This window comes from Muscardinus avellanarius (genome assembly GCF_963383645.1).
Source record: "Muscardinus avellanarius genome assembly, chromosome: 7".
NCBI lineage: Eukaryota > Metazoa > Chordata > Mammalia > Rodentia > Gliridae > Muscardinus > Muscardinus avellanarius.
The window spans coordinates 78289757-78578114 of NC_137793.1; the positions used below are offsets into that span (position 1 = coordinate 78289757).

The 288358-nt window shown below is 40.6% G+C and overlaps 2 protein-coding genes across 6 annotated transcripts; one reads left to right on the forward strand and one right to left on the reverse strand.

Moving 5' to 3' along the window:
• Nucleotides 1-94010: 94010 nt before the first annotated feature.
• On the reverse strand, nucleotides 94011-147180 carry DTL (denticleless E3 ubiquitin protein ligase homolog; the record flags this gene model as incomplete). 2 transcript variants are annotated; one of them, XM_080699527.1, is made up of 15 exons in its annotated part: nucleotides 94011-94109; nucleotides 94898-95730; nucleotides 106150-106282; nucleotides 109731-109820; nucleotides 115289-115401; nucleotides 119274-119378; nucleotides 119702-119805; nucleotides 121320-121393; nucleotides 124391-124503; nucleotides 126564-126629; nucleotides 137910-138030; nucleotides 138115-138176; nucleotides 138955-139053; nucleotides 140414-140539; nucleotides 147129-147180. In XM_080699527.1, 15 exons carry the CDS (start codon nucleotides 147178-147180, stop codon nucleotides 94011-94013), a joined length of 2190 nt encoding a protein of 729 aa, XP_080555653.1. The 2 variants fall into 2 exon arrangements, with proteins under 2 accessions (XP_080555653.1, XP_080555654.1); XM_080699528.1 differs by lacking the exon at nucleotides 140414-140539.
• Nucleotides 147181-147636: 456 nt separating this feature from the next.
• Nucleotides 147637-232903, forward strand: INTS7 (integrator complex subunit 7; the record flags this gene model as incomplete). Of its 4 annotated transcripts, none has more annotated exons than XM_080699385.1 (20): nucleotides 147637-147730; nucleotides 156952-157081; nucleotides 157864-158010; nucleotides 166739-166876; nucleotides 175597-175643; nucleotides 177818-178017; nucleotides 178458-178580; nucleotides 198598-198715; nucleotides 204346-204480; nucleotides 206502-206599; nucleotides 209516-209755; nucleotides 212022-212159; nucleotides 213891-214097; nucleotides 218892-219086; nucleotides 219604-219707; nucleotides 221256-221324; nucleotides 223358-223490; nucleotides 228224-228322; nucleotides 229891-230076; nucleotides 232616-232903. In XM_080699385.1, the coding sequence occupies 20 exons, from the start codon at nucleotides 147637-147639 to the stop codon at nucleotides 232901-232903; spliced, it is 2889 nt and encodes a 962-aa protein (XP_080555511.1). The 4 variants fall into 4 exon arrangements, with proteins under 4 accessions (XP_080555511.1, XP_080555513.1, XP_080555512.1 ...); XM_080699387.1 differs by having other exon boundaries at nucleotides 228284-228322; XM_080699386.1 differs by having other exon boundaries at nucleotides 223358-223448.
• Between the last annotated feature and the right edge of the window lie 55455 nt (nucleotides 232904-288358).

The following is a 288358-nucleotide window of genomic DNA, read 5'->3' on the forward strand; positions in this document are numbered from 1 at the left end:
TCCAGGGCTTTCCATTTTCTTGCAAATGATATAATTTTGTTCTTCTTTATGGCTGAATAGAATTCCATTGTGTGTATTTCCCACAGTTTTGCTATCCATTCATCTGTTGATGGTGATCTGGGTTGGTTCCATATTTTGGCTATTACAAATTGTGCTGCTATGAACATAGGTATGCATATGTTGCTGTAGTTCTCTGAATTCAACCCCTTTGGAAAGATACCCAGGAGTGGTATAGCTGGATCATATGGTGGATCTATTCCCACCTTTCTAAGGAATCTCCACACAGATCTCCATAGTGGCTGAACTAGTTTGCACTCCCACCAACAGTGTAAAAGAGTTCCTCTTTCCCCACATCCTCGCCAGCATTTGTTGTTGTTTGATTTCTTTATGCTTGCTACTCTGACTGGGGTTAGATTGAATCTCAATGTAGTTTTGATTTGCATCTCCCTGATGGCCAGTGATGAAGAACATCTTTTCATGTATCTATTAGCCCTTTGTATCTCTTCTTTTGTGAAGTGTCTATTTAGTTCATTTGCCCATTTCTTGATTGGGTTGTTTGTTTTGCTAGTGTAGAGTCTTTTGATACCAGACCTATTTTCTATTTTCTATTTTATTTGGAAACAGAGTCTTACTAAGTTGCTGAGAGCCTCACTAGCTGAGGCTGGCTTCGAACCTGTGCAATCCTCCTGTCTCAGTTTCCCAAGCACGGGGATTACAAGCGTGCGCCACCACGCCCGGCTTTAACAGCATGTTTAAAAAGCCTAGAATCATGTCACAGAACCAAACTGAGGAGTGATGGTGCACATCTACAATCCTAGTACTTGGGAAGCTAAGACAGGATCTCAGCAACTTTGTGATACTGTCAGCAAATTAGCAAGACCCTGTTTCAAAATAAGAAATAATATAGGTCTGGGGGTGCAATTTGGAGGTAGAATGCTCCTGAGTTCAATCCCAGCACCACCACAAAAAAAAAAAGGTCTGAAACCCATGCTCATTTTATTTCTATAAGAAGTCACTATTGTACCATTTTTAATATTAAAAAGTTTGTTCTTTAACAAGAAATATAAAAAAGTATATTGTATCAGGTGTGGCAGCTCATATCTGTAATCTCAGTACTTGGGAGGCCAAGACAGGAGGATCACAGGTTTGAAAACAGCCTAAGCAAAGTAGCAAAACTCAGCCACACAGCATGACACTAATAGGGTCTGGGTGTGTAGCTAGTAAAATAGGACTAGGTGTGTAGCTCAGAGGTAGAAAGCCCCTGGGTTCAATCCCAGGTACCACACACACACACACACACACACACACACACACACACACACACACAGTATAGTGAGCCAAGTGTGTTGGAGCATGCCTGTAATCCCAGTACTTGGGAGGCTGAGTCAGGAGGATCATAGATTTAAAGCTGATCTTAGCTATTTAGTATGAGCCTCAGCAATTTAGCAAGACCCTGTTTCAAAAAAAAACAAACATTTTCTTTTTATTTGTATTTATAAGGGGAGGGGTCTAGTTCAGAGGTAGAAAACTCCTGGGTTCAATTCCCAGTACCAAAAAAAAAAAAAAGTGTAATGACACAGTCTCAAGAGTGGAAAGCCTCCTCCCTCCTCAACCCTTGATTAACTCCCACCATCAGGTATCCCTGGCGGGCAAGTTGGAGAAGAGGCAGTGATCAGTGAGAGGCCCCTGGAGCTCACATTGTCACCCAGAGCATGCTGCCCTCCTCCTGAGCAGACTCCGTGGGCAGCTGTCCAAGCCGCTCTCAGGGTTGGCAGTATGCCCAGTTCTCTTTGGCACAAGGCTGCCTGAGTTCACATCATGGCTCTGCTACTGGAATCTGAGAGACTGTAAAAAAAAAAGGAGAATAACACAGCCTACCTAGTGGGGGTTCTTGGGAAGATTAAATGAATAACATATAAATCAATTGGGAAGAGTGTCTGTCTTATTGGTAAAAAGCAAGTTTTAGCTAACACTATTATTTTTCCTCCAACAGTCCCTATTATTAGGATAGACACTGATACATGAAATCACACAGTCTCTGTGCCCCATATGTAGTCAGCAGAGATTATATTTGGTGATTTCTCAGTACTCCTAAAGCTGGTGGACAGCACCGCTGCTGAGTGTAAGTGGGAGCACCCCAAAGGAGGGAGCCATTCATGGACTGGCCAGGGGTGTCCTGAAGCAAATGAGGAAGACTTACAGCTCCAGGTTCTTCTGGGCATGAAAGGCTCCAGGCTGCTTTAGCAAAAGAAAATCCCCTAGGCTGCCCCAGGCTGTGAGTGGTTCTCCTCCTTGAATTGCCTTCACAACACTCTTTTCACATCTCTAGTGTGTACTTCTTGAAACCCTGACACAGTGGCCAGCATATAGTGGGCGCCCAATTCATTTGAAACACAACACTTTGTAATTACCAGGGAAAATGCTTTAGGAAAAATAATAGCTGTTATTCATACTTTTTTTGTGTGTGTGTACTGGGGATGGAACCCAGGGCCACTCTATCTCCAAGCTACACCCTCAGCCCTAATTTATTTTTATTTTGAAACAGAGTCTTGCTAGGTTGAGAGCCTCACTACCTGCTGAGGCTATGCTAGGACCTGTCTCAGTTCCCACGTACTCGGAATACAGGTAGGCACCACCATGCCTGGCTCCATACACTTCTTTAAAAAGCATTTTCATTTGGGAAACTGACACAGGAGGATCACAGGTTCACAGCAAGCCTCAGCTACTTAGTGAGACCCTTTGCAACTCAGTGAGATGCTGTTTCAAAATAAAGAATAAGCCAGGTGTGGTGACACATGCTTGTAATCCCAGCACTTGGGAGGCTGAGACAGGAGGATTGCACAAGTTCGAAGCCAACCTCAGCTACTTAGTGAGGCTCTCAGTAACTTAGTGAGACCCTGTTTCCAAATAAAGTATAAATATAGCCCAGAGGTAGAAAAGCCCCTGGGTTCCACCCCCAGTACCACCAAAAAATAGAAAGAAAAAAGGAAGGAAAGAAAGAATGAAAAAGAGAGAGAGAGAAAAAAAGAGAGAGGAATAAAGAAAAAAAAAGAATAAAAAATAGGACTGGGGGTATACTCGAACGTTTAAAAAAAAGCATTTTCATAAGCCAAGAGTGGTGGCACACAACTGTTATTCCAGTACTTGCAAGGCTGAGACAGAGGATCACAGGTAGTTCAAGGACAGCCTCAGCAACTTAGTGAGGCTGCATAACAAGACCCTGTTTCAAAACAAAACCAAAAACAAGCCGGCATGGTGATACATGGTTGTAATCTCAGCATTTGGGAGGCTGAGACAGGAGGATCATAGTTTGCCAACAGCTTCAGCTACCTAATGAGGCCCTTTGCAGTGCAGTGAGACCCTGTTTCAAAATAAAGAATGGAAAAAAAAAAAGGCTAGGGGTATAGGTTGGAGGTAGAGTGCCCTGGGTTCCATCCTCAGTATTGAAACTAAAACAAAAACAACCCCCCAAAAGAGGGGGCTAGGAATATAGCTCACAGAAAATGACCCTGGTTTCAATTCTCAGGACCCCCCAAAAATGACTTTTCATAAACCATATTTCTTAAACTATCATGATTTCTTTGATTATGAAGCAGGAAATGTAATCTTATTTCATTTCTCAGGAAACAAATAAGATGAGGTCCGGAGGGCTTGAGTAAATGGCCAAGGTTAGCATAACTAGAAGGTGGAAGGATTGTGCCTTGAATTCAGGTTTCTGGTTCTAAATCTCAGGTGTTTCTCTTGCCTGGGGTAAAAACTGGGAAGCTCTTGGTTCCTTTCTTCCCACCACCCCTCATTTGCCCTCTACCCAGTCAGACAAAAGATGAGCAGAGCCTCCTAGAGAACCATAACAGAGCTACTCTTCCCTGGGTCTCACTGCTTGGCCTATAACAAGCCACCCCACACCGTCCACAATCATGGTGAGGAGCTTCTATGCTGAGAGCTGAGGAGGGAAAGAAATAAGATAGGTGAGACACTATGTTCCAGCACACCTGGGAGGGGTCGCCTGGAGAAAGGGAAGGAGGCAGCAATGGCCAGAATGAAGGCAAAAATGTCAACAAACTCTCAGAGCCAGAAGTTATAATGTGAATAACATAGAATTGCAAAGAAAGCTAAAGTTTGACCCAGCTGCCCTTCCCATTCTTAATATCCCCTGATAGACCGTCTTATGGCAAGAAAGAGCTTGGTAAAGCCTGGCTGTATCTTGAGCTAGGGGACACCAAGTAGAGGAGGCAGATTTCCCCTGTAAGGGGTTCCTCCTCACCTGGACAGATGGGCTATGCTGCTGGGTTTATGAGGGGTGAAATATGGGAAATGGGGTGGAAAGAATCGCTGTGTGTGCCGTCTCTGTAGGGTACGCCTCAGAATCTCTTCTGGCATGGCTGTGAATTATAGGTTTTATATCACACACATAATGTGTGTGATTCTGTTAGTGCATTTAATGCTGAGAATTACATCCACCATAAGACTGTAAGTCAGGGAGTCAGTGGAGGGAGGTATCAAAGAGACTCTGCCTTTGACAGGGGGTGCGGGAATACTGTCACTGCCACCAGCAACCACAGGGCTGGCCCACCTCCCTCTTCCAAAGGGTCCAGCCTACGCAGGTTATCTTTGGTTCACGGGCAGGGAAGGAATACCCCTTGGTCTTATATGAAGGCTTCTAACTACCTGAAGTGTATAGGAATTTATTTTTCAGTAAGAAGCCAACAGACCCCCCTCCCCTCTGCCTATCTTGTTCCACGCAGCTTCTCCATTACTGTCCTCTCTGAGCTGCACCAGTTTTCAGGACCCTGCCCACCAATGGCCTGGCAGCTGTTCCCTCTGCAAAAATTTTGGTCCCATTCAATGTCAGCTGCATGGCTGGACAGCTCCTCTGCTCCCAGAGACGCTCCCAGGAACTCCATTTTCCCTTTTCTCAGAGAAGCCTGGGGTTGCCTCCATCCTGCCCATGTCAGCTGACCACTAGATACTGCTGGGCCTAAATTAATTCTTACCAGAATGAAAGGAAGCTATCATTATCTCTATGATTCTGATGGGGAAACTGAAGCTTCTTCCAGGCCACATAGCCAGCAAGCAACAGGGCCAGAGTGTCTTCACAGACCTGACACTTACGCCTATGATTCCCACTACATCCTTCGGTCTCTTAGTATTTTTGGCATCCTGAGGATAAGGACTTAATATTCTGGTGCACCAGTGCCAGCGGAGGCAGGGGACAATTGGGAGTTGTTTGCAACCCCTCCCCCTCCTGGGAAAATAAGTCTGCTTGTCCTCCAAGGCTTCCCATTCAGCGTGAAGCCTGGGACCTTGTATTTTAATGAAATTTCCCAGAAATTCTGAGGTGAAGGCCTAAGGAAGGCACGCATGCTACTTGCACCAATGGATTACAGAGGACCAACTCTCAGAGCACATTGTATTTCTCATCTTATTTAACCCTGTTGGAATTTTTTTTTTTTTTGTACTTGAGATTGAACCCAGGGGCAGTCTACCTCTGAGTAATGCCCCCAGCCCTTTTTATTTACTTTTTTTTTTTTGAAACAGGGTCTTGCTAAGTTGCCAAGGCTGGCCTTCAACCTGCAATCCTCCTGTCTCAGCATCCCAAGCACTGGGATTACAGGTGCATACCACCATCCCAGGCTGGGAGAAAAAAAAAATTATACCCAGTTTTAAAATGAAGAGTCTCCTGGAAAGGAAGCTCAGTGGTAGAACACTTGCCTAGCACATGTGAGGCCTTGGGTTCAATCCCCAGTACTGCCAAAAAGTAAAATACAACGAAGACTCTGAGACAGAAGAACTTTAGTAAACTGCACCAAATGCCACCATTGGAGAGCGGCAGGTCAGCGGGTCTCAGAGGGAATGTGGCCCCAGAAGCTGTAGGCTTAGCTGCTCCTCCACTTTGCCTTTGGAATAGCCTGCCTCATTATAACAGGGTCTTCAGCAGAATGGCCTTCCCTTTGGTGAAATAAATTACCCTGTGGGAGTAATTGACTGACCAAAACTGAGGTTGATAGGATATTTTAAGACAAGATTTTTGATATTTCTCTCCTCTCTTAGCCCAAGTCAGAGGCCATGGGCAAGTCACCTGCCTCCTCCGTGGATGGCCAGTCCTGCTGACTCCTGTAGTCACCTCCTATTCTTTTCTGGGTTTTCTGATGACCCTCAGCCCCCATACAGTGTTGCTCCCAGGAGTCAACCAGAAAAAGTGGGTGGGTGAAAAGCAAGAACACGGAGAAAGATTAAGAAACAACCACTTTATTGGGAAGCAGTGATACTGTTTTAGGTCTCAAAATTTGCCTGAAAATAGACCATTCAGTCATTCAGTTAATAATACATTATATGTAAACACCAAACAATCATGTGTGTTTTATGCAAAAGTCCATGTACATTCTGAGACATTTGGAGATGGTGTGAGAACATCCTAATATAGCCCAGTGGCTTAGAATTAGGTGTTGAAAATCATTCAGACCTGAGTGTTCAGCACTGGCCCTTCTGATACCAGCTATGTGACCTCAGACAGGTTCCTGACCTGTCTGTGCCTTGGTTTCCTCCTCTATCAGGCTTCCACTTCATGAAGACTCCGTGAGGACTGAGGAAGACACAGTAGCTCCCCTTTCATGGTGGCTCTGGAGGGAATCGGTGACCCTAGTGGCACCCATTTCTCTTCTCTGCTTTCTTCCATTCCCTTGGCAACGACTTACCTCCTTCTCTCCCACACAAGAACACCTGATTCAGTGCCATCTTTTCTTCCTTCAAGGCATCTAGCCCAAAGGACTTCCCTCTCCTCCTGTACAAGAGGAGTTATGTTCTTGGCTTTGAGACAGATTTCTTAAATTGTCTTCCGCAGTTGCAAGTGACTCAGCCATTGCTTAGGGATTTAATTAACCAGCGATAGGAGGCTCGAAAGAGACAAGCCTCTGAGGACTTTCTCCCTTCCTGGGTTGGCTGTGAACAGCGTGGGAACGGAACAACAAGGAGCCTTCCAGAACTACACTGTTCGATACAGTAGCCACTGGCTTCATGTAGCTGTTGAGCACTTGAAATATGGCTGTCCAAATTAAGAGATGCTATAAATATAAAATATTTACCAGATTTTGAAGAGTGATATAAAATATAAGTATCTCACTAACTTATTTATTACAGATTAAAGCACTATATCAACTTGTTTGTTTTTACTTTTTGAAACGTGGCTACTAGGCCATTTAAAATTACTCATGTGGATTGTGGAGGGTGCTTTTCTAGAGTGTTCACAACTTAAGAACTTAATAACATACTGATACATTTTTATTTTTGAGGTACTGGGGATGGAACCCAGGGGCATTCTACCTCCAACCTATACCTCTCACCATTTTTTTATTCTTTATTTTGAAACAGGATCTCACTGAGTTGCAAAGGGCCTCATTAGGTAGCTGAAGCTGGCCTCGAACCACGATTCTCCTGTCTCAGCCTCCCAAATGCTGGGATTCTTTTTGAAAGCAAGTTTAACATTTATCTACGTCATAGTCCATTTTGTGATGCTGTCACAGAATACCTGACACTGGGTAATTTATAAAGAAGAGAAATATATTTCCCCACAGTTCTGGAGCTGGGAAGCCCAAGGTCAAGGTGCTGGTAGCTGGCGAGGGCCTTGCTGCTGCACCCTACAGGAAGAACACTGGTGGAAGGCAGAAGACTTGGCTTCCTGTTTCTCTCTGTCTTGCTCTCCAAAGATGCCACAGTTGGAGAGTGGCAGGCCAGGGCATCACAGAGGCAATGTGCCACTAGAGGCTATAGCTTTAGCTGCTCCCCCACTTTGCTTCCGGAGTAGCCCTGCTTCTCCAGAGAGAAGAAGCAGGTAAACAGAGAGAAATAGAGGCTTCCAATTCCACAAGCTCTTTCTATAAGGACATTAATCAACTGGGCATGATGACACACGCCAATAATCTCAGCACTTGGGAGGCTGAGACAGGAAGATTGCAGGTTCGTGGCCAGTCTCAGCAATTTAGTGAGAACCTGTTTCCAAATTAAAAATAAACTAGAGCTGGGGATGTAGCCCAAAGGTGTAAGGCCTTCAGGTTACATCCCAAGTGGCTCTTGTCTTTCAGGCCTGGAGCACTTCCTTAATGGTTTCATTCCAGCTTAGTTTGCTCTTTGGGCTTTTTACTGCTGGTGTGAGTATTTGATCCAGCAACTGTGGCCTTGTGTGGCTGGATTCTGTGTATGCGTGTATGTCTGCTCTTCCTAATCAATTGTCTGTTAATTATCTATTTTTGTTAGGCATGCCTGAACACAGTACTTGGGAGGCTGAGACAGAAGGATGACAGTTTCAAGGTCAGTATGCAGTAATTTTTTTTTTTCAGTACTGGGAATTGAACCTAGGGGCATCCTACCCCCTAGCTATACCTCCAGCTCTATTTTTTATTCTTTATTTTGAAACAGGATCTCACTAAGTTGCAGAGGGCCTCACTAAGTAGCTGAGGCTGGCCACAAACTTGCACAATCCTCCTGTCTCAGCCCCCCAAGTACTAGGATTACAAGCGTGAGCTACCATGCCTGGCTAGTATGCAGTAATTTAGACCCTGTTTCCAAATAAAAAATAAAAAGGGTTGGGTATGTAGGTCAGTGGTTGAAAATCTCTGGGTTAAATCCCAAGTAAACCCCACCCCTTTGCCCACCACACACACACACACACACACACACACACACACACACACTCCATTCACAAGGGCAGAACCTTCATGACTTCAACTTCTTTCGTTAGACCCCATCTCCCAACACTGTTGCACTGGAGGCAGTTTTCTGATTGGGCAGTAGGGTCACAAGCTAGTCAGTGTTTAGACAACCAAGGTTTGCATGACTGGAGTAGAGCTGAGCTGGGGTATAAGTGGGAAGAATATTAGCTTGGGAAGCAAGAAATCGGGTTTTGAGCCGTGCTGCACCAGTAAATAGTTGTGTGACCTTGGGCACATTACTGCCCCTCAGTGGGCCTCAGATTTTTTTTTGGCATTGAGGATTGAACCTAGGGACATTTTACCTCCAGGCCATACACTCCCCCACCCCCCTGCTTTTTTTTTTTTTGAAACAGGGTCTTACTAAGTTGGTGAGTCTGGCCTTGAATCTGTGATCTTCCTGTCTTGGTCTCCAAGTACTGGGATTATAGGTATGTGCCAATGCACAGTAGACCTCAGATTCTATTATTATTATTATTATTATTAGTAGTAGTAGTAGTAGTAGTAGTAGTAGTAGTAGTATTTTAATGGTACTGGGATTGCGCTCAGGAACATTCTACCTCCAGGCGATACCCGTAGCTCTTTGGTGGTACTGGGGGTGGAATCCAGAGGCTTTCTACCTTCAGGCTGTACTCCCAGACCTATATTCTATTTTATTTGGAAACAGGATCTCACTAAGTTGCTGAGAGCCTCACTAAGTAGCTGAGGCTGGCTTCAAACCTGCGAGATCCTCCTGTCTCAGCCTCCCAAGTGCTGGATTACAAGCATGCACCACCACGCCCAGCTCTTACAGGTTGTTAAAAGACTCATTATGTTGCGGAGACTATCCTTGAACTCGTAGTGATGCTCCTGTTTCAGCCTCCCAAGTACTGGGATTATAGGCATGTGTCACCACACCTAGCTAAGACTTCAGATTCTTTACTTAAAAAAATGAAAAGGTTGGCCTGGACTAGAATTTAATGGTGGGAAATTAGCAGCCCAAGGACCAAGTACAGTGACAGATGTCTTTGTCATTACATGTTTTGGCCACCACCATGTTTTATTATTCATCTACTTCTTTTTTTAAATATAAATTTTATTGGTGCAGTGTAGTCATACATCTCAATGGGATAAAAAAAAAACTGGTGGAGATATACATGCACACATCACTCAATCAGCCCCTACCCAATCTCTAGCCCCTTCCCTCCCCCTCCCTCCTACCCCTGCTTGGCTTCCTGATTGACTTTGATGTGTTTAAGTACATCATGTGCTTTAAAGAGTTTCCCTTATCCTCCCTCTTATCCCCTCAGATATGTCATCTTCATTATCCTTCTATAGGGGCCCTTCTTCATCTAGAGTTCCTCCTGTACCCATTTCTCCCTAATATTTTGCACATTAAGAAAAGCATCTGATTTCTTATTTTTTTGTGACATTTCACTGTAAATGCCATAATTTTGTTCTCTCTTATGGTTGGGCAAAATTCCATTGTGTACATATCCCATAGATTTAAAATCCACTCTTTCGTTGAAGGACATCTTGGCTGGTTCCATAGTTTGGCAATGATGAACTGTGCAGCTATGAACATGGTTGTTCATGCTTTAGTTTGGTATTTTGGTTTTCATTCTTTTTGGTAGATACCCAGAGGTGGTATTGCTGGATCATGTGGTAAGTTCATTTTACTTCTTCTGTGGATCTTCTGTACTGTTCTCTAAAGTGGTTGCACCAACTTGCAATCCCACCAACAATGTATTTATTAGAGCTTCTATTTCTCCGCACTTAATCCCACTTACTGAAAACCTGAAAGCCAGAAGGTGAGTAACTTTGACAAGATGATCCACTCACAACCAATTTTTTTTTTTTTTAAATAGAGGTCACTTGGATCTGGAAATCTGCTGAGAGATTAGGTGAGGCAACGGCAGCTTCTAGTGCTTCCTGGCCACACAGCTGAAGAAACCCGCTGGCCCTTTGCTGTGAAGCAGGCCCCAGTTCCAGGCCTGCCACTCAACAGGATCTGGGCCCGTCCTCGCTGGCTCCAGATCCAGCCCCGCCCTGCGGCAGGCTGGGGCCCAGACTCACTGGCTCCAGACCCGGCCTCGCTGTCCGGCAGGTTCTGGTTCTTGTCAATGTGGGCATGACGTTTACAGAGGTTCCCATCTTTCCCTCCACATATATTTTAGTAGGAGAAAACAGCACGTGTCATTTGCAGAAGCTGAGAGCCCAATTCCCTAGCAGCAATTAATTTTATCTCCCCACTGAAAGCGAACGCTCACAGCCTCACCATGGAGAGTGAAATCTGCTGCTCCAAGCACATCCTAACCCCCAGCGTGGTGCAGAGGAGTGCAGTGACCTTGAGCTGAGGTCTCCCAGGACATCTGGTACAGCGAATCGGTCCAGCAACAAAGACGGGGCTCCCTCCGACTTGCCCTGGACATTTTTCTTACATAGTGTGTTGTCTAGAATTCCTGCACATGTGTGGCAAGAGCAGTCTACTTTTGGGGAGATATTTTCAAAAATTCAAGGTGGATAGGATTGGATCTGTCTGCCTCTCCTGAATATGGCTGCAGCCGCTACTGCCATTTTGGTCCGTCTCCGCAAAACCTTTTCTTACATAGTATGTTGTTCAGAGTTCCTGAGTGTGTGGGGCAGGAACAGTCTACTTTTGGAGAGATTTCTTCAAAACTTCAAGGTGGATTTGGTTGGATCTGTCTGCCTCTCCTGAATACTGGCCGCCATCGCTGCCACTGCTGCCGCCTTCTTGGTCTCTCCCAGAGTATGTTGTTGTTAAGTATTCCTGTGCATGTGCAGCAGGAGCAGTCTGCTTTCTGATCTCTTCTGGAATATCCCTCCAAAAATCACTTTTCTTGCAGGGCGGGCGCCGTGCTACAGTCTTGCCTCTAATTCCACCATTTTCCACTCTCTCTCCTATATTTCAGATAGGAAGTCCTGACTGGAAATGTTTCTGTGTGTTGTCCCAATCAGCTATTAAATCAAAATCTGTTGTCCAGGGTTTCTTGGGGGATGCATATCCTATTTGGCTGCTGCTAACCATCACTGCTGCGGCCGTGGTCACCGCTGCAGCTGCAAATGCAGCCGCGGCCATCTTCCTCCCTCTTTGATATTTTTTAATAAAAGAAAACAGTATGTGTCTTTTGCAGGAGTTGGGGCCCCAAGTACTTAGTAGCAATGTGTTTTATCTCCCCGTCAAGAGCGGAGGCCCACAGCCTCACCAACGAGAGTGGGTTCTGCTGCTCCAAGCACACCCAGCCCAGCGCTGCACAGAGGAGCGCGGCAGCCAGGAGCGCTCTTGGCTCCCAGGACTCAAGGCGCCGGCAGACCTGACTATGTGGGGCTCCGTCTGATGTGCCCCAAACATTTTTCTTACATAGTATGTTGTCCAAAGTTCCTGAGCACGTGGGGCAGGTGCAGTCTACTTTCGGGGAGATTTCCTCAAAAGTTCGAGGTAGATTAGAATGAATCTACCTGCCTCTTCCTGATACTGGCCGTTGCCGCCGCCATCATCTCAGCCCTCCTACCGGGCGTTTTTCTTACACAGTATGTTGTCCAGAATTCCTGAGCATGCGGGGCAGGAGAAATCCTTTTTTGGGGAAATTTCTCCAACAGTTCAAGGTGGGTTGGATTGGTTTTATCTACTTCTCCCAAATATTGACCATTGCCGCCATCTCTGCTATCTTGGTCCGTCTCTTCTTTCTTATATTTTAGTTAGGAAGTCATGGCTATAAATGTCTCTATATATTGTCCCAAATCAGATATTAAGCCAAAATCTGATGACCGGGGTTTCTCAGAGGAATGCCTGTCCTATTTGGCTGCTGCCACCTTCAAATCCTTCCCATCTACTTCTTTATTTACATACTTACAGGGAGGCAACGGATTCTCTTTTATTGTGCGGTTCCTACTCCCCCCTTTGGACTCCATTCCACCATTTCACACACTATACCAGTCTTAAAGCCTGGGGGCATTTGAGTTTGCAACCACTGACTGCGAATTTTATTTATTTATTTATTTATTTATTTATTTATTTATTTATTATTTTGGTGGTACTGGGGTTCCTGGAAGCCCTTTTACCTCCCGGCTACACTCCCAGACCAATTTCATATTTTTATTTGGAAGCAGGGTCTCCTAAGCCAGCGCGGGCGGCTGGCTTCGAACCTGTGCGATCCTCCTGTCTCCACCTCCCAAGCGCGGGGATTACAAGCGTGCGCCACCACGCCCGGCTATTTATTTATTTATTTATTTATTTATTTATTTATTTATGGTACTGGGAATTAAACCCAGGGGTATATCTGAGTTACAGTCCTAGCCCTATTTTGTTTTGTTTTGAAACTGGGTCTCACTAGGTTGATGAGAGTCTTACTACTTGCTGTAACTGACTTCAAACCTGTGATCCTCCTGTCTCAGCCTCCCAAATACTGGGATTATAGGCATGTATCACCCTGCCCAGATTGACTACAAGTTAAAAACTCCAGGTAGATGCTAATGCTGACCACTCTCAGAGGTAGTGGCTCAGGGAAAGATCCCCAGTAGCCATCACCAATCTGTTTTAGGACAAATTTTAGTTTCTCCTCTCCTCTGAGTGTGTGTGTGTGTGTGTGTGTGTGTGTGTGTGTGTGTGTGTGTTATTGAGGACTGAACCCAAGGCCATTCTCATTCTCTCACCTTCACCTCTCTCTCTTTTTTTAAATTTTGAAACAGGGTCTGGCTAAATTTTGATTACAGGTCTCAAACCTGTAATCCTCCTGTCTCAGCCCCCCAAACACTGGGATTATAGGTGTGTGCAACCTCGCCTGGCTTAGTTTCTCTTTCTAATCCTCTTTTTGAATGATGTTACTACCTTGAATTTCTGACAGAAACAGCACTATATTATCCTGAAGAACTACAGAAAATTAACCTAGAAAGAAATTTAAAAACAATCTACTTAGGACAGTTCTTTCATTTTAAAAATGAGGAAACCAAAAGAAATAGGGGATATAGTGCTTTTATGCTTACATATGTCAATGATTATCATCTGTCTTGGAAAATAAAATAAAAGTAAGATAAAACCTAATTATCCTGTATTCATATATTGTGTTTACTTGCAATTCCTTTGCATAAAAATATTTTTATATCCAGGTAGAATTTTTTAATAGAAATTCAATGAAATGTTTGGTTTGAAAAAGAAAACAGTAGTATAGAACTTTTTCCCTTTTCATGTGATTATGCTATATAAATCTCACAACAAAAAAATAGGTAAATGTAGCCAGGTATGGTAGCGAACGCTTGTAATCCCAGTACATGGGAGGCTGAGACAGGAGGGCCACAGATTCTCCGCCAGCCTCAGAAACTAAGGAAGGCCTTTCACAACTTAATGAGACCTTGTTTCAAAATAAAGAATAAAATAGGGCTGGGGGTGTAGCTCAGAGATAGAATGCTCCTGTGTCCATCTCTAGTCACACACACACACACACACACACACACACACACACACACACACACACACGGAGTAAATGTAACTTATGTAAAGAAACTAATAACTAAAGGATTTTAAAACACCAGGAGAAGTATTTTTGCAGCGACAATAGCAATTTGGATGTGAGCTACTGCTTTTGCATTTTAAAAACAAGTCTTTGTCTCCTTCACCTCACTAGTGAGAGAAAGCAGAATCTGATTTGGTGGGGTGAGGGGAGGGAAAGACCACAAATAAAGGGGCGCGTTGTTTCCTCAGGGGCAGTCTTCCTGGTGGCATTCTGCCCAGAAGCCCTTTCTCCTTGGCCAAACCACAGGGCCAGGATAAGTTGAGTAACGAGATGGGTGACTGAGACCGGAGAGGCCTGAGAGAGACCTCAAAGTTGATCAGTGCCTTCAGGGCCCAGGCTTGAGCCAGTCTTGACTTTGAGGGCAGACTGGTCAGTGTTGCTGCCGCCGAAATCCAGTCATGGGAACTCCAAATGTGACTCTTCATGGAGAAACTCAAGGTCAATGATAAGGGAGACCCCTCCAGTTTAGGTAGTCACAGGCACCCCAAAAGTATGTAAATACCTCATCACTGCTGAACACCACGTCCAGGACTCTCTTGACATGGCAAACGTCTAACCTTAGCAACAGGAGCAAGTCCTTACAATTTCTCCAGACACTTTGTGCATCACTGTCATGACCTCTACCTCCAGGAAGCCAGCGCCCAACGAGGAGAAAGGACAGATCTGTTTGTCATTCACAGAAATAGAGAAAGGTAAATGCTGCAGTTGGCTTAGGGGTTTGAAGAGAATCAGGAATCCTACTTCTCCCATGAAGCTTTCTCTCTCCGTCCAACCCACAGGATGTCTCCTTTTTCTGTCTGGATCCTTCCTTTGCTGATATGCTTCTATATATGGCTTTGAGCTGGTTTTTAATCTATCTAGATATGCACTCTACCTTCCAGACTAGGCTGCAGGTGCCGCACAGGCAGGGCTGTGTGACTCACTTGAGCTGAGCTCAGAATTTTCAAGAGAAGCCTAGGAGAGCAGCCTCTCTGGCAGCCATGGCCGTGGGCCTCTCTGTTTCCCCTCCCAGCATGCCCTGGGGCTCTCCACTCCCCACCCTTTGTCTGGCTCCCACCTTGGCCAGATGGGAACAGCATTGGTTTATACTGTCTCTTTTCTCACCAGAGGGCTGAGAGAACCCAATAAATTTCTCTTTTTATACAAAGAATAAGGTATCAGAGAAACAGGATGTATTATTAGCTATCTATAGAGGTCTATGACAGCAATTACCATTATGCAGATTACTAGGATTTTCTTTGAAAAAGAAACCTTTTACTGTTGAACAGAGCTGAACCATTTAGGGGGGAAAAAAGAAAAAGCTTTTCCCAGCTTCCTCTGGGTGTGGTTACCAGACATCTGAGGACTTTTATCCTTTTCCTTTTTAATAGATATGTGTACATTACATTTATATAGTCCACAAGTTAATTGAAAGTGGGCCCATAAAACAAGCATTAAAAATAAAAATCTGGTCTGTACTGAACTGTACACTTAAAAATGGTTTAAGGTAGCTAAGGTTTATAATATAATTTTTTTTTTCAGTAGTGGGGATGGAACCCAGAGGTATTCTACCTCCAAGATATACCCTCAGCCCTATTTTTAATTCTTTATTTTGAAACAGGGTCTCACTGAGTTGCAGAGGGCCTCACTAAGTAGTAGCTGAGGCTGTTTGTGAACCGAGATTCTTCTGTCTCAGCCTCCCAAATGCCGGGAATACAAGCATGCACCACCACGCCCAGCTTCTGGTATGTTCTTTACCACAACTAAATTATTTAAAAAATAGCCTGTGTATGATATCAAACATTAAAATAAGGGTAGCAGCCAGGCGTGGTGGTGCATGCTTGGGAGGCGGAAACAGGAGGATCGTGCAGGTTCGAAGCCAGTCTCTCTGGCTTAAAAGACCCTGTTTCCAAATAAAAATATAAAAATAGGTTGGGAGTGTAGCCCAGAGGTAGAAGGGTTTCCAGGAACCCCAGTACCACCAAAATAATAATAATAATAATTTTAATAATAATAATAATAATAATAATAATAGTAACAAGTAGAAAATGGAAAATGTGAGAGCATGAACTTATGGAGGAAGATGGCTAAACTGTCTTCATCTACCTAAAGGGTATGTGTAGTCAGTAACTACTATATGTACATTAGATAAGAAATAAAATAATCGTTAAGCCTATTAAGGCATGGTGGCACATGCCTAAAATGCCAGTACTTGGGAGGCTGAGACAGGAAGATTGCAGGTTCGAGGCGAGTCTCAGCAATTTAGTAAGGCTCTCCACAACTTAGTGAGACCCTGATTCTGAATAAAAAATAAAGTAGGGCAGGAGTGTAGCCCAGAAGTGGAATACCCTAAGTGGGTTCAATCCTCAGAATCCCCCCCAAAGAAAAGAAAAAGAAAAAGAATCATTAAATTTTACCGTAGAACAAACATAGGCATTTGTTGCGAAGTTAAAAATTGTACTTGGAATTCAAATAGAACTGAATATATAACTAAGTGCTATGTTTACTAGCTGTCTGCTTTTATTTATATATACTCTGCCTCTGAGGGGGAACTGAGAACCATAGTTGAATGTGTAACTGAATCCTTTTCCCCTAAGTTAAAAGTCAGAATGTGCCAAGGACATAAAATTTCAGCCAGACAAATGAGGTAAGGAACAAAGGAAGGAAATGGCTGACTCTGGCTGGGTTTCGTTGATGGGCACATCTGCCAAGAAAGTAGAACCCTGGCGGCAGACCCTGCCTGTGCCAGCCCTTGCTCAGATCTTCCCATTGTTGCCATGGCATTTCTTAATCATCACACTTTGGATTATCGCTGTGTTATTCTTGTAAATGACATTGGAAATACCTGTAGGAGCTCATGAGCTACTTCATAATCGTGAAGATAATAACGAGCATTTGCTGATACTTACATGTTATTTAGGTCTATTTTCCGTTGCTATATAATTTGTTATACCTGAAACGGGGAACAGTATAAAGAATAGAAGTTTATCTGAGCTCTTGGTTCTAGGGTCTGGGAAACCCAAGAGCATCCTCTTGGCCTTTGGTAAGGGCCTTCTTGGTGCGTCGTAATACGGCAGAGGGCATCAAAGCAAGCTAGCTCAAGTCTCTCTGCTCTTATGTAGTTACCAATGCAATCCTGGGGTCCTAACAGTCATGACCTCATCTAATCCTAATTACTTGGAAGGCTCTGGCCTCCAAATACTATTAACATGTGACTTGAGGAATGAAGTTTTAAGTACATGAATTTCAAATGATAGCACATGCTAAGAGTATTCTAAGCAGTATGTGTGTGTGTGTATATATATATATATATATATATATATATATATATATATATATATGTTACCACATTTAATCCTCAGAGCATTCTGCAAAGCAGATATTGTTTTGTTATTGTTCTTTGTGGTACTGGGGATTTAACCCAAGGGCATTCTACCTCAGAGCTGTACCCCCAGTTTTATTTTATATTTTATTTTGGAACAGTGTCTCACTAAATTGCAGAAAGCCTCACTAAGTTGCTGACACTGGCCACAAACCTTTGATCTTCCTGTCTCAGCCTCCCAAGTGCTGGGATTACAAGCGTGTGCCGCTGTGCCTGGCTGTGGTAGGCATTGTTAATATCTCCTATTTTACAGATGAGGAGACAGAAAAAAGCACAGAATAAATTGCTCAGGGTTCATGGAGCTAGCAAGGGGTAAAGTCAAGATTTGAATCAAGGTACTTTGACTCCAAAGCCTGGGGACGGGGCGGGGGGTCGTCACTGCTGTTATGGATTGAATATTTGTGCCCTTCCCATTCATATGTTGAAAGCCTGATTCAGAAGTGATGGCTGGTATATGGAGATGGTGCACCTTGAGCCCAAACTCTAGAACTGTAAGGCCACTCACTACTGTATTTTCCTGTGGTAGCCCAAGTGGACAAAGGCATCCACTGTACCACATCCTCCTTCTGCCCACCAGAGAACTTTAGGGAGCAGGTATCTCAATGTTTAGGCTATAATAAGTGCTAACCAGCATAGTGATATATGCTGAAGTAACATGACATCGTGTCTAGTGAGACATACTCCCTAATTGCAAAGCCATATCCCCTTGCAGAAAGCCCCCACTGTGCACAGGCCTGCAGTGTTTCACCCACCATGTTTAATGGTTACAGTTTCTAAAGGCAAACTCGCCCAAGGGTAAAATTCATAAAAGTATGTTCAAAACCTTTTTTTGAAATAAAAAAAATCATGCTTGGAATAGTTCTTTTTTGTTTCATTTTGTTTTGTTTTATGGTACTGGGGATCGAACCCAGGAGCAGTCTTCTGCCAGGCTACAGACGCAAGTCTATTTTAATTTTTACTTTGAAATAGTCTTGCTAAGTTGCTGAGGGCCTTGCTAAATTGCAGAGGCTGACTTCGAACCCGTGACCCTCCTGTCACAGCCTCCCAAGTACTAGGATTACAGGTTTGTACCACTATGCCTGGCTCTTAACTCCTCTTAGGGTGACATTTTCTCTGACTTCCCTTGTTTTCTTGGTTTGTGGTGCTACGAATAGAACTCAGGGACATTCGCTTTTCCAGATACATCCCCAGCCCTATTTATTTATTTATTTATTTATTTATTTATTTATTTATTTATTTATTTTTGAAACAGGGTCTAGCCAAATTCAGCTGAGAGTCTCACTGATATTGCTGAGACGGATCTTGAACCTGCACTCCTCCTGCCTTAGCCTCATAGTAATGAGATTACAAGCACATACCACCATGACCACTGACTTTCTTTGTTTTTGATGACCCTAAGAGTTTTGAGTAGTAGTCAGATAATTTGTAGAACATCTCTCTAATGAGATCACTGACCACCAGGCAGTGCAAATCAAAAGCACCACGAGGCATCAGCTCACAGCCACCAGGGTAGTTATCACCACAATGACAGGAGATAACAGACGTTGGCAAGAGTGTAGAGAAAAGGAAACCCTCGCATGATGTTGGTGGGAATGTCAGGTAGCATATTATGGGAAACAGTATGGAGATTCGTTAAGAAGTTAAAAATAGAACTACCATGTAATCCAGCAAACAGTGTACGTCCACAGGAAATGGAATCAGTGTCTCAGAGAGACAAGCGCGGGCCCCCGATCGACACGGCACCACTCATAACAGTCACGGCGCGTGTGGCACGAGCCTCAGTGTTCGTCGACAGCTGGGTTTTCTTGCTTGTACTTGTCATTTATTGTGCTCTTTTCTTTCGTGGGCTTCATCTCATGCTCAGTATATTTCTGGCAGTTTCTCTCTCAGACTTGCTGCCTTTCTGGGTCCTTTTACCCTCAGCCCTCAGGCCCAGTGGGCTCAGCTCAGCTTGTCCACCCCCCTCAGTGGCAGCTGCCTCTGTCCCCAAGCTCCTGGACATGTTTGCCTTCTACCTTCCTGAGACTGGGAAGAAACCCTCTGTGGCTTGACTTCTGGCACATGGTGACATCTCCAGCCAGTGCCATGTGGCAAGAAAAGCTTTTTCTTTTCCTTTTTTTGGTGCTGGGGATTGAACCCAGAGGTGTTCTACCTCTGAGCTATACTCCCAGACCTATGTTATTTTTTATTTTTAAACAGGATCTTGCTAAGTTGCTGACAGCTTCACTAAGTTGCTGAGGCTGACCTTGAACCTGTGATCCTCCTGTCTCAGTCTCCCTAGTCCTGGGATTACAGGCGTGCACCACCATGCTGAGCAAGAGAAGCTATTTATGCCTTTTGGAAACCTCATCATTTGGGCAGGAAGTTATCAACTTCCTGGCAAATAACTCCCAAGAACATCTTTCCACAGGGAAAGAAGAGAACATGTGTCTGTGATGTACGCGGACAGTGTCCTTACTTGTGGCCAGTCCTCTTGCAGTTTAGAGACACAGCAGGTGACTGGGGAACTTCTGCTAGGAGCAGAAGCCCACCTTGTGTGGCCTACTCAGGTTCTAGGCCTGGACCTTGGACGGGCAGGGGTGTGGTCAGCCTTGATTAAATCAAGAGGAATTTCCTGGAGCTGGAACCTGTTTCCTATTTACAATCTATTCCTGTGAGTCCTCTTAGGGCACTGGCGAATCTTGGTTAACGTTTAAATTTTTTTTTAATACAACCAAGGATTCAGTATGTGTCAGGATGCTAAGTCAAGCAAAGTTTTGCAAACTTTCTTCTAGAAAGAGGAAGGAATAGTGCAACACAGAGCCCACATGCTTCTTCCCCATAACAAACAAAATCTCTGTGTTTAGTGAAACACCTGAGAACTGTCTCAAGATTACATAAGAGATGGTTTGGGGCTAAATAGGCTCTTCACACAAGGTGATATAAAAGGACCGGAAATAGCCAGGTGTGGTGGTGTACACCTGTAATCCCAGGACATGGGAAGGCTGAGATAGGAGAATCGCAGGTTTGATGCCAGCACCAGAAATTTAGTGAGGTCCTTAGAAACTTAGTGAGACCCTGCTTCAAAATACACAGTAAAGTAGGGCTGGGGCACAGCTCAAAGATAGAATGCCACTGAGTTCCCCAGTACCCCCCCCACACACACACACCAGAAATTAGTGCTCTGTCTGTGATTGTTGTAGCTGCTGTGAGAGCTTTTATTCTGTCAATGACTACATGTGAAATCACTGTTGACTTTGGGGTCATTTTGTGTATTACAATAATTATTTTTTGAATCTGCCACTCCCTCTGTAGTAGTCAAAAGACAGTATGCTAACTAAAAAAGGAGATAAAGACCCACTGCACTGCAACCCTGCTAGGCTCAGCAGGATAGCAGTGCGTTCTCTCTCTCTCTCTCTCTCTCTCTCTCTCTCTCTCTCTCTCTCTTATTCTCGCTCTCTCTTCAGTTTCTATAGCTGTCTTCAACTCACTAATCTTTTCTTTTGAATTATCTGATTTGTTCTTAATCTCATGCAGTATGTATTTTCTATTTCAGGCGTTTCATTTTGCATCTCTGGGGATTTCATTTGGATCCTTGTTGCATCTTCCATGTCACTTTACACTGTTTTTATGTTTTACTCTATCTCCCTCAGCATGTGGAACATGTTTATAATAGCTGATTTAATGTTCTTATCTGCTAATTCCATCATCTCTGTCATTTCTGGGTCTGTTTCTACTGAATGATTTTGCTCCTGGTTATAGGTACCTTTTTTTTTTTTTTTTTGGTGGTACTGGGGTTCCTGGAAGCCCTTCTACCTCCAGGCTACACTCCCAGACCTATTTTATATTTCTGAAACAGGGTCTCTTATGCCAGCATGGCTGGCTTCGAACCTGCGCAATCCTCCTGTCTCCGCCTTCCAAGCGCGGGGATTACAAGCGTGCGCCACCACGTCGGGCTCCATTTTCATATTTTGACGCACGCTTGAGAAGCTCTGATTGGTTGAGGGATATTGTGAATTTTATATTGTTGAGTACTAGATTTTGTAGTAACCCTTTTTTGCGTGTGTGGTACTGGGGGTGGAACGCAGGGGCATTCTACCTCTGAGCTACACCTCCAGCCTTATTTCTTATTCTTTATTTTGAAACAGGGTCTCACTGAGTTGCAAAGGGCCTAAGCATCTGAGGCTGGCATGAACCTCGATTCTCCTATCTCAGCCTCCCAAGTGCTGGGATGACAAGTGTGGGCCACCACGCCCAGCTCTGTAATAATCTTTTAAATAGTGCTCTCCTTTGTTCTGCCGTTCAGCTGAATTAGTTTAATTCCTCCAAAGCTTGCTTTTAAGCTTTGTTAGGGTGAGTCCAGAGCAGTTAGACTATAGCAAATACAGCCCCACTTCTATGATGATACCCTGCTGAAGACTATTGATCTCCTCTGTATTATGAGGTCTTTCCACTCTGGTTCTTGGGAACAGAATTCTATGCACTCTAGGAATTGTGGGTGCTCTTACTTTTCATTGTTGAGTGTATGTATATTTTTTTTCATTTTCATGTTGTTTTCTCTCATGCTCAGATTAATATTCAGTCAAAAACATATGTCAGACATTGTGGTGCTCACCTGTAATCCCACCTACTTGAGAGGCAGTGGTAGGAAGATCACTTGAACCCAGTAGTTCAGGCATAACATCCAAAAAAATAAAAATAAAAATAAACCTCAACCTGTAGACCTTTGGAGTTCTATCTCAGGATCCCTCCCTTCTCAAATTCCAGCCCTCTTGCCTTCCCTGGATTTTAGTTTTTCAATTCGATGAGACCCGTAGGCTCTATTCTGGTCCCCCCTCTCCCCACGGTGCAGCTTGGAAATTGCCTCTGGTTCATAAGCTAAAGCATTCATAGGACTCACCTTGTTTTTCCCCCTGTTATCTCAGAGCCACAATCCTGTGCTAAATACTATCCTAGATCTGAAGTCATTATGTTGTATAGTGTGTGCAGATTTTTAATTGTTGAAGGTAAGAGAAAAAATTTCTGGGAGCCACTGTCATTTCATCAGGCCAGGAGTAGTTCTTTCAATGCAGAATTAGTTATATAATGTGATATTTTATATCATGATTTGTTCACGATATGGTAGATTTGGGTAATTTTTAAATTTTATTACACAATTTTGGTAATAAACTGTGTATTTGTTCATTCACTTATCACACGGCCATCTGTTGAGTATCTTCTATGCTGCAGGTGCTGGATAAAGAAGTAAATAAAACAGGTAAGGTCATAGCTTCATAAAGCTTTTACTCCAGGAGAGGGAAGATAGTTAAAATATAAGCAGGCAAATAAATGAGCAAGCATTAGAGCAGTAAGTGCTATAAAATAGAGCATATCAGAGAGTGACAAATATTCAAGATGAGTGCTTAGGGAAGTCCCTTTTGAAGGGATGACATGTGGTCTGAATCCTGAATGATTCTGCAGGAGCCGCCATGTGCAGATTGGAACAGAATGTTCCAGGCAAAGGGAAGAGTACAAAAGCCCCAGGAAAGTAGCAAGACTGGAACAGCAAGGCGACGGATTTGGATAAAAGTATAGTGGAGCAAGGAGGGAGAGCGGCACCAGATAAAATTAGGGAAGTAGACAGGGGCCAGGTTTTGGGGGCAGAGTATTGTGCAAGTGCACAATGTATTTACTTAATGATACCATTGCATAATTTATTTACTTATTCCTGTCCTGTTGAAACATCAGGTTTTACATTTCAAAATATTTTATCATAGTCAATGCCACCAGAAGTACTTTCATTATTTTCTATATTTAGAATTTTTTATTTATGTCAGGGGTCCAGGACTGAAACAAAAATGTCAGAGGGTATATAGCAGAGGCTGGTGCCCCTGAGACCATTTTCACATTCAGGGCACCCCTCCTCCAACTACTATGGTACTGCTAGTTAGTGACCTATAGCTGGGATGCCTCCTCCTCGACCTGCCTGGGATTCACACACACACACACACACACACACACACACACACACACACACCTGTAGTCATTGACAAACTGGAATTTCAGGGCATCCACCTCCTTGCCTCAGTGCAGAACACTCTGGGTGCTTAGTCTCTAGGGCTCTTGGGAGGATGAGGCTGAAGCCACATTTCTCCTGAAGTCAGGTCCTGGCTTAGCTCCTCCCCTTCCTTATGCTGCTCCCTCCCTCCCTTTCTAGATCTTTCAAGAACACTCCAGCCATAAATCATCTACACAGGAATCCCACCATCGGGCTCTGCCTCTAGGGAGCCTGACCTAAGAGAAGATGTGAGCCTTCGATTCCCAATTTACTAAATCCTTCTATTTTTAGAAACAATATGCCCACTTAGGCCTATTAGAAACTTACCAGGTACCGTGAAGGGTAGGGAGCTCTTATAGTGTGGGGGGTAACAAGTAGGTGGTTAGCGGGCAACTAAATAATCTGAGGTGATGGACAAAAAGTAGCTTGTCACAAACTGGATGCTTGTGTCCCCTCTAAATTGATATGTTGAAACCTAATCCTCAATATGATGGTATTAGGAGATGGGAGTCTTTGGGAAGTGATTAGGTCATAATTATGGAGCCCTTGGGAATGTGTGCCATTATAAGCGTCTCCTGAGAGCTCCTTTGCTCTTTCTTTTGGATGAAGACACGGGAAGTTGATGTCTGTCACCCAGAAAGTAGGCCCTCACCAGACACTGAATCTTCTGGATTCTTGATTTTGGATTGCAGGCTCCAGAGTTGTGAGAAATAAAGTTTTGTCATTCATAAGCCACCAGTCTATGGTAGCCTGTTATAACATCCCAAAGGACTAAGAGCTGATGGCTACATAGAGTAAGGACTATGCTTCCACTGGCTTTTGATGGGCTGGGAATACACGTGTGTGTATAATGATTTAGGAATAGACCCAACATCAGTCCAGAGTAGGCCACTCGTAGGTGAGTTTGTTGCTCCTTTTCCTGAGAATCTGATGTTACTTTGCCGGTCTCAAAGAACACATCCTGTTTTCTTCTAAAGGAGCCTGCTATTTGGTCCCAGAGACCCAGTGGCTTTAAGATCTAAAGACAAGAGAAGAGAAACACTAAATCTAGGGGTGATGGCAAAGATTAAAAGAAAGAAGGGAATAAACTGAGAGTTAAGAAGGAGGGTAGAGACCAGGGAAGGAAAAGTTAGGCCAACTAAAACTTCAGTCATGGTTCCTTTTTTTTTTTTTTCTTTCTCTTTTATGGGAGAAAATGGTCAAATGGGAAAGCTGAGGATCCGCAGTAGCTATTATATACACACGTCCATGTGCACATACCTCACTAACGACTCTCCTGCTCCCCTTGCCGCGCCCAACGACCCACCTGCTACCCATCCTTTGAAGAAAGTATCTTAGATAAGGGAGCCTGAGCAGAGTGTTTAGAAGTGCCCTCTTATGGAGAGTGTGGGCAGATTCCAACTCAGCGTCCAAGGTAGATTGCAATTCAACTGCCAAGCATTTCTGAAGAGATTGGTATCTGAAGAGGCTGAGATCTAGAATCATTAACACATTCAGCCAAATGTCAGGTAAGCGGTAAGTGCAGAAGGCAGTCGGCCTTACTCTGGCTCCTTGTGTTATCTCGACCCCTGTCAGAATCAGAATAGTAATGCTTAGGTGCATACCTGAATATACCTCTTAGGTGCTAGGAACAGTTCCACTTCCCAGTGGCCCATCACAGGTAGGGCATACCCTTTGCATTCCATTACCAAAGCTGTGGATGAGTCTTACCTAGTTAGTTGTGGTTGCAGTAATAAGAAATAACTGAACAGGATATTACAGCTTCCAAAATACTTTTATAAATATTATTCAGCTGCCACTGTCTTAGTACATTTGAGATGTGATAATAAAATACTAGAGGCTGGGTAGCTTATAAACAATAGGAATTTATTCCTTATAGTTTGGGCTGCTGAAAAGTCCAGGTTCAAGGCATTGGCAGATTTGGTATCTGGTGAGGGATTGATGGTTCATAGATACTGCCTTTTAACTGTGTCCTCACATGGTGGAAGAAACAAATAAGATCTCTTATACCTATTTTACAAAAGCATAGGTCACATTCATAGGCATGAGGGCAAATCCCTCATGGCTTAATCACCTCACTGAAGGCCCTACCTACTAGTGCCGTGTGTGTGTGTGTGTGTGTGTGTGTGTGTGTGTGTGTGTGTGTAGGGTACACAAACATTTAGACCATAGCAGTTATTCTTCTGTAAAGTAGCTACTCTTATTATTGTTGATGTTCTTTTTGCTTTTTTTTTTTTTTTTTTGTCGTACTGGGAATGGAACCCAGGGGCCTCCAAGCTACACTCCCAAACCTATTTTATATTTTTTATTTAGAAACAGGGTCTCAGCCGGGCGTGGTGGCGCACGCTTGTAATCCCCACGCTTGGGAGGCAGAGACAGGAGGATCGCGCAGTTTCGAAGCCAGCCGCGCGCGCTGGCTTAGGAGACCCTGTTTCCAAATAAAAATGTAAAAATAGGCCTGGGAGTGTAGCCCAGACGTAGAAGGGCTTCCAGGAACCCCAGTACCACCAAAAAAAAAAAAAAAAAAAAAAAAAGAAAAGAAAAGAAAAGAAAAAGAAAAAGAAAAAGAAAAAGAAAGAAAGAAAGAGAAACAGGGTCTCACTAATTTGCTGAGAGCCTCACTAAGTAGCTGAGGCTGGCTTCAAACCTGTGTGATCCTCCTGTCTCAGCCTCCCAAGTGCTGGGATTACAAGCATGCGCCACCACGTCCAGCTGTTGATGTTCTTTTACTTCTTCAGATGAATACATTAAAAGCCAAAGCATCTTAATAACTTGCCCAAGATCCCATAGCATTGAGAGGCAATCCTTTTCTTCCTTCTTCATCCTTCTTTCAAATCCTTTCCTTCTGAGTCTAAATCTTGTCTTGTGCATGCCCCACCCACCTTGTCCCATTATCAGTTCCCCGGAATGTCTTTGTGTCCTGATATTAAGGGCTAGGAATTCTAAGATCCTAGAGAGGCAAATATAGAGTTGGCCATCTAAGGCTTCCCAAAGCTTACTCATCTCTTGGGAATGGGGGTCTTCCCATACTTGTTGGAATGGGAACATTCACCCCACTTATATTAATTTTTAGGGTACTCCTCCCTACTTCCTAAAGACAGGAAGCGCCTCTTTCTCTGCTCAAGTTGTTCTTCCTGCCGCTCCCAAGATGGCGGGACTCTCCAGCAAGGGAAGATGGCATGATGTGTGGGCCTACCTCTGGGAGGAAAAGCACGGAGCCTGTAATCACGTGGACATGCAGGGTCTAATGTGGGCATCTCTGGCCAGCATGGATATGGAGCACATTGTTTGACAACACTGTTGGCCGGTTCCCTTTTTCTTTTCCACCTCCAGGGCTACCTATCTAACTAATCTGGGATGATGGGATGCCATTTCTTTCTCTCATTACCCTAAATTAAGTATCATTAGGAAGATAAATGCTCTGGCCTAAAACAAATAAATCATCTAACACATTCCAGAAACACGTTTAAAATATGTTTTGGTACTCTTTCCTTTTGGAGACCCAAGCCGCTGCTGCTTCCCCTAGCAGGAAGAACTTACAGATGACACAAAAAGAATCTTCAGACGCTTAGGCCAACTTGCAGCCCAGCGAGAAAGCCTACTGTGGAAGACAGTCTGTAGGGATGGCATTTGGGAAGATGCGTCACCCCTAGGAACGTGGTGGTAATTTCAGCATTTCTAAGCTCTGACTCATGGTAGAGCTTGCTGGGCTACAGGGAGAGACTCGGCTCTGGGTTGAATGGCTTCCCAGGGCAGAGTCATCCAACAGGCCCGGGGAGCTCATTAATCCTCATCAGGACGTGATTATCATCACCAGCCCAAGCCATCAGTGAGCACAAATGCTCTGCTGAGGTTCCCAGGCTGGGACATGTGAGGGCAAGACTTGTGCAGAGATGGATGTAGGAGAGTCTGTTCTGAGGTCCCCTCTCCCCTGCTTACACCAGGCTGCTTAGTCCTGGGAGGGAGGGGCAGTAGACTAGGGGGTGGCTGAGGGGACAGAGACCAGAGGGAGAGTGGGCGCTTGGCCTCAGCCTCAGAGTAGTCACGCCTGTCATTCCGGGCATAACAGAAGCGGGGTAGAGCAGCCCTGCCTGTAGCCACAGGTCTACTGGAAAAACTAAGAGGTCCCTTGAAGCTGACGGGAACGAAAGGATTCTGTTTTCCTGGTCAATGATGATGAGCACTGACTTTGGAAAGCTCTACCTCAGTTTCAGAGGCAACCAGGCAAGGGTACAAGGAAAAAGGAAAAGGCCTGTCTCCCCACCCTGGAGCTGCAGATGTAACACAGGGGGACGTCTAGTCAAATGCCAAAGACCCTAGATGTGTTTGAGAATAGCTAGGGAGGTATTCCATGAACCAGAGGGTTCTAGAGTTCAGCCCATTCCTAACATTCTGGGATTCCAGTGTCATGGAGGATTAATAGACTGGGTATACATACTTCAACACTATATACAGGAGCTGGCCATGGTGGCATATGCCTGTAATCCCAGTCCTTGGAAGATTAAGACAGGAGGATTGCAGGTTCAAGGACAGCCTCGGAAAGTAGTGAGACTCGGCAACCTAGCCAGACTCTGTTTCAAAATAAAAATAAAATAGGACTGGGGGTGTCACTTAGAGGTAGAATGTTCTTGGGTTCAATCCCCAGTAACACACACACACACACACACACACACACACACACACACACACTACATATGTATATGCAAAGCAGCAAGAAATGGGGAAATAGAATCAAGCTCTGAATTCCCACCTGGAAAATGGTCTTTGTAGATTGTGATTCTCAGCCAGGCTCCAGGCTGCTGCCTGCAGCTCTGATGACTGGAGAGGATGAAAGGCATGAGAGAAGGCAGGAGAAGTTGGCAGGAGAAGAAGGCTGAAGGTTGAGAGAGCTGATTATCAAAGAAACTGGAGCCAGGCATGATGGCACACATCTATAATTCCAGTACTTGGGAGGCTGAGACAGAAAGATTACTGGTTCAAGGACAGCCTCAGCAATGTAGTGAGACTAGAGAGACTCTGTTTCCAAAACAAAATATTAAAAATGGGCTGGGAGTGTGGCTTGGAGATAGAATGCCCTTAGTCCAATCCCTAGTACCAGAGACAGAGAGAGACACAGAACACACACACACACACACACACACACACACACACACACACACACACAAAGAGAAAGAGAATGGGAATGAGAATGAAAAGAAAAAACTCTTCTTATAACTCTCCTCCTTCTCTTCTTCTTCCTCCTCTTCTTCCTCCTCCTCCTCCTCCTCTTCCTTCTTCTTGAACTTCTACAGGCTGGATTCTAGTCTTCCTTCTGGAAAGGCCTTCATGAGAGAAGGGTGGGTACAGATGATTCAGGGCTGATGTGCACCTTGTCTGCAATGATTTAGGCAATCCAGGATGCTGTATTCTATGGGCCCAAAACCTGAGGTAGGTTCTCCTGTAAACACACAGAAATTGCCACATGGGTGGACTGAAGATGTCCTGCTCAGTAAATGCCTCAAGGAAAATCATTTATAGATTAAACCAAGAGAGAGGTAGATGTGATGCTCTAAAGTAAGAAAATTCAAGCAAGGTCAGGAAGCTTTTCTAGAAAGTGAGATTTCAAATCTTCTTGACTGGAAGAGGAGCTATCTTCTATCTTATTCATAATCTCCAAATGCAACTCCATCAGCACCACCCTGATCTGTTGACAGTAGTACAGCTCCTAGGTACTCAAGTTTGCTCAATCACCTTCAATGGATCAGAGTGAACTGAAGATGTTCACTGCATACCTTCTTCCAGAGACGACTGTGTAATAACTCAAAAAGAGCTAAGTTCAAATACTGCCTGGGCCACTTATTAGTCACATCTCCTTGAATGAATTACTGAATCTCTCTGATCTGACAGTATCATTGATTCTAAGATGAGGACAATCACTCACTTTACAGAGATAGATTAAGAATTAAATTAAATCCAAGGTCCACAAATGATGCATTAACCCTGTTTGTCTCCCTGGTGTCCATGATATGCATTGGTCCAATAGACACATGCCTGAGTGGGTTCAAACTTTACTACCAGTTTTTAATGTTGGCTTTCTGTTACAGTGACAAAATACCTGAGGTAATATACTTAGAAGGAAGAAAGGTTTCTTTGGGGTCATGGTTTTAGTACATGGTTGCTTAGCTCTATTGCTTTGGGTCTGTGGTGGCACAGTACATCATGGTGAGAGTGTGTAATGGAGAAGGCCTATTACCTTTTATTGGCCAAGAAGCAAAGAGAGAGACCAGAGCTGGAGTCCTGGTATCCCCATTTAGGGGTACACCTCCCATAATCTAACTTCCTCCAAGTTGGCCCCACCTCCTAAAGGTTCCAACACCTCCTAATAGCATCAGAGGTTGGAAGCAAGCCTCAACTCACATGGGCCTTTGGTGGACATTCAGTCCAATATAGCAGCTGATAAGTGAAAAATAATTCAAAAGGAGCCGGGCGTGGTGGCGCACGCTTGTAATCCCCAGGTTGTAATTCGAACCTGTGCGATCCTCCTGTCTCAGCCTCCCAAGCGCGGGGAATTACAAGCATGCGCCACCACACCCGGCATTAATTAATTTTTAAAAAAAGAAAGAGAAATCAGAAGTCTGGGTTTCTGCTCTAACTTATTAACTAAGAGAGAACTTGGGCAAATCCTTTCATCTTGTTGAGCCTCAGTGATCTCATCTGTAAACTGGGGAGACTAGTGCCTCCCTCAAAGGGTTGTGGTTAGGATCAAATAAAATTATAAACATAAAAGCCTATGATGAACTAAGGAACAAAATGATACAAATGGAAGCTGGGTTTTGCAAGAAGCATATATCAACTGGGTCAACTTCCTAGGCTATTTAATTGATATCTTTGCAGACACTGAGCTCACGTCTTCTCTGATCATTCAGTCCTTACTTCAGTCTCACCCTTCCACAAGGTCAAAAGGATGGAGATAGTCTTGACCTCATTAGGCCTATGACACAACACTCCTAAAGACTCATTCAGGATTCATTCTCTCTCTCTCTCTCTCTCTCTCTCTCTCTCTCTCTCTCTCTCTCTCTCTCTTTCAGAACTGGGGAGTCAGCCCAAGGGCATTCTAACTTCAAACAACACTCTCAGCATTATTTTTTATTTTGCAACACAACAGGGTCTCGCTAAGTTGCAGAGGGCCTCACTGCTTCCCACGTACTGGGATTACAAGCATGCGCTACTGTGCACAGCTAGTTTAGTTTTTCACTTAATGTTATGACATGACAAATGTCTCATAATGCTAAAAAAAAATCTCAGAAAAAAACATGGATTTTAATGACTATGTAGTGCCCATCATTTAGATGAATCCTAAGTCATTCAACAGATTCTGTATTGTTCAACATTTGGGTGCTTTTATTTTTCCATTAAAATAACACTGTTATTAATATCCTTATGTATAAGTAGCCATGTCTCTGATTAGTTCCTTAATATAAATTACCAGAAATAGATCCACTGGGTCAAAGAGTTGGAACATTTCTGAAAGTCTTGCTATATGGTGCCAAATTGCCCTCAAGGAAATATGTACCAATTTATCCTCCCACTAAGAGTGTATAAGCCTCTTCCTTTCACCATTCCCCCGCCAAGGCTGTGTGTGTATCATCTCTATTTTAAGTTTTGCTTCTTTGCTAAGTGAAACCTGATTTGCCTTCTTTTTCTGTTCTGTCCTGTCACTCTGGCTGTGGTGCCCATTCGTTTGCTACCTGTTTGTTAATTGTTTGTACTCTACTTCCAAGCAGAATCTGAAATGACTCCAACTAGATAATAAGCTCTTAAAGCCAAAAATTTCCTCCCTTTTTAGCTTGTAACTGGCACAGCAGGCTTCATGTATTCAATATGTGATACACACTTAGAGGTTATTTTTAACTATGTAGAAATGTCCACTAACAAAGTAAAGTATTCTGTAAAGTATTGCTGGTGTATGTGGCTCTATTATACCCTATTCTTCCAAGTCTTGTTGCTTTTAGAGGTATATTCCATAATTTGATGTTTAATTTCATATATGTATAATATGCATTGTACAACAAACTTTTGGGCAATCAGGCAAAGACTATACAATTTTAATTCATTTGTTCTCTAACCCGGCAATCCCACTATTAGGAATTTTGCCTGCAGAAATAAAATCAGTAGTACAAAGGACACGTGTACAAAAGTGTTCATTGCTGCAATGTTTATAGTTGGCAAAACACTGAAAATCAAGTGAAAGGTCATTAGGAGGATGACTGAATAACTTAGAGTGAGCACATACCATGGGGAATTATGTAACCATTTAAAAATGTCAGTGAGAGCCGGGCGTGGTGGCGCACGCTTGTAATCCCCGCGCTTGGGAGGCAGAGACAGGAGGATCGCGCCAGCCGCGCGCGCTGGTTTAGGAGACCCTGTTTCCAAATTTAAAAAATGTAAAAATAGGTCTGGGAGTGTAGCCCGGAGGTAGAAGGGCTTCCAGGAACCCCAGTACCACAAAAAAAATAATAATAAATAAATGAAAATAAAAATGTCGGTCAGTGAGAGCCAGGTGTGGTGCCGCACGCTAGTAATCCTAGCATTCGGGAGGCTGAGACTGGAGGATCGCGGTTTGCGGACAGCCTCAGCTACTTAGGCCCTCCGCAATTTAGTGAGACCCTGTCTCAAAATAAAGAATAAAAAATAGGGCAGGGGGTGTAGCTCAGAGGTCAAAGCCTCTGGGTTCCACCCTCAGAGCCTCAAAAATTAATTAATTAATTAATTAATTAAATTTAAAAAATGTTGGTTCGAGCTATACTGATTGACTTGGAGGGATCGCCAGAAAATGTGACTGAGTGATCAAAGCTAGATGCAAAGGTGAATAAATACTCTGAATCCATTTTCAGAAAATAAAGACACCCCTGGGTGTGGTGGGGTATGTCTGTAATCACAGTAACTGGGATTAGGAGTCTTTGTATGAAAGGCTTATTACCAAAGAGTTTCCAGAGGAATGGAAATATCTCAGGGTGATGGTCTTTCAGATGATCATTTCTTTCTTCCAATTTTAATGATTGTTTTAATTTTATATAGATAATTAGGGGAAGAAACTAAGCTAATTCCAAGGGTACAGCAACAATATTTGAATGAGCAACAATATTTTTTCTTCTGGTACTGGGGATGGAACCCAGGGGCATTCTACCTCCGAGATACACCCCCAGCCCTATTTTTTATTCTTTATTTTGAAACCGGGTCTCACAGAGTTGCAAAGGGCTTCACTAAGTAGCTGAGGCTGTCCATGAACCGCGATCCTCTGGTCTCAGCCTCCCGAATGCTGAGATTACAAGCGTGTGCCACCACGCCCAACTTGAATGCGGCAATATTAAAGGCAAAGAGGGCATCTTCATAATCCAGGTAAGAAATAATGAATGACAATGAACATGGAGAGACGTAGAAAGACAAAAAATAGTAAGGTGGTAGAATCAACAGGAGACAGGGATTGACTGAAAGAGAGGGAGAAGGTAAGGTAAGTTTTCTAGCTTAAATAAATGCATGGACGGGTATGTTATTCCCTGAGCTGGAGAAAAATCACCCCTGGGTGGAGGACATATAGCATCTTCAAAATATTAAAGCCTAGACCACATTCTGAATCAGAATCTTCATGACGTATAGCAGGTGATTTTAATGCACAGCCAGGGCTGAGAATACCGAAAAAGACCCTAACACGGGACTCTGGGGGCCTACATTTGAAGGATGAGCTGAGGAGCAGAGGACCAGAAGCTTTGAGACTCAGAAAACCTGGCCAGGGAGAGAAGAGGAACCAAGAGAGAGTGTGTCCTGGAGATCTACCTGACACTGTGTGTAGAGCCAAGTGAGTGCTCCATACTTATTTATTGATAAATGACAGATGGAAGGAGATGATAATGGTATCAGATATTGCTGAGGAGTCAAAAAAAAAAAAGGAGGGTTATAAAATAGCCACTGAAATTAGCATCGAAGAGGCCACCTTGTGTCCCGTACGGGGTCCACTTCTATTGTTGAGTGGTAGCAAGTGAGGGTACAGGTGCAATGGCTTGATGACTAAATGAAGAGGGCACGATATTCACACACATGTGTGCACGGGCACATTAACTTATTATATTGAAAGAGGGTCTCACTAAGTTGCGGAGGGCTTTGTTAAGTTGCTGAGGCTAACTATGAACCTGCAATCATCCTGTCTCAGACTCCCAAGTACCAGGATTATAACCACAATGCCTGACTCATATTTTATGATATTGAAAAATGCTAGCTGGGTTTGGTAACATATGTCTGTAGTCCCAATATGTAGAAGGCTGAGACAGGAGGATCGCAGGTTCGAGGCCAGTTTCAGCAACTTAGTGAGATCCTCAGAAAATAAGTAGGACCCTGTTTCAAAATAAAAGATAAAAGGACTTGGGGGAATAGCTCAGAGGTAGGCCTCGTGTTATATCCTTAGTATCTACTAACCAAACAACAGCAAAAATAAGAAATAAAAGTAAGATTGAAGGAAGGGCAGAAAGAAAGAAAGAAAAAAGGAAGGGAAGAAAGAAAGAAAAAGAAAGATTTGTACAATGTAACTTTAAGTGAAAAATACTCTATATGCAATGTACGGTTTAAATTCTGGTATAAAATAGAGGTAGAAAGAGCTAAGTTACTAGTTTGTGTTCTGGAGCCAGACTTTCTGGGATGCCTAACCCAGGTTAGGCCCCTGACCTGACAGGCAGCTATGAGTAAGTTTCTCCCTGGATCATGGAGAGCGTGGCACACAGAAAGCACTCAGATAAAATGTTAGCTATTAGTTGGGCATGGTGGCCCACTCTTGTAATCTCAGTAATTAGGAGGCTGAGACAGGAGGATCGCAGATCTGCAGCCAGCCTCAGCAACTTAGTGAGGCCTTCTGCAATTTAGCGAGACCCTGTTTCAAAATAAAAAATTAAAATAGGACTGAGGGTGAAGCTTGGAGGTAGAATGCCCCTGGGTTCAATCCCCTGTAACACACACACACACACACACACACACACACACACACACACACTAATTGTTAGCTATTAAATGTTGAACATAGATTATAAAATATCTTAACTGTCTTTGGAAGAAGATACCAAAAATGTGTATCAGGGCTCTAAAGGTATTTTTCCTGCTTAGTATTCTTTGTTTTTTGAGTATTCATAACAAACATATATTACTTTGTAACTGGAGAAAAATGTAAAATCAGTAGTTATCAAAAAGATTTGCTGTTAAAGGAATGAAAAAGAAAATGTATTTTAGTGTATTTTGGGCAACTCTAAAAGTTGACACAGATTGGGTAAATTATAAAGAATAGAAGTGTGTTTCTCATAGATCTGAAGGCTAGACGTTCAAGATCAAGGTCTGGGTATCTGATGTGGGCCTTCTCACTGCGTCCTCAGATGGTGAAACCAATGGGCATGATAGAACCACCTTCTTGGGAGCCCCTTTCTAAGTGTGCCTAATCTAACTTATGAGGGAGAAACCCTCAGGATCTAATCACCTCTTAAGGGTCCCACCTGTTAATACTATCACATTGGCAACACCTGAGCTTTGGAGGTGACACTATTAGGCAAGACCTAAAGGCTATAGTATTGATGCTTCATGTGTCTGTGATCAGACAGATGTCTGCCTGTTCATGGTTTTGGAGAAAGAGCCCAAAAGGGGTTGAAGGTGTCAACTGGATTAACAATGTTTGGGCAGGGGAAAAGGGAACAGATGTGCATGTAGTTTGCGGAGTGAACCTTGGATAGGACATCTCTTCCTATGACTGGGGAGGAAAGACGTTGTTAGTAAGTGTAAATACAGTCTTTTGTAGGTTTAGAGACAGGCTGGGGAAGTCCATGATGATTGTCTAGATGTTTGTCACTGAATCCAGGGAGGCTATCTGCTGAGAGGAGACGATTCTGAGCAGCCTGCATAGAGGACGGAGGAAGAAGCTAACACAGCTGCGTGGCCAAGGGGAGCCCAGTGCCTGGCTTTGCAGACATGTCTCTGCTCTGGCTCTGGCCTTTGTCACCCCCAGTGCAGCACATATACCCCCTGCGCTATCAAGTGTTTCTGCTGTGCTCGTGGCTTGCTCTGGATCCTTGACTGAGTTGCTGCCTGTATGAATTCTACTTCCTCCCGCTCATGCATAAAAGTCCTACTCTGTCTGCAACGCACTGCTCAGGTTTTCGAATTCACTTATTCAGGTATTAATCCATCCAATTTCCAGTTGGTTTCCCAGAGTCCCATGGTTTCTGGGCTCAGGAACTTGGGAAGGTTCCATCTCTGCCTTCTCTCATTGACACTTGTGATATCTGATCCTGGCAGAGTCATTTCAGGACAGAGGGCTTGCCTTGAAGTCTGATTTCCTGACGATTTTTGATTGGGGGCCAGTATTATATTCAGTCCATGTGTGAGTGTACATGTGCTTCCTTTACTTCTGTTCATAGAGGCTTAATTTACTGGAGGGGAAGCACCTGTAATCCCTGTTTGGAAAAAATGTCTGCTTGATGGCAATTTTTCCGGATGGTACCCACTTGACAATAAAAGTTCCAGTTGCACTGGGTCTCGCTGTAGCCCATTTCATGTGGAGATATAATCAAACATTTGGCCAGCTGTTTGGAAATGGCTGGGTCCTCCATATAGCTTATTGCCTGTCTTAACTTTTTTTTTTATTTTATCAAGATCTCCAGAACTTTCAATCCCTCCATTTTCTATCAGTTCAATGGACCTCCTGGCATATTTTTCTTCTGCATCCTGCCTGATACCCAGAGCATATCCTCCATCATCCTCCATATCCAAGCTTCTTATCTTCCAGGTACATCAGCTTTACAGATTATGATCCCCAGATCAACCCTGCCATCTCTTCTGACTGATTCTTTTCTTTCCTTCCTTCCTTCCTTCCTGCCTGCCTGCCTGCCTGCCTGCCTGCCTGCCTTTCCTTCCTTCCTTCCTTTCCTCCTTTCTTTCTTTCTTTTTGTGGTACTGAGGATTATCCCAGAGGCATTCTACCTTCAAGCTACACCCCCAGCCCAATTTTATTTATTTGGAAACAGGATTTCACTAGGTTGTTGAGAGTCTCATTAATTATTTAGGCTGGCCTCAAACCTGCGATCCTCCTGTCTCAGTCTCCCAAGTACTGGGATTACAAGCATGCACCATTACACCTGGCTTTTTCTGATTCTATGCCACGGCTACTGAGCCCTTTGTTAGGCCCTAAGTTTTGGCTCCAACATGGCCAGCAGAGACTAGCGGGACCAGGATTCAACCCTGATGTCACTGGTGGGAATCAATGGAGCAGCAGGACCAAGGACTGGCCCAGGATTTGGGTTACCTACAAGAGGGTTGAGCAAATACACAAATCTACTGAGGAAAATAAAGGCAATCCTCTCACTATTTACGATGAGTTATACCTATGAAAAGGAGAAGGATAAAATAAACTCTATGCTTTTAGACTGTACTTGGAGGCACTGGCGGAAATTCCTGGCTTTTAAATGCCAGAGATGCACATGTGCCTGCATGTATGTATTTGAGTCTTATTTTATTTTTTATTTGGAAACAGGGTCTCACTAAGTTCCTGAGGGCCTCCCTAAGTTGCTGATCCTACTGTCTCAGCCTCCCATGTATTGGGATTACAGGCATGTACCCCCCACACCTGGCTATATATTTCCTAGCTCTCTCTACTGAGAGGACAGGGACCTAGATGCAATATGTGATAAACCAGTAGCGATGAGCTCATTGAGGATTCAGATCCTGGTTTGTGTAAATTACCTTCCACAAAAAGAAGGCAGGGCAAGGAGGATAAGACGAACCCGGAGGCTGTTGCCAGAAGTAACAAAGCACTTAAAGAACGATGGAGGATATACCAAAAGGACTCAGGAGAAAACTGCAGGGATTCCTATCGTCCAGATCTGGGACAATTTGAAGACCAAAAAATAATAAAAAAGTCATTAAATAAAACAAGAAACTACAAATTATATAGAAATATGATTCAATTGACTTTTAATAAAAAATAACAATTTGTGGAGTTTATACCATATATAAGAAGTAAAAGATATTTCACAAATAGTACAAAGGCCAGGGAGGGAGTAAATACAAGTATGTTGTTATAAGTTTCTTACCTTATACATAAAGTGTTATAATCTTATTTCAAGATATACCCGTGATAAGTTATAGAGGCATATTATCATTTTTAAAGCAACCACTAAAACAAACACGATAAATCTAAGAAGCCAAAAGAAAAGATAAAATATAATGTTGTTGTTGTTATTATTATTATTTCCTATACAAAAGAAAGAAGAAAAGGGGTAAAAAGGACCAGAGAAAAAGATTATCTAAATTTAAAATAATTAGAATTAGCATGCTGGGCATGGTGGTACATGTTTATAATCTCAGCATTTGGGAGGCTGAGACAGGAGGATCTGAATTCACAGCTAGCCTCAGCTACTACTGAGTGAGGCCGTTTGCAACTCAGTGAGACCATGTTTCAAAATAAATAATAAAAATAGGGCTAGGGGTATACCATGTTTCAAAATAAATAATAAAAATAGGGCTAGGGGTATAGCTCGAAGGTAGAATGCTCCTTGGTTCCACCCCTGGTACTACAAAATTAATTAATTAATTAATTAGCAAGATAGTGAACTTAAACACAATTGCATTAATAATTTCAATAAATATAAATGGTCTAAAACTATAATTGGATAAATAGGATGGTCCAGGAAAGCTTAACTGTGAGAGTGACAACTGAAAATGCTTAAACAGGCCATTCAGATGTGTAGGATAAGGCTGTTTTAGGCAGAGGAAACATGTTCAAGATGCTCAGGCAGGAACATTCCTGGTATACCAGAATACCAGCAAGAAGGCCAGCGCATTTAGAGCCAAATGAGTAGAAGGGAAAGCACTAGGGATGAAGTCAGAGTGTTAGTGGGAATGACAGATTAACACCGGACCTTAAAAGCCATTGTAAGAACGTTGGGTTTTATTCCAAATGAAATGAAAAACAATTTTTAATGATTTTGAGAGAAGTGATATAATTTGATATTCATTTTTAACCAGGTTTATTACAATATCACTTATACGTAGTGATTTTTTTTAAATTTTAAGTGTGCCATTTGATGAGTTATGACAAATATATAGATTCACCTAACCACCACTACAGTCATTTCGTCACCCTGCTGTTATTTCAGTGCTGAGAAATGTTGAATGATAGAAACAGAGAGAAGAGTCGAGAAGTTACTGTAATAACCTTGGTGAGAGATAATGATGGCTTAGTTCAGGTGGTAGCAATGGAGGTGTTGAGAAGTGGTCAGAATACAAATCCAAATTATTAAAGTAATTTGAAAAAATATAATGAGAGGAGAGGGCTGGGTTAGAGAAAGAGATTTGAGAGCAGGAGATATATTAGAAATAAAATGCAATGTGAGCCGGGCGTGGTGGCACACGCTTGTAATCCCCACTCTTGGGAGGCAGAGACAGGAGGATCGCGCAGGTTCGAAGCCAGCCGCGCGCGCTGGCTTAGGAGACCCTGTTTCCAAATAAAAATGTATAAAAAATAGGTCTGGGAGTGTAGCCCGGAGGTAGAAGGGCTTCCAGGAACCCCAGTACCACCACCACAAAAAAAAAAAAAGAAATAAAATGCAATGTGATCCGGGTGTGGTGGCGCACGCTTGTAATCCCAGCATTCAGGAGGCTGAGACTGGAGGATCGTGGTTCGCGGACAGCCTCAGCTACTTAGTGAGGCCCTCTGCAACTCATTGAGACCCAGTTTCAAAATAAAGAATAAAAAATAGGGCAGAGGGTATAGCTTGGAGGTTGAATGCCCCTGGGCTCCATCCCCAGACCCGCAAAAAAAAAAAAAAAAAAAAAAAAAAAAATTCAATGTGCCCTTCAGTAAGTCACAGCAAAAGAGGGGCATCAATCCCCAGTACCACAAAAAGAGAAAGGAGAAAAGAAAGAAAGAAGGAAGGAAGGAAGGAAAGAACTGACTACCAGACACTGTCCAGTGGTGAGGCTTCCTGGATTCTCAGTAACTTGACATATTCAGAAACATTCCAAGAATTTATGTTGGTAAAATCATGGCCTCAGGACTTTGTGGAAATATCCCTCAGAGAATGACCAATTCTGATACTTAAATAGGACTTTTCAGTGTTTATTTGTTCTATATTTGGCTATTTGCCCTATTTGGAAAAGGTGCCAAGTCAAGACTAGTTCATGGTGATAATGATCACAGAGTCATGAATTAAGGCTAGGTAGTTATCTTAAAGGTCATCTTGCTCCAACCTCACACTCACAGCATGGCCCACAGATTGGATCAGAGTCACAGCCAATGGAAATTATCTCATGTATCTTAGGATGTGCTTCCCTAGATGGACAGCTCAATTTGAAATTTTCTTTCCTACTTGGAATACAAACCTGCCTCACCGTATCTGAGTTTTTATTTTTTCCTGCAGCAAAGGAACTCTAAAGAATGTCTCACCACTTCAGTGAACAAGACGCAAGAGAATTTAAGCTGGGCCACAAGTTTCTTGACTTTCATCACCCTCACAGGGCCTGTCAGATGGCTTTGTTGTTGGAACTTAAACCCTTGGCCTTCATGCAACCTTCCCAATATCTTCTGTCAAGAGGTTTCCTGGACTTCTGAAGGGAAAGTAAACCAAATGGGCATTTGTTTCTCATCAGTGAAAGCACAGTGCTTGTGGAGGCGTGCGAGTCTATTTTTGGCTGTGGGTGGTGGAGGTTTGCCAAGAATGAGCAGAGGTGTTTTCCTGTGGTAAAGACCACAGATGGAGATAGGCAGGGATGGATCTTGATGCTGGAGAAGGAAGATTCATGGGCACAATTCAGAACCCGGGAGCCACTGAGAGAGTTCTAGATCTTTCCTCAACCTCAGCCTTCCCTCACTTGCATTCTCTTCTATGTGGGTTCAGGACTACTATGGGATCCATCCTTCCCCTAACAGGAAGTAGATATCAAGCAAGTCATTGGTTGGGCCAGTTCTCATGGGACCCTCATATTACTGTAGGCTGCTCTGATTACTGAAGTTCTGAGTCCAAAGTGTCTCCTACCTGGTCCTCACTAAGAGGGCTCTGCCACTGCTTTGGCTGGATGCAAATGGCTGGGGTGGGATGGCATGATCACCTGTGATGGCACAAAATGCAAAAGGGGACAAGTTAATTCAGGAGATTTGAGGACTATCCCGGATTCGAAGATTGAATGTAGTCCAGAGAAACACCAGCTCCACAGGTCCAAAGAACTCTGGAGCTTTAGAGTCACAAACTTGAGTCAGAGAATGGATAATAAAAGAAGTTTCAGTGCCGGGTGTGGTGGCGCACGCTTGTAATCCCCGCGCTTGGGAGGCAGAGACAGGAGGATCGTGCTGGTTCGAAGCCAGACGTGCCGGCTTAAGAGACCCTGTTTCCAAATAAAAACATATAAAAATAGGTCTGGGAGTGTAACCCAGAGGTAGAAGGGTTTCCAGGAACCCCAGTACCACCAATAAAAATAAATTAATTAATAAAAAAATAAAAGAAGTTTAAGAATAAGCAATATAAGATAATGGGTTAATTTAGCGTTTGTACTTTCTTTAATAACATGAGTGGGATAGTCACAAATGTCAATTCAGGGTGGCTTTTAAAAAATATAGGTATTTTTGCCGGGTGTGGTGGTGCACGCTTGTAATCCCAGCGCTTGGGAGGCTGAGACAGGAGGATCGCACAGGTTCAAAGCCAGCCTCAGCTACTTAGTGAGACCCTGTTTCTAAATAAAATATTAAAAAAAAAATAGGTCTGGGAGTATAGCCCGGAGGTAGAAAAGCTCGTGGGTTCCATCCCCCAGTACTATATATATATATATATATATATATATATATATATATGAATGCAGATTTTAAAACACAGATTAAAAAATATAGATTTCTTGGCCTTAGAAATTTTTATTCAAAATCAGACACACAGTCACAAAAAATAAGAAATCGGATGCTCTCCCTAATATGCGAAAGCTAGGGAGAAAATGGGTCATAGGAGGAACTCTAGATGAAGAAGGAGATTCTACAGATGAGCAAATAAAGTGACCTAACTGAGGGGATGGGAGGGGGAAGACAGAAATTATTTAATGCACATGATGTACATTAACAAACATGTCAATATCAGTCACCAAGCCAAACATGAGAAGGACAGAGGGGGAGGGAATGGATGGGACCTGGGAAAGGGCTAACTGGGGGATGTGTGCATGTATGTCTGTCTCCACCATCATGCATCCCATTAAGATGTATGAATAGAATGCACCAATTAAAAAAAGTAAAAACAAAACTAGACACAGCAACACATGTACCATCCTGGTACTTGGGAGGCTGGACTAGGAAAATCATAAGTTCAAGGCCAACCTGGACAACTTAGTGAGACCCTGTTTCAAAAATAAAATAAAAAAGGTAGGAGAGTATAGCTCAGAAGTAGAATACCTCTATATTCAATCCCTAGTACCATAAAAAAAAAAAACAACTGATTCAGTGAGTCTGAGGACTCAGAAAACTGTCTTTTGAAAACATGCCCAACTGACTGGTATGTGTTTGGCAATCATCAGCCTAAAGAATTGGGGATAGGGCAGACACTTGAACTTCCTGGCTTCCATTTTGGTACCTTGCTTGCCTTTACTTTTCTCTTGCCTACCTGGGTGTCTCCTGCCACTTGGTTACCTCCCTGTACAGTCCTCATAGCTCCACAGGGTTGCTGTGACGATTACCTGAGCTAATGTGTACAGAGTGCTAAAGATAGGGTTGGTACTTAGTAATCACTCAGTAAAAGTGAGTTGCCATTCTTATTACCTCTAGTTAAAATTATATAATGTGCCTGAACTATATGACTCATTGGACAGGCAGTAATATCTACTTTTGAAGGGAGGGTACTAGGATTTAAACCCAGGGGCATTCTACCTATGAACTAACTATACCCCCAGCCCTATTTTATTTTTTATTTTGAAACAAGGTCTCACAAAGTTATTAAAGCTGGCTGCTAACCTGTGATCTGCCTATCTCAGCCTCCCACATACTGGAATTACAGGCATATGCCACCACACCCAGGTTCAATAGTATATTTTGAATACAGTGGAATTAGGTCAACCTCCTATCACCACTAAGCGCAGCATCTCTCCTCCCACAGTAAACTTCCTGTTTGACTCTGGTGAGTTCTCACTTGGTGCCAGTCTGACTTTCTTGGGTTTGCTTTCTATTCTTTTGGCAGGATCCAGAGCAGGTCTAATCCCTCTTATGTTTTTTTGGAAATGCTCTTGACCGCTTGAGAGGCAGTAGCCTCCCACTCACGGTGTTTCAGTGGTTTGCTTCCATTCCTTTGTGGTTGTGTTTATGATTGTGGTATAATTATTTGGAACCAAGACTCAGTTTCTCTCGAGACAGGGATGTTCTGTAGACACAGTAAAATTCCTTAGACTTGGAAGGTCCCCAGGATGTAATACAATATTTCTCCTGGCTCTAGAACTACCAAGAGTGGACAGGATTCTACTGTTAAAACTAGAATGAGGGTAAAGATAGTTATTCATGTATTCATTTATTCAGCCAACGTTTCTGAGCACGTCTAATGAACCAGGCACTATATTAATATTGGGAAGAACAGAACATCCTTGCCCATTCTAGAACAGATTGTCTTTGTCATCTCTTCAGACCAGCACACACAGCACAGCCAGGCTAACCTCCACTCACTCCCGCTCACGGATACTGAATATTTAATGTATATTAGGCTAAAAATTTGGTAGGAAAGAGTCCCTGTCTCTCAAGAGTTCACAACTTGGTAATTAAGGAAGTGTAGAAAAACTAAAGTGCCCTATTTTCAAGTCCTGTTTAGAATGAGTAAAACATACTCGTGATTCTACCATGGGCTTAAGTACTGAAATAGAACGATAAGGGTTGTGCAGGAGCATAAGCAATACATTTACTTCAAAGGAGTCTTCCTTTTAATAATCATTTAACGAATGTCTACCACAAGCCTGGTCCTGGGCTTGGAAACTGAGAAAAACAGCTTCTGCTTTTATGTAACAGCATTTAGAAGTGTGGACCTTTAAAAGAAATCTGAGTTTACCTACCGTCTCTGAACCTCACCTTTCTCATCTGCACAATAGAGAAAATAATGTCTACCATACAACAGGTTCATTAAAAAGAACAAATAAGACTTTTAAAAAAATAATAATTTTCAGCTTTTTGTTCTATCACCATATAGAGTTAGTCACATAGTCCCCAATGTTGCCTTGGTCTATGAGCTTCCTAAGGGTGGTGACTGCCATATTTAGTTTGTATCTGCTTTGATTGTTGCTTGTTGGATTGACTGTCCCCAGCTTACATCTGGCTTCAGAGTCTGTTGACCAGAGGCTCTCATAGCTGCTGTCTCTTCTCCCACTTCATGAGCACCATCCATTGTTCAGAACCCTTGACTAGGCTGAGTTGGTTCTCACTATATGTTTTAGTCAACTTTTTGTCACTGTGACCAAAATACCTGACAAGAACAACTGAGATGACAACAGGTTTATTTGGGCTCACAGTTTCAGAGGTTCAGTCCTCGGTTGGCTGGCTTCAAGGCAGAAACATCATGGTGGCAGGGCTTGGTGGGGAACATCTGCTCTGCTAATGGCAGCCAGGAAATAGGGCAAGAGAGAGGAAGGGACCATGGACAGTCCTCAAAGCCTGTACACCCACAGTGACCTACTTCCTCCAGCTACACCTGCCCTGCCTACAGTTACCACCCAGTAAATGCATTCATGTTACTAATTGATCCATGTGTTTATCCACTGATGAGATTGCAGCCTTTGATTTGATTGTTCACCTCTGAGCATTTTTGCGTAGCCTACCCATGAACTTTTCCAGGGTACATTCTCTATCCAAACCATAATACTACCGAAAAAAACATAAATACCCAAAGCATCGTTCAGCTCACTCCTCCTCTCCTATAGGTTCTTGATGTGCCCTTTCAAATTCAATTATCAGCCGGGCGTGGTGGCGCACACTTGTAATCCCCGCGCTTGGGAGGCAGAGACAGGAGGATCGCACAGGTTCGAAGCCAGTCATGAGCGCTGGTTTAGGAGACCCTGTTTCCAAATAAAAAATATATATAAAATAGGTCTGGGAGTGTAGCCCAGAGGTAGAAGGGCTTCCAGGAACCCCAGTACCACCAAAAAAAAAAAAAAAAAAAAATTCAATTATCACCCACACGCAGGTTCTTGAACTCACCTGGCCCCTGGCCCCTCTCTTGCTGTCCACGTGGGCACTGGCTCATCTGCATACTGTTGACTTCCTGCCTTATCTGACTCATCAATCCAAGGTCAGTGTCTTGCCTGATACACCATGATCTACCTCAGAAGTGACCCCAACTGGCATTGAAGTCTCTCACCCTGACCCAGCATCCTACTAAACACCTTGCTATCAACTTCTGTGCCCTAGTGGGACTCCTGTTTCACCCTGAGTCACACGTGCACTGAGTTCTGAGAGTGTGCCAAACTCTGTGTAGGGAACATGCAGATGAATGACATGGTCCCTGCCTGAGACACCTGTTGCTGCTGCTGTTCTCAACATCCTCAAAATAAAAATGGTGCTTTTGGAAAAATAAAGTCTGCAGCTGATGATAGATTTCTATTTTATTTTATTTTGTGAATATATAGAGAATGGAATTGTTTTCCTGATTCCTTTTTTAGCAGGTTCATTGTTGGAGTATATAAAAGCTATTGATTCTTGTATGTTGATTTTGTATCCTGCCACTTTGCTGAATTTATTAGATTTAGAAGTCTTGTTCTTCTTTTTTTTTTTTTTTGGTGGTGGTACTGGGGGTGGAACCCAGAGGCTTTCTACCTCCGGGCTATACTCCCAGACCTTTTTTATACTTTATTTGGAGACAGGGTCTCACTAAGTTGCTGAGAGCCTCACTAAGTAGCTGAGGCTGGCTTCGAACCTGCGTCATCCTCCTGTCTCAGCCTCCCAACTGCAGGGATTACAAGCATGTGCCACCACGCCCAGCTTAGATTTAGAAGTCTTCTGATGGAGCTTTTAGAGTCTTCTAAGAATAGGATCATATCATTTATAAATAGAAATAACTTGACTTCTTCCTTTCCTATTTATATTCCTTCCCTTTCTCGTCTAATTGATATGGCTAAATTTTGACTACTACTTCTAATAGTAGTAATGTCCTTATTTTGTCCTGATTTTAGAGGAAATTATTTTAGTTGTTCCCCATTCATTATGATGTTTGCTTTGGGTTTGTTATATGATATTGAGGTAAGTTCCTTCTATTCCTGCTTTCTTCCAGTTTTTTTTTAATATCATAAATGGAATATTGAATTTCATTGAAGGCTTTTTCTGCATCTATGGGGATGATTATGTGATATTTATCCTTGATTCTATTTATGTAATATATTACATTTATTGATTTGCATATGTTGAACTATCCTTGTTTCCCTGGGATGAAACCAACTTGATCATAATGTATGACTGATGTAATATGTTGTTGAATGTGGTTTGCAAGTATTTTATTAAGGATTTTTGCATCTTACGTTCATTGAGGATATTGGTCTGTAGTTTTCACTCCTTAATATAACCTTATCCGGTTTTGTATCAAGGTATTACTGGCTTTGTCAAATGCATTTGGATGCATTCTTTCCCTTTCTGTCTTATGGAACAATTATTTGGTGCTAATTATTTAAAGATTTGGTAAGACAAGCATGGTGGCATATGCCAATAATCCTAGTACTTGGGAGGTTGATACAGGAGGATCTCAGGTTCAAACTAGCCTCAGCAATTTATCAAGAGTCTCACCAAGCCAGTGAGACCTTGTTTTAAAATAAAAAGCAAAAAGGGCTGGGAATGTAGCTCAGAGGTAGAGTGAAACTAGGTTCAATCTTTATTACCATACACACACAAAGAAAGATTTGATAAGCCGGGCGTGGTGGCGCGCGCTTGTAATCCCTGTGCTTGGGAGGCAGAGACAGGAGAATCGCGCAGGTTCGAAGCCAGCCGCACACGCTGACTTAGGAGACCTTGTTTCCAAAAAAAAAAAAAAAAAATGTAAAAATAGGTCTGGGGGTATAGCCCGGAGGTAGAAGGGCTTCCAGGAACCCCAGTACCACCAAAAAAAAAAAAAAAAAAAAAAAAAAAAAAAAAAAAAAAAGATAAAATCTAGTCCCAGGCTCTACTTTGCTGGGATGCTTTTTATTGATTTGCTTAGGTTTTCTATATCCTCTTGGTTCAAATTCAGTAGGTTATATGTGTCTAAAATTTTATTTCTTCTAGATTTTTAAAAATTTATTGAATACAAATTTTCAAAATAATCCCTAGTAATTCTTTGGATTTCAAAGGTGTCTGTTGTACAATCCCTTTTTTCATCTCTAATTTTATTAATATAGGTCATCTCTCTCTCTCTGTTGGTTAGTTTGGCTAAGAGTTAATCAGTTTTATTTATCTTTTAAGAGAACCAATTCTTTACTTCACAGATCCTTCGTATTCTTCTTTTACTCTCTATTTCAGCTCTGATTTTTGCTATTTCTTTCCTGCTGCTGGTTTGGGGGTTGGCTTGTTCTTGTTTTTCTGAGAACTTGCATAACCGTCATTAGGCTGCTTACATGTGAACCTTCTGAGTTCTTATGTAGGCATGCGTAGCTATATACTTCCCTCTTAGAACAACTGCCTTTACTACTGGCACCTTGAATTTAGCCCAGTGAGAACCATTTTAGATATTTGACTTCTCCAACTGTTAAATAACAAATTTCTGTTGTTCTAAGCCACTAAGATTGTGGACATTTGTTATAATACTCGTAGGAAACTAATAGAGTGGAAATTAAAGAGGGGAATATAGTTCACCGTGAATGCTACAAGAGTACTCAGAAGGCACTCACCCCATCTGATCTTAGTGGGAATGGTGGCTGGGAAGTCAGGCGATGCTTTCTAACAGGAGAAGGCCTCGGAGAGAAGGAAAGAAGCTGGACAATATTGTACTGTCACTGTGCCAGGCAAGCAATGACCTGGTACATCCCAAGTCCAATGAAGAGCTGTGGGAGGATCTAGGCCCAGACGGTGAGTGACGTATGCAAAGAGTTAACCAGGCTGGCTCCTCTGCTCAACATTCCTCCCTTTGGGAGAGGGATCTATCTAGAGTTCAAAATAGCAACGGTACATGAACAATTTATATTATGGCATATTCATGCAGTGGACTATTTTACCATGTCATGGTTTGGAAGTCAAATGTCCCCCAGACCTTATGCTCCAAGGTGGGTCCCTGAATATGTGACCATGGGGCCTGTATATGTCTCTTGCATCCCCTTGATCTGTCTGCTCCCCACCAGGATACCCCGAGGAAGTGTAGCTGCAGCAGAAACTGGCCCCCAAATGCCTTTGACCCTCTCCAGATCTGTAAGCAAATAAAACTCTCCTTCCTTTAAGTGTTGCAGGCCAGGTGTTCAGATCACAGAGGCGAAAATGCTGATGGAAACAAATCTCAATTAAAATGCAAATAAAAATTGTTTTATAGGGGGAAAAATCATAAAAGGCACAAACCCTTTGACCCAGAAATTGACACCACTAGGAACTTATCCTCTACAAGTGTTGTCATAGGAGTTCAAAGGTGAATGTGTCAGGAGACGCCCTGCTGAAGGGTTTCTACTAGCTATAAACTAGTAATAATTCAAGTATTCATAGATACGTCATTAGTTATATTCATGGTATCTATGATGTAACATTCCATTACACTTATTAATTTATTTATTTCACTGAGTATTGAACCCAGGGGCATTATACCCCTGGGCTACAGTCCCAGCTGGTTTTATTTTTTATTCTGAAACAGGGTCTTTTGACTTTGTGGAGACTGTCCTCAAAGCTGTGGTGGCACACGCCTGTAATCCCAGTACTTGGAAGGATGAGACAGGAGGATCAAAGATTTGAGAACAGCCTCAGCAAGTAGTGAAACCGTAGCCACTCATGAGACCCTGTTTCAAAACAAAAAATAAAATAAGGTTAGGGGTATATCTCAGAGGTATAATGCCTCTGGGTTCAATCCCTACTACCACAAAAACAAAACAAAACAAAAGTAAAAATGGTATATCTATTTTGGTTTGTAAGTAGAATGACTATAAGACTTATCTAAACCAGAATACTTTTGACAGTAGAAAGGAATTTTATTGATTATACTTGGAAGAAGCTGTAAGCTAGGACTGTCCCAGGCAAACGTGGACATATGATCATGCTACTGATTAAAAAGAAAAAAAATCTCCAAAGTATGATAGCATCATTTCACTTGTAGTGTGTGTGTGTGTGTGTGTGTGTGTGTGTGTGTGTGTGTGTGTGTTGAGAATCGAACCCTGGAGCATTCTACCTCCAAGGTACACTCCTCATCCCTATTTTATTTTTATTTTGAAACATGGTCTCAGTTGTGGAAGGCCTCACTAAGTTGCTGATTCTGGCTGTTGACCTATGATCCTCCTGTTTCAGCCTCCCAAGTACTGGAATTATAATCGTGTGTGCCACCACACCCAGCTTTCATTTGTAATTTTTTTTTTTTTGGTGGTACTGGGGTTTCTAGAAGCCCTTCTACCTCCGGGCTACACTCCCAGACCTATTTTTGCATTTTTTATTTGGAAACAGGGTCTCCTAAGCCAGCGCAGGCGGCTGGCTTCGAACCTGCACGATCCTCCTGTCTCTGCCTCCCAAGCGCGGGGATTACAAGTGTGTGCCACCATGCCCGGCACATTTGTAATTTTTTAAAGGAAAAAAACTCCTAGGACATGTTCTTCTAGGACTTTTGCATAAGTACTTTTTTATAAGTATGTTTAAGAAGCTGCTGGCTTGTAGCTGGCTGTGTTCATATGGTAGAGAGAAGGATTTCTCTTTCTCCTTTTTTCCTTTTCTTATAAGGCCACCTGTTGTATCTCTATCCATATAACCCTATAACCTTAATTTCTCCCCTAAAAGCCTTATCTCCAAATACAGTTACATAGGAAATTAGAGCTTTAATGTATGAATCTGGTGGTTCAACACAATTTAATACATATAATTCATTAGCAGAGCTGACAATATAATTTCAATCCCAAAGGCTAACCTAAGACCCAAGAAAAGCTGATACTTCCTTTCAAGCCTGAAAGTTGGAATAGACTGACATCCCAGCGTGAGCAGTGATGCAGGAAGAGATCCCCTGACACCCCAAGGTCAGTCTTTTTATCCTATCCAGGTCTTCAATTGATGCAGCCCACCTGTATTAGGGGGCATGTGTTTTATTCATTCTATAGACTCAGATATGAATCTCATTCTAAAACACCCTCAGGGACACATTCAGAATGATGCTTGACTAAATAAATATCTGATGGCTCACTTAAGTTGACACATAAAATTAACCATCACAAAATACAAATTTGCCTGGGTACAGATTTTATTACTTTTTTTTTTTTTTTGGCGGGTCTGGGGATGGAACCCAGGGGCATTCGACGACTGAGCTACACCCCCTGCCCTATTTTTTATTCTTTATTTCAAAACAGGGTCTCACTAAGTTATGGAGTGCCTCACTAAGTAGCTGAGGCTGTCCGTGAACTGCGATCCTCCTGTCTCAGCCTCCCGAATGCTGGGATTACAGGCGTGCTCCACCATGCCCAGCTCTTATTACTTTTATAATAAAAATAAACATTTAAATAAAGCCATGGTAAATCCCACTTTCATTGTAGAATTTGTTCTCAACCATTTTTTAGTTCATAGGTCAGCTCCCTTGCTAGTCTCTTCTCTCTTAATCCCAACCTCATCTCCTCATATACCACCAATTTGAATCTCAACAGTTGCCAACAGGAGGTTATAGAAAAACAAAGTTTTTTAAAATAATGACACAGATCAGCATCACATATGATTTTAAAATTCCCTTAGATTTCCAACTGGGACAGTTATAAAAGGAGAAGCTACATTTTCCAGAGAACCAGTATCTCTAAAGCTATAAACTTTCCACTTAGAATGGAAGGAACAGGTACCCATTTCTAGAAAATATTTTCCCTTTATATTCTAAATTCTACTGCAAGGTAGTGTATTCTTTCTCCCACTCCTTTTTCCCTTGGAAATTTTTTTTTTTTTTTTTTTTTTTTTTTTTTTTTTTTTTAGTTTTCCTCCTTTCAGTGATAAGTTTCTTCCAAGAAGGGAAAAGTTGAATTTGAGGTCATTTGTCCACCCACTTCCTGAGAAGAGGCCACTTCCGTAGCCCTCATTATGGCCCTGCCTGAGGATACAGGGAGGGACTCTTCCGTGGCTTGGTGATTTGGTCAGACTGCTTTAGAGGGGTCAAGTTTGTCCAAGACTTGTAGATTTCCATGATTTTTTTTAAAACCTTGCCTCTCAGGGAAAAGAAGTTGATAGAAACACCTGGTTCAAAGGGCTGAGAGGGAAGAGGTAATTTCATGATTAGCTTCTTCCTGAATAGCTTCTTACTAGGAAGAATCCCTGTCTGACTCACTCTGTCCTGGCCTTTCCCTACCCCTCAGCTTCATTGGAACCTTCTAGAGCTCCTCCTCACAGCCAAGGGAGAGTGCAGAGACAGCAAAACAGCCGGTGGCTGAGCCAGGGTCTGACCATGTCGGGTCTGACCACGTTGGGTCTGACCAACCTTGTCAACACACACCTGCCTGTCCCTCCTCTCTTGGGAAAAGGGGGCTTCTGCAGCCCTGGAAAACCTGTTCCTCCTGCTCCTCACGTTGCTTTCCACTCACTCCCATCTTTCTGTCCCTACTCCTGTTTAAAAACTCTCCACTTTTCATGGGAACCTTTCAGTCCTATCTTTTCCTTGAAAATTCCACTAACACTGATGTAATCCTAAGAAGAGGGTGGATTTATTATTTATTTATTTATTTATTTATTTATTTATTTATTTGGTGGTACTGGGGTTCCTGGAAACCCTTCTACATCCGTGCTACACTCCCGGACCTATTTTATACTTTTTTTTTTTTTTTTTGGAAACAGGGTCTCTGAAGCCAGCGTGGCCTGCAAGATCCTCCTGTCTCCGCCTCCCAAGCACGGGGATTACAAGCGTGCGCCACCACGCCCAGCTAAGAGGGTGGATTTTAAAAGCTGCTTTTTAAAAAGATGCAAAAGATTATTGATTATTGCTGGGTGTGGTGGTGCAGTTTTGTAATCCCAGCATTCGGGAGACTGAGACCAGAGGATCGTGGTTCTCGGACAGCCTCAGCTACTTAGTGAGGCCCTCTGCAACTTAGTGAGACCTGTTTCAAAAATAAAGAATAAAAAATATGGCGGGGGGGGGGTAACTCAGAGGTAGAATGACCCTGGGTTTCATCCCCATACCCGCAAAAAAAAAAAAAAAAAAAAAAAAAAAGATTATTACTGTCATCACTGGTGACGTTTAGAATCATTCACTAGGGTGGTGCACATTCAATGTCCGGCTCAGCCCAGTGAAAGGCTGTGCAGGTGGATGTTCTGGGCTGCTCTTTGGCCCTGTGACCTAGAACAGCAGCAGGCTGCCCTGAAAGCCTGGTGGGCCCAAGGCTCTGCTCAGAAGAAAGCTAAGCCGGCCAGAACTGGCCCGATGGAGGCTGGCCCAGGGAGAAACTGCCTGCGGTTTGCACATTAAATCCCAAGCTATTTTGCCACAAATACAAAGGAATCGCTTTCTCTGAGAAGTCAGCTCTTCCCGCTGCCTATCTGGTGCCACCCAAACAACACTTGGTGGCTTTCTCAGAGCATAGCGGGCTACAGCTGGTCTCAGGACAAAACCTGGATACTGTTCAGCCCGGCATTCTACCTCCACCCGCAGGACCCAACCCATCACATTTCCAGCTGTGTTATTAGAAAGAGAATCTGGGCAAGAGTCAGATAATGCTAAAGTGTTAAGAGGTACAAGGAAATTCAAGAGAAATCCTAAACCTTCTGAATAAGGTAAACACGTCCTAGATATTTCAGAACTGATTGCTAAATAACAACCTGGAAACTTGTTGGTTTCCTAAAAAAAAGTAAGAAAAAGAAAGAAAGAGAAGTGTGTCTTTAGAAAATAAACTGAAGATGTGTTCTTTATTCTTTTTTTTTTTTTTTTTTGTGGTAATGAGGATGGAGCTCAGGGCCATTTTACCTCAAGTTACACTCCCAGCCCTACTTTTAATCTTTATTTTGAAAGAGGGTCTCACTGAGTTGCAAAGGGCCTCACTCAGAATTGAACCCAGAGGCATTTCACCACCTACCTACACCCCTGACCCTTTTAATTTTTCATTTTGAAAGAGAGTCTTTCTATGTTGCCGAGGCTGTTCTGTCCTCCAACCTGTGATCTTCCTTCTCAGCCTTCTAACTACTAGGATTACAGGTATGTACCACCAAACCTGGCTCTTTATTCTGGTATTAAGAGTTGTTTTATTTATTTATTTGTTTATTTTTTTGCTTTTAATGTTAAAATATTTTTCTTTTATAAAATGATGTTGATGGTAGATGGCAGTTAAAAAAAATTTTTTTTTTTGTACTAGGGGCTAAATCCAGGGACACTATACCATTGAGCTACATCCCAAGCACAATCTCCTCCCCTTTTAATTTTTTATTTTAATTCCATCTTGCTATGTTTTCCAAATTGGCGTCCGACTTGAAAATCTTCCTGCCTCAACCTCTGGGGTCTCTGGGATTATAGGGTGACCACCTCTCCAGGCAACAATAGTGTGTGTGTGTGTGTGTGTGTGTGTGTGTGTGTGTGTGTATGGTTTACTGGAGATTGAACCCAGAGGACTTCTACCCTCAGTCCTTTTTTATTTTTATTTTTATTTTGAAACAGGGTCTTGCTAAGTTGCTGAATGCCTTGCTAAATTCCTGAGGCTGGCCTTGGACCTTGAATCCTCCTGCCTCAGGCTTCCAAGTACTGGGATTATAGGTGTGTGCCACCATGCCTGGTAATTTCATTTGATTTTATTTTTGTGGTATTGGGGGTGGAACCTGTACCAGTATTGGGAATGGCTTAGGGAGATTTGAGAAAGCTCTGCTTATTAACACATATATTTCAGAAATAATTGTGTCAAAATGGCAGACCTGGAGAGAGAAAGGCTTGGCTTAGGTCAGGAAGCAAACAGCTATTGAAATTTAGACTGACTTAGCTAAAAGTAATTAGCAAATCGATAGGAGAGGGGAGAACTAGGACTTTCTCTGTCTAAAGACAGATCTACATGATTAGGTAATCTAGCTAGGATAGGAGGAGGGGGTCTACCTGACCTTTGATCATGACCTTCATGAAAAGAGACCTCAGTGGAAAAGACACCTGGGCTCCACCTTGGCATGGAAATAAGGGGGCTATGTCTGAAGTATGTAAACAAGATGGCGGTCATGTGTATAAAAAAGCCGGGTCCACGTGGGGTCCCTTTGGTGAATTCGCTCGAATCGCCCTCCCGTGCCATTTCTGAATGGCATGGGACTTTAACTGTCTTCTATATTTCTATCTTTTTAATAAACTTCTTTAAATCTTCAGCAAGAGTCCAAGCTAATGTATATTCACCCTTAGCTCAGGACAAGAACCCGCGGTTTTTCTGTTTTGGGTTTTTTTGCGTGTTTTGAGGGAAACTGTGTCTGGAACCCTAACAAGGGCCATCGGGGACAGTTTCCCCAAAGGCCATATCATCAAATGACCATATCATCCCACACCGTAACAGAACCCAGGGGCATTCCACCTCCAAGCTATACTCCCTGCTCTATTTTTTTATTCTTTCTTTTGAAACAGAATCTCACTAAGTTGCAGAGGGCCTCAATAGGTAGCTGAGGCTGTCCGAGAACCCACAATCCTCCTGTCTCAGCCTCCCAAGTACTGGGATTACAAGTGTGCACCACCATGCTTGGCATGCCTAGTGATTTTTTTTTTTTTTTTTTTTTGGTGGAACTGGGGTTCCTGGAAGCCCTTCTACCTCCAGGCTACACTCCCAGACCTATTTTTACATTTTTTAAATTTGGAAACAGGGTCTCCTAAGCCAGCGCGCGTGGCTGGCTTCGAACCTGCGTGATCCTCCTGTCTCTGCCTCCCAAGCGCGGGGATTACAAGCGTGCGCCACCACGCCCGGCATGCCTAGTGATTTTAATGCACTTTTTATTTATTTTTAATTTGGGGAGTAGTAAGGACTGAACCCAAGTACTTTCTAACTCTGAGCTATGCCCTCAGCCCTATTTTATTTTTTATTTTGAAACAGGGTCTCACTAAGTTATGGAGGGCCTCACTAATTGCTGAAGCTGGCTGCAAACCTGTGATCCTCCTGTCTCAGCCTCCCAAGTACTAGGGTTACAGGTAGGCTGAGACAGGAAGATCACAGGTTCCAGTACAGCCTCAGCAAGTAGTGAGACTCTATCAACGTAGCAAGATCCTGTTTCAAAATAAAAATAAAATAGAGCTAAGAGTGTAGCTCAAAGGTAGAATGCCCATGGGTTCAATCCTCAGTACCACACAAAAATAAATAAATAATTATTGTACTTGAAATCTCAAAACTTGAGTACCACTGGGTTATATGATTCACTAAAGGCCATATATGTGAGAGCCAGCACTAGATTCAAATATGTATTTATTTTCATATACATATATATGAAAATATATATATATATATGGAGAGAGAGAGGGTCAGATCTGACCTATGGTTAATAGAACAAACTTTGTTAATAGAACAAAACTAAAATCCACCCCTGCTGGGCATGGTGGCACACGCTTGTAATCCCAGCATTTGGGAGGCTGAGACCTGAGAATCGCAGTTTGCGGATAGCCTCAGCTACTTAGTGAGGCCCTCTGCAACTCAGTGAGACACTGTTTCAAAATAAAGAATAAAAACTTGGGCAGGGAGTGTAGCTCCAAGGTCAAATGCCTCTGGGTTCCATCCCCAGACCCACACACACAAAAATAAATAAATAAACAAAATAAAAATCCACACCTTTATTTTGTGTGTGTGTGTGTGTGTGTGTGTGTGTATACATATATATATGTATATATATACACACACATGCATATGCACACATATAAAAACACAGCTATATATGTATATACACATATACGTATATGTTTCGTATATCATATATTACATATATGATTTAATTTCTATCTTACCTGTTTAAAAACTACAGTAAACATTGATGGCCCCAATAAACCACTTTTTTTTTTACTGGATATTGAACCCAGAGGCATTCTTTTTTTATTATTAATTTATTTTTTAAATTGGTGCATTGTAGTCATATATCAATCACATTGGAGTACAAGACTTGAGAGGATATACAAGCACACATCATCCAATTAGCCCTCCTCCAGCCCCCATCCAATTTCCTCCCCCTCCCTCCATCCCACGCTTCTTTGGTGATTTACTTTGATACATTTGTTTATGTACCTCCTGCGTTTTAAAGAGGCTTCGTCCTCCAGTATTACATACCCTCTGATTGGTCACATTAGTTGCTTCACTATAGGGCCCTTTCTATAGCTCAACCTCTTCCTGTTGCCCTTTTCCTCCTAGTTATTGCTGATTAAGAGAAGTGTCTGATTTATATTTTCTGCGATATTTCTCTGTGCATGCTGCGTTGCAAGTACCGATCCCACTCTTGATGGTCCCAGTAGTGGCCTGGCTACTCAGTGGACTGATCCAGACCTCGCTGGCTCAAGCAGCGGCCTTGCCTCATGGGACGCCCCAGTTCTGGTCTTGCTGGCCCCTGCACCGGTCTAACCCCTAAGCTGGCTTTGGTCCCGGCCTTGGAGGCCGCAGGAGTGAACTTACCTCATGCCAGGCTCCGATGCTGGCCACTGGCCCCTGCACCGGCCTAACCCCTTGGCAGGATTCCAGTCCCGGCCTCGGAGGCCCCAGCACCGGCCTAGACTTACGGCAGGCTCCAATGCCGGCCTCATTGGCCCCAGCACCGGCCTAACCCCTCGGCAGTTTCCGTTCCCGGCCTAGGAGATCCAGCACTGGCCATGTCTCACGGCAGGCTCCGATGCTGGCCTCGCCTCACGGCAGGCTCCGATGCCGGCCTCGCTGGCCCCAGCACCGGTCTAGCCCTTTGGCAGGTTGTTATCCTGGCCTCAGAGGCCCCAGTACTGGCCTTGCCTCACAGCAGGCTCCGATGCCGGCCTCGCTGGCCCCAGCACTGGCCTAACCCCTCAGCAGGCTCTTATCCTGGCCTCGGATGCCCCAGTACCGGCCTTGCCTCAAGGTAGGCTCCAATCCCGGTCTCGGAGGCCTCAGCACCGGCCTTGCCTCATGGCAGGCTCCAATGCCGGCCTCGCTGGCCCCAGCATCGGCCTCACCCCTCGGCAGGCTCCAATCCCGGCCTCGGAGGCCCCAGTACCGGCCTTGCCTCACGGCAGGCTCCAGTGCCTGCCTCACTGGCCCCAGCACTGGCCTAACCCCTCAGCAGGCTCTTATCCTGGCCTCGGAGGCCCCAGCACCGGCCATGCCTCACGGCAGGCTCCGATGCCGGCCTTGCTGGCCCCAGCACCGGCCTAACCCCTCGGCAGGCTCTTATCCTGGCCTCGGAGGCCCCAGTACCGGCCTTGCCTTATGGCAGGCTCCGATGCCGGCCTCGCTGGCCCCAGCACCGGCCTAACCCCTCGGCCGGCTCCGATACTGGCCTCGGAGGTCCCAGCACCGGCCATGCCTCACGGCAGGCTGCGATGCTGGCCTCACTGGCTCCAGCACCGGCCTAACCCCTCGGCAGGCTCCGATCCTGGCATTGGAGGCCCCAGCACCGGCCATGCCTCATGGCAGGCTCCGATGCCGGCCTCGCTGGCCCCAGCACCGGCCTAACCCCTCGGCAGGCTCTTATCCTGGCCTTGGAGGCCCCAGTACCGGCCTTGCCTCAAGGCAGGCTCCGATGCCGGCCTCGCTGGCCCCAGCACCGGCCTAACCCCTCAGCTGGCTCCGATACTGGCCTCGGAGGTCCCAGCACCGGCCATGCCTCACGGCAGGCTGCGATGCCGGCCTCACTGGCCCCAGCACTGGCCTAACCCCTCGGCAGGCTCTTATCCTGGCCTCGGAGGCCCCAGTATCGGCCTTGCCTCAAGGCAGGCTCCAATGCCGGCCTCGCTGGCCCCAGCACTGGCCTAACCCCTCGGCAGGCTCTTATCCCGGCCTCAGAGGCCCCAGCACCGGCCATGCCTCACAGCAGGCTCCGATGCCGGCCTCGCTGGCCCCAGCACCGGCCTAATCCCTTGGCAGGCTCTTATCCCAGCCTCGGATGCCCCAGTACCGGCCTTGCCTCAAGGCAGGCTCCAATCCCGGCCTCGGAGGCCCCAGCACCGGCCTTGCCTTACAGCAGGCTCCGATGCCGGCCTCGCTGGCCCCAGCATTGGCCTAACCCCTCAGCAGGCTCTTATCCTGACCTCGGAGGCCCCAGTACCGGCCTTGCCTCATGGCAGGCTTTGATGCCGGCCTCGCTGGCCCCAGCACCGGCCTAACCCCTCAGCAGGCTCCGGTCCCATCCTCGGAGGCCCCAGCACCGGCCTTGCCTCACGGCAGGCTCCGATGCCGGCCTCGCTGACCCCAGCACCGGCCTAACCCCTCGGCAGGCTCTTATCCTGGCCTCGGAGGCCCCAGTACCGGCCTTGCCTCACGGCAGGCTCCGATGCCGGCCTCGCTGGCCCCAGCACCGGCCTAACCCCTCAGCAGGTTCCGGACCCCACCTTGGAGGCCCCAGCACAAGCCTTGCCTCATGGCAGGCTCCAATGCCGGCCTCGCTGACCCCAGCATCGGTCAAACCCCTCTGCAGGTTCCAATCCCAGCCACGGAGGCCTCAGTAGTGGCCTTGCCTCACAGCAGCTCTGATGTCGGCCACTGGCGCCGGCGCCCGCCTAACCCTTTAGCAGGTTCCGATCACTGTCTCTGTGGTTATTATTTCCAAGGTTCCAGGTGTAATGTATCAGATCTCTGCCTCCCCTGAGTATTGGCCACTGGCATTGCCACTGCCTCCACCGTTTCAAATCCTTCCCAGGCTCTTTTTCCACTCTGAATGTTGTCCAGTGTTCCTAAGCATGCGTGATGGTAGCATTCGACATTTGGTGTAATTTCTCCAAAAAAATAAAGTTGGTAGGATCCGGTTTCTGCTTCTCCTGAATACAAGTCTCCACCACCATCGCGGAGAACTCTTTCAACACCGCATTTCTCCTTGGTCTCCGCTAAACTCTCTCCTTACAGGTGATGTCTGAGATTCTTAACAATATAGAGAAATAGCAGTCCTCTTTCACGGCCAATTTTTCCATAAGTTCCAGTGCATTTAGATAAGTTTTGTCTGCGTCTCCAGTGTCCTGGCATCCATAACGGCTTTCTTACCTCCTCTCCGATATTTTTCTTTATCTTTTTCTGTTCTGGGCCCAGTTTCTCCAGGGGTCTGGCCCAGAGTCCCGAGACCCGGGCCCGGCTGGCGTGCCCCGCGCGCAACCCCTGCCCAGAACCCAGCGTCTTACTGGGCCCGGTTTCTCCAGGGGTCTGGCGTGCTACGCGCAGTTCGGCCTGGGGCCCAGAGTCCCGCGACCCGGTCCCTGGCTGGTGTGCGCCGCGCGTGACCCCCGCCCAGAACTCAGCGTCTGAACCCAGAGGCATTCTATCTCAAGCGATACCCCACACACAAGCACACATTTTATATTTTATTTTGAAGCAGGATCATGCTAAGTTGTTGAGGGCCTCGATACATTGCTGAGACTGGCCTGAAACCTGAGATTCTCCTATCTCTGCCTCCCAAGGAATGAAATTACAGGCATGGGCCTCCGCGCCTGGCTAGTCATGCCCTTTTGAAGTTATTTTTCCACACAAACTCTGGGGGCTAATGTGTGACTTTTTTTGCCAACGAGATAGTAATAAACATAAAGCAAGTGAATAAATTCTTGCACACTGGGGCTCAACTTCTTGAAATGCTCTCTGGGGAATCCAGGCGCCATGCTGTGTGGATTCCAGACTAACCTGCTGGAGAGTGCAGCCCTGGAGCAGAGGGCCCTGCAGTGAGAGGCCTGGAGAATGATATGTATGGGGAGAGTGGCCAGCCAGGCCCTCAGCAGAGATCTCAGGCATGTGAATGAAGCCCTCTTGGAGGCTCCCATCCCAGCTAAGCTTCCAGATGACTGAAGATGCATGAGAGACTTAAAGCCGATCAGGAGAAGAGCCACCCAATGGATCCCTGCCCAGATTCCAGCCCAGCTGGAATCTAATGAATAGTTTTTTGAAGTCACTAAATTTTGAGTGTTTTTTTTTTTTTTAATGCAACAATAGTGTGGAGGGTTGGGCAGGGGGGTTACTTGGGATTGAACCTAGAGGTTTTCAACCACTGGCCTACCTACCTAGTCCATTTTATTTTTTATTTAGAAACAGGGTCTCGCTAAATTACTGCATACTAGCCAGGCATGGTGGCTCACGCTTGGGAGTGAGTACTTGGGAGGCTGAGACAGGAGGATTGCACAAGTTTGTGGCCAGCCTCAGCTATTTAGTGAGGCCCTCTGCAACTTAGTGAGATCCTGTTTCAAAATAAAGAATAAAAAATAGAGCTGGAGGTATAGCTAGGAGGTGGGATACTCCTAGGTTCAATTCCCAATACAGAAAAAAATTTTTTTACTGCATACTGGCCTTGACACTGCCATTCTCCTGTCTCAGCCTCCCAAGAACTGTATTCTACCATACCCGACAAAAATAGATAATTAATAGACAATTAATTATGAAGAGCAGACATACACACATACACAGAATCCAGCCACACAAGGCCACAGTTGCTGGATCAAATACTTACACTAGCAGTAAAAAGTCCAAAGGATAGAGCAAACTAAGCTGGAATGAAACCATTAAGGAAGTGCTCCAGGCCTGAATGACAGACAAGATTTGAATACGTGGTGAAAAAAATCTAAACAAGGAAGAACCAGAGCAAAGGCTCATTCTTCTCTGGATTATGTGCCTTCAAATGGAGACTGTGAGGGCTAAAAGAGTTCCTAAGGACTGACTCTAATGATGAACTTTCAATTATCATTTTAGGAAATTACTTGAGCTAAACTGGGTGTGTTGGTATATGCTGTAATCCTAGTATTTGGGAGGTTGAGACAGGAGGGTTGCGAGTTCAAGGTCAGCCCCAGTAATTTAAAGAGGCCCTCAGCAATTTAGCAACATCCTGTTTCAAAATAAAAAATTAAGACGGGCATGGTGGCACAGGCTTGAAATCCCCACTCTTGGGAGGCTGAGACAGGAGGATCACACAGGTTCAAAGCCAGCCTCAGCTATTTAGTGAGGTTCTCAGCAACTTAGTGAGACCCTGTTTCCAAATAAATTATTTTAAAAAATAGGGCTGGGGTGTAGCCCAGAGGTACAACCCCCAGTACCACAAAAAATTAAAAATAAAAAAAAATTAAAATTAAAAAAAGCTGCGGGTGTATATTGGAGGTAGAATGCCCCTGGGTTCAACAATCAGTACAAAGAAGAAAGGGAGGGGGGAAAGAGAAGAGAAAAGGAAAAGAAAAGAAGTGAAAAGGAGAGAAAGAAGAAAAAAATTTTTCCTTGGGCTAAATTCCTAAGGTTCTAACAGGGACTTCTTAGGAGGAATAGCCAGGAACACCTCTGTTGATAGCTTCCAATGTTTAAAGTGGTCAAATGCTAGATCACAGGGTCCTATTTTTATCTCTGTGGGCCCATCTAGTGAGAAGCTTTGGTTTCAAGTTGTTAATCTACTCTTTGAAGACAAATTGCTTCTCTACCACCTGGCATTTGGGTTCCCAGATGTTGCCACAATTAACTGAGATGCAGAGTTGCACAATTACCACTTTATATTTTAGGTGACTGTTCATTTCTCTTTATTATCCACCTTACTTAGCATGAGATCCCCATGGACAAAAATTTGTTTTGTTCAACTTTGTGTCTCTGATGCTTACATAGTAGTCAGAACATAGTAAGTATTCAATAAATATGTAATTAAGCCAGGCTAATAAATAGTTGTTGGGTTTTTTTTCCTTATGACACCATGAAAATTTATTTCTAACATATATATCCAATGTATAATGGCATAAATAGTTGTTTTAATTACTCTGGTAATCCCAGTATTTGGGAGGCTGAGACAGGAGGATTGTAGGTTCAAGGCCAGCCCCAGTAAATTTGCAAGACCTTGTCTAAAATAAAAAATAAAAAGGGCTAGGGGTGTGGCTTGGAGGCAAAATGTTTCTCAGCTCAATACTTAGTACCATAAAAATAAAACAAATGTGGAATGAATGAATAAATGAATGAGAATCTCAGAATATAATCTCCATAGCTGGGCATGGTGGCACACATCTATAATCCTAGTACTTGAGAGGCTGAGACAGGAGGATCCCAGGTTCAAGGACAGCCTCAGCAACATAGCGAAACTCTCAGTCACCTAGCAAGACCCTGTTTCACAATAAAAATAAATAGGGCTGGGAATATAACTCAGAGGTAGAATGTCCCTGGGTTCAATCGCCAGTACCACAAAACAAACAAAAACAAACAAACAAACAAAAGAATATACCCTCCACAAAAACAGGCAAATTGGAAAACACACTAGGCATAAAACATCAGCAACATTTATTGGCACAACTTTGTTCCAATTCTATGCTAAACACTTTATGAAGCTTTTGTTCCTGTTTGTTTTAGTTAGATTTGGAGAGCTTGTTTATCTGCAGAACGGGAATCTAGCTAACCCCTGGTCTTCCCTAGTCTAAGTTTTCTAGCTTTCATCCTACACACTGGGTATAGCCCAGCCGCTCTTATCTGAGAGTCCAAGTGGAGGCAGCCCACAGGGGGAGACTGAAAAGGACATCTTAGAGGACTCGGGACTTTTGCTTAAGTCCCAGAAAAGAACCCGAGTTCATGCTGAGGAGGATTAGGATGCAGACAGAAGAGGCTCTCGGAGTCTTAGCAGACCTTTTCATTGGCACAAGGAGAGGGGACTTGGCACCAGCCTGTGGTGGGAATCACGAGGACGAGTCTTTCCCAGGCTGCTCTGTGCTTCCTGCGGACTAAGTTACTGTTCTCCAGAAGGACTGACGGGCAGGAGAGGGCAGCCTGATCTTCCTGTTCATCGGGTGGGGTGTTAACACTCAGCCCTATTTCCCCAAAGTCTCATGAGTAAGACCTAGAGCTAGGGGTGGGACAGGGGTTGGCACTGGGGATGAGGTCAGCAAGGGACCTTGGGCTCAGGAAGGACAGGGTGCTGGAGTGACTCAGTGTGGCGCTGCCTTTAGCAGGCAGGGGCAGATCTCATGAACGTGTCTGTGGCCTATCTGTGCCCGTGACTCTGCCGACACCATTTGGCAGCTGCAGGGCAATAAGGTAGGCTGTAGCTTGGTCCTTAATGTTGCTGGCTCAGATCTTAACATAGCCACTCACTGTCTCTGCGGCCCTGGTAAAATCATTGAAACTTTATTTGTTCATTCAACGATTTTTTTTTTCTTCTAGCATATGCTACATGCCAAGCACTGGAGATAAAATGCAATAAGCAAAAAGGCAAAAAAAAAAAAAAAAGCCCCTGTCCTCATGTGGCTTGCCCTTGCCTTCGAGGGGAGGAAAGTAGATGCCTTGCCTAGGTGGCAGGTGCTAGAGCAGAGCCAGAAGGAAGGGGCATAGGTGGTGACAGGGGAGAGTGGCGTTTGCTATGACAGATGAGGTGGCAGGGGAAACGCCTTTGATAAGCTGATATTTGAACAGAGCCTCCAAGGAAATAAAGGATGGAGCCACAGGCTCACTGGGAGAAAAGGTTTCCAGGCAGAAGGAAAGGGGAGTGCAAAGTCTCTGAGGCAGGCGCATCCTTGGTGCTTGAGGATGGAGGGAGGGAGAGCTCAGGGGTGCGGTCGTGGAGTGCTGGGGGCTCTTGTAAAGGCTTTAGCTGGTGGTTGGAGTGTGCTGAGGAATGACGAGAGTGCCACAATCAGAACTGGCTCTTACCAGGATCGCCTGGGCTGCTCGCTCAGGGTGGATGGCACAGGGCAAGTGCGGAAGCCCCGGTGAGTTCCGGAGTAGACTTTACGTTGGACTTGGACCAGAAGGCTAGCAGCAGGGGTGCTGAGAGGTGGGCAAATTATGGATATAAAAGTAGCCACAGAAAGATTATTAGCTGGTGTGTTAGATATGGGGAACCAGAGGAAGAGTGGAGGCAAGGAGGATGCCAAGGGTTTGGTGCAATTGACATTTATTGTAGTGGGTTTAGATTTAGGGAGGACTCTAAAGTTTGGCTGTCAGACAGTTAACTCTGAGATGCTTCTTAGACAGAGTTATCCTGAATCAAGGCACTGCCTGGGGCTTCTAGCCAATGTGGCCTGGTCTTTGGATATAGACTGCCTCCATCAAGGGATGATAGCATTGCACCAAGAAGGTTCCCTGGGGCTGGCAACATCACCCAGACAGGGATGCAGGGGAGCGCTGTGACTAGCCAATCCTCCCAGATGTTGAGGGAGTGATGGTCTCAGTCTTGAGGGGTGATCCAGCACAGAGTCCCCTTCCCATCACTCAGATCCACCTGCTTCTTATGATAAGTTCACTCCATATTCTCCAGCTTCTCCCAGATTCTAATTGTTCTTTTTCCTTGGAAAATGTAAAGAAAGTTAGTGGGATGAGCTAGCCACTCTTCCTTCCGTTTTCACTGTGGCAGCTAGCCTTGAGTACCACATCGGTACTCACTGTCTCCCATTTTAGAGTCTCCCTGTCCTGAGCTAGCACCTCTGCTTTTCCAAATAACCCGTGGTGGTCTGACCCAGACCTTCACTCCTAAGCTTCGGGTCACCGTGTCCTCCTCAGATCAAGACTGATGCACTCTTCCATATAATTTTATAGTTAGGAGAAGGGCGTCAGGAGAGTCCTTGGTGGGTTCTGTGAGCACTAAGGATATTCTCCTTGCCCAGAGGGTAACAGTCTCATTTTCTTCTGGTGGTCGGCTCCAGAAGAGCCTGTGTGGTGGCTCCTTTCCTTATCTGCTGGTCTCTTGGCATGAGCAGCCTCATCACCCAATGACCAGGAGCACCAAAGCTTAAAGTTCACGGGAACTACTTACTATACCTCCTGGTGGGACGGTTTTTTTTGGAATCAGGCTGGCTTGCCCTCCCTTCCTTCCTTCCTTCCTTCCTTCCTTCCTTCCTTCCTTCCTTCCTTCCTTCCTTCTTCTTAGCATTCTACCTCCAAGCTACACCTCCAGCCCTATTTTTTTTTTTATTTTGAAACGGGTCTCACTAAATTGTGGAAGGCCTCACAGGCTGGTCACAAACTTGTGATCCTCCTGTCTCAGCCTCCCAAGTACAGGGATTAAAAGCATGCACCACTACGCCCAGCACATTCCTGGCTTTTAAGAAAGTTTTATAACTTTGCATTTCACCTGTAGGTTTTTGATCCACTCTGAGTTCATGGAATATGGGTTGTTTTTTTTTTTTTTTTTTTTTGTGTGTGTGTGTGTGGGTCTGGAGATGGAACCCAAGGGCATTCTACCTCCAAGTTACAACCCCTGCCCTATATTTTTATTTTATTTTATTTTATTTTTTGGTGGTACTGGGGTTCCTAGAAACCCTTCTACTTTCGGGCTACACTCCCAGACCTACTTTTTATATTTTTATTTGGAAACAGGGTCTCCTAAACCAGCGCGGCTGGCTTCGAACCTGCACCATCCTCCTGTCTCTGCCTCCCAAGTGCGGGGATTACAAGTGTGTGCCACCATGCCTGGCTATTTTTTTTTTTTTTTTTTTTGAAACCGGGTTTCACTGAGTTGCAAAGGGCCTCACTAAGTAGCTGAGGCTGTCCATGAATCACGATCCTCCAGTCTTAGCCTCCTGAATGCTGGGATTATAAGCATGCGCCACCATGCCTGGGTTCATGGAATATGTTTTAATCTCAGACAAGTTAAACTATTATCTTTCCCAGAGTGAAAAAGCCCGATGTAATCAATTTGCCACCAAGTTGCTACCTTGTCCCCTCAAAGAATGGTGCTGTTTTGGAGGTTAAACTTCTGACTGGCAGGCTGGATGCTCAGCAGCAATAGCAGTGTTTGGGAGTGGAAGCCGGCACTCCAGGGGCCAATGAGAGGCAACCTGACGTCAACTGGCTGGGTTACTCTGTCTGCTTGGTTTACTGGCAGATTTACTGGTGGGCATTAACAGGTGGTACAGATATCCTCACACTTCATAACTGTACATCCTTACATGCACAAACCACACACACACACACACACACACACACACACACACACACACACATCTCTACCTCAGACCTCCTTGTTCCTGATTTTCTTAATCCTTTCCCTTCCAGACCCCTGACCAGTACAGCCAAGCCATTTACTATGAATCTCTGCATTTTGGGTTTTCTCACCTCCTGTAATTCTCTCTCCTTACAAGTGAATGGTGGATGTGCACTGGGAGAAAGTCCCCTTACCACTGTCTTTCAGGGTATCCCTGAACTGGGCTAGAATGTAGCACCAGTCCATTTGAGACTGACCCATTCATGAACCACGCCTGGCTTTCCCCTCCTCCTTTAGCTGATCATAAGAGACCACCCATGTAGCCTTGGGTGTGAGCTGTGGGAGAGGTTAAAGATGGCAGGGGAAGCTATACTGCCTTTTCCAACATGGCCTCAAAGTTAACATAGCATAACTACTATTCACTTGGTAGAAGCAGTCATAAACCTTTCCAGATTTAAGGAGAATGGAATTATACTCCACCTTTATTTATTTATTTATTTATTTATTTATTTATTTATTTATTTTGGTGGTACTGGGGATGGAACCCTTCTTGGGCTCACTCCCAGACCTGTTTTATATATTTTTATTTGGAAACAGGGTCTCTTAAACCAGCGAGGTTGGCTTCGAACATGCGCGATCCTCCTGTCTCCACCTCCCAAGCGCCGGGGATTACAAGCGTGCGCCACCACGCCCGGCTTAGACTTCACCTTTTGATGTGGGAATATAGCAAGGTCACACTGTGGATGAGTATATGAGATCGATGCAGTCTGTCAAGGTCTCTTCTCTGCTAGTCAAAACTTGAGTAATTCTCAGCCCCATACTGGGCTCTATGAACTTGTTGGTTTGTGGCTCCTCGGTAGTCCTTGCTTCCCTGGGAGGAGTTCTTGGGCTGGCCTAGTGGGGTTTAACCCTAGGCCTGCCTGCATGAACCGTCACTAAGCCACTCCACTTTTTACATGGGTTCCTTCTCGAAGTAGTGCCTTTCTCTTTGATATTTTATCTAGCACATCTTAGTTGATGTGGCTTCCTCACACTCCAGTCTCTGTCTCCTGAACTTGGCAAGGCCCTCGGGCATTGCTTGGGGTTTCCCTTCTGCAGCAATCTGAAAATTGCTCCACAATCACGGGCCCACCTCATTTGTTTCCCTCCCTCTGCAATCACAGGTCTCTACTGCTTCTTGTCCAATGTCTGGAAACAGTTGTTTGGTATCTTTGATCCAGTTTCTTATTTGTTTATAATGAGAGAATAAGTCCAGTATCAGTTACTCCCTTCTGGGAGGGAGCCAGAACCCAAATATGTTTTGAAGATGAAGCCAAAAGGATTTGATTGAGTTGGACGTACGCTGTGAGAGAAAGATGTTAGTCATGATCAAGTGTCTGGCCTAAAACTTGGAGGGTAGCATTGCTATTACCTAAGGTTACACTAGATTTTTAAGGGGAGAGGTGCTAATTAAGTTTAGTGGTGTGTGTGTGTGTGTGTGTGTGTGTGTGTGTGTGTGTGTTATTGTTTGAACCCAAGGGCAGTCTATCTCTGAGCTTCACCCCAAAGTCTTAAAAAAAAATTGCTTTTGCTGAGCATGGTGGCACACGCTTGTAATCCCAGTGCTTGGGAGGCTGAGACAGGAAGATCACACACGTTTGAAGCCAGCCTCAGCTACTTAGTGAGGCTCTCAGCAACTTAGTGAGACCCCGTTTCCAAATAAAATATAAAATAGGTATGGGAGTATAGCCTGGAGGTAGAAAGCCTCTGGGTTCCAACACCAGTACAAAAAAAAAAAAAATTTGCTTTGAAACAGGGAGTTGCTAGGTTGCTGAAAGTCTTGCTGTGTTGCTGAGGCTGTCCTAGAAACTGAGATCCTCCTGTCTCACCTCTCAAACACTGGGATTACAGGTTGTATGCCACCATACCTGGTCAGGAGTTTAGTTTTAAACATGTTAAATTATTATTATTATTATTATTATTATTATTATTATTATTATTAGTGGTACTGGGATTTCTGGAAGCCCTTCTACCTCCAGGCTACACTCCCAGACCTATATTTACATTTTTATTTGGAAACAGAGTCTCCTAAGCCAGGGTGCGCGGCTGGCTTCGAACCTGTGTGATCCTCCTGTCTCTGCCTCCCAAGCGCGGGGATTACAAGGGTGTGACACCACGCCCGGCTAAACATGTTAAATTTAAAATGCCTGTTAAAAGCCGGGCGTGGTGCTGCACGCTTGTAATCCCAGCATTTGGGAGGCTGAGACCTGGAGGATCTCGATTCGTGGACAGCCTCAGCTACTTAGTGAGGCCCTCTGCAACTCAGTGAGACCTGGTTTCAAAATAAAGAATAAAAAATAGGGCAGGGGGTGTAGCTCAGAGGTCAAATGCCCCTAGGTTCCATCCCCAGACCTGCAAAATAAATAAAATAAAATAAAATAAAATAAAATGCCTGTTAAAGCTGGGTATGGTGGCACACACTTGTAATCCCAGCATTCAGAAGGTGGAGACTGGAGAATCGTGATTTGCGTACAGCATCAGCTACTTAGCGAGGCCCTTCTCTATTCAGTGAGACCCTGTTTCAAAAATTAATAAAATAAAATAAAATAAAATAAAAATGCCTGTTAAAAATCCAAGTGAGAATGTCAGCTTTTCTGTTGGATACAAAGTTAGGAATTCAGGCTAGTAATCAGGTTAGAAATATAAACTCAGGAATTGTCTGAGTGTAATTGGGAGCCAGAACCCAAATGTGTTCTGAAGATGAAGCCAAAAGGATTTGATTGAGTTGGTCGTACTCTGTGAGAGAAAGATGTTAGTAATCACCAAGTGTTTGGTCGAAGAGCTTAGACAAGATCAGTAAGAAGATAAATGTAGGTAGTAAAGAGAAGGCCAGGGACTGGCTCCTGGGGTATTGTAACATTGCATTTTTGTGGAGATGAATAGGAACCCCAAATTGTGTCAGCTCCCCCACCTAAGTCTCTTTGACTTCCATGACTATACCCACCCCACCTGCTCAGCCTATCCAAGTCACTTTTATTGGCACTCACCTCTACCAACCTGGTTTTGTTGTTTTTTTTTTTCCCTAGAGGCCATCGAAGCCCAGGCCTGACAGAGCAGTACCAGAACTTAGAAATGTCTCCAGCCAGTCCACATCTTCAGAGTCTTTTGGACCCATTCAAGTTTCATCTGTCTTTACCGAGGTATAGGGTGGGAACAAGGCAGATGGCCTATGACTTCTGCAGTGGGCAGTGCCTTGGCCTTTGCAGTATGAGATGCTGTCTCCTGTGTGGAGGGCTCAGAAGAACAGGAAATATCAGCTCTATCACTCTAGATGAAAGCAGTAGTTGTGTGTGTGTGTGTGTGTGTGTGTGTGTGTGTGTGTGTGTGTCACTGGGATTGAATCCAGGGGTTTTCTACCTCTGAGACACAACCCTAGCCCTTTTTATTTTTTGTTTTAAATCAAGGTCTTGCTAGGTTGTTCAGAGTCTCACCATGTTGCTGAGGCTGTCTTCAGACCTGCAATACGCCTGTCACATCCTTCCATGTACTGGGATTACAGGTGTGTGCCACCTTGCCCAGCTAGTAGTTTCTTTTGCCACAGATTCTGCCTTGGACAGTGTTGCTGTATGATTGCTTGCTAGTTGTACCCATGTTATTGATCTCAAAAGATTAAGTGTTCATCCCAGACATCCCTAATTTTCCATAGTAACTAATTGTTGACTTGGTAGTAATTATCCATTTATCCAATCACATGCTAAAGGATTTTATAAGGACATTCCTTATCATGCTACTTATAAAAGTAAAAGTGGTTGGGCATAGTGCTGCACACCTGTAATCTCAGTACTCAGGAGAATGAGACAGGAGGATCTCAAGTTTGCAGCCAGCCTTAGCAATTTATCAAAGCTTAGTGAGACCCTATTAAAAAACTTAGTGAGCCGGGCATGGTGGCACATGCTTGTAATTCCCGCGCTTGGGAGGCGGAGACAGGAGGATCGTGCAGGTTCGAATCCAGCCACGGTGGCTTAAGAGACCCGTTTCCAAATAAAATATATATAAAAAAATAGGTCTGGGAGTGTAGCCTGGAGGTAGAAGGGCTTCCAGGAACCCCAGTACCGCCAAAAATAAATAAATAAATAAATAAATAATAAAAATTTTAGTGAGACCCTATTAAAAATAAATAAATAAAATAGGGCTGGGGTTGGGGGTGTAGCTCAGAGGTAGAATGCCCCTGGGTTAAATCTTCAGCATACACACACACACACACACACACACACACCCCAAAGCAAAAACATTAGAAACTAGCTACATGACCAGTAGTAGGGGACTGAGAAAAGAAATAATCAAATGTATTATTTTGCAAATGTAGAAGGCTGTTTGTAATATAGAGATGATTTGACTGCCCCCTCCTTAAACATTTTATTCAGCAGTGCAGGTGGTGCTTTAAAGCACTTCAATATAAACAGACTTGAGAACTCCAACAGATACTTACTAGGTGGAGAAAGATGAGACTGTGAAGGAAACAGAGCCAGAGGGCTCAGAGTCATAGAAACTGAGCAAGAAGGGTCTCGTCTCACAGAAGACAGGGATGATCTTTTTTTTTTTTTTTTTTTTTTTTTTTAAGAAAGTAATAATGGTCATTGCTATGGTTTGGCTATGGAATGTCCAAAGAAAAGCTCATGTGTTGGTGATGCATAAATGTTTCGAAGTGAAATAATTGAGCCAGGCGTGGTGGTGCACACTTGTAATCCCAGCGCTTGGGAGGTTCGAAGCCAGCCTCAGCTACTGAGTGAGGCTCTCAGCAACTTAGTGAGACCCTGTTTCCAAATAAAGTATAAAATAGGTCTGGGAGTATAGCCCAGAGGTGGAAAAGCCCCTGGGTTCCACCCCCAGTACCACCAATTAAATAAATAAAATTTTAAAAAGAAATGAAATAAGAAGCAGGGCTCTACCTTCATCATTGGATAGCTCTACTTACGGACTAATCATTTGAGTGGCCCTACTGGGTGGTAACTGCAGGCAGGTGGGGGTGGATGGAGGAGGCGGGTCACTGGGGATGCGGCCTTGAGGACCACATCTGCTCTTGCCTCGTCCTCCCTTTCTGCCAGAGATGAGCAGCTGTTCTCTGTCGTGCCCCGCCCCCATGATGCCCCTGCTTTGGAGTCAACCGTTCATGGACTCAGCCTCTGAAACTCTGGACCCAAGTACATTTTTCCTCCTCTAAGTCATTCTTGTCAGGTATTTTGGTTACAGAGACAGAAAAGCTAAGTTAGTCATTCAGTCATTCAACAGTGGGGAGTGCTGAGGAGCCCAGATGAAGACTGATAATGGTTATGTATGAAGCAACATAACCATTATGGCTGACCATTTTTTGGTAATGGGGGTTGAACCCAGAAGCATTCTACCTCTGAGCTACACCCCCTATGCTATTTTATTTTTTTACTTTGAATAGGGTCTCACTAAGTTGCAGAGGTTCTTACTAAGTTGCTGAGGCTGGCCTTAAACCTTCTGTCCTCCTGTCTCAGCAATCCAGCCTTATTTTTATTTTTGGAACAGGGATAAGCTGCTGGGGGCTTTGTTCTAACAGTTGCTGAATCTGTCCTTGAACCTGCAATCCTCCTGTCTCAGCCTCCCATGTCCTGGGATTACAGGCACATGCCAACCCACCTTTTTGTTGTTTTGTAATTAGAGGTAGCCATGTGTGGCTTTATATTCCCAGTACTTGGGAGGCTGAAACATAAGGATTGCAGGTTTGAGGACATCCTCAGCAAGTACTGAGACTCACCAACCTAGCCATACTCTGTTTCAAAGTAAAAATAAAAAAGAGCTGTGAGTATAGCTTGGAGGTGGAATGCCCCTGGGTTCAATCCCTAGTGCCACAACATAAATAAATAAGAAGGATATGAGCTTCTTTAAATATCCATGAGACGGACCCAATAGAAGGAGCAAAGGAATGCACTAGCAAGGGATAATTTAGAAATAGGCTTATGAAAAGGTGGCGGAGGAAGGGATCTAAGTCACAAAGCATGGAATTGGCTTTGATTAGACAGTAGGAAGGAAAATGCTTCCATTGAAACAGCAAGAAGGAAGGGTACAGGTGCAGGGAGGTTTAAGCATTTAGTAACATAGAGAACTAAAGAAAACAATGACCTCTGTGGAGAGCGGGAGGAGAGGGGAGGCAGGACGATCGGCGGCCTCAGGAGCGTGGAGAAGGGCTGAGATAGTTGTTGTTGATAGTGGGAGTGGGAACTGACCAGAGGAATGTGGTAAAAATTTCAAGCACCCTTTGGTCTCAAGGTGGAGTTGGTGACCCTGAATGATCAAGACACCCATCCGCCTGGTGGTGAGGCTATCAACAGTAGTATTTGATTGCCTGAGTACGAAGAAGAAAGCAGAGAGTTGGGTCCATGTGGAGTGGATTTAGGCAGAGAGGAGAGATCAACATTTTCCTCAGTGCTTGGAGTCCTGGGTGGATGGGATGGAGCCAACTGCTCAGCTTTTCTGTGGAAGCAAAACCAGAGGGCGGTGGGAAGAGGGGGTTCCTCAGTCCCCACTAAAATGAGTTTCCCTGCGGTTCATTTTCCAAATCCCCTGTCTCTGGGAGAGCAGGTCCTTTGTTAGCCTGGCAGATTCCCCACGCAGAGCTCAGTCCTCATCTGCTATTTGCTGCTTCTTTAGGCTTGTCAGGAACAATCCTTTCCAGTCCCTAGAAAGGTCTTTCGATAGATGCTGCTTCTTAATCCATACTGTGCTTGAAAGTGCATGGGAGGAGCAGGGGCTGGCCTCCCAAGGAAGGTCATTGCTAAGGTCCAGTGAGGACAAAATATCCTTCTTCAATGCTGGTGACTCACTTGATTCTCCTGCTCAACACTGCCTAGAAGAAGCAACAGGGCTTCTCTCTCCTCTGGCCCTTGGCTTCCTTTGTGGGAAGCAAAACAGAATGGAGACAGTGCTCATTTTCCTCAGCTCTGGGCTTTTTACCCAAGGAGGGAGAACAGAGTGGCCAAGTTATAATTTGTGAGCGTGTGACATTCCTATCCTGTTTACTGGGCCAGAGTTTGCACTGGAAAGCGAAGGGCTGCTAGAGGAGGAGGGGAAGAAGGGTGGCATCAGGTTCCAGCTTGGGTACACTACTCAACTGTGGCATCTGCCTCTTGAGGGACAGAGGACAGAGGCCAAGCACAGAGTCACTGATAGTTGTGCTGAAGACTGGACACTCTTCCCCAAGCAAATTGGCCTTGCCTATGGAGATGGTCACCCCTTCTTGCATCCTGATACACACAGCCCAACTGGGAAGGGCCAACCTGTGCTTACTATGTGCCCCTGCTACCTCTGGCCAGGAGAGTTCATTTAAACAAAAAACCACCGCCCAACTGACAAGGCTTGGCAGATCACTTTCCATCTCTGGGCCTGTTATTTCATCTATAACTTAAGAGTTGAACCAAATGATTTCTAAGGCTCCTTTGGTTATGACTATCTATGCTTGATCTGAAATTATACCAGATTTTAATTGTTTTATGGTCACCAGATCCTTAGGTCTTAACACATATGGATGATAAGCACAGAGATGCAGCACTGGTCCCAGGATTGTGGAAGGAGGAAAATAATTTAAAAAAAGAAAGGTTGAGCCTGAGAGCTCTGCCTCCAATGTGCAAAGTTTTCTCAACTGTAAAAAGAGACTCTGAAGCCCAGGAGACTTTCAAGATCCAATTCTGGTTCCCTGTGCTGAATGTCTCTGTCCTTGGGCAATTTTGAGCTCAAGTAGATAAACTTAGCCGGGTGCGGTGGCGCACGCTTGTAATCCCCGCGCTTGGGAGGCTGAGACAGGAGGATCGCACAGGTTCGAAGCCAGCCTCAGCTACTTAGTGAGGCTCTCAGCAACTTAGTGAGACCCTGTTTTCAAATAAAGTATAAAAAAATAGGTCTGGGAGTATAGCCCGGAGGTAGAAAGCCTCTGGGTTCCACCCTCAGTACCACCAGAAAAAAAAAAAAGTAGATAAACTTAATAAGCTCTTTGGTCAAAGCACAGTTCTAGCTGGGCATGGTGGTGCACACTTGTAATCCCAGCATTTAGAAGGTCGAGACAAGAGGATCACAGTTTGCAAACAGCCTCAGCTACTTAGTGAGGCCCTTCACAGTTCAGTGCGACCCTGTTACAAAATAAAGAATAAAAATTAGGGCTGAGGATGTAGCTCAGAGGTAGAATGCCCCTGGGTTCCATCTTCAGTACTGGGAAAAACAAAACAAAACACAGTTCTATACTGGAATATGTTTCCGGTCTTCAAGGAGCTCACAGTGAATTTTTTTAAAAAAAGTCATATGCAGCCAGGCCTCGTGGCACACGCTTGTAATCCCAGCATTCCATAAGACAGGAGGATCTGGGTTTGTGGACAGCCTCATCTACTTAGTGAGGCCCTTTGCAACTCAGTGAGACCCTGTTTCAAAATAAAAGAATAAAAAAATAGGGCTGAGAGTGTAGCTCAGAGGTAGAATGCTCCCGGGTTCCATCCCCAGTACCACAAAAAGTCATACGCATAGAAAAGGATAATAAACATGCAATTCATATATAGTTAAATGAATAATACAGACACCACACCACACAGAGCTCTCTGACATGTGGCCAGATAGAGGAAAATACACATGGGTCTTCTTGATTAGAGCTTTCTTGCCCCAGGCTACCTGCCCCTTCAGCTCTCAAAAGGATTTGGTGGGAGCCAGACACCCTGGGTTCAGTTTTGGCTTTGCCACTTGCAAGCTTTGGGAGAGTTATTCCGCTTCTCTAAGCTTCCGCTTTCTAATCTTTAAGATGAGGATAATAAAAGGACTTTCCTGTAGCACTGCTGTACAGATTAAGTGAGATTATCCAGGTAAAACACTTAGTAGGTGCCTAACACATAGTGCTCTATAACAACTCCTTTCCCACTCCAACTTCTGAGGAAGTCCAGCTGTGGGAATGTGTTAAGGAAGGCTGAGGAAGTCTGGGCTGGTCTGATTTGACCCTGGCTCAGTATGTGCTAACCCATTTGGAAGTCTGAAGCCATGTCCAGGTAGTACTCACAGCTACAGGAATAGAAGGAGCAGAACATCGTCTTCCTGGCCAAAAGATGATCCCCACCATGCCAGGAAAAGATCCAGGTATAGTGGAGTTTGGTCAGGATGAAAGAAGGTCTACATGCTAATTAAGAAGTGTCAGTTATGAAGGACAAGAAGAAGGAGCAAGGTGGTAGAGTTCACAGTAGGTGGTAGAGTCCAGAGTAGGGCCTGAAGCTTGCCCCAGGCACATAAGAGAGTTAGTTCTAAGCTGGCCATGGTGGCGCATGCTTGTAGTTCCAGTACTTAGGAGCTGAAACAGAAGGATCACAGGTTCACAGACAGCCTCAGCTACTTGGTGAGGCCCTCTGCAACTTAGTGAGACCCTGTTTCAAAATAGAAATAAAATAGGGCTGGAGGTGTGGCTTGGAAGTAGAATGCCTTTGGGTTTAATCCCCAATACCACAAAAAAAAGAAAAAGAAAAAAAGAAAGTTCCATCAATGGTATGATGATCGCTCCCCAATGCAGTGATGCCCAGACTGTCACAGAGAAGGGGTCCATGCCTGTAGGCATCAGTGGTTTGGTTTCCATTTGACACCAGAGGCAAGTGGGTGGCAGCCAACTACAGAGGCAGAGACTCTGCTGGGCTCTAATCACTGTTGTACCTTAGAATAGTTATGACAATTCAGTCCAAACCACTTAACCCTACTGGGTCCCAATTCCATTATCTCATAAAGGCATTTAATATAAGAAAGAGAGCCAGGTGAGGTGGCACACACTTGTAATCCTAGTATTTGGTAGGCTGGGACAGGAGGATCACAGGTTCAAGGCCAGCCTCAGCAACAGTGAGGCGCTCATCAACTTAGTGAGACAATCCCCAGTACCGAATAAATAAATATAAAATAAAAATAGGTTTGGGGTATAACTTGGAAGTAGAATGCTCCTGGGTTCAATCCCCAAATATAAATACATACACAAATACAAATATTTGCATGTATGAAAAAGAAATTGAATTCCTAAGAAATTCCAAAAAAATATTTCTAGGTCTTCCTCCCCATTTTTTCTATCTTTCTTTCTTCCTTTCTTTCATACTTGAGAGAGAACCCAGGGGTAGTCTACCTCTGAGCTAAACCCCTAGCTCCTTTAAACGTTTTTATTTTAAAACAGGGTCTCACTAAATTGCTGAGGCTAGCCTTGAACCTGCAATCCTCCAGTTTCAGACTCTCAAGTACCGGGATTACAGGCATGGACTACCACACCTGGCTAGTATTTTCTTTTTTAATAAGGGGTAGGTGGGACATAGGAAATGAAGATATTAATGGAGACTAAGAGGTCAGACTTGGAGGATCTGAATGCGTCTATGGAAGATTAGAGGTTTAAGGCAAGCTGACCTATCCAAGAGCCACAAGTATCCTCAGGGCAGAGTCTTCAGATTTATTTGTCCAGCAGAAATTAACCCAAAGGTTTGTCCCTTTGATTCCCAGGCCCAGTTAGCTCATTTCCAGATCATGGTGCTCATGAGTTAGAGTTGACCTTTGTATCTGTGGGAAAATTAATGTCACTCTGTTTTCACAGCACACTGAGACCTAGCCATAGCCAACAGAGACACACTTGTGCATCACTGATGACACACAGGGGACTGGCTGGGAGAGTGTCCTGGCATCCCTGCACTGGAAAGCAGCTCATAGAACATTCTAGCTCAAATGACACACCTCAGCGCTTTGGGTTTTGCATGTCTTTGTCACTTCATAGTAATTTTGTATATGGGTGTGGTACTGGGATTGAACCCAGAATTCTACTTCTGAGACACACCCCAGGATCTCACCAGGTTACTGAGAGTTGTCTCCAACCTGTGAAATCCTCCTGTCTCAGCCTTCCACATACTGGGATTACAGGTATATGCTATCATGTCCAGCTTCATGGTAAATTTTTTCTTTTTTGGGGGGTAGGGGAGGGATACTGGGGATTGAAGCCAGGGGCATTCTATATCTGAGCTATACCCTAGCCCTATTTTATTTTTATTTTGAAATAGGGTCTTGCTAGGTTGATGAGAGTCTCGCTACTTGCAGAGGCTGTCCTTGAACCCATATTTCTGACTCAGCCTCCTAAACACTGGGATTACAGATGCGCACCACCATTTCTGGCCCTTCATTGTGTGTGTGTGTGTGGGGGGGGGTTGTGTGTGTGTGTGTGTGTGTGTGTGTGTGTCTGCGCACGTGCATATAGTCTCAGGGATTTGGGGATTGAACACAGGGGCATTTTACCTCCGAGTTACACCTTCAGCCTTATTTTACTTTTATTTTCAAACAGGGTCTCACTGGGTCTCAATCTCCCAATTACTGGGATTGCAGGTATGTGGCACCACACCTGGATTTTCATGGTAATATTTTTGTATGTGTGTGGTACTGCGGATGGAACCCAGGGGCATCCTACCTCTGAGCTACACACCCAGCCCTATATTTTATTCTTTATTTTGAAACAGGGTCTCACTGAGTTGCAAAGGGCCTCACTAAGTAGCTGAGGCTGGCTGCGAACCGTGATCCTGCTGTCTCAGGCTCCCAAATGCTGGGATTACAAACCTGTGCCACCACACCCAGCTAATTCATGGTAAATTTTCAAGAACTTGTGAGCAAAAGAAGAGGCAGGCTTGCTCCTAAGGAACTCCCACCTGAGGAATTAGCCCAGATGGGATGACCAATTAGACTACCTGGGTGAATGCCCTTCAAGAAGTAAGGAGTCAAAAGTCCCTGTCTTCTTCCTTGCCTGCCACTCTGGGCGCCTCAGCCAGTGTCCGCAGGGCTGGTCATCCAGGCTGGCAGCGAGAGTTGTCGCCGAGGGTCAGGCTCACAGAACTGGGGGCACCGCCTTTGACGGCAGCTCCCAACATAAGGTGCCAGACCCGACCTCTCACTTTTCCCTGTGCCTGTGCACTGCTGGCACGGCCGCTGGAGCCATTACTCAGAAGCCTGGATGTGCAGGAGTCGGACAAAGTACTGACTGGGGAGGCCCTGCTCTGCCTGTAAACACAGCCTCAGGGCTGCCCTTCAGAAGTCCGTGGCTCTGCTCACCCCGAGCCCTGCTCAGTGGTGTGGTAACTGCGGCACAGCTTCCACGACACTTCTCTCCCTGCCACCTGCTCTGACCCTTTTCACTACTGGGGTGTGTGTGTGGTGTGTGTGTGTGTGTGTGTGTGTGTGTGTGTGTGTGTGTCACTGGGGATTGAACCTACACTCCTAGCCCTTTCCCTTCTCCTTTTGTTTTTGAAACAAAGTCTTGCTAGGATGCTGGGCATCTTGCTAAATTGCCAAGGCTGCCTTCAAATCTGTAATGCTCTTGTCTCAGCCTCCCAAGTATTGAGATTACAGGCATGTGGCTGGCTCACTACTGTTTTTTCCTTCCTTTTTTATTTCCTTTATTTGCCTGCCTGCCCACCTTCTTTCCTTCCTTCCTTCCTTCCTTCCTTCCTTCCTTCCTTCCTTCCTTCCTTCCTCTTTTAGCCCTGGGCATTCTACCTCTGAGCTACAGTCAAGCCCTGTTTTATATTTCATTTTAAAACAGAGTCTCACTAAGTTGCTGAGGCTGGCATCAAACCTGTGATTCTCCTGTCTCAGCCTCCCAAGTATTAGGATTACAGGCATGTCCCACCATGCCTGGCTCACTACTGTTTTGCTTGTTTGTTTGTTTCCTTTGGTACTGGAGATCGAACTCAGGGACATTCTACCTCCGGGCTATACCCCAGCCCTATTTTTTATTCTTTATTTTTTAAAGTTTCTCACTAAGTTGCAAAGAACCCTACTTAGCAGCTGAGGCTGGCTGAGAACTTATGATCCTCTATCTCAGCCTTCCAAGTACCAGGATTACAAGTGTGTACCACCATGTCCCACATTCACTACTGTTGTTAAAAACCACAAATGAAACCGGGCGTGGTGGTGCACTTGTAATCCCAGCATTCAGGAGGCTGAGACCAGAGAATCGCAGTTTGCGGACAGCCTCAGCTACTTAGCAGGCCCTCTGCAACTTAGTGAGATCCTGTTTCAAATTAAAGAATAAAAAATAGGGCAGGCGGTGTAGCTCGGAGGTCAAATGCCCCTGGGTTCCATCCTCAGACTCGCAACAAACAAACAAGCAAACAAACAAACAAAAACAACACAAATGACTAAATTCTGCTCAACCTGTCACTCACTGCAATACACTTTGGGCGTGGGTGTCAAATGGCCATCTCAACTTCTCACAATGCTACTTTCACCCCAAGCCGCTCGATGCTGGCTGGCCTCAGCCACTCATCCTTCCTAAAACCTCTTGCTCCTCTAGGCCTGCCCTCTCCAGGCTGCCCTGGGGGCCCACGTGTGTTCACGCTCCCCTGGGCGCCCACTTGCTCACTCCTCACCATGGGCACGCCCCACCTCCCTTGTCTTTGGTTCAACTCCCAGATGGCTGAACTCCACTGGAAATGTACAAGCTCTCTGTGGTATCTGAGCCCTGGTGAAAATTTTAGTTAGGACCACATGTGTCTGGTTCTTCTTTTCTACTGTATGCTCTTCAAGGTGGGGATTTTAGTACCCCAGAACAATTATAAAAAAGTTAAAACATGCATGGCCCTTCACACAAACTAATTCATTAAGTTTTCCGATGGCAAAAAAGTACTATGACCATAATCCCTTCTTATCTGCAATTTCATTTTCTGCAGTTTCAGTTACCTGAAATCAACTGTCATCCAAAAATATTAAATTAAAAAATTCCAAAGCTGGGAGTGGTGGCACATGCTTGTAATCCCAGCATTTGGAAGGTTGAGACAGGAGGATCATGGTTTGTGGACAGCCTCAGCTACTTAGTGAAGCCCTTTGCAACACAATGAGACCATGGTTCAAAATAAAGAATAAAAAATAGGGATGGGAGTGTAGCTTGAAGGTAGAAAGCCCCTGGGTTCAATCCCAGGTACTGCAAAAAAAAAAAAAAAAAAAAAAAAAAATCCATCTGGGAGTGGTGCTGCACATTTGTAATCCCAGTACTCAGGAGGCTGAGACAGGAGGATTGCAGTTTTGTGGCCAGCCTCAGCTACTTAGTGAGGGCTCAGAGGCAGAATGTTCCTGGGTTCAATCCCAGTACAGAAAAAAAAAAAAAAAAAAAAAAAAAGAATTCCAAGTGTTAGGCATGAAGTACATACCTGTAATCTCAGTACTGGGGAGGCTGAGACAGGAGGATCGCAGGTTTGCAGCCAAACTCAGCAATTTAGCAAGGTCCTCTGCAACTTAGTCCCTGTTTCAAAATAAAAAATAAAATAATAGGGCTAGGGATATATATATATATATATATATATATATATATATATATATATATATTGCCTCTGGGTTCAATCTCTAGTACCTCCCCACCAAAAACTCCATATATTAGTTTTAAGCAACTTTTATTTTGGTGTATTGTTAATAATTGTTTAATTAATTAATTTTTACAGAGGATAGAACCCAGGGGCATTCTACCTCTCAGCTGCACCCCCAGCCCTAATTTTTTGTTCTTTATTTTTGCAAAAGGGTCTCACTAAGTTGCAGAGGGCCTCACAAATTGCTGAGACTGGCTGCATACCTGTGATCCTGTCTCAGCCTCCGAAGTATAGGATTACAAGTGTGCACCGCCATGCCCAACAATAATTGTTCTATTTTACTATTAATTATTGTTAATCTCTTACTATGCCTAATGTATAAATTAAATTTTATCCCAGGCATATTTGTATAGGAAACTAAATACAGGACTTGGTACAACAGGCATCCACTGGTGTTCTTGGGGTGTATTCCCTGTGAAAAAGGGGGACTGCTGTGTTAGTTACCTGTTTTTCCACGCAGGGACCGGGGCTGAGAGAGATGTAACTTGTATAAGGCTATAGAATCAGTAGATGGCAGAGTCGAGGTTAGATTTGGCAAAACATAATACCACATCTCATCATCGAAACTCCACGGAGTCTGTTGGCTTATGAGAGCAGCTTAGCCATCTTTTTTTTTGTTTTGCGTACTGAGGATGAAACTCAAGGTACCACGGAGCCATATCCTGAGCCTCTTTTTGTATTTTACTTCGAGACAAGGTCTTGCTAAGTTGCCCAGGCTGGCCTTGAATTTGTAATCCTCCTGCCTCAGCCTCCTGAATAGCTGGGGTTACAGATGTGTGCCTCCGTGCCCAGATCTTTCTACTACATGTAAATAGAATATATTCTTCACATTTATACATATTTGTGAACATCTCTTAGGAAAAATACAAAGCTTCTTTGTATCTTTGCTCTTTTTTCTTCCTTCCCTTCTGCTTGAGAAATAAACTTTTTTCTCCCTAGTTTCAACTAAAATTGCTTTGTAAAATAGCTTTTTTTTTGGGGGGGGGAGGTCTGGGGATGGAACCCAGGGGCATTTGACCTTCAAGCTACACTCCCTGCACTTTTTTTTTATTACAAAATAATAGGCATAAAATCAAATTTTGCTTTAAAAGGTATAAATAACATTCGTACACATACATTGACATGTACCATAGTAATAATCAGTAGGAATCATCAGTAGGAATCTTCTTTCTGTTTTCCAGATTTTCTACAAGAAGCCTATATTTTTGTTTGTTTGTTTTTGGTGGAACTAAAGATTGAACCCAGGGGTCTTCAAACTTTAGGCTAAGGCTTCGGCCTTTTTTTTTTTTTTTTTACACAGGGTCTCACTAAGTTGCTGAGGCTGGCCTTGAAACTACGATCTTCTTGTCTCAGCCCTTCAAGTATATTAGTTTTATAGTTTAAAAAAGCTATTTTAAGCCGGGCATGGTGTCGCACACTTGAAATCCCAGCATTCGGGAGGCTGAGACTGGAGGATCGCGGTTCGCAGACAGCCTCAGCTACTTAGTGAGGCCCTCTGCAACTCAGTGAGACCTGGTTTCAAAATAAAGAATAAAAAATAGGGCAGGGGGTGTAGCTCGGAGGTCAAATGCCCCTGGGTTCCATCCCCAGACCCACAACCATAAAAAAAAAAAAAAAAAAAATGAGGACTTTAAACTGGGTGTGGTGGTGCTCACCTGTAATCCCAGTACTAGGGAAGCGGAGACAGTAGGATGGTAGGTTCGAGACCAGTCACAGCAACTTAGAAGGATCCTCAGCAACCTACTGAGACCCTGTTCCATAATAAAAAATAAAATAGGGCAAGGGGTACAACTCAGAGGTAGAATGCCTCTGGGTTCAACCTTCAGTACCAAATAAACAAATAAAATTAAATAAAATAAACACTTCATTTCTGAGGCCCATTTCTGCCTTATAGTTGATCTTGAAAAGAGAAAACATATAAGACTGGGAGAGGAGGAAAGTGAATGTGCTCTGAAGCTTTAAAATGCTCCGTGTTGGGGATACTGAGGTTGGTCTGCCCTGTGGACTTCTTGCTCAATCCCAGTTATAAAAATTACAAACCCCATGTTTGAAAAACATGGTTTGCCAAAGGCACAGAAAAGCTTTTCTTTGAAACCGCATGAACAGACCCAGTCCTGAAAGTATATGTAGCAGCAACTTTGTTCATCCTTCTGCTTTGAGGGAACAAAGGATTCTCTATCTTCCTTAGAAAATATCCAGACCCTGTAGTTTATTTCCTCTGAAAAATGGTAATTATCAAGTCTATCTAGAACTCTCCCATGCCCTTTTCTTGCCTCTCTTCTCTACAAAATTAGCTGATCTTCAGTCCTTTAAAAAAAAAAAACCAACACCTTTAAAAACATAATGAACCATAAAGCAGATACAGAAAAATGCATAAAATATATGTGCAAGATATAATTACAAAGCCCACATCCCTATAACCACCAGCCAGGGCAAGAGAAATAACCCTGCCATAACCCAGAATGTCCCCAAGCACAGTGTAAAGGTTCCCTGGAGCCCGTTATTCTGATTCACTGTAATAATCACCTCTTTGCTTTGCCACGTGCCGCCCAGGGCCCTCAATGCTAGGTCCGACTTGCCTGTTTTCTGTTAACTCTGGATCTGATGGAATTATTTCATGTCCATTCCTTTGTTTCTTTTTCTCTTCTTTGCTACTGTTCCAACATTTCCTCACCTTGCCATGTGTAGCTAGTTTTCTTTCTTCATTTCCCTGTTACACAGTGCTCTCTTAAGAGTAGTTTGTGATTTATTCATTCTGCCGTGAATGGACGTTTGGGTTGTTTCCATCTTTGGCTAGTATATACAATGCTGTTCTGAACATCCTTACACTTGTGTCCCAGAGTATGTGTCCTAAAGAATTTTAACTTCTGAGCTTTTGTTCCTTTCTTTCAAGCTAGACGTGGTGGCTCATGCTTGTAATTCCAGCACTTGGGAGGCTGAGACAGGAGGATCACGGTTCGCTGCCAGCCTCAGCTACTTAGTAAGGGCCTTTGCAATTCAGTGAGACCCTACTTGTGAGGCTGAGGCGGGGGGACCAGCTTGGGCAACTTAGCAAGACCCTGTCTCAGAATAAAAATGCATGCATACATAGGGCTGGGTGTATAGCTCAGTGGTAGAGTGCTTGCTTAGCATGAGTGAAGGCCTGGATTAAATTCCTAGTTCCATGTGTGTATTACACTCACACACACACAATACACAAACACACACAATTTTATTAATTTGATCTTCAGGTGGGAAGAGGACAGAAGAGGCAGCTGTCAGAAAGCTGTAGGTTGTGCAGTGAGACTGCATACCAGGAGTCTATTTGGTGTTCATAGTGGATTTATTTATTTATTTATTTATTTATTTATTTATTTATTTATTTATTTGCGGTACTAGGGATGGAACCCAGAGGCTTTCTACCTCCAAGTGACACACGCAGCCCTATTTTTTACTCTTTATTTTTTGAAATAGGGTCTCACTGAGTTACAAAGGGCCTCACTAAGTAGCTGAGGCTGGCTTTGCACCTGTGCGATCCTCCTGTCTCAGCCTCCCAAATGCTGGGATTACAAGTGTGTGCCACCACGCCTAGCTCATAGTGGATTTGAACACTCAGTCAGCCCTCCTTGTTAAGCATGAGAGATGTTGCCTAGAGCACAGAACAGAGTAAGAATTAGATATAACAGATATAAGAATTAGAAATACTGCTGAAGTAATCAGGAAAGCAAGCTGTTCTAAATGGCATTCTCTCTTTGTGCAATTTATTCCATAGAAGAGTTGACATCAAAGAAACCACATTCTGGAGCCCGGTGTGGTATGCACACCTGTAATGCCAGTACTTGGGAGGCTGAGACAGGAGGATTGCAGTTCAGGGACAGCTTCAGCAAGTAGTGAGATTCCCATCAGTCTAGAGACCCTGTTTCAAAATAAAAATAAAATAGGGGTTGGGGTGTAGCTCAGTGGTAGAATGCTCCTATAACCATGTAGTGCCATAAAATAAAACAAAACAAAAATCTACATTCTGATTTTATCCTACAGAATCTCCAGGTACAACTGTAGACTTTTGTCACTTAATTTCTTGGTTTTAGAAGAGTTTTCTAAAGTCAGATAATTGTAAGTGCAGCATTTCAAGAGATGTTGTAATAAGCATCAAGGCTGATACCTTACTACATAATTAGGGAGCGGAGAAGTGTTTATCAACACCACCCTCAAGTTTTCAATGTTCACCTCCATCTGTCCCTTTAGTCAACACCTTTGTGAAGGCATGGATTTTTGGATTGAGTCTCTTACTGCCACATAAAGCTGTCTAAATCCAAGAAGGCTTTTTAGGCAGCAATATTTCTAACATCACACCCCTAGTTGGTTTGAATGTGGACCCATTATAGAAGCACCAGTGCCCATTGGATTTTAATTTTTTCAGTTACTGGATCACTGGTAAATTATCTCATAGTCGCATTTAATAAATCCTATTCTTCTTTTCAAATAATTCTTGGAAAATTGTTTGAGCCTATTGCAGGGGATGGGAAAAAGGTAGAAGTAAAATTAAGAGTAGTGCTGAGTGATCAGTGAGTGGTGTGGTATGACAATATTTGCTAACTCCATCTCAATAGCAAGGCCAGATAGTTTACTTAGTTTTTTTTCCCCAGTAATATATATCACCTGGTTATATATTGTTAGAGAAAAGGGCTGATTTGTATAATTACTTTTAAGTCTTGACTTTAAAAGCAAGCCTTTTAACAGGGGGAAAAAAAACCCACAGTCCTTAACATTTTAACCTTGGCATAAACCCATGAAGGGGATCCAGGTGGCAAGACTATCTGCAGAGGAGCAGATGCCGTCTCCTCATAAGGGATGCCACAATCCCTAAGTTCCCATCGATTGGAAACCAGGGTCTGAAAAGCATTAGTGGGCAGCATAAATCTGATGCCAAATGAAACCCAATGTTAGATTTGTCCAACAAACTATCAAAGAAACTTTCATGACTGGAATTTTGGCATCGATGTGACAATAACAAGTATTACTGGCATCAAAAGGAGGAGCCCGTGGAATTGATGACACACACCTGTAATTCCAATACTTGGGAAGCTGGAAGAAGGATCACAGGTTTGAGGCCAGCCTCAAGAATGTAGTGAGGCCCTCCACAACTTAGTGAGATTCTGTGTCAAAACAAAAAATAAGGCTAGGGCTGTAGCTCAGAAGTAGGACACCGCTGGTTCTGTCCCCAGTAACAAAATAAAGAAGGAAGAAAAACCCAAGGAAGAATTTCATCAAGTGAGATTAAAGAAATTCAGTCTATCCAATATTCCTCAACCAAATTCATTTATTTATGGTGGTGGGGATGAAATCGATGACTTCACTCATGCTACAGTAGTATTCCACCGCCGAGCTAGAGCTCCACTCCTTTTTTTAAATTTTGAGATAGTCGTTAAGTTATCCAAGCTGGCCTAAATTTGCCATCCTTCTGCCTCCTGGGTTGTTTGATATTACAGGATTGTGCCACCAAGCCAGACCTCAACTCCATAATTGAATCTAAGTCATCAAAAGACTAGCAGGGGTAGCTTCCTCTCTAAGTATGATCACTTTTGAAATAATATAACAGAGCTGGAGGCAGCTGTCAGGAAGTGGGAGGGTGGGCTTTGTGAGCAAAAGCTTTGGCTTCGTAACTAGTCCAGGATACAGATCTGCAGAGTATAGCCTCTGTGTGTGTGTGTGTGTGTGTGTGTGTGTGTGTGTGTGAGAGAGAGAGAGAGAGAGAGAGAGAGAGAGAGAGACTGATACCAGAGACATTCTGCTTCCAAGCTACACCCTCAACCCATTTTCTTTTCTTTTTTTTAATTTCTTATTTGGAAACAAGGTCTCCACTTGGTTGTTGAGAGCCTCTATAAATTGTCATGGCTGGCTTTTTTTTTTTTTTGGTAGTACTGGAGATTGAACCCCTCTACCTCTGGGTTACACTCCCAGACCTATTTTTTATATTTTTAATTTGGAAACAGGGTCTCTTAAACCAGCATGGCTGGCTTCGAACCTGCACAATCCTCATCTCTGCCTCTCAAGCACGGGGATTACAAGCCTGGGCCAATACACTCAGCTAAGAAAGAGTATAGCTTCTTTAAGCAGTGCCTGCAGGACGAATATAATCTTTCATGTGTATCCACTGAGACAGTCATGAATCTCAAACACCTGGGGAACTAGAGATTTTTGTCCCCATAGGTGTACTTCTCTTTTTCAAAAGTGCTAAGACTGGGAGACTCAGGCACTCTTAAAAAAGAAGCCGGGCATGGTGGCGTTCGCTTGTAATCCCCCCGCGCTTGGGAGGCAGAGACAGGAGGATCGCGCAGATTTGAAGCCAGGCGTGCTGACTTAAGAGAACCTGTTTCCAAAAAAAAAAAAAAAAAGAAAAGAAAATAAGATAGGCCTGGGAGTGTAGCCCGGAGGTAGAAGGGTTTCCAGGAACCCCAGTACCACCAAAAAAAAAAAAAAAAAAAAAATGCTGGTTGTGGTGGTGCACGCATATAAGCATGTAATCCCAGGATATTTGGGAGGCTGAGACTGGAGGATCGCGGTTCTCAGACAGCCTCAGCTACTGAGATCCTGTTTCAAAATAAAGAAGAAAAAAAAAAAAGGCTGGGGATATAGCTTGGAGGTCAAATGCCCTTGGGTTCCATCCCAGACCCGCAAGAAAGAAAGAAAGAAAGAAAGAAAGAAAGAAAGAAAGAAAGAAAGAAAGAAAGAAAGAAAAGCAAAGCTCCCCAGGTGATTCTGACTCAATTCTCATACCTTTGCAGGCTGCAGGTGTAATGGGAAGGGAATGAGTTAAATTTTTATGTCCATCTATCAAAATGGATAACTTCTGCCCTTCCTACCTTATAACAGTATTCAGGAAATATTAGCTATTATGTGTCAGGAACATGTGTCCCAAAGCTTTCCACATAATAATGACAATTCCATTTTACAGACAGGAAACTGATTCAGAGAGAGGTTAAATAACTCGCCTACGGTCATACAACTGGGGCTTGGATTCAAAGTTAAGCAATTTGGCTTTATCATATTTTCAGTTGTTATTTATATTGTAAAGAAATATAATAACATATATAAGAAAGGGATTTTACTTTGTGTTAGCTTCCCATCACTGTGACAAAATACCAGAAATAAATTTATTCCAAGGATAAAAGGCTTATTTTTGACTTTTCAGAGGCTTCAGTTCAAGGTCACTTGGGCCTATTGCTTTTATGCCTCTGGTGGTACACTGCATCATGACTGTAGTGTATGGTCACTTCATTCATGGTGGTTGGAAAGTAAGAGAAAAACAAAACAGGCTGGGGCCTCAACGATCCCCTTCAAGGGCAGGTCCCAGTGACTGAATTTCCCTCCAGTAGGCCCTGCCTCCTGGAGGTTCCACCACCTTCCAGTAGTGCCAGTGGGTGGGGACCAAACCTTCAACACATGGTGTTTAGTCAGCTATTTGCATTGCTGTGACCAAAATACCTGACCAGCAGAACTTAGAGAAAAGGTGTATTTGGGTTTACATTTCTGGAGGTTCAGTCCATACTTGGCTCAAACTGTGGTGGCAAGGCACAGTGGAAGACTGCTGTTCTTGCACCATGGTGGTCAGAAGCCAAGAGAGTAAGAGGAGGGACCAGGAACATATATAGTCCCCAAGGCCACATCCTCTGTGACCCACTTCCTCCAGCCCTACCTTCCTGAGAATCATGCATTCAACTAATGAGGCTTTTGGGGGACATTCCAAACCCAAACCATAACACTCCTTCCCTGATCCCCAAAAGCTCATGCCATCTCACAATGCAAAATCCATTCAGTTTATCTCCCAAGAGTCCCCATAGGCTTAACAGTTCTAGCATTGCTCAAAAGTCCACGTCCAAAATATCTTCAGAGACTCAAGGCAAACTTTTATCTATAAGCCTCTGTAAAAATAAAAAACAAATAAAATGCTTCCAGTGGTATAGAGCATATATATCCCCATTCCAAAAGGGAGAAATAAGGGCAAAGAAAGCAAAGATGGAGTTGTGTGGTGACACATGCTTGTAATCCCTGTACTTGGTAGGCGGAGACAAGAGGCTCAGTTTCTTAGATTGTGTTTTAAAATAAAAAAAATTAGGGCTTGGGGAGTATAGTTCAGAGGTAGAATGCCTCTGGGTCCAACCCCCAATACCTCAACACTCCCCACACACAGAGGAGAGAGAGATACAGATAGAGATAGAGAGACCCACCCACCCGTCAGGGCAAACACTGAGTCCTGTAGCTCCACATCTGGCATCTGGGGCACAGAGTGGTGAGGGCCTTAGCAGCCTTATCCCTATGGCCTTGCTGATTACAGATGGTGTACCACTCACAGCATATGTTCCACATTTTTAGCATTTCTTAATTCCTGGGGTCTCCATCGCAGCATTGACCTCACCCTCACAACTTCACAAATTGGGCCAGCCTGCAGGGATTCTAACCCTACTTCATGTTGCCTGGCCTCTTAGGTCTTCCTTTGAGATCTTAGTAGAAGGCTTCACGATCCATCCATTAACCCCAGCAGTTTGCATAACCAGCACCATGTGGATGATGACAAGGTTGGCTGCCAGCTTGATTAACAGCAGGATACCCTTGCATCAAGAGCTGCAGTTACCTTTGAACGCCTGGGCAGCTGAGCGTGGTGAAGTGGATCCTGGGGAAACAACTTAGTTGACTTCATACGAATAGAGCACCCTCTATGGTGTTTCTGCAAAGCAGTTTCCTTCAAACACATTTCCATGGTTATACCCTAGACCTGGCAACTGGCAAGGTCTTGCTAATTCCTGAACTGCCCTATTCTGTGCAAAGTACTTTTCTTTAGTGGTCATAATCTCAGCAACCACACCTTCCCTCCAGTTTCCCACGTGATTTTCCAACCAAACTGTAAGTCTCAAAAATCTTTTCTGCTTTCTGCTCCCTTTTATCACAATAAATCTAAAAGCTGTCAGCAATACTTCTGCTACATGAATGCTCTGCTGCCTTGACATGTTCTCTGCCAAATTTATTTTAAAATTAGGCCTCAGTTTCAGAACATGAACAAAATGAAGATAAGTTCTTTCCCGTAACACAGTAACACATGTGGGCTTTACTTCATTTTCTACTATGGAGTCCACTTTGCCCTCTGAAACCTCACAAGCACAGTCCTTATTTTCCACATTTCTATTGGCATTCTGAGCTTTCATCAGAATTGTCTATTATGCTCTGCTTACAACATACTAAGGCTTCTCCAACCTACCTCTCCACACTTTTCTACATTCCTCCCATGAATCCATTCTTAAATTTTCCAAACTACATGGTCAGGTTAGTCACAGCAAATACCCTATCCCTTGGTACTTTTATTTTCCTAGTACTAGGGGGTTGAACCTAGGGGCATTCTACTTCTGGACTATATCCCTGGTCCTATTTGTTTTTTCTTTTATTTTGAAACAGGGTCTTGCTAGGTTGTTTAGTCTCACTACTTGCTGATGCTGTTCTCAAACCTACGATTCTCCTGTCTCAGCCTCCGAAGTACTGGGATTACAGGCATGTGCCACCACAACTGGCCTAATTTGTTTTAATCAGCTTTATGCATCACTGTGACCCAAATACTTGGCAAGCACAAATTAGCCAAGGAAAGGTTTACTTGGACTCAGCTTTTTTTTTTTTTGTTTGTTTTGGTGTGGTACAGGAGATTGAACCCAGGAGCATTCTATCTCTGGGCTACAGCCCCATCTCTATTTTTTATTCTTTGTTTTGAAACAGGGTCTCAATAAGTTGCAGAGGGCCTAAGTTGTCGAAGCCGGCTGAGAACATGCGATCCTATCAGTCTCCCATGTATTGGGATTACAAGTGTGCATCAGCATCCCTGGCTGGGCTGTTTTGGAGGTTCAGTCCATGGTTGGCTGGCTCCAAGGCAGAAACCATAATGGCAAGGCATGGTGGAGGGATGCCACTCTCACAACATGGCAGGTGGAAGCGGAGAGACGAGGGGACCAGGGACTAATAGTATCCAAGGCCATGTTCCCAGTGGCCCATCTCCTCTAGCCACAACCCATCGGGGAGGTCCCTTCAGCCTTTTGGGGGACTATCTAAACCCAAACCATAATACATGGCCTTTAGGGACATTTAAAATCCAAATCCTAACACTGAAAAATTACAGGTGCTTTAAGGAGCATCTGAAGTTCCTGGAGGCAGGAGTCTGCATCTAAAATAGCACTTGCTACTTAATAGCTGCTCACAAACAACTTCACAGAAGGGACTTGAAAATCTCGTCTTTGCTCTCAAATGCTGACTTTTCCCTATTCAAGTGTCATAAAGTGACTCCACTGACAACTGAAAATAAAGGGGACAGGTGACTCACACAGGGGTTAGCATCCAGGTGATGAATAAATAAATGTTGGCTGAACTGAATACTTTCCAATCAATGGCATTTTGAAATATGCTGTTGCTATTCATATTTCACAAAATAGCTTGAATACAAATGATTTAGAATGTCAAAATAGAGAAGCATGTAGCAGGTTAAGAAAATTAAAAAAATAAATGAAATACTGAACTGTTGAAGTTAAAAAAATCTTGTTATATATCCTTGAATTTCTCTTTTCTGGACTAAGAAGGGAGGGATAAGCTTTTGGGATCAAACAAGCTTATTCTTCAATAATATTTGTGTTGTACAAGCTTGTTGTAGGCATACTGATCTGAACAAGCTGTTTAATATGCTTAGGTAATATTTTTTAAGCTGAGCTTACCTTACATTATTCCTTAACAAGCCCTATACTTTCTGGCATTCTGGCATGCATTGTTATAGCTCACAAATAAAACAAGGCTTTTTTTTTTTTTTAGGAGAAATCACTGGAGACAACAAAGTTCTTACTGTGACAAGTTAGGCTTGTATTCCTGGCATCAGATCTAGTAAAGCATTAAATTTATCTTAAGCTTAACAAAATATTGTCTTTGACCTGTCTGTAGCTTCCAACCTATATCTGATGAACTGATGCATAATGCAGGTTTCCCATAATCTCCAAGGATTTAGTGAGTAAATTGTGAGGCCTGATCCAAATACAGGGCAGGCAAAGAACTCCCATGAAGACCCAGGTGAGAAGCAGTGAGTTCTACTGACAATCAGCAGTACTGTGCCTACATGAGGCCTTTATAGAATTATGAAGAAACCACCTGTGCTGAGTTGCCATAGTGAGGACATTAACTGTCTTTGTAGTATAATATCTTCACCTGGACTTGCTCCTGACACACATTTGTAAAATGATGCCTATGCTACCTACCTGTGGAGCCGATTATTTTTTTTTTTTTATTTTTTGGTGGTACTGGGGTTCCTGGAAGCCCTTCTACCTCCAGGCTACGCTCACAGACCTGTTTTTACATTTTTTATTTGGAAACAGGGTCTCCTAAGCCAGCGCGCGCGGCTGGCTTCGAACCTGCGCGATCCTCCTGTCTCTGCCTCCCAAGCGTGGGGATTACAAGCATGCGCCACCACGCCCTGCTGTGGAGCCGATTCTGTGAGACTAATTAACCTTTGTTTTAAGAACAGTATGTAAGCTGGGGATTAAAGCAGTGCATGCATACACGCAGTGCGCGCGCACACACACACACACACACACCATCCATATTTTAGTTAAAGTGTGAAACATGTTTCCTATATAGGGTGTTTTGAAAGTCTTAGTGTAATTTTTAAATATTAGGGCTGGGGTTAGAGGGCCGAGTTGGTGTGTTGACCCTACTCCCAACCTCCAACACTAGGGCAGCTACAAATGGTCCTGACTCTTCATGAGTTAAATGAACAGCCCAGATCAAAAGAGACATTTTAGGGATAATTAGTCAACTCTCACAAAAGTAAATTAAGGACCTGTGTTGAAATAGTCAGAAAACTGTAAGATGGCATCGTAGCAACAGTACTTGGATTGTTCAAATAGAAAAGTTTGGGTTGGAAATACTTGTTCAGAAAAAGAATTACATCACCCCATCCCACCCTCCTTCACCAAGTAATCCACACCAACTTAAACATTCATGGTCTAATCAAGTAACACATATTTCATTAAATATTCTTGAGAATAAACAAATTTTATTCAATGAATAAGAAAAAGTGATTCTCCATTACTACTATAGTTCTTTCACGTAGACTGCTTCTAGGTTAATGTAAAAAGCTCAGAAAAGGACATCAGATAAGGAAAAGGCTTTATTATTCAGGATCAGCTCAAAGTCTGATACTGACACAGGCAGGGATAATTATTATCTCATTACATTTGACCTTTGGCACCCATATAAAGTACTAGCTTTTCAAGTGTGTCTTGTAACACCCAGTATTCTCTGCAGTTTCTGACAGCCACATTTACTGCAATTTCACTTAGTAGTGCTGTCAGACAATGTACACAGACCAAAAAAAAAAAAAAAAAAAAAAATCATCTACTGATCCTTTTGTTTTTTATGGACCATCCCCCCTCTACTGGCTTTGAAAGCAAGATAAGAGAGGTAGCACTATTGGCTGGTACTGGCCATAAATAACACCTTCCCACTGCCTAACTAAAAGAAAAAAAAAATCAAATACCAAATATAAGTAGATTTCCTAAATACTCGGTTAAGGCTAAGGTGTGTTTTTTGGTTTTGATCACAGCAACACTATCACTTCCCTTTATTTTTCTCCTTGGATAAAACCAGAGAAGCTATCTTAATTAACCTATGCAGTCTTGCTTGTTACAAGCTTAATTTATAACCTCAAAGGAATTAAAAAGCTTGCATTAAGAATAGATTTTAAAATCATAACCAATATAGGAATAAAGTCTACACAGTCCTTTAGGATCTGAATAAAGTTTCATCAACAGAAGGGGACTCCCTTCCAAGTATACAGTAAGTGCATAAAGCTTCTTTCCATGAGGTTACAAGGGAAAATAAAACTGGTTCTTTCTAAGATAATTGATAACTGCTGTTAAGGGGAGAGCTATTTAATATTTGATTTATTAGGCACATTATTTAGAGTCATGTGATATACTCTCTGTACTAAAATATCTACAGAAAGTTCCATGTTTTTTGGCTCAAGGCTACACAAAAAGCTATTACTTTCATGAACATTAAGAGAAAGGTTTCATTTTTCAGATTCTGGACTTTTAGTTTAGAACTATTATCTTTTATAAAAATATCAATAAGAAACTATTACTTTTAAAGTCTAAAGACTTTTTAAAATCCTAGCTTCACTCTATGCTTATTAATTGTGTAAAACATATTATTCTAGTAGTGGCAAAAATCACGAATTACAGAAGTGATGTTGGGTTAGTAATATAGAAGACTGGTAAATCTCAAATCTCATATCAGAGATATGTTTGCGGAAAAAGTGAATCTAACTTTTTATTGTTGTTCTCCTAGTTTGTCCAAAGAGTTGACATTTATCACTGCATTTATAATAAATGACTTTAACTGAAGAGATTGTATTTTAACACTGAACCAATATAAATGAACTCAACTAAACATTACATTTTTATACATACTTAAACACAAAAGCACAAACGATTATATATTTCAAATAAACGTATACTTATTGGAAGCAGGCAGATCCAGGATCTTCTGCAGAGGATCTCCTCAGCAGTTGGCCTTCGCAGACGGGCCTTGTGCTGTGGCTCTCATATTTTCTACTATGCACAGGAAGCGTCAGGAAAACAAGAGACATGTCTTGTTTTTTGCCTCCATGAATTGGGATGTTATTAGTAAAGAAGCATAATCTACAAAGTAAAGACTTCATTCAAAATGCTACAGAATGACAAACTTTATGAAATTTAACACAGCATTTACCCTGAGGAAGCTGTGTATACAGTATGGTGGTAGGAGAACCAGACTAGGTACATTTCACAATAGAAAGGATTTTCTCAAAAATGAAAGGATGGCAGTTTTCATAGTCATTCTGTTCTTTCATCTTGTTTTAGTGGAATGAAGTTCAGTTAACTCACTCTGATTAGAATCTATAATTCTGTTGAGTGTTCAGGACTACAGAAGTCATCCTGGGACTTTCTATGGAAGTATGTACAGATTTTCCTCATGGAGCTAGGAGTAATGGTGACCTAGAAGAAGAAAATTTAAACTTCAGAGATTTCCTAAATAAAATTCCTTAAAAAAAAAAATAAACTCAGTAAGTCTTAAGAAAGGGAAAATTTATAGCTCTTTTTATATATAAATAAGATCTCAGGAAGTTAGCACTAACAGAACCTTAATTTAGGATACCTCCAAATTTGATTATTTCAGTCAGCTTTCAGTCCCAAATACTTTTGATGGCAATGTCTCTTTTGGTTGATTTAAAATAAAATAATAAAACTTGAGTTTCAAAAATTAAGGAGAAGCCATAAACACATTGAAGGCTTCTCTGTTTTTTTAAGTAGCTAAACTTCACTTTATTTTAAATAATCCTAAGATATAATTACAAACTGAAAAATCTGCTTATGGATGCTGGCAATTTTCCTAAGAACAACAGCTTTATCTATATAAAATAAGGATAGCATACTGTCTAACAGGAAAGGAGAGATATTTTCGAATTGATGTTCTAGAGCATGAAGAAGGCTTTAGTGAATCAGGGAACAAAACTGAGGAGTATAAATCCTGATAGGAATTTTAATGGGAGTAAATAGGGTTTTCACATAAAACATCACACCCGATTATATCTGAATTTTACACAAACAATTTTTAGTATAAAAATTTGTAGTATAAATAAGTCCCATGAAAGTTTTATCCTTTTTTTTATGTGCTAAGTTTGGCATCTCTAAGAATAAGTAGTTTTACTATTTTTCTTTTAAGCATTCTGATTTGAGAAGAGATCTATAATTAGCCCCCTTCATTTCTACCATTTCTAACTTACCAGGCCTGGTGATGTCTTTCCACTCTGTCTTCTGGAACTGGGTGTCTGGGATGATGGACTTCGTGGAGATGAATTCTCAGCCTTCCGTTTGGCTGCCATGGCTAACAACCAGTTTTTATTCTCTGGGGAGCTATTCTCTTTGCCTACCACTTCAGACCCTTCTCCACAAGGTCTCAAAGGAAGAGGCAGCGTTCCACAGCTTTCTGTTGCAAAAGGGCTGACAGGAGAAGGAGGCTCAGAGATACTTGTACTAGCTCCTTCAGTCTTGCTTGGTTTGGTAGGACCTAGAGAGTCCTTACTAAGGTCTTCCTGGTTACTAGCAAGGCAGCACAGATCCAAATGAAGATTTTCAACTTGGCCATCAAGCTCAGTCACACAGTTGCAACTCTTCACACACTTTTGTTTCACACTCTCCAGACAGCTTGAGTCTAGCCGCCTCTTCACTCTATTTCTAGACTCAGAGCAAGCATCTGCTTGGGATGACTTCTGGCTCACAGGAATGAGGGCTTTTCTTGGAGATGTGATCTTTGTCTCAGAAGCAGGTGGAGTAATGGGTGGTGACGAGGAAGGCGTTCGGGTTACCCAGTTTCTAATTGACATCTTGAAAGATGAGAGCGGCTTGGGAGAGACAGAGGAGACGGAGCCTCTTCTGCTGATGGGAGACCGGGCCTTGGCAGGAGGAGTTTTAATTGAGAACGTGGGAGTATTTGAAGGAAGAGGGAGGTCTCCAGCACAGCTTGGAGCACAAGCTGCAGATGATGGGGAAGAAATGGATGGGCTGCTCTTTACTCTGGGAGCTTTGGCCGGAGTATTCTGGCTACTTGTTACTGTTACTGAAAAATGAACAGAGGGTCATGAAAATAAGAAGCGAAAGCCATAGAAAGTCCCTGAATGTTCACCACGAAAAACCATAGCTAACTTAATCATCCAAGGATTAATTTTTCAGTTAAGTAGTTAGCTAAGTCGTTTGATTCCTATTATACCTTTATAGCATTTTACTTTCCTGTTCCTGTCAGTCTCTTGATTAATCTATTGTAAAGCAAACTTGAGAAATCTATGAAATATAGAAAATGACCAAGAAAAAAAATTTAAAGCACCCAGGCAAGCCATTTTTAGCACTGTTTATCTGTGCATTTGATATATACACCTCAAAATTTTTCTACACAAAAGACCATAATGTACATACAGTTTAATAACTTTTATCTCTTAATTATTTTTCATTGTACATATTTATGTGGTACAATTGATATTTTGATATATGTGTACATTGTGAAATGAATCAAGCTAATAAATATATCTAATATCTCATGCTTTCCCCATGATAAGAACATTTAAAATCTATTCTCTTAGCAATTTTCATGTATATAGCACTTTTTTTGGTAGTACTGAGGATTGAACCCAGGGGGATTCTACCTCTAAGCCACCCCTCCAACCCCTTTCTATTTTCCTTTTTTGAAACAGGGCCTCACTAGGTTGTTGAGGCTTTCCTTGAACCTGTGACTTCCCCGTCTCAGCCTCCTAAGTACTGGAATGACAGGTGTATGCCACCATGCCCTGCTCATAATTTATTATTGTTTATTTTTTGTGGCACTAGAGATTGAACCTAGGACATTTGACTTTTGAGCTACACCTCCAGCCCTTTTAAAAAAGTTTTTGTTTGTTTTGAATCAAGATCTTGCTAGGTTGTTGAATCTCACTAAGTTGTTGAAGCTGGTCTCCAACCTGAAATTCTCTTATCTTAGCCTCCTGTATCGGGATCAAAGGCGTGTGCTTATAGTACATGCCCAGCTTATAGTACAGTAACTGTAGCTAGCATATAAATATATTTGAAATTTTATATCCTTTAATAATCATCCCCCCACTTCTTCCTTCCCCCTCAACCATTTGAGATCACCATTTTATTTTCTATGCATCTGTGGATTCAAGTTTTTAGGTTATACAATGTAAATGAGATCATGCAGTACTTTCCCTTCTGTGCCTGGGCGGGTTAATATATTTAAATAAAGAGTAATCTGCTTCTTAAAATGTCAATTGCAGCCGGGCATGGTGGCGCACGCTTGTAATCCCCACGCTTGGGAGGCAGAGACAGGAGGATCACGCAGGTTCGGAGCCAGCCCTGCTGGCTTGAGACCCTGTTTCCAAATAGAAACAGCTCTCACTAATGCAGATGGCTTTGTGTTGCTGAGGCTGGCTGCAAACCTGTGATCCTCCTGTCTCAGCCTTCCAAGTACTGAGATTACAAACCTGCCCACCACACCTGGCTATATTACTGTTTTTTAGTAGCTACAAAGTATACTAAAGTGTAAGTACTCTATACCATCTTTAACAAACACTGGATAGACAATTACAACAGGAAGATAGACAAGTTGTTAGTGACAGTTCAGTTTCCTATGTAGAGCTGCTATTAGCATTCTTGTGTACACTCAGATGCTCAAGCACAGGGGCTCTCAGAAATGCATAGGTCTAAAAGCTGGCACAATTACTTTCTATGTGACTTGGGCAAACCTTAATTCTCTGACATCTTTTCACATCTAGTAAACAAAGTCTATCAATTATTTGTTGAGGTTATCAGGCCTCATATGACTTTCTAGCTTAATTTACAATTATCATTTTCCACAAGCCAAAGAACATTCAGAATCTTAATGTTTGTTCTGTTAAGCAAATCAAATATAGTGGTCAGGTCTCTTCTCTCTGTCCTTGTTCCTTTGTTTACATACAGTAACAAGTATTTCAAGCAAATTCTTATGCACTTCATACCGCGGCCCTCTCAGGGTCTACAACATGTAACACTAGATCTTCTCATTTTCCTTCTGAGCTTTCCAGATCTTTGGAAGTGCTCTTGTCTTCAAATAACAAGAGCATCTATTTCTTCAAAGTTTTGATTGAGCCTCTGATATTTAAGTTTAATTTTGAATTATATTCATATAAATTTAGGGTGAACCAGTATAAAAATGAAATCTCTTAGCAGGAATAAGGATTTCCAAGTACTAACTTTATTCAGTTTATTATCCTTTTTTTATCCTATGCTCTTCACTATTAAGAAGTCTTACTTTAAACAGAAATTCTACAAACTGACTTTTGCTTGAACTTTTTTCATCAATCATATGTTTAGAACCAGCAAAAGTGATACTGCCCCTTCAGTGAAGATCATTACCGGAAAACCTCATTTTACCAAATGTGCTACAGAAAGGACTTTGTAACTGTGAGCCATGGAGCCTCTGGTTATGGTCCTCACACTCCTGCTCTAGAACTTGACTAGTTATTATTTCATAGAAAAAGAGGTTTTCACCTGTGGCACTCCTCAGCACAGGTCAAGGCACACAGTCAATCATGCCATTTAAATGGGTTGCGGAGTGCAATTTAGGAGAGAAAGTCCTAAAATAGCCTTTAATACACCAATTCTAATGGAAGATTAGGGGAGAAGAGGGATAGGCAGAAATGGGTTATCTAATTTCTTTTTTGTTTTTTGTGGGTCTAGAGATGGAACCCAGAGGCATTTGACCTCTGAGCTACATGCCCTGCCCTATTTTTTATTCTTTATTTTGAAACAGGGTCTCACTAAGTTTCAAAGGGCCTCACTAAGTAGCTGAGGCTGTCCACAAACCGTGATCCTCCTGTCTCAGCCTCCCGAATGCTGGGATTACAAGTGTGCACCACCACGCCCAGCTGGGTTATCTAATTTCTTTTGACACTTTTATGACATTGAAAGTTTTTTTTCTACGTGCTTATTATTAGCACATACTAAAGTATATGTGTAAGACCTTAAAAACCCCCAACCAAGCCCTAATGGATTATATTATATATATGTACATGTTCTGAAACTCTTAAATCTCTCAAGCCGGGTGTGGTGGTGCACACTTGTAACCCCAGCATTTGGGAGGCTGAGACTGGAGGATCACAGTTCCTGGACAACCTCAGCTACTTAGTGAGGCCCTGTGCAACTCAGTGAGACCCTGTTTCAAAATAAAGAATTAAAAAATAGGGCTGGGGTGTAGCAGAATGCCCCAGGTTCCATCCCTAGTACTGAAAAAAAAAAAAAAAAAAAAAAACAACCAAAAAACAACAACAAAAAAAACTCTTTATATAAATATACAGACACACTGCATTCTAATAGTTGCTTAGTATGTCATTATATGGTCCTACATATTTAAACAGACTTGCATTTAGTATTTCATCTACTTAAATCGGCAGATCCCTTATAAGCCACATATGAGATCTGATGACTTGTGGCAAAGACTGGGTTACTGCTCTAAAGGTTTCTTCAAAGTGGATTTCTCTGAGGAATTAGTCTGCTAATATCAATCAATTTGCAGCTTCTTTCTGTAAAGGGTTAGCCATCTGGCCTTACCCTATGTTTCCAGGCTTATTTCATACTGTGCTACTTCAGGATCTCATTATAAAACATTACCTGGCGCTTCCTGAACAAACTGTGCAATGTCACATCTCTGTTCAGTGGTTTTCTTGGCTCCTTCTTTACCAGGCAAAAATTCTTATGCACATGGCTCTGATGATAATGTTAACTCCTTTGTACAGTGTTTGCAAACTCTTTCCCTGCTTTCTCAAAGAAAGTGAATTCTCACTCACTTTAATAATTAGGAGAAATGTTTACAAGGCACTGCAATATTTGTATTTGCCTCTTAGACTGGATTATAAATTTAGAGGGCAGGTGACATTGATTTACTCATTGTAGGCCCACTGCCTCTGTGGTGACTAGTAAGAAATTACTGAATAATGTTAAATTTCATTACTGCTGAGATGTATAAGGGTGAGGGTTCTATGCATTAAAAAACTGATTCTACAATTATCTTGCTGACTCATAAGACTGCACAAGCACTTGAAATAGAACAGGTAAGATTTCTTTTTAAGATTAAGATAATCATCTTTGTCACTCAAAAGAAGACTAGAGGTTCTCAATTCCAGCTGCATGACAGATTTACCTGAAGTTTTACAAAAATACAGGTACTTGGCTTTTACCCCAGCCCTAATAAATTAATCCTTAGGGACACATAAACTTTATTTTTTGGTACTGGTGACTGAACCCAGTTCTTCCAAAGCTACACCCCAGCCCTTTTTTTTTTTAATTAATTTTGTATTTCAAACAGGGTCTTGCTAAGTTGTTGAGGCTAGCCTTGAACCTGCCATTCTCCTGTCCCTGCCTCTCAAGCACTGGAATTTCAGGTGTGTGCTACCATACCTGGGCTAGACACACAAACTTTTACAAAGCTCCCCAAATGGTTTTGATGCTCACTGACCTCACCTCAAGTTCCATAGAATCTCTAGCTGAACCAAAAGAATAGTAAGTGATAGAGGAGGTGTTGGCCGGGAAAAGTAGGGCAGAAAGAAGGAAGAGGCCTTGGCACATAAAGCCTTCCAGCTAGTGTGTTAAAAAGGATCAGATGAGCCAGGCATGGTGGTGCACCCTTGTAATCCCCGCGCGATTGGGAGGCTGAGACAGGAGGATTGCGCAGGTTCAAAGCCAGCCTGGGCTGGCTTAAGAGACCCTGTTTCCAAATAAAATATAAAATAGGTCTGAGAGTGTAGCCCGGAGGTAGAAGGCCCCTGGGTTTCATCCCCAGTACCACAAAAAAAAAAAAAAAAAAAAAAAAAAAGGATCAGAAGAGAAGATATGCAGCCTAAGACAGCAATGGAGGATTATAGTGTCAATTAGTAGTCTGGGAAAGCAGAGGAACCCAATTATCAAAACAACATTGTTTGTGGTTTGTAGCAGTCAATTTGTTGCTGGAAGCTGGCTTAGAGAGTCAAAATAGAGAAATCTCGGCATTAACTTCTGGTCTGTTCTCAATTTGAACTTTGCTGTATTAGGACAAAGTAGGAAGTACTGTAGAGTAGTTCCAAGCTACCACTTTAGAATCAGACTACAAAGGGTTGAACTCTGGTTCTACCATAAATTCAGAGCTGTGTGATCCAAGGCCAAGTCAACTTCATTGATCAACCTTGTTGATCTTTGGTTGTAGTTATTTGAAAATTAAATGAGATAATCCAAGCAGGTCCTTCATTACGAGCATGGTGCATGCTTGTAATTCCAGTACTTGGGAGGCTGAGACAGGAGGATCGTAGGTTTGCAGCCGCCTCAGCTACTTTGTGAGTCTCTCTGCAATTTAGTGAGACCCTGTTTCAAATAAAGAATAAAAAATAGGGCTTGGAGTATAACACCCTTGGGTTCAATCCCTAGTACTAAAAAAAAAAAAAGAGCGAATATGAGCAACTTTTTGGTGACTTAATTTCTAAAACTAACAAAGTCAATTAAAAATATCTAGTTAAAGGCAAGATACTCTTCACCACAAGTTTAGAAGTGGTTATAGCCTTTAACATAGGAATTCCACCTCTGGGAAAATATTTTAATGAAAAAGGGGACCCTAAATTCAGGGGGGAAAACTCATCTACTACAATAGACTTGCAAGGTAAATAAGGGAGCACTTACTCAGTGTAATATTTTAAATAATGTTGCAAAAGAGAAAGCATTATAAAGTACTTAAAGCATCAACTGAAAAAAGCCCCAAGAAATTAAAATATATGTACAGTAAAACTACTGTTTTATTAAAAGAAATCTCTACACATAAGGAAGAAAAATTCTCGAAAAATATCTAGAAATGTTACTTAAAATCGTGTTAGAGAGCCGGGCGTGGTGGCACACGCTTGTAATCTCAGCATTAGGGAGGCTGAGACCTGGAGGATTGCAGTTCGTGGATAGCCTCAGCTACTTAGTGAGGCCCTTTGCAACTCAGTGACCCGGTTTCAAAATAAAAAATAAAAAATAGGGCAGGAGGTGTAGCTCGGAGGTCAAATGCCCCTGGGTTCCATCCCCAGACCCGAAAAAAAAAAAAAAAAAATCGTGTTAGAGCTGGGCGTGGTGGCGCATGTTTGTAATCCCAGCATTCAGGAGGCTGAGACCTGGAGGATCACGGTTCGCGGACAGCCTCAGCTACTTAGTGAGGCCCTCTGCAACTCAGTGAGACCCGGTTTCAAAATAAAGAATAAAAAATAGGGCAGGGGGTGTAGCTCGGAGTTTTAAAGCCCCTGGGTTCCATCCCTAGACCCGAAAAAAAAAAAAAATTGTGTTAAATGAAGGAAATACTGATGGCATTTTCCTCACATGACTTTTCTAAATCATACAAAATTAGAGAGAGAGAAGTATAAAAACTGGCAGCAGAAATTATATGGTTAAGAAGACTTGCTGGGCGTGGTGGCGCACGCTTGTAATCCCTGCGCTTGGGAGGTAGAGACAGGAGGATCGCGCAGGTTCGAAGCCAGCCCCGTGCTGGTTTAGGAGACTCTGTTTCCAAATAAAAATGTAAAAATAGGTCTGGGAGTGTAGTCCAGAGGTAGAAGGGCTTCCAGGAACCCCAGTACCACAAAAAAAAAAAAAAAAAGACTTGACATTATAATAAGCTGGGCATGGTGGCCCATACCTGTAATCTTAGTACTTGAGAGGCTGAGACAGAAGGATCAGAAAGGCTGAGACAGAATCTGAGAGGACAGTCTCAGCAAGTAGTAAGACCCTCAGAACTTAGAGCAAGACCCTGTTTCAAAACAAAAAAATAGAAAGAGCTATGGGTATAGCTGAGTATTCAAGATAATCCCCAAATAATTAATCTATATTAATGGATTAAATTAATGGGATAGATATAGATTAATGCAATAATCTATATCTATGGAATTCAGAAACAAACCCTTATATTTATGGTCAACTGATTTTTAGCAATGGTGCCAAGATAATTCAACAGGATAAAGAATAATTTCTTGAATAAATGGTGTTGAGAAAGCTATATATTCACATACAAGAGAATCAATTTGGATACCTACTTCATATCACATACAAAAATATATATATTTTCTTTTGGTGGCACTGGGGTTCCTGGAAGCTCTTCTACCTCCAGGCTACACTCCCAGACCTATTTTTACATTTTTATTTGGAAACAGAGTCTCCTAAATCAGGGCGCGCGGCTAGCTTCGAACCTGCGTGATCCTCCTGTTTCTGCCTCCCAAGCGCGGGGATTACAAGCGTGCGCCACCACGCCCGGCCAAAAATAAATTAAAAAAATTGTAGACTTGAAACTAAAAAATTTCCAAGAAGAAAATAATGAAATAAATTTTGTGACCCTGGGGTAGAGGATAGCTTTTTTGATATAACATTAAAAGTACAAATGACAAAAGAAAAAATAATCATAAAAATTACAAAGCTATGTATTGTCAAGGGATCCCCATCAAAAAATCAACAAAGGTGAGGTTGAAGATTTAGCTCAGTGGCAGAGTGTTTGCCTAACATGAGTCAGGCCCTGGGTTTGATCCTCCAGCACTGAAACAAAAAAGTGAGAACCCGTCCCTCAAAGTAAAAAGACATCCCAGAGAACAAGGAAAAATATTTGCAAATCACTTAATGACATGGAACTTACATCCAAAATATATAATGTTTACAAGCCGCAGCAAATAACCCAATTAAAAATATGAGCAAAATATCTACACAGGCATTTCAGCAAAGAAAATATATAAATGACAAGCATATGAAAAGATGCTCAAGATCACTGCCTACTGGCAAAATACAAATAGAACCCACAGTAGGAAAGCAATTCATATCCACCAGTGTGTGTAATAAAAACAAAAATATTATCAATTATTGGCAAAAGAAGAAAAATGAACTCTAATTAGGAATGCTAAAGTATTCTAGAATTAGATTGTAATTCTAGACTGCACAACTCTGAATATACTAAAAACCACTAAATTGTATTTTGATCTAACCACAAGTATGACCCTATTATTAGGAGGATGGGGAGTGTGCAGTGGGACAAAAGTGGAAGGACAAAATAAAGAAAACTAAATTCTCATCTCACAATGGAAAGAAGTCAACAGAAAGCCGAAAAGGGCAAACATAAATAGACCACATATTATCTAGAGGTATAGGCATATGCACAATTAAAGAATCAGCTAAAAGACTTTAAAGTCATTGTCTATGAATGGGAAACTGGAATAGAGGGTCTGCAGATTGCTTGCAGTTTCTTATTCACCCCTATAAAAAGATTTTTTTTTTATTGTACTGAGGATTGAACCCAGGGACATTTTACCTCTGCACTACCCCTCCTCCAACCTTGTTTATATTTTTAAATTTCTCACTAAGATGCAGAGGGCCTCGATAATTTGCTGAGGCTGCCTGCAAACCTGTAATCCTTCTGTCTCAGCTCAAGTACTGGGATTACAGGCATGAGCCACCATACCTGGCTAAAAGTAGTTTTCTTATTAAACTGTTACACTAACAAAGCAAAAAAGGGACCATTATTAAGCCGGGCATGGTGGCGCACGCTTGTAATCCCCGCGCTTGGGAGGCAGAGACAGGAGGATCGCGCAGGTTCGAAGCCAGCTGTGAGTGCTGGCTTAGGAGACCCTGTTTCCAAATTAAAAAAAAAAAAAAAAAAAGTAAAAATAGGTCTGGGAGTGTAGCCCGGAGGTAGAAGGGCTTCTAGGAACCCCAGTACCACCAAAAAAAAAAAAAAAAAAAAAAACCACAAAAATACAAAAACAAAACACCAAACAAACAAAAACAAAAAAACAGGGAGCATTATTAAAGACTTTAAAGAAAGCAAACTGAGAACAAAAGACTGCATTCTGCGTCTTAGAGGTGACTAAGTAAGTTAGAAAAATGAGCCTTTATCTTTATTCGCCCTATCTCATTTCAACTGTCCAATAACATTAGTCCCTGAGTAAGGTTAATTTTTAACCTTCAACTTCAAGCTTATTGTGTACATCTACTGATAACATGAGAATCCCCTCTGGCTTTTAAAGGTTATTTGTTACCTCCTTGACCTCTAAACATTTGTGTGCCCCATGGCTGAGACCCCAGTTCTACTCTCTTTATCTATAGCTGTCTTTACCTACATCATAATGTATTCCCAATTTATAACTCCAGCAGAATTAAGCATATAACTGCCTCTCTGACATCCCCATTTGGATGTCTGATAATCATATGAAAATATATCTAAATAGAACTTCAGCTTCACCCTCAAATCTGCTTTGCCTGTGAAGATTTCTATCTAGGCTAAAGAAACTCTATTCCTCTAGCTTCTCAAGCAAAAACTCTGAAGTCATCTTTGATAATTTCCCTTTCTATCTCACATCTGATCCCTCAGCATGTTCTGTTGGCCCTACCTTATAAATATAACCAGAATTTGATACTTATCAACATTTTCTGCTACCACCCTGGGTTTAAGACACCATCATCACTTTCTGGTTATTTTAATTGCTTTTAAAGTTAGATTCCTACTTTTACCCTGATTCCCTTATAATTTATTCTTAATGCAGGAGCAAGAACAATCGAGTCAAAAGTCAGATCATGATGTTTCTCTTCTCAAAACCCTCTGGTGGCTTTTTATCTGTTAGAATAAAGCTAAATTCCCATGAGAAATACATTTTCTACTACTATTTTCCTGGAGGAAGAGAATATGCCAGGCCCACTTCTGCTTCAAGGCCTCATGATTTTTTCTCTGTCTAGAATATTCTTCTCCAAAATATCCACATGGCTCACTACTATGCTTTCTCTATTCAGTGTCATTCATTTATTGAGGCATCCCTGACCATCTGCTACAAAATGTCAACAGCACACTTTGCTATTCTTTCTTTCCTATTTTGCTTTTTTCCTAAGCATTTATTGTTATTTGGTAAATATTTTACAACTTTATCTTATTTTTACCTCTGCTATATAAGCTATTTATGTCTTTGGAATTTCTGATTCTTTCATTCATTGATAAATATTAGGCAAACTGAGAGCAGTGTCCAGCACATAGCAAGCATTTGATAAATATTTGAATATTAGTTGAGTGTGGTAGCACATGCCTGTAACCCCAGTATTTGGGAGGCTGAGACAGGAAGATTGCAGGTTCGCAGCCAGCCTCAGCTACTTGGTAAGGCCCTCTCCAACTTAGTGAGATCCTGTTTTAAAAATAAATAAATAAATAAAATAGGGCTGGAGGTGTGGCTCAAAGGTAGAATACCCCTTGGATTAAATCCCCAGTATCACAATAAGTAAATATTCGTTGAATAAATGCACCATTGCATTCCAGGGCCTTGTACAGATGATAAGCAGAGTAGTGCTCAAATAGTATTTCTTGAAAAGAACAATGACAAGATGATGTTTTTATTTTAAAAATGTACCAAAAGAAGACCAAATCTAGCTTACCACTATATACACTATAGAATTAAACAAATAAAAGCATAATAACTTTAGAAAATGTATGACATGTTACCTAGGCCAGCTCTCGCCTCCTTTTTCTTCTGCGAGGCCCAACCTACTATGGACTGTTTATCTACTGGTTTCTCCTCTAAGCTTCTGTTCAAGCGCCAGATTCTTAGTGTATTGTCATCTGAGCAGGTAGCAATCTAAGGAAAACAAGGAAGGGAGTGATGAAGCTTCAATCAAAGATTCAAAACAAAGTAAATACTTATGTGCCTTAAAGTCTCATGACTAGAGAATTATTTTGTCTACTATAATAGGATATTGAAAATGATATTTGAAAGATCATATTTCTTGCTTTCAGGAATTATTCCAGATTTCCAAAGAAGCTAACTCTCTTAGTTTCATTATAGTCTTCCTGCTGATACAACTTTTAGTATCCATGATTTCTTAACCTCAGCTGGGCATAGGTAGCACAACCTCCCAGTACTTGGGAGGCCGAGACAGGAGGACCCCAGGTTTAAAGGACAGCCTCAGCAAGGTGAGTCTTTCATCAACCTAGCGAAACCCTGTTTCAAAAATAAAAATAAAGCCGGGCTTGGTGGTGCACGCTTTCAATACTAGCATTTGGGAGGCTGAAACAGAAGGATTGCAGTTCGCGGACAGCCTCGGCCTCTTAGTGAGGCCCTTTGCAACTCAGTGAAACCCTGTTTCAAAATAAAGAATAAAATATAGGCCTGGGGGTATAGCTTGGAGGTAGAATGCCCCTGGGTTCCATCCCCAATACCACAAAAATAAGCAAACAAATAAATAAAAAAATAAATTTGGGCTGGGAGTGTAACTCAGAGGTAGCGTGCCCGAGTTCAATTCTCAGTACCAAGGAAAAAAATCTCAGCCTAAAGCTCTGCTCTACTATAACAGGGTTATTTCACTTTATTCTCTCAATAAGTTGGGCAAGCCATTATCTTTATCACCTTATATATAACTATGGAACTTAAAAAGACATCCCTTTTACTCTTTCTGTTAAATGACCAGTACTTCTTACTAATATTCAATTTCTACAAATTTCTTCTGCATTCTCATGTTCTGCCTTATTGATAAAGTAATGTGATCATTTCCAAGATCAGATTAGCCATGACTCTAGTAGTCTGTGGTAAATACAATGAAATCATTCCTTTGAGATTCTTTTTCAGATAGGTAAAGGAGCAATCTGGGAAAACAACAGTTCACTAGGCTGAAAGAAGTTAAAAATAACCTTTGCCCCTTTAAAAATATCTGACCATTCCTGATCTTGGTCCCAAGCCTTTTATGGCAGAGAAAATCCAGCTTGAAGAACTTGTGGCAAATGGCCACTGGTACCAGAGCTGTTCCCTAGCATTTGTTTATATAATTTCTCTATTTCAGTCACTAAAGAGAGAGAGGGAAAAAAAAAAAAAAAAAAAAAAAAAAAACCACACACACACGTTCTCCTAAGTCTTGGCCCCCAAGAGACTGGCAACTTTTTCCTTTCCTTTCTGGGAGGCCAAAAGATACACATATTTAACTGGTCAACAAGAAATGCTTGGAATCCCATAATTACTCTATAGTGATAATAACAATCATTATTTACAGAGCATATACTGTTGACCTGATAATTTACATTCTTTAACCTCTTTAATCCTCACAATACAAAAGCCTTGAACTCAACCTCACCTGCAAAATGGGAATGAAGTTAATTGCTCAAAGTACAACTAAATGGCAAAGCTAGAATTTAAATCTAATTTCTCCTCTTCTAGAAACCAAATATTCAAAAACTACAGCAACAACAAAATTTCCTCCCAAAACATATTCAATCTAATTTTAGGCTGATAACAAAATTACTTTAAAGAACTTTTAAAATGGTGGTCATTAAGCTGGGCATGTTGGCACGTTCCTGTAATCCCAGTAATTGGGAGTCTGAGACAGGAGAATTGCAAGTTTGAGGACAACCTCAGTAACTTAATGAGACCCTATATCAAAATAAAATAATAAAGTAGGGCTAGGTATGTGACTCAGAGGTAGAACACACTTGGGTTCCACTCCCAGTGAGAAACCACACACATACACATACACACACACACGCACACACAAATGCACCTTCACGAGAATAGGAAATAAGGATAATACATGATGGTTTAAAAAAGAAGATATATAAGCCGGGCGTGGTGGCGCACGCTTGTAATCCCCGCGCTTGGGAGGCGGAGACAGGAGGATCGCACAGTTTTGAAGCCAGCCACACACGCTGGCTTAGGAGACCCTGTTTCCAAATAAAAAATATAAAACATGTCTGGGAGTGTAGCCCGGAGGTGTAAGGGCTTCCAGGAACCCCAGCACCACCAAAATAATAATAAAAAAATAAATAAATAAAATAAAAAAATGATATAATTAACTGAATATTCAAAAAACCATTCATCCTCATTAGTTTCATTAAGATGCAATACTCTCCATTAGACATATCTTCCTGGAAATCACATGAAATCTCAGAGAAAAACATGTCACTGGGATGTAATTATATATAGAGAGTAATTATTAAAGCAAAACAAAACAAAACTGGTCCAGCTTCAAACTGACCAAAGAAATGCTAACAGGGAAGTATTATCAGTACTTGAGAGGCTGAGATGGAAGGTTCAAGAGACTGAATTACCAGCCTCAGAGACTCAGTAAGACTCTTAGCAACCTAGCAAGATCTCCTTTCAAAATGAAATATAAAAAGAGCTGATATACAACTCTGAAGTAGAATGCCCTTGGCTTCAATCCTTCATTTAGAAAAAAAAAAAAAAAAGGGGGGGGATAGAAAGATGAAGAGAAATCCACAGCAGTATTGGAAAGCTAGCAGGATGTCATGAATAAACCAGGTAAGGGAAATTTTCTGGAAGATAAAATGAAACAGATGGGAATAATAGGCAACAAAACATCATGTATAAAAGGGGAGAACTTCACAGAAGTGAGATTTCCTTCAGAACAAAAGATAACCCAAAAATCAGAAGCAATGGAGGTTGGGAGAATGAGTGTACCTTGGGTACTAGTATATGAAATCCTACATATATTTATACGGAGTTCATGTTTCTGACCTTTCTACATGTTGGGGATTTTTAAGTATCACATTATAAATTGACTAAGAATTAAAACATGGGCATATTTTCTTCTTTCTAAAGTGCCTAACACATTTCAGACAAACTCCTTTCAGTTTTCACAGATAATCTAATATTAAGACTTCTCAGTACCCATTGTATTTGTCACAGATGAATACCCAAATTGGACTGTAAAGAATAGTTAAGATGTTACCTTTAACACAGCATATTGATAATATGTAGAAAGTGCAAAAGATTAGTTCCCACCTTAGATGGTTCATTCACCTTAGATTTTAAAATAAAATTTTAACTAAGCTAAAAATTTACCCTTAAAGAAATGACAAGAGAACCAGAAACTCATCCTTCTTTCTTAGTAGTACATCATTTCTCTATTGGTACAGAAAAACAGAGTATGTATGAGTAATGCTGACATAAATTAATGGATAACCTCTACATCTTTTAAGCCTCTAAACGTAATAGTCTGTTATATGTCACTCTTAAATCTTGGGAAAACCGACAAACTTGTGATCTACTTTTGAAAACAATTAGACATTTGTTCACAAACCTTTGTAAAGTCAGATGGACACCAGCACACAGATGTAACTTCTTGAGAATGACCCAGGAGCACAGTAGGAGGATGCCAGGGTGTGGAGACCTAGCCCCCCAAAAAGAGACAAGTCAGTAAATCAGTGTTAAGTCTCCTAGACATAGACTTTGAATCTCCCTAATTTTGTCTTAGCTTTAGTAAAGCCCCTAGACCAGCTTATAGTTCAGAAAAGAGAGTTCCAATGGACAATGAAGTATTTTTATCACTGATCTGTGAAAACAACAAAAACAGTCAAAATAAGAATATGAACTTAAAATACCAGGACAGTCTTAATTAAAAATAAAACTACTTAGCTAAATATATATCAACTACAATCTAAGATCATTGTTCCTTATCCTTTAGCTGGGAAACGTTTAGTCATTTTTTTTTTAACATAGCCTGGATGTTTTCAGATCTTCCCTAGTCAGCTACTTACAGGAAAACTAAATTAACTATAAATTCTGAAGGTACCTGGAATGTGCTACCAGCTCTCTTGGGACAAAAGGCCAATCTTCCTTCCAAAAGAAGCCACTGATTTTTACCAAAATCCAAAGTTATGCTCCTTCATTTTGAGTTGAATAACCTTCATTTTAAAGGGATATAAAACTATATTTTTAAAAAATCCTTCAAAACATTACTTCAGTTAATTTGCTTAAAGAAATCTGAATTTTCAAGTAAGTCTCATCATATTTTACTATGTCTTAATGCAAAAAGAAGGGTCAAAGCTGAGTAAATTTGTACACACCTATAATCCACTATATTCCAGAGATTAAGGCAGGAGAACTGCAAGTTCAAGCCAGCCTGGGTGATGCAATGAGACCTATCTTAAAATTAAAATTGCTAGGGATATAGTTCAGTGGTAGAGCACTTGCCTAGCACACATAAGGCTAATGGTTCTATCCCCATTACTGCCCCTAAACTAACAAACATAGTGACATGGTGCTATACTGCACATGTGACTAAGAATCCTTTTTCCCCATCATTAGATGCCATCAATGGCATGTATTTCACAGCATTATACAGCTGACTCCTTTGAGAGCTGTTAATACCTCCTACAGGTCATGAGAATTAAGCAGCACAGTAAGAACTTGCATTACTATTATTAGCATGTGTTTTTAAAAAGAGCAAGGAGGTTGGAGCTGAGAGAAGTTACTCTTTTTTTTATTTTTCTGAGGCTCTGAATCATGGCTCATTTGTATGAAGAAAGTGGAAGAAACTCTGGAAAGAATATTTATGACAGTAATTAAGTAAACTTAATAGATTTCTCAGACTGTAGGTAAGGGATTTGACTCTGACTTATAAGGTTATCCAACTCAATTATTACTAGTCTTCTCTTGGGTTACATGGCACATACGCAGTGATTCTAAATGTAAAAGACAAAGAGCAGAGTCTAATTTGTATTACTAAGTTAATTAAGCTTAACAGAAAAGGAAGCATTCCCTCTCTCTACAGATATTGTACTGCCTACTCCTATAGTCTAGAAACAAGAACTCATTCTTTTGCAAGGTAATATATTTTAGGAAGGGTTTTGAAGAAACCCAAGGGCATTCTACCTCTGAGCTAAATACCCCCCACCCCAGTTCTATTTTATTTTATTTTTAAAATTTTGAAACAAGGTCTCAGTAAGTTGCTGAGGGTGGCCAAGAATTTGCAATTGTTGTACTTTACATAGCATTAGAAGTGGGGGCCAGTGTGCAGTAACTTATTAAGACTCTCAGCAATTTACCAAGACTCTAGTAAAACAAAACAAAACCCCCAAAATCAGAGATGGGAATTTTTTTTTTTTAAAAAAAAGTTAAACATAGAATTAAATATGAGCTGGCAATTCTGGCAATTCTACTCTGAGGTATAAACCCCTAAGAGAACTAAAAATATGGTGAAATAAAAACTTACACACAAATGTTCAGAGCAGCTTTTATCATAATGCCAAGAGTAGAAACAACTCAAATGACCATCAACTGATATATAGATGAACAAAATGTGATCTATACAATAAAATTATTATTCAACCATAAAAAAGAATGAATACTATCAATGCTATAGTATGGCTGAACCCAGATGACATTATGCTACATGAAAGATGTTAGACATAAAATGCCGTATTTTGTGATTCCATTTACTACATGAAATGTCCAAAAGAGGCACATCCACAGAAACAGAATGTAGGTTCATACTTGATGGGAAAAATAGTATGAGGTTTCTTTTTTTGGGGTACTGGAAATGGCACTCAGGAGTATTCTACCTCCAAGCTATACCCCCAGTCCTTTTTAGTCTTTTTTTTTTTTTTTTTTTGAAACTGAGTTGTGAAGGGCCTCACTAAGTAGCTGAGGCTGTCTTTGAACTGCAATTCTTCAGTCTCCGCCTCCCGAACGTTAGGATTACAGGCATGTGCTACCGTACCTGGCTTTTCTTCTTCTTTTTTCTTTTTTTGTGGTACTATGGATGGAACCCAGGGACATTCAACCTCCAAGTTACACCCCCAGGCCTATTTCTTTTTTTTATTCTTTATTTTGAAAAAGGGTCTCACTGAGAGTTGCAAAGGACCTCACTAAGTAAGGCTAGCTGCGAACCTCGATCCTCCTGTCTCAGCCTCCTGAGAGTGCTGGGATTACAAACATGCGCCACCATACCCGGCTTGGGTTTTGTTTTGGTATGATGAATGTTTAGGAATTAGATGGTGATAATAGTTGCATAACCTTATAATTGCATTAAAAACTACTGAATTGTATATTTTAAAATTACTTAAATGGAGAATATTAGTATGTTATATGGAAAAAAAATCCAAGGTCCTCACACATGCTAGGCAAGTGTTCTACTGCTGAGATATACCCGAGCCCTGAATTCTACTTTAATAAGAAAAAAGTGGGGAAAAGAGTATGCTGTAGTCTGGAATGAGAACTTAGCTTCTAACACTTTTTTTTTTTTTTAATTTTAGTAATGAATGCTTTGACAGTTTAGAACTTCAAAGAAAATGAATTTCTTTCAGAAATCTTTACCTTCCTCATTTTCATTCTAATGTTTTTTACTCATTATCACCTTGTTATTATAAAACATTACCGTAATTACATGATTAAATTTTTATTTATTTTTTATGATTAGCCTTCCCTATTCTTTTCAGTAGCAAGGAGACTATTAAATAGTCTAAGAGACAAATACAGCTTGGCATTTTGGGAATGGTAAAACAAAGAAAACAGTTCTCTTATATATTTTACTTTTCTTAAAGAATCCCAAAGTTGAAACTTAGTAAATGGTTCTAACCTTCAAATCTCATAAAGCATTTTATGTACTTTAACATACAAAAGAAAGATCAGCACTTTTCCTCACAAAATTTTCTGACTCTGCCCAGTAGGAAAGCAAATATAATCTTTATTTCTGCCATGAGATCATTTACACTTCCTAAAGTGTCAGGCTCAATGTTTCGCCAGTCAGCGGTAGAATGGCAGTGCCAAATCAGTTTATTTATAACTACTTCAATACTATTCAGTGGCTTTATCAGAAAGAAACCAGAAGAAAGGGCAGGACTGGGGGTGGGACAATACATAGGAGATTAAAAAGTAGAATGTTAAGTCTTTTTATTGTTAAGTTTTGAGTCTCAGTACCATAGAGTCTAAATATATTATATCTTCCCTTTGTTGGGTAATCCTAAGAATAAAAAGGCTATTCTCTTCTGTCTTAAGACACAAAGCTCTTTACATTTTTCTTTTACTCATGTACTTTTTAGCACAAAAACTATTCCATTACTTAAAAGAATTCTGACTTAAGGAACACATAATATAAGAAAACCTAATAGTCCAAACATTCAGCTTGCACTGAATTGCTTTTGAACTGTAACTCCCCCTCTTTTTTAATGAAAAAGAGAAACTGAGCCACCTCACTAGGCGATTTCAATTTTAGGAGCAGCAGGCTTGCCAGGATCTCAAATATCAGGGCCTGTACCCTGAGTTATGTGTGGACAGGCAGGAGAACATCACGTCTGAACCACGTCATTCAGAGGTAACATGTGACCCAGCTTAGGAATTCAGAAAGGGTCACCCATGTATGTGGCAGCCAGTGACTGGATGCCTGAAAATGGGTTAGAAACAATAGCCAAACCTTTAGTGTGTGTCTTTAAAGGGAAAAAATATCCCCTCAACTCTCATTCACTAAAATAAATATTTAAAAAGATATTTGTGCTAGACAAGAATGTGATAGGAATTTCAAGAATTTGCAAGAAAAGTATATACACATATAGTATATAGATATATAATTAAAATAATTTTAAAAGACTGGTACTTTTTCTTTTTTTGCCTAATCCTTTATTATGATTTTTTGTATGTATAAAATTTCAGTTCACTTTAAGAAACCTCAAAAGATACACTTATAGTTGAAGCAAAATTTTCTAGTTAAGCTGGGAGTTAAAGTAGAAAAGAAATATAAGACAGCAAGAGAAGGAGAAAGGGAAAACAGAAAGATAGCAAATTTAGCATAAGATCAAGTTTAAAATATATGACAGAGCTGGGCGTGGTGGCGCATGTTTGTAATCTCCGTGCTTGGGAGGTTGAGACAGGAGGGTCACACAGGTTCGAAGCCAGCCTCAACTACTTAGTGAGGCTCTCAGCAACTTAGTGAGACCCTGTTTCCAAATAAAGTATAAAATAGGTCTGGGAGTATAGCCTCGAGGTAGAAAAGTCCCTTGGTTCCACCTCCAGTATGACAAAAAATAAGTATTAGTACCAGTGACATATACTGAAAAAGTTTAAGAAAGAATTTTACAGAGAGGAAACTAGGTAAAAACTATTTTCATAACATGGATTCTTTAGTGTATATCTTATAAACAAATTTTCATTTAAAAATACAAAAAAAAATAAATAAAAGAAAGAATTGTGCTTACAAAAATCTAACATTCAAGTATCTTGGACAGAACTGTATCTCCACCTTGTGACCATCTAGAATATTGTTACCAAAAAATTTCAATAAGGCAGCAGTTGCATTTTTACAACTCTAGGTACATAAAAAAATAACTTTTTGGAATTTCCTGAAGGCATTTTCCCCATTATACTTCAAATGGACAGTCTTAAAGTAATCATATCTATTTTAGTTCCGAGGGCTGGCTACTTAGATTTAAAAAAAAAAACCACAAATATACAAATGTTTTTGAATGTTTTGTACAAGGCTCTTTTGGTAACTCATGTGTAGGATCTTAGGAATCAAAATACTGCATTTTGAATGAATTTGAACCCACAGAGCAGAAAGGGAGTATGGCATATTTAAGTGTTAAGGTTTTTACTATCCTTCTGAATTTTCCTTTTCCTAATAATCTATGAAACAGAGAAAATTAATTGTTAATTTCTGATAAGCCATGGCCATAAGTAAAAGTGCATATATTCTGATACTGTGAGGTTCAGCTCTATTAAAAGCCAAGAAGGAATCTTTAGTAAATATTTAATGCAAAAAATTTAATAGAATATGTTTGCATTAAACTTACCTCAGATTGGACAGAAAAAACATTTACAAGAAAATTCAGTCTCACATTAGCAGGAGGAAGTTTGAACACTTACCTTCCAGATGTAGGCAGCTTCATCACTTGAGCCACTGAGTAAAAACTGGTCATCTGGACTAAGACTTGATTTTACATAAAAAGTAGAATTCTGATGTCCATTGAATGCAGCCACTGCCAAAGGGGGGGGGGATTAATATTGTTATTTTATTTTATTTATTTATTTTTTTGGTGGTACTGGGGTTCCTAGATGCCCTTCTACCTCCAGGGTACACACCCAAACCTATTTTTTTATACTTTTTATTTGGAAACAGGGTCTTTTAAGCCAACGCGATCCTCCTGTCTCCACCACCAAGTGTGGGGATTACAAGCGTGCGCCACCACGCCCAGCAATAATGTTATTTTTGTAGTCAAATAAAGACCAAACCCCCTCTCTCTATCCTAGGGTAGAGCTTTTTGTACTGTATTAATCCACTGTCCTTACCTCTTACACTTCAAGTCTTTTGATATGTTTCTTATCTTATTGTTTTCCTCTCTAGACCTTACAATGCTTTGAACACAGTAGATCCTCAAATATTTGTTTCATGAATGGGTAAAAATTAGTGAAAAAATCCACTGGAATTCTGGCTGAAACTTAGTGATAGCTTATCTGGGGTGTAGAAGTGTGTGTGTGTGTGTGTGTGTGTGTGTGTGTGTGTGTGTGTGTTACTGAGGATGGAACTCTGGGGCAGTATGTCTCCAAGCTATACCCCCAGTCTGATTTTATTTTTTATTGGTGGTACTGGGGGTGGAACCCAGAGGCCTTCTACCTCCGGGCTATACTCCCAGACCTATTTTATATTTTATTTGGAAACAGGGTCTCACTAAGTTGCTGAGAGCCTCACTAAGTAGCTGAGACTGGCTTCAAACCTGTGGGATTCTCCTGTCTCAGCCTCCCAAACGCAGAGATTACAAGCGTGTGCCACCAAATTCTCACAAAGTTGCACAGGTCCTTATAAGATTGCTGAGTATGGCTGCAAACTTGCAAATTTTTTGTCTCAGCCTCCCAAGTACTGGGATTACAAGTGTATGTCATTACACCTGGCTACAAAAATCTTTTTAATCCTGCAATTAAAACAGGCTGAAAACGCTGGGCGTGGTGGCACACGCTTGTAATCCCTGTGCTTGGGAGGTGGAGACAAGAGAATCACGCAGGTTCGAAGCCAGCAGCGCTGGCTTAAGAGACCCTGTTTCCAAATAAAAATATAAAATAGGTCTGGGAGTGTAGCCCAGAAGTAGAAGGGTTTCCAGGAACCCCAGCACCACCACCACACACACACATACATAAAGCAAACAAACAAAACACACAAAAAAACAGGCTGAATGGATGGAGCCGGGCATGGTGGTGCGTGTTTGTAATTCCCAGCAATTTGGGAGGCTGAGACTGGAGGAGCATGGTTTGTGGACACCCTCGGCTACTACCTAGTGAGCCTCTTTGCAACTCATTGAGACCCTGTTTTAAAATAAAGAATAAAAAATAGGGCTCAGGGTGTAGCTTGGAGGTAGAATGCCCCTGGGTTCCATCCCCAGTACCGCAAACAAACAAAAAAACAGACTGAATGGTAGAGGTAGCCAGTGGGGTAAACTATGTTCAGATATAATACACCAAGTTAGGTTAAGCCTATAGGTTTAGACTTCTATCCATGGAAAAGAGCAAGTAACTGCATCTAGTACAAAATTCTCTTGACAGGTTCTTTTATCTAAGGAGGCTGAGATCTGAGGCCTCTGGCATCAGACCACCACCAAGAACTACAAAAGAAAAATCTCATTTATAGTAGAATTTAAGGAAAAATTTACACAGAAAAAATATATCACACTCCAACTTTTTAACATACAGAGATAAAAGTATTAGTAAAGGACTTAATCGTTTTCTGTAAGTGCTCACAGAAATCCCTTCCTTTCTCCAGAGTAAACTGGAAAAGGACTGTCTTTATAACTTTTAAAGAAAAAGTCCACAAATCAAATATGCCACATATCAGATATTTTTACTGTGAAAGTAAAGCAGGATATAAATAAACTCAGATACAAGTGTTATAAACCTGCTATGATAGATAAATCACTACAAAATGAAGAAGCTACTTTCTGAATACATCTCCAAAGTCAAAATTTTTCATTTTCTTCAACTCTAAACCATGCATGGCAGACTATAGCCAATTTCCCACTAAGCCTGTAAGTATTGCCCTCTGCTGGTCTAAGAAAGAGTGGCATGAAGTACATGACAAAGTTTCAGTCTCACTAAAATCTTCCTAAAACCTGTATTGGCCTTAAACAGCTCAACTAATCTTTCTTTTATGATTTGGGTTCCTAAAGTGCTTTAGAGTCATTCCAGGAACATCACTCAGTATATTGCAATACTGTGAATAAAACACATGATAGATCAAGTCTAGGACCTTTCTAAAATTTGAAAAAGATATATAATTACCAGATGTCTCTCTCTCACACACACATGCACCCCCCTATCAATGAATTTATCTACTATCTATCTTTGATAACAAATAAATTTTTTTCAGGAACATAGAAAAAGATTGCATGATTATTAGCAAAGCATTTGATGACAGGAATAAATAAACCCCCTCTAGTGTCACAGTATAGAAAAAAATTTAAAAAGCTCTTTTAGATCTGACAATATATTCATGATCATAACTTTGGAGGAAAGAGTTTTAAAAGTCAATTTTATATGACCAGGTAAAATAGCAGTTATCCAAGTTCTGAATCAATCCAGGAAAACAGAAAAGAAAAAAAGAAAAAAAAACCTCTTCCCTTTTCCAAATTCTCTTGCTCTTGTTTCAAGAACATTAGACTTGACCCAAGACACTGGAAATGTCACCAAGGATGCTGCCACAGATACCAGTCCTAAGAAAATTGCTTGAGGAAATCTTTGGAAACGTCTCTTAAGCTTACAGATAAAACAACCTAAAGTTTGGTACCATTTTGAGATTTCTTGTGTATCAGCATATCTTACTTCAGTGGAAACTAAGTAGCTCTGGGCATGTGTTATGAAATTCCATGTTTTTTTTTTTTTTTTACAAAGCTGGACCTGAAGAAGAACCAGGCTACTAATAGATTGCTCACATAATTGATAATGTTCTTAAAAATAAGGTAACCCAAATAACCTTTTCAAAGCATGCATGAAAAGCTCTGGTTTCTTTTTAAAATATCACTTATTAGTATTAAGTATCAGATTCTATTTTTATATTCTTGAGGAGTAAAATGTGAAGTGTGTGTGTGGGGGGTACCTGAAGAGATAAAATAGCTGTCCCACATTAAGAGGAAGGCTGATGGATGGTAGAACTATTTGAAGAATCTGAAAAATTCAACTGTGTGTGTGTGTGTGTGTGTGTGTGTGTGTGTGTGTGTGTGTGTGTGTGTGTGTATGTGGTGCTGGGGAGTGAGCCCTGGACCTCAGGCATGCTAGGCAAAGTGATCTATCCACTGAGCTTTATCTCTAGCCCTACCTCTTTAATTTTAACTAACAACACCAGACAAGGGCAAAACTTGAGAAAAATACCTTTCTTTATCCTGCACAATTATTAAATAGAAAATTAGGTTAATTCTAAATATAGGCCAAGGGGGATCATTTCAGAAGACCCATAACTAGAATAGGATTCTGTTTGCTGGTGAAATGATCCCAAGTACCACTATGAAATTATCACTGAAATTAAAGACACCAAAGGCCTCATAAACTTAATAAATTTTGTTTTAAAAAACATTAAATTAAGTCGGGCATGGTGGCGCATGCTTATAATCCCCGCGCTTGGGAGGCGGAGACAGGAGGATTTCGCAGGTTCAAAGCCAGCCTTGTTGGCTTAAGAGACCCTGTTTCCAAATAAAAATATACAAAATAGGTCTGGGAGTGTAGCCTGGAGGTAGAAGGGTTTCCAGGAACCCCAGTACCACAAAACGAACACACACACACACACCCAACAACAACAACAAAACATTAAATTATCATTACAAATGCCCAAATTAGTTTCCTGGCCAGAATATCTAAATTACTAACATCTTACCTGGAGAAGTCTTTAATCCAGTCATATTGAACATGTAGACATTGTCATCTGTACAATTAGCAAATAAAGTAGAGCCAGTGGAATCTAAAATTAAGCTTGAATAACCTGGGGGGGGGAACCTTTAATTAGTGTAATAGTGAAGAGGCCAAAATAGACTATTCCACAAGACATCATCAGGCAGGGATATTAGATTGTCTTTTATATACAAATCAAAAATACTTTTCTGAGTTTTATCTGTGAATGCCAAAAGATACAACATATTGGACTTTCCCAAGACTATGTTACTGAAATTTACCTAATTTTTTATTTATTTATTTTTTTTTTTTTGCGGCACTGGGGATGGCACCCAGGGGTAGAAGCGCTTAATTTTTTTAATTAAAAAAAATTCACATTTCCCCCTAAAGTCCTACATCTATGCAAAAGCTTACCTAGCTTTCGAGTGCTGCTACCTGGGTACAGGAAAGACTTGGATGGTATAGGTTCTTGTCGATAAGCAGTATAATTTTTGCGTAAATCCCATACTTTGATTATCCTAAAAACCAAAACAAATAATTATTTTGTAGACCTCTCACCCCAAATAACTTCACTTATATTGAATGTGAAATGACTTTTAATATGACTCTTCTGGCACATTTGCCAGAGACAGTGAGGACATCTCTTTGGGAAATAAATTTTATGCTATTGTTTCCAAGGTCAGGTTTATAATTTTGACAGAACGGAAACAGATGTGATTTGACCCAGTGGTGGGTTTCTGGAGTTTACTCCAAGTGAGCGGAAAAGGAAGATGAAGGTTGGATGCTGATAGTCACTGTTCCATTGTTTTCAGAAAAACACACTTCCTAAGCTATGAGTACTCTGCATATATCCTTTGACATCACAAGTAGCCAGCTCTGTTCTTATGGTTATATCTGCATACACAACACCTTAAGTAATCTAATCTAAACAAACGTTCCTGCAAAATAGAGGATAAATAGTTCTTCATTTCATTCTCTGGATTAATTTTCCTAATCATCTATTTATAGTTTGTAGGCAACTTGAAAACCTAATAAGCTTGGTATAAAATGGCAGTATCCTTGGAAACAATGGAGCAAACTCTCACAGTCAATAACAAACATAACTAATAACTTTTAGATGATCATTCTTGCCTGAGAATTTGATTCATTGAGGGGGTTTTACTATGCAGAGGAGACAATAGAAATCCTCATTTAGTTAGCCATTACTTTTTAAATTAAAATTTATGAAGGTAGTGATGCATTTAGAGCTAAAATAGGCAAAGAAATATGCCTTAAAAAGAGTTCCTTTACAGAAAGAACTAACCTTCTCTAAGGTAACCAATAAGTATCACAGATCTATTTGAAAGCCAAAACTCAGATCAATCATGGATGGCAAATATGTGAGAGCATTTGGATATTACTATAAATCTAGCCAGATTACTACCCAAAATACCAATTACATGCCCAGAATCAGATTTCTTCCTTTAAAGGTATTTCTAAGCCTGAAAAGATAAAATCCAAAATAATAAAGTTTTGTTCCTCAAATTAAAAATCAGTGACTAAGTTATACTTTGCAAACATTGCTCCTAGATGCAAGGTAATGTGCTAAGTGTGACACATGTGTTACATTATTTAATTATTTGAACAAGATTTCTGTGATTTCACTTTCCAGTGTCTGAGGTTCCTCTTCTCAGCTGGAGTACTCACTATGTCTAAAGTTAAAAGCAAGCTAGGCGTGGTGGTGCACGCTTGTAATCCCAGCATTCAGGAGACTGAGACTGGAGGATCACAGTTTGCAGACAGCCTCAACTACTTAGGCCCTCCACAACTTAGTGAGACCCTGTTTCAAAAATAAAGATAAAAAATAGGGCTGGGGTGTAGCTCAGAGGCCGAAAGCCCCTGGGTTCCATCTCCAGCACCAAAAAAAAAAAAAAAAAAAAAAAAGTTAAAACCATACATGTACAGTTATAATGCGAAGTGTCTTTCATGAGCCATGAGCCTGATCATGGCTCATGAAAGACACCTCATCAAAAGAACCAAGAAACAGACTTACCCATCCACAGCTCCTGCCGAGACTAATGTATTCTCGTCTTGAAAGAGTACCACAGTAACACTTTGCTGGAAATCCTAATTGTACAAGAAAGAGAAAAGAATGAAATTCTGTCTTAGGCATTATAAACTTCAACAGCTAGAGAAGATACTTAAAATGACCTTTCCAGCCGGGCACGGAGGCGCAATCTTGTAATCCCTGGATTCGGGAGGCTGAGACAGGATCATGGGTTCACAGATGGGCTCAGCTAGTGAGGCCCTCTGTAACTCAGTGAGACCCAGTTTCAAAATAAAGAATAAAAAATAGGGCAGGTGGCGTAGCCCCCCCCCCACACACAAAATCTTTCCTCCTAAACTCTGAATTAGATTAAAACTTCTCTCTCCAATAATCCCAGATACATGTTAGCAAGGAAATGACATAAACTTCATTAAGTTATAGCAGACAGTATTAACATTTTAACTTGTAATCAAGAAACAAAATGGTGACTAAAAGATTTTTACTTGTCTGGGTCTATTAAAAGTCATAGAATCAGCCCCAATACAGCTGTGTACCTGTAGAAAACTCAATTTTCCTGTGCTTGTTTCATCTAGCAAATATTGCTACCTACCCATATTATATGAGTATCTAAGATTATAGATGAAAGAATACATGGTCTGAAAAGTTAAAGGGCTCTGGAGTTTTACCTCTTAATTACTATCACCTAACAAGTCTTCTCAGCTCAGAACCTGTCTAAAAAGTTATACATTTTAACTCCCTTTAGCTTACACAGATTATTATCAATTTCCACTCATGTCTATGTCCAGAAATATAGTATGCTTTTTGCTTTTTGTGTGTGTGTGGTACTGGGGATTGAACCCAGAAGAAATCTATCTCTGAACTAAACCCTCAGCCTTATTTTATTTTTATTTGGAAACAAGGTCTCATTAAGTTGACGAGAGTCTCACTACTTGCTGAGATTGTCCTCAAACTCAAATCCTCCTGTCTTCTCCAAGTACTGGGATTACAAGCATGTGCCACCACACCCAGCTCTATAGTATGCATCTTTTTTTTTTTTTTGGTGGTACTGAAGGTAGAACCCAGAGGCTTTCTACCTCCCGGCTATACTCTTAGACCTGTTTTCTATTTTATTTGGAAACAGGGTCTTACTAAGTTGCTGAGAGCCTCTAAGTAGCTGAGGCTGGCTTTGAACCTGTGCGATCCTCCTGTCTCAGCCTCCCAAGCACGGGGATTACAAGAGTGTGCCACCACGCCCGGCTTTATAGTATGCATTTTAAGCCTTACCTTAATGATTTTGCAATCACACTTCCCACAAAATATTAATTTAGGTCAGCCTCTGCAACTAAATAAGGGTCTCAACAATTTAGTAAGACCCTGTTTCTGAGTAAAAAATAAAATAGGGCTGGGGGCATAGCCCAGAGGTAGAAGGTCTCTGGGTTTCCACCCAGTACCACAAAACAACAACAACAAAAAGCCGGACGTGGTGGCGCACGCCTGTAATCCCCGCGCTTGGGAGGCAGAGACAGGAGGATTGCACAGGTTTGAAGCCAGCCACGCTGGCTTAAGAGACCCTGTTTCCAAATAAAAAAGTATAAAATAGGTCTGGGAGTGTAGCCCAGAGGTAGAAGGGCTACCAGGAACCCCAGTACCACACACACAAGGAAGGAAGGAAGGAAGGAAGGAAGGAAGGAAGGAAGGAAGGAAGGAGATGGACGGACGGACAACAAAAAACTTGGACCCTATATATCAGGAATATCTCTCACACACACAAACACACACACACAAACTAAAATTGATAGTTTTTTTTCCCAGAAAAAATATGTATAATGGGCATTGTTTTAGCTTTTGACTGCTAGAGTAGTACAATGCTCTATCCAAGTATTTTTCAATATACTTAATAATACTTGCCTAAATGTTTAAAAAAATATATAGGCTGGCCAGGCGTGGTGGTACAGGCTTGTAATCCAGCATTTGGGAGGCTGAGACAGGAGGATCGTGGTTCACGAACAGCCTCAGCTACTTAGGCCCCTTGCAACTCAGTGAGACCCTGTTTCAAAATTAAGAATAAAAAGTTAGGCTGGAGGTGTAGCTCAGAGGTAGAATGCCCCAGGGTTCCATCCCCAGTACTGCCAAAAAAAGCCAGGCAGTGGCACATACCTGCAATCCCAGCTATTTAAGAGGAAAGGGAGCGGGGTGTGATGATGCATGCTTGTAAGCCCAATGTTTGGGAGGCTAAGATAGGAGGATCACGGTTCGCAGACAGCCTCACCTACTTTGGCCCTTTGCAACTCAGTGAAACCGTTTCTAAATAAAGAACAAAAAGTAGGGCAGGGGGTGCAGCTCAGAGGTAGAATGTCCCTGGGTTCCACCCCCCAGTATGGAAAAAAAAAAAAAAAAGTTTCCTTTTAGCTGGGTGTGGTGGCGCACCATTGTAATCCCCGCACTTGGGAAGCTGAGACAGGAGGATTACACAGGTTCGAAGCCAGCCTCAGCTACATAATGAGGCCCTCAGCAAATTAGTCAGACACTGTTTCCAAATATAGGTCTGGGAATATAGCCTGGAAGTAGAAAGCCTCTGGGTTCCTCCCCAAGTACCACCAAAAAAAAAAAAAAAAAAAAAAAGAGGGGCAAGTTTGACACCAGCCTGGCTGCCTGGCTGTTTCAAAGTAACATTGGGATGGGCTGTAACTCAGTAGTAGTGTGTCTGGCATGTATGAGGCCCTGGCTTCAATTCCCAGTACAAAAAGAACATGTACACAATATCTCCTCTGTACTTTACATTATAAAAATAATAGGGATTCTCTCCTCATAAAAACTTAACATGCTCTTTCAAATTCATCTACTAATAATCTCTAGAGATGAAGTTTAGAAATTTGAAATTTTAACATGTTCCTTAGGTAACTCTTCACTAGAGACTGAGAATCACTGCTGTAAAGTAATAAATCTTTGCTATCAAAAGGAAGTGAAGATCTCATTCACCTAACCTACAGCTCCTGGTTTTAGTCTAACAAATTTAGTAAAATGAGATTTTACCCCAATGTTAAGATACAGACATGTAAGCATCTAGAAAACCTTACCACAGAGGGGGCAAGTCCTTTTGAATTCTGTTTCTTCTTAGGCTTTGAAGGGGTTTGTTTGTCTGAGGTATTGTGAGCTCCACTGATTTGATTGACTTGTCTATAAAATCCATCTGCAAGATATTCAAGGAAACTGACTTAGGTTTTTTCTGATCTTATGTAACATCTGTACATAGGACCACAAAATTAAGTAATTTTTTTTAACCAGATTAGTGAAATTAGAACCAGCAGAGCCATCTACATCATATCTCCTATGTTTAGATTATAATGTATAAAAAGGAAAACATATGGATATTTATAGTTCTCTCCCTCTTTCTTCCCCTCCCTCCCTCCATTTTTATAGTGCTGAGTCCAATGCCTGCATATACTAGGCAAATGCTGAGCCACACCCTCAGCACCTATAGAAGCTTTTATTCTTAATGGCCAAAACTTGGACGCAACTGTGACATCCTTTAGCCTGTGAATAGATAAAATGTGGCACATCCAGATAACAGCCAGATAACAGAATATTATTCTGCACTAGAAAGAAACAAGCCTGATGAAGCTATAAAAAGGCATGGAGAAAAAATAAATGCACATTACTAAGGAAAAGTCAACCTGAAAAGGCTATATATTATATGGCTCTAACTTTATGAAAATCTGAAAAAGGCAAAACCATCAGGGCAATAAAAAGACTAGTGGTTGACAGGGCTTAGTGGGGAGATACGAAAAATTAGCAGAGCACAGAGAATTTTTAGGGTAGTCAAAGTATTCTGAATACTATAATGGCAGACAGATGTCAATACACTTGTCAGTATCCGTACAATGTAAAACACCAAAAAGTAAAACCTACTGTAAACTATGGAGTTTGAGCTGGGAATGGTGGCGCACACCTGTAATACCAGTGCCTGGGAGGCTGAGATAGGAGAACTGCAGGTTCAAGGACAGCCTTCGCAATGTAGTGAGACTCTTAGTAACCAAACCTAGTGAGATCCTGCCCCCCATAAAAGGGCTTGGAGTATAACTCAATATTACAAATTAAAATAAACGGAGGCTCATCAGTTGTAGAAAGTACATCATTAAAGTTCTAGATGTTGACAGTGAGGGAGGCTGAGTTTGTATGTGTGTAGGAGTTGGAGATATATGGAAAGTGCTCCATTTTGCTGTGAACCTAAAACTGCTGTACAAAATAAAGTCTATTAAAAACAAACAAACAAACAAACAAACAAACAAACAAAAAACGAGCCGTTCATGGTAGCGCATGCTTGTAATCCCAGCATTTGGGAGGCTGAGATGGGAGGATTGCAGTTCGCAGATAGCCTCAGCTACTTAGTGAGGCCCTCTGCAACTTGGTGAGACCCTGTTTCAAAATAAAGAATAAAAAAATAGGGCAGAGGGTGTAACTCAGAGGTTGAATGCTCTTAGATTCCGTCCCCAGACTTGCCCCCGCCAAAAAAGCTAATTGTGATGGCGTATACCCACAATCCTAGAATCCTAATACCTAGAAAGCTAAGACAGGAGGATCATAAATTCAAGGCCAGCTTCAGCAACTTAGTGAGACCCTGTTTCAAAAACTAAATAAAATAGGACTGGGGTGTAGCTCAGAGGTATAATGCTCCTGGATTTAATCCCCAGTAAAAAATAAATTTATTAAAAACAAATAGGCAGCCGGCCCTGGTGGCACATGCTCGTAATCCAAGTATTTGGGAGGTTGAGATAGAAGCATTACGCAGGTTCGAAACCAGCCCCAGCTACTTAGGGAGGCTCTCAGCAACATAGCGAGACTCTGTTTCCAAATAAAATATAAAACAAGGCTGGGAGTGTAGCCCAGAGGTAGAAATCTCCTGGGCTCCATCCCTAGTACCACAAACAAAACAACAACAACAAAAAAAAGCAAAACAAATGTCGAGGTTCGTGGACAGCCTCAACTACTTAGTGAGGGCCTTTGCAACTTAGTGAGACCCTGTTGCAAAATAAAGAAGGAAAAAAAAAAAATAGGGCAGGGGTGAAATGCTCCTGGGCTCCATTCCCAGACCTGCAAAAAAAGATTCTGGGAAATGAACACTGAGCAGAAATGAGGGGATATGAACATATGTGCCCCCTGGTGGTAATCCGATGAAACCACTAACACTTTCATTCAAAATAAGTATGGGGTGTTCTCACATATGTCAAAATTAAAATAGAACTAGATTACCTTTTTTGTTGCACCTGGTATCCCAGACCATAATGTTGCCATCTCTTCCACCTGTACAGAACACAGCTGTGTGGAAATGAATAGTTAACAAGGAGGTTAACAAAATCAGTCAATGACACATTTATTTCAATTTAAACTTCCTACAATATCTGTTGGGTACTAAATTTGGCAAGAGAGATTAAAAATTTCAAAATTAAGCTGGGTATGGTGGTACATGCCTGTTATCCTAGATCTTGGGAGGCTAGGTTCTTGGGATGGCAGGTTCAAGACCAGCCTCAGCAACTTAGTGAGACACAATTTCAAAAAAACAAATACATAAATAAAAAGGACTGGCAGTATAACTCAGAGGTAAAATGCCCCTGGGTTCAATCCTCAGTACCCAAAAAGCCAAAAACAAAACACATTTTAAATTATATGATTAACAACAAATACAATAAACAATTGTGGCCGGGCATGGTGGCGCACGCTTGTAATCCCAGCATTTGGGAGTCTGAGACCAGAGGATTGCAGTTTACGGACAGCCTCAGCTACTTAGTGAGACCCTCCGCAACTTAGTGAGACCCTGTTTCAAAATGAAGAATAAAAAATAGGGCAGGGGGCATAGCTCAGAGGTCAAATGCCTCTGGGTCCCATCACAAGACCTGCCCCCCCAAAAAACCCTTCATTAGGTAGGTTTTCCTAGTTTACATATGAGAAATCTAAGGCACAGAGAGGCTAAGTAACTTATAAAGAGATCCTTGGAAACCTCTAGGCTGGCTAGTTATAAACACAATGAGATCCATATAAAATTTATGAAAGAGGCACCTCAAGGGATAAAAGAAGGTGATGGGACTGAAGGGAACACAAGAGAACTTTACCTGCAATGTTTTCTTCTTTAAAATTATGTAAAAACAATAAAACAAAAAAACAAACAAAAAATGCCCAAAAAACTCTGCTTTCTGTATCGACGAGTAATAAGCACTTAACAAACTGTACAGCAATTAACTGTAAAGGTAGACAAAAATACCAAAAACAATTACCTAAAGGCCTGTAGAGACTGAATAAAAACATGTACTTTTGGAGGGAAGTCAATAATGAAGAAAGTGATTAATTGAGGCAATTGCATGGGTTTTTTGCTTGCTTTACCTTGAGTAGCCACAGTTTCCACATTAGTACCAGGCAGGTAAAATGTCATTAAAACATCCTACCATCTTAAGCTAGAAAAGCCAGGAAAAGAAGATAAAGGGCAATAAGAGTTGTCAAGAATGAGAGAGGAGGGGAGGGGAACTTAATTCTGTGTTAAATTCAGTCCAAGTCACTGGCTAACTCCTGAACAATAAACTGAAAAGTTGCCTGAAAGTACCACTTAAAATAAAGTTGAGATATAGTATTCACTATCTTCTGCAGGTGTGATAGCCTGCAATTTGAATCTCAATTAGTTAATTGGCCAGTAATATAGAAACATAAACTCTTTTCTAAGCAATATAACAGAATTCAACATCCAACATAGCATTCATAATGGCTGCTTACTTGACATGCAGTGAACGAAGAAAATGATTTACTCTCAAGGGAAATCAGTGGAAGCCAACCCCAAGACAATCCAGATAGACTTATTAGACAATGTTGCTGTCACTATGTCGAGTTAAAGACCCTTGCAATTAATGAAAAGATAATAAATCTCAGCAGAGAAACAGGACTTTTAGCAGAAATTTTTCTATTGGAAAACAATAAATGAAATGGTAAAAAAAATTCACTGGTTGGGCTTAAAAGTAGAATGGTAAAAAGAGAAAGCCAGTGAACTTAATGATTGATCAATAGAACTTACTCAGTTTGAAGTAGAGAGCAGATAAGATTGACTGATATGCTAAACAAGAGAAGATATTCACAGAAGATTATATATCATACCATTCATGCAAAGGTGAAGAACAGGCTAATCTACAAAAAAAGAAAATAGAATAGAGGTTTTATATGGCTCAGGGGGTTGCCTGAGGGGATTATGGATAAAAATCACTGCTATTATGTTAGGGTTCCTCTTGGGTTGATAACAACATTCTAGGTTTAGACAGCAGTGATTCTACACAACTCAATAAACTAAAACCCACTATAACATACTTTAAATGGATAAATTTTATGGTATGCAGTATGGTTTGAATTTGGTTCTGAAACTCATTAAAGTTTTTTTTTTTTTTTTTGGTACTGAGGTTTGAACCCAAGGGAATTCTACCTCTGAGCTATATCTCCAACTCCATATTTAAAATTTTCAGTCTAAATCGCTGAGGAACTTGCTAAGTTGCTAAGGTTCATCTTGAACCTGGGACCCTTCTGCCTCAGCCTCCCAAGTATTGGGATTATAGGCATGCACCACCATGACCCTATTGGAATTTGATTGCCATTTTGGCACTGTTGGGGAGTGGAGTCTTTAAATGGTGATTGGGTTATGAAGGCTATATACCCTTAAGAATGGGTTAATCCACTCGTGAATTAATGGGATACTTTTTTTTTGGTACTGAGGATTGAACCCAGGGGTATTCAACCTCTGAGCTATACCCCAAGCCCTACTTTGTTTTTCAATTCTTTATTCTGAAAAAGGACCTCTCTAAGTAGTTGAAGCTGGTTGCAAACCTGCGATCTTCCTGTCTCAGCCTTCCAAGAACTGGGATTACAAGCATGTGCCATCAGCTGGGCTCAATTAATGGGCTATTTTGGGAGTGGCTCTCTGGCTAGCTTGCTCTATCTTGTCATATAATGTCCTTTGTCATGTTATGTATGATGCAGCAAGAAAGCCCTTACCAGATACTGGAGCAGTCCTTTTAGACTTTGCAACCTCTAAAACAGTGAGCTAAATTATCCACTATTATTTATGAAATACCCATCTCATGTATTTTGTTATAGCAACAGAAAACAGACTAAGAGAGTTAATTATATTCCAATTTTTTTTTAAATTGAAAAAGAAGCTGGGTGTGGTGGTATATGCCTGTAATCCCAGTACTTGGGAGGCTGAGACAAGAGGGTCACAGTTGAAAACTAATCTCAGAAACTTTGAAACTGTTACGAGATAAAATAGGGCTGGGGTTATGGCTGGAGGTAGACTACCCCTGGGTCTAATTCCCAAAACAAAAACAAAAACAAAAAAAAAAAAAAGAAAAACGAAAGGTCTCAATGATTTTTGAAACAATTCCAATTCCAAAAGCCAGTATACAAGAGTAATTGGGAGATGAGTAGGGAAAAGGAAGGAAGAGAGAAGGGAAAAAGGAAAAGTTGAAAGTAAGAATATGAACTAAATAGGCATAAAAAAAGATTTCAAGTAGACAGAGGAGAAATTTTCCAATTCAGTGAAACATAAATTTACAAATCTGAAAAGCTGAGCAACCCCAAATAGGATTTGAAAGAAACTATGACTAGGTATATCATAGTTAAACTGCTGAAAACCAAAGAAAGAGATCCTGAAAGCAACCAGAGAAAACAAATCACACACAGGAAAATGATTTGAATGACCAGAGTTCTCAATGGAAACCATGAGAGACACTGAAACATAATCTTTCATTACTGAAGTAATGAAAGAAGAAAAAAAGCTGTTAACCCAGGTTGTGTATGTGTGTTAAGTTACTGGGGATTGAAGCCAGGGGCATTCCTCCTCTGAGCTACTTTCTCAGCCCTTTTTATTTGGAAAGAGGGTTGTTCTAGGTTCCTGAAGCTGTCCTTCAACCTGAGATCCTCCTGTCTCTGCCTCCCAAGTACAAAGGCACTTTATTATCACTAGACTTGCACTAAAAAAGATAGAACAGGAGTTTAAGAACAGCATTGATGGCCGGGCGTGGTGACGCACCCTTGTAATCCCCGCAGGCGCTTGGGAGGCAGAGACAGGAGGATCGCGCTGGTTCGGAGCCAGCCTTGCTGGCTTAAGAGACCCTGTTTCCAAATAAAAAAATATAAAAAATAGGTCTGGGAGTGTAGCCCAGAAATAGAAGGGCTTCCAGGAACCCCAGTACCACCAAAAAAAAAAAAAAAAAAAAAAGAGAGAACGGCATTGTCAGAAGGAAAACATGTCCAGTTTTGGATATATTGAAATGCTTATAGAAATAAGCTAGAAATAAGTCGGCGTCAATACAAGTATAGTGGCAAACAGCAAAAGCTGGAATAGATGAAAGTGTTTAGGAACAAGGTTTAAATTGAAAGGAAAAAAGGTCAAACACCTTATCGTGGGCCATGCCAAAACTTCAAGCTAGGTAAAGTATAGTACCTAAAAGCAACTATGAAGAAGTAGCAAAAAGATGAGAGGAGAAACAGAAGGGAATTATAGCAGATTCAAAATAAGAATTTTTATGAAACTTCATGAAGATCCAAGTAGAAGAAAAGGTCTGAAAGTTTCACAAGGATTCCTGACATTTAGATAATTAGTAACTTTAGTAAAAGTGATTTCAGCTAAAAGAGGGGACTTCTGGCTTCCAAGCGGCTACCTTTGCTGCACCAGCGACAAGAGAGTGAGTTAAAAATGAGTGATGTTGAGCTGGGTGTGGTGGCGCACACTTGTAATCCCCGTGCAAGAACAGGAGGATCGCGCAGGTTCAAAGCCAGCAAGAGACCCTGTTTCCAAATAAAGTATAAAAAATAGGTCTGGGAGTGTAGCCTGGAGGTAGAAGGGTTCCATCCCCAGTACCACCAAGGAGGGGGGGGGTGTGATATTGAGAAAGGCAAGAAGATTTTTGTTCTAAAATGTGCCCAGTGCCACACTGGAAAAGGGAGGCAAGCACAAGACTGGGCCAAATCTCCATGGTCTGTCAGGGTAGAAGACAGGTTAGCCTGCTGGATTCTCTTACACCGACACCAACAAGAACAAAGGCATCACCTGGGAGCAGGATACACTGAGGGAGTATTTGGAGAACCCCAAAAAGTACATCCCTGGAACAAAAATTATCTTCGCTGGCATTAAGAAGGGAGAAAGGGCAGACTTAATAGCTTAATAGCTCAAGAAAGCTATTCATGAGTAATAGCCACTGCCTTATTTATTACAATACAAATGTGTCATGGCTTTTTTATGTGTACTATAATTTAATTGATCCCATACACCAGAATTCAGACCATGAATGGCTGGCAGAATATTTTTGTTGGACATTCCTCCTGATTTAAGTAAAATTGGCTTGTAGTTAAATGAATATGTTGTTTTGTTTCACCCATTTTGACAGTAATTCTAGTAAAGTAAATGCTCACTGTTTTCCCTTTCTAAAGATACGGCTGGACATTATTAGTAACATTCAACTTTTCACAAAAATGAGGAATGCCATCTCCAAACCTTTGAATATTGGTTTTATATTTAGATTTATAAAACTATATATATTTAAATATATTTAAAATACTGGAGAAATTCCTTTACTATCAGAACCAAGACTGGACTCTTATTCACTTTGTGTTTTAGCCTATTAAAGGCAATGGTTGAAAATAAGGAGCAATGTCTGCTTTATATTTTTGTTATTCCCTGTATCCAAAATGCTGCCTTTTCCCTATGGGAAGGCATTTTAGTGTGGTTTATGTATAAAATCAAATGAAAGAGTATTTAACAACAACAACAACAACAACAAAAAAAAAAAGTGATTTCAGCTAGAGCTTGATGTGGAATGCAGATTGTACAAGTTGAGATTTTAAAAAAAGAAGTAACCAGCTTTTGTTTACTTTTAAAAAACATAGAAATGACAGAAAATAAGAAAGGATAAAGCCAGGCATGGTGGTGCATGCTTATAATCCCAGTATTCAGGAGGCTGAGACAGGAGGATTGTGGTTTGTGGCTTAGTGAGTCCCTCTGCAACTTAGTGAGACCCTGTTTCAAAAATAAAGAATAAAAAATAGGGCAGAAGTTGTAGTTCGGAAGGCTGAATGCCTCTGGGTTCTAGCCCCAGACTCGCAAAAAAAAAAAAAAAAAAAGATAACCCCTAAAGAAAACACAGGCTTAGTATGTTTTTGCAGATAGATATAGAAGCTATGGGGATAAAAGTGTTGATATAAGGTTTTAGGAAGGATAAAAGGATAAAGAATGTTTTTCAGTAGGATGTGGTAGTACATGTCTGTGTGTGATCCCAGTACTTGGGAGGTAGAGACAGGAAGATTCCAGGTTTGAGGACCAGCCTCAGCAACCTAGCAAGCTCTTTTTTCAAAATAAAAAATTAAAAAGGCTGGGAAGGGAGTACAGCATGCAGAGAGAATACCCCTGCGCTCAATCTCCAGTTACACACACACACACTGGAATCCTTTGAGGAACTTAAAATAAGAACTTGCCAATTTCCTAGAGATTCTCATTCAATTAGTATTTTTAAAAAACCTGAGACTTCTGGGAAGATGGCGACTACCACAAAATCAGTGCCTTTCATAGCCAGAAAACACCCTCAGCAGAGAAACAAAAAATGTAAATGCAAGGGACAGAGAAAAAGAGGGCTGGAAAAATGTGACACCAGAAAGAAATCAGACCGCAGTGCTGCGGCCAGAGCTGCAGCGCAAAGCAGCGCGGGCGCCATCTTCCCTTGCAGCACCAGGCTCCAGAGAGGAGGGGGACTCAGAACAGAGCTCAGAGCCACAGAGGAGATACGCCGGCCTCATGCCCGAGGACGCAGCAGCAGTGCCTTACTGCCTGGCAGCGGCGAATTCACCAGACGGCACCAGACCAAGGCACTCAACCAACCACCAGGCTCCAGAGAGGAGGGGTGGACAGCGAGCCAAGGTGAGCCGCTGCGGATCAGCCGGGAGGAATTCGGCAGATTTTTTTGGCACAGGGAGCTCCCAGGGGCTGGGCTCAGCACACCCTGCAGGGACTCAAGAGCGGAGCTCAAAACCAGAGAAGAAATATGCCAGCCTCACAGCCGAGGGCATGGCAGTGGTGCCATATTGCCACCGGCGGCAGCAGCAGCGAATTCACCGAGTCCACTATAGCTCCATCAGCGCACTCAACAACCATGAGTCAAATTACAGCCCCTAGAGGAGAAATCCCAGTACTGTACTCCCAGGGACTTGACCCATAGGGGAATGGCGGTGGCAGAGATATCACACTAGTCAACTTCCTGCAGGAGAATGCCCAACCTGGCACCCCCCATGGTCTAAAGCAGCCTCGATTGACTTCCTGGGTCTGAGACTTTGCGATACAACCCAGTAAAGGAGTAGTGGTGACTGAGATAGCACAGACTCGAGATCCAGAGCACCTTAAGTGAAGTCGTAGTGACCCAGAGAAGAACCCAGAGAAGGCACATACTTCCAAAATCATGGGAAAGAGGAATAACAATGGAGCAATGAATGCCCACAACCTCGAAACTTCAGAACCTGATAAAACAGAAATTCAGAGATTTCTAGAAGATCAAATCAGGAAAATAACTGTAAAAATAATAGAGGACTTTCTAACAACCGAATAGACCACATGGAGAATAGAATATCACTCCTAGAAGATGATCACTCCAAAAATGAATGCATAGTTTCTAATATAGAAAAAAATATCCGACAGCAGGAATCTAACATTGAAGAAATATGGGCCCATTTTAAGAGAGCTAACCTAAGAATAATTGGAATAGAGGAGGGAAAAGGTGAAACCAAAGGGATCAACAATCTCTTCAAGGAAGTAATAGCAGAAAATTTTCCAAACATAGAGCAAAAGGTCAATACACAGGTCCAGGAAACTTATAGAACTCCCTTTAGACAGGATCGGAGAAGAGGATCCTCACGACACATAATTATCAGAATGACCAATGTGGAAGCCAAGCAGAGAATCTTAAAGGCAACAAAAACAAAGGGCCAAGTGACATTCAGAGGCAAACCAATTAGAATCACTCCTGACTTCCCAAACCAAGTCATGAGAGCCAGAAGGGCTTAGAGTAACATATTCCAAACTCTGAAAGAAAACAACTTCCAGCCAAAAATTTCCTAACCCAGCAAAACTTTCTATCAAATTAGATGGGGAAATAAGAAACTTCCATGACAAACAGAAACTGAAGGAATTTATGTCTTCAAAACCAGCGCTAGAGAAAATACTCAAAGAGATTAACTACAAAAAAGAAATATGTAACACACACCAGAACCAGAGAAACAAGAATTTCCAACCAACAGACAACTAAGATTGGTTATATTTGGAGATTCATTATTTATGTTAGTCTTTTACCTATTTCTAAATTGTATTGTTTGCTTTTATTGTTGCTAATTTTTAGGATTTCTAGTTGGAATATTAATATACCTTCAGATATAGCATTTGGAAATATTTTATTCCATTCTATCAGTAACTTTTAACTCTCTTTACATTGTCTTTGGATATACAATTTTTTTTTATTTTTGGGGGAGTTTGTTTACCCTTCTGTTGCCTGTGCCATTGAAATCATATCCAAAAAATCACTGCCAATTTCAATGTTGTGAGGTTTTATGACCCAGATTTTCTTCTAAAAGTTTAAAGTCTTAAGATTTATATTTAGGTCTTTTATCTATTTTGAGTTAATGTTTATATATGGTGTTAGGTAAGGGTCCAATTTTATTCTTTTTCATGTAATTATTATTTTTCAACAATATTTAGTTAAAAGATTATTATTTCCACCACCAAATGTTCGTGGAAACCTTGACAAAAATAATTTGACAATATATGGAAGAATTTATCTCTAGGCTTTTATTTAACTCCAATGGTTTATATATCTGCCTTTATAACAGTACTACACTGTTTCAATTATTGTAGCTTTATAAGGTTTGAAATAAAAAAAATACATCTTCTAGCTTTTCTCTTTTTCAAGATCATTTTGGGTATCTAGAGTCCATATTCCATATTAGGATAGATTTTTTCTAAAAAAAAAAAAAATTAAATAAATGTATGATAGTTTCACCTAAAAAAAAAAAAAAGAAAAAAATATTCTCTGGTAAGAAAGAAAGCAAAAAGAAATATTGAAATGTTTTCTTTAAGTCATCAAAAGCTTGGTCTCAGACAAATTAAACTGTAATGTGAGATTATCATTGTTAATTCTGGATAAATTGCTATAATACTAGATGTCAACCACTAAGCCAAGCATGGGAAGGAGGGATGGGGAGGGAATGAAGTGGGGATCGGGTAGGGGCTAACTGGGCGATGCGTGCACGTATGTCTACAAAAGTTTTTTTTTTTTTATCCCATTATGATGTATGAATACAGTGCACCAATAAAAAAAAAAATTAAAAAAAAATCTATGCTGGCAACTAATTGGCCAGTGAGGAAGGATTGGCCTTATGCTTGAAAATAAAGAATGAGAAAGAAAGTACAAATACAAGTTTAAGTTTGTAGGAAAAAAATAGAAGTAAATTATCATCAATTTTAATTATCTACTAGAAATTCTATTCTTCTTTTGGCCACATAAAACATGTATTTGAAAGTCAACTTTCCTGTTTTTTAGGTGGTAAATATTTAAGAAAGGCCCACTCCATTAGTGTGATTATATCCAATTAGTATTTGTATCTCATCCACATAGGGCTGAAATAACTACCAATGAACATTTTTACCATGCTACAAAAAACAAAGCCCTACAAAAACAAAACCAAAAAATCCCATCAAGTATTCATCCGGTCCTCAGTTTTTAAAAATAGCTCACCTCTTCATATGTTTGCAATTATTTTTGTGAGTTAAAAAGAATTTGGTATTGGTTTCATTAAAGTAGGAAATGAAGGCCCAGGGAAATTAAAATGACTTTGCTTAAAAATGCATAAGATTGCCGGGCGTGGTGGCGCACGCTTGTAATCCCCGCGCTTGGGAGGCAGAGACAGGAGGATCGCACAGGTTCGAAGCCAGCCACACGCGCTGGCTTAGGAGACCCTGTTTCCAAATAAAAATGTAAAAATAGGTCTGGGAGTGTAGCCCGGAGGTAGAAAGGCTTCCAGGAACCCCAGTACCACCAAAAAAAAAAAAAAAAAAAAAAAAAAATGCATAAGATTTATAAGCCAGGTGTGGTGGGGCACGCTCAGTTCTTAGTTCTTAGGCTGAGATAGGAGGATCAGAGGTTGGAGGCCATCCTCAGTAAGACCCTGTTTAAAAAAAAAAAAAAGAAAAGAAAAGGACTGGCAGTATAGCTTGGAGGTCAAATGATCCTGTGGTCAATCCCCAGTACCAAAAAGATGGAAGAATTTAGAAAGAGGCAGAGTCTAGAATAAATCACAAGGCTTCTAAGTTTGGTTATAAAAGTGTGCCCTGCAGAAAGGAATATGGCTGAGGGAATGAGTGCAGCTAAAATCTTGTCTGTTTCACCAACTAAACCATGTGGCCTAGACTAATTCACACTTGACCACCTATGGACAACTGGCAGCCATAATAAAAGCTACCTGCTCCAATGTTTAATTCAGTGCTTTTTTTCTACTAGACCAAGTTGGCATAGATTTATTTACATGAAGTTTTAAAAATTAAGCAAAAGGACCAAAAGATACAGTGTTATACGTGTGTGTGTGTGTGTGTGTGTGTGTGTGTGTGTGTGTGTGGTAGTGCGATGGAACCCAGGGGCATTCTACCTCTGAACTATACCTCCAGCCCTATTTTTTATTCTTTATTTGGAAACAGGTAGCTGAGGCTGTTGGCAAACCGTGATCTTCCTGTCTCAGCCTCCCAAATGCTGGGATTATGTGCATGAGCCACCATGCCAGGCCAGTATTATCCTTTTTTATGCTCCTTTAGTTAGGCAAATTTTCATGACCATAAGTTACTTTTTATAAGCTTAAAGTGAGCTACCACTAAAGTACCACTAAAGTGCAGTCATTGAGAACACAGGCATAACTTTATACAACTGATGTCCAAACCAGCTTAACAACTCAGCTTAATATCCCTAAATGTTCAGGTGAATAAATAAAATACTCCTCTTTAAAGTTGTTTCTTTTCTTTTTTTTTTTTTGGTGATGCTGGGATTTAACCCAGGGGCATTTTACCTCGAGCTACACTCCCACCCTTATTTTTTATTTTTGAAACAGGATCTCACAAAGTTGTAGAGGGGCTAAGTTGCTGAGGCTGGCCTCAAACCTGTGATCCTCCTGTCTCAGCCTAAGTACTAGGATTACAAGCATGTGCCACCATGCTTGGCTAACAGTAAATTTTTAATGATAAAGAAGATTGTAACAGTTATCTCTATAATTCTGATGACAGTACAATTAACTCAGAAACTTCTTTGAAATAAATGTTTGTTGGTCTATTTGTTAAAAAAAGTTAGTGAGAAACAAACATCCCTACTAAGTTTTTCCTAGCTGCTACAGTACTGTTCCATATCATATCACTCTTTAAATCTTCCCTCTCCATCAGAACAGTAAAAATATGAAAATCAATTGTGAGTAAATACTAGTTGAAAACATACTAGAAAACAGCCATTAGGTTTATTCAAAATTAAACAAAAGCATTTTGGCTGTTCATAAACTTACCTTTCTCAAACTTAGAAAATGCAACTGACTTGAGGCTGCACTGATGACCTTTGCATGTTCCAATCAGCTCACCGGCTTTTACATCCCAAAATTTGGCTGTTTGATCACCTGCTGCTGTAACCTTTCAAAAATAATGTAGCACAATTTAACAATAAAACCCTTTACCAGTATTTACCCAGATCTAAGTAAAATAAAAGTCACTTACAAGCTTAAGTTCACCAGGGACCCAGGCAAGGTCAAAGACTGCATTCCAGTGAGCCATCCATTCTAAGAAAAGAAAAAGAAAAAAAAAAAAAATGTGTGTGTGTGAGCTATGTAGACTGTTCTATGGTAGCCTTATATGTTTTGAAAACTGTAGTGAATAAAGATGAGTGATCAGCACCCTATGGACCATGGGCCAAAGAGCATTTGTGCACTCAGACACATTACACATTCCTATCAATATCATGAGAACTATAATCCGATGACAAATTCCTTTATATGAGTTGACCAGTAGTATTCTCTAAAATAGAATCTTTCTGAAACATCCTCCAGCTGAAAAAAATCTTCACAATGCTCTTTGAATACTTCCATTTCCACTGGTCTAAACACCACAGATTAAGTCAAATGTTCCATCTTCCATGAAATTTTTCTAGCCATTTTGTACTTCTCCAATTTATAATTCTAGTTTTATTTTAGTTATTTTGACAGTTGACTTACCGATTCCAAATGATCAGCTTCTTATGGTCAGTAGAACTGCTTCTTTACATATGAAAAATATTTGACTAATTTTTTCACATTAAGTATAAAAGATTTAACCTTTTGAGAAAACTGTTTTTGGTTCTAAAATGTATTTTTTCTTAACTTTTAGTACAGGTTTTGCCAGAGTTAACAGTTATTTTCAAATGGGCATTCTACTGTTACTTTTAAGTTAGTCCCTAACCAGACTAAAGGAAAAATGAATATAATTGGAAATGTATTAAAATACATTTAATTCATAAAGCAATTTACTTGAGATTTTTTGGGTTAAAAAATGTTAAAACAAAAATTATAGACTTAGACTTACCTTTGAAGCACTTCTTTTTGCTAGTTTGTGAGTCTGTGTTATATAATCTTACGAAGCCTTCTTCATTGGCAACTGCTAATATGTGTTCCATACTGGGAGCTAAATAAGAAATAAAGGATATATAAAAAGCGACACAAAAAATTTAGAGTGTATAAAAAATTTAGAGTGCATATAAAGGTATTAAATGACTCAAACCATTAAACTATCTTCTAGGTAGACTCTTATGTAAAGAAGGGCTAAATCAATAGTAGTTCTAAACAGTGGTATTGACCAATGGCAAAGGAAAGCAATATGAGGACATAGACCATCTCCTTTTCACCACTATTAAGAGTGGGGACAAGCTGGCATGGTGGTGTATGCCTATAATCTCAGTACACAGAGACTGAGACAGGGGGATCGTAGGTTCAAAGCCAACCTCAGATACTTGGCAAGGCTCTCGGCAACCTTCCTTGAGACTGTTTCAAATAAACAAAATTTAAAAAAAGGACTGGGGGTATTCTCAGAGATAGAATGCCCCTAAGCCGGGCATGGTGGTGCATGCTTGTAATCCCAGCATTTGGGAGGCTGAGACCAGAGGATCACGGTTCGCGGACAGTCTCAGCTACTTAGTGAGGCCCTCTGCAACTGGGTGAGACCCTGTTTCAAAATAAATAACAAAATATTGGGTAGAGGGTGTAGCTCGGAGGTCAAAAGCCTCTGGGTTCCACCCCCAGACCCACACACACACAAAAAAAAAGCCCCTAGACTCAATCCTCAGTACCACCAAAAAAACAGAGAGACAAGAGACAAAAGGACTTCCATTTCTTTCATATATTCTCCAGTAATTCACAGATGAATATATATTCAACCAGATTAACTGAACAAGACCATTTTCATGGTGAGTGAGTCTCTGCAATTCTTTCCATATATATAAGAATATTTCATAAATCAGGAGAGAACAATTATTGATAAATTGTAACATCTGGCCAGGTATGGTGGTGCACACTTGTAATCCCAGTACTTAGGAGGCTAAGTCAGGAGGATCGCTATTTGCCGCCAGCCTCAGCTACTTAGAGAGGCCCTCTACATCTTAGTGAGACCTCATTTCAAAATAAATTAAGCCGGGCGTGGTAGCGCACGCTTGTAATCCCAGCATTTGGGAGGCTGAGACCAGAGGATCGCTGTTCGCGGACAACTTCAGCTACTTAGTGAGGCCCTCTGCAACTCAGTGAGACCCAGTTTCAAAATAAAGAATAAAAAATAGAGCAGGGGGTGTAACTTGGAGGTTGAATGCCCCTGGGTTCCATCCCCAGACCCGCAAAAAAAAAAAGCTTGGAGTTAGAATGTCCCTGGTACTGCAAATAAATAAATAACATCTGAACTACTTTTTTTTTGCAAAGTAAAATGTCTATATATTTTCCCTTTAAGCAGGAAATAAACTATTTTTGTTCAAGCTTAGTCTAAATAGTAATTCTCTTACCAGAACAGAAGGTGCATCCAAAAGGAGGAACCGGGACTCCTGTTTCTCCATAAGAAGTGTGCTCATCATTACAGTTGCACTGATAACCAGTTAGAAGGGACTGTAGTGGATATTGTGAAGACCATCCTGAAACAAGAAACTTCCTTATAGAATTCTAATGAAGTATATTTTAGTACTTCTAACAAATGCAGGGGTATTTGTTCTTAAAGAACTTAATAAAGACCTATTCACTACCTATGGTCCTTTAGAACACCCAGCTTCTGGTATTTTCTTAAGAGAGCCCAAAGCTGGGCCCCATGGTCCATGCCTGTAATACCACTACTTGGGAGACTGAGATGGGAGGATCACAGTTTCAAGGCCAGCCTAGCAGCTCAACAAGGCTCTCAGCAACTTAGTCAGACCCTGTTTCCAACTAAGAAAAAACATAGGCTGGGGGGTATGGGTCAAAGGTAGAATGCCCCTGGGTTCAATCCTCAATATCAGCCAGGCATGGTGGCGCATGCTTGTAATCCCAGCATTTGGGAGGTTGAGACTGGAGGAACGCAGTTCTTGGACAGCCTCAGCTACTTAGTTAGGCTCTCTGCAACTTAGTGAGACCCTATTTCAAAATAAAGAATAAAAAATAGGGCAGGGGATGTAGCTCAGAGGTCAAATGCCTTTGGGTTCTACCCTCAGACCTGCAAGAATAAAATAGAATCCTCAATATCACAAAAAAGAGATCCTAAAGAAGAAAGGAAAATGTACTCCCATTTTCTGATGAGGTATAGCTTTGGGCTTACCATTTGTAATAAAAAATTCTCATTGGTACTTAAAGATTAGAAGAAACAAGTGACCTCTACACATTAAAAAAGTTTTTGCCCCTTCTCCCAACAAAGAAACAACCACAAAAGCATCACCATTGAAACTACTAGTTCTTCAATAAAAATTTTACTGTTTTTGTAGCCTCTAACAATAATGTTACAAACTCTAACAACCATCAATCAAAATCCAGTGCTCAAAGAGATAAATGAAATGTGTCAATGTGCTCATTACTGCCAGTACCATATAAACTTAATAATTTTGCCTTTTTTTTAAACAGAGCTTGAAATTCTAGAATTCTAAAGTGTTGTAACAACATCAGAGTATTATAAAGCAGAGCAACTTGAAAGTAAAGCATTATGTATCTACCCTAGAAGATATTCAGATATTCCTGGCCAAAGGGTCAGGGAAGCCTTTAGAAAAGACCTTGAAAAATGAGTTAATTCTTATTGTATTTATATCAGTGAGCAAGAAATTCAGGGTAGAGGGAAAGTTTATTCTACTAGGTCAGAGACCTAATGTGCTTCATGATCCCAAATAGTTAATTGGGGTTCTTGGAAGCCCTTCTACCTCGGGGCTACACTCCCAGACCTATTTTATACTTTTTTATATTTGGAAACAGGGTCTCTTAAACCAGCACGGCTGACTTCGAACCTGCACAATCCTCCTGTCTCCACCTCCCAAGCGCAGGGATTACAAGCGTACCCCATCACACCCGGCTAGAAAGCAAAAATTAAGTATCATATTGGTGCTCAGAAACTTTAGATTTTAGAGTATTTCAGATTTCTGCTTTAGGGATGCTCAACCTATAGAAGAAACATTCATACAAGAAATAATTACTGAAAACTGTTAAGGATCTGAGAAAGCAATGAATTTACAATTTGTTGAGAGTGTCTGAGTATTTAACAAATTCTTGGTGGTACTGGGGGTAGAACCCAGAGGCTTTCTACCTCCGGGCTATACTTCCAGACATATTTTATATTTTATTTGGAAACAGGGTCTCACTAAGTTGCCGAAAGCCTCACTTAGTAGCTGAGGCTGGCTTTGAACCTGTGCCATCTTTCCGTCTCAGCCTCCCAAGCAGGGGGATTACAAAGGTGCTCCACCACGCCCGGCTTGAGTATTTAACAAATTTTTATTTCAGGGTACTTTCAATTCTTACTTTTCATCAAAAGTACTATTTAGAGAAAGTATTTTAGCCTGACAGAACTACAGACAAATCTAGTTTGAGATGTTGACAGAGATAACCTAAAGGAATTGACAGAAAGGTGGCAAAGAATATTATTCATGATTTCATAATAATTCCATGTCAGATATCACTGTAAGAAGCTATTAAAGACCACCAAAAGAAGAATGAAATAATCCTGTATGTTGAGTTCACAAATATTCATCTACAGAATTTAAAAACAAAAGTCTAGCCAGGCATGTTGGTACACGCTTGTAATCCCAGTACTTGGGAGGCTGAGACAGGAGGATGGCGGAGGTTTAAAGCCAGCCTCAGTTACTTTGAGACCCTGTTTCTAAATAAAATATAAAATAGGTATGAGAGTGTAGTTCAGAGGTAGAATGCCCTGGGATCCATTCCCAGTTCAACAACAACAAAAAATAAATAAAATTAAAATAAAATAAAAAGTCTGTTTTAAGGCTATGTAAATGTACGCATGTGGTGTTGGATTTAAAAATGTCTAGTGACTGCAACACATACATTCAAAAGGAAATCTTGAACAATTTGGTGGAACTCAAGAATAGTATTTGCTGAAAAAAATTAAACTTTTACAACAAAGCAGTGATTCAACTGTCTCACTGCCTGTAACTAATATCCAACTGAAGGACATTCTGAAGTAAGGGTGGTCCCTGCCTACTCCATTTCTATAATTCCCCACCAAGACACAATTCATTGATGAACCATCTAACGCTGCTTTTGTTTAGTTCACACATATTCATCTACAATGCTATCTACATCTACAATGTAATGCTATAATGCTATAAGTATTACAAACCTGTAATGCTTTCCCCTATAACACTCACTTAATGCCTATTATTTAATCAGTATATAGCTTAATGCCCTGAGGTTACATGCAGATTGCCCAAGTGTACATGAACATGAGTTTTAAACAAATCAATTTCCAGAAACTCAACTTCTCTTTGTATGTACTCCTCTATAAATTTCTAAAACTGATGTCAGTGACCTTCATCACCTTTCTTCCATTTTATAAAAGAAAGACATTCCCATGTTACTATCTTTTTTTTTAATTTTTTTTATTTATTTATGTGTGTCTGCATGTCTGTGTCACTGGGGATTGAACCCAGAGGTGTTCTACTTCCCAGCTAAGCCTTCAGCCTATTTTATCTTTCTTTCTTTTTTTTCTTTTTTCTTTTTTTTTTTTTGGTGGTACTGGGGTTCCTGGAAGCCCTTCTACCTCCGGGCTACATTCCCAGACCTATTTTTACATTTTTATTTGGAAACAGGGTCTCCTAAGCCAGCACGCGCGGCTGGCTTCGAACCTGCGCGATCCTCCTGTCTCTGCCTCCCAAGCGCGGGGATTACAAGCGTGCGCCACCACGCCCGGCCTCCATGTTACTATCTTATACCTTGCATTGACTCACGGTATTAAAAACTTCTGGGAATCCACTAAATATTTTTAAATAAAAACAAAATTTTTCTGGGGCCCCAACCAAGAGATGACTGGATAATTCCTTTAAGAAGCACACCATAAACACCCAAAACCACCTCTCTAAAGATATACTTTCAGCTGGGTGTGATGGCATATGCCTGTAATCTCAGTACTTGGGAGGCTGAGACAGGAGGATGGTAGGTTCAAGGACAGCCTCAGCAAGTAGTGAACATAGGGAGAACCTCATTTCAAAATAAAAATAAAATAGGACTGCAGGTATAGCTTAGAGGTAGAATGCCACTGATTTTAAACTCCAATGCCTGTGTATGTACACACACTCACACACCCCTACTTTCAATAGATTAGACTTTTGCTTAATAATTTTATCAAAATTAGTTATAGCTTCTATTGATTGCATTCTACTAATAACTATGATGACAAGTTGGCCCAAGGAAAACCTGTAGCATTAGGAGGCTTATAATCCCCCAAAAGAGCAATTTTTTAATTTACTTATTTGTGGTACTTGGGATTGAGCTGTAGGGGCATTCTACCTCTGTGCTACATGGCCAACCCTATTTTTTATTCTTTATTTTGAAACAAGGTCTCACTAAGCAGCTAAGGCTGGCTGAGAACCTGCAATCCTCCAGTCTCAGACTCTTAAGTACTATAGAATTATAAATGTGTGCCATCATGCCCAGCTTACAATTTAAATATATATTTTGGACACATAGGGGAATGACAGGGTGATCAGTAAAAGAACCTTTCAAATATACAATTAAATTAAATTAGGACAAGTCTGTAAGTGAAATAAAATAAAAATAAGTTCAAGATGCCAGGCTTGGTGGCACACACTTGTAATCCCAGCATTCGGGAGGCTGAGACAGGAGGCTCGTGGTTAGAGCCCAGCCTCAGCTACTTAGTGAGGCCTTTTGCAACTCAGTAAGACCCTGTTTCTAAGTAAAAGAATAAAAAATAGGACAGTGGGTGTGGCTTGGAGGTAGAATGCCCCTGGGTTCCATCCCCAGTACAGAAAAAACAAAAAACAAAACAAAACAAAAAAAAAACAGAAGAAATAATTTCAAGAGGAAAAAGTAACTCTGTAGAAAGTCTAGCCAAAGTTGTATTTTAAAAATAGATATTATTATTAAATCACTTTAGTATTCATATTCTATTAGATAATTTTTTAAAATGTTAATATTGACCACATGGCCAGAAATCACATTCTTCGCACATTTAAAGTTATACAGCAACTTTAAAAAACTCTTATTGACGCATTATAGTCTCACATATAATGCAGCTCATTGTGATAATATATGCATACCATTGACAGTGAGCTTTCCTCTGGCTCCCTCCTTCAATAAAACCTTTTAGTAAACAACCTGAAAACACCCAGAAAAGTAAGTAATCAGATTTCTATTTTATAAAGACCACTGATAGCCACGTGGAAAATACATTTATGAGAAAGAAACTAAGAGGTCATTTAGAAGACTTGTTACACAGTTGAAACAAGACTGTATTAAGGCCCAGGCTAGGGAAATGAACAGGAAAAGGCAGAACAGACCCAATATATGGTTTTAAAAAAAAAAAAAAAAAGCATAATCAATAGGGATGAAAAGACGATGGATTCACGAGATTTTAAGAGAACTTTCTGAAAGTGTAATAATGAGGAAGCCAGAGTCTTTGAATGACTTAACAGGTTTCTGGCTAGGAATACTGATTTAAAATAACAATGTGATTCCCTATAATAGGTAATATATATATATCAGGTTTGAGAGGAAAAGTGAGCTCAGTTTTGGGGCATTTGAACTTGAGATGCTTTTATGGCGGACCATCTGGGCAAAGATTGACCCACATAGCTTTTTAAACCAATAATGAAGAGGAAAGAAGGTTGTATAGATTTCAATGTTTAATATTTAATAGTAATAAGTGTCAGTGCTTACCACATAATAGTGAATATTTGTGAACAGAAGAAAGAAACGGGAGAAAAAGTAGCCAGATGGGCTGGAGAAATGACAAGATATTATCTGAACAGCTTTTCCCAGGTCACACAAATAGTAAAGAGTTTTAATTAAAACTCAGGCAGCTTAACGCCAAAGAGAGATTTTTTAACCACTATACTGTACCGCCACTCACAACACAGAGGACTTTAGAGGAACAAGAAATTACCCGAGTACGGTCATAGGAGAAACAGAAAACGGGGCATTTAAAACATAATTACAAAGAGTATCCAAAAGGGAAGTACAGAAAGATTTATAAAGTTTTAGGTTGGGAGCAAAAAGTTCAGAGATGATAGTCTCAACATTCTTTTCACAGACCTTAAGAATCAAAGTTCCCTTCTCAGATTCTTTTGTTTGTTTCCCACGTGGTTTCAAGAGGAAGGAGACCTCTGAATAATAATCGACCTTTATATACGTGATTTTATTTCTGCCCAAGGCTAGTCTGGTTAGCTAACTCCTTTATCAGAAATGGAATCTGGTTGATGACACCCAAACCTAAGCTCAAATCTCTTATGTCAACATTCTAACCTAAGCAGCCTAAACAACTATGAAAGTAAGTTGGATCTGGACTTAATATCGCTTAAAGCATACATACCAACGCAAAAATTAAGTGCAACGTACACCGTGAGGTGAAAAAACAAAAATGGTTTGATCTCACTTTTGGGTGAGACCACTCTGGCATCCAAAAACACCGGGAATAATTTTAACAGTGGAATTTTCAGGGAGAATGTGGTTAGATGGGCATTTTTCACTCTGTAACGTAAAAACGTTATGATCATGCAGTAATGGTGGGGAACGAGATTTTGACTGTGCAAAAAAAAAAAAAAAAAAAGCAGATGTCTTCTTTCTTCGATTGAGTTCCTTAAGAGTGGGTCGTGCTCTCTAGCTTGCAACAGCAAAGAATAGGGACCGTGAAGGTGGCACAACAAACGAAAGAAAACGAGTCGTCGACCTCCAGGAGTTGCAGCGAGGACGCCCCCTCCCCCGCGCCCAGCACACAGATGCGTTTTCTAGTTAACGCGCGACATTGACGTAAGCAGTGAGGGGCCCGGGCGCCCAGCTAACTCAACGCCCGTCCTTCCTTCGGCCTACATCCCGATTCCAAAATCCCGATTCCGATTAAAAGTATCCGAGGGAAGAAAAGTAGAACTTTCCACGAGGGTCCGCGCTAACGCTAATTCGCTCTTGCAGCGGAAGCACGCGGAGGCTGGGAAGCAGGATGGGAGTCGGCCCGGATCCGAGGTGGAGACTCTCGGGGGAGGTGGATCCCGCCCGCGATCAGCAGCGGTTAAGACCGTTACTCACCATTTCGCAGGATGCCGAGCTGGGGCTGGCGGAACACCGAATTGAAGAGCATCTGGGCCGAAGGAAGAGGCTCCACGGAAGAAAGAGCTGTGAATCCGCCCCCAGACCTCACCAGAAACCGGAGCTGACGCCCCTCACGGCTCGACCCGTTACTGCCTCCAACTCCCGCCACTGTAAGCCCCGGCCGCCAAACTCCGCGCCAAACTGACGTCACGCCCTCTGATTGGCTCCCGCCGCGGCGTCGGGGCGCCTGGGAGTCACTTCCCTCTTCTAATCCCCGCCTCCTTTTCTTCCAGCCGCGGGAACCTAGAGTTCAGGAGCTCCCTGAGCGCCTGCGCGGGGGGCCCGCGGAGGCGCCGACGAACCGCGGGGTGAGCGGGGCGCATGCGCAACAGGGCTTGACGGCGCGCGGAGGGAAAATCCGCGAGAAAGCGGCGGGAGAAGATGGCGGTACTGGGGCAGAGTTTGCAATCTTTCTGATTAGGCTATTCGAGTAACTATTCGGGTCATGGCGTCAAACTCAACTAAGTCCTTCCTGGCAGATGCCGGCTATGGCGAACAGGAACTGGATGCTAACTCTGCTCTTATGGAATTGGACAAAGGTATTGGAAAGAGCGGGTGAAGCGGCCGTGGGGGGAAGTAGCGCCACCATGTGTTGGCAGCTTCCGGAGAGGCAGGGACGGCGCGTGCGCGGACTGTTGCTGGGCGGGGAGTGCCAGCGTTTTCGCTTGGGCGGGGACTCTGGAAAATCGCGGGATCGCGGTGTTGGCCTGGCACCAGTTGAACGAGAGGCGAGCTCTAGTGCTGGACCCATTTTTAGCCACTAGAGGGCACAGTCCGCCGATTTTCCAAACAGTAGAAGTGGCTGGTTTGTAAAAACAAGAAATTGAGATTGTGAAATTGTTTTTTCGGACGTTTAGTTGAGACCAGGTTTTTATCAAGAGTGCCGAACAACTTCACATTGGCTTTATAGCGAGGTTTTTCCCGGTAAGTGTTAAACCCGCGGATTACAAGACGGGTTAAATACGGTCAAGACCATCCGAAAAGCACGACCCCTGCACGTACACTGAAGACACGTTCCAGTTCCACGAGTTCTCTTTCGTTACACGGAGCAGCAGCTTGGAGTACAGGGAGCTTTGCGTTTAGACTGAGTTGAATTCCAGTTCCGCAGATTTTGTAGCCATGGAAACCTACCCGATTTCACCTGGCTTCCGTTTATTGCCTGCAAAGTACCACTGAGCTGGCAAGAACGTAAATATTAAACGATATGGTATGCAAAAGATGCACATATTAAGTGATAAAGAGGCTTTTTTAGATATGGATATTTGAGGCAGGGGTGGATACTTATCAGTAAAGAATTCAAGTATTAGTATGAAACTTGTTTCACTGTACCTCAAGGGTTTTTATTGTATGGGGGAAGCTTTTTATCAACTACTATACACTTAATTCTTAATTTTCTATAGCCAACATGAATCTAGATGATAACAGTGAAGTGCTGAGATTATGGATATATTTTGCTTGTTGAATCAACAAGATTAGTTAATAATTTGGATGAGGATATAAGACTAAGTGGTCAAGAAGAGTTTTGTTTTTTTTTTAATCTGAACTACTGAAAGGATGCTTGCCATTTATGGAGAGGGTAAAAATCCTATTAGTTTGGAGCATTCTAAATTTGAGATATGGCTTAGAGATAGCCAAATAGAGATATTGATAGGAACTAAGTATAAGAAAGGACCCTTGAACTCCATTTTAAAGAAATATTTTTGCGTCATTAGTGTCCTTAGAAACAAACTTGGGAATTGCTACTACATAAATATGTTAGAGCCTGGGTGTGTTGGTGCCTACAATCCCAGCTTGGGAGCCTGAGGGGGGAGGATAATAAATTTGAGGCTACCCTGGGCAACATAGTGAAACACCATTTCAAAAAGGGAAGGGGATGTAGGTCAGTGGCAGAGTAATGCTTGTCTATTATGCTAAAGACCCTGGGTCCAGTCCTCGGTACTGTAAATAAAATTTTATAAACCTGTTATATATTTATAACCTGTTGGATTTTGTTAAGAGCCTTTTGAAGAAGCATGACAGTAAGCTAATTGTTTAGTCGCTTTTGAAGCTGACTCAATTTGTTAAGGATGTAGTTAGTAACACAGGAAAATAATTCTTATGATCATTCATTCAACAAATTTATACTGATTGCTTACATTGTGTTAAGCAGTATGTTTAGACTTCTGGCTATATTAGTGAACAAGACTGCTTTAAGGAGCTCACTTGTTGGTCAGAACAAGAAATTTAGAATTTATTCAAAATGCAGTGGGAAGACATTGAAAATTACAAGCTGATAGCCATGCTTACTGAACTTCTGTGATTATGATACTTAACTGCTTGCATCACAATCAAATACAACATAAATTTATATGACATTTCATGATGAAATCATTACTGCGCCTAGTAGACATTTTAAAGGACTTGTCTCACATAAACTAAGGTTAGAAAGTACTAATTCTCAAGACTAATTGGTGCTCCATTGAATGGGCTATAAGCTAATCAGAAGGCCAAGGCTCTTCTTTACTTCTTATTGAAACCCGGACTCACTTTTGTGTATGACTAAGATCTGCTCTCTTAGAGTGTATAAAGTGAGTTATTAAATATATTTACAAGTTGGCATTCATAAACTAAAATCATAAAACTAAATAATAAACTAAATCATAAAACTAAATCAGTATTTTTCAGTGTGTATTGTACTGTTATATTCATCTCACCATATACACTTAAAAATTTTGAAATTTTGGGGAAGGATGCATCATTAGTTGAGATGATTTATTCATTTGTTTTGTGGAACTGGGAATTGAACGCAAGGATGTCTTACCTATTTTATTTTTATTTTGAAACAGGGTCTTAAGGTGCAGAGCTTATTCTCAAACCTGTGATCATCCTGCTCAGCCTCCCAAGTATTAGGATTATAGCTACCACCGTGCCCAGCTTCAATGAACAGATTTTAAAATATGTGTTATGGTTAAATTTTGAAGCATCCTCATGTCTTAGCTAAAGCAAATGTATATAACATATTCTCGTGAACTGTTCTTTAATGGTAATGATTTATTAGTGGTGTTCTGCGTAGTAGATGTTAGTCATGTTAGCAGTTGTATAGCATCTTTGGAAGATTTGGGATTGAACTCAGGGGCGTTCTACCTCTGAGCTATACCCTTAGCCTTATTTTATTTTTATTTTGAAACAGGGTCTCACTAGATTAATTAGAGGCTCACTACTTTCTGATGCTGTCCTTGAACCTGTAATCCTCTGGTTTCATTGGCATTACAGATGTGTACCACGACCCCTGGCTTTTGATCATTTTTGTGGTTGAAGAAAGTCCCACATTGTAAGCTCTGTCTCACCAAGATGGAAACAAAAACTCAATTCCTACTTTCCTGTGGAAGAGTGAAGTATCTGACCTAGGTTAAAGATGCAAGAAGCCGGTGTGGTGGCACAGGCTTCATAATCCCAGCATTCAGGAGGCGGAGACTGGAGGATTGACAGTCTCAGCTACTTAGCAAGGTCCCTCTCAACTCAGTGAGACCCTGTTTCAAAAAAATAAAAAGACAAAAATATAGGGCTGGGGATGTAGCTTGGAGGTAGAATGCCCCTGAGTTCCATCCCCAGTACAGGGGGAGAAAAAAATGCAAGAAAAGTTAAAGAGTATACTTACAGTTCCCTGTCCTGGAAGCAGGGGAAGCTGTGGTATTCCTAGTGTACAGTAGCAGCAGGAATGTCTGCAATATACCTAGATGATAGTAGAGCTAATTGTAGCATCTGGTGTTTCCTAGCAACACTAGGTGTCCTCATCTAATACTTTTGGTGGTGTGGTATTAGGTGTTCTTAGAAATTTAGTCTTAAAAATATTTATTGTAGCTCAGTGGCAAAGCACCTGCTTTGCAAGTGTGGTGCTCTGGGTTCGATTCTCGTTTCCAAAAAAACAAGACAAAAAAATATTTATTGGATCTGGGTGTGGTGGTGCACACTTATAATTCTAATCATTGAGCTGGGCATGGTGGCTCATGCTTATTATCCCAGTGCTTGGGAGGCGGAGACAGCAGGATCGCACAGGTTCGAAGCCAGCCTCAGCTACTTAGTGAGGCTCTCAGCAACTTAGTGAGACCCTGTTTCCAAATAAAGTATAAAATAGGTCTGAGAATGTAGCCTGGAGGTAGAAAAGCCCCTGGGTTCCACCCCCAGTCCCACCAAAAAAATAATAATAATAATCCTAATACTTGGAAGGCTGAGTGAGACCAGAGGATTGCAGGATCGTAGCCAGCATCAGCAACTTTGGAAGACCTATAACTTGGTGAGACCCTGTTTCAAAATAAAAAATAAAACAGGTCTGAGGGTATAGCTCAGAGGTAGAATGCCTCTGGGCACAATCCCCTGTAATGAATAAATAAATACGTATATATATGTGTGTATGTATATATATGTATGTGTATTTTTTAATTAGCTCATTTTCTTCCTAATCAGCCACTTAGCTCCTGTGCAGTTTGCAACTAAAACCTGTTGATATATGCTCCCTGGAAATTCGTGCTGTTTCAAACACCTGAGTTGCCATAATTTGTTATTCTTCCTTAGTCTCCTACAATTTATCATCCCTTGGAATTCTACCACTCTGAAAGCACTAATTCAAATGTCCTGTTCTTTAAATTTTATCTCTGGTTTTTCTTTTGTTTTTGGAGGTACTGGGGTTCCTGAAAACCCTTCTACTTCAGGGCTACACTCCCAGACCTATATTTTATACTTTTTTATTTGGAAACGGTCTCTTAAGCCAGCATGGCTGGCTTCGAACCTGCGCGATCCTCCTGTCTCTGCCTCCCGAGCACGGGGATTACAAGCGTGCGCCACCATGCCTGGCCTATCTCTGGTTTTTCTAATTGCTTGCTGGAGATGCATTCTAGCATAATGGTTTAGGACCATAAGCTTTGGAGCCAGGTTGCCAGGATTTGAATCTTGGCTCTGTTATTTGTTAGCACGTTGTTGTTTTAGGAAAATAACTATTCGTTCCCTGTTTTCTTATCTTTAATATAGGGGAAATAATAGTGCCTAATTTATCTGGTTATAGTGAGACATTAATTCGTATATAAAGTGCTGAGTAGAGTATCAGACACAAAATAGGCACATTAAGATATATTATCATCATTAAGATTAACTCTGTGTGTGTGTGTGTGTGTGTGTGTGTGTGTGTGTGTGTGTGTGATATTAGTGGAGATTAAACCCAGGGCCTCACACATGCAAGCAAATGCTCTATCGCAGAGCCATATCCCCAGCCCTTTTTAAGACGTGTTCTTACAGAGTTGCCTGTGCTGGCCTCAGATTTGTGGTCCTCCTGCCTTAGCCTCCAGAGTAGCTGAGATTACAGCCTGTGCCACTTTGCCCTGCTAATTTAAAGAAATAAAAGTTGGCAACAATAGAGATATCAAAACATTTCTCTGGTCACATTCAAAAGTATCTTTGTTACATTTTAAAACACTATGTTTAGATTGTGGTCTGTGATTCTGGTTTATTTCCCCCCAAGAGGAAGTAGAATATGATCATCTCTGTTGAGACTATGTGGGCTGTCTCCTACCTCACGTTTTTCATCCTTTCATCCTAATCCAGCTTATTCATTATAAACAGAATTTACTGTTTGTTTTTAAAATCTAAACTAATTACAGGCAGTGACAGAAGAAGGAAAAAAGTCCCAATTGCTGTAGATATTGCCAAAAACCTCTTCGCTAAGCACACTTCACACTTTGTTCACCATTTCCTTCACATCCTGTGTGATGTAACATTCTCCTGGAGAGGGGAATTACATTCCTTGTGTTTATCCCAGCAAAGCACATGTCCCATAGCAAACTAAATGCAGTTTGAGATCATTTCAAAGCTGCCTAACAGATTTATCGTGTTGCTTTATGAATCAGTAATTGGTTCCTTCTGTATTGCTTAGTTGTAGTTCATGGTATGAGTGTATCAACAATTTGTTTTTTCATATTCTACTGATGAACATTGGGTTGTTTCCAGTTTGTGGCTATTATAAATAGCCTCACATCCATCCTTGACCTTGCCTTCCTCCTGTGTCTTTTACTGTCCTGTGTGTCCCTTGATCCCTTTTTCATGGCTAGTGCTAGTCACTAGAATATCCATCCCTCTTAGCACTTTGGTTATAGGAAGACAACTTTTGGAGTTTAGTTGGCAGTTCCTTCTCTGTGTTTGGGGGCAGACAACAGGTTATGGTTCTTAGTTAAGAACCATTCTAAGTATCTTAGTTAGAAATTGAGTTAATTTTTCCATAAAAGCCCTTATTTATTAGGTCCCAGAGTACTATCAGTGCTGATGGTGCTATTTTTTTTTTCCTTTGAGAAAATGTGTTCCAGGTACCAAATAACTGACAAGAGTGCATTATGTCACCCATTCCTAAATTGTAGAAATAGCCTGTCCATGTTTGCTTTGTGGTTTTCTTTTTGTCTTGAAACATTGTAGCAACTAGAAAAAAGTCTTCCAATTCCCCTTGTCATTTTCTGACAATAAGCAAAGGTTGATATATTCTAGAGGCTTGTTCCTTGTGCATAATTAGAAGTTTGTAAATGGTAAAATCTGAAAGCCAATGCCATTAAATCCTTCTTACCATGGTATTTATTTTTAATGAGTTTTCCAAAGGATTGAACACTTTTTTTGTTTGTTGGCTTGTTTTTGATTTACTTTATAGAAATCAGATTTATTGAGGTATAATTCATATGTGATGAAAGTCACCACCTGTATACAGCCATGAAACCAAGACCACAATAAAGACAGACCATTTTCTTCACCCCAAAAACTTTCTGTGTCCTCTTACAGTCAGTCCCTTCTTTCCAGCCCCTGTCAACCACTGATCTGTTTTTCGCCCTATAGTTTCACCTTTTCCAGAATGTCACACAGAACAGAATTATACATTAAGAAGGTAGTCTTTAGGGCTGGCTTCTTTCATTCAGAGTGAAGATCTTTCAGATTGATTTATGTGATTTAAATATGATAAAAGTATGATTTCATGAACCACAATATTCACTGCTCTACAAAGGGATTTTCTACCTTCTTGTCAGTATATAAAGAGAAAGAGAATAAGGAGGAAAAGTTTCATGGGGAACACAATAGAGGAAGTACATTAACCATGTAGTGAATTAGTTCAGATTTGGCTTAGAGTCCAATTATTGAAACCTAGTTGCTCTTAGAATGAAAGCAGGTAGCTGGGTGTGATGGCGCACACTTGTAATCCCAGCATTGGGGAGGCTGAGACAGGAGGATCCGGGTTTGCAGCCAGCTTCAGCTACTTAGTGTAAATGGTAAAATCTGAAAGCCAATGCCATTAAATCCTTCTTACCATGGTATTTATTTTTAATGAGTTTTCCAAAGGATTGAACACTTTTTTTGTTTGTTGGCTTAGTACCTTATCTGTTGAAACATTGGGTTTGTATGTGTTTTAAAGTCCAGTAGTTGACCACATGTGCTCTACCACTGACCACTTTGTTGGTCGACCTGCCTGAATAGAATCAGACAATAAATATGTAATCTTTTGTGTCTGGCTTCTTTTACTCAGCATAATGATATTTGAGATGGTTTTGTGTGGTTAAAAAAAATGTGAACGAGCCAGGCGTGGTGGCACACGCTTGTAATCCCCGCTTGGGAGGCTGAGACAGGAGGATCGCACAGGTTCAAAGCCAGCCTCAGCTACTTAGTGAGGCTCTCAGCAACTTAGTGAGACCCTGTTTTCAAATAAAAGTATAAAATAGGTCTGGGAGTATAGCCCAAAGGTAGAAAGCCTCTGGGTTCCACCCCCAGTACCACCAAAAAAAAAAAAAAATAGTGAACATATGATTTCATGAATAACCAAACCAGAACTAATTCAGTACATGGTTAAAGTCTGTTGAATTTGTTCCCTGTGAGATTTGTTCTTGTTAGTCACCCCTTTTTTAGACATTGTGAACAAGGAAAAAAAATCTTTGTAAGTCCTGCAACTCATGAAGTCGCAAGCTGATAATCTTATTTGATGGTCTTCTCTTAATCAAATAAGCCACATTAAGTCACACCTCTGATGAAGTGTGTTTGGAATTACTTCAGAGCTACCTAACATTGGTCTGTGTTGTTGGATGGTAAGTAATCGGTCCCGTTCTTATCACTGAGTAGTAGTTCATTACATGGCTGTATCATATAGCAGTTTGTTTATTCATTCATCATTTGACGAACATTTGTTCTCTTCTACAAGGCCTATAATTTTAGTTCTTGTATTTGGTTCTTACATCTTAGGTTCATTTTGAGTTAATATTTTGTATATAGTTCAACTTAAGAGTTGAGTCTCATTTTTTTTTCTTTCTTATGAAACCTAGTTTTTCCAGAATCACATGTTAAGAACATCCTTTTACCACGTTCTGTGGCTCATGCCTATAATCCCGTACTTGGGAGGCAGACAGGATGCTCTTATGTTCAAGGCCAGCTTCAGCAATTTAGGGAAATGCTCAGCAACTTATTGAAATCCTGTTTCAGAATAAAAAATAAAAAGAGCTGGGAGTGTAGCATGGAGGTAAAACATCCCTAGGTTTAATCCCCATTACCAAAGCAGGATTATCCTTTCCACATTGAAACATTTTGGCATCCTTATTAAATCATGGTTGGACCCCTTATTTCTTTTTTTTTTTTTTTTTCTTTTTGTGGTACTGGGGGTGGAACCCAGAGGCTTTCTACCTCTGGGCTATACTCCCAGACCTATTTTTGGAAACAGGGACTCACTAAGTTACTGATAGCCTCACTAAGTAGCTGAGGCTGGCTTCAAACCTGTGTGATCCTCCTGTCTCAGCCTCCCAAGTGCGGGGATTACAAAGCGTGCGCCACCACGCCCAGCTTGACCCCTTATTTCTTAATACACGTACTTGATATATTTAGCTGTATCCCACAAATTATACATTTATTTTCATTCAGTTCTAAATATTCTAATTTCTTCTTTCGCCCATGGGTTATTTTGAAGTGCATTGTTTAATTATCAGATATTTGAAAGGCATCTGGTTATTTTTCTTAATTGATTTAATTCTCTTGTGGTCAAAGAACACAAATTACTTTATTTCAGTCTTTTAAAATTTGTTGACATTTATGTCCCTAAATAGTAATAACTTTCTTAATCTTTAAAAAAAAAATTGTTTCGCCAGGCATGGTAGCTCATGCATAATCCCAGTACTTGGAAGGCTGAGACAGGAGGATCACAAATTTGAGACCAGCCTCAGCACTTAGCAAGGTCTTCTACAATTTAGCAAGACCTTTTTACAAAATAATATTGGACTGGGGATATAGCTTAGAGGTCAAATGCCCCTGGATTCAAGTCCTAGTTACACACACACACACACACACACACACACACACACACACACTACATTTTTATGTATCTAGAAGTGTCCAATTTATCAAATTATTGGTTTATACACTATTTTGATTTTTAAATGAATGAGTTATACTTTATCTAATTAAGAATGCTTGCCGGGCATGGTGGCACATGCTTGTAATCCCAGCATTTGGGAGACTTGAGACAGGATCACAGTTTGCACACAGCCTCAGCTACTTAGTGAGGCCCTTTGCAACTCAGTGAGCCCTGTTTCCAAATAAAGAATAAAAAATAGGGCTGGGGGTGTCGCTCAGAGGTAGAATGCCCCTGGGTTCCACCCCCAGTACTGCAAAAAAAAAAAAAAAAAAAAAAGAATGCTTGTTACTTTTCTGTAATGAGTATTTGTTAATTTTGCCTTGTAGCCACACATTTGTAAGTTGTTCGTTCTCTCTGTGCTTTTGATAGGTCTGAGATCTGGCAAACTTGGTGAACAGTGTGAAGCAGTTGTTCGATTTCCCAGGCTCTTTCAGAAATATCCATTTCCTATTCTCATCAATTCTGCATTCCTAAAGTTAGCTGATGTTTTCAGAGTTGGGTAAGTCTTTTTAAAGCCTCAGCATTCCAAAGGGCATGTTGTTTCTATTTCTCTGTTTTGTATTGTGACTTTTTCCTTTTTTCCCGTTAGGACTTCCATGTGGTTAGTTGATTCATAGTGCAATGTGACATACTTTCGTGTGGTATTTATGTTTTTAGCACAAATGAAGGGTATGATTCAGAGTGCTTATTTCTTCAGAGAAGATAAATTAGGGTAACTTTAATGTATGTATATGTGTTTTGGAAAAATCTGTGGCTTTGTATAGATTGCTTTGATTAGTTTCTGATTTATTTTGGTGATTTATTTTATAGTGTTAGCTGCATGTCTATGACATTTTTGAAACATCTCTGAGAATCAAACCCAAGTCCTTTTTTTCTCTTTTTACCACTTCCTCTCCCACCTTCTTTTTAATATTCTCCACACGCCAAATCTGACCTGATGAGAAAAAAGGTTGAATGATTAGCCAGAGAGCAAAGGAAGACCAATTGATCTGGCCATAGTTTTAATATGATTGCAGAGATTTAGTTTGACTTCGGGGCTTCTTTTTCATCTGTCACTACCATTTTGATGGCTTATATCAGGACTGCAGGCATAGCTGACTTTTATGCTTACTATCCACCTGAAGTACATATTTTATGTAACTTTTAATGACAAGAAAAATAATAAGATTGAAAAGCATTTGCCTATTGCTAAAGTTTAATATCATTAGTGTTGCTTTATTCCCAAATGAAGTATTACTTTCCTAAAGTGAAATAATATATTTTATCTTTGTTTTTTCCTAGAAATAATTTTCTGAGGCTGTGTGTTCTTAAAGTTACCCAACAAAGTGAGAAGCATTTGGAGAAGATTCTAAATGTGGATGAATTTGTGAAGAGAATTTTTTCTGTGATTCATAGTAATGATCCTGTGGCAAGAGCCATCACACTCCGGTATACTGTGTTACTTTAATAATTCACCACTAAACTGTTTAAGCTGTGATTTTGTTCTAAAACGGCAACAGAGTAGTTTAATTTTTAAAACATTTGTTGATATATCACAGCCTTACATCATAATACTTGTTTCATTTTATTTGTTGTTGGTGCTGGGGATTGAACCCAGGGGCGTTCTACCTTCAACCTACACCCCCAGCCCTATAATTTTTTATTTTGGAACAGGATCTTGATCTGTTGATGAGAATCTTACTACTTGCTGAGGCTGCCCTTGAAACTCTGGTTCTCCTGTCTCAGCCTCTCAAGTCCTGGGATTATAAACATGGTGCCACCACACTCAGCTTGATTGATTTTTTTGGGGGGAGGGGATCTGGGGGATGGAACCCAGGGGAATTTGACCTCCAAGCTACACCTCCTGTTCTTTTTTTTTTTTTTTTTTTTTTTTTGTGGTACTGGGGATGGAACCCAGGGGCCTTCTACCTCCAGGCTACACTCCCAGTCCTATTTTATATTTTATTTGGAAACAGGGTCTCTTCAGCCAGCTAAGGCTGGCTAAGAACCTGCACGATCCTCCTGTCTCAGCCTCCCAAGTGCGGGGATTACAAGCGTGCACCACCATACCCGGCTCTCCTGTTCTATTTTTTGAAACAAGATCTCACTAAGTTGTGGAGGGCCTCACTAAGTAGCTGAGACTATCTGAGAACTGTGATCCTCTGGTCTCAGCCTCCCAAAAGCTGGGATTACAAGTGTTTGCCACCATGCCTGGTTTAGCTTGTTTCTTTTCTTTCTTTTTTTTTTTTTTTTTTTTTTTTTTTTTTGGTGGTACTGGGTGTAGAACCCAGAGGCTTTCTACCTCCAGACTATACTCCCAGACCTATTTTCTATTTTTATTTAGAAACAGGATATCATTAAGTTGACTGAGGTTGACTTCAAACCTGTGTGATCCTCCTGTCTCAGCCTCTCAAGTGCAGGAATTACAAGCATGTGCCACCACGCCTGGCAGCTTCTTTTATTTTAAATTTTAAGACTTTTTTTGGCTTTTATTTCTAAGACTCAGTGGGAAAATGTGATAAACATTTTAGCCTGTAAATTCTTTCCAGTTAGCATCTGTGATGCTGATTTGGTTGTAAATTATTACCTAACTTATGTTTGAAACATCTCTCTATGTAGGTAAGAGTTCTGATAAAGAATAACTCAGTGGATGTCAGTATAGCTTAGTCATAGCTTCTATTGAACTTTTGCCTTCTTGACCTTGTTCTTGTGGTTTTCTGTTGGTTATCTGTATTTGTTTTGGTAATATGCTCATTTTGTATGTGATAATTTTAATTTGACTTATTGGAGAATATCAGATATAACTACTGTAGTTTCTTTAGTCTTTTCTAAGTACTTTAATTTATTTGTTCGCATATCCTTTTGTAAGCCTTTTGTCCTTGAATCACATTCTCTCTCGAGTTCTGTTGTTCATGGAATCATAGGTGTAATTTTGGGAGCATCTGTTGAAATTCACTTTTTTTAACTAAGAGGTCTCACTCCTGACTTTACCTGCCTAGATAGTCCTCTTTTGACCAAAAGTTCCAAGATGTTACTTCTTCCCCAAGATGCCTTTTTTTCTAAATCAGGCATGAATTCTTGTTCAGAATTAAGTGTTTTTGCCGTTCCTCTTCCCTTTTGAGTGATACCTGAGCAGCATGTAATATTTTAAAGTCAGTTAATTAGTTTTTATCTCTTTAAAAAGCTGTATTTAACCTAGTATGTAAGAGGCACTGGATGTGATTCCAGCACAAAGAAAGAAATGAGCAAGGGAGGGAAGAAAATGCAGTGGAGCAAGTTAAATTCAATATGCTCTCACCCTTTGCAGATTAACCGATAGGAATCTTTTCAGTAAATCACTTCCAGCTGTAAGTGGATGATCATAGTGTCATTTTTATGAGATAAAAAATTGAAGTTGGGCCTAGTGGAACATGCTTGTGATCCCAGTACTTGGAAGACTGAGACAGGAAGATTACAGGTTCATGACCAGCCTCAGCTGCTTAGTGAGGACCCCTGCAACTTAAAGCCTCTTTCAAAATAATGAATTAAAAAATAGGGCTAGGGGTGTAGTTCGGAGGTAGGATGCCTCTGGCTTCCATCCCCAGTACCAACACACACACACACACACACCAAAAAAAAAAAAAAAAAAAAAAAAAAAAAAAAAAAAAATTGAGGGGAAAACCATGTGTTTATTAATATGAGAATAGCTGATTTATGGGCTATTATATCACTTTTAAAGAATGTCTGACAAGTTTTTATGTACTAACATACAAAAAGATAATTAAGTTTAAAAAATGGGTAGTCAGGTGGTATCCCTTTTTAACTTTTTTGTAGAGTTGGGGCGGATACTAGGGACTGAGTCCAGGGGTGCTCTACTGTTGAACTATACCCCAGCCCTTTTTGTTTTATTTCGATAGGGTCTCATTAAGTTGCCTCAGGCTAGTCTCAAACTTGCTATTCTTCTGCCAGTTTCATGAGTCACTGGAATTACAGGCATATGCCACCATGACTGGCTGGTTTCAACTCTTTTGTCAGTCTTCAATCTGGAAGAACATATCTTACTAACAGTGATTATTTTGGGCAGGAGTCATTGAGTATAGTTTTTTTTTTTTTTTTTTATGGTACTGGGGATTAAACCCAGGGGCATTTTTCTTCTGAGCTACCTACACCCCTAGCCTATTTTGTTTTTTATTTTAAAACAGGATCTCACCAAGTTGCTGAGACTAGCTGCAAACCTGTGATCTTCCTGTCTCAGCCTCCCAAGTACTGAGATTACAGGTGTGTGCCACCAAACCTGGCTGGGTTATGGATTTTAAGAGACCTCTCCATCTGATTTTATAGGGTTCAAATTGTTTTCAACAAGCACAGGTTATTATTTTCTATTAGAAGACAATAAAGCAGAGAATTTAAGTAATAGAAAAAAGTTTTAATTAATTGAGGTAGTCAGTATTCTTAAAGCCTGTAGGTTAATATTTGAATATACTGTTTATTTTGCATATATACCCTTAAGTAACAAAAGTTAAGCCTTGTCTCAATTCCAACTATAAAAACTATTATAATTGATAAACCAGTAATTTCTAGAAAGTTTTCAAAAAAAGTACCAATTAAAAGAAAAAAATTAGATTGAAATTGGTGTTTTCAACAGTAACCTTTTATTTAAAAATTATGAAGGAAGCCAGGCGTGGTGGCACATGCTTGTAATCCCCATGCTTGTGAGGCGGAGACAGGAGGATCACACAGGTTCGAAGCCAGCCTCCCTGGCTTAAGAGACCCTGTTTCCAAGTAAAAAATATAAAATAGGGTAGCCAGGAGGTAGAAGGGTTTCCAGGAACCCCAGTACCACCAAAAAAAAAAAAAAATTAAGAAGGGAAAAGCAATTTAAGCTAAAAATGTTGTAGCTAATCAAATTGCCATTTAAACATGTAGTATAATTAAAATATTCTCAAAGAAGCCGGGCATGGTGGTACATGCTTGTAATCTCAGTATTTGGGAGGCTGAGACAGGAAGATTTCAGTTTCATAGCCAACCTCAGCTACTTAGTGAGGCCCTCTGCATCTTAGACTCTGTCTCAAAATAAAGAACTAAAAAAAAAAAAAAAAAAAAATAGGGCTAGCGGTGTAGCTGGGAGGTAGAATGCCCCTGAATTCCATCTCCAGTACTGTGCAAAAAAAAAAAAAAAAAAAAAAAGGATTCTCAGGCACACAAGGCCTTAAGAGGTTTGCCGTCTTTGCAACTATTTTGAAAAAATTCTGTTCCGTTAGGAAGAGAAGAAAAAAGCTGGAAAGTGGAATAAAAGTTGATCAAGAAGTTTTGTAAAGTAAAAGTAAAAGACAAAAAATGAAATAAAGGTATAAAGTATATTAAATATAGTTATAAAAGCCCCAAACAAAAATTCTAGCCAGGAGCAACCCAATAGAGAGTATCATACACCTTTGTCAAAAATACAACATTTTTGCTGGGCGTGGTGGCACACACTTGTAATCCCAGCATTTAGGAGGCTGAGACAGGAGGATTGCGGTTCGTTGACAACCTCATCTACTGAGGCCCTTTGCAACTCAATAAGACCCTGTTTCAAAAAATAAAAGAATAAAAAATAGGGCTGGGAGGTAGAGTGCCTCTGGATTCCATCTCTAGTACTGCAATAAAAAAGAAATAAAAGACAACATTTTTGAATAGCCCTAGAAATTTTTTCTGTTTTATAAATTTTGAATGACATAAACAAGGAAGTCAAGGAAGTGTTATTTTTTATATACAATATTTGTTGGGGATTTTTTTTTTATGGTACTTGGGGGTAGAACCCAGAGGCTTTCTACCTCCGAGCTATACTCCCAGACCTATTTTATATTTTATTTGGAAACAGGGTCTCACTAACTTGCTGAGAGCCTCACTAAGTAGCTGAGGCTGGCTTCAAACCTGTGTGATCCTCCTGTCTCAGCTTCCCAAGCATGGGGATTACAAGCATGCACCACCATGCCTGGCTATAAAGCAAATTTTTAATTTTTGTCATTAAATGGCAGTTTACTACTTTATTATATAAGAAAAGTAATGTGTAGTAAACACATTTTGAGATAAGAAGTTTGGCTTGGGATAAATGTTTATGTATGTATGTATGTATGTATGTATGTATGTATGTATTTATTGCGGTACTGGAGATTGAACCCAGGGGCATTCTACCTCCAAAATACACTCACAGCCCTATTTTTTATTCTTTATTTTGAAATAGGATCTCACTAAGTTGCAGATGGCCTTACTAAGTAGCTGAGGCTGGCCACGAACCTCCTGTCTCAGCTTCTCAAGTACAGGGATTACAAGCGTGTGCCACTCACCCGGCTCACAATGTTTTATCATGAAAATTTTTTTTGACGTAGAAAAAAGTTGAAAGAATTTTATAATGAATCAACTTGAATGTTCACCACCTAGATTCTACCGTTGATCTTTTACTAAACTTACTTCATCACATTATCTGTTCTTCTCTCCATTCATTGATCTAATTTAATATATTTTATAGTAAATTGCAGACACTATATGTTCCCCTAAATATGTCAGCATGCATAACTTAGAATACAAAGTTGACTCCTTCTTAAATGTAAAATGCACAAATCTTATGTGTATGCAAATTAAGTATTGACAAATGTCTCATGTACCCCCAACTCTTTTCAAGGTATTGAATAAACCAGCACTGTAGGAATCTTTCTATGCCCCTCTAGAGTTAGTACCCATAGCCACCTGCCCAGAGGCAACCATTATTCCCCCTATCAAAAATAAGTAGTTTTTGTCTGTTTTCAAACTTCATATAAATGGACTCATATAGTAGGTATCCTTTTGTGTAAAACTTTTTTCACTCAACATTTTTTGAGATTAATCCATGTATGTCAATAACTCTTTTTAAAATGCTGATTAGTTCTCCATTGTTCCACTCTAACAATTTATTAATCTGTTCTATCAATAGTGAACACCTGTGTTGATTTTAATTTGGTGCTATATAAATAAAGCTGCTATGGATATTCTTGCTAAAGACTTTTTGTGAACATGCTTTCCTTGCTGGTGAATATCTACCTCTGAGTAAAATCACTGGATCCTGTGTAGTGTTTAGTTATTTAAGAATTGCTCATCTTTTTTTCTGTGTTATTGACATTCTATATCCCTACCAACAGTTTGTGAGAATTCTTTTGGCTTCACACTCTTACCAACTTTTTGTGGTGTTAGCTTTTTAAATTTTAGCCATTTTAACATGTTTGTGACAGTTTTGATTTCCATTTCCTTGGTAGTAAAATCTTAAGTGTTTTTTCGTGTGCCTTTTGCCCATTCATAGTAATTTTTTGTTTGGAAAGTGTTCCTATTGTTTGTCCATTTTCTTTCATTAGATTGTTTAGATTTAATGTTAATTGTCTTTTTATTAGAGTTGTAGAAGCTTTTTATATGTTCTGGATACTTTTAATGTATATCTTAGATACATGTTTTATTCATTATATACAAAATAGAAAAACTTTTTTCAAGACCTGAATGCCAGGGACAGAATTGTTTCTACTTTTATGCTCTCTGCTAAGTTATATTTCAGCGTTATTGTTTTTTATGTCTTTTGTCTTTAATTATAAATTAAATACCATGAGCTTCAGAATAAAAACAGCTTCAGACTGTGTAATTTAAAACCAACCTAGATGTTGGCAGTGAAAAATCAAGTAACAGAGGCATGAATGTACTTATAACAGCTAACTACTGTACATATTCTTTTGGTTTGTACAAGGTTTTAAAAATGTTCTGTCTTTAAAAATGGAGAAAGAGCCAGGCGTAGTGGCACACGCTTGTAATCCCACCATTGGGAGGCTGAGACTGGAGGATCATGGTTCATGGACAGCCTCAGCTACTTAATGAGGCCCTCTGCAACTTAGTAAGACCCTGTTTCAAAATAAGAATAAAAAATAGGGCAGGGGCTGTAGCTCAGAGGTTGAATGCACCTGGGTTCCATTTCTAGACCTGCCCCCCCCCCTAAAAAAATGGAGAAAGAATTTAAGGAGTTAGTTTTATAATTTTAAAAAGATTACTTGTTTTTTGAACCCCTGCTTGGGGAACAGTGGCCTAGTCTACTACAGAGAATTTTGACTAGTAAATTTAGAGAGACCTGTTTGAGTCCTAACTCAGATTTGAATCCACTGGCATGTAATAAATAAATTTTCCTTGATGTGAAATGAGAAAAAAACAGATTGAGTTATTTTCTGTATGATAAAAAAATGCCAAAAAGTCACCATAGAAATTAAAGGAATTTGGCTGTTAAAGCATATCTTTAAAAAAAAATCTGAATGTATAAGTGATTGTATTTTCATTCATTATGTTGTTAAATGTTTTTTTGGTGGTACTCGGGGTGGAACCCAGGGGCTTTCTACCTCTGGGCTATACTCCCAGACCTGTTTTATATTTTATTTGGAAACAGAATCTCACTAAGTTGCTGAGAACCTCACTAAGTAACTGAGACTGACTTGGAACCTGTGGGATCCTCTAGTCTCAGCCTCCCAAGTACGGGGATTACAAGCATTCACCACCACGCCCGGCATTAAATGTTTTTTCCATTAGTATGTTTTATTAAGAAGATATGGTGGCAAATAGATCTTAATGATTTGTAGAGGTGTGACTTTTTCATTGAGGAATATTACTAACGGTACTAAGAAGAAGTACTCTTTATCCATTATGTAGAAGATTCTTTTCAGAAGAATATATTAAGAAGTAGAAACTCATGAAGAAAAGCAAAAAGTGATGCCTTTCAGACATAAGCACTTTTTATGTTTTATTTTTATTTTATTTTGAGTGGTGTGGGGATTGAGCCCAGGGCCTCTGTGTATGGGAAGCAAGCGCTTTACAACAAAACTACACTATTAGCTAAGTCAGGTTAAAGAGTAAATAGGAAAAGATACTTTTAAAGAAGAATAGGAAAGAGATATTTGAAAGATGTTCTACTTTTTACCTATTACTTTAAACATAAATTAAAACAGTAAATGGAAGAAGCTGGAAAATAACCATAGTATTTGATAAGTGTAGTGCTTATATTATCAGAAAGTGACCAGTGGGATTCCACTATATTATATACTATATATATATATACTATATTATATATTATATTACATAGTGTTAATCTTTTCTGCTAGAAAGTATGAGATTGATAGGCATTTATTTTCTATTTTGGAAAATAGGCAATTTTAAAACTTTTCAAATACATTATATATTACAGATTGAATCATATTAGTGGCTTCTAATCTCAACTACTTCTGTTTAATCAATTCTTAAAATAATTAGGTGAGAATGTAACAGGTTGGAAGATACTATTTAGGATGTTCACTTTAAGAAGATTGTTATAGGAATACTGTAAATTTTGTTTATTTCAGTGTTTTTCAGCTTTCTAAAATGCATGACTGCTGAAAAGATTTTCCAAGCTTTACTTTCTTTAGTTTGTATTACAAACAATAGATTATTGTTCTTTTCTAAATTCATAATTTTATTAAAAAATGGATTGAGCCCCAGGAGACATCCTCTACCTCTGTTCTCTTGATGTTGAGGACACATTTGAAAATCATCATGCCAGTATTTATTGATGTGGGGAAAATGTCTGGGAAACCTTACTGTGAATCTGCTTAATAGCAAAATTGTTGTATTCTTTTAATGCTTTACAAAAATGTACTTTATGCAACATTGGAAAATTGATATCTTGATTCTTTAATAATTCAAAAGTTTCTCTTCTGGGCCCTATTTGGCTAGGATATACTTTAAGATAATTTTAAAGAAATTTTGCTTGTTTTTTTTTTTTTTTTTTTTTTTTTTTGTGGTGCTGTGGATGGAACCCAGAGGCTTTCTACCTTCGGGCTATACTCCCAGACCTATTTTCTGTTTTATTTGGAAACAGTTGCTGAGAGCCTAAGTAGCTGAGGCTGTGTTTGAACCTGTGTGATGATCCTCCTGTCTCAGACTCCCAAGTACTGGGATTACAAGTGTGTGCCACCACACCCAGTGATAAATCATTTTAATAGTTCTGATATATTAAAGTATGTACAACTGTTTAGAATTTGAGATACCGCTTAATTCCTGAAGTTAAACTTTAGTAACCTGAGATTTATAGAATAACCTACAAATTCTAGTTTTAATAATCTAACTTCCTTTTTTTTTATCCTGAGTTTATAATTTATTTCTACTCTTTTTGGGTTTATTTCTGTAGGATGTTGGGAAGTCTGGCATCAATAATTCCTGAGAGGAAGAACGCTCATCACAGTATTCGTCAGAGTTTGGATTCACATGATAATGTAGAAGTTGAAGCTGCCGTTTTTGCTGCTGCTAACTTTTCTGCACAGTCAAAGTAAGCATAGGCCTTTTAATAATTTGGCTTCTGAAGAAGTTTTTTTGAAGGAATAACTAATCAATATATGAACACTAGGGATATAGATAAATGTAAATGACAAGGTATATTTTTCCAAGAGGATTTACAGTATGTTGAAGGAAACAAGAGTTTGTATATATAAAATAGAAAAATATAAGTGTTGGTTTCCAGATTGACAGACTAGTTTAGAACGAATTAGATAGCAAAAGCTTTGTCCACTGAGGAGCCTTCCACACATACATCCATAGTACTAAATTGCTACTTTCTTAATGTCTTCTAATGTTGAACTGTTTGCATTAGAGCTACACACAGTTTGGCAAAGACAATAACTTTAAAATCTTTTTTTTTTTTTGGTACTGGGGCCTGAACCCAGGGGCATTCTACCTCTGTGATATACCCTTATCCCTTTTTATTTTTTGTTTTCGAACAGGGTCTCACGGTTCCCAAGAGTCTCATTAAATTACTGAGGCTGGTGACAAACCTGTAATCCTCCTGTCTTGGCTGGCCAAGTACTAGGATTATAGGCATGTCCCGTCACGCCCAACTAAAACCAATTTTTGCCTATTCAGAATGTCATTCCTGTAGTTACCTACAGAACTTTTTTTTATGAAATATAGATCATGGTTTTATTTATTTTTTTTGAAGACTTAAAGAAGTTTATTAAAAAGATAGAAATACAGAAAATAGTTACAGTCCCATGCCAAAATGGCATGAGGGGAGAGGGTGGCCCGGGCCAACTCACCACTCCCCCTATAGATCATGGTTTTATTACTGTTTAACTTGGTTTTGTTTACCTTTGTGAAAAAAATAGCCTCTGGACTGACTGATAAAAGTAGTAACATTGCCTTCTGGGAGCCATTTTGGTAAATGTATGAAAATACTTAAACATATGCATCCCTTTGATTCTGAAAAATCTGTTTCTAAGATTTTATCCTAAGGAATCTGAAGTGTCTTGAATTTTTTTTCTTGGCAAGGAAGGTAGTTGTAATTTACATGCAACAAATATTTATAATTATGGAATAGGAATAAAGGCTCAAAGTATATATCAGAATATTGTCTCTGGCAGGGTGTGGTGGTGCATTCTTGTAATCCCTGCACTTGTGAGGCAGAGACAGGAGGATCACACAGGTTCAAAGCCAGCTGCGCTGGCTTAAGAGACCCTGTTTCCAAATAAAAATATAAAATAGGTCTGGGAGTGTAGCCCAGAGGTAGAAGGGTTTCCAGGAACCCCAGTACCAAAAACAAAACACAAACAAAAAGAATATTGTCTCTGTTTGGTAAGATGGTATATATCATTTCCTTTTTATACATTTCTTAGCACCTAGCCATGAACTAGTTTTAGTTTTATTTGTTTTTGTTTTTGTTTTTTTTAATTTGGAAACAGGGTCTCACTAAGTTGCTGAAAGCCTCACTGAGTAGCTGAGGCTGGCTTCGAACCTGTGCAATCCTCCTGTCTCAGCCTCCCAAGCGCAGGAATTACAAGCGTGCGCCACCACACCCGCCTCTGGTTTTAGTTTTATAATCAAGTGAATAATAGGTATAAATCTCAATCTCCAACTATCTTCCACTTTTACTTTTTATGCATATGCTCTTCAGCTGTTCTTACCAAACCTTCAGAATTCTAGGTTTACTCATTGATGAGTAGAGAATAGAAAACAAATTTTAATTTCAAACCTATTTTTAATAAGGATAGTAAAATTGAGGAGAAATATCTCAGTAAATGCAGTTCTTATTTATACTTTTGAAAAATAGGCAATTTTTTATTGAGAGTTAATGACATTGAGAAAACTTTAAAAATTACTTTCATTGAATAAGAATTAAACCTGTGCCACTGTCAAAGTTCCAAAGCTTTCTGTTAGATTAAATATTTTTAGTATTTTTAGTGGTTTCAAAAGTAGTTTTCTAAATTTAGTTTCTGAATTTGTATAAACTTATAATTTAGTGGTTAAATTTTATATGTAGAATCATTTTTGGTTTTTCTCATGTTATAAATAGAAGCTAATTTCAGCAGTAGAATTTCTAGTCTGGCTTGGAAAATGATTAAGACTAACAGAAACAATAAGATTCTTCACTTATTAAATTGATGATAAGCACATAAATTAACAGTCTATGTAGAAACTTTTAATATACCATCTTTCATTATGATGCATTTGCATTTGTGATATAAAAGAATACCAAATTATTTCAGCAGGAAAGTCTGAAGGACTTAATATATCAGAGTGTAAAATTAATGATATATATATATATATATATTTTTTTTTTTTTGTATGTGTGTGTGGTACTGGAGATTGAACCCAGGGACATTCTACTTCTGAGATATATTCCCAATCCTATTTTATTTTGAAAAAAGAGTCTCAGTAAGTTCCTAGTGCCCTTACTAAATTGCTGGGGCTAGTTGCAAACTTATAATAGTCCTCCTGTCTCAGCATTCCAAGTATGGGGATTACAGGCATGTACCACCATCAGGCCCAGTTGAAATACATATATTTGAGGTCAATGTTTATCTCTTCCTAGAAATTAGGACCTGGCTTTAGATCACCTATCTTAACACTGATAGATTTTTGTCTTAGTATTTCTATCGATTTTGGGTCTTAGATCAGAGTAACTTGTCAAATAAAACCTTAAAAATGTTTTTAATCCTTTTCTTCCCCCTTTTCACTACTGTAACTACACATAATCTATTTTTTTTTAAATTACGGGTTTTTTTAATGTGGATCATATTGAAAATGGCATATATTCACACAGTGCTTGGTGCGCTCTCACCCCCACCCCAACTTCCCTTTTCTCCCCCTCCCAACAATGAGTGTCCAGGTTAACCATGCTATATTCATATTTTTACACATATTCAAATGTAGCTCCTCCAGTTAATCAACCTCAGCCTTCTTCCTCTCCTATCCTTCCTTTCTAGCTTTGCTTAGGTTTCCCCTCCATTATCTAGAGTCCCTCTGGTATCCCCAATACTCCCTAGTTTGAGCATCTTAGAGAAAACATATGTCTCTTCTCTTTCTGTGCTTGGCTGATCATCTTTTTGCAAATGACATGATTTTGTTTCTCTTTATTGCTGAATAAAATTCCATTGTGTGTATTTCCCATAATTTTGCAATCCATTCATCTGTTGATGGAGACCTAGGTTGGTTCCATATTTTGGCTATTATGAATTGTGTGGCCTATGATCATGGGTATGCATATGTTACTGTAGTTGATTTCAACCTCTTTGGAAAGATACCCAGGAGTGGTATAGCTGGGTCATACGGTGGACCCATTCTCAGTTTTCTAAGGAATCTCCACACTGATCTCCATTGTGGCTGAACTAGTTTGCACTCTCACCAACAGTGTAAAAGTGTTCCAATTTCCCCACATCCTCGCCAGCATTTGTTGTTTGATTTCTTTATGCTTGCCACTCTGATTGGGGTTAGATGGAATCTCAGTGTAGTGTGTTTGTTTGTTTGTTTGTTTGTTTGTTTGTTTGTTTTTGTGGTGCTGGAGTTCCTGGAAACCCTTCTATCTCCGAGCTACACTTCCAGACCTATTTTATATTTTTATTTGGAAACAGGGTCTCTTAAGCTAGCGAGGCTTGCTCTGAACCAGCACGATCCTCCTGTCTCCGCCTCCCAAGCTCAGGGATTATAAACGTGCGCCACCACGCCTAGCTCAATATAGTTTTGATTTGCATCTCCCTGATGGCTAATGATATAGAACATTTTTTCATGTATCTATTGGCCATTTATATCTTTTTTTTTGTGAATTGTGTATTAATTCAGTTGCCCATTTCTTGATTGGGTTATTTGTTTTGCTAGTGTAGAGTCTTTTGAGCTCTTTGAATATTCTGGATATTAGCCCTCTATCAGAGTGGTGACTGGTAAAGATCTTTTCCCATTTTGTAGGCTTTCTCTTTAGGTTCTTGATGGTTTCCTTTAATAAGCAGAAACTTTAGTTTGATGCCATTCCACTTGTTAATTCTTGCTTTAATTTTCTGTACTTTGGAGGAATTGTTGAGAAAGTTACTGTCTACCTATATGTTGGGAGTGTTGAGCCTATGCCCTCCTCTAATAACTTCAGTCTCTCGTCTAATTTCCAAGTCGTTGATCTATCTTGAGTTGATTCCTGTACACTGTGAGAGGTAAGGAGGAGATTCAAAATCACAGTTTTATTTTTCAAAGAGCTAGTCCTGAGCACAGAGGAGGAGTTGGCAGGAGCCAAATGCCATCAGGTCTCAGCGATCCTGACAGTGAGAGTGGTGTCCTCTGGTGGTGACAGTGAAGAGCAGCAGCTCTGTCTGAGAGAGACAACTGCCCTGTGGCATCTGCTGGTTGTCAGAGTACTGGAAGATCAGCTTAGTGCTGGCAGGTGTGATTGGGGATGGGGATGGGGAAGGGGAGTAAGATGAGAATATGCAACTTTAATGGTTAAATCTCACCATGTTTAAGTGATGATATTAAGAATTTGAGTGTAGTGGTATATACTCTAGTATCTCAGTACTTGGGAAGCTGAGACAGGAGGATCACAGGTTGAAGGCCAGCTTTGACAACTTAGCAAGAACCTAAAATAATCTTTAAAAGAGGGCTGAGGGTATAAGCTCAGTTGGTAGCATGCTTCTGGGTTCAGTCCCCAGCATACATCCCCACACAAAGAATTTAAAAATTTTTATTAGACAAAATAAATCCACAAACCCCTAGTTGTTTACAGCTTATTGGCTGTTAAGGCTTGTAACAGATTTTTTTTTCTTGTAACAGATTTTTTTTTTTTTTCTTTGTGGGTCTGGGGATGTAACCCAGGGGCATTCAACCCCTGAGCTACACACCCTGCCCTATTTTTTATTCTTTATTTTGAAACAGGGTTTTGAAACAGTAAGTTTTAGCGGGCCTTGCTAAGTAGCTGAGGCTGTCCACAAACTGCAATCCTCCTTTCTCAGCCTCCCGAATGCTGGGATTATAAGTGTGTGCCACCACGATTAACAGATTTTTAAATATTGAGGTATTAATGAATTTTTATATAGTTAATAAATATTTATTGCATAGCCACCATATCTAGATATTCCAAGTACGAGGAATACAGGGCTGAAAAAGTCAGGCCTTATTGTAGGTAAATAGAAAATAAATTCAGATGTTAGAGTTATGAAGAAATAAAACAACCAGTCATGTTGGTGCATGCCATTAAAATTAGTACTTGGAAAGCTCATATAGGAAGATCACAGGTTCGAGGACAGCCTCCGCAGCTAGTGAGACTCTCATTAACCTAGTGAGACTCTTTCAATATAAAAATAAAATAAGGCTGGGGGTGTAGCTCAGAAATGTAATGCCCCTGAGTTCAATCCCCAGTACCACAAAAAGAAACTAGCTAACTAAAAAATAAAAACAATATTGTGATAATGGCCTGAGTGAGCTACGTAGGGCAGACCTCTCTGAGGAGATGACATTTGAGCCAAAACTGAGTAGTAAAGAGGCACCTGTGCGGAAACCTAAATGATGCACACAGAAGGACTACCAAGTGCAAGAGCCCTCTGAGGTAGAACCTAGTCTCTATGGATTTCCTAATGTATATACCACTTGCTTTATACCTAAAGATATTTATACCTTACTTTTTCTCATGTGTGAAAACAGTATCTTAGAGCAATAGTTTTCAAACTTTTGTTATCAGAATTCCTTGATACTCTTAAAAAGTTACTGGGGTTTTCTAAGAGCTTTTGTTTCAATGGACTATATCTGTGAATATGTATAGTATTACAAAGTTAAATGCCTAAATTTAAAAAAAAATATTTAAAGCTATCAAATTAATGTATTTTACCTTAAAAGTATCTTTTGAAAATAAATGTTTTCCATAACAAAAAACAATTTTATGAGAAGAGTAGCATTAAAATTTTTTTGCAAATTTTTTTTTCCTTTTCTTTTTTACGGGTCTGGAGATGGAACCCAGAGGCATTTGACCTCTGAGCTATACCCCCTTTCCCATTTTTTATTCTTTACTTTGAAACAGGGTCTCACTAAGTTGTGGAGGGCCTAAGTAGCTGAGGCTGTCCGTGAACTGCGATCCTCCAGTCTCAATCTCCCGAATGCTGGGATTACAAGCGTGTGCCATCATGCCCAGCTGCAAATCTTTTTAATGTCTGCCTACATTCTTAATCTACTTCTGCATTCAACACTGTTGCAGTATTGCTTTGATTAAAGCATATGAAGAAAATTCTCACACAGTTATAAAAGAGAAAGGTCTTTTAAAACCTTTTAAATGTATGTATAGTTTAATGTACACATTGGTCTCTTGGAAAACATTAGTTCACTGTGTTATACAAGTCTTTCAAATGTTGACTTGTTTTTTTGTATAATATCAAAGGATCACATTTGTTAATATCACCACTAATTTCATTAGGAAAGGTTCAAATATTAAGCTTTCAAATTCACGGCAACACATGGGAGTTTTCTGAAATTCTGTAATTTTTACTTAAAGTTCAACAAATTGTTACTTGCCTTCAGGCTATAAGCTCCCTTTATTCACCTTTAAGAAAATGTCTGCCAAATAGCAAAGTGAGTAAGTTGCTGAGGTTGACCTCAAACCAGCAATCTTCCTGTATTAGGCTCCAAATACTGGAATTATAGACTTGTGTCATCACACCTGACTCACCACTGTAATCTTGATGTGTGCTTTCCAATTTGTCAGTTTTGTTTATTTTTATTTTTATTTGTGTGTGTGTGTTTGTGTGTGTGTGTGTGTGTGTGTGTGTGTGTGTGTGTGTGTTTTGTGGGTCTGGGGATGGAACCCAGAGCATTCAACCTCCGAGCTACACCCCCTGCCCTATTTTTTATTCTTTATTTTGAAACCAGGTCTCACTGAATTGCAGAGGGCCTCACTAAGTAGCTGAGACTGTCCACAAACCATGATCTTCCAGTCTCAGCCTCCCAAATGCTGGGATTACAAGAGTGTGCCACCATGCCCGGCTTCTATTTTTTATTCTTTATTTTGAAACAGGGTCTTACTAAATTGCAGAGGACCTCACTAAGTAGTTGGGGCTGTCCGCAAACTGCGATCCTCCAGTCTCGGTCTCACACTTAGAGTGGCACACGCTTGTAATCCCAGCATTACAAGTGTGTGCCACCCTAAGTGTGAGAAAAATTCTTTCCAGTAAGCTTTTTTTTGTTTATAATATATTGTTAAATTTTAAAACAAAAGTAGTTTGAGATAAAATTTTAGAAAAGTCAAATTTTTACTGTAAAGCAAGACAAAGTATACTTGATGTGTTTTTGCAAAAACACAAGGAAAGCTTCAGGATTTCAAAATAATAGTTTATTGGTTGATACTGACGTTGCATAGATTATAATAGCTACAATCTAATATGCGCACAGTAGGGGGATTGAGAGCAAACTGAATTAATCTCAAAGAACACATTTATGTAATAAACATACAGCTGTGGAATTCTAGGGTCTAGGATTGTAGCTCACTGGAATACAGTTGCCTAGCATGCAGAGGGTCCTGGATTTTATCCCAAGACCCACAAAAAAACAGAAAAGAAATTTCTAAAAAACAGAATACAAAGCACACCTTGCATTAGCTGATCAGAGATGATGTCATCATATATTATTTAGTCTGTGGAAAACACCACTCCTCGCTTGTGAGAGAATCAGGGTCTCTTAAGCCAGCAAGGCTGGCTTCGAACCTGCTTGATCCTCCTGTCACTGCCTCCCAAGTGTGGGGATTACAAGCGTGCGCCACCATGCCCGGCATGAAAATATCTTAGTGGCAGGAAATAATTTAGGCTTCCATTGAACTTCAGGGGGAAAATATTTCATGTCTTATATAATCACTATGGCTAAATAAGTCAAATTTGATACTCTTATCTATCATTTTCTTTATGTATTTTGTTTTACCTTAAATATTCGTGTTTATTAACCTTTTTAATATTAGTTGATGTTTCTGTTATAATAGAATCAAAAATAACACCTTGGAAAATACACATATCTAGTATTTAAAATCTAGCATATTAAAATCTAGTATTAAAATCTAGTATATCTAGCATATTAAAATACACATCTAGTACTGTGGCTAAGTAGTTTCAGTAAGATTCTATCCATATTTCCTACTGCATTTCTGCTATTTCATATCTTCTCTTTTCTCAAATTCATGACCTTAGGAATTGGCTTTGTTGCTTATGTAACCAGAGCTTGTGCATTAAAAGCTTTTTAAGTAAAAGTATATCCTTATTGGGATGTGGTGTCATATCCCTGTAATCCCAGTACTTGGGAGCCTGAGAAAGGATGATTGCAGGTTCACAGCCAGCCTCAGCAATTTATTGAGGTCCTCACAATCCAGTGAAAACCTTTTTCAAAATAATAAAATAGAGGTGGGGGTGTAGCTTAGGGGTAGAATACCCCTGGGTTCAATGCCCAGTACCACCATAATAAAAGAGAGAGAAAGTTAGCCTCAAGTATCATGTTCCCAAATAGTGACAGCCTTCACATATCAGTGTCTCTTTCCTTAAATACCATGTGAGAAAATTGTTGACATGAGCCTGTTTGGGTGGTTGGAGGCTTTGTTTTAACTGTTTGTTGTTGTTTTTTACCTCGCCCCAGCACCTGACTTTTGGAATATTGGTTATACTTTGGAGTATTGCATTTCTCCTGTGCCAATTGTGTTCCATGTCATGTCCTTAGAAAACATAAGCAAATATAACTTTTTGTCTTCAAAGTTTTTCCTGTTCTTTCTTTCCAAAGGGATTTTGCAGTAGGAATCTGTAACAAAATCAGTGAAATGATTCAAGGTATGTATGCTTCATTTAATAATATGAAGTGACTTGATGGAATTTATATAAGTAATAGTTAACATTTATTAAGTACTTACTATATGATAGTCACCATTCATTCAGATATTTATTAACTCTTTTCTATATGCCAGAACTGTTCTAAGTGCTTAGGATACAGAATTGAAGGGGGGAAAGCCCTTGTCCTAATGTAACCAGTGGGCATGGGTGATAGGCTGATACAGATATGACATGTCAGGTGAGGGGAGAAAAGGTCAGTTAAGAAGTGAGAGTTCCTAGAGGGGAAGGCAGGCTGGGAGGAGAGCTTTTCTATTTAATATATGTTGATGGGGGAAACTCCTGATGAAACAAGATGAAAAGGAGGGAAAGGAGTGAGCCATGCAGATAGATTATCAAAAGAACATTCTGATTGAGGGGGAGTGTTATTAGGAGCCCTGGGCTCTCTTTGTTAATGTCCCTTCACTGTCTGCCATGTGCAGCTGGAATCAGATCCAATTTCTTACCATAACCTGCAAAGCTCTATTTTTCTAATTTCACCTTCTAAAGAGTGCCCTACATGTGTTAACCCCATTTTTCTACATAACATCCATTAAAGGAAGCTCTGGGGTTACGGCATTGCACAACTGTAGAGAACACTACTCTCTTTGTGTTCTTATAAATGGCATTCCTATGAATTGTGCAACTTGGTGCCTTGGGTAGGTAATGCTATTATATCCAATTTACAGCAAAGGAAATAGAACCATAATAGAGCTGAGTATTTGTTCAGAGTCACACACTAATAAGTTGCACCTTGGCTTTGAAAGCTCACGCTTCTAACCACTCTGCTATCATGACTTTCTACAGTAGGAATTTCTTTAGAGTAGTTATATTTTACATGCATTTAAATTCTTTCAATTTAGAAGAAAAGAGAACTTACTTTGCATAAATAATTGAAAAAGGCCACAAAATGGTAATTGAGCTTTATTCTGTTCCCCCTTTATTGCTTTGTTTTTATCTTCTACTACCAGGTGCTAGAGTGTTTATATAGCTGAGTGATAGTTATATAGGTATAAACAAATGTAAAAATTCATTGATCTGTATACTTAAGATTCATTACTTAGGTAATTCCTTAAGTTTTATCTAGAATGAGCACAAACAAAAAAACAAAAATAAGAACTAGGAGAAAAGAGAGGGATAAAAGCACAGGAAGTAGGTAGAGGAAGATTGGGCCCCAGATGTGAAAGTGACAGCAGTTGTAGGAAAAGAGTATCTGACATTTCATTTCAGCTGCTTGTGAAATGTTATCTTACATTTGTATGGGCAGTTACTTCACAATGGAAAAGCCAGTGATCTTCAGAGTATAAATTAGTCTTTGGCATATTTGTAGTACATTATGGTGGAGAAAGTTTCGTTCTCTTCACAAAGTTATGCTGTAGAAGATGAGATCTTTCTGTTTATTTATTTAGCTCTAGTGTTGATGGAAAAAGTTGCATTGGGTTTAGTCCTTTGTGGGGTTGCAGATAGATATGCAGTCCATAAAAGCATTGCTACACAGACAAAGTTCTGAGAACCTCAGAACTATTCTGTACACAGTCTGTTCACATCGATGTTGACTAAGTTGTTGGAGAAAATATTAAAATTGTTAGTATAGTCAAATTGTAGCCATTGGGTGTGTATATGTGTATATATATTTATAAGTATGTATAATCTTTTTAATAGGAGAAGAAATAGGCAACAAATATGACTGCATTCTACTATGCCTTTTAAAGGCCTTTTCTACTATCGGCATATAGCTTTATAAATTGAAAAGTTAATATTAAGAAAAGTACCTTTTGGAAAAACTATTGAGCTTATTGATTAGACATAATATAATTATATTTAATGTTACATACATAACAACATAGTATTATCTTTTTTGCATACTGGGGATTGAACTCAGGGGAAATCTACCTTAGAGCTATCCCACCAGCCCTATTTTTTCTTTCGAAACAGTGTCTCACTTTATTGCAGAGGACCACACTAAGTAGCTGAGGCTGGCCACAAACCTGTGATCCTCTCAAATACTGGCATTACAATTTTGTGCCACCATGCCCAGCTTAAGCACTGTTTTTTAAAATGGACATTTTATTAATTGAATTAGCCTTTTAGATATGAATTATTAAGGATGATGATGTGAGAATTCTTTTCACATGTAGGTTTAGCTACGCCAGTAGACTTGAAGCTGAAGTTGATCCCCATCCTACAGCACATGCACCATGATGCTATCCTGGCTTCCAGTGCTCGTCAGCTTTTACAACAGCTGGTCACATCCTATCCTTCCACCAAAATGGTGATTGTTTCATTGCATACTTTTACTCTGCTTGCAGCTTCATCTTTGGTCGATACGCCTAAGCAGGTAATTCTTCTGTAAACTTTTTATTCTTCAATGAACTTACATATTAAATATATAATAAAAACTGAGGGAGTAACCCATAAGCTTTGGTGGCTTTGTGGTCCCTTTGATAAGGATGAGTTGAATTTCCTTTTTCATTTCTATATGCATCACTGATTCTTGGGAGCCTCAGAGGAGAATGAGATATTGGGGAGCACAGGACAGGATGTGAGGGTGACAGTAAAAGGATTGAGTGTTAAGTGCTAGAACCATGGAGGTTAAACAGGAGCATTTTATATACAAAGAGAAAGGGGCTCAGCAGAGACACATAGCTAAAGAGTGGCAGGGTTCTGATTTGAAGTGCATCCTGTCTCAGATCTAGTAGATTCACTAAACAACATTGCATTCCTAGCGATAATTTCAGTAACAGTATTTTTCATGGAGTGACTTAACTTCCTTTATAGATCCAGCTTCTGTTGCAATATTTGAAGAATGATCCCAGGAAAGCAGTAAAGAAACTTGCTATTCAAGATCTGAAATTGCTTGCCAGTAAAACACCACATACATGGAGTAGGGAAAATATCCAGGTATGTAGAGTATTGAACATTAATATTTTATATAGAAAAATGGGGTAACAGTAATAGATGTGAGTATGGCTACATAAGCCTTTAATCCTAGTACTTGGGAGGCTGAGACTGGAGAATCACAGGCTCAAGACCAGCCTCAGCAACATAGCAAGGCGCTTGGCAACTTAGTGAGACCAAGTTTCAGAATAAAAAATAAAATAGGACTGGGGCTGTAGCTTGGAGGTAAAACACACTGGGTTCAATCCCCAGTATCATAGAAGGGGGAAGAATATTGTAAGAGAATAAATTCTTTTCCATAACATTTTTATATCATCTTTTTCATCATTTACGTGGTTAAATATGAGAAACTTGTAAGAGAATTGCTAATATTTGTGACAGAAGTTATTAGTGGCAAAATAGCTGGGTATGGTGATGCACACCTATAATCCCAGTATTTGGAAGGCTGAGACAGAAGGATTGCAGTCCAGGCTAGCCTCAACAATTTAGCAAGACCTTGTTTCAAAATACAAAAATATAGAAAAGGGTGGGCTGGGAGTGTAGCTCGGATGTAGAATGCTCTTCAGCTTAATCTCTAGTATCAGAAAAAATGATTCTTACTGTGAAATAGATAATGTATACAAAAAAGTATATAAATGTATACTTAGTAGCTTAAATAATTATTGTAATTTTTTGGTGCTTGAGGATATAACCCAGTGGCATTTTACCTCTTGAGTTTTGACCCCTGTCTGGAACCCAGGGGCTTTCTACACTCCCAGACCTATTTTATATTTTATTTGGAAACAGGGTCTCACTAAATTGCTGAGGGCCTCACTAAGTAGCTGAGCCTGGCTTCGAACCTGTGCGATCCTCCTGTCTCAGCCTCCCAAGTGCTGGGATTATAAGTGTGTGTCACCACGCCTGGCTATTTAGTTCTTTTTGTTTTTGCTTCTTTTGTTTAGCACTATACTGAACAGACACAGCCATGTAGTTGTATTTTTTCCCTTTAATTGCTATATAGAATTCCATTGTATGGATATACATCCATATTAGTCTATTTTCTATTGCTTACTAACACATGTCTCAGACTTGGGTATGTTTTAGCAAAAAAAAAAAAAAGATTGTTTTGGCTCACAGAATTCTGAATGTCCAGGGTTCACATCTGGTGATAGCCTTCTTGCTGGCAGATGCCCAAGACGATACAGAGCATCCCATGACAGGGGTCCGGGAGTGCACATATGTGTAGTCTTCCTCCCACTTATAAAGCCACGAGGATTCAGTCAAGGGAACCTTACCCTAATAATCTTATCTAATCTGAATCACTTCCTAAATGCCCCCCTTTAAACACCATAGTTATTTCATGGCCAAAATTTTATTTCTACACATGAAACATTGGGGGTCACACTCAAACCATATCTAAACCATAACAATATCCCTGTAAACATATATGCATTTTCATTATATGGTTTAATTCTGTTTTATCATATAGTTTTGCTACTTTTTTATGAATTCAGTGTTCATTGGGACCTTCTACTGTCTTTTCTCTTCTTCTTGCATCTTTTTCTCTGGGATACTCTATCTTCTGCCTTTGGTAAGTCAGTTCTTCAGTGAGTCTGTGGTGCTAAATTCTTCTAATATTTGCTTGTCTGAGCATGTCTTCATTTTGTACCCAATCTTGATAGTTTCAAAGTGGGAATAGAATTCCCAGGGATTTAAAAATACCATTCTACTCTGCTGGTTTCCATTAATACTGGTGAGAAGTAACAGTATCTTTTCAAGGCTTTTTTTTTTCTTTTAAATTTTTTTCTTTGATTTGATGATCTGCAGTTTCACTATGAAATGTCTGGTTGTAGACTTTTAACTAAGATAGACTTCATTGGGCTTTCGGGATTGGACGATTGGTGTCTTTTAATGGGTCTGGGAAATTTTTAGTCAGAATTCCTCCAGATACTGCCACTATCTCATTTTTTTTAGATCTCTAATTAAATGCATGTTAGCCCTTTTTCACTAATCCTGTATGTTCTTTTAAGACAAAAACAAAATTATTGAGGTCCCTAGAGTACCATTTTGTCATGTTCTGGTACAAAGCTGATTCAAATGGATTCTAGAGAAAAACAAATAGACAAGTGAATACAAATGAATTTTAAAAAGGAGTTTTACTCTGAAATGGGCAGAAAAATAGGATCATTTTGTTAAGGATAAGTTGTTTCTTTCTTTTTTTTAAGCCAGGGAAGAATACAACCTATTTTATATTAATGGAAGTGACTAAGGGTGGTCGTGGTGGTAGGTGAGTGGTGAGTAAATGAGGCTGGAAGGAATCTAGTATACAAGTGGGTGGGCTTTATCCATTTCACGTAGGAACAAGAAGATGGTATGGCACAGATGTAGGTAGTGGGCAGGCATGTGGTATTACTTGTAGAAAATTTTTTGTGACTTCCGGGAAGATGGCGACAGAAAAGCGGCGCTTACAAGTCCTGCTAACAATCGATCTCTATTACCACAAAATCAGCGCCTCTCATAGCCAGAAAACACCATCAGCAGAGAAATAAAAACTGTAAATACAAGGGACAGAGTAAAACAGGGCTGCAAGAACAACCAGACACCAGAAAGAAACCAGCCCACAGTGCCGCAGCCAGAGCTGCGGCATGGAGCTGCACCGGCGCCATCTTCCCTCGCAGCACCAGGCTCCAGAGAGGAGGAGGACTCAGAATGGAGCTCAAAACCAGAGAGGAGATACGCTGGTCTCACAGCCGAGGATGTAGCAGCAGTGCCATATTGCTGGCGGCAGCAGCAAATTCACCGGACGGCTCCAGAAACAACCCACCAGGCTCTAGAGAGAAGAGATAGACAACAAGCTGAGGCGAGCAGCTGCAGAACAGCCGAATGTAATTCAGCAGTTTTTTTGGCTCAAGGAGCGTCTAAAGCTCCCAAGGGCCGGGCTCAGCACACCCTGCAGGGACTCAGAGCAGAGCTCAAAACCAGAGAAGAAACATGCCAGCCTCACGGCCGAGGGTGTGGCAGAGGTGTCATATTGCCAGCGGCGGCAGCAGTGAGTTCACTGAGTTGACTACAGCTCCATCAGCGCATTCAACAACCGTGAGTCAAATTGCGACCCCTAGAGGAGAAATCCCAGTACTGCACTCCCAGGGACTTGTGCACATAGTCTCCCTGGGTCAGAGATTTTTGCAGTCCAACCCAGTGGGGGAGTGGCGGCGGCAAAGATATCACACCATAGTTGCAACTCCCCATGGGAGAACGCCCAGCGTGGCACCCCCATGGTCTAAAGCAGCCTCGATTGACTCCCTGGGTCTGAACATTTGCGATACAACCCAGTAAAGGAGTAGTGGTGACTGTGATACCACAGACTCGAGATCCAGAGCACCTTAAGTGAAGTTGTAGCGACCCAGGGAAGAACCCAGAGAAGGCACAAACTTCCGAAATCATGGGAAAGAGGAATAACAATGGAGCAATGAATGCCCACAACATCAGAACCTGATAACACAGAAATTCAGAGATCTCTAGAAGATCAAATCAGGAAAATAACTGTAGAAATAATAGAGGACTTTTGAGAAGAATTCAGAGAGAGTCAAAAAGAGATAAAGGATGCAATCATTGAAGTAAAGGCCTCAATTCAAAGTATAAACAACTGATTAGACCACATGGAGAATAGAATTTCACTCCTAGAAGATGACCACTCCAAAAAGGAACACATAGTCTCTAATTTAAAAAAAAAAAAAATCCGGCAGCAGGAATTTGACATTGAAGAAATATGGGCACATTTTAAGAGAGCTAACCTAAGAATAATTGGAATAGATGAGGGAAAAGAAGGTGAAACCAAAGGGATCAATAATCTCTTCAAGGTAATGATAGCAGACAATTTTCCATAGAGCAAGAGGTCGATACACAGGTCCAGGAAACTTACAGAACTCCCTTTAGACAGATGACAGAAGAGGTTCCCACGCCACATAATTGTCAAAATGACTAATGTGGAAGCCAAGGAAAGAATCTTAAAGGCAACAAAAACAAAAGGCCAAGTGATGTTCAGAGGCAAACCAATTATAATCACTCCAGACTTCCCAAACTAAGTCATGAAAGCCAGAAGGGCTTGGAGTAACATATTCCAAACTCTGAAAGAAAACAACTTCCAGCCAAAAATTTCCTACCCAGCAAAACTACTGTTCAAATTAGATGGGGAAATAAGAAGCTTCCATGAGAAACAGAAATTGAAAGAATTTATGTCTTCAAAACCAGCGCTAGAGAAAATACTCAAGGAGACTAACTGCAAAGAAGAAATAGATAATACACGCCAGGACCAAAGAAACAAGATTTCCCATCCAGCAGACAACTAAGCAAAGAAGAATAAACTGTATCTCAAACAGAAATAAAATCTTAACATTTTAGGAATTAAAAATTATCTCTCTATAATCACACTGACTGTAAACGGCCTCAACTCCCCAATAAAAAGACATAAAGTGGCAAAATGGATTAAAAACCAAAATCCATCCATCTGTTGCTTACAAGAAACACAAGTAAAGATAGGAACAAATTCAAGGTAAAGGACTGGAGCAAGATAATCCATGCTAATGGAACTCGAAGACAAGCAGGAGTAGCAACTATGATATCAGACAAGTTAGACTTCAAACCCAAACTTATTAGAAGAGACAAAGAAGGTCATATTTGACTGGTAAAAGGAATAATCCAGCAAGAGGAAATAACAATAATCAACATCTATGCCCAAACATAGGTGCAGCTACTTTTATAAATCAAACACTTTGTGACATGAAGTCACACATAAATCCCAATACAATAATACTGGGAGATTTCAACACACCTCTCACAACACTAGACCGATCTTCCAGAAAAAGGATCTGTAAAAATGCCTCAGAACTAAAGAACACCATTAACCAAATGGACCTGTCGGACACATACAGAATATTTCACCCAACTACAGCAGAGTTTACATTTTCTCAGCTGCTCACGGAACCTTCTCCAAAATAGATCACATCCTGGGACACAAAATGAGCACTAGCAAATTTAAAAATGTTACATACTTCCCTGTATCATTTCAGACCATTATGGAATGAAACTAGAAATCAACTTATAAGAAGACCCAGAGAAACAACATAAACATGTGGAGACTGAACACTACACTTCTGAATGAAAAATGGGTCATAGAAAATGTAAGAGGTGAAATAAAGAAATTTTTAGAAACAAATGAAAATAAAGATACGACATATCAAAACCTCTGGGACACTTTGAAAGCAGTATTAAGAGGAAAATTTATAGCACTGAGTGCTCACATAAGAAAAACAAAATCTTCAAATAAATAACCTAACAACATACCTCAAAACCCTTGACAAGCAGGAACAATTGAACCCCAAAGCCAGTAGAAGACAGGAAATTATTAAAATTAGAGCAGAAATTAATGAAATAGAGAATAAAAAAGCAGTACAGAAAATCAACAAAACCAAAAGCTGGTTTCTTGAAAAAATTAACAAGATAGATAAACCACTAGCCAACCTAACTAAAAAAAAGAGAGAATCAACCCAAATTATGAAGATAAGGGATGAAAAAGGAGAAATTACTACTGACAGTATAGAAATCCAGAGGATTATCGGAAACTACTTTGAAAAACTATACTCCAACAAAATGGAAAATCTGGAGGAAATCGACAACTTTCTAGATAAATACAACCTTCCTAAACTGAATCAAGAAGATATAGAACACTTAAACCAACCAATAACAATCAAAGAGATTGAAACAGCAATAAAGAGCTTACCATCAAAGAAAAGCCCCGGACCAGATGGTTTCCCAAGTGAATTCTATAAAACCTTTATAGAAGAGCTAACCTCAATACTTCTCAAACTATTTTGCAAAATAGAAAAAACTGGGACTCTCCCAAATACATTCTGTGAAGCCAACATCACACTAATACCCAAACTGAATAAAGACAGTTCAAGGAAGGAAAACTACAGGCCTATATCTCTGATGAACTTGGATGCAAAACTATTAAAATACTAGCAACACGCATTCAACACCACATCAAGAAAATCATACGCATTCTATCACCACATCAAGGGTTCATCCCAGGGATGCAAGGCTGGTTCAACGTACGAAAATCAATCCATGTAATTTACCATATAAACAGAATCAAGGACAAAAATCACATGATCATTTTCAATAGATGCTGAAAAAGCATTTGATAAAATTCAACATCCATTTATGATAAAAAAAAAACACTGCAGAGAATTGGAATAGAAGGAACATATCTCAACATTATTAAGGCAATCTACAATAAGCCTACCGCCAATATCATATTAAATGGGGGAAAACTTCAAGAATTCCCCCTAAAAACAGGAACGAGACAAGGATGTCCATTATCACCACTTCTCTTCAATATAGTACTAGAGACTCTAGCCAGAGCAATAAGGCAGGAAAAGGAAATCAGAGGAGTACAAATAGAAAAAGAAGAACTCAAACTTTCACTATTTGCAGATGACATGATACTATATTTGGAAAACACAACAAACCCAACCAAAAGACTTATAGAACTGATCAATAAATTCAGCAAAGTATCTGGATACAAAATCAATCTTAAAAAATCAGAAGCTTTCCTGTACACCAACCATAAATCCACTGAAAAATTTAGAAAACACTTCCACTCAGGATCTCCCACAAAAAAATAAAATACTTAGTAATAAAACACTGAAAAAATAAAGAAGATCTTAGAAGATGGAAGAATCTTCCATGTTCATGGATTGGCAGAATAAATATAATTAAAATGGCCATCCTCCCAAAAGTGATCTACAGATTTAACGCAATGCCCATTAAATTACCAAGATCATTCTTCACAGACATAGAAAAATCAGTCCTTAAACTTATCTGGAATAACAAAAAGCCCAGAATAGCCAAGGTAGTTTTCAGCAACAAAAACCAGGCAGGAGGAATCACAATACCTGACTTTAAACTTTTCTACAAAGCCATTGTAATAAAAACAGCATGGTACTGCCACAAAAACAGATACATAGACCAATGGAGTAGAATAGAAGACCCAGAAACAAGTCCACACACTTTCAGCCAGTTGATTTTTGACAAAGGGGCCAAAAACATACACTGGAGAAAAGATAGCCTCTTCAACAAATGGTGTTGGCAAAACTGGTTAACCATATGCAGAAAATTGGAAATTAATCCCACTTTCTCACCCTGTACAAAAGCCAATTCAAGATGGATCAAAGACCTGGAAATCAAATCAGAGACCTTGAAGCCCCTTGAAGAGGGCATAGGTCTAATACTGCAACACATAGGCACAAATAAACCCTTTCTCAACAAGACCCCAAAGGCATAACAAATTAAAGGTGAATCAATATGTGGGATTGCATGAAACAAGAGCTTCTGTTCAGCAAAGGAAATGATCAAGAACCTCAATCGAGAGCCAACAGAATGGGAGAAGATTTTTGCCACCTACCCCTCTGATAGAGGACTAATATCTAGAATATACAGAGAAGTCAAGAAACTCAACAGTAAGAAAACAAAGCATCCAATAACAAAATGGGCAAACGAACTAAATAGACATTTCACACAAAAAGAAATTCAAATGGCCAATAAATGCATGAAAAAATGCTCAACATCACTGGCAATCTGGGAGATGCAAATCAAAACTACCCTGAGATTTCACCTAACTCCAACTAGAATGGCATTCATTAAAAACACAAACAACAGATGCTGGCGAGAATGTGGAGAAGTGGGAACTCTACAACATTGTTGGTGGGATTGCAAATTAGTGCAACCACTTTGGAAAACAGTATGGAGAATCCTCAGAAGAATGGGAACAAATCTACCATTTGATCCAGCAATACCACTCCTGTTGATGGACATTTTAGTTGTTTCCAGGTATTTGGGGCATTACAAATCTGCTATTTGACATTTCTTAGGTAAATACCTAGAAGTGGAACTCTTGGGTCATGTGGTATGGTTTTTTTGTTTATTCGTTTGGTGGTACTGGGGTCCCTGGAAACCCTTCTACCTCCGGGCTACACTCCCAGACCTATTTTATGTTTTTATTTGGAAACAGGGTCTCTTAAGCCAGCGCGGTGGCTGGCTTTGAACCTGCATGAATCCTCCTGTCTCCGCCTCCCAAGCGCGGGGATTACAAGCGTGCGCCACCACCCCCGGCTGTATGTTTAACTTTGTAAGAAATTGCCTTTCTTAGTCCCTTTTATGTTGTTATAACAAAATACCACAGAGTGAGTAATTGATTAACAATAAATGTTTATTTTTCATGGTTCTAGAGGTTGGAAAGTCCAAGATCAAGGGATTAGAATCTAGCAAGGACCTTTTTCCTGCATTATTCGGTGGTAGCTTGACAGAAAGGGCAGAAGAAGGTCAAACTTAACCTTTTCTAGAGAATTCACTCCAGAAATTATGAACCTACTCCTATAGTAACATCATTAATCCATTTATGAGGACAGGGTACTTATGGGCTAATCACCTTTTAAAGGTTTCACTGTTTTTTTGATTTTTTAATGTGGTACTGGTATTAAAACCCAAGGACATTCCACTTCGGAGCTACACCTCCAGCCTTTTTTATGTTTTTGTTTTCAAACAGGGTCTTGCTAGGTTGCTGAGAATCTTGCTGCATTTCTGAGACTGTCTTCCAAACTATAATCCTTCTATTTCATCCTCCCACCGGAATTAAAGGCATTCGCCATTACACTCAGCTTGGTTCTGCTTCTTGATAATGTTACAAAGGCAGCTAAATTTTAGCATGAGCATGGGAGGGGACAGCCCAGTCATATCAGTTCTAGACTGTTTTCCAAAATAGCTGAGCCATTTTACATACCTATCAAAAATATGTAAGAGTTAAGCCAGGTGTGGTGGCACACGCTTGTAATCCCCGCGCTTGGGAGGCTGAGACAGGAGGATCACACAGGTTCGAAGCCAGCCTCAGCTACTGAGTGAGGCTCTCAGCAACTGAGTGAGACCCTGTTTCCAAATAAAGTATAAAATAGTTCTGGGAGTGTAGCCCGGAGGTAGAAAGCCCCTGGGTTCCACCTCCAGTACCACCAAAAAAAAAAAAAAGTAAAAGTTTTAGATTTGTGTCTTTTCCAACACTTTGGGTGACTGTTGTAAGCCTTTCTAATAAATATATAGTGTCATTGTGATTTTAATCTACATTTCCGTAATGACTAATGATTTTGAGCTTTTTTTTTTTTTTTTTTTTTTTTGTGGTACTGGGGTTCCTGGAAGCCCTTCTACCTCTGGGCTACACTCCCACGGGCTACACTCCCAGACCTATTTTTTAACTTTTTTTATGTGGAAACAGGGTCTCTTAAGCCAGCGAGGCTGGCTCCGAACCAGCGCGATCCTCCTGTCTCTGCCTCCCAAGCACGGGGATTACAAGCGTGCGCCACCACGCCCGGCTTGAGCTTCTTATAATAAGTCTTAGCTATCATCCATAGCTGTTCTTCATTGAAGTACCTGTTCTAATCGTTTATTCATTTTTTATTAGGTTTCTTATCTTTTTTCTATTGAGTACTTTATACATTCTCGATATGAATTTTTGTCACTTATGTATTTTGCAAGTATTTCCTCCCAAAATGTGGCTTTAATATAATGTCTTTTGAGGAGAAGTTTTTTTTAAATAAAATTCAGTTTTTCTCCTTTTTGAGTTTTATTTAAAAAATCTTTGCCTAACCTAAGGTCACAAAGATCTTAACAAAGATTTTTTTTCCTTTGTTTTCTTCTAGAAGTTTTATATTTAGCTCTTTCTGTGATTCATCTTTAAGGTGACTTTTGAATATGGTAAAAGGAGAGATTGAAGTACATTGAGATAACAAAATGTTCCAGCACCATTTGTGGAAAAAACTATCTTTTCTTAGCATTTTTGTTGATAATTAGTTGACCAATCTTAGTAGTACTATTTCTGAATTCTATTCTCTTCCATTGATCTATATATATCCTTAAGCCAGTAGTACATTATCTTGACTACTATGGCTTTTGATAACTCTTGGAATTAGGTAGTGTGAGTCTTTTATCTTTATACTTTTTTTTTTTAAAATTGTTTTAATTTTTCTAGGTCCTTTGCCTTTCCATGAAAAATTTAGAATTTGTCAATTTCTATTTTCAAAGCATGATAGGATTATGACTGGTCTTTATAGATATTTTTACATTGCCAAGTTTCTTTTTATAATATTTACTTAAACTTTACAACCACATTAACAGTTTTATGCCATATTTTCCTTTATCTTGAGATTTTTAATTCTGATTTATCTTTCATGTGATTTTTTTCTTTGGTTAGTTTTTATTGAACATATGTTTTTTTTAGTGTTTGTTCCTCCCACAAAGAATATTTTTCCATGTGGCTGGAACACACGGTATTGATTTTAATTAAATGGGTGTAGTCAAGTAGTCATTTTTAAAAGCCAAGATATATTTTAGAAAATATATCAAGAGAAGAGTTATAATGATTTAATCTCTATAAAGTAATACTGTATTGATTTCAAATTTAAATTTTATTCTCACAAAGAATAATTATTCTTCTAGGTTTTTCTTTTGTTTTCCCTTTTTCTATAATCCTCTCAGCTAATCTTATCATTGCTGATTGAATTTTTTGGTACTGGGGATTGAACCCAGGGATATTCTCCCTTCAAGTTATATCTCTAATCCTACTTTATTTTTTATTTGGGAACAGGGTCTCTTGCTAAATTGCTAAGAGCCTCTGCTCTTAGCAGCCTAATTTGCTTAGGGGTGCCTCTAACCTGAGATCCCCCTGTCTCAGCCTCTCAGGTGCTAGGATATAGGCATGTCCCATAATGTTTTGCTACTGGTGATTTTTGAGTTTTGGTGTTCCAAGCTTAAATGGTGTCTAATTCCATTGCTACTTTCATTGGCTTTTTTATTTGTTTTATAAATTCCATGTGAAAACTAATATCCTAGGTTTTAATAAAGGCTCTCATTCTCAAGGATTATAAAGACATCGAGGTCCAAGTATAGTATACTATTATCAGGATAGTCAAAACGAAATAATTTCATTCAAACCCAATTGTTTGTCTATTTGTTTTTGTGTTTCTGGGAATTGAACCCAGGGGGTACTCTACCACTGAGCTTACCCCCTTTTTTTATTTTGAGACAGGGTTTCACTAAGGTGCCCAGGCTAGCCTTAAACTTGAGATTCTCCTGCTTCAGCCTCCCAAGTACCCGGGATTACTGACATGTACCACCATATGCAACCTAAAATAGTTTTAATGTGTTTATATTTCTCTTTGGATGTTTTTGATGCTTTGCCAAGAAAAATGGGTGGTATTACTCTGAATTAATAGTTTATAATATTCTAATACCATAGTCTTATTGAGGAGGATAGATGATTAATACAACTTCTCTGTTACAAATCAAATTTTATTTGTTCTGGATATCATCAGAAACATTTTATTTTTGTCATTATCTCTTTTGAAAGTTTCTGGTTTATACCTTACTTGATACGAAAAGGAATGACAAGTTAAACTTGAGAATTAGTTCTTTTAATAATTTTTTTTGTAGTTAGTACAGTGGAGACATGAAAAAATGTAGAGGTGCTGTATCTATGGCTATACTTTCAAACATATATATATATATATATATATATATATTTTTTTTTTTAACTTTAAAGATTATAGCTTTTTGCAATTCTTTTGTGGAACACATCCCTGGCGGCCAGTCCCATTCCAGAATAGAAAAGAAAACTGTATTTAGAGATGTCCCAGAAAATAGTAATTCAGGCCAGGGCCTCTGGTCAAACAGTGAGTTTTGGGGGTTTTTTTTTTGGGGGGGGTGGTACTGGGGGTGGAACCCAGAGGCTTTCTACCTCCGGGCTATACTCCCAGACCTTTTTTTAATATTTTCTTTTTGGAAACAGGGTCTCACTAAGTTGCCGAAAGCCTCACTAAGTAGCTGAGGCTGGCTTCGAACCTGTGCAATCGTCCTGTCTCAGCCTCCCAAGCGCGGGGATTACAAGCGTCCGCCATCACGCCTGGCATCAAACAGTGAGTTAAACCAGCATAGAGAGAAATTGAGACCAGTCAGTGAGGAAAGGCAGTGGTAGTGAGTGAGAAAGGAGACTTCATGTAAAGAGGGAATTTTTAACTTCTTTGTTGATCAGAAAAATGATCTTAATTAAAAACATTTATGTAATAGACAATGTCCTTGAAGCAGAAACTTGAACCAGATTTCATCATTGAAATATGATTGATGTGACATCTCTTGAGAACTTCATGATTTGCTGTTAAGCTTACTAATGTGCATCAATGAGTCTTTAAATCCTTATGTACTTACTGAGACCATTTTAGATACTCAGCAATATACTACATGACAGCGATCAGAAGATAATGCTATAAATAATTTTCTAAGATTTTTTAATGTTTTGTTCATTTTATAAATAGTAAAATCATCTTTTAAAAAATTATTCAAGCCGGGCATGGTGTCACACGCTTGTAATCCCAGCATTCCGGAGGCTGAGACAGGATCACGGTTTGAGGACAGCCTCAGCTACTTAGTGAAGCCCTTTGCAACTCAGTGAAACCCTATTTCAAAATAAAGAAGAAAATGTTGGGCTGGGGGTATAGCTTAGAGGTAGAATGCCTCTGAGTTTCATCGCCAGTACCGTAAAAATTAATAAAATAATAATAATAAATTTTTGCTATCATTATCACCTTATGTCTCACTTTTTTAATAATCACAAAAGGCTGAATGGCTATTATACACACAGCCATCTCAGACATAATTTTGATGTATAGTAAGGACAGGATATGTTTCTAACTTCTTGGATCATTTGATTGAGGTAATATATTAGTACTAATCCACAAGTTAGTTAATAGTAAAGGGCAGGACTGTTTAGGCAATAAAAAGTGAATAAATGGAAATTGTTAAGTATTTGACTAAATAAAAATGATAGTATTAACTAATAATCACTTATTTTAAGAATGCTTCCTTTTGAACTTCAAAAATAGCATTTATACCTGCTTTATTTCATCATCCCCTACTCTTTATACATTTGAATTTAGATATGTTTTTCTATAACTTTGCTGGGACATTTAAAAGATCGGCAGTGTTCTAAATGCTAAATCCAAAGGCTTTTTTCTGCCTTTATCATCTTGAAATTTTAATACTTCAGACACTGTCAGCCTGTCCCTTTTCTTGGCATCCTTGGCATTTCACTATCCTCACTCGTCTTTTCTACTCTAAACTACTTTTTCTATAGTCTTCACCATCTCTTTCCTCAGAGTTGAGTGCTCGCCTTCTGCTTTCTTCCATCTATTCCATCATCCTGAGGTACTCCCATAGTACTAGTATGCGGGGCTCCATCCGTCTACTTGGCCCTTTACTTTAGCTTCTCTATTGCTCTCAGGCATCGTAGCTAGCATGGGTTGCAAAGTGCTTTGACCTTCAGTGGTTATTTAATCTTACAGAAACAAATGCCCCCACTTTTATTTTTAATTTTAATGCCAACGCAGGCATGTAATCAAAATCGCAAAATTACAAAAAGGGGATATAGTGAAATATTTCTCATCTGCTGTCCTACATATATACAGTTTCTTTGCTCAGTGTCAACCAACATCTAATTTCTTGCTTATTTTTCCACAGATATTTTTTGTGAAAACCAGCAGTTCTTTGAGATTCAAAGATTTCAATAATTGCCTTGGATCACAGAGATGGCAAATGACAGTGCCAAGATTTTTCTTTTTCTTTTCTTTTCTCTTCTTTTCCTTTTTCCTTTGGTACTGGGGATTGAACCCAGAGACATTCTACCTCTGAGAACACCATCAGCCCTTTTTATTTTTTATTTTGAAACAGGGTCCTTCTAAATTGCTGAGGCCAGCCTCAAACTTGTGATCCTCCTGCCACAGCATCCTGAGTACTACGATTATAGGCATGTACCATACCCAGCCAGAGTCAGAATTTTGGTATGAATCCAACTAAAAATCTACTATGTCCTTGTTTCCAAATGCCTGATGAATACTTCTTTTTTGGGGTTCTATCTCTTATTTTCTCTTCTTCCTTTATTTTTATTTATTTTTATTTATTTTTGGCGGTACTGGGGATAGAACCCAGGGGCATTCTACCTCTGAGCAACATCCCCAGCCTTATTTTTTATTCCTTATTATGAAACAGGGTCTCACTGAATTGCAAAGGGCCTCCCTAAGTAGCTGAAGCTGTCTGCAAACTGCAGTCCTCCTGTCTCAGCCTCCAGAATGCTGGGATTACAAGCGTGTGCCACCATGCCCGGCTCTGTTCTTCCTTTAAAATTGGCTACTCCATAAATTCTCATTCTTCATTAAGTAGAATCAGCATTATCTGATCACCAAATTTAAAATTTTGTAATGATCACTGTATCCTTTTTGTTCATGCTGTTTTATATAATCTTTCAGAATATCTCTCATGGGCAGGGTGTGGCTGGCTCAGTGGTAGAGTATGTGCTTAGCTGGGTTCTAACAATACAAAATAAAAATCTCTCGAACTCATCATCTTCATTCCTACCACAAAACTAGGCCATCTTCACCAACTGCCTGTATTACTACCATAGACTATAGGCTGGCCTCCTTAACTCCCAACTCTCTTTGTTAATTTAGGTTGTTTACCGTTGTCAGAATCATCTCCCTTAACTCTTTACATGCCATTATTCCTCTCCTTGGCTTCCTTTTATCCTTTTTCATCAAGTGTAAATTACTTTGTCTAACTTTCAAGGTCTTTTATAATATGACCAAATCTTCCCTATCTCTATTAGCTTCTGTCCTTTTTTCTTTTTTTCTTTTCTTTTTTTTTTTTTTTTTTTTTTGTTGGTGTGTGTGTGTGTGTGTGTGTGTGTGTGTGGTACTGGGGGTGGAACCCAGGAGCTTTTCTACCTCCAGGCTATACTCACAGACCTATTTTATACTTTATTTGGAAACAGGGTCTCACTAAGTTGCTGAGAGCCCCACTAAGTAGCTAAGGCTGGCTTAGAACATGTGCTATCCTTCTGCCTCAGCCTACCAAGTGCTGGGATTACAAGCATGCACCACCATGCCTGGCTAGCTTCTGTCCTTTTTGAATATAGTTCCTCCATGATACATTACCTAGACTATCTTCTTCCATTATGAGAAACCTACTATATCTTTAAGGTCAATTTCTACTTTTCCGTGGTAATTTTTGTTATTGCTATTTTTGTTCTTAACTAGGTTTTTTTTTTTTTTTATTTCAGTTGAAAAGTAGACATGCACATGATAGATGCCTAGAGCTTTAAGGTATACAGTGAGTAGAAAAAGTCTTTCATCTTTTCCCAAAGGTATCCTCTTGCAGAGATGATCACTTTTAGTTTCTTATGTATCTTTCTAACCTTATTCATCCCTGTGCAAGGATGAATCTTTCTGTCTTTTTCTATATAGATAAAAAAAAATATACTGTATGCCTGTTCTGGACCTTTTGCCACTTTGTATCTTGGAGAACATCTGGTATTAGCAAGTAGAAGTACTGCCTTTTTTTTTTTTTTTATTGGTGCATTGTAGTTATACATCTTAATGGAATACAAGATGGTAGAGACATACATGCACACATCACACAACTAGCCCTTACCCAATTCCCACTCAGTTCTCTCCCTCTTCCTCCTTCTCATGTTTGGCTTAGTGATTGACATTGATATGTTTGTTAAAGTACACCATTTGCATTAGAGAATTTCCCTCTTCCCCCTCCCATCCCCTCAATTAGGTCGCCTTACTTGCTCATCTGTAGTATCTCCCTCATCATCTACAGTTACTCCTATGACACACTTTCTCCCTAGCTTCCGTCTGTTAGGGAGAGCATCCAATTTCTTATGTTTTTGTGACTGACTAATCTCTCTTAGCATAATGTTCTCCAGTTCCATCCATTTCCATTCATCTGTTGATGGACATCTTAGCTGGTTCCATAGTTTGGCAATTGTGAATTGTGCAGCTATGAATATAAATATGCATGTTTAGTTTGGTAGTCTGGTTTCCTTTCTTTTGGGTAGATAACCAGAAGTGGTATTGCTGGATCATACAGTAGGTTCGTTACCATTCTTCAGAGGATCCTCTATACTATTTTCCAAAGTGGTTGCACTAATTTGCAGTCCCATCAACAATGTAGTAGAGTTCCCACTTCTCTACATCCTCACCGGCATTTGTTGTTGTTTGTATTTTGAATGATTGCCATTCTAGTTGGGGTTAGGTGAACTCTCAGGATGCTTTTGATTTGCATCTCTCTGATTGCTAATGATGTTGAGCATTTTTTCATGCCTTTATTGGCCATTTGGATTTCTTTCTTTGTGAAGTGTTTTTTCGTTCACTTGCCCATTTTTTTATTGGGTTATTTGTTTTCTTAGTATTAAGTTTCTTGAGTTCTCTGTATATTCTAGATATTCGTCCTCTGTTGGAGTAGGTGGCAAAAATCTTCTCTCATTTTGTTGACTCTCAGTTGAGGTTCTTTATAGTTTCCTTTGCTGTACAGAAGCTCTTCAGTTTCATGCAATCCCATGTATTGATTTGCCTTTTAGTTTCTTGTGCCTTTGGGGTCTTGTTAAGAAAGTTTTTACCTGTGCCTATGTGTTGCAGTGTTGGACCTGTGCCCTCTTCAAGGAGCTGCAAGGTCTCTGGTCTAATTTCCAAGTCTTTGATCCATGTGGAATTCTTTGATCCCTCTGAAATTAACTCTTGTCCAGGGTGAAGAAGTGAGGTTTATTTTCATTTTTTGAATATGGTTAACCAGTTTTGACAACACCATTTGTTGAACAGGCTACCTTTTTTCCAGTGTATGTTTTTGGCTCCTTTGTTGAAAATAAATTGGCTATAAGTGTGTGGGTTTGTTTTACTGTCTTCTTTTGTTTCCAACACTTACTGTTAACATTGCCACATTGAGTAGTTTGTAAAAGTCACTTTTGTGAATATAATTTTCCAGAAGAAGGATTTAAATGTTTGAGAGCTGATGCTAGTTACCCATCAATGAGGTTTACACTCTATTACATTGTCAGCAATGTGTGACAGTACCTATTTTTCCCTACTCTTTAATGTTATGTATTAATCTTTGCCATTCTGACCTTTTTTTTTGGGGGGGGGGGTGGTACTGGGTTCCTGGAAGCCCTTCTACCTCTGGGCTACACTCCCAGACCTATTTTTACATTTTTATTTGGAAACAGGGTCTCCTAAGCCAGCGTGTGCGGCTGGCTTCAAACCTGCGCGATCCTCCTGTCTCTGCCTCCCAAGCGCGGGGATTACAAGCATGCACCACCACGCCCGGCTTTTATTTCAAATTTAATTTCTTTAATTCCAGTGTTTGAAATTACTAATGAAGTTAAACATCTTATTTTAAGAATATTTGTATAAATTATTTCTGTGAACTACAAATGTTTATTGTTTTGCCTATTCATTAGTAAGAACACTTTAAGTTGAAAGTTATTGGCCCTTTATTGATCTTGTGTGATGTGAATTTTTTCCAGTTTTGTCAATTATTGTTTTACTTTTTGTTTTTCCATATTAACTGTCAGTAGTTTTTATAGTTCTTTTATTATCGTTATAATTTATAAAAAATGAAACTGGTTGGATGTGGTAGTACATGCCTAAAATTGCAGTACTCAACAATAGAGCATCTTTGGGTTTAATCCCCAGTACCACACACACAAGAAAAAAGAAAAAAGAAACAAGGATTTAGTTTTATTTTACCCAAATGACTGGCTAGTTGTCTTTGAAAGTTCATTAAATGATCCTTTTGATTGGAAATGCCATTATTATATATTAAATCTAATGTCTCTTCGAATCTATCACTTGTCAGAAATTCTGGTTGTTTTTTCTTTTGGGGGGAGGGTACTGGGGAGCAAACCCAGGACCATTCTTCTAGCAACATCCACAGCCCTTTTTTAGTTTTTATTTTGAAACAGAGTCTCACTGGATTAATGAGAATCTCACTACTTGCTAAGGCTATCCTCAAATCTGTGTTCTTCCTGTCTCAGCCTCCAAAGTACTAGGATTACAAGCATGCGTCACCATGCCCATCTTTTCTGGGTATTTTCTACTTTTTTTTCTCTCTCTCTTTTTTTGGTGGTACTGGGGTTCCTGGAAGCCCTTCTACCTCCGGGCTACATTCTCAGACCTATTTTTATACTTTTTTATTTGGAAACAGGGTGTCTTAAGCCAGCAGGGCTGGCTTCGAACCTGCACAATCCTCCTGTCTCCCCCTCCCAAGTGCGGGGATTACAAGCCTGCGCCACCACGCCTGGCTACTTTTTATTTTTCTATGTAATCTTTGGAACCAGATTTCCTGAATTCTTCCAAAATTTTCTTGGTAGTTCTTGGGACTTTATTAAGTTTCTTATTTAACTATTTCCCAAATTATATTTTTTATTTTCCCCTAGACTTTTTCTGCAACTTTATGGGGGAATGGGAATTAGTTTAATCTAAGGCAACAGTTGTTTGGTTATTTATATGTCATACTGTCATAGGATACAATTTTTCCACATAGGATGAGGTAAGAGCCATTATACTATAAACACAGTTTATAATTCAGTTTATAGTTCTATAAAAGAACAACTAGCATTTTGTTTTTGATAAAATTAGACTGTTACCAGTAAGGAATTAAATGACTAGAGATTAAAGGATATTGCTATACACTTATAAACTTACATTTCACATTTATAAATACACTCTTTTTATTTTTTATTATTATTTTGTGTGTGTGTGGTGCTGGGGATTGAACCCAGGGGCATTCTACCTCTGAACTACAACCCCAAATCCATTATTTTATTCTTTATTTTGAAACAGTTTCTAAGTTGCAGAGGGTCTCACTATAAGTAGCTGAGGCTGGCCACAAACCCAGATCATCCTGTCTCAGCCTTCCAAGTTCTGGAATTACAAGCGTGCGCCATCTTGCCCAGCATGACACACTCTTTTTTTACACATATGTAAAATAATACTCATAGCTCTTAGGTTAGTAAGATGTGGAAGAAATTTAACATTTGCAGAAAAACTGGCAAAATAGTACACATACGCTACACCTAGTTCCCCCTGTTATTGACATCTTATAGTAGTATGGTCTATTTGTTATAAAAGAACAAGTACGGATACATTATTATTAACCAAAGTAAATACTTTTATTCAGATTTCTTTAGTTTTTACCTCATGTCCTTTTTCTTTGTAAGATACCTCATTACATTTAATTATTATGTCTTCCTAAGCTCTTCTAACCTTCCTAAGCTGCTCTTTGGCAGTTTGACCAAAGCTGGATGTTTTTGTTGTTACTAGGTTTTTGTTTAGTTATTTATGGTATTGGTGATCAGACACAGGAACATTCTACCTTTGAGCTATGCCCCAGACCCTTTTTAAAAATTTTTTTTGGGGGGCCTGGGGATGGGACCCAGGAATGTTTGACCTCCGAGCTATACCCCCGGCCTTATTTTTCAGTCTTTTTATTTTTCTGAAACAAGGACTCACTAGAGTTGCAGAGGGCCTCACTAAGTAGCTGAGGCTGTCTGCGAACCACAATCCTCCAATCTTAGCCTCCCAAATGCTGGAATTACAAGTGTGAGCCACCACGCGAGGCTCTTTTTTTTAAATTTGGAAACAGGATTTTCCTAAGTTACTGAGGCTGGTCTTGAACCTGCAGTCCTCTTATCTCAGCCTCCCAAGTTCTGGAATTACAGGTACACACTATCATACTCAGCTGTTAACCTAAGTTTGTTTGTGTTTTTTTTTTTTTTATCAGAAGAATAAAAAAACCCTTTGTGTCAGGCATGGTGGTGCACGCTTGTAATCCCAGCATTCAGGAGGCTGAAACCAGAGGATCGCAGTTCACGGACAGCCTCAGCTACTTAGGGAGACCCTCCGCAACTTAGTGAAACATAATGAATAAAAAATAGGGCAGAGGGTGTAGCTCAGAAGTTGAATGCCCCTGGGTTCCATCCCTAAACCTGCAACAACAACAAAAAAGCTTTTGTATATAATTTTTCAAAAAAATCTAGAAAATATAAATGGAGTTGACAGAAGGATGTTGATGTTTGAAATTCTATGTTCATTTCTCCTCTGTACTTCAGGTACTCTGTGAATGTGCCCTCCAGACTCCTTATGACAGCTTAAAGCTAGGGATGTTGTCTGTCCTTTCCACACTATCAGGGACCATTGCCATCAAACAGTACTTCAGTATAGCTCCAGGTAAGGAAGAGATAATGTGCTAGGTCCTTAGCACATTATTTTAGGTTATTTCCTTTATAAAGCTTTAAACTATGGAAGGTTTATGCTAGTAAACCTTTTTATGCTGGTAATTTATTTAAAATTGATTTCTTAATTAAAATTGATTTCTTAACTAATGCTTGTGGTAATAGAACCTTGCATCTTTGTGGGGTTGTTTGTTTGTTTGTTTGTTTGTTTGTTGCACTGGGGATTGAACTTAAAGGCATTCTACCTCTAAGATATACCCCTAGGCCCATTTTGTTTCTTATTTGGAAACAAGGTCTCAGTAAGTTGTAGAGGGCCTCACTAAGTTGCTAAGGCTGACTTCAAACCTACGATTCTCCTGTTTCAGCCTCCCAAGAACTGGGATTACAAGCGTGCACCACTATGCCCGGCATGCATCTTTGATCTTAACTCATGGATATGTTTCTGGTTTGTACTTTCTTGAACTACATATGGATAAAACAGTAGTCTTGAGGATGCTTAAAATTCCTGGCTTGCTTTTCTGTATCTGACTCAAAGGAACCTTTACATTTTGAAAGCCAGGTGGTGGTGAATTTTAAAAGCAAATGTCATATGCTTCCTTGTAGTATAAATTATCTCTATAAAATTATTAAAATTTACTCCATTTCAGTAATACTTTCTTAGTCACCTATTCAAAATTAACTTCATATGCCTCCATTAATGCCCAGTTAGTAGCTTACTTAACTTATAGACATAAGACTAAAGTTTTTTATTTGTAGTGAAGATTTTGTGAAATTTCTCTTGCTTTTTCTAGTCAGTTAATCTGAACTGAATTAAAGAACTACAATGTATACTTATTTGTCCTATTAAAGTGGCCTAAGCCTGGCGTGGTGGCGCACACTTGTAATCCCAGCATTGGGGAGCCTGAAACTGTAGGATCGTGGTTCACGGACAGTCTTAGCTACTTATTGAGGCCCTCTGCAACTTAGTGAGACTCTGTTTCAAAATAAAGAATAAAAAATAGGGCAGGGGGTGTAGCTCGGAGGTCAGATACCCCTGGGTTCCATCCCCAGACCTGCAAAATAAATAAAGTGGCTTAATAGCATGAATTTCCTGAGTAAAGGAAGTTCTCTGTCATATAAGTCTTGATAGGAAGCAGAAGAGAACTGGTACTCTATTGCTCTATCTCCCCTAATTATTTCATAGTATACACTGAATTGGGAACCAGTAATAAGATATGGGAATGTGGGGGAATCCATTCTGGTGATGTAGCAGTGACCAACACAACATCCAGTTTTCAGAATGTACTGTAGCAGTAGTGATTGTTTGCCAAGTTTGGCACCTGTGATAGCCATACAAATTATGACATCAAGTAGCCAGTGACAGGGGCTGCATTGTCTTTTATGGGACTCCGCGCATGGCTTTTTTGACTATGTTCTTGGCTGATCTCTGACCTCCCTTTTTTTCTGTTCACTTACTGACAGGAATTCTTTAAGATATTCTATGTTACCTATTGAAATACACAGATCATTCCCAAACTTGGTGGCCTGAAACCATGACCATTTTATTTGCTCTGATTATGTGAATTACTAGTTTTGACTGGGCTCAGTAAGGTAGTACTACTACTGGTCTCTCTTGGGGTTACTCATGAATATAGTTATCTGAAGATTGGACTAGCGCTGGATGATCAAAGATGGCCTCTTTCACAGTATAGAAGTTGAAAAGTTTCAGCTCAAATTTCTTATTCTCCTCATGTGTCTTGTTCTCTGGTTGCTAGTTGCAGACAATAGAAAGCAAGCCACCACACACAAGCACTTTCCAACCTTTAGTTTGCATTATGTTTTCTAATATATTATTGGCCATAGTAAGTCACATGGTCAAGCCCAGATAGGTGGAGAAATAAACACCTCCTGATGTGAGGAATAAGAAAATAATGTGGCAAAGAGTCATCCCTACCAGGGATGGGAAAGATCTTTGCAGCCTTCTTTATAAACAATCTACCATATATCCAGTTTGCTTGTGATGAATTATTTACATAAACCAGCTAGTTTTCCTTGACTAACATCACGCTTTGAAAGAGATATGGTAGGCAGTCTTGGTTGTATCTTACAGTTTATAAGATCCTTCTCATACAAATAACATTTCAAGTGAGGCACAGGAAAGTGAGTTTCTAAGTATTGAAATAGACTCACAAGGGTTCAGAGGTCATCCAAAGTCACATACATAGGAAGTTCCGGAACCTAGGCCTGAACCCAAGGGTTCTGACTCAGGATTCTTTTTTTTTTTTTTTTTTTTTTTAACACCAAACTAACTAGATATATGATGCCTTTTTATTTTTTAGTTTCAAAGACAAGCATTTGTGTCAAATTATAATAGGATTTCTCAAGCTAGGTAATTTTTGTGAAGATTATACTGAGAATTGAACCCAGAGATATTGTACCGCTAAGCTAAACCCCCAGCCCTGTTTTTAATTTTTTTTATTTTGAAATAGGGTCTCACTAAATTGCTGAGACTAGCTTTGAACCTGCGAGCTTCTTGTCTCAGCCTCCCAGGTTTGTGCCATCATGCCTGGCTTCAGGCTAGATATTTGTCCTTTTATTGAAGCTTATTACAATTGTATATGGAATTAAGCAAAAGGCTTAAGTAAGCCAAACTAGTTAATGTTTATAGGAAATAAAAATCAAGGCCAGGCGTGGTGGCACACACCTGTAATCCCAGTACTTTGAAAGTTGAGACAGGAGGATTCCAGGTTTGAGTCTAGCCTCAGTAACTCAGTGGGACCCTGTTTATAAATAAAAAACAAAAAGGACTTGGGATGTATCTGGGAGGTAGACTGCCCCTGGGTTCAATCTTCAGTACCAAAAACCAACCAAACAAATAAATAAAAGTCAGAGATTTTTCAAAGCTAAATTACTTCCTGAAATAGTATAAAATGTTTAAGTGTGTTTTCATTGATTACATTTTTTATATGTAGCCAGAGTGGTTTGTAAAACAAACGTAAATTTAGTATGTGTAAGTAATCACTCACAAATAGCTCTTATGCATATAAGATGTTCAATGTTATACCTAAGAAAACTGCAAATTAAAATAACTTGACAAAGATTCAGAAGTTTGATAGCATACTCTGATTGCTTGTGCAAATAAAAATTATTAAACCTCTGCATAGGTAATTTGGAAATACTCATTAAATTATAGATAACCCAGGAATTCCACTTCTAGGAATTTATTTTACCTAATTTAAGTAGAATAAATTATATTACATTAAGAAATGATTTATGTACAAGACTATTTACAGCATCATTCTGTGTAATAGCAAAATATTGTCGATCAGTACAGGATGTAATAGCATCATAAAATGTTTATCAATAGAAGACTCATTAAAGAAATTATGATGTATCACTGCAATAGAAGTCAGTACAGTTTATTAAAAAGAATATATGGCATGGGTTGATCTCCATGATATAATATTTAAAGAGAAATACTGCAAGGTGCAGAATAGTGTAGAAACAGAAAAGGACAGGAATAAATATACTTGCAAGTATACATTCTCTGAATGATACATAAGAAACTGGTAACATTGGGCAGATGGGTGAGACTTCTCTCATCTTTTTCTTCTATGTGTTGTAAATTTGAAACTAAATGACTGTCTTGGAAAATTATTTCTAAATAAGTCAAAATTAAATTAAAAATAATAATCTTATGCCTTAAGTTGTTAGCATAGAAAAATGCTGAAAGATTTTTTTCCCTTTCTTTCTCTGTTTCTTCTTCTTCTTCTTCTTCTTCTTCTTCTTCTTCTTCTTCTTCTTCTTCTTCTTCTTCTTCTTCTTCTTCTTCTTCTTCTTCTTCTTCTTCTTTTGTGGTACTGGGGTTCCTGGAAGCCCTTCTACCTCCGGGCTACACTCCCAGACCTATTTTATATATTTTTTTATTATTTGGAAACAGGATCTCTTAAGCCAGCACAGCTGGCTTCGAACCTGAGCAATCCTCCTGTCTCCGCCTCCCAAGCGCGGGGATTACAAGCATGCGCCATCACGCCCAGCCAGCTGAAAGATATTTTAAAAGCAGGATATCAGCCAACATTTATATATCCTGATTTGTATGGGTCTTTTAATGGAATGGTTGTGCATAAGGGGAAAAAAGACCCAGAAGAAATATTCTAGAAAGTTAACAATAAGTTCTTGCTGGTTTGTAAGATTTGGGAAGCTTATGTAGTTTCATCTTTTTATTGTTTTACCTTTTAATAACACTAATACCTAAGCTAGTATTTTTTTGTTCAACTAGAAATCAATATAGTGACCATATATCTTTCACTATCTGGGATAGTCTTGGTTTATGCCAAGGCTAATACTAATAATTATGCTAATTACTAGTAGTGTCTCCCTTCAACTGCAGAAAATATGGTCATCTTGTATGAGAGACAAGGTTGAGCTTGACAAGAATCATGGAACAATAAGCAGAGGAAGGAAGACAGGAATGAGAGACTCTTTCAAGAAGATGAACAGGCCTAAATCTCCTGATTTCTCTTAAAGCTCAACTAGTTATAACTGAGAACTTCTTTCCTAGAAATTAAAATACTCACAACACGCTGGGCATGGTGGTGCACTCTTGTAATCCCCACACTTGGGAGGCAGAGACAGGAGGATTGTGCAGGTTCAACTTAAGAGACCCTGTTTCCAAATCAAAAAAGTATAAAAAATAGGTCTGGGAGTGTAGCCCGAAAGTAGAAGGGTTTCAGGAACCCGTACCACACACACAAAAAAAAGAATATATACATACATACATACATACATATATATATATATATATATATATATATATATATATATATATATATACACACACACACACACAACACAAGCCTACACTCCTACTACTTAGGAGACTGAGACAGGAGTATTGTAAATTTGTGGCTAGTATCAGAAACTAAGACCCTGTTTCAAAGTGAAAAATAGGAATAGAGGTGTAGCTCAGTTAGAACACTCTGGATTCAGTTCCCAGTACAAAAAAAAAAAAAAAAAAAAAAATCCCAACTCAGGCCTCAGTGTTACAGCGTGAATTTAAAAAGTTCCTGTAGTCTATAGCTTAGAACTACAAAGCTACAAAGCACGAGAGTAGCACATAACTGACAAGAAGACCTCAATGGCAGGATATTTTACAGTCTTTTATTTCATCTGTAAAAAAATAGGTCATTGAGTCAAATGATCCCAGCCAGCTTTCTATATAGAGGAATTTTATGTAAATATTTTAAAATATAAGAATATACCAGCAATTCGGGGTGAGGAAAAGGAAACAAAATTTTTCTTTTATTTTCTCTCTTAAAGGAGTGGTTTTATCTGACAAGAAGCTTACAGTGAGATCTATTTTACTCAGAATGCAGTAGAACTCCCAGAATACAGTCTCTAGTCGTTTTGAGGTTTGCACCTTTTCTGATTATTTTTACAGGAAAGTTGTATATTGATTTTGAATCTCAATCATTACAAAACGGTTTGTACATACATATTTTAAGTACTTGACAGAGGAAAGAGAAATAATGATATAAACTAATAATGAGTTTGAGGTAGAAATTTTTATTAAAATTTTTTAGAGATTTTCCCATTTAACTGAGAACACCGAATCTATAATTTGTGCTGCTTTTCTCTGCTTTTTAGGAAATATAGGTTCTTCTCCCAGATCCTCTGATTTAGTCAAATTAGCCCAGGAATGTTGTTATCATAATAACAGGGGCATTGCTGCTCATGGAGTGAGAGTCCTAACTAATATAACAGTCTCCTGTCAAGAAAAGGGTAAGTTGGTCAGGACTGATACTATATATGAACTTTGGGTTGGAGTTTGGACAGAATCTGTGTGCTTGGGCTTCTTATCTCTGGTTTTTAGCCTGTGTGCATTGATCTACTTACCTTCTTTTGATGTTTTCTTAAAGTAAACTTTTCAAGGATGCTTAATCTTTGTGAAAAATAATAAAAATGTAAGGACCTCGGGTCTGGATTGTGAAATTAAAAGGATTCGGAATCCCTGCTCATCTCCTCCCACTTCCTTTGCAAGTGTGGTGGTGTGAGTAGGGATTTCCTGTAGGACTCTACTCTTATGGTATACCTGAGTGTATTCACTTAAACAGAAATCTAGAAAAATTGTTTAAGTAACCAAGGTGCTTAAATAACAAGCAGTTTCACCTAGAGGTGAATGAATTAACAAAGCAGTATGAACAGAATTTTCACAGAATTCATCTCTATCAATATGTAGAATTAAACTGGTTTATATAAGGAAGATATGGAAGGAAAATAAAAAGGTGTTCCTAACACCTTTTGACCTAAAGACTTAAAATATTTCATGCCCATTTTCAAGAACAGAAAATGCATTTTGGACAATCCTTCTGTTTCAAGGGGGTGTGTATGTGATTGAAACCAGAGACATTCTACCTCTGAGCCTGTGAGGGTGTGGGTGTGGGTGTAGGTAGGTGTGTGTGTGTGTGTGTGTGTGTGTGTGTGTGTGTGTGTGTGTGTGTGTGTGTATTGAACCCAAAGACTTTATACCTCTGAGCCAGGCCACCAGCCCTATTTTATTTTGAAACAAGGTATCTCTGGCCTTGAACCTGAAATTGTACTATCTCAGCCTTTCAAGTACTGGAATTATAGGTGTGTGCCACCATATCCAGCTTCGGTGCTTGGTTTTTTTGGTTTTTTGGTTTTTTTGGGGGTTTTTTTGGTTTTTTTTTTTGTTGTTGTTGTTGTTTTGTTTTTGTTTTGTTTTTTGTTGGTACTGGGGGTGGAACCCAGGGGTTTTTCTACCTCCGGGCTATACTCCCAGACCTATTATTTTATACTTTATTTGGAAACAGGGTCTCACTAAGTTGCTGAGAGCCTCACTAAGTAGCTGAGGCTGGCTTTGAACCTGTATGATCCTCCTTATCTCAGCCTCCCAAGCGCAGGGTTTACAAGTGTACGCCACCACACCCGGCTTCAGTGCTTGTTTTGGTCTTTATTAAGAATCACAAGCTCAGCAGTCCTCCTTATCCCCACCAGCCTTCAGTACTGCTTGTTCCTAGCACATATATTTTTCTAGCACCCTGACCTTCACTGGTATTTAAACTGTTTGCCAGTCTCCTACACTAACTCAAGAAATACTTCTTAAAGTTATATCTTGATTCCGATTTAGATAATTAAGCCTAATTTATTTGAGGCATAGGAAAGAGTATTTTTCGCCAGGTAATATAGAACACTATTTTATAATCTCAAAACTGACCTATATTAACCAAAATATACAGTAAACTAAAATATTTGCAATGGTCTGGACCCTCCAGAGAAATTTTAGCCTTATGGTAGTGAAAAAGATGCTATAATATTGTCATTACATGAAACATTTAAGGTGTTCAGTCCTTAAGGTCAGACTTAATAAGCTTCTGTTGAATAGTCATGACTTTCTAAAAGTAGTTAACTTTCATTAGAGGCTAAAATCTATTATACACAAGGTGAAAATATACCTGCATAATTTATGTCTGATTGGGAAGATTAACACATGCTGCAGTAGTTTTCTGTTCTTAGTATTTTCCTTAGCTAAGCTGGTGATGCTGGTTCAGTTTTGCTTTATTTATAACTTGGAGCTTTAGCTCTTGATTTAGTGTGCATATTCTTATAATCTCCAGATAGCCTTCATGTTTCAGAAATAATGCTACATGTGCTTTTTCAAGAATGGTTAGCTTTATACATTGTGTTCTTGATCATAGGCACTGTACACGTTTTTGTTGTGTTTCCTGGTATGCGCTTAATCCTCTACTTGATTGTCCTAAAACTTAGTGCTTTTCTTTCAGATCTTTTGGCACTGGAGCAAGATGCTGTCTTTGGCCTGGAATCCCTTTTGGTGCTTTGTACTCAAGATGATAGCCCAGGTGCTCAAGCCACTTTAAAGGTGAAAACACTTAATATAACGCCTGTTTTCATTGCCTAAACTATGAAATGGCAGTCTTTCTATAAAGTGTCAAATAATATTTTCAATTTTATAGATTATATACTCTTTGTCATACCTACTCAGTTCTGCCATTATAGGGTAAAAGCAGCCATGAACAAGATGTTTAAGGTGGGGAGAGAGAATGTCTGTATTCCAATAAAACTTTATTTACAAAAACAGGTAAGGGGTTAGATTTTACCCATAGCAAGTTTGTTGGCCCCTGGCTTAAACACTTGTTTTTGAGCCAAGCATGGTTGTGCATGCTTGTAATCCCAGTATGTGGGAGGCTGAAACAGGAGGATTGAAGTTACTGTGGCCAGCCTCAGTAACTTAGTGAGGCCCTCTTTCAAAATAAAGAATCAAATGGAGCTTGGGAACAGCTCAGAGGTAGAATGCTTCTAGCTTCCATCCCCAGTACCACACACACACAAATTTTCTTTTGATATTTACTTTGAAAGCTGACTTTTTAAAAATAGTATCTCAAAAGATAGACAAGATAGAAATCTGTGCCTTGGCCCATTTTGCCCTCAGCTGTCAGTATTAAGTTTTAATAGATATATATGATGGTCCTAGACAATATAAATAGACAGTATACACATACTCATAGGTTTAATACTTACAAGACTAAAAAAACTGCTGGAATGACTAGCCAAACTCACTTGTGTGTAAGCATTCATTAATTTTTGGCATATAAAATACTAGTTTATAACCCAGTGGAAGAATTACTATTAAGAATTTTTACCGCTGGGTGTGGTGGCGCACGCTTGTAATCCCAGCACTTGGGAGGCTGAGACGGGAGGATCGCATAGGCTCAAAGCCAGCCTCAGCTACTTAGTGAGGCTCTCAGCAACTTAGTGAGAGCCTGTTTCCAAATAAAGTAAAATAGGTCTGGGAGTGTAGTCCGGAGGTAGAAAAGCCCCTGGGTTTCATCCCCAGTACCACCAAAAAAAAAAAGAGAATTTTTACCTTAGTACAAAAATGATCTCTCATATATATCTATATATATGTATATGTATATAAGATTTTTTTAAATGTGAAATGAGACTGCTAATATTGGAGTAAACATAAAATACAATTATAATATGAAATTAATAATAAAGTAAAGCATAGTTATTAGAAGTAAAAAGCTATTATATACAGCTGTGATCCCAGTACTTGAAAGGCTGAGATAGGAGGGATCGCAAGTTCTTCAAGGACAGCCTCAGCAAGTTGTGAGATTCTCAGCAATCTAGTGGGGTCCTGTTTCAAAATAAAAATAAAAAAGGGAGGAGGTATATATGGGAGATAGAATGCCCCTGGGTTCATCTAGCATCAAGGGGGTAGGGGATTATTATATATACATTGGAGAGTGCAAGAGCTTTAGCTTATCTAAGGTATGGTTTGAAAGAAATCAGGACTTAATTTTGCATGTTAAGAAAAGGTGTAGCCGGGCGTGGTGGCGCACGCTTGTAATCCCCACGCTTGGGAGGCTGAGACAGGAGGATCGCACAGGTTCAAAGCCAGCCTCAGCTACTTGGTGAGGCTCTCGGCAACTTAGTGAGACCCTGTTTCCAAATAAAATAGAAAATAGGTCTGGGAGTATAGCCTGGAGGTATAAAGCCTCTGAGTTCCACCCCCAGTACCACCAAAAAAAAAAAAAAAAAGGTGTGAGCTTGGTGCAGTGGTGCACACTTGTAATCCCAGCATTTGAGAGACTGAGACAGGAGGATTGCAGGTTCACGGCCAGCCTTAGCTACTTAGTAAGGCCCTCCATAACCAAGGTCTCTTGGTGAGACCTTGTTTCAAAAATAAAGAAGAAATAGGGCTGGGGGTATAGTTTGGAGGTAGAATGCTCCTGGCTTCCACCCCTAGTAACCACACACAAAATAAGAAAAGGTATGATGTGGTCACAATGGTGAATAATAAAGAAGGTAACCCCATTAGTAAAAGTTGGTAATGTATAGGTGGAAAAAGGAAATAGGCAACATGTGTTTGGCAGTACCATTGAGAGGATCCTCAGAATCCCTCTTAATACCATAATACCTTCATTTTTTTTTTTTTTTCTTTTTAAGTAAAACAAATTCTTTTGCCAACAGTCCTAAATTTCTGTGAAACACTGGTCTTGGCATAAGGGGACATATGTAAATGATCAAGAAAGGAGTCTGTGTTAGGAGCTTCTCATCTGGAGTAGGGTACTGACATTTATATAAGGAAGTATAGTACCAAGCTGAATGTAGTACAATCTGGTGTGTAAACAAGGAGGGACTGTAATGAGAGGACAGAGTTGGAGTGATGAATTTCAATTGAGAATGTTAGGGAAGATTCCAACAAGTAAATGTCATATGACTTGAGCCTTGAAAGGTGGATTTGAATTTTAGGAAAGATTGTTTGAGCTCAAAGAAGCACTGTTACAAAAGATCTGAAAGCAGAAATATACATGTTGGAAAAATGGTCAGTAGCCCATTATGACTAGATGGCATAATAGGAAATTGAAAAGGTGTTTGTACAGCTGGATCATGGAGTATATCAAATATCATGCTAAGGAACATGAATTAGAATTTTAAAATTATAAACATGCTCTAACCTTTGTTGTAATTATTATTTGTCAGTTTCCATTATGTGCCAAACTTTTCAAGATTCAGCAACTTAGTGAAACCCTGTTTAAAAATTAAAAATAAAATAGGACTGAGAATATAGCTTAGAGGTAGATTGCCCGTGGGTTCAATCCTCAAAAAATAGTATACTTCACAATCCTAGTGTGGAATTCAGTATGTAATGTGTTTTTTATGAAGGAAAATGTTAGGCCTACAAAAAACTTTTGCCCTTGACTTTTCCCAAGAACGTTTGTCTTGACTACCTTCAAAGTGTTAATTAGCCCATTTTGGTTTTGGTGTGCAGATAGCTCTAAATTGTATGGTGAAGTTGGCCAAGGGCAGGCCCCATCTTAGCCAGTCAGTGGTTGAGACCTTGCTGACACAGTTGCACAGTGCTCAAGATGCTGCCCGGATCCTGATGTGCCATTGCCTGGCAGCTATTGCCATGCAGCTGCCGGTGCTGGGCGATGGGATGCTTGGTGACCTCATGGAGCTCTACAAGGTGATTGGACGATCAGCCACAGACAAGCAACAGGAGCTTCTGGTAAAGAGCCACTTTTTTAAAATCTGCTGTGAATGACAAGATCTAGTATAGTGGTTTTATTTATAAGACTTACAGAAGACTTTTATATAAAATGTATAGAAGTCAGTACTTTTTTGACTCCTTAAAAAGCAAAACAAACCGGATGTGGTGGCACATGCGTGTAATCCCCACATTTGGGAGGTGGAGACAGGAGGATCGCACAGGTTTGAAGCCAGCCTCAGCTACTTTGAGGCTCTCAGCAACTTAGTGAGACCCTGTTTCCAAATAAAATATAAAATAGGTCTGGGAGTATAACCCGGGGGTAGAAAGCCTCTGGTTCCACAAAGCCAGGTGTGGTGGCACACGTGTGTAATCCCAGCTCTTGGGAGGCTGAGACAGGAGGATTGCACAGGTTCAAAGTAACAGGGTGAAATAATTAAGGCCAAGAATGTGCTGAAGTCAAAGTAAAATTGGCATCCTGAGTCTTTTATACTACAAATTGAACATTCCTAATCCAGAAATCCAAAAACTTGAACTCTTCAGAAATCTATAAGCATTTTCAGCGGTTTTTGATTTGAGGGCATTTCTGATTAGGGATGCTCAACCAGAAAAGTCTGTGCAGACACTCCAAACTCTGAAGCACTTCTGATCACAAGCATTCTGGAGAAGGTTTGTTCAGCCAGTATTTTCCCTTTTGATTTAAAGGCTGTGCTGGTTCAAATCTAAGACTATTTCTGTCTCAAACTCTTGTCAAGTTAGCTTAGTATAACCAAAGCCCTCAGCCTGATGTTATTCTTTTATTACAGAGGATGAATTGGAAATAACTTTTTCTTATGCAAAGTAAATAATGAACTAAACTGTGTTTTGTATTTCAGAAAGTATAATTTAGAAATCTAATAATGATAATAAATTAACCCACATTCCTGTTTTTCATTACAGGACCTCTGTAGCTGTTTAGGATTCAATTTAGGCTTGTATAGATGATTGGGTTTAGGAAAGGTGGATGCTTAGGAAGCAACAGAAGCTGTGAAAGCTAGAGAATAACATTGATTTGAAAGTTCTCCACGACTGAAAGTAGGCTACATTCTGAATAGTTGTAAATGAAACGAAAGCTGTCAGGTGGTCACTGCACACTGTTTCTGTTCATCTGAAGGGAGAGCTTGAGAAAAGGCATAATGAATTGACCTATTGGCACCCACTTAGTTTAATCCTCTAGGGTGCATAGTGTAGAAGACTGACCCATCCCATTGTTTGCTGTCAGAAAAGGTTACTGATAACTAAATGGCAGTGCTCATAGTAATGACACCATATGTTTATCATAGTGTGTTTAACAGTATCTTTGTATGTGTCAGCGATAGTAAAAGGCAGCCAAGTTTATTTCTTACTGAAGTGGCATTTAAATTCATATTTTGTTCCCAGCGCTTGGGAGGCTGAGACAGGAGGATCACACAGGTTCGAAGCCATCCTCAGCTAATTAGTGAGGCTCTCAGCAACTTAGTGAGACCCTGTTTCCAATTAAAGTATAAAACAGGTCTGGGGGTATAGCCCGGAGGTAGAAAGCCTCTGGGTTCCATTCCCAGTACCACCAAAAAAAAAAAAAAAAAAAAATTAATGTTTTGTTCCCCTTTTTCTTTAGTACTACTTTTTAATATTTAATTATAAAATTAGGCAATTTTTATTATGAAATGTACAATATTCAAATAAATTTCAGCAACAATACAGTAAAAAGCCCTTGTATTCATCACCTAGCCTAAGAAAAAAGCATTTCCAATACAATTGAAGCCTACTGTGTAACTCCCTAATTGCATCTCTTCCCTTCCCAGAGGTGACCACCATCCTGAATTTGATATTTATCACTCTCATGCATGTTACAGTTTTACAACCTACATATATATCTCTAAGTAATACGTAATACTACTTTGCATATTTATATATGTTATATCACAAGTAATCTTTTACAGTTTACTAGTTTTGCTAATTATCTATAGTGGTAAGTATATCTTTATTTTATTCAGGTCACTGATGTGTAATATATCATATGATTGTATCATTTTATTCATCCTTATGTGTGGGCATTATTTCTAATTATTTGCTTTTATAAATCATGCTCTGAGTTAATGGAATAAGTTACTTAATGACTGCAAAATAAAAATTAACTATCAGTAGAAAACAAATATTGTTCTTTTTAAATAAGACTTGGTTTATATTCTCTTCCTTCGGGGTAGGCTAATCTGTGATATTGTGTAAAATTACACATTTTTTTTTCTTACTTCTTATTCAATGCTAGGTGAGTTTGGCTACTGTGATTTTTGTAGCCAGCCAGAAAGCCTTATCTGCTGAAGTAAAGGCAATCATTAAACAGCAGCTTGAAAGTGTCTCTAATGGATGGACTGTGTACCGTATCGCCAGACAGGCTTCTAGAATGGTAAGTGTTGTCCTTCTCAGTGACCAGGGCTGGTGGAAATGTCAGGTCATACGATTTAGATTTTGTGATTATTAGTCACAGTTAAAACTGAAAATAAAAGCCAGGCGTGGTGGTTCACGCTTGTAACCCCACCATTCGGGAGGCTGAGACAGGAGGATCGTGGTTCACAGACAACCTCAGCTACCTAGTGAGGCCCTTCGCAACTCAGTGAGACCCTGTTTCAAAAAATAAAAAGACGAGCTGGGTGTGGTGGCGCACGCTTGTAATCCCCACGTTTGGGAGGCGGAGACAGGAGGATCACGCAGGTTCGAAGCCAGCCTCGCTGGCTTAAGAGCCTGTTTCCAAATAAAAAATATAAAAATAGGTCTGGTAGTGTACCCCGGAGGTAGAAGGGTTTCACCCCCAGTACCACCAGATAAATAAATAAATAAATAAATAAATAAATAAATAAATAAATAATAAATAAGTATACTAAAATAGGGCTAGGATGATAAATAAAAAGTAAGTAAATAAATAAACTAATTAACTAACTAAAAAATAGGACTAGGATGTAGCTCCTGGGTTCCATTCCCGGTACTACCAAAAAAAAAAAAGAAACCCTGAAAATAAAGATGGAAGTACTTTTTACTTTTTACTTCTAAGAATGATGAAGGAAAGGACTAATCTTTTGTTTTTCTCATAAAAGAATGGTATATTCGTTGTTGGTGTTATGAGGAATGTACATTCTGAGATCTGTCTAAATATGTTATTAGTACTGCTTTCATTTTGCCTGCTGTTTCTATTCGTCTTGCTCAATGTACCACATCTTTCTTCCTTTTCTCTCCCTAACCTTACTATTTCTTAAGTAGAAATGGGAAAGTTGTAGTACCCTGTGTTTTTATCAGCCACATGAAAAATCTAACAATTTTTATTAACTTTCTTTGAGTAGAAATATAAAGCTCAATTTATACAGAAATCCTTCGGGGATAAGGCCAGAGAACAAAGTTGGAAAAGCATTAGTCTAGATGGTCAAAGTGAATGTTTTCATTGGACATGGTGGTACAGGCCAGAATCCCAGTACTTGGGAAGCTGAGACAGGAGGATTGCACGTTTGAGGCCAGCCTCAGCAACTTATTGAGACCCTCTTTCAAAATTTAAAACTGGATAGGAGTGTAGCTCGGAGGTGGAATGCTCCTAGGTGCAATCCCTAGCACCAAAAAAAAAAAGGGGGGGGGGGTAGGAGGGGGGAAGGGAGGAGGAATATTCTCAGTTTCATAGTTTTTCAAATGAAGAATGGACACTATTAGCAAAACAATGTTTTTCATTATAACAAGCTATGCCAAGTACCAAAGCAGTGTAGGAGATTGAGCATTCTTAGCCCCAGGTATTAAATAACATTCACATTCACCCCAGCAACTACCCCTCCCCTTGGGGCTTCTTCACCCTGCTAAACAAATAGCTCATCCAGAATGACATACAATAAAATTCTAGACTTAAGTTATAGTTAATTTCATTATTGTCTAATTGGAACTGTTTTAGTAAAGATCTTTAAGCCTTATGTTATATAAAATCAGCTCAGCATATTTTCTCTGAGGAAATATTCAAACTGAGTCTCAAAGCATTATGTAATATGAGGAATGATTGTCCAAGCTTATCTAGGGCTTGGGTTGATCTTTCAGCTGCTGCATCAACTCTTCCAAATATAAGAATCTCACCATGTGCCCCTTCTTTTTCGTTTTGTTTCTTTTTTAGGGTAATCATGACATGGCCAGAGAGCTGTATCAGAGCTTGCTGACTCAGGTTGCCTCAGAACACTTCTACTTCTGGCTGAATAGTTTGAAGGAGTTCTCACATGCAGAACAGTGTCTCACTGGGTTGCAGGAGGAGAATTACAGTTCAGCACTTTCTTGCATTGCTGAGTCTTTAAAATTCTACCACAAAGGGATTGCTTCCTTAACAGTAAGTCTTCTTAATTCTCCCTTGTTGGTGTTGATTTGTGTGAGAATTTTCTCCCTTCTCTTTATGGGTTATCTTATTTAAACTACTTGAAAAACCTCTGGTATATTTGGCAATATCAAAGTAACAATAGGTCATACAAATAAAATATAGTCTTTCCCTTTTTAATGTTCATGGATTGATGAAACTTGACATTTTATTCTTGTAAAGCACTGGTTAGGTACCACATGTGAAGAGGATTGCTGAATCCATGCAGAAAGGATAAGTAGTGTGGATGGAGATAGGATTCTTCCTCTCCAGACTTTTATTTGATCCCAGCCTAGTTCAGTGCCAACATCAGATAAAAGCCTCTGATTTCATCTACCTGGAAGCTAATCACTAAGTAAATAGTTGAGAGAGAGAGAGAGAGAGAGAGAGAGAGAGAGAGAGAGAGAGAGTGTGTGTGTGTGTGTGTGTGTGTGTGTGTGTGTCTGGAAATTGATCCCAAGACCTTGTACACACTAGGCAAGTGCTCTACCACTGAGCTACATCCCCAGTGAGTTTCTTTAAATAGAAGACATTATCAAGAATTCTAATATGTCACTTTTTACTTCTTTGTGATATCCAAATTAACAATCAACTACCTACAAGTTTTCACTAAAAAGAAAATAAAAGGGCTGCAGAATTCCAGAGTAGGGAGATTCTTAACATTCATGGTTTTTGTTGTTGTTGTGGTGGTTGTTATTTTGTGGTACTGAGGGTGGAACCCAGGGGCTTTTCTACCTCTGGGCTATACTCCCAGACCTATTTCATACTTTATTTGGAAATGGTCTCACTAAGTTGCTGAGAGCCTCACTAAGTAGCTGAGGCTTTGAATTTGTGCCATCCTCCTGTCTCAGCCTCCCAAGCACTGGGATTACAAGCATGTGCCACCACACCAGGTGACATTCATGTTTTGTTGAAATTAGTTATGGTCTGAAGCAAAAACCTGCTCCCTAAAATGAGCATTTTTTGCTTAATCTGTTTACTTAGTATGAACTTGAAAATAGCTTTTCTTCCTTTAAACTGAGTGAATATGAGCATTTACTGCCATTTTGGCTTCCTGACATAAATACTCCTACCTGAAATTGTACGGCTTTAAGGATTATGCTTTTCATCTGTTTCATCCAAACTAAAAAGAAGTTCAAAATTCTCTGCTTATGGGGACCTCATAGCAATTATTAAGTGTTTTAATTTGTCAGTGCAATGATTAATAAAAGAGTTGTCTAGCTTTATTTATTTATTTATACTGGGGATTGAACCCAGGAGCGTTCTACCTCTGAGCTACACCCCAGCCCTATTTTTTTATTCTGAAACAGTGTCTACATTGCTGAGGAGCTCACTAAGTTACTGAGCCTGGCCTCAAACCTTTGATCCACTTGTCTCCGTCTCCTTAGTACTGGGATTACAGGTGTGCACCACCATGGCCAACACACTTGTCTGGCTTTTTAGAGATAAAAATTATAAAAAGTGCTGAAGGTTAGGGATTTGGTTCAGTGGTAAAGTGCTTGCTTAGCATGCATGCAGCCCTGGGTTTAGTCTCCAGCACTGCAAAATAAATAAATGAATTAAATATAGTCAAATCCATAGAAACAAAGTAGAATGGTAATTGCCAGAAGCTAAGGTGAGGAAATGGGGTATTATGAGTATGGAGTTTCAGTACTACAAATGAAGAGTTGTGGATATCTCTTTACCACACTGTAAATATACTTACTAAACGTGTGTGTGTGCGTGTGTGTGTGTGTGTGTGTGTGTTACTAGGGGTGGAACCCAGGGGCTTTTCTACCTCCAGGCTACACTCCCAGACCTATTTTATACTTTATTTGGAAACAGGGTCTCACCAAGTTGCTGAGAGCCTCACTCAGTAGCTGAAGCTGGCTTTGAACCTGCGCGATCCTCCTGTCTCAGCCTCCCAAGTACTGGAATTACAAGCGTGCGCCACCACGCCCAGCCTAAATGTATATTTTAAAATGTTTATGATAGCAAGTTTTTTTGTTAGCTTTTTGTTATTGTTGTTTGTTTTGTTTTGGTTATGTGTGTGCTACTGGGGATTGAACTCAGGGACATTCTACTTCCAAGCTACACCCAGCCCTGTTTTATTTTTTATTTGGAAACGGTCTCACTAGGTTGCTGAGAGTCTCATTAAATTGTTGAGACTGGCTTTAAACATATAATCCTCCTGTGTCAGCCTCTCAATATTGGGAATATAGGTGTATCCCACCACACCTGGCTATGTCAGATGTTTTTTATGTATATACATCTTTTAAATGAACTTAACAGGTGTTTATAATACATACATACATACATACATACATACATACATACATACATGTAGCTTCATTGGTTTATTTAGCTAGCTCCACTTAGGATATGCACTAGAAATCAGAAATTCAGTGTAGTGGCATTATATGCACAAAATTACCTCTATTTATCCAACCAAAAGGGGAACAAAAGACATGATAAAGACAAATAATGGGAAAGGAAAACTGCTGCAATTTAAATAGTGGAACAGCCGGGTATGGTGGCACACACTTGTAATCCCCGCGCTTGGGAGGGGGAGACAGGAAGATCACGCAGGTTCAAAGCCAGCCTCACTGGGTTAAAGAGAACCTGTTTCCAAATAAAATATAAAATAGGTCTGGGAATGTAGCCCAGAGGTAGAAGGGTTCCATCCCTGGTACCACCAAAAATAAATAAGTAAGTAAGTAAAGGAACAGTTCTACCAGCCATTCATCCATTAGCCCAGAGCATGCATTAGAAGACATTTGTCATTTCTTTTTGAGGAATGTTTAGGAGTCGTTTTTACTATACACAATTTGCTTTATGTGCTAACCTTAAAACCCAACTCCATTCCAAGCTTAAGCATCTCTGTTCTTAAGCTTTTGCACAGGTGTAGGGAAATGTAAAGGATATACCTTTTGTTTCACTTTGGAATTATTCCTAATTCTCTAGTCGAAATTTTATTTCCTATACCTCTCCCATCTTTCTGGCAATATTACCTTTTAAAATCTTTGACTTTTATGGAGTCTATCTCTTCTGTGTTTCTGTTTTTGTTGTTGTTGTTGTTGTTGTTTGTGGTACTAGGGGTAGAACACAGGGGCTTTTCTACCTCTGGGCTATACTCCCAGACTTTTCTTATACTTTCTTTGGAAACAGGGTCTCACTAAGTTGCTGAGAGCCTAACTAAGTAGCTGAGGCTGGCTTCGAACCTGTGGGATCCTCCTGTCTCAGCCTCCCAAGCACAGGGATTACAAGCTTGTGCCACCATGCCCAGCTTTTTTCTGTGTGTGTGTGGTTTTTTTTTTTTTTAACATGTTTTAAATACCTATCTAACATTGCCTTCCTCTTCAATATAACATGATCTGAGAATCATCTCGGACCACTTTCAAGGTTATCCTCTTAAATCATTGATCAAATATTTCAGGTTACTCAGAAATAAACTCAGAGTATCAGCAAATCTCTCATTATATCTTGCTTCTCTTTCAGTTTTATAATGCATGTTAAAACAGTATTGCCAGTAAGATCGTCTGTACTGTATTTATAAAACAGTATTGTTTATATTAACTTGTATTCCTGTCCCTTTTGAAGTTGTTGACAAGTAGTATTTTGTTTGTTTATAGGTCTGGGAGTATAGCCCAGAGGTAGACAAAGCCCCTGGGTTCTACCCCTAGTACCACAAACAACAACAACAACAACAACACAGAAAAGATAGACTCCATAAAGGTCAAAGATTTGTTTATTTATTCATTATTTATTTATTTTGTGGCACTGGGGGTGGAACCCAGGGCTTTCTGCCTCCAGGCTACACTCCCAGACCTATTTTTATGTTTTATTTGGAAACAGGGTCCACTAGATTGCTGAGAGCCTCACTAAGTAGTTGATCCTGGCTTTGAACCTTTGCGATCCTGTCTCAGCCACCCAAGTGCTGGGATTACAGGCATGCGCCACTGCACCCAGCAATTTAAAATTGCAAGTAGCAGCTAAAGGGGCAGAGGTGGATTTGATCTTTTTATTGATAATGATCTAGTGAGTTGACAGGTTGTGGGGTCTTTGTGATTATAAGAGTTAAGGAAACTTTTTTTCCTTGTTTCTAAGGCAGGCCTTGAAACTGTGATCCTTCATGTCTCAGCCTCCCAAGTATTGGGATTACTGACATGTACCACCATGCCTAACTAAAGAACCTTTGGATGTCAGTAACACATATAGTTTTTCAAGCTGATGATCATAACTGTATATTTTCCTTCTGATATTACTTAATTCTCTTTTATAAGTTAGATTTGTATCCATCAATGTTGTAACTGCTGCACCTATACATAAACTGTGTCAAATGTCCTTCACTCTACCAGGGGGATTGATTCCAGAACTCCTTTTAGATACCAGGACTCACAAATACTTAAGACCTTGTATAAAAAAAAGCAGAACATTTCCATATAACACATGCATATCCTCTCTCATACTTTAAATCATCTCTTGATTACTTTTAAAATACCTAATACAATTTAAATACCATGTAAATTTAAGTGTACTTTAAATGCTATTTAATTTTGTAACATTTAAATTGTACTAGGTATTGTAAGTAATGTTATAATATTTATAAGGAATAAAAACAAGAAAAAATACTTTGTACATATTTAATACATATGGAATTTTTTCCAAATATTTTTAACCCGATTCGTTGAATCTACAGATGTAGAACCCACAAATTTAGAGGGTCAACTGTAATTGGTACTGCCCTTCTCTCTGTTGTGTTTGTTTAAAACTTTTTAAATTTTTTTCCAGGCTGCCAGTACACCACTGAATCCTTTAAGTTTTCAGTGTGAATTTGTAAAGCTCAGGATTGACCTTCTACAAGCCTTCTCTCAACTTATTTGTACTTGTAATAGCCTAAAGACAAGCCCCCCACCAGCAATCGCCACCACAATTGCCATGACCTTAGGAAATGACCTTCAGAGGTGTGGACGCATCTCCAACCAGGCATGTCTGAACTTTCTTTTCAATGTAGTTTTTAATTATACTTGAGAGTTTTTTAAAATTAGTTGTGAGATGAAAAGTTCTGAAAGTTAAAAATCAGTGATTTGATTCAGACATTGCATCAGATGCTACATATGTCTTGCCAAATAGGCTGATGTATAGAAAAACAAAGCATTGATGGTGTCTCATTGGGAGCTGCCTGTTTATCTAAAGAAAATGAGATGACCAGTTAAAGAAACTTGGAAATGTTTTTGTTAATTATTTTAGTGGAACTTGAAGAAACTAAAATGCAGTCATTTTGTTCCTGTCTATCATACATAAATTATTATAGTTTTGTGAGCATTTATAGTTTCATGAAAATCTTGCCATCTTTGTTCATTTTAATTAACAAATTTTATGAAAATAAATGACAAGAGTTCAATTTTTCTTTGAATTTTTGATGTGAGGATGAACTTTTTGTTTTTGTTGTTGATGTAATTACAGTCATTTTTGTTTGTCATAATTGATTTCTTCTTCATAGATGAAACAGTCTATGGAAGAATTCCGAAGCCTTGCTTCGCGGTATGGGGATCTCTATCAGGCATCTTTCGACGCTGACTCGGCAACTTTGAGGAACGTAGAACTGTATCCTAAACTTTTTCCAGTATACTTTTGGAAAGTATTCTTTTAAGTATGGACTAAATACTTCAGATATGCTTACCTGCAAAATACATGGTAGATTGCCCTCAAATTTATTATAATAAATTTCTCCTTTGAAATTTGGTACAGAATAATGTTCCTTATTAACTCAAGTTTAAAGAGTAGTGAAGCAGTGGTGGGGATTCTGCACCTGCAGGAGAAGAACAGCCAAAGCTTTAGGCTTGCTAGGCACAGAGGTGTGCGCCTGTAGCTACTCAGAAGGCTGAGGCAGAGGGTCGCTTGAGCCCAGGAGTTGTAGTGTGACCTCCCTCCCTTTTTTTTCTTTTTCTTTCTCATACTGGGTATTGAAACCAGGAGCATACTGCTTCTGAATATACCTCAGCCCTTTATAAATTTGGGGGGTGGGTACTGAGGGCCAAAAAGGTGTTGTTGTTTTTTACCTCTGAACTACAGCTCAACCTTTTTTTTTTTTTTTTTTTAATGGGATCTCACTAAGTTGCTGAGGCTGTCCAAGTACCTGTGATTCTCCTATCTCAGCCTTCCACATACTGGGGTTACAGGATACACCACTACTCCCTGCTGTGAGACCCTATTTCAGAGAAAAAAAGCCTAAGAGCCTGAGTCCTAGAGCATGACATGCCTTGTGCCCATGTGAGCTACAGCAGACAACACAATACGTTTCCTATTTCACCTCAAGTTTCTTCATGGCTCACAATCCTAGTTCTCCTTACCTTTATTAATGATTTATTCAGTAGTTCTAGTCATCACTTTTGTTCCCATATTCTTTAAATTCTCCATATTTTCTTTTTTATTTTTTTAACTGTCTTTGCAGTGCTGGGAATCAAATTCAGAGCTCATTCATGCTAGGCAAAGACTCTACCACTGGTCCACCCTTCTAACCCTCCATATTTTAATATTAGCAACTTTAAATTATTTTTGGAAGGAGAAAAGAAGTAAATTATTGTACAGGCATAGGAGCTGCCAATCAGTAGTTCTTGTTTTGGTTTACCAATGGAACTCTAATGTATGCTGTGGACCTTCTGCCCTGCAAAATACATATGTGCACATAGATCCCAAAATCTACATGCAGTCAGGGGAATTGACTGGTCTCTTATGTCCCAGCTTAGGCACCGTGGAGGTAAAGGCTCTACAGACTATTGGTTTTTTTCTTTTTTTACAAAAAAACTTGTAGCCCTGAAACACTTTTTTTTCCCTTGTTTCAAACTTTTATTAAGAACCCCAGTCTTCTAAGACAGACAAAAAGAGTTGCCCTGGATGAATCACCAGGCCTTTTGCCTGGTTCCCCATTCCCATATTACCCAACATCTGAAAAGCCCTTCCTAGAATAGAGTTTAAGAATCACCAGTGTAGACAATGCCTATTCCTTAAAGAGAAGAAAAAAGTCACAGACTGTTGAGTTGAAAGCATTGTAATTTCACTAAAAGTACAAACCTTGACTCATTTAGTATTTGGGTAAGATAAAATCTATAGTAGATTTTTCTGTTTTCATGTAAAATCTTAACATTAATCCAGACAACAGCAGAGTTGTTTACTGATTTCTCACGCTATAGAAGCCCTGATTTTGGATCCAGAATCAGCAAGGTAATTCTCAAAATAGTTTACATTACAAAACACTTTCAGGTATTTTGTTTTACATAGTCATCACAACAGTGATTTGGAGAAGAAATTACAGGGGAAAAAAAAAACAAGAATTCTTCTGATATTTGTCCAGAGTCACGTAACTAGAGACCAAATATAAGTTGTCTTACTCCAGTGTCTAAGTACCTCCTGGTTGTAGGTTGACCTGGGAAATTAACTGGGAAGGTATTCTGTGGATATGAGCATTTCTTGTATATATTTTTTACAACTATACTTTGTTATAAAAAAATTAAACTTGACATTTTTATTCTTTGGTTTTCTTAACCAAAAGATAGTTCTGCATTTGCTGTATTAAATTCTCCTTCCCTCCCCTAGTAACTAATTGATTATTCCAAAAATTATCTTTATTAAAGAGTATTGCCTTTTGTTCCCATGAGAGTATTCTGCTTTGGAAAATACATTTAACTGTTCATGGTCTGAATCTAGGAAGGCCTGAGACTCCAAAATCAATTTTCTCAAAGAGAATGTCATTAAGAAAGCACTTAAAATTTCTCGACTAAAGTCTTTGCTGTTGGTTTTGAAGTGGTAGCCACCCTCAGACAAGCCACTTGGCTGTTTTTTCCATTTTTATGATCCATTTTAATATATTTGTTTCTTAATGAAACTTAAACTATATCACCAAGTAGGGAACAGAGCTTTAGAGCCAGGCAGTTATTAATATGAATCCTTTATTAATATACTTGACCTCACTCAGCCGTATGTGTGTAAACTATAGAAAATGATGCCCGGTTCCCAGAGTCGTTACGAAGATTAAATGAAATAACCTATATAAAGTGTCTAGTTAAACTGCTTTGCACATAGTAGGCATGAAAAAGATATAAGGGAATGAGACTAGTGTTAGTGTTATGACTAGCATATTTAAATCACTTATATTACATTTTCAAATATCCCTTTTAAAGTTTAGTTAAGCCAGGCTTGTTGGTGCATGCTTGTAATTCCAGTACTTGGGAGACTGAAACAGGAAGATCACACAGGTTCAAAGCCAGCCTCACCTACTTAGTGAGGCTCTCAGCAACTTAATGAGACCCTGTTTCCAAATAAAGTATAAAATAGGTCTGGGAGTGTATCCTGGAGGTAGAAAGCCCCTGGGTTTCATCCCCAGTGCCGCAATAAATAAGAGAGAGAGGGAGAGGGAGGAAGAAAGAAAGTTCAGATAAGATGCAAGGGTTTTGCCTTCTTATCTCACTTAGAAATACTTTCTAAAATTTGTCGGATTGCAGCAGTAGAGGAAAAAAAGAAGATATCTCGGTTAAACTTCGCAGCATGTTCTATGTGCCTGCTCTCCCATGCACATTCCTGTGCATTTTCTTTTCATGTTTTAGTTTCATACATTTCCCCCATCCTAAATGTCCTGGTATTTTACATCTCTCCAAATCTTACATATTGCACTTTACATAGTGATTTGTTCAAGATCATTCTCTTATGTCATTCCTCAGCTCTTTCTATAGTCAGATCTAATATTTGCATTTGGTAAACTATTGGTAATTTGGCACTTATCTGCCAGCTTTATTGATAGTTACCTTTTCAACTCTCTATTACTTCATAGCAGTTCCAAGTTTCGACAACTGTATCCTAACAGCCAAAGTGATTAAGAATTATACCATTTGAGTTGAGGTCTATCCCGATGAGGCTTCCCTTGTAGCCTACACATCGTTGGAAATGCCTCATAGAGTAATGCTGTGGTTTTGCTTTACTCACAGGACTATTTATTAGGTCTGTGAGAAGGAACTACAAGACAGTTTGAAAAAAAAAAAAAGTATTATTTGAGATCAGATCTGAGTTGAAATTCCAGCTTGCAAGTTACTAATGATATGGATGTAGGCAAGTTAACCTCTCCAAGCCTCAATTTCCTTTTCTTTAAATGGAAATAACCTCGTTGTTTTAAAATTTTAGTGAGACTGTGTGGAAAGTGCCTGGCACATTTACACATTGACAGAGTTACCATTTTGGTTAATTGATTGTAATCTTTACTTCAGTTTCCAGGAATATGGGTCTACTGGAGCAGCCCATGCTGATAGTGAATATGAGAGAAGAATGATGTCTGTATATAATCATGTCTTGGAGGAGGTGGAATCACTCAATCGGAAATATACTCCTGTTTCTTATATGGCAAGTGGTGTTTGTTTCATTGAGTTTTTATTATGTGGAAGTGGATATTTTATTCTTCTCTAACTCACCATATAAGCTCTATAAATTAACCTCCGTGCCTCTTTCCTTATCTGTAGAACAGGGTTAATACTATACATGCCTTGTGTCATTGTGAAGATTGAAGGGGTGCTCCATGGCAGCACTTGACATCTCTAGCTGCTGCATAGCCACACTACAGTAATAAACTCTGCTTACCTGAATGCAAACGAAACTTTTTGTTGTTTTCTTACAATTTAACTGAAGTTGCAATAATTCCCTGGCCACAGATAAGGAATCACTTAGAGAACTTTTCTTTTTTTTCTTGTGTTCCTAAGGATTAAACCCAAGGGCATTCTACCTCTGAGCTACACTCCCAGCTCGATTTTTTTTTTTTTTTTTTAAACAGGGTCTTACAGAGTTACAGAGGGCCTCTCTAGGTTGCTGAGGCTGGCTGCAAACCTGCAATCCTCCTCTTGCAACCTCCCAAGTACTGGGATTACAAGTGTGTGCCACCATGTTCAGTTGAGAGCATCTTTAAAAATATATCAATATCCAGTCTCCACCCTACACCAGTTAACTAAATCTCTGAAAAGGAGGCCTAAACATTAGTATAGACAGTATCCAGTTTAGGATGGTTCAGTTATAATTTTTCAGCTTTATAGTGGTACATATTCATAAAATGATGCATAATCAGAAGTGATTTCTCATATAACCATTCTGTTTTTCACTTTTAGTACAATATTCAATAAGTTATATGAAATACTCAACAATTTATTTTAAAATATGCTTTGTATTAGATGATTTTGCCCGCATAGAAGCTAATATGGGAGGTGTAACCCAGGGGCTTTTCTACCTCCGAGGTATATTCCCAGACCTATTTTATACTTTATTTGGAAACAGGGTCTCACTAAGTTGCTGAGAGCCTCACTAAGTAGCTGAGGCTGGCTTTGAACCTGTGTGATCCTCCTGTCTCAGCCTCCCAAGCACGGGGATCACAAGTGTACACCACCATGTCCATCCTGAGCATTTTTAAGGTAGACTAAACTAAATTATATATGATGTTTCTTAGGTAAAGTGTACTAAATACATTTTTGACCTATGATATTTTCATCTTATGATGGGCTCATTAGAACATAATCCCATCATAAATTAAGGAGCATCTTATTTTTAGAAGTTTCCAGGTGATTCTGTTATGCTGCTAGGGCTGAAAACCACCAGCCAATTGAAGCAGAAAGTTCTGAGCTTGTTTTCTGACTGGCAGTAAATCGGTTCCTGTTAGATGTCCTTCAGTATACATACTTAGCGATCTTTAGCCTACTCAATCTGCTGCTTTGGGCACTGTTGAAAGCACTGGCTGTTTATAAATCTTCTCTCTGACTTCCCAGTCATAGGACGCACTGACACACACTCACTCAGGTTTTGTCCTCCCTGGCTGACCATTCCCCATTGTCTCAGGAAGCCATAGACTGGGTGGCTTAATGAATAAACATTTATTTCTCACAGTTCCAGAGACTAGAAAGTCTGGGATCAAGGTGCAATGTCATGGCCAGATACTACAAAGATCAGCTTAGGAACGAAGACAGAGGCCAGATGACAGAGGTTTAAACAGTGTTAAGGAGTTTGTGTTTTGTTCTTAAGGCACTGGGGCACCTTTTAGAGATTTTTAAATCGTACAGGAGAGAAGTGGTTAAAGTACAATTGTTTATTACTATACTGAGGCAATAATGGCTTGCAGAGCATGAAATTAAAGGGAAAAGGAGTGGTTACAATGCTTGTGCAGTAATCCAGAGTAAGGGCCAAATTAACAGTATGGCAATAGGAATGTGAAGAGTATCAGAGAACATGCATACACATATGCACATACTCACATTATACATATATATGTGAATGCTATTTAGGGTTTAGGGACAGTGTTTTCAAGGTTTGGTCTTTTATGTATGTATGTATTTGCTTTATTTAGATGTAATTTGATGGAGACATGACTTCATGCTTGCAGCTTGAGGGACATGAGTACACAACTGATTGATCCTTTACTGTCACAGAATATACAGGAGCCATAGAAGAGAGCGAAGGTTTCATTTGCAAACATTTGGCTGTGTCCTAGGCAGTTGTGTGATAAACAGTTCTAGGGTTGGAAGAAAGATAGGTTGGGGTGCAGGTAAGGTCATCAAGAGCATAGTTATTCTTTAAGTCATGAGAGTAGAGAGCATTACCTGTGGAAAAAATGAAAGGAGAGGATCTTAGGGAAGAAGGGGTAGATAAAGGGAAGAATCAGAAAAAGGGTCAGAACCACTACATTGATTTTCATGAATGCACTATCAGGTGTCACAGAAAATCAGAAAATGCAGAGACTGAAAAGTACTTATTGGATTTAGCAATTAAGAGTGTTAGACCTCCTGCTGGTATACTAGTCTTGATATGCTATTTGACATCTCCAGACTATTACTTTTATAGTAACCTGCTGCTAACACACCTATGGAGGTGTGCCCAAGGCATGAGTGACTTCAGAGGCAGTCCACAGTTTCCTAGTAGAGGATTCCACATCTATGTCCATTCCTTTAAAAGGTAGAATGGTGGCTTTCTGCCAGGAAAGAACCAGAGTTGCTTGTCTTCTCAGGTCTTACTTTTAAGATATCAGCCATGTGTGGTGACACACACCTGTAATCCCAGTACTTGGGAGGCTGAGAAAGAGGATCACAAGTTGGAGACCAACCTTAGCAATTTACTGAGACCCTGTTTCAAAATTTTAAAAATATTTTTTTTCTTTTTTGGTGGTACTGGAGATTGGACATGGGGGCATTCTACCTCTCATCTACAGCCCCAGCCTATTTTTTTGAGAGTCTCACTAAGTTGCAGAAGGTCTAAGTTGCTGAGGCTGACCCTGAACCTGCAATCATCCTGTCTCAGCCTCCCAAGTACTGAGATTACAAATGTGTGCAACCACACTTGGTGGATAAACAGTTTCTTTTTTATGAGTTCAGGTGTAGCTCCAAGCTAAAATGTCCCTGGGTTCAATCCCCCTTACCAAAAAGAGAAAAGATGTTTCTCTCCTTAAACACTAATATGGCAGCAAAGATTCCACCCAGTAGAATGTTTCTGCAAATGTTTCCTAGCCACCTTTGTACATGAAGACAAGTAGTACTCCTTTAGCAATTAAACTTCAGAAGTAGAACCAGTATCTTTAAACCTGTGTTGTGGTTGGGCAGGGCGTGGTGGCACACGCTTGTAATCCCTGTGCTTGGGAGGCTGAGACAGGAGGATCGCACAGGTTCCAAGCCAGCCTCAGCTACTTAGTGAGGCTCTCAGCAACTTAGTGAGACCCTGTTTCCAAATAAAATAGAAAATTGGTCTGGGAGTATAGCCCAGAGGTAGAAAGCCTCTGGGTTCCACCCCCAGTACCACCAAATAATAATAATAATAATAATAATAATAATAATAATAATAATAATAATTTTTAAAATCTGTGTTGTGGTTGTCTTGGGTAATAGATTTTGTGTTTGTCTATGAGTCCATTGGGCAAAAAATGTTTGTCTGCCTAAAACCAATAAGTAATGGATATTTCTGGCAACTTTTTAGAGCTATGTTTACAGCATGTACAACTAGGTAGCACCCTGCCTGGAGGCTCCAGGAACTCAGGAAGGCAGACAGCATGCTCTATAATACAGTGGTTTTCAATCTCTGTTGCCTGTGTGCACCATGGAGATGGGTGTAGACTAAGGACAATGTAATGCACCATGAAGCAGTGGTTCTGATTCATCCATAGTTAAAAGTGTTCTGATGATGCCTTGATTTTTTCTATCAAGTTTCTGAATAATTGGAGAAACTTAGCACAAAAATCACTGAAGAGACAGGCAGCATAGGTTCTAGTCCTGCCTTATTTCATTACCTATATGTGTGACCTGTGTCCTCAGCCAAATTAAAGATTTTCCTGGGTAATCTTTAAGGTATCTTTAAACTCCTAAATTATTAACCCTTTTCAATAATACTCCACGGATACACTCTTGTCTTTCTATTCCTCTACAGTTGTGCTAGAATTTTTCAGAACTCTGTTAAATGTATGGAATAGATTTTAGAAATGTTTTATTAAGGCCGGGCGTGGTGGTGCACGCTTGTAATCCCCGCGCTTCGGAGGCTGAGACAGGAGATCGTACAGGTTCAAAGCCAGCCTCAGCTACTTAGTGAGGCTCTCAGCAATTTGGTGAGACCTTGTTTCCAAATAAAATATAGGTCTGGGAGTATAGCCCAGAGGTAGAAAGCCCCTGGGTTCCACCCCCAGTACTACCAAAAAAAGAGGAAGAAGAAGAAACAATGTTTTATTAAAGTTTCAGAATTCCATAGGGGACAGTGATAGGGTCTTTAAATACTAGACAGTTCCCACCATTGCTCACTCTCTGGGACCCACTGCCTTTGGGACAGAGAAGCCACCTAGTGGAGATGGGATAAAAGAATGAGCCAGCTCAAAGCCGAGGTTTCATGCAGCACCTGGTGTCAGGCTTTGGGCATCTGCATCCTGACTGTGCCGGCTCATTTACTATACTCTTTGTCACTGTGTCCTGTGATAGTTACTTGATAGTCTAGAATCTCGCGTACTTATATAATATTATGGGTAGTAGCTCTAAGCTTTGTAAAAATGTGAAACTTGCCTAAGGCTCGATCTGAGGAATGTGGATTATCTTCCTTCTCTCATTTCACCTATTTTTTTTTTCTTTACCCAGCATACAGCCTGTCTCTGCAATGCCATCATTGCTTTGCTGAAAGTTCCCCTTTCATTTCAGAGATATTTTTTCCAAAAACTGCAGTCTACCAGCATAAAGGTAAGTAAGGTAAAGAGGCTATTAAGGTTAATATAGGTTAAAAAGCCAACTATTCTCTCAGGATTAAATGGACCATAGCTACACTTCATTAACTGAACTTTGTATAGTTGTTCTTTTTTTCTCCCTTTACCAAGCAATTTGGTGAAGAGAATGGGATTTGTTTTTAGCTGTTAGTGCCAAATACAACACAATAGGCATTTGTATAACTGGAGCCTGTCTCTTTTAATCTCCAGGAATAAGCTAGTGGGATTTTGGTTGGTTGGTTGGTGTTTTTTTAAATCATAGTCACTTTCAAGGATCTTGAGGTTAGTGTTAAGGCCCGCCTTTTGTGGGGGGGAGAGCAGAGAGAGAGAGAAAGAGAGATACTTGGAATTGAACCCAGGAGCATTCTACCTCCAAGCTATACCCCCCAGCCCTTTTTATTTTTTGTTTAAAACAGGGTATCACACGGTGCTGAGAGTCTCACTATTGCTGAGGCTGACTTCTAGGCTTTAATCCTTCATTTCAGCCTCCCAAGTCCTGGGATTATAGGCATGCATCATCATACCTGGCTGCATCTTTGCCTTTGAGTAATAGGTTTTGGCTAGTGAGTAAAGTTAACGTTTTGGAATATTTAAACCACTCAAAATTCAAAAGCTGCTTTTTACTCAAAGAATAGAATTGTTGAGAAAGCAGGAAATTACTCCTCCTGAGAGATTTCCTGGATTATTCTTATCAGTTAATGTCTTTAGTGAAACTTTATATCCATTTCAATACTTTTGGTTCCAAATAATAAACCATTCAACTTCAAAATGGCTCAACCAGGAAAATTGATTATCTAGATAAGAAATCCTAAAGTTAGAATGTATGTCTCTGGAGTTGATTAGTTCAGTGGCTCAGCAACATGAGAAAACTCAAGTTTCTAGCATCTTTTCATTTAGCAAAACTGACCTTCCTGTAAGTGAACTGAATTTGGGAATATTAATATGTTTTTAAAGAACAACTACTGCAAATGAGGGGTTAAAAATGTTATTTGATTAGCATACATGAAACACTGATTTCAACCCCAGCACCAAAAGAAAAAAAAATTGTTAGGTTGCTTTGTGGAAATCGACATATTTATATCATAATAACTAATCGTGTAAGTGGTTCTAGAAGTTCATTTGCATTTGAATTTAGTCTATTTAAATTACCTAAGAGCAAAGAGATTGCAGCTGGACATCTGGACATGCAAATTTATATAGTACATTTCCCTCCTGGAAGTGATTTCAGGTGAATATATATGTATATGTATATGTATATGTATATGTATATGTATATGTATACACATACTCTACCACAAACACCGGCAGAAAGTTCCTCTGCCATACTTTTATCCTCTGCTACCCTCAAAACTGAGGTCTGGTGGTATTTAGAAGGGGCCAAAGGGATAAGGAAGCTTATCTTTGAAGGCACTTCTGCCTGGTTGTGCCGATAGTTAGGGTGTGCTCATGGAAATGTGTTGATCTCTTACCAGTAATTAGCAGACATGTTTGTGGGAAGAAAGCGTACTCTCTGTGTTGGCATTGATTTTAATGTTCCCATTCCAGCTTGCTCTGTCGCCATCCCCCCGGAACCCTGCAGAGCCCATTGCTGTCCAGAATAACCAGCAGCTGGCACTAAAGGTAGAGGGAGTGGTTCAGCATGGATCTAAACCAGGACTCTTCCGCAAAATTCAGTCTGTCTGTCTGAATGTCTCGTCCACACTGCAGAGTAAATCCGGACAGGAATACAAGGTAATTGAGAAAAGAAGCAGGATACAGATAAAGATTTTGCCAACTTGTTAATGGAAATTTTTCATGGCTAAGCAGATTGTTTACACCTCCAAAGGGATCAGATGGACATAAATTAAAAGAACATATTGGGGTTTGAGGAAACTGTTATCTGGTACTTCTCTTATTTCTGCCTGAGCCAGTTAGTTGTAAAGAGACAAAGTATCCAGGCAGACAGAGATCAAAATGTGAGTTAGATCACTGTTAGAGTCATGGAGAAAGCTCTTCCAGGTACTAGTTGGATTTTTCCACCCAGCCACAGCCAGTGCACACGAGAGCACTTGCCCCTTTAAAAGTCATCAGAGAGGAGTACCCTCATGCATGAAGAAGAATGGAAAGCAAGGCGCTTAGCTCCCCCATGCCCAATTCCTGCTCTGAACCTAAACTATCAGTAAGACTTACCTTCTCCCTCAGATGCCAATAAGTTCATCTGATGAAAGCTTCCTCCCTATGGAAGAACTGCCCCCATATATGTATTTATACACACACCCACATGCTGGTCAGAAAGTCCTCCTTTGTGGATGTAACCCTAAGAATTTGTTGCTTTGGGAAGTCATGAGGAAGGTAAGTAGTAACCAAAACCAGGTTGACATTGTTAGCTGGAGCTCTGATATATGCTGAATATGTGCTCTCAAAATACTGACATTCCCATTTTCAGACATCTCTTTTCAATTCCTTGGTGGTTTATCCACAGTAAATGGAACAAGGAGCTAAGTCCACCACAGTTCTGCTAACAGAATTGTTCAATGCCCAGATTGATTGTGTGCAGATTTGAACTCAGGTCTCTATAGGCAAGGAAGAGGAGTATCAGTGAAGATATAAAAAGCATTTCATTTTCTTCCGTGGCTTAAGGTTAAAAAGCCAAGTACAAGCCGGTTGTGGTGGCGCACACTTGTAATCCCAGCATTCGGGAGACTGAGACCAGAGGATCGCAGTTCACGGACAGCCTCAGCTACTTAGTGAGGCCCTCTGCAACTCAGTGAGACCCGGCTTCAAATGCCCCGGGTTACATCCCCAGACCCGCAAAAAAAAAAAAAAAAAGCCACGTGCAGGACATGTTTAAGCCACCATATTTCTTTTCTTTTTTTCTTTCGTAACTTCCTCTCAGTCTGGAATCAATAAGGTTCAGCCTTCCTTCTCTCTCTCTCTCTCTTTTTTTTTTTTTTTTTTTTTTTGGTATTGGGGGTGGAACCCAGGGGCATTCTACCTCTGAGCTACATCCCCTGCCCTGTTTTTTTTTTCTTTATTTTGAAACAGGGCCTCATGAGTTTCGAAGGGCCTCACTAAGTAGCTGAGGCTGGCTGGCTGCGAAATATGATCCTCCTGTCTCAGCCTCCCAAATGCTGGGATTACAAGCGTGCATCACCACGCCCAGCTTGTTTTTTATTTTTTTGTAAGGAGCATTCTACCTCTGAACTACATCCCCAACTATTTTTATTTTTTATTTTGAAACAGTCTCACTAGGTTGCTGAGGCTGGACTCAAACCTGACTAAGCCTTCCTCTCTTTTGATTCATGACATAAAGTGTGGCCCTTTATGTCACCACTCAGTAAACATTGGTGAATAACAAAAAAGAAATCATTTACTCTAGACTATGCTTAAGAGTATAGCTGTTATGGGTGATTATAATATGAATTATATTATAGTGTCAGAGATTATAATGACTTTGTATACTTTAATCCAGTTCACAACTCTCTCCTCACTTTGAATTTATAATGACAGTAACCATGAACCTCTTTGTTGCTTGATCGTTTCCTCTTTTAATGAAAAAGGAACATTCAAACCTAGAAGCACTGCTTGTTGGTGTTGGCTTACCTCTCAAGAGGCAAGGATTAAAGTCAATAGTAAGCTGTGTAGGGCGTAATTACAGTGTTAATCACAGTGAATTTGTAGTTAATTTAAAATACAACTTTATTCAGGCTGATCAGATTGCTTGGGCCTAGTTTTCATCCTTTTAAGGAAGTTCTTGTTTGGTAAGTCTGCTTTATTAGGGAAATAAATTCTACAAAAACTAAGTGTAAAAAGAAAAAGAAAGAAAATAGTACCCATACCATAAATAATTCTAAGCTCTAATAGAGAATCTGCTCAAGTTCAGATTCCAGCTCTATCACTCATTAATTGTATTTTTTGTAAAGGAGGGGGTACTCAGGCTTGAACTCAGGGGCATTCTTCCTCCAAGCTATACCCTTAGCTCTTACATAAATATATATATTGAAACAGGGTCTCCTACATTGATGAGATTCTCACTACTTGCTGAGGCTGCCCTTGAATTTGGAGCCTCTGGATTACTGGGATTACAGGTGTGCCCCACCACACCCAGCTAACTGTATCTTTTGAGAACCTACTTAGCCTTTCTGCCTCAGCCTCCTCATCTGAAAAGCAAGAATGATAATAGTACCTACCTTCCGGTTGTTTGCAAGGACTAACCAGTACTTAGAACAGGACCTGGTTTAGAGTAAGGCTGAATAACTGTAGCTGTTAGTCAACAATTCTTTCATTTCAGATACCCATTGACAATATGACCAATGAGATGGAGCAGAGGGTGGAGCCTCATAATGATTACTTCAGTACCCAGTTTCTGTTGAACTTTGCTATCCTTGGAACACACAACATTACAGTGGAATCCTCAGTGAAAGATGCTAATGGTATTGTATGGAAGACTGGTCCCAGAACTACCATATTTGTCAAATCCCTGGAAGACCCCTATTCCCAGCAGATTCGCCTACAACAGCAGCAAGCCCAGCAGCCTTTACAACAGCAGCAACAGCGAAATGCTTATACTCGGTTTTAACCATGTGAGCACTACAGACTTGGAAGAGATTGATCAAATTGGCAGAAACAGTTTGCTTTTTCAAATGTATTTAGTGTGAAGGTTGTAATAAGACATCCAATTCATTGGTTTCTGTAATGTAGCATTCTAGAAAGTTTCCTTCCATAAAAATGTAGTTTGAGAAATAATTCGATTTCTAGCCAGAAATATTTTTTGTCTTTGTTCCTTCTTCCTTTATCTTATATTTAACATTTCATTGTTTTATTATTTTCTGTTGCTGGGCCTTTTCTTCTTTGAAGAACAGTTACATAATAGGATCATTGAATCAGCAAGTTTGACTACTTCTCCACTGTACATCATTTGCTGGAATTCTGAGCTAGGTAACGGAGGTTCTGTTCAGTTAGTGCAGAGTTTATCCATGGCAGTAGAAACTGAGTCCTTCTGTAGATGACTGGGAAGTGTCCACCTTCTGGACTGTGAGAGCCTACAGGCTATCAGGACTAACGCATCTTGCTGCATTACCTCAACTATTTACCCTGTTTCTTCCTGGGCTAAAGCACTCTTAATTTATTTAGTATTTAATTGTTCCAAAGAGCAGCTAGTAATTGCATAGAAAAATGGAAGATTAATCATTTTTTCCTAACATAACATGTTTATATAATAGAAAATTTTACATTCTAAAATGAGAAATTCACTCACACTCACACTTAATATCTTAATGTTTTAACTTAAGGGGGCAGATCTTTTTCTTTGATTGGTTTCTACTTTATGAATTATGTAATGATAGAGTTGATTGTCTAGAAAAAAACAGTCTCTTTCAAATACAACCTCAGTTGATTGGGATGCTCAGGGAATAGAGTTTTCTGGTTGGCCAGGAACCCCCTTTTTTTTTTAATTTCAGTTTTGATTAAGAACCGTATTATAGAGGTCATTTAGTGCTTAGGATCATGATTTCTAAACATCAGGGATGATCATAGGATTGCAGATATTAATATAGTCAGTTGGGCTGGATGTGATTCCTAAGATGATGTAGGGCACATCCCTGGAATTTTCCTTTTTAAATAAATTCCTCAATTTCTTTGCTGTGTTTTACTTTTTTCTCTTTCAAGTCATAATGATTCTAATGAAGGTTGGAGGTTATGTTGAACAAGTGAGTTTGATTTTGTTTTCTTGCCATATAACTTATGAGAGTAAAAATCAGTTGTTTTCATGAATTATTGCCCCAGCATGACACATTCTACTTTGAACAGCTAGGCATCATAATAACATGTAAAAATTTACTAATCTACAGTGTCCACTGTCAGTGGACACTTCGTTGCTGCCCAGCTGTACATAGCACACAATCTGCACAGTTTGGGGAGTGGTGGGGCAGTGTGAAGGACATGAGTAGAACTCCTTGTCCCTGAGTGTGGAAGAGCTGAATCAGAGCTTGGCTTTCACTTTCGACTGATTTTAGACTGATCAATTATTATTCTTTGACTTAGAAAGGTCACTTCATCTCTCTGGACCTAAGTTTCTTTATAAAATTGACTGAATTAAGACTTGATTCCTTCAGTCTGGAAATTTATTATTAGGTTACTGAAAGGCTAAAGACAAAAACTGGGGACATTTTTTTTTTTTTCTTTTTTGCAATACTGAGGATTGAACCCAGGGGTCTCACTAAGTTGCCTGGCTATGAACTTGCAATCTTCTGCATCAGTGTCTCAAGTAGCTGGAATTACAGGCATGTACCATCATGCCCAATTGGAAAAAAGTTTTTTTATTTATTTTTAATTAAATAGTGTTATAATGAGAGTTTCAGATTTTTGTTACTACTTCAAGGTAGAATTCTCCAAGAGAAACAAATATTACAAGCCACTAATTTCTTTTCAGACTTTCCTAAATTTTGTTTTTGTTTTTGTTGCTGGCAGTGATGGTGATACTAGAGAATACCCAGGAGCATTCTATCTCTGAGCTACACCCCTGCACTATTTTATTTTTTATTTTGAAACAGAGTCTCGCTAAATTGCTGAAGGCCTCACCAAGTTGCTGAGGCTGGCCTTGAATCTTTAATCCTCCTGATCAGTTTCCCAAATACTGAGATGAAAGATAGACTTTTGATAATTATAATTATGAACTCTGACTTGGTATACTATAGGGCCCCTACTACTTGGAAAGGAATTATTAAAATAAAAAATCCAAATAGTTCAGAGTATGAAATTTTTTAAAAAATGATTTTGATATGTCCATTAGACCCAGGATGGGAATTCTGATTTTTTTAATTTTTTATTTATTTGTGAGCAGGGTACTAGGGATTGAATCCAGAGATAGTCTACCTCTGAGCCAAGTCCCCAGCCCTATTTTATTTATTTTTTTTAAGGGCTAGGAGTCTGGCTCGGAGGTAGGATGCCCCTGGGTTCAATCCACAGTACTATATATATATATATATATATATATATATATATATATATATACACATACACATATATATTTATTTCTGTATATGTAATTATATATAGCATATATTCCATTATATATAAATGTATTATTTATATATGTTAGTAATACCCAGACTAAGGAAAAGAAATGCATACTAACTGTAAAGTACTTATGAGCATGTTTTCAGAATTTAGAAATATGGATAATAAAGAGCACTGTCTGATTCATTCTAAAGTAGACAGAACTTATTTTTCTCAGTGCTCAGTGACTTCACAGTATAGCTTAGTGGCTGAGATAGCTGTACTTTCCAGGTTCAAATCATTGCTGTACCTGCCTTTGTAACTTAGGACAAGCTACTTAACCTTTCTGTGCCTCCTTTCCCTTATTCCTCACATAGAGAAGTATGATAGTGCTTTGAGATGGGCAGGTGTTAGAATTAAGGAGTTAATATGACGTCACTGTGTCTATAGCACTTAGAACAAACCTGCCTGCAACATAACATATTTGACTGCTGCTATTTTTATTGCTGTTATCTTCCCTAGTATTATTTTTCACAGTATTAGATCAGTTATAAGTTTAGTGGGTTATATCTTCAAGATAAAAGGTTATCTTTTCTCTGGTACTAAACATACATTTATGCTTCCTGCATGTTCAGTTTGCATACATTGAGTAATAAAATAACTTTAATGCTGACCTAACTAAAATAGGATCTTTGGTTACTTACGGCACTATAATCATTAAAATAAGTAAAAACAAACTTACACAAAGAAAATTATGTAAAATACATTCTGCTGATTGCCTTTAGTGGTGATAGTAATAGATATTAACTGTTTAGTATTTTAGTACAGGAGATCTTTGGACATGACTTGTCTAGCTCAAACTAACCAATGTATAAGGTAATTTGCAACTGGAAGCTATATAAGTCACTTCACATTAAGATATGATTAAGAGAAGAACAAACCAACCAAGCAAGATCTGCCAAATAGGGTCATGGTGATGTCAGTTTAAATTCTGTTTGTAAGATTCTCTTGTCATGGATCCTTAGACAGGTCACTTGAGCTTTCTGTGCCAATATCTGCCGGCAGAATATTGAGAATAAGAGACCTGCTACTTGGTATATAGAGAATAAGGAATGTTGGGCAATTTTCTGTGATAATGAAAATATTAAATTCACATAACCTCATGTGGCTATTGCCTGTGGAACTGGACCGTGCAGGGAGTGAAAGATGGAGAGATGAGGCAGCCAGGTGCTCTGGCACCCACCTGGTATCCCCGGTACTTCACAGGCTGAGGTGGGAGGATCATTTGAGACCAGGGCAATATCGAGATCCCATCTCAATTAAAAAAAAAAAAGAAAGAAAAAGGAAACAAAAAAGGAAATGAGGACTATTGCCTTTAGACCTAGATAAACACCTTTAAGTAGGCTACCAGATGAGGGAGTGTACATAGGAATTATTTGAGGCACGGAAGGTTTCATGTGGAAGAGTATAGAGATGGTGAGGGTATTTAGTGTTTGTGCTTTGCCTCTGGTAATACAGTACTGTGTTGCTCAGCAAAATTCTATCCTTTCTACAAGGCTTCCTTGGATTTAGCCTGTAAGTCACACAAGCATTGAAAGTATCATGGGATGTAATAAGTCCAAAAGTCTAGTAAATTGGCTTAGATTTCTTACCAATAACTTTCCAGCAAAAAGTCAGAATCTTCTCTTCCATTTCTTGCCTAAGAACACAGACCTTGAACACCATGGACTGTAGATTTAACTGGCCTGCTAGAGCCAGTCCACTCTCTGTGTTATCTCTCAGTTTACATACTGTGAGCGATAGAATTTTGAATTATAATCATGATTGAAACAGCAAGTCATGTTTTTCTACTTAAAAAAATATACCAAGACCCTAAACAATTGGTTTCTACCTTCTAATGAAACATGCTGACTGTTGTAAGTATACTTTCAAAAAAACCCACAGTTAGCCGGGCGTGGTGGCGCACGCTTATAATCCCAGCATTCAGGAGGCTGAGACCAGAGGTTCGCGGTTCACAGACAGCCTCAGCTACTTAGTGAGGCCCTTCGCAACTTAGTGAGATCTGTCTCAAAATAAAGAATAAAAAACAGGGTAGGGGTTGTAGCTCAGAGGTCAAATGCCCCTGGGTTCCATCCCCAGACCCACACACACACACACACACAAAAAAAAATCCACAGTTGCAGAACACTTCCATATATATTTTTCACTTGCTTATATCCTCTTTGTTTATTACTTAGGTGTGGTTGAAGATTAAATGTTACTGAAATAAGCTGGGGGAATGTCTTCACAGATCATGTCTACAGGTCTAGCCTTTTTAAACATAGCTGGCAAACTCAGACTAAAAATTTTATTGTTATTCCCAAGTGGGTGGTTTTTTTTTTAGTAAAATTATAAAGGTGGGATAATACGAAAGTATAACAAGGGGTGACTCTGTTAAAATTAGAAAGTTAAAGGAAGGCCGGGCGTGGTGGTGCACACTTGTAATCCCCGTGCTTGGGAGGCAGAGACAGGAGGATCGCGTAGGTTCAAAGCCAGCGTGCTGGCTTAAGAGACCCTGTGTCCAAATTTAAAAAGTATAAAATAGGTCTGGGCGTGTAGCCCAGAGGTAGAAGGGCTTCCAGGAACCCCAGTACCACCAAAAAAGAGAAAGTTAAAGGAAGATACAGTCATAGTCCTGAATGACTCTGTCTTGTTCCTCTCCCCTTGAGTTTTTTCTCCTTCCCAGCTTCCTGCAATCAGTCATCTCATGCTGGCAATGAAAACTGCCCCCTAGTCCCCATATTCTCAATTCCAGCAGACTATTCAAAATAAAACCTTCAACCAGATTGCAGCCTGGCCAAAATTACTATGCATATGCATACTTCTTGGCATCCAGGTTTTGTCCTCTCCCAAATTCTGGGGCTGTTAGAATGGGGAAGTTGGTTTTCTAGTCCCACTGTCTTCCTGGTATTGGCCAAATTGAAATAAACTCCTTCCCTGTTTCATCACAACTGTTATTTCTCGAGGTGGGAGCAGCCAGACCGGGTCTGTTAGGATTCTCAGAGTCACCTCCAGCCAAGGGCTCAGTAACTAAATGAATTAGAAAATTCAGAAAAATGAACATATACCAAATACCCACAGAGTTTTGTTTTGTTGTTGTTTTTGTTGTTGTTTTGGTGGTACTGGGGGTGGAACCCTGAGGCTTTCTACCTCCGGGCTATACTCCCAGACCTATTTTATATTTTATTTGCAAACACGGTCTCACTGAGTTGCTGAGAGCCTCACTAAGTAGCTGAGGCTGGCTTCAAACCTGTGCCATTCTCCTGTCTCACCCTCCCAAGCGCTGGGATTATAAGCGTGCGCCACCACTCCCAGCCCCCCAGAGTTTTAAATAAAGGTGGTCTGCAGAGAAAAAATATATTTTCTTTAGTTTTCTTAAGAGATTTTATTTGTTAATTTAGCTTAATCTTATTCTGATAGCAAACCAAAGTGTTTAGAGATTAGGAACTAATTTAGAGTAAGGATTAGGAGAAGATACCATGTCTAGTTCTCCTATTTCCCATACACTAGAAGGTGAAAGTAGCCTGCAACCTGAGCCCCCACGTCCATTAGAAGCAGTGGAGCTAATGGGGCTTCCTGCCTGTGTCATTTCCCCATGGAAAAGAGTGAGATGAGCAGGGTGGTGGCGAATTGCTAATGTGTGTGCCCCTCCCTTCTGTTTCTGGTCCCTACCCACCAATAAGGACAGACACCTAGTGATGATGTCACTGAGTAGAGGGCCCAGGAGGGAGAAGGACTTATTACACCACAGAAGGTATTTCAAGATGCATCAGAAGAGGTACAAAGATTTATTCAGTAAAAGAAGCAATAGAGCAGGGTATACACAAAGGAAATAATGCGGGTACTCAAGAGTGAGATGGGCTGTGAAGGTCTTAGATTCTTTTTAAAGGAAACTTTGTAAATAGTGAATATGGAAAGTATGTGGGACTAACATCAACCTGGCTCAATCCTCTTAATCATGGAACACAGGTTGAATCATGGGGGTCTGGTTCTTTTACGATCTGTATGTAGATTGACTTGATAGAGTTAATAGGTAACATAGGAATATATCCATATCATAAGTCTAACAATTTTCCCCTTTATTTAGTCTAAATATAATATGTTGCATGGGCTTTCTAAGAATGTCTAAAGGAAAATAGGTTTGCAGAGTAAAGATGAAAATGTTCACGGAGGGTGTAGCTGAGAGGTCGAATGCCCCTGGGTTCAGTCCCCAATACCACAAAAAAAAAAAGATCACACACGTAGACACAACACACAGAGCACACAAACATGCATGAAAGTAGAAAACAAAGATGCCACCACTCTCATGAAGATCATTTGCCACTCTTTGAAAGACTGTTGCCCAAATCTGCACTTCCAAAGGTATGACATATTTGGAACAAAGGCTTTAAAATTTGCATTTTAAAGACAAAGAGTGGGGCACGGTGGCAAGCTTGCAATCACATCTTTGGGAGGCTGTTCCCAGACAGCCTCAGCTACTTAGTGAGGCCCTCTGCAACTCAGTGAGTCCCTGTTTCCAAATAAAGAACAACTAGGGCCAGGGGTATAGCTCGGAGGTAGAATGCCCTTGGGTCCCATCCCCAGTACTGCAAAAAATAAAAAAAATAAAGATAGAATTTGATTTAAACACCATTGAGAAAAAAATTTGGGGGGGGCGGTGGTACTGGGGGTGGAACCCAGAGGCTTTCTACCTCCGAGCTATACTCCCAGACCTTTTTTATATTTTTATTTGGAAACCGGGTCTCACTAAGTTGCTGAGAGCCTCACTAAGTAGCTGAGGCTGGCTTTGAAGCTGTGCGATCCTCCTGTCTCAGCCTCCCAAGCGCGGAGATTACAAGCGTGCGCCATCACGCCCGGCTCATTGAGAAGATCTTAAGAAAAAGCCTAATGAACGGTGAAAAGTGGTGAGCTTGTTATTTAGACTTACTCACTTTCACTTTTTTTTCTGGTGGGTCTTATGTAAGAATCAAAACTGCTGCTTGGATTTATTTTTGGGGGAGTCCCAAGTGAGTCTGAGAGTTAGATCTTGAAGAGATGATTGAGATAATCCTTGAAAAACCAGGGTTTGTTTTTAGTAAAGATAAAAATGGAAAAAAGCAGTAGAGGGCCAAAGCCTCTGATTAGATTAAAGACAAAAAGATACTCACTTAAGCACACACAACCCAAAGTGAGTTTATCAAGGCAGGCATGGTGGCTCACACTTGCAATCCCAGCATTTAGGATGCTGACACCGGATGATAGCAGTTCACAGGCAGCCTCAGCTACTTAGTGAGGCCCTCTGCAACTCAGACCCGGTTTCAAAATAAAGGATAAAAAATAGGGCAGGGGGTTTAGCCCGGAGGTCTAATGCCCCTGGGTTCCATCCCCAGACCCACAATAAATAAATAAATAAATAAATAAATAAATAAATAAATAAATAAATAAACAAACAAACAAACAAACAAACAGTAAACAAAATGAATTTATCAGAAAACCATGAGCTTAAAAAGGTAGTGGTTCTTGCCAAAAATGAAAAGGCCTCAGTTACTTTGTTTCCCCTTTAGTTTTAGTCTCAGATGAGTCTTAAGAGTTAATTCAGATAATTCTAGCTAAAATAAACTTCCAAGCAACCTTGAATAACACAATTACCTTACTATAAGCAGAAGAGAGAAAAAACGAGAGCTACAAGCCTTCATCAGCCCTGTAATTAAAGTATAAGTTTACATATAATAAGTCATTCATAGCATAGCAAGAAAGAGAAAACAAGCCAGTGAACTTCCAAGGCTGGTGCCTCCGCTTACCTCCAGGCTGGCTTCCCACAGAAATGTCACTGGATACAGGTGTGAGGAGGTCCCCCCAAAAGGGAGAAGATGGTTACAACTCAGCCCAAGCATGTTCTTGACTTAACACCACAGAAAGGAATTTCTGGACACAGCAAAAGAGGCACAACAATCTATTTAAGAATGCAAGGTTTATTGGGCTAAGAGTTTGTGTCTAGAATAGAGCAGCTTGGGGCGTAAAGGTAAGGGTGTTCATCAGGCTTCCTTAGATAATTTATAGTTAATTTTCCCCTACTCTGTTAGTCCCTTTACTTATTCTTGTGTTGTTTATACTACTGCAATAGGAGGATCACAGGAGAAGTTGGAGGAATACTATAGATACACATGTACAGAGACAGACTCTCCTACCATGAGCCCTACACATGACCAGACCTTGGCTGGGATGGGAGAGTCAAAGGCTTATAGTCTCACTCAATAGGTAAGGACATCTATATGTAGAGAATGCATAGAGGGCTTTATAAAACAATTGATATAGCACTAAAAAGATTTCTAGAATTCTTAGTAATATCCCCTGTATATAGCAGTCAGGAGAGGCTTTTAGGTAATTAGAGAACTGGCCATTCTTTGACAGTATGTCCTTGTGTAGCACTTGGAATATGCTTCTTTCTTCTTGGCCTCTTCTCAACATAATCAGGGATAACTGGGTACCTCTACTTGTAAGCCAGAGAGGGCAGAAGAGCATTGGGGGGGGGGGGATACCTCTAAAGTATAAAAAATAAATACTTTAAATACTTTCAAGGAGATAGGAGTTACAGGAACTACTACTGCCCTGGCCAGGCTGCAAGTGACTTTAACTCCTCAATGCCACATTCTAATATACCAGGGCATTTGGGAGAAGTCGCTGTAATCACTGGATCACATAAGCAACATCAGACCTATCCTACTCAGTGGCTATGGTGTCCCTCAGGAGGCTCAAAAGCATATTAGCCCTGGCTAGAATTGCTCTGGACTCTCCTTGAGGGTCCTTGACACTGGAGAGGCCCCCGAGTGTGACCTAAGCACCAGCCCCACCCCACACCCAAGTTGCTGTTGGAAAGCACATTTTTCTCCTGAGTACGAAGGTAACTCAGCTGACAACAGGGGCGCAGCAACTCAGTCAGCAGCATTTGTCCCAGTGGGAATCTGAACTGGGACAGATCGAGCCAAAGGCATGGCCAGCAAGGCCACAGACGATCATGAGTCATTCACCAAGTGCCTATTGGACACATCGCAAGCACCAGGCCCTGATGGTACGGTGTTGGGCCAGCTCCTCTGCTCACAGCCATGGTGATCCCTGCTTCACAGAGACCTGAGGAGGGAGGCTGATAGAAACCCTCACCGTCCTTGACTGTGCAGGGCCAGTAGAGCCTCCCTGGGGCACCAGGCAAGCATGTCCTCCTCCAATGGAAAGGGAAAGGATTGAGTTTGGCCACGGCTCTCTAGGTTGGCCTGAGCCCTCCCCAGCTCTGCAGCCCTTTGGAAAAGCAACTCACCCCATGCCCACCTTTTAGTATTTAACCATTCACTGCTTTCTAAATATGCTTCAACTCTCAGTTTGGGGGAGATGAAAACTGCAAAAACTTGGTTAAAGGGAAATAGATGAGGCAAAATGCAGTATCTCCCAACCCTGACTATTCCACAGCGAAAAGCCCACCTGCCCTTCCCGACCCTGCAGAAGGCCCTCTCCTTCAGCCAGACCTGCTCCTTTGTATCCCTTTGTGGTCAGTATCATGTCCAGGACTGTGGATAGTCAGCTGCTGACCCTTGGGGTCAGTTTAAATGTGGACAAATGGTAGCTAATGTTACCATGACCTGTCAATGGAAACAAACAGCTCCCTCCAGTGTCCCCGCACCCCACGTCAGTAGACTGGCTATTCTGAGTCTCCCTTTCTTCTCGTCACATCTCGCTGTGCCTTGGCTTCTGTTGGCGAAGTGTGGCTAATAGGTATGAAGAGTTATGAGGATTAAACGTGACCACAGGCATAAAGCCTGGTGCCTGGCAGGTGCCCACCAAACGCAGGTGCCGTCCTCAATGTGTAGCAGCAGCCTGGCCTGTGGCCCATAGAGTGGCTATGGGCCTTACAAAGCAGTCGTGTCCGGCCCTGCCGATGAGGAGGACAACGTTCTGGGTCATTTGAAGACCAAATGTTCTCAGACTCAACGAAGAACCTTTTCTTCTCTCCATGGAGGAGGCATTTGCATCCCTCAGGCAGGGTTTGGGAAATATGAGAGAAGTCTCCCCAGCGCAGTGAGCCAACTCCGCCTTTTCTGTCATTCCTTCTCAAGACTGAATTAGCCAACTGCAAAATAAATAGGCTTAGCCGGGCGTGGTGGCGCACACTTGTAATCCCGGCACTTGGGAGGCGTTACAGGAGGATCACACAGGTTCAAAGCCAGACTCAGCTACTTAGTGAGGCTCTCAGCAACTTAGTGAGACCGTTTCCAAATAAAGTATAAAATAGGTCTTGGAAGTATAGCCCGGAGGTAAAAAAGACACAGAGTTCTGTTATTCATATACCTGGTATTCATATAACATACAAAGATACTAATCCTTTTAAAGCTTAATTGGACAGAACTTAATTTTGATGTGTGTGCATGGATCACATATTAAAACAAACAAAAGGCATGGTCTGTATTTATATGGTATGAAATGTCAGTGAATACGAACACTAAGAAAAATAAAATGCAGAACTATCAAAACAAGCTAGATGTAGTGATACACTCCCATAATCCCAGTATTTAGTTGGTTGGGACAGGAGGATCACAGGTTCAAGACCAGCCTCAGCAATTTAATAAGACTCCTAGCAATCTAGAGAGGCTTGTGGTGGTGCACACTTGGAATCCCAGTACTTGGGAGGCTGAGACAGGAAGATCACTCAGGTTCAAAGCCAGCCTCACCTACTGAGTGAGGCTCTCAACAACTTAGTGAGACCCTGTTTCCAAATAAAGTATAAAATAGGTCTGGGAGTATAGCCCAGAGGTGGAAAGCCCCAGTACCACCAAAAATAAAAGTAAATAGGCTTATAGCTAAAGTTAGTTTGTGCCATGCCCAAGATTCAATGGATACCTCATAGCTTATTACTCTTTCCCTACAAATAAGGTTTGGGAGAGTTTAGCCACCTCACTCCCCCCAGCACAGAACATGAAAAAGGAGAATTCAAAGTACAATAAATTGTGAGGTTCTGGGGTTTTATCCCGAGCACCACAAAAATAAATAAGCTTATGGTAAGATGTTTAGGGTAAGGTATAGGAAGAACTTAGTGAACTGTGAAAATAATTATATACTAAGGAAGGAGGCATTTGGGCTATGGGAACACCTCTAAAGGGCTTAGGACCAGAATGCTGTCCAGCCACAGAAGGCGCTTGCTAAGGCCCCTTGGGGAGCAGAGGGATGGACTACTTGACCGCTTGGCTCTGCTCCTTGAGGATTTCATGGGGGCTACAGCTGCAGCCTCCCCATCGACACGTTTGCCTGGGATTTGGGGCATAGCTCTGCTCCCCACCAAACACCTGTCCTCCACACAGAGGGCTCCAGCAGTGCAGCTGCAGATATAAATAACCCCTGCATGGCTCTTCCTGTCCTTAGAGCAAATGCCTGTGGCCATTGCCCAGAACAGGATGCAGGGGACAGAAGAAGGGTATACAGAGGAGAAGGGGGAGGGAGGGCCTGGGCTGGCAGCTGAGAAGCCAGTGAAGGTGTAGATGCTGAGTTTTCTCCCACCTCAAACTGTGTGTGTGTCTGGATGGGGGAGGGAGGAGCTGTCCTACTTCTGAGGAGGGGAGGGGCGGTCCTCTGCAGGGTTCCTCCTTCCTCCTTCCCACGCTAGTTGGCCTAGTTCACAACCTGGAATACTGCTGATACTTCCTGTTTTCCTTGCTGCTTATTTTAGTCTCCTCTGAGTAAACTTTACTTATGATACCTTCCCAATTCACTCTTCTGGTAAACAATTAATTAATTAATAAAAAATAAATAAATCTGGCCAGGTGTGGTGGTACACTCCTATAATTCCAGTACTTGGGGAGGCTGAGACAGGAGGATCACAGGTTTGCAACCAGCCTCAGTGACTTCGTGAAACCCTCCACAACTTAGAACATGTTTCAAAATAAAAAGAGCTGGAGGTCTAGCTCAGAGGTAGAATGCTACTGGGTTCAATCCCCAGTACCAAAAAACCACAAAAGCATACACATGTATAGCTGTGTATATGTACACACGCACACACACACGCACACAACACACACACCCACTGTGTTCCCAATTGAGCTCCAGTTCTTTGCTGTATCATTGAAAACCACACACATCCATCCACACATGTAGACACCAGTGTGACAGCCTAGCTCGCCTCTTGGCACCCCTCTGTGTGTCCCAGGCTTCCTGGACACCCCAAGACTTCTGTTTGCACATTCTCAACTTTGTGGCCTTGTTCATATTTTCCTTCTACTTAAATACTCTCCATTGCATCACTGGAAAGCCTTTCCCTCCCTCCACACTATGTTTCCCCTGCCAGACACTACTCAGTGTTCCTCCATCGCCCAGATCACATTTCAACTCGGGTGGAGCCCTCAGGCTGCCTGGCCCTCATATGCAGTCAGGCGCAGCGCCGCTCCCTCCACTGTCCCGGGCACCTGTCAGCCTGGCTGTGCTCTGGCTCTGGCCCTGCTCTTCACCTCCTGGGTCTCTTTTTTTTTTTTGGGGGGGGGTACTGGGGTTCCTGGAAACCCTTCTACCTCCAGGCTATACTCCCAGACCTATTTTTATATTTTTATTTGGAAACAGGGTTTCTTAAGCCAGGGAGGCTGGCTTTGAACCTGCGCGATCCTCCTGTCTCCTCCTCCCAAGCGCGGGGATTACAAGCGTGCGCCACCGCACTACTGGTTCTCACACACCCCCACGACATCTGGTCCTGGTCAGAATCGAGAGCATGTTCTTTGGATGAATTGGGTTTCCGTGTCCAGCCTGGTTCTTCCCTGTCCCTCCTTTCTTCCTCCTTCCTTTCTTTATCCCTGCCCTTCTCATGCCCTGACCGAGTACCTTTTATATGTATGTATGTGCACACATAGTCCCAGCCTTTAGGATGCCTTTCACAGACAGTGTCACATATATCAGGGGAACCTGTGAGTGCTCATCTATGGTGCTAAGGTCTAGCAGTGGTGGCAGACACGCCCTGAAGGGATACTTGAGCTGGACACGACATCATCATCATCATCATCATCATCAGTAGTAGTAATTATTCTAGTGATTGAACCCAGGGGCATTCTACCTTCAAGCTACACCCATATCCCTTTATTTATTTATTGTTGTTGTTTTGAAACAGATTCTTGCTGAGTTGCTGTGGGTCTTGCTAAGTTACTGAGGCTGGCCTTGAGACTACCATTCTCCTGACTCAGCCTCCCAAGTACTGGGATTATAGGTGTGTACCACATACTTAGCTTACAGGCAATTTTTTTTTTCCTGGTACTAGGGATGGAACCCAGAGGTCTTCTACCTCTGGGCTACACCCCCAGCCCTATTTTATTTTTTATTGAAAATAAGATCTCACTAAGTAGCTGAACCTGCCATCCTCCTGTCTCGGTCTTCCAAGTACTAGATTACAGGCATGAACCCCCATAACCAACTTACATGCGATCTTTTTAGCATTCAACCTAAGATACTGAGAACAGAAGGGATAGATTTTTGTCTATATAAATAGACAAGAAGATGAACAGTGGGATTACTGTGGCCACTTGGGACTTTCTGGTTATTCCCTGACCCCCGGGGCTTGGTGCACCTCAGCGTTTGTACAGGCTTGGATCTCAGCGTGTGGCTTACTCTTCCTCTTTTGCCCAGAAAACCCCAGCCCATCTCTTACTTTTACTCAGGCTAGGAGTCCTTCTCTCCAAGAAGCATTCCCTGAAAGCCCCATGGGGATGTTGCTACCCAGACTTTTGTTCTCTCCATAGAATTATAAGAAGCTGAGCTTCTTAAATTTTTGGTTCCAGGAGACTGAATCCGGGCCCAGGGACATCCTATCTGAGCTCTACTTCTAGGCCTCAGGGTCTCACTGAGTTGCAGAGGGCCTTGCTAAGTTGCTGAGACTGATCAAACCTAAGATTCTCCTGTTTCAGCCTCCCAAGTGCTGGAAGTCTTCTTATAAGTCCCTGCTTAAACATCTGTCTCCTCTTCTAAACTGTCAGCATCCAAAGAAGAAACTGGGAGTTCGCCTTTGCATCTTTATTGTCTAGCATGGTGCCTGGCACATAGTAAGCAGCCAATAAAGTTTAATTACTTAATGCATGATTCAGTTTCAAATGACCCAGCTGTCATGTAGTGTCTGGTCCTAGGAGCCGGCCACTGAGCACTGATTGTAAACATGAGAGCTATCACCCAACCAGTTCCTGGACATTGCTGGTTCTCAGTCCTCAGCCTAATGGCAGGTGAGCCTAAACCTTACCACAAAGGCCCAGCATTCCCTGCCACGCATGCAGACAGCTTACTAATTCTGTATTCAGTTCTAGAGAAGCAGCTTAGCCTGGGCCTTGCAGCCCACAAGCAGGAGCCAGACCTGAGCTTGGTTCCTTTGTGACAAAGGTAAAGTTTTGCCATCCCTGTCTCTGGGCAGTTTCTCATCCGTTCCGAGGTCATGGGTCCTAATTAGAAAGCTCTTGCGGATTCCTGAAAGGACCGTTATTGTGCTGCAGTACAAAGGGTATTATGCCACAGTGGTATAAGAGTAAGGCAATTAATGTGAACTAGGAAATAATAAGGGCACTTATTCCCAGAAGCACATTGATTTAAACCACAAAAGCTCCTTGGAACAGGGCTTGAGACTTATAAAAGGCTGAGCAATCAGCAACCCCTGAGGGAGGGGAGCCCATGCCAGGAGATGGCTGGAGAGCTCATTTGTTGGTTCTTGGAGGACCAATTTTGTCCCTCAGATGATCTCACTTAGGGGGCACTTTCCCCACTGTAATGAGCCGAGCCCAGCTGCTGGGTGCTAAGGAGGGGAGACCATTACTTCCACATTCTTCACATAAGAAGCAAAGTCTGAGTCTTATCACAGCTCAATCCATTTTTTTAATTCTCTGTGTGATGAAAAAAGGTCTCCAGATAATAAAACTCCCTCATCACTTTTGCTTCTAAAATCTGCAAAGCAGAAACATGATGAGCCACACCTTGCCCCAGCCGTAGCTATCTCTGGTTAGCAACTTGGGAAAACCACTTTACTACGTGTTCATGAAAAGAAAGTCACCCTAACAAATATGTCATCCTGGGATGAAAGAGTCTATTTAAGCATGGCTCTGGCCCCTGAAAGGGTAGAACCTATAGGAGAAAGGATGGTGGCTGTGTTAATCTGCTTTTCATCCCTATGAAAAAGTTCCAGAGAAGAACACATTGGAGGAGGGAAGATTTACTTTGGCTCGTGGTTTCAGACCATAGTCAGCTGCTCCATCACTGTGGGCCTCAGGGGAGGCAGCACATCATGGCCGAAGGGCTTGGTGGAGGCATGGCAGAGGAAGGCCTCCAGGGCAAAGATTGGCAAAGACTTGTTCTTTTGGTGGTAAGTGGTGAGTTACTTATTTTTTTTTATTATTGAAGGGTGCTCTTGGTTTTTGCAGTGTTGGGGGTTGAACCCAGGGCTTCACATATTCCACACTGACACCAAAGCAGTGGCTCCAGTTGCACAAAAAATATAAAACTTCTGAATGACACAAGGCACAGAAACAAACTATAAGAAAAAAACAAATTGTAGGAATATATATTTGCAACATTCATAGCAGTTAAAAGATCATGTAACAAAAAAAAAATTTTTTTTTACAGTACTGGAGACTAAACCCAGGGCCATTCTACCTCTGAGCTATACCTCCAGCCCTATTTTTTATTCTTTATTTTGAAACAGGGTCTCACTAAGTTGCAAAGGCCTCACTAAGTAGCTGAGGCTGTCCACGAACCTGGATCCTCCTGTCTCATCCTCCCAAGTACTGGAATTACAAGCATTTACCAGCATGCCCAGCTTAAAAAAAAAAAAAAAAAAAAAAAAAACTTTAAATCTTTAAAAATCACTTAGAAAAAGACAAGTAGACCAACAGAAAAAGGGAGCCAAGGACATGGAGAACTTACAAAAGAAAATACAAATGGCCAACAAACAGCAAAAACAAAAAAATTTAATGTAATAGTGAAGTAAATATAATAAAAGAAATATAGAAGCCAGGCATGGTAGTGCGTGTCCTGTAATCCCAGTACTTGGGAGACTAAGACAGGAGGATCACACGTCTGTGGCTAGCCTTGGCAATTTAGTGAGACCCTATTTCATAATAAAAAATAAAATAGAACTGGGGGTGTAGCTCAAAGGTAGAACGTCCCTAGCTCTGAGTAGGGTTCAGTCCTCAGTAGCGCCTGCGTGCGTGCACACACACACACACACACAAACACACACACACACACACACACACACACACACACACACACGGCAGAATTGTTTATTAAAAGCAAGTCATATGCCGGGTGTGGTGGCGCACACTTGTAATCCCCGCGCTTGGGAGGCTGAGACAGGAGGATTGCACGGGTTCGAAGCCAGCCTCAGCTACTTAGTGAGGCTCTCAGCAACTTAGTGAGACCCTGTTTCCAAATAAAATATAAAAAAGCCTGGGGGTATAGCCCAGAGGTAGAAAGCCTCTGGGTTCTACCCCCAGTACCACCAAAAATAAAAAAAATAAAAAATAAAAGCAAGTCATAAAAGAACATATAAGCACAATTTCAGTTATATAAAGGAAAAACATACAGAACTAAGTAATACATTGTTAGGGGATGCAAGCATAGGTGATAAAAACAAGAGAAAAGCAAGGGATTGGTAGAAACATCGTTCAAGAGAATAGATTCTCCTCCTTCTCCTCCCCCTCTTTGAAAGACCAGGAGCAGGAGGAGGAGGAGGAGCAGGAAGAGAAAGAGGAGGCGGATGGGTGGAGTTTGAGAGGCACATGGGGATTCTAGGGCTTTGGTGACATTAAGCTGGGTGGTAGGTTTGCCGATGTTTTATTATTCTTCATATTCTATATATGTAATAAATGTTTTTACTTATTTATATTTAATAAAACATATTTTAAATTATTCTAAAAAGATCGCTCCTTTTGGGGGGGGGGGGATAAGTTGGTAGAATTTTTCTAGGTAGAAGAGCAGCTGTGTCTGGAGAAGTTCATGGAACAATTGCTGCTAAGAAGTTTTCTTCCAGCCAGGCACACGCCTATAATCTCCACGCTTGGAAGGCTGAGACAAGAGGATGACACAGGTTCAAAGCCAGCCTCAGCTACTTAGTGAGGCTCTCAGCAACTTAGTGAAACCCTGTTTCCAAATAAAATATAAAAAAATAGGTCTGGGAGAATAGCTCGGAGGTAGAAAGCCTCTGGGTTCCACCCCCAGTACCACACACACACACACACACACACACACACACACACACACACACACAAAGTTTTCTTCCCTAAAACAAAAATCAGACAAGAGAGAAGATATATTATAAAAGAATATTTGTCAAATATGGCTTATTAAGACAAAAACTGGAAACAGCCTGAAGTTTTATCTTTATTAATTAATTAATTAATTTTTTTGTGGGTCTGGGGATGAAACCCAGGGGCATTCGACCTCCAAGCTATATCCCCTGCCCTATCTTTTATTCTTTACTTTGAAACAGGTTCTCATTAAGTTGCAGAGAGCCTCATTAAGTAGCTGAGGCTGTTCACAAATTCTGATCCTCCTGGTCTCAGCCTCCCAAATGCTGGGATTACAAGCATGCGCCACCACACCCAGCTTAAGTTTTATCTTTAGAAATTGATTAAGTTGTGCTAACTTCGTGAGACAGAAGACACAACATAGCTACGACTGATGCTGCTCTACATCTCTCGACTGCCATAGAAGTCTGTCTATGATACATTTTCAAGTAAAAACGATTTTTTATGATGTAAAAAATTTTTATGATGTCATTAAATATCTTACTGGAGTACAAGATGGTAGAGGCATACATGCACACATCACTCATTTAGCCTTTCCCCAATTCCCACCATAATCTCATGTTTTAAAAACTATATATTTTTGCCGGACGCGGTGGCACACGCTTGTAACCCCCATGCTTGGAAGGCTGAGACAGGAGGATCGCACAGGTTCGGAGCCAGCCTCAGCTACTTAGTGAGGCTCTCAGCAACTTAGTGAGACCCTGTTTCCAAATAAAATATAAAATAGATCTAGGAGTACAGCCCGGAGGTTGAAAACTTCTGGGTTCTACCCCCAGTGCTACAGTAAATAAATAAATAAATAAATAAATAAATAAATAAATAAATACTATATATTTTCATATACAGGTGCTTAAGGAAGAGTCTGGGAGGCCTTTCAAAATAAGGAGGTATCTCTTAATGGTTCACATATTAGTTAAGTAAAGAAAACAACCAAAGGATTTACTCTACATTTTTTAATAGGGCTGTAGTAGGGGGGAAAATTTTTCTCTACTGCTTACCTCCTAAGACATGTTACAGACATGGTAAGAGAATGTAAGTATATATTTTTGTGTTACTAAAATCCTGAAACATAAATGGGAACCACCCAAATTCGAGACCCTTTATAATATTTAGTATAGCACATAGGCAAAAACAGGTTTGCAAACAAAAATTTTTTTGTATGTGTGGTACTGGGGGTGGAATCCAGGGGTTTTTCTACCTCCAGGCTACACTTCCAGACCTATTTTATACTAAGTTGCTGAGAGCCTCACTAAGTAGCTGAGCTGGCCTCAAACCTATTCAATCCTCCTGTCTCAGCCTCCCAAGTGCTGGGATTACTGGATTACGAGGGTGCACCACCACGCCTGGTCCAAACAAAAATTTTTAAATGTGCCTATTCCATCCTCTTCTCCTTTGTCCTACCACTCAGTGAGACGGCCAGCATGGAAAGCACTTAAGTGCCTGAGTCCTCAGCCTCACCCACAGCCACACACACGTCAATAAGCCTCAGCTGCCCGCTGGGCAAGGTGGCAAAGAGGCAAGACAGGAAGGCCCTGAGCATGAGACTTCTGGTCTTGACTTCCTCTCCTCATCTCTCCAAAACTGTCACCTGGGCCTTTATGAATGGTTCGAGGTGACAAATTGAGAGATCAATAGATCCCTAGGGAAAGCCCTCTGACAAAGAGGCTGTTCAACCCCAAATGGTGCCCAAGGACTCTAGGAAGGTCTCCTAAGGACTGTGCTGTTGTCCCCAGCCTCGCCTCTGGTGTCTGGTCTACTTGCCCCTGAGCCTCTCCACTACCCCATGGATTCCTTGGTTCCTAAGGCTCAGAATGGCTGCTGAGATCCTGGTGAGAGTCCGCCACTGGCTACCCTCTGCACCCTTCCTAACACATCTCAGAGCACCCACTGGGGGTGCTCCCACAGAGGGTGCAGCCGGAGCTGGGCACAAGAGACAGTGAGGAGAGCAAGGAAAGGACAGTGAAGAGGGGCCTGGACAAGGGGTCAGGACGAGGGAGAAATGGCATGTGTCCCAGAGAAGTTTCTTCTCATCTTTCTCCTGCCCTCCTCCTTTTATTTCGCTGCTGGGAATTGAACTCAGGGCTTTGCATGTACTAAATACTTACTTTATCACTGAGCTACACCTCTGGTCCATTTTTCCTTATTTTGGGGGGAGGGGAGGATTAAACTCAGGGGTATTCTACTTCCAAGCTGCACCCTCAGCCTTGTTTTATTTTTTATTTGAGAACAAGATCTCCCTAAGTTGCTATTGTAGAACCTCGCTTAATTACCTGAGCTAACTTTAAAAATGTGATCCTTCAAGCTGGGCGTGGTGGCGCACACTTGTAATCCCAGCATTTGGGAGGCTGAGACCAGAGGATCACAGTTCGCAGACAGCCTCAGCTACTTAGTGAGGCCCTTTGCAACTCATTGAGACCCTGTTTCATAATAAAGAGTAAAATATTGGGCAGGGAGTGTAGCTCGAAGGTCAAATGCCTCTTGGTTCCATCCCCAGACCCACACACACAAAAATGTATTTATTTTATTTATTTATTTATTTATTTATTTATTTATTTATTTTGGTGGAACTGGGGGTGGAATCCAGAGGCTTTCTACCTCCAGGCTACACTGCCAAACCTATTTTCCATATTTTGTTTGGAAACAAGGTCTCACTAAGTTGCTGAGAGCCTCACTAAGTAGCTGAGGCTGGCTTCGAACCTGTGCAATCTTCCTGTCTCAGCCTCCCAAGCGCGGGGATTACAAGTGTGCGCCACCATGCCCGGGTCCTAAAAAAAAATGTGATCCTTCTCCCAACTACTGGAATTATAAGCATATACCACCACACCCAGATCTAATAATATATATATATATATATATATATATATATATATATATATAGGCACTTACCTAACTCTTGTTTCCTAAATAATAACATCTGGATACAAGGAACATTTAAGTATAGTTTGTAATATTGTTACCCTAGAAATGTCCAAATTTACCACTTTTGTCAATGTCCTTGATCAGACTTAAATCAGTGACAGCAGCATCCCTGAGTGCCCATGTGGGCGCTTGGTTAGGCCTGTGGGGAATGTAAAGGTGAGAAAGGCACTCGAGCCCTCCACGGGCCCACTCATGGGTTTCTAGAATGTCTGAAATATGAGATAAAATACAAGCTGTGATTGTGTCACAGACATGCAGAGAAAAATAGGAGAAAAATGAATTCACTACTACAGTCTACACAGTCACACGATGCTTAATGACAGGATGTGTTCTGAGAAGTGCACTGCTAGCTGATGTGATCTGTGTTTGAACGTCATAGCATATATTTAGACAAACTTAGATAGTACAGGTCAATTATGCAAGGTGACCTCTTTCATTATTGTTATTATTATTGTTGTTGTCTTGCAACACTGAGGATTGAACCCAGGACCTGGTGCATGCTGGCAATGGACTTCTTTTTTTTTTTTCTTTTCAGGTCTGGGGATGGAACCCAGGGTCATTCTACCTCCAAGCTCCACCCCCTGCCCTATTTTTTATTCTTTATTTTGAAACAGGGTCTCTCAATGGGACTTCTTATGCAATCAAGAGATACAGTAAACACAAGATGCCTGGGGCTGCTGCCGGCATAACACAGCATAGTTTCATGGTAAGCTTTTCATAAAGTAGAATGTATACACTGTAAAATGACAAAAGTATGGTATAGTAAATACATAAACCAGTGACAATCATTTATTGCCAGTATCCAGTGTCATGTACTGTATATAATTATATGTGCTGTACTTCTACATGATTGGCAATACAGTACGTTTGTTTACACCAACATCAACACAAGCATGCAAGCAGTGAGGTGCACTACCATATTATGACAGCTGCCATTTCACTATTTCACTAGGGGTAGAGATTGTTCAGCTCCATATTCTTTTTTTTTTTTTTTTGGTGGTACTGGGGTTCCTGGAAGCCCTTCTACCTCCAGGCTACACTTCCAGACCTATTTTTTATATTTTTTTATTTGGAAACAGGGTCTCTTAAGCCAGCGAGGCTGGCTCCGAACCAGCGCGATCCTCCTGTCTCTGCCTCCCAAGCGCGGGGATTACAAGTGTGTGCCACCACGCCCAGCGTTCAGCTCCATATTCTATATGTGATCCTTCATTGATCAAAACGTCATTAGGTAAGCCAAGCATGGTGGTGCACAGTTGTAATTCCAGCATTTGAGGCCCTTTGCAACTCAGTGAGACCCTGTTTCAAAATAAAGAATAAAAAATAGGGCTGGGGGTATAGCTCAAAGGTAAAATGCCCCTGGGTTCCATCCCAGTGCCACCAAAAAAAAAAAAAAAAAAAAAAAACCCCAAAAAAACCAACCAAAAAACCAAAAAAAAATCATCATTAGGTGGTGCATGGCTATATTTATTCTTGAGAACTAGCAAACTCTGTGTGTGTGTGTGTGTGTGTGTGTGTGTGTGTGTGTGTGTGTGTGTGTGTTAAGAGTTTAGCTGTTAGCAAGGCATGGTGGTGTACCCTTGTAATCCCAGTACTTGGGAGGCTGAGACAGGAGGATTGCACAGCCTCAGCTACTTAGTGAGGCTCTCAACAACAAGACCCTGTTTCCAAAAAATATATATAAAATAGGTCAGGAGTGTAGCCCAGAGGTAGAAGGCCCCTGGGTTCTATCCCCAGTACCACACACACACAAAAGAGTTTAGCTGTTTGCCTGCCATGGTGGGGCACCTCTATATTCCTAGTACTTGGGAGGCTGAGACAGGTTTGAGACCAGTCTTATCAACTCCAGAAAGTTCTGAGCAAGACCTCTGACAACTTAGGGAGTCCCTGTTTCAAAATAAAATTGCGCTGGGGGTGTAGCTCAGAGGTATAATCCCTTGGATTCAATCCCCAGTATACAAAAAAAAAAAAAAGAAGAAGAGTCCAACTGTTTCCATGCTGTATTTTCTTGTGTATTATACTGGCTTCACTGTCAGTGATTGATCTAGGGTCTTTAGAAGCAGGTATTAGTAGCCTTCCCCTCAAGGGAATCATCATAATGGATAATGGATAATGATTGTTATAGGCCTACCTTCCTCTTTCCTTGGTTCTCTCTGTCCAAAATCCCACATTCCAGGAGAGGGAATCTGGACAAGTCACAGCATAAACATGGCCGCCTGAAGGCGTCTAAGAGTGTGGAGGTGACATGTTTGAGAAGGGGTGAAAGAGGTTGAAGTATCGCCAAAGGAGAATAGTGGAACAACTAACCCAGCCCAATGCAAAGCTGAAATGGGTGCTGTCCTTACTTCTAAGTGTGTCACCAGCTCACTAAAATGTGACAAGCAGAAGGCGTGGAGATGACCATTTGACATTGTGCAAATGTGGGAGGCCAATCATCATTGCTAGTCGGTGTTCGCATTGTCAACATTCCAGTGCTGCAGACAGCACTTTGCTGGCCTGCCTGTGCACTCTAGAAAGTTCTAAGCACAAATGTGTAACAGCAGGAGAATCAAATAAGTCTCTTCAAACCAACCTCTCAGGTAATGGCCTCTGCTTGCTTGATTTACCTGTTCAGGACACTTGGCCTTTATTCCCATGGCCTAGAAGAATCCACCCAGCCCGAATGCCCAGAGGGGCTATACAGCTGGGAAATACATGTAGACAACAAAAAGAGGAAGTAAGAATGACTAAGTCTGCATGACTAATTGAATTTTATCATTTAATCACAAGCTTACCCAATCAATCACTTATGATATGATATGATAATATGTTTTCAGTTTTTTTCTCTTTGGTACTGGAAATTGAGCCCAGAGGCATTCTACCTCTGAGCTATACCCTCGTCCCTTTATAAAATTTTTGTTTTGAAACTAGGTTGCTGAAGCTGGTCTTGAACCTATGATCTTCCTATCTCAGCCTCCTTTCCCTGGGATTACAGGCAAACATCACCATGTCCCACTCTTTCCAGTTCTTTTCTTAACAGAAGACTGGAGAGACTCTTAATCCAGCATGACCAAAGAGTGGAGAGGTACAGCGTTGTACATGGAAAGAGAACAGAGTTTGAGGGCACTCCAAAGTGCCTGGCATCCAAAATGTGCCACTCATTTGTGCAACTGGAGCCATTTTATGTGGGATCACTAGACTTCAGTGCCCTCGTGTGTAAACCACATATAGCCTCAGATTTATTGTGAGAATTAAACGATAACATAGATACAGAGCATATAGCACATACCAGACACCTAATAACAATACCTACCTGCTTTATTCTTGCTTTTAATAGATTATTCTTTCTATTGCATGTCCTAAGACATCTGAATCTTTACTGAGTTATCCTCTACTATTCATGCCCCATGTTAACCTGGGTAGCAATGTTCTTTAATTTAGAATTCCTAATTTTATATGAAGAGAATTCTACTGTTAAACACGTGTCCCAGCTCTTATACTGAGGTCTCAGTCACTGTCTTTAGCATCTACCTACAGAGAGGGCTAGTGATATATGGCCATGAAGTTCCAGCTCAGTGGTGGCCCAAGTGGAGCCAGGGTGTCAGATGGGGATAAACAAAGGTCAACTTCCTGAGTTAGGGACAATCTGTAAGGTTGCTTCCAAGCCTGAGATAGTATGATTTTAAATCTTTCTCTGTTTATTGATCCAGACAGACTCACCAAAGTCAAGCTGACACCAGCAGCTGACTCACATTGAGCCATGGCTGGACTGTGATTAGTAGCTCTGGCCTTTGAGCCAGCATCTCAGAGCTGGAAGAGACCTTGAGCCCATCAAGAACACAGGCAACTCCCAGTGGGAATATCAGACCCATGCATGCAACATTTATTGAACCAATGAAACATCATGTTGACTTTTAAAATATCCCTTAATAATATTCAACTCCAATGGTTTTTACTTACGTTTATCTGACATCTACTCAGGAAAAATACATGCCCCTTGAGTTGTCTTCAAGGATAATCATTTCCTTCCCTAATTGGACATCACGAATGGGAAGCTCTGGGCAGGCTGTCCATCCCGGCACTTGCCTTAGCTGGGTGCCAGCCCATGTCAAATGTTTAGGCGGCCTGCCAGCTAGACTTGTGATTGGGAATGAAGAGTGGGAAACAGTGTGAAAGTGAACCAGGCAGAGGTCAGAGAGAAAAGGAGCTTGAGAATGCACACAGTTCAGTGGATAGCTGAGCAGGGGCAGCATCAGATCCTCCCACGGACAGGCACATGGAGGCGGTGAGAAAAGCGAGGGAGCAGTGATAACCAGAGAGGAGGAAGCGATGGAGACAGAGGACTGGGAGTGAACAGGAAGCAAAGAGAAAAGGAGGACACTGTTTTGTCAGGGCCCACTCAGTACCAGGTACCTTTGTCAAGGCTGAACCATGGATGCAGTGCCTCTGTGAGTATTATAGAAGGATATATATATATATATATATATATATATATATATATTTTTTTTTTTTTTTTTTTTTTTTGCCTTACTGAAGATGGAACCCAGGGGCATTTGACCTCCGAGCTATACCCTCAGCCCTATTTTTTATTCCTTATTTGGAAACAGGGTCCACTGAATTGCAAAGGGCCTCACTAAGTAGCTGAGGCAGTCCACGAACTGCAATCCTCCTGTCTCAGCCTCCCAAATGCTGGGATTACAAGTGTGCGCCACCACGCCTGGCTCGAGAGGAATTTGTTACAAGAATTAGGTCTGACATAATTGGGGGAGGAGCTCGGCAAGTCAAGATCTGAAAAGGGGTGTGGAAGGTCCTAGTAGTCACGGCTGGCCCTGGCATGTGTGAACAAAGTGGAGCTTATAGACAGCAAAGCCTGCTGTCATGGGCCCTTCTTGGGGAGGATGTGGACTCTGGTGGCTACTGCCTCTGGAAACTCACACTAGGCATTTGGAGGAGGGGCAGGGGGTCGATGTCGGTGAGCAGAGCTGGCTGGCAGTCACAGAGCAGGGCAGATGGGGACAGGCAGGAGCTGCCTGCATCTCTGTCGGCACCTCTCACCAACACTGTCCAGAAGAGCCCCTCGGCCAGGCTTTACTGCCGCCTCCTGTAGCCCATGCAACTTGACTTTAGGTCAACTCTAACCCACAGTTTTATGGGATAGGTAATAACCAGCATAACCAAGGTGGCGAGAGAACTCTTGATCAAGGAAAGATGGAAATGGTCTCAGATGTGTGTGTGTGTGGGGGGGGGGGGGTACTGGGGATGGAACCCAGGGGCTTTCTACCTCCAAACTACACCCCAGCCCTATTTTTTATGATTAATTTGGAAACAGGGTCTCACTAAGTTGCTGAGAGCCTCACAAAGTAGCTGAGGTGGGCTTCAAACCTGTGTGATCCTCCTGTCTCAGCTCCCAAGCGCTGGGATTACATCCCTGTGCCACCATGCCCGGCCTGGTCTCAGATTTTTGACATTAAATAAAAAAGTGGCTGGAAGCCAGCCGTGGTGGCTCACGCTTGTAATCCCCGAGCTTGGGAGGCGGAGACAGGAGGATCGCACAGGTTCGAAGTCAGCCCCGCGCTGGCTTAGGAGACTCTGTTTCCAAATAAAAATGTAAAAATAGGTCTGGGAGTGTATCCCGGAGGTAGAAGGGCTTCCAGGAACCCCAGTACCACCCCCCAAAAAAAAAAAGTGGCTGGAAGTGGTGGCGCACACCTGTAATCTCAATACTTGGGCGATTGAGACAAGAGGATTGCAGGTTTGAGGACAGCCTCAGCAATGCAGTGAGACTCCCAGCAACCTAGTGACACCCTGTTTCAAAACAAAAAAATAAAACCACTTTCTGGGTGGTGGCCTTACCCTAGCAGGTGTCTCACGTGGCACTCTGGGGTCACATTAATATAGCTCCTAAACCAGAAAAAAAAAAGATGGGTTTTCCTTATGTTTTGTTTAGAAAAATTCTTATTTTTTTCTCCTCTTGGATGAATTTCCAGACCAACTCAGGTGAGTTATAATGCTATTATTTTAAGCCAGGTCACATCCCCCCACCCCCACCCCTGTGGCCTGGAAGAAGAGGCCGCGGTCAGGGTACCCACCAGCAGCCTCCCCAGAACCAAACAGAAGAAGAAAAGAGCAGATTACCCAAGGAAATACTTTTCCAGAAGAAGGGAAAGAGGCCAAGAAAGTTGACAGCTGCTCACCTTGATGTCCCATGGACTGAATGAATTCATTCTCCTTCTCCTTTCCTCCTCCTCTTTCTACTCCTCCCCCTCCTCCTTCTCCCTCTCCTTCTCCTTCTCCTTCTCCTTTGGATTGAACTCAGGGCCATTCAACCTCCAAGCTATACCCACAGCTCTTTTTATAATTTAAAAAAATTTTTAAATAGGGTCTTGAACTTATAATTCTCCAGTCTCAGCCTTTCAACTATTGGGATTACAGGCATGAACAACCACACCTTGCTGAATTCATTCTTATTCTAACCCTCCCTCCCCCCACTTTTTACCATGTTATTGGTACCGTGACAACTTTCTTTTTTTTTTTTTTGTGGGTTTGGGGATAGAACCCAGGAGCATTCCCCCCACACACACACTTTTTACCATGTTATTGCTACTGTGACAACTTTGTGTGTGTGTGTGGGGGGGGGTTGGGGATGGAACCCAGGAGCATTTGACCTCCGAGCTACACCCTCTGCCCTATTTTTTATTCTTTATGTTTGAAACAGGATCTCACTAAGTTGCAGAGGGCTTCACTAAGTAGCTGAGGCTGTCTGCAAACCACAATCCTCCAGTCTCAGTCTCAGCATCCCAAATGCTGGGGTTACAAGTGTGCGCCAATACGTCTGGCTTAAAAGTAGTTCTTCTTCTTCTTCTTTTTTTTTTTTTTTTTTTGCGGGTCTGATGGAACCCAGGGGTATTCGACCTCCAAGCTACACCCCCTGCCCAATTTTTTATTCTTTATTTTGAAACAGGGTCTCACTGAGTTGCAGAGGGCCTCACTAAGTAGCTGAGGCTGTCCGTGAACTGCGATCCTCCAGTTTTAGCTTCCCGAACACTGGGATTACAAGCATGTGCCATCACACTTGGCTACTGTGACAACTTTCTTTTTTTTTTTTTTTTTTTTTTTTTGGTGGTACTGGGGTTCCTGGAAGCCCTTCTTCCTCTGGGCTACACTCCCAGACCTATTTTTTTATATTTTTGAAACAGGGTCTCTTACGCCAGCACGGCTGGCTTCGAACCTGCGCGATCCTCCTGTCTCCGCCTCCCAAGCGCGGGGATTACAAGCGTGCGCCACCACGCCCGGCTTACTGTGACAACTTTCTGATAACACTCAACTGATATTCCAAAGTGAGCTACCACAAAGAAGAAATACCTTTCTTTTTCCTTTTCTTTTTCTCTTTTTTGAGGGTCTGAGGATGGAACCCAAGAGCACTCTACCACCAAGCTACAACCCCTAACCCTATTTTTTTATTCTTTATTTTGAAACAGGATCTCACTGAGTTGCGAAGGGCCTCACTAAGTGCTGAGGCCGTCTATGAACTACGATCCTCCTGTCTCAGCCTCCCAAATGTTGGGATTACAAGCATACGCCACCACACCCAGCTGAAGGAATACTTTTTAAAGGGCGAAGAGCTGTGGGAATAGTCTAAGTCTCTCTCGAAGAGACAGAGAGATTGTACAATTTGCAAGAGGCCACTCAATTATTAAAAGGGAGAACTAGGACTCTCGGATAATATCCCTATGGCATGAATTGATACTCGGGTTCATAGAACTCTCTGGAGATTTGCGCTACTAGGAATCCCACTTCCAGGGCTTCATCAGATCAGATTATTTTCCTGGGCTAGAAAGAACAGACCAAGGCCAGAGTGATTTCTCTGAGGTTAAAGAATAAAAGCATGACTTAGAATCTAATAAAAACTTCAACAGCCAGGCAAAGAAAGATGGTTCATTGTGTGTCTGTGTGTGTGTGTGTGTGTGTGTGTGTGTGTGTGTGTGTGTGTGTGTTAGACTGTTGCTAGGTAAATGAAACAATATCACTGAAATTATATATATATATTTTCTCTAAAGAGGGGAAACCCTGGATGAGAATTTTGGGGTACCATGGAAAGTGTAGGCAATTTAACTGTTCTTTAGGTTGGGCTCTTAGTTATCTACTCTACCAAGTTTAAAATGTGCCTGTACTCTAAAGCCTTTTCAGTTAACAGAGCAATTTATTTCTCCTCTCTTCTTGGTCTTTTGTACTTTGTCAGAGGTCTCCACACCTGACAGGGCATCATGATCACCTGTGGAGTTTAAAAAGGACCAAGACCACCTGTGCTTCTCCTCCATTTCAGGCTCCTTAGAGGGATCTGGTGCACAGGGAGGGTCGCAAACATCTCCTTGTGCTGCAAAACGCGCTGTCTTTCAAAGAGGTCTGTGTGCCTTATCTTGCCTGATGCCCCATAACCTGTGGGAGCAAGGCAAGCCTGAGAAAATGAAGATACCGCAATGAAATGGTGTTCTTAAGGCCAGACAACTTGCAAGGTATGGAAGGAATCGGGTAATCCTAGCCTTTTGGATTCTTTTGCTTCTTATCCACTCAAAAAGGGCACCTGGGACCCTCTGGGGAGGGGTAGCAGGTAAAAGAGGCACAACCAATAAGTATAGGCTCACTTTTGTTTATCAATGATTAAGCTCATATTCTTAGGCAATATTTATTTTTTTTAATTTTTTATTGAACATAAATGGTATACATTTAAACTGTACTTGGTGCCCTCTTCCCCCACCCCCGCCCCTGTTTTCCCTTCCCCCCTTTCACCACTGATTGTCCAGGTAACCATGCTTAGGCAATATTTAGAAATTAGCATTTCCCACAGGCAGCGCCCTACCTACCATGTGTCATCTGTACATTCTCTCCTTGTTTAAGGCACCCTTTTTTTTTTCTGTTCTGGTAATCACTGTCCTGTGACCTTTAAAAAGTTGCAGGAACTCACTGTTCTTTAGTTTCCTTATTTATGTGATGAGAGTGTTGGACTTGGGTTATCTCTTTCTTTCTTTCTTTCTTTCTTTCTTTCTTTCTTTTTTTCAGTACTGGGTATGGAAACCAGGGGCATTCTACCTCCAAGTGACACCCCCAGCCCTATTTTTTTATTCTTTATTTTGAAACAGGGTCTCACTGAGTTGCAAAGGGCCTCACTAAGTAGTAACTGAGGCTGTTTGTGAACCACAATCCTCCTGTCTCAGCTTCCCAAATGCTGGGATTACAAGCGTGCACTTCCATGCCCAGCTGGACTTGGGTTCTTTCTGTTCTTTGTTTCTTCTTTTTCTTTTGGTATTGGGGATTAAACCCTGGGGCATTCTACTCTACTTCCAAGCTACACCCCTAGTCTTTTTTTATTTTTTATTTTTAAACAGGTTCTCTCTAAATTGCTAAGGGTTTTGCTAAATTGCTGAAGGGAGTCCTTGAACCTGCAATCCTCCAATCTCAGCCTCCCAACTACTGAGGTTATAGGTGTGCACCACCATGCATAGCGAGTCCTTTCTGTTCTTATTCTAGATTATTACATCTATTATGTGATGAGCCCTTGGATGTTATACAATTGCACCGTCTTCAACAGAGCCCACCTTTTTTTTTTTTCCCTTTTTCTTTCGTCTTTGTGTAATACTGGGGATTGAATCCAAGGCCATTCTACCTTGAAGCTATGCCCCCAGCTCTATTTTGTTTGTTTGTTTGTTTGTTTGTTTGTAAACATGGTCTCACTAAGTTACTGAGTGCCTCACTATGTTGCTGAGGCTGTCCTCAAACCTGTAAGTTCCCTATCCCAGACTCCTGAGTACTAAGATTACAGGCATGGGCCACCACCCCTGGCTTCTGCTTTCTTAGTATCGGTTGATACCTTGCCCGTTGGACAAAGCCTTTTAATGTTGTAGTGTGGTCTAAGAAAAAGCTTAAAATGTGATGATCCTTATCTCATTCAAATGAAAAATGAAAATGACTGACATCAAAGGGAGGGGGGAGTTCACAGAAAAGGAAACAAGGAGGCTGCAAACCCATGAAGAGGCGTGAGGGCCAGGGGGCTGGGCTCACAAAGAAGAGTGGCGGCAGCATCAGATGTGGCTGATTTATTCCAGGTTCACCTCAGGTGGGTAGGCCCTAGATGGATTCTTGGGTAAAAGTTCGCCTCTAGTCCCTTATCTCCCCCCTGCCCTTCCGGAAGGCCATGAAATCCTTTTCTACTACTTTAAGCCCAGTGAGCATGATATTGACACGGATGTCCTAAATGAAAAAAAGATATGGATCCTTGCCTGGCTGTGGATCCTTGCCTGGCATGGCTACAGGAATTGGAAGGAGGGACCTGGAAGATAAAAAGGGAACACAAAGAGAGATACAAACTCCTAAGAATAGCATCTGAAGGTGAAAGCTCCTGCGGAGAGGGGTGTTGAACCATGAACAGGGCAGTAAAAAGGGTTGTGTCCAGAGCAAGAGGGGCTTGGAAAATAGCACAGTGTTCGCAAATAACGAGCCAGAGAAGCCCTTCAGCTCCAAAGTGCTTGCTCTTTCCCCACCATTAGGGATGAGGGTGAGCCTCTGAATGGCCAGGCTGAGTGCAAGGCCCGGCACACAGTAGGTGTACAGTCAAAGTGTGCTCAGTGAATGAAGAATGAATAGGAGGAGGAGAGGGGTGAATGTTCTTCAAGATGAGCAGGGAGCCCAACATGGCTGGAAAGGGTCTAAGAGGAGAGTCTGCGCTGTCAGTTCCCTAGGAGACAGACTCCCATAGAGACTGTGTGCAGGGAGTTTGTTGAGAAGTGGCCTTGGGACCACACTTGCTAAAGAGTGAAGGTAGTAGAATGAGCAAAGGGATGAATTGAACTTCGATGCAGATGCAACAGAGGCCCCAGGGCAGCCCTCTACAATGGCTCTTCAGAATCAACCCACATACAACAAGGGGCCTGGATCTTCATAAGTCTTTGTCAGCTAGACACTGGACACAGGTTTCCTCCCTGGAGAGGACATAAACTTATTCTACCTGTGACTATCAGCAGCCAGCACTTTGACAGCGACTGACTCCATCTCAAAGAGGGGGTGTGTGGGCCCCACAGCACCACCATACCTACTGCCGTGATGACTCCAATCTCCACGCTTTGCAGATGAGTCCAGGGATGAAATCATACAGCTGGTTAATAGCAGAGCCAATGATTTTCAAATAATTATCAGGTACTCTCATAGCCATAAGGTACTTGGCATTCAGTACAGAATTTGAATATGGATGAGAAAGAAAAATAGAGTTTAGATCAATGGTTCCCCAACCAAGCTGCCATTAGAACTGTATGGGAGGCTGTTAAAACACAGACACCTGAGCCAGTCATGGCGGCCCATGCTTGTAATCCTAGCACTTACTTGGGAGGCTGAAACAGGAAGATCACAGGTTTGCAGACAGTCTCTGAAATTTAATGATACCCTCAGCAATTTAGTTTCAAAATAAGAAATCAAATAAAATAGGGCTGGAGGTATAGCTCAAAGGTAAAATACCCTTGGGTTCAATTCCCAGTACTACATATGCACACACACAGTGAAACAGTATTGCTGAATGATGTTAATCTAGGAGATCTCAGGGAGTCCATCAAGACTTTGAATAAAAATTCAAAATTCTTATCAACCTGAAAACATTAATAAACATTAATATAATGTATATTTCATGAAGAAAACCCCCAAAGTGGAAGCAGTTGGTAATACTTGGGATACACAAGTCAAGATAACAATGGATTTCAACAGGCACCTTGATGTTGTAGATTTATATTAATTGACAATGAAAGTTGTTCATGGTATCTTCAATGACAACAGGGAGACAGTGGGGAATAGTAACTTAATGCACAGACTCTGGATCCTATTGACTTGTGTGAGTTCAATCCCAGCCCCATCACTTACTTGCTGCAGGACCCTGGGCAAGTTCCTTGGTTCTCTGTATCTCAGGTTCCTCATCTGTAGAACGGGATTATTGTATTATTGTATGGTTAATGTGAGTTAAGATGTATAACAATTAGAACTGTGCCTAGCATGTACTATACACTGTGTAAGTATTTGCTGTTATATATATTTGTGTTGGTAATCAATCGCTGTTGGAACAAATGTTTCTAAAATTCAGTGGATTTATATGATAATGTATGATTTCTCATGATTTTGTGTATCCTTTCTGCATCACTTTGTACCAGCAGGGGTCCTGGGGCAGCTGCAGAGTCTAAAGGGACCTCGCATGCGCACAGGGCTGACGTTTGGTGCTGTCACCATCTGGAGCTCTGTCAACGTTCTCAGTCTGCACTTTGGTCCCTCTCTGTGTGGGCTCCCCATATGGCCGCTGAGCTTCCTCACTGAGGGTCTGGGTTCCAAGGATTCCCTTCTCAGAGATGAAGGCAGAAGCTGAGATCACTGAAAGCCCGATACATTTGGAATTACCCAAGGTTACTTCCACTATAGTCTATTGAAACATGTCTCGGGCCTAGCCCAGATAGAAGGGGAATGGAAATAAAGTCCACCTTTATTTTTTTTATTTTTTTGGTGCTGGGTTGAAACCAGAGGCATTCTACCTCTGAGCTACATCCCCAGTCCTATTTACTTCTTATTTTGAAACGGGGTCTCACTAAATTGCAGAGGACCTCACTAAGTAGCTGAGGCAGCTGAGAACCTGTGATCCTCCTGTTTCAGCCTCCCAAGTACTAGGATTACAAGTGTGCACCACCATGGTCAGCTTAGAACTCACGTTTAAATCAGAGGAGTAGCCTGGTGTGGTGGCACATGCTTGTAATCCCCGTGCTTGGGAGGCTGAGACAGGAGGATCGCGCAGGTTCGAAGCCAGCCTCAGCTACTTAGTGATGCTCTCAGTAACTTAGTGAGACCCTATTTCCAAATAAAGTATAAAATAGGTCTGAGAGTATAGCCTGGGGATAGAAAGTTCCTGGGTTCCACCCCAGTACCACCAAAAAATAAATATAAATAAAATTGAAAAAAATCAGAAGAGTGGCAAAGGATTAGTAATCATGTTTAATTTGCCACAAAGTTTAATATCACTCTTAAAAAAGTGTGTGTGTGTGTGTGTGTGTGTGTGTGTGTGTGTGTGTGTGTGTGTGTACAATGCCAGGAAGACTATATACTAAAATGTTAACTATACTTTTTTGTGTGTGATACTGAGGATTGAGCCCAGAGGCATTTTGCCTTGGAGCCACACCTCCATCCCTTCTTTATGTTTGTTTTTTAAAGAGAGTCTCACTAGATTGATGAAAGTCTCACTACTTGATGATGCTATCCTGCAATCGTCTTTTCTCAGCCTCCCTAGTGCTTGAATTACAAGTATGTGCCACCACATCCAGCTTCTATAGTTATTTTAAGAGGTAAAGTAATGTACTTTTTGTTCTCTTATTTATCCTCATATATTTTGTTTTCTTCCCCCTGGATTTCCCATAATAAATATATATTACATTTATAATAAGAAAAGGTAATTTTCTTATTTTGAAAAAAAAATGAAGAAATTAAAACTTTTTAGGAGCCAGCATTTTATTAGTTCTACAAAAAGAAAAAAAGGGGGGGAAAGCTCAAATTTCTCCAATATTATTACACCAGCTAGATCTAGAACAAAGAAGAAAGGAAGAAAACAAAGAAGTATCTACTCCCACCCACTCACCATGAGACCACACCAGAGTGTTATGTATGTTGCTGGATTCTTTCTTTTTTTTTTTTTTTTTGGTGGAACTGGGGATTGAGCCCAGGGACATTCTATCTCTGAGCTACACTCCCAGCTCTATTTTTTTAAATTCTTTATTTTGAAACAGGGTCTCACTAAAGTTGCAGAGGGCCTCACTAAGTAGCTGAGGATGGTTGCAAACCTGCGATCCTTCTGTCTCAGCCTCCCATGTCCTCCCATGTCCACGTCCCAAGTGTGGGCCACCATACCCAAAGATTCATAAAGAAAAAGAACATATCAAGGCAAAAATGGGAAGAAAATGGGGTTATAAACTGTCCCATGTGGAGGACTTAAGGACGCTTGGGTTAAAAAGAAGGAAGTTTGATAGGATGAGCATGGCCTTCACTCCACGCCAAGTAGGGCTGCCAAGGGGAAGAGCAGCCGTGCTGGTCCCTACAGACCTGGGGACGCTGAATGGAAGGAACACAGAGGCAGATGTGACATTCTTCATGCAAATAACTCTCTAAATTGCCAAAGAACAGAGTTGGAGCGAGCTTCCCAGGAAGGCTACATGCTTTCTGTTCAACTCTAAACCCAGTGGCTGTCCTTGTCTCAGGGGTCCTGGCGAGCAGAACTGCACCCTGCGGAGGTGACTGGCCTAGAACACCAACCAAGTCCCTTCCAAACTCCAGGCTCTATGTACTACTGTTGGCTTATGTGGAAGCAGAAATAAAACACCTGGTCATTTGTTTGGGAAACTTCAACATTATCCTGGTTAAAGGCAGTGATCCGAAGTAGATTAGTTCTTACGATTCCTTTTATGGGTCTGTAAATGGATACTTCCCTTCCTGTGAACACCTAATGAATCGACAAATATTATCAGGTGAACGCTGAACTGGGCAGTGTCCTGGGTGTTCAGGCTTACGCTTTGAGAGGAGAGACATCGTCACCACACAAATGCAACACTCCTAAACAGTCACTGGGGATGTGTACTTGTGGGGTGGCAAGGAACCAAAGAATAGATGACTGACTGTAATAGCAAGGAAAGCTCAGAGGATGTGGGGATGGGAGTTTGAGGTTGTAACTAAGAGATGAAAGACGAAGGGGAGGGAGGCAGAGGAAGTGAGACCTAGCCCCACATCTCTGTGTTATGGGGCTAGCTTCACTAGAGGAAAGAGAGCTGTGGGCAAATCTCCAGGGTTAGGTGTTCCTAAAAATAAACCATTGTGTATTTGTGGTTCTGGAAATTGAATCCATGGGTGCTCTATACTGAGCTATATCCCCCGTCCTATTTTATTTTTTAATTTTTTTGTGTGATACTGGGGTTTGACCCTAGAGGCATTCTACCTTCGAGCTACACACAGCCATGATGATGATGGTGATGGTGATGGTGATGGTGATGGTGATGGTGATGGTGATGGTGATGGTGATGGTGATGATGATGATGATGGTGATGATGATGATTCAACCCAAAGGCATTCTGCCTCTGAACTAAACCCCAAGCCCTCCCTATTTTTTTTCCCCTGTACTGGAGATAGAACTCAGGGGGCATTCTACCTCTGAGCAACACTCCAGCCCCATTTTTTATACTTTATTTTGAAACAAGGTTTCACTAAATATCAGAGGGCCCAACTAAGAATCTGAGGCTGTGCATGAACCCATGATCCTCTTGTGTCAGCCTCCCAAGTGCTGAGATTACAAACGTGTGCCACCAAACCCAGCCTACTATTTTATTTTTATTTTGAAACAGGGTCTAACTAGGCTTATGAAAGTCTCATACTTGCTGAAATTATCCTTGAACCTACCATCCTCCTGTCTCAACCTCCCAAGTACTGGTATTACAACCATATGCCACCACACCCAGTTTATTTTTTATACTTATTATTTATTTATTTATTTTGGTGGTACTGGGGTTCCTGGAAACCCTTCTACTTCTGGGCTACACTCCAAGACCTATTTTTATACTTCTTTATTTGGAAACAGGGTCTCCTAAGCCAGCACGCGTGACTGGCTTTGAACCTGCGCGATCCTCCTGTCTCCGCCTCCCAAGCGCGGGGATTACAAGCGTGCGCCACCACGCCCGGCAGTTTATTTTTTACTTTTTAAACAGGGCATAAGTTGCTGAGGGCCTCTCTAAGTTTCTGAGGCTGGCCTCCAACCTGCGATATCCTGCATCAGCCTCCCAAGTGATGGGATTACAGGCACCCCCTATTTTACTTTTTATTTTGAAACAGAGTCTTGCTATATTGCCGAGCATCTTGCTAAGTTGCCAAGGCTGGCCTTGAACTTACCATCCTCCTGTCTCAGCATCCCAAGTATTGGTATTATAGGTGTGTGCCATCACACCCAGCAATCATATTATATTTTTTGACTAATATAATAATTGCAATAACCTGCATGTACTGAGGTCTCCCTACTATGCTGCTTTTCATATACTAACTTATCAAAGGAGTTCAATGACCATACAAAGCAATGATTATTATCTCCAGGGACCAGGGTCCAGAGATATGAAGAACTATGGCTTATGTCTTTTTGGGGTGCCTGCCAAACTCATGAGAGCCCTCATAACTGCCCTTTGCCCGCGGTGACACCTTCCAGCAGCCATCTGCCCACACGACCCTTGCCCTCTTCCTTGGCTGAGTCAGAGTCCCTCCCCCAGAGTGGGCCTATCTGGAGATGTGTTAAAAACCCAGGCTTTTCATGGGATGGGAGTTACACTATGGAAACACCGTAGATGGCATATTCTGCTATGTTGAGACAGAGAGGGAGAGGGAGCCAGAGGGAGAGAGGAAGCAGATGCCAGAAAGAAGCAAACTTAAGGAGGGGTGCCACTTGGCTTCTTGGGGTCGGTCCTATATTGTTATAGTAATTGATCTTTTTCATTTTCACTAGCTTGAGTGTCTATGATTTGCAACCAAGAAGTTCTTACTAAGACAAGTGTTTGATCCATCGGTTAAATTAGGGGGCAGGCTTCTGACTCAAATTTGTCTACCTACAGAATTATCCAGCAGGACCTCCCAACTCTTTTCTGTCTGGACCAGAGTGAGAGTCTTAGAGTAACATTTCCTAAAAAGAGATCGATCGGGTAGGAACCTTGTGTTCTTCAGCAAAGTGAAACCTGATATCCAGCTGCTCTGATGAGGGTGGAGGCTGACCAGCAGCCATGGAACTTGTTTATGGGGTCCAGTAGGTCCCCGTCACCACATTCTTCTAGAACAATGGTGTCTTTCCTCCAACACTGTTGCTTTCCAGGTTTAGTGACATGCCACAGAAGCAGTTCCTCTGGCAGCTGGCCCCGTGTAGATCCTGCCCCTGCCCTGTATACACCTGCCCCTTTTCCCAAACCTCTTGGCCTCTGACCACAGCCTCCTGCCTGGTCAGCATCACTGCAGACCTTGTACCTATGTCTTTGATAGTCCTGATGACACAATCCCGCTTGTATTTGTTTTGCTGTCTGTCAGGTTCAGGAAGGGCTTGGAGACAGACCAATGGTTCAAGCAGGAGGGAGTTCATTCAGTGATGCAGGAATGGGGTCTGAACAGACCTTAGTCCACCCACTGTTGGGTTAATGTAGCCTTTATAGAAAAATACTGGGACAAGGTCAGCTAGCAGTTATGCAAGGATGGGGGTGGTAGTGATGAGGGGAAGCAATCATTGTTTCTGGAACATTCGAAGGTTAGAAAACAAGACACTGTGGTATGTGGATGGGGTGGTCCTGTCAAGGTAGTGATGGTCTGTGGGCAGGATGTTCCATCAAGGCTGTGAGGAGGCTCAAATGGGTCAAGCATGAGGGGGTGAGAGAAGAGGAGACCCCGGAGGCCAGGGTCTGTGTTCTATTGGTTTTGTATTGCTAGTCCCTGTTGTTGTGAGTAGCGCGTAGTTGAGACTTGATAGATGTCTGTGGACTAATTGATTAGGTGATGGAATGAATGAAATTAGCTAACTTCCTTCCCAGCTTCACTACATCCATTGTCCCTCTGCTCTAACACATCAAATGTACCATTTTTCTTTACTAATGTTTTATTTAGGACACTTTCTTATCTGTTTTCATCTCATCCTCCTGAAAAACTGTAAAGCATGGGCCCCCTACCCTTTTCATACCTAGCACAGGGCATTGCAATTTTCTTTTTCTTTCTTTCCTTCTTCCTTTTTTTTTTTTTCTTGCAGTACTGGGGATGGAACCCATGGTCATTCTACCTCCAAGCTATACCTCCAGCACTAATTTTTATTCTTCTTTTTGAAACAGGGTCTCACTGAGTTGCAAAGGGCCTCGCTAAGTAGCTGAGGCTGTCCACGAACCACGATCCTTCTGTCTCAGCCTCCCAAATGCTAGGATTACAAGCTTGCGCCACCACGCCCCAGCTTGCATTTTCCAGTTCATAGGTTTGTGTGCTTTTTGTGTGTTTACTCTGCAGATCTCAAACTAATACTAATTCGCATACTTATTATTCTGCAGGGAATTTTCAGATAGTGGTTTCTCCCTCCTCTCCTCATGGCTGGCCCCCTCTTGCCAGTGGACATAGTTCAATACAGGGCTTTAGAGTCAACATAAGTAACCTTTGGCTTGGGCAATCCAAACAGGAATTTACCCAAACATCTAGGAATAGAGACATCTATTTATTTATCCTGATTAAACTTGGGGAGATTTACCACATCACATTCCTATACTTTCTGATTTGCCAGAAGAGAACAGACAAACACAGAAGTGGCCACTGGGAGTTCAGCGGTGTCGCCCACTGGCAGCCAGGTAGCGGTGGTGGCACGTGGGTGACCTCCCGGGGGCACACCACTGCACCTCGTGCACACCCCACCCTTACCCATTGGAGCTCTCATAGGCCACATTTCCTTCCCGCTCTAAGGCAGAGAGAGTGACTATGAGGAAGTGTGACGAGGCTCTTAGAGAAAAGAGGGGTGAGAAGAGGAGAGCCATCCAGGAGAGGCCTTGAGTGAGAAGAAGGCCATGCAGGGGAAGCACAGGTCATGCATTTCACGGTGTTCAGCGCACCGCCTCCCGGTGGTGGTTCCATCAAGTTGCCTGGCAACCCTGGATGCTACATGGCTGCTGCCACCTGTGCTCTCTAGACTCTAACCTCCCTCTCTGGGCAGCAGCAGCTCCCTCTGCCAGCCTGAATCACACCCTCTTCTCTAGATGAGCCAGGACAGTCCCTGGAGGGGAACAAACAAATAAATAATCCACAGGGAGGAGACTGACATATAAGTGGCTACTTTATGCTAGGTGCTGGGCTAGGCCTTCTCTCTCCTTCTGTCCTTCCTTCCTCCTATCCCTCTCTACTTCCCTTCCTTCCTTCTTTCCTTCCTTCTCTCCTTCCTTCTTTCCTCCCTTCCATCCCTCCCTACTTCCCTTCCTTCTTTTCTTCCTTATTTCTCTTTTTTCTTCCTTCCTTCTTAAAGAGCATAATCATAAAAATTTTATATATCCTAAATTTATAGTAACAGGATCCTCACTATTGTTTTTCTTTTCCATGTCTTGTTTGCTAGAGATTGTTTAAAGCTCAGTTCCTCACTGTTTCAGCAAGATGTTGTAAAATTAATGGACTATTATCCAGACTTTAAAAAGAAAAAAGATCCTGTGGCTTGCAACATCACGGATGAACTAGAAGGCACTATGCTAAGTGAAATAAGCCAGATACAGGAAGACAAATACTGCATGGTCTCACTGATGTGGAATCGGCAAAAGTCAAGCTCATAGAACCAGAGAGGAGACATGCAGCCACCAGTGGTTAGGACATGGGGGAAACGAATAGCTATTGATCTCAGGGTACTAACTTATAGCTCTAAAATGAGTAAGTTCTATACACCTAAAGTACAGTATAGTCATTGTAGCCAATAATAATGTTTTTTGCTAAGATAATAGTTCTTAAGTGTTCTCAACACACACATGTAACTAGGTTGAAACTTGAAATTAGCTTAGAGTGTAGATCTTAAATGTTCTACACACACACACACACACACACACACACACACACACACACACACAGGCACATACACATACACACACAAAAGTAACTATGGGAAGAGAAAGATAATGTTAATTAGCCTGGTTGTAGTAATCATTTCACAATGTATGCATATATAAAAACATCATGATGTAGCCAGGTGTGGTAGTGCATGCTTGTAATCCCCGCGCTTGGGAGGCTGAGACAGGATGATCTCGTTCAGGTTAGAAGCCAGCCGCACTGGTTTAGGAGAGCCTGTTTCCAAATAAAATAGGTCTGGGAGTGTAGCCCAGAAGTAGAAGAGTTTCCAGGAACCCCAGTACCACCAAAAACACACACACAAAAAAAAAGAAAGAAAAGAAATCATGATGTCTTGAATATATACAATTATTATTTGTCAATTATAACTCAATAAAGCTAAAAAGAGAAATTAAAGTCTAAATCCCCCCTTCACATTGAATTTTAATGGGTAATAAGTACATAGCCAATACTGAAAAAAAATGGAAAATAAAAATATTGCCCTAATCTTTTTGTGTGTATGTGGTACTAGAGATTGAACCCAGAGGTATCCTACCTCTGAGTTATATAACATAAAGGTTTGAGATTAAGCTGGGCATAGTGGCTCATGCCTCTAATCCCAGTACTTGGGATGCTAAACAGGAAGATCACAAGTTTGCAACCAGCTTCAGCAATATAGCAATGCCTTCACAATTAGCGAGACCCTGCTTCAAAATTTAAAAAATTAAATAGGGGTGTGGTATAGCTCAGAAATAGAATGGCCCTGGGTTCAACCCTCAGTAACACACACACACACACACACACACACACACACACACACACACTAAGCTAATTAATTAATTAAGACTTGAGGTTAAAAATGTGGGGATAATAAAGTTCTAATTATTTGCCAAAATTGATTTTCTTTAAGCTGAGTGTGGTGGCGCATGCTTGTAATCTCAGTACTTTGAAGGCTGAGAAGGGGGTAACTGTTTGAGTACAGCCTCACCTGATAGTGAGGCCTTCTGCAACTTAGTGAGACCTTGTTTCAAAATAAAGAATAAAAAATAGAAGCCGGGCATGGTGGCGCACGCTTGTATTCCCAGCATTTAGGAGGCTGAGACTGGAGGATCACGATTCGATGACAGCCTCAGCTACCTTGAGAGGCCCTCTGCAACTTAGTGAGACCCGTTTCAAAATAAAGAATAATAAAAAAAAAAAATAGGGCAGGGAATGTATCTTGGAGGTACAATGCCCCTGGTTTCATCCTCAGACCCGCAAAAAAAAAATAAAAATAAAAATAAAAAAATAGGGTTAGGGGTATAGCTCGGAGGTACAATGCCCCTGGGTTTCATCCCCAATATGGGGGGGGGGCAAACCTATTCTCTTTTTTATCTTCACATTCCCAGCCTTCTTTGCAAATAAGTATGGCTAAGTGGCTAATATGCTATGTGCATTCTCAGCTACATCTTGCAAACTGGGTGTGTCTTTTCCCTACTATCTTCCCCTTGCCCACATCATGGGACCCAAACATGGCAGTGACTCAGCCTTGAATTTGCAGTCATCAAAATCTACAGGATGGAGGAGCAGCAAGATGGAAGCAACTTGGAACACAGCCACTCAATCCGGAAAAGCTCATCCCGACCGTTACATGAGAAAGAACTAAACATCTAGCTTCCTTAAGGTATGGGATTATTGATAGGTCTGTATTACAGTGATCTGATCTAATTTACCTTAACGAATATAGAAACTGATACAGAAATGGTATTGCTGCTTTGGTACCCTAAAATTTCTGGCATTGTCTCAGCAGTTGGGAAATAAGGAAATTGATACTATAGATTGGCAAGCTGGTCTCTTCATGCTGAGGGGGAAAAAAAAAAAAAAGGAGAGAGGGCAAAATAGTCATCTGCAGTAACTTGAAGGATAGCCTGTTTGCCTATTATGCCCTAAGCTCAGAAAAGTAGTTGCATAAAACCACATTTTTGGTGTGCAATAGCTGCTGCTTCTTTTCTTGCTTATTTTGGCAAAGTATTACAAGAAAGAGTACAAGTAAAAATTGGCCAGATTGCATAGTCTCCAGAATTGTGAAAAATTAGGTTTTTTGTTTGTTTGTTTTGTTTGTTTGTTTGGGGTACTGGAGGCTGAACCCAGAGGTGTTCTACCTTCAAGCTATGCTCCAGTTCTTCTTATTTTGAAACAGGGCTCCACTAAATTGCTGAGGCTGGCCTTGGGCCTGTGGTCCTCCTGTCTCAGCTTCTCAAGTACTGGGATTACCAGTGTGTGCCACCATGTACACACTGAAATGTAGATGAAAATGTAGATCTTTACAGAGTTAAAAAGGCAATTACTTCCGGGCGTGGTGGCACACTCTTGTAATCCCAGCACTTGGGAGGCTGAGACAGGAGGATCGCATAGGTTCAAAGCCAGCCTCAGCTACTTAGTGAGGCCCTCAGCAACTTAGTGAGACCCTGTTTCCAAATAAAGTTTAAAATAGGTCTGGGAGTATAGCCTAGAGGTAGAAAAGCCCCTGGGTTCTACTCTCAGTAACACACACACACACACACACACACACACACACACACACACAAGGCAATTACTTCTGTACCCCAAACAAGAAGAGGTCAACTACAGTAGTTCAAAACATTTTTCAAAGGGTCATTAAAATTTCTCAACCAAAGAGAGCCAGATAAAGATGAGACCAAAAGTCTAATAATTTGCATGGAAGCCTTTTGTTTCAGAGGGACTTGAGGCAGCCTATTACCATGAGAGAATCATTGGTTGACAAAGGCAACAAAGAAATAAAGCAGCTTCAATAACTTTATCTAAAAGGAAACTTTGGAAGTGCCAGCTAGTTCATGGAACTGATCGAAACTGCCTTGTTTTTCCAGGGATTGTAGTTCCAAAGAAATTATGTATCAGCAATAAAAAATTCTCAAAGTTAAGTATTAAAGAAGCCTGTGGCCCCACCCATATCCCTATCACCAGAAAACAGGCTATGAAATCTGCATTAGAAAATTGTGCAGGGACTTCCGGGAAGATGGCGACTGAGAAAAGCGGGGCTTAAGAGCCCCGCTAACAACAAATCCCCATTACCACAAAATCAGCGCCTTTCAAAGCCAGAAAACAACATCACCAGAGAAACAAAAAAAATCACCAGGCTGCAGAGAGAAAGCGGACTGAGAACAGAGCCACAGAGGAGATCCTCACGCCCGAGGACGCGGCTTCACGCCCGAGAACGCGGCAGCAGTGCCATACTGCCGGCGGCACCGGCGAATTCACGGGACGGCCACAGCAAGCCGAGGGGAGCCGCTGCGGAACAGCTAGGCGGGATTTCTCGGCGCACAGGGCATCTAAAGCTCCCAGTGGCTGAGCTCAGCACACGCTGCAGGGATTCAGAGTGGAAATCAAAACCAAGAAAAAAAAACGCCAGCCCCATAGCCGAGGGCATAGCAGCGGCGCCATATTGCCACCAGCGGCAGCAGCAGCGAATTCACCGAATTCAGTACAGCTACATCTGCGTACTCAAGAACAGTGAGTCAAATTGCGGGCCACAGCGGAGAAATCCCAGTACTGTACTCACTGGGACTTGACCCAGTGGGAGAGGGGCGGTGGCAGTGATATCACACCATAGGAGAACGTGCAACCTGGCACCCCCCATAGTCTAAAGCAGCCTCTATCGACTCTCTGGGTCGGAGACTCTGTGATACAACCCAGTAAAGGAGTAGTGGGGTCTGAGATACTACTAACTCGAGATCCAGAGCACCTTAAGTGAAGTCATAGTGACCCAAGGGAAGAACCCAGAGAAGGCACAAACTTCCGAAATCATGGGAAAGAGGAATAATACTGGAGCAATGAATGCTCACAACCCCACAACATCAGAACCCGATAAAACAGAAAATCAGAGATTTCTAGAAGATCAAATCAGGAAAATAACGGTAGAAATAATAGAGGTGCTTCGAAAAGAACTCAGAGAGAGCCAAAAAGAGATAAAGGATGCAATTAATGAAGTAAAGGCCTCAATTCAAAGCACAAACAACCGATTAGAACACATGGAGAACAGAATCTCGCTCTTAGAAGATGATCATTCCAAAAATGAACGCATAGTTTCTAATCTAGGAAAAAATATCCGACAGCAGGAATCTGATATTGAAGTAATATGGGCCCATTTTAAGAGAGCTAACCTAAGAATAATTGGAATAGAGGAGGGAAAAGAAAGTGATACTAAAGGGATCAACAATCTCTTCAAGGAAGTAATAGCAGAAAATTTTCCAGACATAGAGCAAGAGGTCGATACGCAGGTCCAGGAAACGTATAGAACTCCCTTTAGACAGGATCGGAGAAGAGGATCCCCACGCCACATAATTGTCAAAATGACCAATGTGGAAGCCAAGCACAGAATCTTAAAGGCAACAAAAGCAAAGGGCCAAGTGACATTCAGAGGTAAACCAATTAGAATCACTCCAGACTTCCCAAACCAAGTTATGAGAGCCAGAAGGGCTTGGAGTAACATATTCCCAATTCTGAAAGAAAACAACTTCCAGCCAAAAATTTCCTACCCAGCAAAACTTTCTATCAAATTAGATGGAGAAATAAGAAGCTTCCATGACAAACAGAAACTGAAGGAATTTATGTCTTCAAAACCAGCACTAGAGAAAATACTCAAAGAGATTAACTACAAAGAAGAAATAGGTAACACACATCAGAACTAGAGAAACAAGATTTTCCATCCAACAGACAACTAAGATTGGTTATCTGTGGAGATTCATTATTTATGTTAGTCTTTTACCTATCTGTAAAGGGTATTGTTTGCCTTTATTGTTGTTAATTTTTAGGATTTCTAGTTGGAATATTAATATACCTTCAGATATAGCATTTGGAAATATTTTATCCCATTCTATTAGTAACTGTTAACTCTGTTTATATTGTCTTTGGATATACAATATGTTTTTTATTTTTTAGGGAGTTTGTATACTCTTCTGTTGCCTGTGCCATTGAAATCATAACCAAGAAATCACTGCCAATTTCAATGTTGTGAGGTTTTATGACCCAGATTTTCTCCTAAAAGTTTATAGTCTTAAGATTTATATTTAGGTCTTTTATCTATTTTGATTTAATATTTGTATATGGGATTAGGTAAGGGTCCAATTTTATTCTTTTCCATGTAATTATTATTTTTCAACAATATTTAGTTAAAAGATTATTATTCCCACCACCAAATGTTCGTGGAAACCTTGTCAAAAATAACTTGACAATATAGGGAAGAATTTAGCTCTAGGCTTTTATTTAACTCCAGTGGTTTATATATCTGCCTTTAGAATAGTACTACACTGTTTCAATTATTGTAGCTTTATATGGTTTGAAATCAGAAAATATACATCTTCTAGCTTTGTTCTTTTTCAAGATCGTTGTGGGTACCTAGAGTCCATATTCCATATTAGGATAGATTTTTTTTCTGAAAAATAAATATATAAATATATGATAGTTTCACCTAAAAAATAGAAAAAATAGATTCTCTGGTAAGAAAGAAAGCAAAAAGAAATATTGAAATGTTATCTTTAAGTCATCAAAAGCTTGGTATCAGACAAATGAAACTGTTATGTGAGATTATCATTTTTAATTTTTGATAAATTGCTATAATACTAGATGTCAATCACTAAGCCAAGCATGGGAGGGAGGGATAGGGAGAGAATGGGGTGGGGATCGGGTGGGGACTGACTGTGCAATGTGTGCATGTATGTCTACAAAAGTATGTATCCCACTATGATGTATGAATACAGTGCACCAATTAAAAATAAAAAAATTAAAAATTAAAAAAATAAATAAATAAAAGAAAATTGTGCAGATTTATTATTAATTTAGTATTTATTATTAATTTTTATTAATCTAAAGCTTGATTCAAATGTTGCAAGAGAGGATAATGGATGAAGAACCTCTCAGATCATGAAGGGCAATGGACATTCGCCTTCCATACTGTTTTGCAACCTCCTGCCCACTTCAATTAACCATATTGTTATACACAGTTACTAGTCGTTTTTTATTATTCAATCTTATTCCATTGTAAGACTGTACTATAATTTGTTTGCCATCTATTGTTGATGGATATTTAGGTTGTTTCTGGGTTTTAGTTTTATTTATTTATCTTGCTATTGTGCTACAAACATTCTTGTATTTCTCAGTGCATATGTAAATATATATCTGTGTACAGATTTCTCTGGGATATATTCTTAGACATATAATGAGTGAGTTGAAGGGTACCTCACTCCAAATGCCGAACTGAAAGTAATTGTTCCAGGCTTAATTAATCATGCAGTTTTTCTTTTTTTAAATTCCTTTTATTTCATAGCTTTGCCTGTACTTACAACTAGATGTTTGAATTTTGCCAACCTTGTGGATGTCTACTGGTATATAGTTGGGGTTTCATTTACATTTAATTACTAATGAAGTTGAATATATTTTCATATTGTTTATTGACCATTTGAATTTTCTCTTTTGTGCCTATTCAAAACTTTCAGATAAACCTGGGTGAGGTGGCACATGCTTGTTATCCCAGTACTTGGAAGCCTCAGCTATTTAGTGAGGCCTTCACAACTTAGTGAGATCCTGTTTCAAAATAAAGAATAAAAAAATAGGGCTGTGGGTGTAGCTTGGAGGTAGAATGCCCCAAGTACTGGAAAAGAAGAAAACAAAAACTTTCAGATATAATTACTGAGTTATCTTTTTCATATTAATTTTTAGGAATTATTTTATGTAACAATTGATTATATAATGTTGCAAATATCTACTCTCCCTTTATGGTTTGTCTTTATTCTCTATCTGGTCTTTTGATGAACAAAGTACTCAGATTTAATGTGACTACACTTATCTTTTTGTCCCTCAGTCTTTATTCTTTCCTCTCTTTGGGTCACATTCAGACTCTCTGAAAGCCTATATATTGGTTGGCTAGACACAGTATAGAGCAATGTATTTGAGTGATACTCCATGTCAGACCACTCCTTAGGTCCTGGACCACCTACAGATGTCTATTGTAGGGTTAGTGCCAATCTCTGCCCTGTTAGCTAAACCTAAGATAGGGAATACTATGGAAAACACTAAGTGATGGAAGCAGGAGGGAATCAGACAAAACATACAATATCCAATTTAAGAAACTTTTAGAGAAAGAAAATACCATATAGATACAAAACAGAATAAGACTCTGCTTTAAAAAGAAAATCCTATAATTTGCCACACCATGGAGGACATTATATTAAATGACATAAGTAATGCACAGAAAGACAAATAACACATGATCTTACTTATCTGTAGAATGTAAACAAGTTAAACTCATAGAAACAGAGCAAAATGGACATTATTAGAGGGTAGGGTAGCAGGATTGGGGAAATGTTGACCAAGAAAGAAAGAAAACTTGCTAACAAGAAAGTTCTATATCCAGAGATAAAAGAAATAATGGGAAACTTCTAGAAATCATATATGGGGCTCTGCAACTCTAATATTTGGTGATTGAATATTTAAAAACAATCTGTCTTAAAGTGTAATTTACAGATAGCTTATTGATTAGACTAGGGTGATTCTAAAGTTATCAGCAGGAAGTAATAAACATACTATGTCATGAAATGTATGTCAAAAAAGTAATTACTACAATTGTAATTGGAAATGTGGCAGTCCAAAGTCTAGGCCAAGGAAAGTCAGTGAGTTAAGATTTGCCAGTTCGTCATCAAGGGATTTCAAGGGAGATCTGGACTGGAGAGACACGAACGTTCCTGCCCCTGTAGGAAGCTCTGTTTCCATTTTTGAAAATGAGAACCTCCTCCTCCTCCAGAAGCCTCAAGCTCAGATGAGGAAGGGAGCAGATGGGAACTTGTGTGGGGAAGCTTGCTAATCGACTCTGCAGGGAAGAGCCAGAGAGCCAGAAAGAAACTGTACCCAAACCATGGGCTCCTCCAAGCTAACAAGCCTTTTTTGAATGCTTGCCATGTGGCAGATACTCTGGTGGATGGAGTCGAAGATAGGATCCTGTACCAGTTAGGACTCTTCATGTTGCAAGTTAGAATTTGGTTCCAACTCACTAAGCAATTCTTTTGACTCATGTAAGCAGAAGTGCCGAGGTAGCAGGCCTCAGGGTTGGATGCATTCGGTGGATCCTGAGCCATCTCCCCGCTGGGTCTCATCTTCAGTCTGGCTTCTCTGAGTGTGTCAAAACAGCTCCTATAGATATCAGAATTTACAAAAAGAAAGGAGAGTTTTTATAGAGATTCACATTTAAAAGCAAAGACATTACTTACCCAGAAGTACCTAGGAAAGATTGCCTTGTTTTTCCTGGTCCAAACTGGGTGCTATAGATTGGATGTGGCTGACCCTCCCCCAAAGGGCTCATGTGTTGGAGGCTTGCTCCCCAGTATGGAGGAATTAAGAAGTGGTGTAACCTTTAAGAAGTAGGGCCTAGGAGATGGTGGTTAGGTCATCGAGGGCATCACCCTAGGAAGGGATTAATGTTCTTGTAGGACTCTGGTTAGTTTCCCCGGGAGTGGGTTGCTCTACCCTCCTCTCTCACCATGTGTTCATTCTCATGAGTCCTGCCATGATGGGATTCATCATGTAATAAAGCCTGGAGGAGCAGGGCATGGTGGTATACACTTGTAATCCTGTTACTTGGGAGGCTGAGACAGGAGGATTACAGGCTCAAGGCCAACCTCAGCAATGTCGTGAGACTCTCAGCAACCTAGTGAGACTCTTTTTCAGAAATAAAACAGGCTGGGGGTGTAGATAGGAGGCAAAATATCTCTGGGTTCAATCCCCAATACCTCCACCACCACCACACAAAGTCAGGAGGCCCCCACTAGACCTGAGCAGAAGCTGGCACTGTGTTCTTGGACTCCAGAACTCTGAGCAAAATAAACTTCTTTTCCTTGCGCATTTTCTGGCCTCGGGTATTTTGTGATAGCCATAGAAAACAGACTAATTTACTGAGCATTTACTACCATCCTTCTGAACAAATTTCTGTGCCCAGAGAAGTACACTGATTGATTGAATGATCAACTCAGAAGTCTGGGCATATACGTATTGCCTTGGCAAATAGCATGGGATTACCTCTAGATAGTAAAAACTCATCTCCAGAGCCGAGATGGGTGGAATCATCTTCCCACAAAGGAAATAGGCCAGAGAGTAAATATCTGAGTGAAAATTGGTAAATTATCAGGGAATTGAAGAAAGGCTGTTGCCATCTTTCAAGAAGTGTCTGTTATAGTCTCAATATGCAAGATGCATATAGTTTAATAGGGACCAGAGTTGTTATTTACTCACAAATGAAAAAATGATATGTGAGATATAAAGCACTATGGGAGACTAGAGAAGAAGGTTGTTTATATCACCTCAAGGATTAAGAAGCTGGGCCATGACAGATACTTTATTTATTTATTGTGGTACTGGGGGTGAACCCAGGGGCTTTTCTACCTCTGGGCTATACTACAAGACCTATTTTATACTTTATTTGGAAACAGAGTCTCACTAAGTTGCTGAGAGCCTCACTCAGTAGGTGAGGCTGGCTTTGAACCTGTGTGATCCTCCTGCCTCAGCCTCCCAAGTGCTGGGCTTACAAGCATGCGCCACCACGCCCGGCCTTAGATACATTTTTTTTAACACACAGAATTAAATGTATAGCTGGGCATGGTGGTGAACACCTGTAATCCCAGTACTTGAGAGGCTGAGACAGGAGGATCGCAGGTTCAAGGAAGCCTCAGCAAGTAGTGAGACTCTCATCAACCTAGTGAGACCCTGTTTCAAAATAAAAAGTAAAAAATAGGGTTGGGGATATAGCTCAGAGATAGAATGCCCCTGGGTTCAATCCCCAGTATAATCAATCAATCAATAAATAAATAAATAATAAAAGTATGCTCTGGGTTAAGGGAACAACATGAACTTTCACTGGGATCCAAAGCACAGAATACTGTCTAACAAGGGAAGCAGTAGTTTAGGAGAGGGAGGGAATGAGTTAAGATTTGTAGTAGCATTGATCCAAGGTAAAATATCTGGAGAATATTTGGGAACAGACAGGAGCGAAGATATAGTGTTATAACCCATTAGCATAAGAGAAATGGACAACTATTTATTGAATACCATAGTCATGTCAAGTTTATTCTGAGTATTTTAATTCTTACTCCAGTATATAGATACTCCCATCTTAATTTTATAAAAAAAAACATTAACAATTAAAAAACTAATAACTTGCCAAAGCTATCCAGCCACTCAACGGTTGAGTAGGATTCAAGCCTGATACTCTAGAGTCTTGGTGCTAGAGCTCTAAATGTGGACAAGGTTATTCAGGAATGAAAGGTAACATGTTTCCAGATGTTATCTCTAAAATACAGCAATCTGGCCAAGTGTGATGGTACACATTGCTATTCTCAGTATTTGGAAGGGTGAGACAGGAGGATCACAGGTTCAAAGACAGCCTCAGTATCATAACCAAACTCTCAGCAACCTAGGGAAACCCTTTTTCAAAACAAACAATAAAAATAGGTGGAGGTGTAGCTCAGAGGTATAATGCCCTTAGGCTCAATCCCCAATACCCCTGAAAATAAACAAATAAATAAAAATACCATCAACCCTCAATCTATGTGAATTTTTTTTTACTTTTTACTAATATATTTGCTCAAAATTATTTTGTTGTACATGGCTTTGCCCCCTCACCTTCATATCACCTGGAATCCTTTTGGCCATAAATACGTAGAAACACTGGCTCAGCAAACCAAAGAAATAAGAAAGAGTATCACTTTTTATAACAAGGAATCCAAAGTGGCCAGCTCCAGGGTTGATTCATTCAGCAACTCGTTGTCATGGAGACACTGCATCTTCAGCATGTCACCTTGGCCCTTAAACTGACTAGATCTACTGATGGATAAAGAGAGTTGCTAGAGTTCAAGTCAACACATAAAGAACTAAAATCATCCATGGGAAAAAGTTAGGCAATCTCTGTGGTGTGCCTGGGTTTTTTTTTTTTTAATTATTTTTTACAAAGAAACTTTTTCCCCTAAAGCACCTAGATGATCTTCCCTCAGATCTTATTTCCCAGAATTGTGTTACACTAATTCCTAATCAATCATCAGCAAAGGAATGGGATTACCTAATTGGTTTAGCAAAGTGAGTGACCTTGTAGAAGACAGTGGAATATAACAACGAAATCAGGGTTCTCTTAGAAAGGAGGAGGCAGTGGGCTGGGAGTGCGGGGTGTAAGTGGGAGGAGGAAGATGACAGGGTGGCCATAAGAACACTGGTTTGGCAATCAACTTGTCTGTGACATTATCATCTCATCATGCAGTGTCTGTGGCAATGACAATACCCCCAAGAGCACAATATTGGATGGGAGAGGATTTTATTCTTTTTTTGCATAATACATCAATGTATGTAGACTTTGTGAACACAATCATGGTATATCTATAATATTAAAATTTCACAGAGAGGGTGCTTAGGGAAAAAACATTTAGGTAGGTTCCCTGGGTAGAAGGTGACAACAGTAATGGTAACTGCTATAACACACTCTATCACAACACTCTGATCCTCTGTCTGGACTTGGTATATTCTATCTCCTTCTGGTTCAGATCCATAGATATAATAGCAGCTAATATTCATTAAGTGTTTTATTTATGGTACTCACTCTGCTGAGTACTTGACAGATATTAGCTTGTTAAATCTTCACAAGTAAAGAGGGTTGCCATTATTATCTTTATTTGACTGATGAGGACACAGCAGTGCAGGAAAGTTAAAAAATTCTTGTAAGAAAGTAGTCAGATGGGGATTGGGGGGAAAAAATCCACACTGAAAATTTCAAATACTGGTAGTCTTCACTTTCCATAGTAAGATTGTAAAAATAGGCATGCAGGTTGAAACCATGCAAATCAATCTTAATAATCAATAGAATAAGTTACTATCTTTGTGACCTCTAATATTTTTTGTTATACCCAAAGCCCTAGGTTTGATCACCAGCATTGCAAAAATAACACACACACACACACACACACACACACACACACACACACACACTATAGCTATAATCCCAGTACTTGGGAGGCTGAGACAGAAGAATCCCAAGTTCAATGCCAGACTTAGTGACTTAGGAAGACCTTCAGTAACTTAGCAAGACTCTGTTTCAAAAAAAAAAAAAAAAATGCCGGGTGTGGTGGCTCACGCTTGTAATTCCCACACTTGGGTGGCAGAGACAGGAGGATCACGCAGGTTTGAAGCCAGCCTAGCTTGCTTAAGAGACCCTGTTTCCAAATAAAAATATAAAATAGGTCTGGGAATGTAGCCCGGAGGTAAAAGGGTTCCATCCCAGTACCACCAAATTAATTAACTAATTAATTAATTAAAAAAAATAGAGGGGGGCTGAAGGTATAGCTCAGAAGTAGATGCCTCTGTGTTCAATCCTCAGTAACTCCCCAAATTAAACGTTCTTTTCTACTCGTTGCTAATGTACCAGGAAATGAAAATAATAATAAAACCAATATTTCTTTAGGACAGTATAACTTAAAACACTAGAAACACTGAAGAAGAAAAAAAGTGTTTACTTCTTTGTAAAAAAAATTGCCAAGAGCCAGGCATGGTGGCGCACGCTTGTAATCCCTGTGTTTGGGAGGCAGAGACAGGAGGATCGCACAGGTTCGAAGCCAGCCGCGCTGGTTTTAGAGACCCTGTTTCAAAAATATAAAATATAGGTCTGGGTCTGAGAGTGTAGCCCAGAGGTAGAAGGGCTTCCAGGAACCCCAGTACCACCAAAAAAAAAAAAAATTACCAAGAGTAGTTTGAGCGGTGCTTGTCTTCTCGTTCCTTAAGGTAGGATATAGAGCATCTTTTCTCTGCCTTTGTGAATTGTACTCCTAAGTCTGGATCAGTTGCCAACAGTTTCTCCTTTGCACTTTTAGTGTTGTGAAACATCACCGAGGTTGCCTTTAATGTGAAGTCTCTTCTCAGTGTCGCTTCTGTGGGACCTCTTCATCCTTTTCATAAAATCACTTTCCCCAGTTAAGGTAATGCATTGCCTCCTCTGGGTTCCTCTGGCTGATGTGCAGGGTCCTGACCGGTGGCAATGTCCATGTTCCTATGGTCATTTACATTTGGCTCAAATTTTACTTCTGACAACTTTTCATTTCTTTGGTGCATTTTCATTTGGGGAAGGGGAAATCTCCTCTTTCAATTATTCATTTTTGTAAAATGTCCCTAGGTTTATCACAAAAAGACAAGGAGGAACACAATAATATACTTCTTGTCTGTGTGTCAAATGAGCAACAGATGGGCAGTGACCAATTACCGACACAGAGACTTCAAAAGAAGTGATGTTCCTGACCACCAATAGTGATGTGTGTCTGTCAGTTAATGCAGTGATTTGTGGGCTAAAGAGCTGAGAGCAAGGCTTGTACTTTGTGCAATTAGAGTTAACATACCTTGACAACTAAAATTCAAACTGTCTGAGGCGGTTGGGGCCATTTAACTAAACCATGGTAACTGAAGTCCATGCATACCAAAAGCATGCAAATAGAGGGCTGCCTGTAGGTACAAAGTGTATAGATTAGTATAATAATCCCCACATGTACCCAATACTGAGTGTCAACCATTATCAACGCATGGCCAATCTTATTTCTGCAATACCCTGTCTTTCCAGAATCATTTAGATTGGGGAGAAGCAGCTCCCCAGAGGAAAGTACGTATGTTAGTGCCATTAACCTGCAAATAAGAACTTCAAGATGGAGGTGATTTGGGCACACAAAACAGGCTGACTTCTTCAAATGATGGGCTACTATATGCAAAGCCACATGGTGCCTGGGACCGACATCAACAGTTAACTGGGCCACTCATTTCTCCCCTCCTTTGGCAGCCCCAGCCTCTCTTTTCTTAGTGCCTGCTGACTCCTTCCTTAAGTATGTCTGTCCCAGCCACACCCAAAGGCACTTCTGAGACTTTGGAAACTCTAGCCAAGGTGGCTGAAAGGACCCTGCCCCTCTTGACCCCTTCTGGGAGCAGGAGAGAGCAGGTGTCCTCCTTCTAAAGTAGAAGGAGGAGTCACGGGGACATGAGAAAGCTGCTTCCAGAGGGGGTCAGGAGGGGCAGGGTTCTCTCAGCCACCTTGGCTGGAATTTCCATCTCAGATGCGCCTTTGGGTATGGCTGGGACAGACATACTTAATAAAGGAGGCAGGAGGCAGCAGGCGCTGAGAACAGAGGGGCCAGAGCTGCCAAAGGAAGGGAGAAACGAGTGGCCCAGTTTACTGTTGATTCAGGTCCCAGGCACTATGTATGCATCATTTAAAAAAGTCAGTCTCTGTTTTGTCTGCCTAGATCCATCTCTACTTCAAATCTTTATTTTTGTTAGTGGTTTTTAATGCACACACTTTCCTCTGGGGAACTTCCTCTCCCAATCTAATGACTCTGGTGGGACCGCCAATCACAAAACCCTTCTTCCCTCATAGGGGCAGGCATGCAACCCAGAGCGGGCCAGTGGAGCTTTCTTTGGGCTTGTGTTTGTGGATACTGGGAAAGAGGAGCCCTTTTTCCCTCTAGGGTTGCTAAATAGAAATTAATAAAACTAAAATGATTTGCAACTATTGCTACCCCTTATATGGTAGAAGATCATTTGTAATAGGAAAAAGTGAGAGAAAGAAGCAGTATTGATTGTGTGTGTGTGTGTGTGTGTGTGTGTGTGTGTGTGTGTGTGTGTAGAAAGAGAAACGGAGTTTCTCTGTGTGCTAAGACCTCATAATTTTATTTTAGTTGCTGGGTTTACCAATAGTTCTATGAACCAATTATGTGTGTGTTTGTGTCTGTGTGTCTGTTACTGAGGACTGAACCCAGGGATGTTCTAACTCTGAAATATACTCCCAGCCCTTTTTATTTATTTTTATTTTTATTTTATTTATTTATTGCAGTACTAGGGATAGAACCCAGGGGCATTCTGTTTCCAAACTAAACTACACCCCCAGCCCTATATTTTTATTCTTTATTTTGAAACAAGGTCTCACTAAGTTGCAGAGGGCCTCGCTAAGTAGCTGAGGCTGTCCGCGAACCACGATCCTTCTGTCTCAGCCTCCCAAATGCTGGGATTACAAACGTGCGCCACCACGCCCGGCTCCCAGCCCTTTTAATTTTTTTTTGTTTTGAAACAGGATCTCGCTAAGTTGCTGAGGGTGTCCTGGAACCTGCGATTCTCCTGCCTCACCCTTCCAAACACTGGGACTACAAGTATAT